Raw genomic sequence first — 221,490 nt, 5'->3', positions numbered from 1 at the left:
TTCAGATTAGCAGCTTTTACAGCAGAGCTGGGATGCTCCCACTGACAGTGGCTGCCATTTGGGATCAGTTTTGCTCCAGCAATATTTCAAGTTTGTCAAAGCCCCTTTGAAGGCCTGGGCAGGTGAAAGGAGCATGGGGAGCTGTAATAAGTGTAAGCCTTAAAAAGTTTCCTGAAATGACCAATTAATTCCCCAGGACATGACAGGAATCATTCAGGGATCTTTCCTGAACAAACATAGCTCTCTTTTGAGAAGGAAAAGTACTTTCAAAACCATGTTCAGAGCAGCACAATGTGGTTCCCAGCCTCTGTCCCAGCCTCCTCCTCCACCACCCAAGGACAGTGACATTCCCTGACAGGTCCCTGTGCCACTTGCTCCCCATACCTTGCTGTGTCCTGCCTGGAATTATTAAGATGTATGGCACAAAGCCAAAAAAATGGAGAACCTGAGCCTGCAGACTGCCTGGCATGAGGTAAATATGTGCTGGATGTGGCCAGGACCTGCAGCAGGAGATGCTGCTCTGTGCTATCCTGTGGGGTGTAGGGTGTGTGTGGGGCTGCATCCCCTTGGCACCACCCTCATCAGGTCTGGCGAGGGCTGGAGGTTGCCCAGACCTTCCCTGCATGTAGAAAAGATGGGAGAACTCCATTGGTGTGGCCCCCCAGCACATCTGCAAGGTGCAGCCAGGGATGGGTCCAGGCACACAGGGGGCCCTGGTGGCAGTGCCACTGCTCCTCTCAGGAGCTGGGCTGCAGGCACTGCTGGGTGTGTCCACAGCCCACTGAGACACCCCACAAGTCTGACTCACATCTGTGAGTGCTCCTCAGATCTCCGGGGAGCGGACAGGGAATGAGCTGTCACTTGCACTCTCTCTCCAGGTGCAAGCAGCCAAGGAGGCTGGGGATGTGGGTGGGCAGAGCTGGAGGGGGGACCAGACCTGCCTCCTTTTTGGGGGGCTGGGAGGGGGTGAGGGGTGTGCAGGCAGCTGGGAGGCAGGGGGAGGTGTGGGGACAGTGGGGAGAGTGCCTGCCTGCACAGTCTGGGCGCCCCATTGTGTTGTGGGGTGTTTATCCCCACTGTGCTCCCCGTCAGGGGCTGGTCCTCCTTTCCCCCAGCAGGTGCTCCCACCTCAGTGGCAGCTGCGGTCGTGTCCTTGTCCCCAAGGGCACAGCCATGGGTGTGCTCAGCGGCTGTGGACGCACAGAACTCCTGGAGGGACTGCCCCCCCCACAGCTCCCTTCTCCCGCTCCTGTCCAAAAACCAATCCCTTCTTCCCGTGAGCGTCCCAGGGACGCCGGCCAGCCCCGTCACTGGCCACCCCAATGGCAGTGTTGGTGTCCCTGCCCCACAGCGTGTTCCCAGGGTGACGCTGTCCCGCCCGTCCCCTCTGCCGCGCGGCTCCCCGCCGTTCACACGCTGCAGCAGATGGTGGAGGTGACATTTGTCTCCGAGTGACGCATCTGACGGTGGCCGTGTCCCCCCTCCTCCCTTCGCCCCGATGGGGGAACCTTGAGCCCACCTGGCAGAGGCAAGAGGGGCAGGCACGGGCTGAGGGCTCCCCAGCCCCCCTGTCCTGCACACCCCCGACATCTGCACTCCTTGTCCATCTGCATCCCCATCACAGCCCTGTCCCAAGGCTCTGGGCCACCAGGGCAGCTGGGGGACACCGTGCCTGAGAGTGAGTGCCCGTCCCCGTGGGGCGTTGGAGGGGGGCACTAGGTGGGAGCCGGGCACCAGGGACTCCTGTTCATTCTCCGTTTTCTGCCTTAATTAGAACCCGGAGAGACCAGGCGAAATCGCATTAGCGCGGGGCCCCGGTGCGCTGAGCCATCCATCTTTTTTTATTACAGCGTAATGGGGCTGCTCGCGAGGCGCCGTGCGATTTGTCACAGGCCTCGTTCCCTGATAACGGGCATTTGTCATCACTTTCTTCCCGTGTTAATGTCATCATCGCCGAGCTGACAGGCAGACCCGTTGAGGGAGCGCTGGCGACAGACCACATCCGTCAACCTAATATTTCCATGGCTGTGGGGATCAGCCGGGCTGCGAGCACACATTAAAGCGCTTATGAGGGGAGGGGGAAAAAAAAGGGGGTTTTCATTAATTAAAATGTTAGTGTGAGAGTGTGAGAGTGTGAGTGTGTGTGTGGGTGGCACTGCGTGGGGACAGGGGGCTGTGGCACAGGAGGGCGCGGCGTGGGGCGGGTGCGGCGCGGTGGCCTTTTAACGGAGCTCACATCAGCTCCTGAAACCCATTTAAAAGATATTTGGGACTGGGGAATCAGCGGTGAGCACGGTGGAAAGGTCATTGTTAATAAGGGACAGCACATGGGAGCACGTGGGGAGGGCGCAGGCATGGCCAGCGGAGGATGGAGGAGATTGTCATCCCCCTGGAGCAGGGGCGTGCGTGTCCCACCGGGAATAGTGGAGCCACTTCTGTCGTGGAGTGAGTGGCCTCAAATCCACCTGGCAGAAGGATGAGGCAGGGGAAGGAAACCCTGCAGTGGGGTTGCTCCATAGCTGGCCAAGGGCAGGAGTGGGGTGTGGGTGCCAAACAGGGTTTGGGACAGGGCTCTGCAGCTGCAAGGTGGGCTTGTGGCAGAAGTCTAGAGGGTCAAACTTGGGGATATGCCCCCTAAGCTACCAGTGAGGAGACCTGCCCTGGTCCTGAGGCCATTGAATGACAAGGGGGCCCATGTCCCCGCACCAGAATGTGTGGCTGTTGCCATGGAAATGGGTGGTGGTGACTGGGAGGAGCGGGTGTATGGTATCTTGGGTTTTCCTGGCAGTGGGAGTTTGTTTTCTGGACTTTTCTGGGGTTCCTGTGTCATACAGAACAGGAAGGCTTGGTGCGCCACTGTTTATTTTTCAATTTTTTTTTATTATCTTTTTTGGGTTTTTTGAAGATTTAGGGATGGGCATCTCAGTTAGATCTACCCAGCTCCCATGATATACTGGTGCAACCCCGATTTGCACTGAAAAATATGACTCCAGGAGCTCTTACACAAATGAGACCAAAGATGCTGCTTCCTCTGCTCACATCCCATCCTCAGGTTCCCTGGGAAAATCCCCTGATGTTCCCGACCTGTGGCTGGACACAGTGCTGGAAGAACAGGCCATGGCAGGGCTCGGGCAGGCGTGGGCAGCGCTGAAACCCTGCTGAGTGCAGGCAGGGGGCTCAGGGTGTGGAAATGTGGCTGCACAGAGCCTTCACCCCCACGTCCCCCATCCCAGGGATGGTCAAGGGCAGCTTGGGAAGAGAAACATGTCCCATGGCCCAGGAAAGCTCACCACTCTTTCTTTCATTGTTTTTCTTCTTTTTCTTCTCTTCTGTCCTTCCTCGTTCCAGTCACAGGCTCTGTGCATGGGAAAGTCAGGTTAGGGATGAGGTATGGGGTGTTTTCAGAGACCTGGGTCCTTTATGTGTGTGCCCATGAACACACACTGCTGCACACACATCCCCATAAGTCGTTTCTGTGAGTGCACCCCAGCCTCTGGCTCACTGTGAGCCCTGAGGATGGGTAGAGCTGGGACGGGGTGGTTTTCTCCAGATGCTGGTGGGGAAACTGAGGCATGGAGCAAGGATTTGCAGTGCTCATCCACGCCGTGGGCCATCCACATCAAACAGGTCATCCCACCACCAGCAACATCCAACAAGTCTGCAGACACCAGGGAAAAGGAAAGTCTGCAGGAAATTTTCTTAGGACTGCCCAGCAGCGCTCAGGCTCCCAACCCTGTGACATCCGCAACACCCCCGGCAGCAAACCCTGCCACCAAACCTCCCTCCACTCCACTCCCCGCCATAAATCACTGCCCTGCATTGGCCGAGGACCTTTTAAAAAGGATTTATTAGGGGGGATTGAAGCACAGGCAGCGATGCGGTTTCATAAATCGAAAGGCAACAGCGCTGATCGCCACCGGGCGCCGGGCGGGGCAGCCCCGTTCGCGTCCCCGTCCGGGAGCGGCTCCTCCCGAATCCTCCCGGCCCCTCCCGGCCCCTCCCGGCCCCTCCCGGCCCCTCCCGGCCCCGCTCCATCCTCCCCGCTTCTTCTCCCGTCTGTAGAGACCGCGAGTGTGGAAAATCCCCAGACAGGGAGTGTAAATGCTTGTTCTTTGTAAATGAAGAACATAATTAACATTAAATTAAGGTAATACAAATGAAGACAACACAGAGCCTGACAGGATGAGTGTTTGGGGAGGCAGTAGAGAGAAGTGATTCATATTTTTAATTTACTGTACAAATAGACTAGCAGGGCTGGGGGGAAAAGGGCCATCCAAGTGGAGTGGGGATTTTTTTTTTCCCACTGTTGTTTTGCTGTGCTTTAAGCACACAATGACTATTAAAGTCAACTGCCCATATAATAGGACATCTCCTACATGACTGCTCTCCGAGAGGCAGCTTGCTGTAGCAATAAATTCTGGGAGTGCCATCTGCTGGTGCACCCTCCGCCGGGCACCCTCGCTCCGGCCACCCGGCCCGGGCCGTCCTGGCACCGCACAATTGCTGCAGAGACTGCAGGGCACCAGCCACGGGCCTCAGGCATCCATAGGGAATTGTTATATTTCTCACAGGGCAAGAAACACTTTCCCGCACCCAACTGTAAATATTTTCCATTATATATTTTTTTCTGAAGTTGAGTGGGTATTGTTGGTGCCAGGGAAATATTTTAGGCTTTTAAAAGATCTGAATCATTGTTCTCCATCCCTCTGAAGTGCTGGGTTTCAGCTGAGTGCCTGCTATCCAGAACACAGAAAAAATCCCACCCATTTTAGATTTTTACCTGCAGAAAGACTCGATCAGAGTCCATGAGAACTGCAGGCTGGGCCTGGCTCTGCTCTTTAAGGAGATGAGAGCTGTGGTCTCAGCCTGGGGAGGTCCTGCTGGGGGATGACTTCCAGTCACGAGGGAGCCAAATTTATCATAGCACAAAAGTGTCCACGGGGCTGTGACACCTGCAATGGACACACCTGCACTGCCTCTGTGTCCTCATTCCACTCCCTGGGAAACTCCTGACACCACCAGGTAAAGGAGAAAGGCTCCAAGAGGAACCATTCCTTAATGAAATCACCCTTCCCAGGCAGAATCACCCTTCCCTGGGGTGGTGCTGAAATATTCCTCTGCTATGTCAAAACAGGAGAGGAATTTTCACCATTTAGGAGGAGGTGTCCTAATTTTGAATGTGCAATCTTTTCCCTCTAGATGACTTGTATTCTGGCAGATATTACTGTGAGCAGTGCCCATGGTCCGGGGCAGCCACTTGGCCAACTTGCCCTTGAGCACTTCCAGGGATGGGGCATCCACAGCTTCTCTGGGCAACCCGTGCCAGTGCCTCACCAGTCTCACAGTCAAGAATTTCTCCCTAATATCTGATCTAAACCTGCTTTTTGTCAGTTTAAACAATTCTCCCTTGTCCTATCACTGCATGCCCTTATACCAAGTCCCTTCCCAATTTCTTGCAGCCCCTTTGCAGCCTCTTGCAGTGAAACCTCCCCAGAGCCTTCTCTTCTCCATACTAAACAACCTCAGCCATCTCAGCCTGTCTTCACAGGAGAGGTGCTCCAGTACTCTGAGCACCTTCACGGCCTGTTCTGGACTTGTTCCAGCAGGCCCATGTCCTTCCTGTGCTGAGGACCCCAGAGGTGGACACAGCATTCCAGCTGGGAATCACTGCAGTGTACTGGAGGGATAGAACCCCTTGCCCTGTTGGTCAGACCTCCTGTGATGCAGCCCAGGCCATGCTTGGCTTCCTGGGCTGCAGGCATGGATTGCAGGGTCAGGTCAAGCCTCTCATCCACCTTCAGGTCCCTGAATTAGTCCCTGAACCCCTCAAACACATCCAGGGCCCAGGCTGCAAACACAGGGTCTATTTCCAAACCCAGCTGACCCCAGGCAATGCTCCCTGTGTCCAGCACCCTTCTCCTGTGGCTGCTAAGCTGGGAGCATGGACAGCCTTAGTGAGACCAGAGGCAGGGACAAATCCTGCACCAAACTCTGTGGGGCTGCCCCAGCACTGCCTTTTCCACACGGAATATGAGAGGACGTGGAGCACACAGGAACCCATCTCAGTCAAAACTGGTCCCTCCGCAGTCAGGTGAGGTTTGTGGGGAGTGAAGGCATCCCTGTGGTGGTGACAGGGACAGATTGCTGTTAGAACACCTGGTGAAACCAGTGAGAGAAGGCTTGGTGGATCCCCTTGATCCATCCTACTGGAGCTCATCTCTGCTGGAGCCATGGGGAATGAGGGCACTGGCAGGGTGTGAGTGCTCTTGTCTGACCATGCTCTGTGGCCACTTATGGCCTCACCAATCCCCAGATATTGCACAGGGACACCAGGGTGTCTCCAGCAAGCCTTAATCAGCTTTCCAGTTGAGATGTGACCCAGAACCTTGAGCCAGGTGAGCTCAAGGCTAGAGAGGTTCATGGAGGATTTGCAGATATCCAGTGATGGGCCATGACTATTTCCTTGAGGACCACATTCAAAGCATCTGAAGAGTTCAAACCAGGGTCTTCTCTCCCATTCCACATTGTCCAGGGCTGAGCCCCAGCCCTCCATGTGAATACCTCAGCCTTGAACCCACCCAGCCTTTAGCACTGGCCACACCAGGAGAAGGCACTTGTGCATTTGGAGAGAGCCATCTTCATCTTTGCTTCTGGAAACCTTAAGATCAGCAGCATTTCCAGCTGCCCAAGTAATTTCTCAGACTCTTCTTTGCACCTTCTCCAGTTTTTCAAGGTCTACTTGGACACTACTAGGGAATACATCCTTATCTTCACCAGACAGAACCAGTGCTTTTGGAGACCTCAGTCCAGGGAGCTGGATTTCAACATAGGGAAGCAGCTTTGGACAAGCAAAAGCAGCTCTGAGCCCACCCAGCCATATCCTTGCTGAGAAGCCTGCAGTGGAGCAGCTGGGAATGCCTCCCTGGCAAGACAAGCAGAGACGAAGCCCAAATCCCTCTTTTGCAAGAGTAAAAGGTCAGTGGCATGAGGCAGTTTGAACTACAATCTCCCAAAAAATCTTGCCCCAAATAGCCCCAGAAAAAACTGATGGTTGCCAGTGTTCCATGAGCATGGGGGTTCCTCACCCCCAGGCCCTGATGGAAAAGAGGATGGACATGTCCTTTGACATGGTGCCCTCAAACAAGTCCCCAGGAACAAATGCATCCAAAAGATACCATAGAATTCTTCCAGTGACCCCCAGTCCTTGGAAAGAGGGCACTTCTGGCTCTGGTGGCATCCAAAACCCTGACAGAAATGGGTCCTGACCCCACATTTCCCAGGTCTGCCCCATCTCCCTGGTCACTTAGAGCAGTCCTTGGCCATAACGCAACATTCCCACTCCTTGGCTATGCCAGATCCTCAGGAATGGGGGGCTGGTCCCAGGGGGGCCATTGCCCTCACATGGAGGGCAGGGGGCATCCTCCAAGCTGCCCCACATGCTGGGTGGGAGAGATAGATAAATACCAGAATAAATAAATACAAGTGGCAAAGAGGCCTGAAATGATGCTGTCGTTTGCTGGGAATGAGAGACACAAGTGTAATTTAGGTTTTGATATTATCAAAGTCTCGCTGCTCTAAAACAGCAGGGCACTCAGTGCCTCATTAATAAAGGATAAACTTGGAGTCTATTTACAATGCACTTTTTGGGGTTATTTACACTCCATTATACATATGTAATGCTGCACATATTTACCGCTCTGTTCTGCTGCCGGCGCGGGGGAGGCGAGCGGGGAGCGCCGGGGCTGCAGAGCCTGACCCTGCTCTCACTGCTGGCCTGTGCACAGCCCAGCGTGCTCCAGAGCCCGATGGGATGGAAGGGATGGGAGCAGGCTCTGGGGCCCCTATATGGCCCTGTCCCCACGGGCCCAGCACCCACACACACCCAGCAGTGCCCTGAGCCTTTGCCAAGGGGTGCAGGAAGGGTGGGCTCCTCACTAAGTGACCACAAACACCAAACACCAAGCTGTGGACCCGTCACAGAGAGGGAAACTGGGAAAAAAAAAGGGCAAAATTATTTGCAACAAGATGATGTTTGTGCTGGCATGAGAGTGTTTTGGTCACACAACCCCCTTTCCCCTCACTTGGGCTTACCTTGCACCAGAACAAAATGTTGTAGTTTTCCTGTAAATGACAGCTCCTGGCAGGTCTGGGAACCCCATGGTTTACCATGGTATTTGTGGGAGCTGCTGTGGTGGGTCCTGGGACACAGGACAGCCTCTCCCTCCAAACACAGCCCCAGGATTCAGGGCAGAGACATGGGAGAGGTTGTGCTTAGAGGGCACCTTGGGGTCACGATCCCTTTAGAGTGTGCAGAGTTCCCATGGGAGCACTCTGTGGGGCCAGCACACGACGCCGGGCACCAAGGGCTCCCAGCAGCCTCTGGAGGGGCACAGTGACTGGACAGTCACCCCCAGCTCAGAGCTGCTCCATGTCCCTTCTGCAACAGCCTCCAGCTTTGCATGACCGACTTGAGGTGAGATGCAAGAGCCTGGGAACAATCCTGACCACCCTTCCTAGAAAATGTGGGGTGACTTTGACCCTTCCAGCCAGTCACAGGGGGGAGGAGGCTAAGCCTGTCTTCCCATTCTGCTCTTCCCTGATGCCAGAGAAGCACCTGCCCATTCCAGCACCTTCCTGCTTGCTGCCATTCCAGGCTAAATTTGCCAAACAATGCCTCTGGTGGCAATGCTCTTTATTAAACAGCTCATGCCAGGAGCCCTTGCCAAGGGCCCACACCCAGGAGCAAAGAGAACCCCCTGGTTCAGGAGGTCCCCTTGTCTCTCTGGGTGCATCTCTTCCAGCATGGGATCATGCCCAGCAGTCAGTGCAGCCTTGGTGCATCAATGGGGCTCATCCTGGGCCCAGACTGTGCCACGGAGAGGTGTCCTGGGAGACCCAGAGATGACCAGGTTGTAACAAATTGGCCCCCACAACCTTCCCCAGCCCCGAGCCTCCTCCCCATCCCCATCCCCATCCCCATCCCCATCCCCATCCCCATCCCCATCCCCATCCCCATCCCCATCCCCCCAGCCCACTGAGGTCAGGGCAGGCTGGAGCCTGAGCCCTCCAGGGAGCTGCTCTCCAAGGTCCCGTAGCCATCGAGCTTCATCATGCCGATGAGCTGGGCTGGCACGGACAGCACGGAGCGGTGCGTGGCGAAGATGTGGCTGATCTCCATGAAGGTCTTGTTCTTGGTCTCAGGGATGACAAGATAGACGTACAGGGCCACCAGCAGGCAGACACCACAGAAAACCAGGTAGCAAAAGGCACCGGCTGACATCTGGGGACAAGAGCAGGATGAGGCAGAGACACTGCCAGGCACTCCCAAACTGGGCACGGCACGAGGCAGAGCCCCCTCCCATCCCCCTGCCCTGGGCTGGCTCTGACCAGCACTGAGCTGAGCCAAGAGCACAGGCATCCCTGCCTTGGCCCATCCTGGGAGAGCAGCAGGGCTGTGTCTGTTCCCTCCATCCCCCAGGGCCCCTCTGGACCAGCACCTGCAGGAAGGGGAAGATGAAGCCGATGGTGAAGTTGCAGAGCCAGTTGAGAGAGCCCCCCACAATGTAGGCAGCGGGGCGGTGGGACTGCGTGAAGAGCTCAGCTGTCATCAGGAAGGGGACACCAGCTGCAGAGGGAGGGGACACATCAAGGGATGGAGGACAGGGTGACTCAGGTACCCCTGGGGTCACCAGGTTCTGCCCACTTCAGTCCTGTGGCCAAGGGGCTGGAGCCCAGCAAGGCTCATGGTTCAAACTGGTGGTGCTGGGAGAGCTGGAGGAGACAGGAGCAGTGTCCTACCCTTGGTGTCCCTTGGGATATGTCTAGTGGGGGGTGATGTGATGTCCCCTGACATACCACACTGGCACATTGCTGGGTGCTCAGGCCAGTTCCCCAGGTTGCATGACTGGAAAGTTTCAGACTGAGTCAAAATAAAGGTGGAACATTTCATGTGGATCCTCATTTTCCAAAAATGTTTCTAAATGCTGATATATTAAATCTCATGGAGATGACAGGCATAGAGAAACATCTTCCTGGCACCCTCCAATAATGCCCTTTCCAGACTCCCTTGATCAAAACAGTTTAGAAAACTTCCTTATATCAATCAGCTTCTGTTGCTACTGTGGCTGATTCAAAGAGGAAAGAAGCAACCACTTTTCTGAGCATCACAATCTCCTGCAGGACACAGAAATGCCATTTTCCAACATGCTTTTCCCATGCAGAGTGAAAGAACCCACAATATATGGAAGTGGTTTTCCAAGCCAACTTGTAAGGTCTGAAAACTGGACACAGGGTGTGGCTATTTCTTCTAGAAGGACTTAGCCTCTCCAGCCAAGTGTCACTGAGCCAGAAGTCCTGGGTCCCAGGACTGTCCCTGTGTTGGGGGGCAGGATCCAAGGTCCAGAGTACCTTCCAAGACCACAGGAATCTGGCAGGGGATTGTATCTGATATGGTGACATGCCTGGGGTCCCAGGTGCCTCAAACAGGGGTGGCTGGACCTCTTTATAAAATGCAGGGAAAAAATGAACCAAAAACCAAGTGTAAGAAGTGAGGGAGGAGTGGGGCCCCTGACGGACTCTTACTCACAGCTCGCCTAGAACAGAGATATATATATTTTTTTTTTGTTTTAAAACTCCTATTCATCATTGTTTGTGAACAATGAGCCATTAAAATCCTAATTAAAGATGTAATTACAGTGAATAAAGTCTGGGCTGAGGATGAATTATAGATCTGTTAAGAGCTCTGCTAATACATCAACTGGGTAAACCAGTCCAGGTTTCACTCCTGCTGCTGGAGCCTGCACCCCATTAGGGGCAGGACGATTCTCACCAGCTGCACTGTGATAGGAGCTGGGACACCTCCCCAGAGGTCTGGGGAAGGCTGCCAGGGCTTCACTCTGTTCCTCCTGGAGCGTGGCCCAGCAGGAGGGGTAGAGTGTGCCCTGGGCATGTGTGGGGCTGGAGGGGTTTGTGGTGGGCTTTCACTTGGAGGGACAGCATCATAAACCAGGGCTGGACCACGGGGATGGGGCCAAGGCTCAGCTCCTGTCACCTGCCTGCAAACCCTGCTGCTCTCCTGGAGCCCTCACTCCCACCCCAGTGCTCCCCATTCCCGCAGCCCCAGACCCACCTGGTCCCATGCAGAAGCCAGCGATGATGCCGACCACGCAGGCCACGCTGACGTAGCGCATCCAGGGCAGGGCAGCCTGCGAGGGGACACCGGGCTGGGGACACTGCTGGGGCTGGCCCTGAGCCAGCACCCCTGGGACACGGCTTCAGGCCTGCCCTCGGCCTGGTGGTGGCTCTTGGGGACAGCAGCCACACAGGACACATTGGTGAGAGGCAGACAAGCAACGGGTGGTTTGGGGTCAGGCTGGTGAGGGTCAGCCTCAGCCAAGCTCAGCAGCTTGTGATGGTGCAGAATGCCCAGAGCCACGGGAGCATCCTCTGGAAGCAGACAGCAGGAGAAGGACCCTGTACCTGCCCTGGCATTTCACATCTGCCTCCCTGGGAACATTTCTGAAAAAAAGCTACCAGAAGCAGCAGGATTTTTCTCCTAGGGATTTGCAGTTTCTTTTTTTGTTGCTGTTCTTGGTGCTAAATTTACCTTCTCTTTAGCTTTGAAGGGAAAGCATGACTTGGAAGAGCCAGCTCACCTCTCATTTCCACACACGCTCCTTCCCCCAGGACTCTAGCCATCCCTCCCCAGATACTGCCCAGTGGGGGCAGTGGCCAGGCCTACCTGCAGCAGCAGGGAGATGGTGATGCCAGCTGAGCAGACACCCATGGCACAGAAGCCGGTGATGATGAGGGGCCGCCGTCCCACCCTCTCGATGGTGAAGCACTGCCAGGAGAGAGCAGAGACTGACAGGGTGCTGGGCAGCTCCAGGGTGGGTGGGACCAGCCCTGAACCCCAGATCCAGTTGCAGGCGGGAGGATGCTCCAGGTGGTATCTGGGGATTGGGGGCAACCCCAGCTCGGAGTTCCAGGGTTGGGGCTGGGGCATGGAAAGTGCCAGGGGTGAGCATGCATGGGGCAGGAGACGGGTCCCACAGAGCAGGGGCTAGGGTGCAGGGCTGGGGCGATCCACAAGCCACATTGGCATCAGTGGCAGGAGAGGAGCTGGGAATGGGGTGTTTGTGGGGCAGTGGGCACAGCAGGGTGTGGGCAGGCAGCACAGCGGCAGTGGGAGCAGGCAGGGTATTGACAGCAGAACAAATGCCTGTAATTTTATAACCAATCTCAGCATGTCCATCAGGGGCCATTTGTGGGGCTGCTCCCAAGCAATCTGGCTCTATGCTAGGTGACTTCTAGGGGGCTGGGACACCCCCACAGAAAGAGGAGGGGAGTAGGGGGTACCCTTCAGAGAGGCAGCAGACCCCACTCTGCTCTGGATTAGGCTGTGGGAGAGGGGAGCAGCCCCCCACTCATTCCCTCCTTTCTGGGAGCAGCCACCCCCATCCATCTCTGTAATTGTCAGGGAGTGGATTTAGTGCCGGGTGGCTTGGGCTGGCCCTGGGTGACACTTGCAGATGGGACAAGGGCCATAAATCTGCCTGGCCCAGTGCTAACTCTCTGGCTAAATGAGGGCTGGCTGGGCTGGGGGGGCTGCTAGCCTGGGGCCAGGCCAGTGCTTGGCTGGGGGCGGGGGGAAAGGGAGACATGTGACTCTGCTAACAGAGGGACAATGAAAGCGAGAGCCAGAACAAACTTCTAGTCCCCTCCATCATTTCCAACCTTTTCTTTGTCTGCCATCTCTACCCAACCTCCCTGCTACCCTAAAATTATCTCACCACTCCTAGATGTGACTCCTAGATGGAGCCTGTCTCATCCCATCTCCCATTTCCATGCCAAATCCTTTGCCCCCCAGAAAAGGGGCTGTGCTGTGGCACAGATGATATTTGGGGGTCCACTCTGTCCCCTCGTTTGGTGGTGCTGGGAGCTGCCAAGAGGGCTCTGGCACAGAGGGGCTGTGTCCATCTGTCTGTCCCTCACTCACCCCGATCAGCCCGGCGACGACCTCGATGGCGCCGGTGCCCATGGTGGTGTAGGGGATTTGGGACACGGGAATCCCGGCGTTCTCGAAGATGGCGTTGGTGTAAAACCAGATCTGCCAGGAGGGGACACAGCATGAACAGGGGGATGGAGCCACTCAAGGAAATGCCCAAAGCCCTGCCAGGCGTGAGCTCAGAGCCTGCACAGCCGTGCCGGGCCAGGAGTGCGTGGGGCTTACAGCATCGATGCCCGAGAGCTGCATGCCGGCGTTGAGCACCGCCACCGAGAGCGTCTGCCAGCGCAGCGAGCGCTCCCGCAGCAGCTGCCACACCGACGCCATTTCCACGCAGGACAGCGACCGCTGCTCCTCCTGCATCTCCTCGATCACGTCCTGGACCTCAGGGCTCCCCAGGAACCGCTGCAGGGCTGTGGGCAGAGCGGGCCATGGACACGTGTCCCCAGCACAGGGCACATGCTCACAGGTATGGCACCAGGTAAGGGCTTGGCTCTACCCTGGCCCAACCTCCCCAGCAGCCTCCCTGCGGGGATCAGCGTCCATAGGAAATGGGGAAATCCTCACACCACAGTGCTGGGCACCATGGAAATGCTGTGGCACAACCAGGTGTGACAGAAGGGCTGAACCATCAGGATTGTGTTGGGCTGTCAGGTATGGGCATGCAAGAATGTCATAAGGAAGCACCTTGGTCTTGGAGGACCTTTGTGAAGCACCATGCACCTTTCAGAGCCAGTCTGCCCATGGATATCCCCTCACCTTTGGTGGCCCCACAGATGTCGTTTCTCTCTATCAGCAGGTACCGAGGGCTCTCAGGGAAGCAGTGCAGCAGCAGGAGCTGGAGGGAGGCAGGAACAACCACCACTGACAGGAAAAGGGGCCAGAACCTGTCCTGGGAGGAGTTGAAATGGGATGTGTCATGGAGAGAGCAGAGCAGTGTCCAGCACGTGTGGGCTGGGGTACTGTGCTCACCTTGCCCAGCAGTTCTGGCAGGCCCAGGACCTGGGCAGAGAAAACCCCCAGGCAGATGAAGATGCTGGGCATGAGACCCAGGAATCCCCGCAGGTTCTTGGGAGCGATTTCTCCCAGGTAGAGGGGGACCACACTGAGACAGATACCTGGGGGGCACAGGAGGGACTGGGATGGCAGAGGCAGAAGGGAGAAGCCAGACCCTAGGCCCATCTCCTCCCATGTCCAGCATCATCCACAGTGGGGACCCCGTGGCATTGGAGGTGGCCCTGGCTGTACCAGAGAACCCCTCCATAGAGCCTGTGGGGATACAAAGCCCTCTTCATCCCCCTAGGAATGGCTGTAGGGGACTGAGCCATGAGGAAGGGGCTGTGCCCAGCCCAGGGAGCACCCACCTGAGTGGATGCCCGTGATGGAGCGGCCGATGATCACCATCTCAGGGGATCCCAGCTCCCGGCTGAAGCCCATGAAGCCGCCGGCCAGGAGGACGAGGAGAGCGCTGCGGCTCAGAGCCCCATTCCTGGCAGGCACAAGCAGCAGCAGGGAGCTCCTCCAGTCCCACCCCACCTCTGGAGCACCCTGGCCCTGGTGGGACGCCCTTACCTGCCGTAGCGCTCCACCAGCAGCCCCACGAGCAGTGAGCCCCCCAGGCCGCCCAGGGCGAAGATGGAGACAGTGAGGGCGTAGAGCAGGGTCAGGGGGGCAGGGCCCAGCCCGTGCCCGTAGCGCTGGGACCACGTGGCGTTGTAGAAAGCCTTTATGTGCTGCAGGGCAGAGACACACACGGGCACCAGCTGTGCTGGCAGAAAGGGGAAGGCAAGGGAAGAGAGGACCTACAGGGACAATATCGTGGGTTTAACAGCATTAAAGGAGATGCAGGGCAGAACGTGTTTGGGGATGACTGGGATGTGCGTCTGGTTGCTCAGCAAGTCTCAGCACCTGAGAGGCCTAAGGATGGCTTAGAGATACCAAAGAGAGCACTCAAGCTGGAGCAGGGAGGTTGAGGCCAGCTTTCCAGGCCCTGCTTTCCCCAGGGGGACAAGTTTGGAGTACATGAACGTGGATGCTGATATTCTTCCCCTGCCATTCCTCTCTGGGTGACTGCTCAAGGAAAGTGCCAGTGTTTTGATGTGGGGCTGCTGGACAGCTGTCCCTCCGCCCTCCAAGGGAGGGATGCAGGGCTGTTTTCCCTGCTCCCAGAGAGGCTGCCCATCCCTTACCTCTGCCGGGGAGTTCACCACAGCAAGGTTGTAGCCATAGAGCATGGAGGAGCCAAAGGATACCAGAAGGGTGACAGACAGCAGGGGGAAGGTGAGATGCTGGGAAAGAGGAGGAAGTATCAGCACAGTGCTGGCCAGCAGAGCCAGGAGTCAAGGTGTCATGGACTGCCCCTTTTCCAGCAGGGATGACCCTGGCCCAGAGCAAAGACCCCAGTGCAATGGAATCCTGTGTTGAGCACTGCTTCATGCCAGAGCCCAGCACCCAGCCCAGCTGATCCAGCTTCCTCGTGGCTGGTCTTGTGGCTGTGGTGTGAGGTTTTTTACCGCGGTGGTGACCCAGCCTGGGTAACCTGGGCACCCCTGCCCAGCTGGGATGGGTGAAAGGAGGGACACCCTTTTTCACCCTCAGGGCGCTGCCCTGAGTGGCCCAACACCGCTGAAATGTTCCCCAAAACACCACCCGGACCCACGTCCTGAACCCTCACCCCCTCCAGCACCTTTGCCTGCCGCTCCTGCTGGGCTCCTCACTGCGGGGAGCCGGGGGCTGTGGGGAACAGCCCCATTGCAGCTGTGACCCAGCCCAGGCCGGGACCGGGGTGCTCAGAGCATTCAGAGCAGCCCCAGCTGCAGGGACAGCCCGGGGTGCTGCAGCGAATGTCCGGAGCGATGGATGTCCCCGCAGGGTGCGGACATGGGACGAGCCTGTGTCCCCAGGAGCAGCCCCGCTCCCACAGCCCGAGCTTCCCGCACGGTAGCCGGGTTCGTAGCACCCAGCAGCTCCCGGCTCACGCACAGCAAATCCCCCCTAATCCCATCAGGAATCCCAAGCCGGGAGAAAAGGGAGGGGGATGTCAGGCCGAGGGGTGTCAGGCCCGGGGCTAGCGGGGCATAGGGGCTCCGTGGGGCAGACGGAAGCAGGGACGGGCAGCCCTCCCGGCCCGCAGGGAGCTCACCCCGGTGATGTCCCCGCCGGGCCGCGGGGTCCCTTTCCCGAGCGGCGGCGAGAAGCTGCGGGCGGAGCGCGGGGAGGGACGAGGAGGAGAGGGGGAGGAAGGCAGCCCCGGTGCGGCGGCCCGGCCGGTCTCTCCCATTTTTAGATGGAAGAAGGAGGAGGTGAGGGAAGGGAAGCAGGGCAGGGCAGCCCGGGAGCCCCCGGGGCTCATTGGAGGCGCCTGAGCGGCCGGAGGAGGAGTCCGGGAGCCTCTCCCCTCGCCGGGGGCAGCGGCAGCGCCTCCGGACTGCTCAGCCCGCGCAGGGGTCACGGCCCAGCCCGGGGCAGCGGAACCACTGAGGTGATGCTCTGGCACTTCTGAGAGCTCTGGCATGTCCCCGCTAAACGGGAGAGACCCGGGAACCGTAAATGGGGCAGCAGCACTGCCCCATCCCCGAGGCTGGCGGCGCGGGGGCGGCCCCACATCACCCGACACCCCCATCACCCCCGGCCCCTCTCCCAGCGGGGCAGACGTGCCCCATCCCCCGCGCTCGGGAAGCGGCTGCAGCCCCCGGCCATGGCTGGAGGCAGCTGCTTCCCCGGGCACGGAGGGACACAGCCCCCAGCCCCAGAGAGGAGAGAACGGCTCATGGCAGCTCAGAGGAATCCAATTTTGCTGCGGCCAGGAGCTGCCTCCCCTGCTGCTAATGAAGTGCCTTTAATTAGCAGCCTAATAGCAAGCTCTTAATTTGCCGAACAGCCAGTTGAAAGGATGGGGACCCCACTAAGCCACGGCTGGCGACAGCTCCAAGGGCTTAAAAGGGACAGGTCCCGACAGGCTGGCCCCACTCAGGGCGGTCCTGTGGGGCCAGGAGAGCAGAGCAGAGCTGGGAGAGCCCCACGGGCACCCCCAGGCCTGCAGTGCCAGCCCCAGCTGGGCTGTCGGAGAGTCCAGGCACCACATTCTGCCATGGAGGATGTTCCAGCTCTGGTCTCTCCCTGCCCATGAGCCTCCAGCTCTTCTGAAAGCATCGGGCGTCTCCCCCAGCCACCAGCCTTTGCCAGCTGCCAGTGTTCAGTTTTCCCAGGGCTGGCCCCTGCTCAGGAGTTCCTGTGTCTTGCCCAGACTCAGCTTTTTCACATCTGGATCAGGGCACCACCCTTACCTTTGTGCAGGTGTTGCTGGGTGGCTGCAAGAGACCTTGGTGACAGGGCCACAGTGGGGGAGACCTGCAGGAGTCTCAGTCCTTCTGGGGATGGTCCTGGTTCATTCCCAGAGCAGCAGGATGAAGATCCATTTTATTGGACCTAACCATGGTGAGATGACTCAGCAAGAGAACATGCAGCCTGTGGGTCCCAGCCATGCCCAAAGCACCTGCAGTGCTGCAGGGCAGCCCTAAACATGCCCAGGACTCACCCCAAATAAAGCAGCAAACCTGGGACCGGATGATGAGCCAGGCCATGCTGTGTCCTGCAGCCTGCTCCAACTCTGGTCATTCAGGCACATGCCTCACCTCTGGGAGCAGCATGTGGAGGGTTAAATGTGTCCAGTGGTCTCTGGAAAGAGGAAGCAGCAGCAGCCACCTCTCCTCCTCCCTGGTACTCTCCCAAAAAGTACCTACCAAAAAACCTTCCTGAACTTCCCAGCTCCTCTGCACTGAAGCCCATACCTGTCCCCAAGGCCCCTGCTCATCCGTGCAGCCACAGCCCCTCCTCCTGCCACACAGCCTGATGCTGGGCACCAAGCAGGGACATCTTCAGGGCAGCTCCAAGGCAGGGGATGGCTGCTGCCTTGATTTAGGGAGTAAATATGGGTTATGGTCACTGGTTCCCAGCAGTGGCTGTGATGCTGGGAGCAAAGGCTTAGCAGCACATGTAGAAGTGCAAGAAGGGGGAGGAGGAGAGCCTAGAGTGCCAATTAAGGCTCACCAGAGGGCTGGGTTAATTGGAGACACTCCTGTGACCTGACCTGGTGATAGTGGCACATGATAGACAAGGGCTGGTGAGAAACAGCCACTGCTCTGAGCTGCAAGGGAGCTTGTCTCACATTTTACAGGCATTCCTCCCCTGCCTCCATGCAAGGTGTCCCTGGCTAAAATATTCCCTGTAGCTGGGAAAGTGGCTGTGAGCCCATAAACCACCCTGATCCCCACCCATCATCACTCCCAGAGCTCCTGTCCCAGCACTCCATGTCATGGGATGCTCACACAGCTCCTTCCTCAAGGCATCTGACAGTGCCTGAGGCACACAAAGAAACCCGTGAGAACTGGCAGAGGCAGAGCAGCAGGTGTAGCTGGTCCCAGCACACATCCTGCAGAGTAATGGCATTTGCTGAGGCCAGGAGGATGGAGAAGCAGTTGGGACACCTGAGGGCTTCCCTGAGCTGACAGCTCCCACAGGGAGGTCTGTCCCCTTTTTCAAGATGAGATAGAAATCCCTTGGAAAGGATGTGGTGCCAGTGCTGGTTCTTGGGGTTTGCCCAGCACCATCTAGTCCAAACTAGATAAATTCCACAAGGAAGCAATAAGCAGCTCATGCAAAGGCAAAAAGATGCATTGCTTGGCAGGCACTGAGCCCTTTCCCTGTGCTGGAGGAGAGGGAGCTGGGCAGCACGGGCTGGGCAGGCAGAGCTGCTCACAGACATTGGTGCCACTCTGAAGGTCAGAGCAGTTGGCCAGGGCTGCCCTTTGGGAGGTGACACTGCAGAAACAGAGATGGTCTGGCACCTCCCCACCTTCCTGCCCCTTGGAGGAGAAGCCTTCCTTGATCCACCTTGGTAAATGCCAGCAGGGTGCTTGGGGCATGGCACAGGGAGTTTGGATACATCAGCTGTGTGATGTTAACCAGGGGCTTGAGTTTCTTCAAACCACAGTGGTCTCCACTGTGGAGGTCAGTGCTGTCCCCAGTGAAAGCCCTGCTCAGCCCCTGTCTCTGCCTGCACTGGAGAGCCCATCTGACTGTTCTCCATCTGCAGGCAGGCTATTTACCTGGACAGGTGAGACCTTTCCAGCCCAGGTGTCCCTGGTCATATTCCTTATCCTCTTCAGTGGTGAGGCTGATCAGCCTCACAGCTCAGCAACCTCTCTGTGGGTTTAGAGATTTCTAGCAGCTCCTACAGCCAGGTGCACGTCAGCAAATAATTTTGGAGAGAAAGCTCAGGATGGGAAGGTAACATGGAAGTGAAACAAAGAGTATCTCTCTTGGGGATATAATGAATATGGTCTGAGCTCTTGTAGGGTAAAGCAAAGTGGCTGGTGCTCACAGATATGCACTGCTGGACATGGATCACCTGGCAAAGGGGTCAGGTTGAGATCTCTAATGGCTGCAGCCCACTGCAAGGGAGAGTGCGTGCAGCAGCTTAGTTTTCCTTTTTAAAAAATTATTCTTATTCCACCTTATTATTCCCCCCTTATTCCCATCTTATGATTCAAAACATTGAATCATTTCTACATCCAGGGCACTGACGTGTGCCATAGCACAGGAAGCTGTGCCACATGCTGCCGTGGAACAAAAGGGGCCAGGACACTGCTGGAGCCAGGAACAGCCCTTACTCCCACGACAGACAGACAGCTCACCCACAGAAATATATGGCAGCATTACAGCGTGTCTGTCCGCTTTTGTTTCCTTGGCCACACTGCCTCCTCTCCTGAGAGCTCATCATCCTCTTCAAACCACCAATTGCTAAACTCATCCTAAACAGTTATTGTAAGAATTACATTCTTTCTATCCTAGCTAATCTAAGCTGGCCAATTCCCCCTTTCCAAAAAGTACCTTACTATACTCTTGAAAGCATGTATATAAGACAACAACAAAAAACCAGCAAACAAGAGAAGATTTCATTTTAAAGCTGTAGGTTGATCAAACGCTGTTAATTTGAAGCTATGGCAAACATTACTTTCCTTCTTCATTTGAAGTGGAAATAAGGCACACATTTTTAAACAGAAAGGGTAATTAACCACTGAATCTATTTAAGATAAGCTGTTCATTGTTTTCCAGTGGAAATTTACAATTGAGATTGCTTTTCTTTCTCAAAGACTCTCTTTAGTACTTGAGTTTTTGGATTCCAGTCCAGATTTCCTGGGAGAAGTTTTCCAGCTCATGCCCTGCAGGACAGCACTGTCCTAGTCCTAGAAATCTGGAATAAAGACCCTGATTCTCATCTTTAAACATCAAGGAGAAGAGGGGGAAGGACTATCGAAGGAACATTTAGAGATAACACACACAAAGAGAACCTGTTTCTCATGGGAGCAGGCAGCATGTGTGTAGTTTGGGTACACACAGACAACTGGGACTGTGGGTATGGAGGTCTCATTTGTGTGTGCTGGCACTCACGGGTTGTTGAAATCAAGCTGCATTCTGTGTAACAGACCAATCCAAAACAATGGATGTAGCCTGTCACTGCAGCTCCCTTTCCAAATCTATTATTGGATGGGAAGAAATAGCAGAGAGGAAAGAGAAAAGGTTAAAGAGGTGCAAATATATATATATATTACATATTATATATAAGTATGTATATAAAATATTTATTATAAATGTGTGCACACCCACACATACATATTAACACCAAAGCCTTGCCAAATAAAGCACGGGGCTGCTGGGAACCCTGTCACAAAGAAAGATGGAGATTGGAAGTGACAAGAATCCCGCTCCCAGCACTTGAGAAAAGCAGGAGCCTTCCCAATCTCCAGTCCCCTGCTGGCTGCCAAGAATGGAGCCAGCAGGGAGAGAGATGTTGGGAGTGCAGGGGTTTGTTTGTTTTCTGACCACCCCTGGAGTCAGGATCTTAAAACTGCGGTGGCCTTTGTTTTAAAAGGGGCTGTTAAGTCAAATGGGAAGATCCAAGGCTGCTATCCAAGGAGCACTTTTAAGAGGAAGGTATTCTGAGGGCGAGGGTGCCTGCCTTCTGATCTGAGCGAGCGGTGAGCGTGGAAGCATCCCCAGCCATGGAGCTGTGTGGTGGTGCTGTGATATGTCAATTACTCACTCATTATTGAACAGCAGGATTCTGATTAGCTTATAAAACAAATTTGTGTTTCTCCTACCAGGATCTTGCAACAATACGCAGAAAAACACAAAATCTTTGCAGGCTTTCCCCCACACTTTTTTAATGGGCAGGATGGCTCCAACTCTTCTCTGTCAGTGACATCCACTCTCTGGCTCACAGGGCAGACTCATCTGCCCCAGCCAGAGGCCATTAACTATGAATGGAGAGAGTGTTAATTAAAAAGGTATGCTGTAGTTTTAGGAATAAGTGGGGTTTTTTTCTGACTGCCAGGGCAGTCTTTCATGCTGCATTTGTCAATGAGCAGCAGCTCTGAAGTGGGACTGGCTACTGCAGACTCTGTGTCCAGTGAAGCTGCATCCATCTCAGGCTTGGGGCAAAGCTGTCCACCTTCCATCCCCAGCACTGCCAGGTGTTCACACTGCAGATGTTGTGAACAGTACATGTGTAGCAGAAGTGTGACCCACACACATGGGTTTGAGGAAGATACAGGATTGGTATTTTCACAGCATCTTTCCCCCCAAAAGGAAAACAGGAGAGATTCACAGCTTAATCTTTGTATTTAAGTTATTTTCTGAACAGTTAAAAAAAAGAAAACAAAACAAACCACACTGTTACCATGATCCTAGCTCAAGTGAACATTAGTACATTAACTACACATCACCGTAACATAATCACAAAATTCAAAGCACTCATTACTTAAGAATCCAGATAACAAATATAGCAGAGTAACAAACAGAAAACTCTGGAGAAACCATGTTCTTTCTCACCTCTCCCACTTTCACAGCTCCCCCCGCCTGAGCAGGCTGGAGTGATGCAGCACAGGCTGGCCTGGCAGGCATGCAGCTCTCCAAAATGCAGTGATGGAAAATGATGGGAAGAAACAGGACAATACACTTTGCTGAGGTCCACACTATTGTTCTGCCATGCTAAAACTGGGGCTAGGCTAAGTCCTGCAGTGCCTGCATGATAAAGACACAGTAGCCAAAGCAAAGTTTTACACTCAAAAGCAGCTCCAGATTTTCACACTGAATTGCCCAAAAAATTTCATAGGCAGCTCCTTGTAAAAGCCACTGCCAACAGCCCACTGACCTGCCTCCTGTACATGGAGTTCTGCTCAGAGGTAAACCAGTGCTCCAGTGCCAGGAGGTTAAAACACTTTGCCTGTGAAGGCAAAAACCTGTTCATTGTGCAGGAACGAGCACAGCTGCTCTGTAATGAAGACTTGTATTTCACGCTGATTTTCTGGCCACAGCTGCACTTGGCTCCTGCTTGAGCAGAAATCAAGGTATCTCTCAGGGCTCTTAAAAAAGGGGACTTATTTAGGAGCTGTCTATAGTATCCAAAGGGCTTGCTGCACATCCATGTACATCAGAATCTCTGATTTTAAGAGTATTACCTTAACATCCCCAAGGATCAACCAGTGTTGCCAACTCCCATGGGTTATCTGCTGGACAAGATACTTGGAGGCCCAGCAATCTCTGGGAACAAGCACAAACACATGGGAAGAGTTTTCTGACCAGTCAAAGGATGATCTATTCTGGCAGTGTGCCAAGGCTCCCCCATGGGATTTGCTTTGGGAATTTTGCCCAGCAGTTTGGCTACACCTCATCTTTAAAAAAAATGGGGCAAGGGGGGAATGGAGGGGAAGCCAAATGCTCAGTCTCAGCAGGCAGCCATTCCTCTCAACCCATTACTGGGATTTTGGAGAAGGAACACTCCCAAGGGACCTGCTGCTCCCATCTCTGAGTGGGGCAGAAAGACTGTAACCCCCTCTTGCCAATCAACCCAGTTTCCAGCAGGATAGACAAATTTCATATGGAGACCTCCTTTGAGGACAGCTGGGTCACTTGCTGTTTCCCCCCTCCTTCTGGGAAGTTGCTGCTTATCATTTTGGAGGGAACAGTAGGGCAAAGCTCAGCATGTCAAATGCATCATGCATGCCACTTTGAGACCCTGGCAAAGCTCATTCTTCTCTTGGCAATCATAGTTCAGACCATCCCTTTCTCCTTGTGTCTCCACTGCATCCTAAAAGGGGCATCAGCTGGCAAGTTCAACAGTTGGAGACCTTACTTCATCACCTCCTGATGACTTCTGATCATGGAAAACCTCCATTTTTCACAGCCAACTACACAAACTAAAAGATCTATTTTCAGCACCATCCCCACTTCTGTAGAGATCCATTTCCATCCCCACATATGCCAGGTTTTCGACTACTTGGGTCATCTCCTCCTTTTCTTCCCACAGTTAAGAGCAAGCCTGCAGTAGGAAGGCTGGGCATTCCTTCTTGTTCCCTTCTCTAGCAAAGGAGAGCTGCTAGTATTTGTGATTTATTAAATGCAAATATTGCCCTTTCCCAATGAATTAAGGAATAATAAGCCACAAAAGGCAGATATAAAATCATGTTAAAGAAAGCTAACAAAGTTAGGCAAGAGCCCAATCTAGAGAGGTGCTTCCCAATGGAGGTGGGATGCCAAAAAATTCAGAACCAAGCCTGGAGCTCTGCTCAGACTGAGGAAGGGACATGTGGAAGGGGTAGATACACATACCTGGGAGTGGAGAAATATGCATGATACTCTCCAGCTTTTTCAGTGTTCAAAAAAAAAAAGAAAAAGAAAAAAGGATCCTTTGGAGCAGGAGGTGGGTAGGTAGAGCATGGTGGTCCAAGTCAGCTTCCAGTTTAGGAACAAGCGTCAAGCATTTCAATGTTTCTGATGATCACAGACTTCTCAACTTGTCACCTGAATCCTTCCATTCCAACAGTGGATGTGTCTGTCCTTGAATGTTAACAGGGAGCAGAGGGAGCTGCTCCAGAGGAGACATCTGTAGAAGTTATCTCACTGCAATCTCCTTCACACCATTTTCTATTTGCATATTTGAAAGCAAGCTGTGTTCCTCTGAGGATGAGAAACATTTGCAGCAAAACTGTGCCCTATTGCAAAGGAGTCACACGCAGGAGATGGTGTGGCCACAACAGATTGTCCCACATCTCCAGCACTTTCCATGCCAAAATCCAAGGTGGAAGGCTAGCATGAGCTTCCTACTTGTGGGAGAAGTGACGATCTCTAAGCAGCAGAGGTATTTCATTTCAAAGCAATGTGCAACACTTAAAGCCCACAGATACTTTCAGCCCTTTTTATCTCCTTTCAGCAGGCATGTTCTAGTTCTTTTCATTATAAACTCTGCAATTACTCCAATCTGGTTGAGGAATTATCCATCCTGTTCATGCTGAAACCTCTCTCTCACATGCACTCTTGAACACTCACACACACATGCACACATATCCTAAGGGAAGGGAAGGGAGTTTGAAAAAGCCACTTTCTTCTGACATTGGGAGATCTACTTACCAGATTGCTCCTCCCTGGGTGCACAACAAACACCACCAAATGTCAGGCTGTGGCAGTTTCAAGTTCAAGTTAGATCAGTTAACTTCAGTTTCCTTCTTAGCCATCAGAAAATTTGTACAACTCGGGGAGTGGGGTAGGAATCCTCACCCTTCTGCAGTCCTGTCTGAAGTACCTACGCACAGTCCCTTGGTGAGGGTGACACACCTTTCTTACCATGTGCCAAAAATGGATTCCAGCAGTTGCTTGCTAAATGTACCTTAAAGAGCTCTATACAGCACAGTACCAAGTATGGTACCACTTGAAGACCCAACAGAATAGCAGCATAGAGCAGCAGGGCTATGACAACCAAGGACAATTTGCACTGGTGGTATCTCTTGTGTTTGGCCAGCCAGTCTGCCAGTTCTCTCAACCAGCAAAAATACAACACATCCTTGAAGGTATTGGCCACAAAGAAGTAATTAAAATATTAGGAAGTTCTGCAGCCTTCAGCAGCTGGAGTAACAGATCATTGTTTTCTACAGTAACAGAAATGGAAAAGACAGAGGATGACCAAACTGAGGAAAATAATTATTAAATCTTCACCCAAGGTTGTTTAAACCCCTGCTGATATGCAGCCATGCTGCAGACCTTGTAATACATGAACTTAGAGAGACTCTTAAAATAGTATTAAGACTCAGAAATTGAATTTAACGAAGTTTGGGATGTGAACTTTGATTCTCTCTGCTCCCTTACCACTTTGGCTTTGGGACTGCAGTATTCATGATATGTAGAGCTGCCTGAAAGCCAAAACAGCCTTCTTGGACTTAAAATTAGTTGTGGATAAACATTGTGACTCAGAACTTATTTATGACTCTGCAGAGGTAAGTCACTCTGTCACTGTCACCTGAGCAGAGCTGTTAAGCTGTTTGACTCTTTTACAGGAATAGTTCAAACAGAAAAGAGGAGTGTGTCATCACATGCTCTGAGATGCTTGACACTGCTGCCCATGTGCTTCAGGAAATGCACTAGGTACTACCCAAAAACCAGCTTTGCCCTCCTCCCTAACTCCACTGCTTTCTTGTCTGTCCTAGCTATCACCTAAATTACTCAAGCCTCTGGACTGCTCTCTGGGGACTCTTGGACCAGCTCCTTCCTAGATTTCATTGGTGGAAATAGCACATCCCAAGCAATTAGAAAAAATGTAACAGCTTCCCCAGCAAAGTGAAGTTGATGAGAAATACTTATAAAAAAAAATCCCATCTGCCAAGTTCAGAGGGTGTTAACAAAGCCAGTTAGCAGGCAGCCCTCCAGCCCATAGACAAAGGACCTTGATTTCCTGCTGTGGGAAAAGAGCAACTCCTCACTGAAGCAGTGGAGATTTTTCCATACCTACAGCAGAAGATCTGTGCCTAAACCTGGAATGGCCAGGGACTGATTTACAGAGTCATTTCTAATCTAAATGCAGGCCAGCTGCAATTTGTTCCAGCTCTGTGAAGAGAGCTGTTTACCCCCAGACCTCTGTCTAGTTCAGACATGCAGAATTGTTTTTCATGTACCTACTCTTCAGGGCTATTTTTGTCTTCTAAACAATGACAATTAGCAGAAGTCTCAGCCAGAAAGCAAAGACCCATCTCAGCTATCAGCAAAAGGACTAATCAGCCTGTGTCCCTAAACTGCAAGGCAGTACATAGGTTGCAGAAGCAGACCAAAAACTCCTCAACCCCTTCTAGCAAAGCCAGTCCCAAAAATGCTGCAGAACTGGCCTGGAGTCATTGCTAAATGCAATGATTGTCCTCATGGCAAACCCATTTTACTCAACCACCATCTCCAGGGTGTGCATTTGCTCATTCAAGTGAGGCAAAGTCTTATAGTCATGGCCAGAATGTTTGTGTAGGGTGGCACTTGAGAGCTCCATGAAATTTTTAACAGCTCCCTCTTCCAGTACCCATCTACTGCCTCTCTGAGGGAGAAGGAATGGAAGGATAGGAGCAATGTCCAGCTTTCCTTCTCAGCCCAGCCTCAAACTTTCTCCAATTTACAGAATGATTCATAAGCCATCAGCAACATACTGTCTTCAGGGAGAACAGCAGTAGGAAGATGGTACAGACAATCCCTTTGCTAGTGAAATACTGTCCTGGGCCAACAGTTCACCTGGGGTGGGGGTGGACAGGATCTCAGCCCCAGTCCATCATGCTTGGGACTTTGGCAGGAGAGAGTTTAACTTTTCATTGACTAGCATTCCCCAGCAAAGCTGATGTTAAGGGGAGACTACAATACACATCCAGCTTCCAAAGGGTTAGCATAGCAGGCAGGAGAGGAAAGAGATGGATTTGGCTCATAATAGTCAAATTTCAAGGGTCCTCTCTCCACAAAAAATAAGTCTGCAGTTAGAACAGCCAAAAGCCGCAGGGAAGCTGGGGTTGGGGGGATGATGGTCTGGCTGTTATAAGTGTTTCTGCTGCTCTTCAGAGCTGAATGCTTTTTCAAAGGCCTAGCAATAGATATTGATTTCAGCCTGAGAGTAGCAGCATCCCCACCCACCCACCCTCCCACCCACCCTGAAGTGACTCTCAGCAGGATGCACTGTGGCTGTAAGTCTTCTGCTTAACAGCAAAGCAACACGTTCTGGCAACATCTTAAATATATTCATAGGACATTGGTGACTGGGCTTGGAGGGGAATCAAATAGGGTAAAGGGAAGAGTGACCATGAAGAGGGGAATGAGGAAAGAAAGGGATGGGAAGGTTTAAAAATGCTAACTGTTCATGAAAGATAAAAGTCATCTTCTGATATAGCAGCACTTCAGCAGTCAGCCGCGCTGAGTAGACCCTGTCTGAGATCAACCGCATGCCAACTTTGTTCCAGAAACAAGTCTGAGAGCCTCTCTCTTCAGCAAGTATTGGTTACGTGGATAGTTCTTTTGTCCTGGCATTTAAATACTGCAGCTTAAATGAGTCCTGGGAACAAAAAACAGAACAAACCAAACCCCATTCATATTAAGCCTTTTAATGATTTAAAATAGCATCTGATTGACCGGAGCGTTTGAGAAAATCAAGATCTGACAGGTCCAGAGCATCACTGTACAGTTACCAAACAGAACACAGGATGTGCCCCATGACAGAGCACTTTCATGGGAAAATGTCACTGTGGACACCCTTGCAGAAGCCTGTCAGCTCTTCTGCCATTCTTCTCTCTTATGTTTACTGCTATTAACAGTAATTGTGCATGTACCCACCCACACAGGCAATCATGTTATGCCACTTCACTCATATGCATCAAATTCACTCTACAGCTGACCCAAACATATGAAACATTTTGTACTCCCCACACTGTGCTGGCCAAGACAAAAGGTGATGAGCAAACCAAGCAGGCTCTGATATAAATAATTTAACATCCATGGCATGAGAGAGAGAACAAGGGATAGGCCCTATCCGTAAATTATTTTGCACATTGATGCATCTCGATTTAATTTGCCTGGGCTTGTGCTTGTGCCTCAGCGTCTCCTCCCCTAGCCAAACTCTAATCTTGAATCAGCTTGCTGCAGAGTGAGGAGAATGGTCATCACTTCAGAGGGAGGTTCTTGGCAAAACACTCCTGCCTGGTGACAACTGCTCAGGGTCAGGCCATCTGCATCCTCTTGTTAGGCAGCAGCTGCTCTACTCGCTCTGCAGAAACCCTTCTTCCTTCTGGACAGCAGTATAACTGATTTAATTATTGATGATGATGGACAGAGGAGGAGGAGTTCTTCAGGGGGAGTTATAGGCACCACATGTCACAAATCCTAAAATAAAGTCCCTTTTCTAAGGTACCAGAACAATTCCTGTCCTTTTACAGGACGCTGTAATTACTATGTAACCAAGATGACAAACACTGCTAAACCCAGCCAGTTATTCAAACAGCAGGCTCACACTACATCCAGTGCCACCTTTGAGCCTCACCTTATTTTTAAGGGTTTGTTTGGTTTTTTTCGTTTACCTGTGCGAGTGTGAGGTACAGTGTAGTGTTATTTATCTGGAGATGTAGGTGTATGTTCTGGACGGGGAACGAGTGGATTCTGCCTGGGCAGCTGGGTCATTCAGAAAATCCCAGATGAGGATGGTGTCATCATGTGAGCTGCTGACGATCTGGAACTCATCAAACTGAAGTCGAAAGACTCTTCCAGAATGCTCCTGAAATGCCAGTGGGAGACAGAGCATGTCACTTTGCAAACTAGTTGGCACCCAGGATGGGGTAGGGAAGATGAAGTTGGGCTTGATTTTAGTGTCATATTAATTTGTCAGTAAACCCCAGAGGAAACACTGTGCATCACCATCCCAGAGCATAAATTAAACCCTCTCTCAAGGAAAAGTTTGAGTACAAGGAAAATATCTGAGTACTTGACTTGCAGGCAGTTTACATTACAGTTGTCCCACTGCTCCTTAAATCCCAGTATTAGACACATCGTGCAGAACAAACCTAACTCCCACCCCACATAATTCCATCTGGTGAGGCTGACATGTGCACTGTCTTCCTTATTCCATGGCAAAACTCCTTCCTGAAATTACAGCATTCCCAGGTACAGTAGGTTACAGGGTAAGACATGAGAACTTTGCATTCAAGACTTGGCATCATTGCCATTGCTGAAGAGGGAACAGCTTAACACTGGAGGACACTAAGGAGCCTGTTGTAAAGTCCAGTGACACGGCAGTAATTCCTCCTAAGCAGTTCTAAAAATATGATCTAGAAAGGGCATTCTTTATAGGCAGTTTGCATTCTGCTCCGAGGCTGAGTGGAAATGGCATGACAATTTGGCAAGAGTTCAGACCATAATTAACAGGAGGCAATGGCAAGATCCTGGATTTCACAGAGCGAATCCACTCTGCTTTCACTTGTGTGTTGCCTATTTTCTCTTGGTGCTCGTGACACTCTGAGAGCAGTGGCTTCCTCCTTGGTCACCAGGGAACAGAAACTGTGCAGTGACAGTAAGCCCTGTCTCTTCCATGAACACACATTTCTCTTTAGTGCCCACACATTTTAAGGGGATTATGAAGGTCAGGAAAAAAACATGTCTTAAAGTACTTTACTACTGAATCTACAGGTTTCTCAAACATTTAGACAAAAGAGATTTGCTAGTTACTAAAGGGGAAATCTTTGTCTTATAGCACAAGACTACAAAAATACAGCTCAGTTTACAAAGAACAGATGCTTTAAAGTGAATTTCTGAATCTTTAAATCAAAATTATCTAAGAATAAATGCAAATGTAAGCCAGATTCTAAGATAAATATTTTAGAATTTCTAATCAATGGAACCTTTTTGATCTTCGAACTTGAGTTTGTTTTATAAACACCTTATGAGTTTCTGTCTTCCCACTTAAGGGAAGTGTTTTTCCAGGTTTTGTGTTATAGCAGTAAAGAAGTTCTTCCAAAAAGTATCATTACACCAGTCAGATCCACTGATGGATTATTCACTGAGATGATGGCGGTGGGGGGAGAGAGAGAGAAAGAGAAAGAGGTACTTTCAAAAGTCCTTTTCAAAACTCTCTTTTTGATCCTAGTCACTGTGGTCTAAGTAAGGCTGCCCTACCTGGACTGTTTATGTCATAAGGAAAGCTGAACCATGAGCTTATTCTGTTCATAGAAAGCTCCTGTCAAATTCATGTCGCACTGTTCCAGCTAACGGAAGACAAAACTGGAAGGGACCTGGCATGCAGCAAACATTTGTTATCTGTGCACTTTCCTCCTACTGTTTGAAAATTGAACACAAGCAGCAGGAGACTCATGATGTTCATTGTGCAGCCAGGTTTAATTTTGGAGGACGAGGGAAGAGGAAAAAAAATACCAAAGCATGGGTAAGCAGGTATAAGGACACCCTGTTGTCATAAAAGTGCTAAAAGCACTGCAACAGTTTCCTCTGCTCCCCACCCTGCTTTTGGCCCCCTCCATTGCTATCAAACAGGGATTTATGAGTATCCATGTGTTGAGATTCCTACAGTGTTTCCATCCCACAGCTTCTGATTTATAATATAATTAGCTGGGGCACTTTGGCTGTCCACTGCTGGAAAATGCAGAGGAAATCACACCAGTTAAATTAAGTCTACAGGTTACTAGGCACACATTTGTCTCAGGCTGGAGCAGAAACACTACTAATACCAAGTCTTAAGTCTTAGACTCTCAGGATATGAGTTCATGGGCACAGAGTTGTTCCATAGCTTGGAACTGGGTGACCAATGACAAAGGGCTTTTCTGGATTCCAGCCATGAAACTATTTGCAGTTCTATTTGGCTAACAAGAAGGTTTTTCAACATAGCACCTGTGGGCATCCAAAGCTCTCATGGACTCTGATCCTGTAGCTGATGGTCCAAATACATGATTGGAAAAGGGTAGCATGACTTAATGATCGTACTGCCCATCAGCTGAGTCCCAGTAACCTCAGAGCCTGCACCAAAAGTGACATAGAGTACTTCAGTGAAATCTACAACAGGAGCAATTCAGGTGGTTGATGGGTGTGCAGAAGGTCAGCCAGCACAGCTCAGCTGGTGAGAAGTAACCACACTTTTAGAGAATCAGATAGCTTTGGTATGACCCTGTTTTAAAGCACAGACTACAGTGATGAGCCACAGCAGGAAAAGTTCTAACATATACCTATTGAAACACTGCCCAAACACTTTCAACCTAAGAAATAAAAACATACAGTACTTATTTTCCAATATGATTTTGGTACTGGTTGAAATTTTGCTTTACCCCCAGCAACAGTGCTGGTTTTTTTGTGTGGAATGTGGTGGAGGAACACTTATAGAACCACCCCAAGGCCTTGGCTGTCCTGGCATTTTTCTCACAACTTTCCCACATTATTCTAAGACCAAGCAGAGCCATTTTTAAACATGACTGTGAATGTTGTTAACACTCACATAATGACATTTTAACCACATCATCATTGACCTGCACTAGAAACTAGTGGACAGCATGAAAAGAGTAGTTGCTGTTTGGGCATAAGGCAATTTCACTGTCTGTTTCTGTCCTGCTTTTTCTTTAAGCACCCAAAAGGCAGTTAAAAGCAATCCCAAGTGTGTTTGTTCCTCAAATTGGGAATGTACTGTTTTAAAGAAATTTCATGCCAGCAATTCATAGAACTTACTGCTACATCATCAGGTACACACAGATTAATGTAAACCCACTAGCATATGGATTCCAAGGATGACTTAAAAAATGGATTCAGTTATTAACTTCAAATCACAGAATAAAACTGTTGAGAAGTCCAGAGTGGAATGAAAAGGTCAGAGATTCTAACTTTTAATGCTTGCAATTAACAGCTTGCAAAATTAGAAGAAGTTGGACACCCAAAAAAGCCAGACCCCTAGAAATTATTTCAAGATCCTGCAGGCTGGGGCTAAACTGACTTGAGTTTTCACAGCTCAAGATAGCTCTGAACAAGCACACTTTCCTCAACACCTCTGTCTAAAGCTCTTACCACAAGGGTTCGCAAGCAGAGGGTCCCTGCTGGAGCACGGGGATCCAAAGCAGCCACAAGATCCCATACTTTAATTTTCCTAGTGGTGAAAAATAGACAAACACCATGGCTCTGTTAAAGAGAAAAGAGCAAGTCCTCACAGAAAAAAAAATAACTGTTAGTACAACTTAGCTAATACACCAGTTTAAGGAAAATTACAGCAATCCTTCTGCTCTTGAGACCTGCTTCTTGCATTCCCCCTTTGTAAAGCTTATAGAACTTAATGGGAGGTAAAAATATGCTGTCAATAAAGTAAAGCACATAAAAAGCAGGTGGTAATAACTAACAGAAACACATGGGAGTGCAGACAACTTGTCTGTAATGGCAAATGGTCCTGCAGACAACCACAGATGGGAAAGATTGTTCTTAGAAGTGGTTGAACTGGAAGGAGTTTCAGGTTGAGTCACTCAGATGTTCTTACCAAGCACAAGAACTGGACCATACACATCAAATCACATGGACTTGTTTTAAAAGAAGAATGAAAGCTATGCTCTATAGCATGGTTCTCACTTACTGGCCATGAAAAGGTCCTCTTAGTATGACAGATAGAGAGTCTGATATTTATATAGAAGATGTACAAAGTGGGGTGGGAAACACTGAGACAGACAGGAAGATGCAAAGCATTGACTGCACGGATATCCTCACCCATCATATGCCCCACTGACTATCCTCTTGTTATCAAAGCGTATGCATCTCACCAACTCTTCGTGGCCTTCCAGTACTCGTAAACATGCCCCACACTCTATATCCCACAGCCTGCAAGAGAGTACAAAGAAGCATTAAGAATTTTTTAATACCTTAGCATTGCAGTGAAACATTTGGTCTTTGCCTGTAGTTAATGGAAACTTGGAAATAAAGATTATGATGGAACAACAAAGAAGAAACAAAGCACACTCATCAGTCCTTTCCCCACAGTTAAAGAGATACATGGTTTTGCACATGACCCTAGGATGTTACAGTAACACACAGGAGATGAGTCACAAACCAGTTGTGTCTAGTATCTACAGCTCCAGTAATACAGGATATCTCCCAGTTATCTACACAGTGAGCCTCACTTTATTTTACTGAGGTTCATAGTTTGTAAAAGTGCTGTGCCTTGTTTTTAAGATATTAAGAGAAGGAGACTTACTAATCCTCTTGGCAGCTTGTTTCAATTGATATGATCACCTTCATGGGGCATGTGCCCCTTTCTGTTCCCCTACATGCCCATTTCTGATTTGGAGACTTCCATCAGACAAATTAGGTTATCAATACAGTAGTGAGAGGTACAGGAATTAACAAGACCTTTTCCTTTGTCATTCCTCCTCCTGAAGGTATGTTTAATCTGTAATCCAGGCACTTTATGCATAAGCTAAAATGGATGCTCTGTGTTTATTATTTTAAATGCTTTTTTTTTCTTACTCTCAAATAACTCCTGTGGCTCTATGTGAACTGTTTCTAATAATACAGTATTTTTAAAAAGTTCTGGCACCCAAATCAATATACAGTAAGAGGCCCAACAACACATTATTCTCTCAACTGTAACTATCCCAGAGTTTTAGCTTTTGTGATGGATTTTCAGCATGGAGAATAAATTAAAAGACATAGTTTTTACACTTGCACACTACCTTGAAAACTAGTTAAAGGCTTCAAACAGTTATGAAGTAAGTCTATTTGTTTTCCTTTGCTTTGTATTTCTTTTGCCAGCTCTTTGACTCCCAATTACCATGGATATAAAAAGATTATTTGCCTACAAGAACTGAAATTCTTTGACATGTATAGTCTAGAGGTGATCAATCTCTGGCTGAGACATGGTCTGCTCATACAGCAATCCTGTAACAGCAATATCTGCTCTGACTCCCTGACACACAGCAGAAAGAAGGCAGTCACAAATGTTCTCAAATGCTCATTCAGTAAGTGCTCTGACTGGCATGACCTTCACTGCAGTGAGAAATATGGGGGTTTGTGGAATTTCTTTGGGTGACACATCTTGAAGCAGTACAGCTGCTGAGAGGTCAGGTCACTTTTGCTTGAGAGACAAAGAAAGAGATAAACCATCCCCCATGTATTTTATTCCTGAGGTTCCCCAGGGAATAATCCAGATCTGGTTGATGTGTGCCCAAGGCTGGTGGATAATGGCTGCAGCTGTCTTGCCACAACAAGCTGCTCTCATTTTGGACAACAGAGGAATGAACAGAACACTTCTGTCACTGTGGAACTGAGAAAGGATAGCTCTATGCACGTGTCTGAAGCCAACAAGGAGCTCAAAGTGATTCTCCAATCTCTGAAGTTGATCTTTCAGGAATCTGTGAAGGGCCCAACAGTTTTCACTTGAATACAGCACACCAGTCAAGGTCAGAGCAAGCAACTCTATGACAAAGGTCAGCCAAAGGCACTCTGGCTGCTAGAGAGCATTACCTCTCTCAAGGACTGTAAACGGGATGGACAATGCCAGACATTAACTGGTGCAGAAAGGTTGGAAGAGCAATCTTGTGCCAGGAACTTTTGTGCCATGTGTTTCCATTCCTTGCCATTGATCATGAAATTGCCAGCAGCTCTGGGAGGCTGCATCACACTAACTCAGGCCTGTATTTTCAGGTCCCAGTCTGAGGTTTTACCTGGATGGGATTACAAGAGGTGATCATGTCCCTTGTCACACGGCAAATGGGTTCTCATGTACAAGGGGTTGACTGCTATTAAGAGTAGGGTCTCTTAGCAGAGTTGGTGCCAAGGGTCTTTCTCAGATTTGATAATTTTCTCTAACTTCTACTTTTTTAAATATTCAAAGGAACAAAGAGTAAAAGAACTAAACTTAAGGCTATAGAACTAACTAAAAGAGAACATCACTTAAATTGTGTATGGAGCCAAAACACTACCACTGCTCTTTCCTATAACTTTGGGAGAACTTCTGGAAATAGAGGGAGGTCTGCAATTATCTCAGCCTTTAATTCACTTGAAAGCAGAGCAGGGAGATGTACAGAAGGCAGATGAGTCTGAATCCCCACCTCTTAAAAAGAATGCTGTTGTCTAAACAGATTGGTATCAGATCCTTATGTGTGCACACCCTAGAAATAGACACACGAAGACCAACCACTCATTAAAAACTCAACCCAAGATGATATTGTCTAATTTTTTTTTCTTGCCCTAAATTCTCTGGTTCCTTTTTTTCTACACTTTTTGTTTGTTTGTTTGTTTTTTGGTTGGTTTTTTTTTTTTTTGTCTGTAGCAATTAGGAACTTTGGACCTAGAAGCTAGAATACTGAAGTGATTGGATTAAACTTGATGGACGAGTTTCTGCTAGACGGAAATTAGCACAATGATAGTAATGTCTATTGTAGCAAGTGAAATTTCTGGCCTAAGTCAAAACTTAAATATTTTTTCTATGTCTCAGCTACTTCACATGTCCTCAACGTTTGCAGTTGCAAAACTAGAAATCACAGATTCATCTTCTGGAAAAAACTTTCCCTGCAACTGAGGAATAATGGGCTTTTAAGTTCTGTATCAGCCTGTACTGAAGTCCAGCACATAACATCTGATAGTGGATTAAAATCAAATCTAGAAAGCACCAAGCCATCCACAAAGATGACTTAGAAACCTTTTTTTTAATCATCCTTCTACTGACTTGTGCCCTCTGCTAATGACTGGGAGAAAACTACCTTTTAGCATTGGGTAAGTCTTTTGCCTTGCTCACACTGCTGCTAAACTTGACTTCCATTAAGATTCACTGTTGACATTCCTGAAATTCTAGCACAATTTATCTATTAAGTAGGGATTTTGTCCAATGCAAGCATAAAAGTAACTGTATTCCTGTTTAGCATTATCACTATCTTGACATTTATTTTTATTAGCACTGCATATTTTAGATCCTTCCCTAGCTGCTGTAGTATTTAACTATTTCTTGCTCTACTTCTGTGGCCAAGTTTCATGGTACAACTGCAGAGTGTTATTATTGCAGTTCTCAGCAGTGGTGCTGCTCTAACACAATGCCTGTAATACCTTTTCCCTTGAATGAGAGATGGAAGTTTTAGCTTTCCTGGTCATGCTCTGAGACAGCCTTGTACTAAAATTTGGAACAGTGACCTGGTGATGTCAACCAAAGGACCACTGTTTTTCTACAGAATGCAGAGCAGGGAGAGGCAGCATATGGCAAACCAAGTCCACAGGCAAACAATAGCACAGGTCATTCTCACAGAGGAAAAATTATTACTGACATGTGAAGTGAAGAGTTCCTACTTACACTGTCCAGCTTTCAGGTTTCACCAAAAGGCAGACAATTACTTAAAAAATGACAAAGGGAAAGAGAGGTTGCTCCCATTTCCATGACAGAGCCATTTTTTTATGTCATGTAACTAATCTTCAAGCTTGTTCCATACATCCTGAAATTAGTGGGACATTCCTCTGCCAGCAGCTGCAGGATGTAGGGAGAAATTCTGGTTTGTGATATCAGAAAGAGTTAAATCTCAGACTGCAACCAGGGCAGCTGGAGAAGTGCAAAAGGCAGCAAACTGAACTTCATGCTCTAAACCAGCTGTTCCAAAGTTAACCAGGCGCCAAGTACCACAAGAAGAGTTTGGCAAGAGCCCAGGAGGATTTCTGCAGAGGATTAAATGCCTCTTACTGCAAATCTGACCCCTTTAACTAGACACATAGTCCAATTAAAATATCACAAGAGGACATGGTAGAAAGTGGTACTTGCCAGCTCCTTCATACACCAGAACTGTCAGAGCAAATGCAACTTGTTGATTAGTATGGGACTCTTGAGATGTAGAGGATGAAAGACAACACAGTAAAACAGGCTTCTAATATCTCTTTCCAGTAGTTCCCAATGTTCTATACTAAAGAAAGCATATTTCAAAGTTGACAAGGGTACAGAGCACTTCAGCTGCCTAACCTCAGCACATCCCAGGGCACCAGAGACAGTGTGCTTGCACAGAACCCTGTGATGGGGAGTGTGTCTCTCACCTGATGGTATTATCTGAAGAGCCGCTCACTACTAGCCTGTCTCTGTACTGCAGACATGCAATGCCTCGTTTGTGGCCATTTAAGGTGCGCACAAATTCGCAGGTACTAGTGTTCCATACCTGTGACAGGAAGGGGGGAGGGAACCACACAGAGACAAAATTATTACGAAGAGACTAACAAAAGATGGTGTCTGTATGATAAATAGATGCATCCAGAATGTTCTTAATGAAGATACTACCATTAAGACTGGGAAAATCACCCCTTTGATGACCTGTGATTATAGTCTGCAACTGATAGCAGGTTGGGTCACTGTACACAGAAGATTTTTGCCACACAGTATAAAATTAACTTCCAGGTTTAGCATTCTTCGGCTATGATTTTGTTTACACACGATATAGATTCTCCTGAGGTTTAATGCTGCAGACTGGAATCATAGCAGTAACACTTAAGTTAAGTGCCTCCTTAAGTATCTCCTATCAACTCACCTTCACTTTTGTCCCCATGCTGCCCTCTAACAACTGTTTAAATGACTGAACAGGTTATGGAAGTGGTCAAGTTGAAAAAGAACACAGAAAAAAATGTTCTTTTTTAACTGCATCTGTACCTGGAACTGATTTTCCATAAGTTCTGTATATGAGCTGTGCCAGGTCAGCTGAGGAGGGACAAGTGCAAATGAGCAGGAGGAAGAACACTGCTTCTAAAGGAAGATCCTGCCAGGGGCCATCTTCCCCGTCTGATCACTGTTCTTTGCTACTAAATACCCCAGAGCAGCAAACAAAAAGCCTCTGAAACACCTCACCTTTATAGTTCTGTCACCTGATGCTGACACAATGTACTTGTCATCAAAGTCCACCACGTTGACGGCGGCTCGGTGCCCCACGAGCACCCTCCTGAGGGTGATGTCCGTCGGGGAGGCCATGTCCCACACGGCAATGGAGCGGTCCTTGGAGCACGTCACCATCATGCCGTTGTTGAAGCGCAGGTGCAGCACGGCCTCGCAGTGGTGGATCAGCGTGTTCAGCATCTCGCCCGCGTTCACATCCCACACTCTGCAGGTTCACATTTCAAACCAGACAGAAGAGAGTTAACAACCTGCACTGCGAATTTTCTGCAGAGCCAGAGAGGGACAGGGACTGGTAATTGACTCTCTAGTGATATTAGAGAAGCAAACACCACAAGTTATATCTACATCTATTAAACAGTTCATTAAAAAATGTATTAGATACACCTGTTGATTATGCGTACATTGAGACAGTCCAGCAGCCAAAAACCCTGCAATGCAGTTAACACCATAAAAATATTGCACCCAGCAAAAATGCATTCTTTAATTAAGGGAATTTAATGCTGAGGAAAGGTAGAAGACTGATGGCCTTTAAGACTGGTGTTTCCTGGTTGTGCCAGCCTGTTATACACTTCATTTCCAGCCAATGTGGAGAAGTAAGTTCCCTGACAGGCTTCATTTTTGACCTCTCTCACAGGACTATCAGCTCAAGTGGTAATTTATACAGAAGCAGAAGACAAGACAATTCTTTTCAAACAAATACAAGTAATTGCCACAAGTTGCACCATGATTTGCATTTGCCCTGCGGTGCATCTGGTACACAGCTACATTCCAGGAATGCACTGAATACGCAAATTAAGACATAGCATTTATGTCAATTTAATGTAATTGGAACCAACTGTTCCAACTGAAAGATAATTTAAGATGCAAGTTAGTAAAAAGCTTCATACAGAACTTTTAGTACTTGAAATGAAAATTTTAAGCCTTAAAAATATTTATTTTGGGCTATTCTGTTGCAAACTTCTTTTGCCCTGCATAAAGAGATTTCTTTTGGCACTATCACACCTGTATCCCAGATACACTATATGAAAGCAGAAAATGGCTGCATCACCAGGCACATCAGATCTCACAGAAGTTAAAACTTCCTGCTGCCAATAAGGCAAGCAATAAGAAAAGGCAAGATGTGAGAAAGACTTCTAATGTCTTATTTTCTAACTTATGGAAACTAAAGTGCATCAACTTATAAACTCTAAATGAGAAGGAAAACCACATTCCAATTAGAAAATGCAAAGAAGAAAAAACTAAAGACCTGAGCCATTAACATACAAACAGTTTGCAGACAGGGTTGCCAAACTGAACAGGAGCTGGAGACCCACTGACTTCTTTGGACAAGTGCATCCCTGAGATCTCAGAAGCATTAAGAGCCCATCTGTACTGTCTACTGGATGAAGCCTCTCTTCCTGAGGAGACCCAAGGATAAAAGTGATACATCCTATGTGCCTCTGGGGTCTGCACAAACATTTATAGGTACAGTGGGAGACAAAGTATTCCTGGGCAAGTAGCCAGTCTGCAATTTGGCCTGCCTGGCCTGATATGGAAAATGACAGTGCTTGTTACAGAAATCAGCCTCTCCTTTTGCTGTTTAGCCCAGTGCAGTTTCCACATCACCTCCAGGCAGTCAGTGTTGCTGAAATTCTGGATTCCTATGAATGACAGGACCCCAAAACCTAGCAGAACTGCAAGACTGCATGCATCACATGTTACAAATTCAATTTAATTAGCTTAACAATACTACTATTAGCTTAACAATAGTAGTTTACACAAGCAGAGGAGCTTGCAGCCATCTGAATGCATGCTAATAGCTCCAGAAAAGGTCACCAATGCAGCTTTTTGGTCTAACTTCACTACATGAGCAGTGCTTGTACTCTGACAAGGAGGGGATATATAAAAACATGGAGAAGTCAGACCTTCCCCTTCACATCCAAGTTTATATTGCAATTCATTAACTCATTTGTGCCTCTATTTACACTACAGGCCTTACACTCTTTGGTATCCTCCAATATGACTAGTGAACTTCACAAATGCACAACATGCACCACAAGTGCTACCTTGAGGTGTCCATCCTTTTTCTGGAGACTTGAAGAAAAGCAAGATTAGAAAGATTTAATGAAAAGAAATATCATGCTAAAATTTAATTTAAAGTCATAGGATATCTAGTCATACATATTTTGTTAAAATTAAACGACAACAGACAACTAAACGTTCAAACTTGCTTTGAAAACCTCAACTCTTAAAAAGTTATTCTCAAAGAGAATTTATAATATTCTCAGGGAGTGTCAAAACATGCAAAACCTTGGTGAAATGCCAGATGGCCTTCTTAAGTCATCTTGACCTTGACTGGCCTTGGCTTAGATTCTCATTTCTGCCTGACAGCGATTTGCATGGACATCTGATAAGGACAGCACAATGCTGAACAACTTCATGGAACTGCTTGAACAGCACACATTTAAGAAGAGATCATTTCAGCAGCTTGCAAAGCTGAAATCTTAAGAGGCAAACAGAAAGGTGCAAATCACGGGCACACACCTGACTGTTGAGTCTGAAGATCCAGTAATGATCACCCGTTCATCATACTGGAGGCACAGGACAGAACCCGTGTGGCCGGTGAGAATTCGCTTGCATTCCAATGTATTCTTATCCCAGATCTAAGACAGCAAACATTCAAAACTGGACAGTTCAGTAAGGTTTTCATCTTTCAGCACTTACTGGTTTGACTAGACTGCTTTTTACTACAGCACATCTTCCATAGTGCACTTAGAAGACCTTTAGTGGCATCTGCAGAGTCTTCTAAGGCTCTTTGGTGCAATACATTGACATCTTTGATATTACTGGCTTTACTACGAATATTGGTTTTACCCTTCTCACTAGGATACAGGGCCCAGTAATTACATAGCCCAGTAATTACTGCTGGACAGAAACTCTGCTGGCGAAGCCTGTCTGTCTGAAAACAGGGTCTCTCTAGCCAGATAAAAGAGTAGCTGCTGTGCAGGTGGGAGATGGGGGAAGGGGAAGGAGAAGGCTGGGTTAATAACAAGAGACTGGGTAGGTGTCACTGAAATTAGGACACTATTATTTATGGCATAGGCACTCCAAGCCATTAGTATGCCATGATGGAGCATTCTCACCTTAATAGTATTGTCTCGTAGGCCGCTTACGATCTTCTGATCATCATACTGTAAACAATAAACCCCTTTGCTTGTCTCACTTCGGCAGTGGATCCTCTGTAAACTGTGCCTTCCACACCGCCAGTTCGACTCTATCGTCTTGAGGAGAGACAGGAGACAAATGAGATGTAGGAGAAAAAAACCCACAGAACTATCTCCCCTTTTTTTCTCTTGGTTGAGAAGGCAGCAGACACTTTTCTTTACACTTTACACCTGCAATCAGGCCCATACAATGACATAACTGCTTTCTAGAATACATGTAATAAAACCAATTAAACAGACAAATGCTTGGAAAACATATCATGGCTAAACTGGTCTGTGCAGTTGGGAATGGTGAGGAAGAAGTAATGTAAAAGCCTTTTTCTATCTCCAACCTTTAGCCCCTTGTGACTCAACAGCTAAATAACTGAAGAGAAAGTCTCAGTTGAGCTCTAAACGCATTTACAAACTTGTCACAACAGTGCCTGAGCACTGCTTCTGCCATTAGGAAACAAGCAGAACATGCCATTTTGCTCACACTGAATGCAAGGCAAACATGCTCAGCTGCTTTCTGTTTCCCTGAGTCTTAGGACTGCAGACTTCAGAAATGCACTTTCTCACTGCCTCAGTTCTTGATATGCTCCTGTAACAGCCTATTAGGTCTCATTGCACCAGGAGGAGCAAAGTACCATGGAACAGAGAAAACCAAGATGTTACAGTGCTGCTGTGATATCTGATCTGCAAATGGTGGAGACTCCACCTGCAAACAGCTCACTGCACAATCCAACTCATCCTCTGTCTAAAGGAGCAGCAGGATCTTTTATAAGTATCCCAGATCTACAAACTCCAGACAAACACAGACATGTCAGATTTAATGAAATATTACACTGCAATGGAATTTCCCCAGAATTTCAGCAACATGAATAAATCAGGAACATTTGAAAAAAATAAAACTAAAAAAACAATAGTGAAACACTACCATATCTGGCAACTGTTTCTTACCTCTATGTCCTGTATAATTTTGGGGTAAAGTGCTCTGTAGAAGGAGTTGGGTGGCGCAGTTCCATCAGGAGGTTTATTTTTAAATAGATATTGCCCCCTGGAAGACAAAGAACATTTCCATTGAACACAAATAATCTTTCAGCATTTTGGAGAAAGGTCCTCCTGGCATTTTACAAATGGATAACCACTGCTGACAGATTCATGGTCAAACTTAATTTACTAAGATGGGATGGTTCCTTGTTTGTTTGCCCTGCAACGTGTCAGTGTTGCATTTTAACACTGAAATACCCAAGAAAAATCTGTGTCTAGTAACTTGGGGAAGGGAAATAAATTCTCTATTCTGGACATGGGCCCATTCAGCTCAGTAAGGGTTGACAGTAGTTCATGCTTGCAATACTCACACACACTGTCAGAGATCACCTTTAAAATAAAGCATGCAAAGCAAATTAAAGGAGCCAAGGAACCCTCAAACCCCCTACACATTCAAGGCTAGCTTTTATCTGCATTAGTAGGAACAGCATCAGTGTGGGTACACGGACATTTTACTGCTACTACTCTGTGCTGGTAAGCAACACCTCATCTGTGGTGCCTCCCTCATCTCAACACTGATTTGGAATACTCATATCCCAAGCTAGAGTTTTGTTACCAAAAAAATCTGTAAACGGCAATCACTGCCTGCTGTGTAAAAAACTTTAATTCCTCATCCTGAAGTTAAGAAGCCACCAAACACGGTGTGGAAGCTAGTAAACCCCACCATGGGCGTACTAACTGCTGCTCTGCCTGGCAACATGCCTCACAAAATGGAGAGAGGCACAAATGCCTCCGAGTGTAATCCTGGCATCAGAGGCACAGAGTTTACACTGGGCCAGCTCTCCACTTCTCCCTCCCTTGTTCCATTACAGCATAATTAATTGTTCAATACTTCCTTGTGCATTGCCTTCCTGTCCTTTCCATACAGTACACCTCAAAACTAATTTCAGAGACTGCAGCTGCTCTGATACACTTGAACTAGAGAGATCACAACAATGAACCAAAATCTTTGGGTTGTAAGGCAATACCAAACTACAGGACTGGACAAGCAAAATGACAAATGCTCAGGAAAAGAACTTTTGATACTTCTTTAAATCAAGAATTTTAAGTACAACTCGAGAGAATGTTGCTTTCATGTTTGGACAGAGGAATTACCTCTTTCTTCAAATATAATGACCAGCAGACATGCATATGGGAATAAACACATGAAGATGGCACACATGGATGCAGACAAGCCACTAACTAGACAGATGCCTATTTACTGTGATCCAGCCTGGAAGTGCATTCATGAAAATTAGTATTACTGGCCAAGGAAGATGAGAACCTCTTTCGAGATGCACAGAATACCTTGGAGATATCCTGGAAGACTTGGGGCAGGTCTAGAAAAACCTGTGTACAAGCCTGTGTGCCTAAAAACCTTTTAATTCTTTCTTACTTTACTAGCTAATGTAACACAAAGTCTGGTTGCTACCTAATTTGTGCTGTGCTGCATGCATAGTCAGTTGTTTACTGTTCAGCTGAAGGATTGCTTGGAATTTCCATGGCATCCCAGTAGCTGTTGTGCTGTGGCTCTGGGATAAAAGGAACTATTGTTTGCAGGTTTTGATGACCAGCCAATTCAATCAGATGGACACAAGCATGCCCAGATTTTGGGCTTCTGTTTTATATTTCTCTAAATCTGTGTAACCCTCACTGCTCCCTGACAATCTGCCAGTGAAGGCTGCCATGCTGCAAAACTGGGGGGGGGGGGGGGGGGAGTTCTGCTGTAAATCATGAGCTGCAAATGCTGAAATCAGGCAGCTCATGTGCAAATTGAGGAGCTGTAACCAAGTAACACCAGTTGTCCATCATTCTAAACTGTCCAGTAAGTAATCTCCTTTTGCCATACATAGAGCTAGCACTGATTACAAGCTATGAAGTTCTATATGGCACAGATGCAATTGCACTGGGTATTTTCTGTCTGCATCTCCTAACCACACAGCTCTATCTGTTCATCACAGAGATAACCAGTGGGCAATATGAAAGACTTGGGCACAACTTGCTCTTGAGTCAAAGTAACCTCCAGCACATAGCACAAATCCGAAGAAGAGGTGCAGTAACAAGGTGACTGTCCTTTAGATGAGAAACAAAATTTTGCACCTGTTTTTTGGAAATGTAATTTGTCTGTAAGACCAGTATTTGATGCTAATGTTATTTCTAAAGTGTGGAGGGAGCAAACCCCAGTGATGCCTCAGCAGAAGACACTCAGCTGATTACACCATACTCCAAGAATGGAGTATGGGAATTGGGAAGGGTCTAAACAGAGAAAACTGAAAATAGTAAGAGGACAAGACAACACATCATTATGGTTGGCTAGTGCAGGCAAAACATAGGAAACATGCTCATCTTCCAACATGGGAAAGATAACTTTCCCATGAAAGGAGAGAATGAGAAACTGTCCTGTTTATCTGTGCAGAATAAATGTTACAAGTCAAACTGTAGCTAGGAAGACAGCCTAGATAGCAGGAAAACATCTCAAACACTGAAGTCAGAAAGAGTAAGAAAGTGAAACCATCAAATTCCTTTCCCAGGCATTGCCTGGGGAATCTCCATCAGTAGAAGATTTTAAGAACAAGTTACGACAAAGATTTGGGATGACTTAGGAAAAATCTGTCTCTTCCTATGGGAGACAAAAAGGACTAAATGACCTCTCAAGCTCCTCTTAGGACCTACTGTGACTTCAACAGTAGGGAGAAAAAAATTGAAGTCCTGGAGAGAATAAGTCACTAAAAGAAATGCAAAAGTTACCACTGTCATGCTTGTGTTTATTTTATACTCTTTAAAACACTGCACTATCGGAAGCAGATCAAAGTAGTATTTATTTGTAAAGAATGTCTCATAATCCTGATTTACTTGCCTTTACTTCCTGAGACAAACAGTATAACAAAATTAACCACAAACCAGGAGTCTTTGTTTGCAACTCTGTATCTTTTTCTTTTTAATAGCAACCAAAATGCCTGAGCTGTCACTTTTATCTTGTTTATGAAATATTCATACCCAGTTTCCCTTCTGCCAACATCCTAGGGACACCCTTGGAAAAGAAAATTATGTATTAAAGGGTGTACCCCTGAGAGAGAAAGTTCTAATGAAATGTTAGCAGAGCAGCTTCAAACTTGAGTGAGACCTACACTGTAGTAAGGCTATTCCAGATGATTATTAACTAATCTATCTGCATTTCTAAAGTCCCCTATTCTCCATGGTACCTACCCTCAGCTTCCAGTTTGAAAATTAAACAGATATCTAATAGTGAAAATCTGCTGAGGAAAACAAACAGGCCTATCAGGAAAGAACTAATTCATAGCACATGCTCCCCCACTGCCACTCCTGAAAAAGCTTTTCTGCTCTGAACTGCTGACCGGTTTAGGGTTCCCCTGAGGCACACACAGCTTCTTAATTTGAACTGAAAGACAGCTGGGTGTAAAAATCTCAGTCTGTATATCTCACTTGTCACAGTGGGCTAAGAGCATGATCAGAAGAGGAAGTTGAGGAAAAAAAATCCCCCACATAGGCAAATGTGGCACCTAACTCCCCAATGGCTGATTTTTGGTGTAAGCAACTGTCAGGTTTGGAACTAACATGATGTTTCAGTGCTGAATAACCCTCTTCAAATATGGTTTGAAACACACAATCCCTGCTGTTCTGAATGGGGGCAAAAGAGGTGAAGAATCAGTTTCCTTACCATCCTCTCCTCTCTGACAAACCCCTCCAAAGGGAGTCTGTCCTGACCATTCTCTCAATGAGCTTCTTCCACAGCATCCCATCCGACGTCACCCGGTACCACTCCTTGCACACCAGCTCAGCAGCACACAAAGATTTGGCATCCAGGTATGACAGAATGTTCTCAGCAATGTGATCCAATCCCCGAGCTGGGGGAGAACAACAACACAACAGAAAAACATTATTTGCTGGACAGACAACTCCCCCTGCTAGTACAAAGATACACTCACTCTCCCTCCATGTCCTCTTCTGCATGCAGAGCTGGACAAAATGCACAGAAGAGCATTTGAGGCTAAGATCAGGAGTGAGCAGTGTTATCCAACTTCCTTTGGATATAGCACAACAAGTCATTAAAAATAATAAAGAATCCAAGAAGTCATTCCAATCTACTTCGATGGGTTTTAGCACTAGGGGGATATTCTATGGATGGCATTTCCAACTCAGCAACGCAGCCCCCAAAATCTCTCTATATTAGGACCATTTCTCATCTCACTGCTACAGCTGTTCTCATGTTGCAACGGCTCAAAAGCTGTTTTTGCTAAAGCAGTAGCTTTTAAATGTAATGAAGAAAAAAATATATATTCCCAATGTGTGCCCTGAAGGGTAGTGGTACCTTTAGACAGAGGGGAGGGAAGGATATGCAGATGCTCAGGGACGTCAAGAGGGAAGGAGAGGCTGTGAAAGGAGAAAGTGAAGCAGGTTGCTAGCTTCATTTATTTTAGTGGGTGAAGGAAAAATACACACCAAAATAATATCATTTGCAAATATTTTCCAGTGTGAATACCAGGACTGGCTTTACTTCAACATGACCGGAATGAAATGTAAAGCAATTGCCTGGTTAGCACCAAGCAGCTCAATGAAATGTCTACATAGCGAAGGTTATGCTGTATTTCTTAACTGGATGGATGTAGTCAGTCAAAATGTGCCCTTACCAACTCAAATTTAATCACAATCAAGACTTCAGGAAAACAAGATGCCTTTTAAAGTTGTGTAAATACAGCTTCTATTGAAGGCTGTTTAGTTCACAAGTGAGACACACCACCAAGAGATTATCTCACTTCACAGGTTGAATTTCATACACTTTGTGAAGGTTTAGACCACATCATCCCTCAGGCATAATGTTCCATCCAAGCAAAAATGAAGCATTGCAGATTGGTATTACATGCATCTTCCCTCTGGTTCACATTTGGGACAAAGTTAAATACATGCTTTCTTGCTTTTAAAACAACAGCCTAAAAGATCAGGCCCTGCATGTGAGAGGGTAAGAAAAAGCAGTAAGTATATTTTTGCAGTCACATGTCTGGACTTTTGCAAACCCAAACTGGGTACAACCAGCTGACTTTGATTAGAGTTCATGACACAAAAATGGCCCAACCTTTTTTTCCTTAACGAAAAGATCTCAAAAGTATCTCCCACTGCATGAAAATGAGACAATTCAGCATGCTCCTCCTGCTGCTTTCAAATATACTAAACTTAGAATACACTTTGGGTCAGATATTCTGCTCAGCATTTTATGCTTCAATCTTTATGTAGAAAAAGCATGTGAATGATACCAGGCACAACCAGAGAGTGGAGAAAAAGGTCTGACATTTCTTATTTTTAGAGATGCAAAATTAGATGCCAACCTGCAAAATAAAAGCATCATCAGCCTTTATTATGTATTTAATCTGAAGAGACATGTACAACCACTATTAAAAAACAGAAGTGTTTGTAAATTTAGGTTGACTTCACAGCAAATTGTGGAAAGAGGAAGATAATGGTTTAGTGAATATGAACAGGAATTTGCAGGAATTCCACAACTGGCAGGGTAGACATGGACATCCTGTTGCCCAGTTCCTGAAGCTTTGTGTGGAAATGGCAGATTTCCCAGTCTGTGCTGCTTCCAGCAGGCTCACAGACATTTACAGACCCACCAGGACACTTACAAATGCCTGCCTCCATAGAATCTTTATAGGTGGCTTTAAGTCAGCAGCATCACCAGATGAATTAATTTTATATATGGGGAGCAACTGGTGGTTTTAGGAAGCAGGGCTACACTGCAACACTTGGGCACAGTAATCTCCACCCATGTGCCCTTTCAGGAGTTGCACTTTAGATCTTGGCTGCAATAAGGTGCTGTAACTACTGCCATGTCCTTAAGTCATCCTTTGCCATTGATACTAGACCCTTTGCAGCTAAAGAATACTAATGGTTTGGCCTCACCTCCTCACATTTATGACAAGTGGATGGGCAGAGCTATTCTGGCCTGGTTGCAAACTCAATTTTATTATTTTGTTTCTTAGGAACAGCACAACTCACTGAGGCATGTATCTAACAAAGCATTGCTTCCTTAAAAAGGGAAAACTCTGCTCACAGAAGATTTTGTTAAATGGATGTGAAACACGATTAGCCCTTCAACCCTCTGAACCAACAAGAATGTTTCAGCTATTTCACACATGAAATCCTTATCAAAATTACTTTCCTCATAAAAAATGTTAAATAGCTTGAAAATGCTAAGCAGAAGCCTTATTTTCTCAGAAACTGAACTAACTTTGTTAAGTACACAGTTAAGCTGTATTTTTCAAACAATCTTAATTCTGTTCAAAGCACTGGGAAAATAATCTGACCCAACTTTACTCTATATTAGTAACACATACCCATGATCTGAAATTACCTTTAATTCTGGTCATTCCTTGGGACTGTGCTAGGAGGACAGAGATAAGATGCCTCATGATTTTGAAGTAGCTTTATTGTTTTATTCACTCAAGGGGGAGAGCAGGAGACAGAATGGAGTAGTAAAAATGAAACCAGAATACTGAACACTTGAGAATTTCAGAAAGCTAAAAAATACTTTCAGAGTTTAGGGTTTTTTTTTCATTATATGACTTAATTTAGAATTTTGTGTTCATCATCTTTTCCCAGGCAGTTTCTTACCTTCTTCCCGCCCATTCCCTTCACTAGAACCTGCTTATACTCAGGACATCCTGCACAGACTGCAGAGTCTGCACCAGTGCAATTCCTTGCCTTTAATTTTCTCCCTCGGAGTGATATTCACTAGGACACTTGCACTTTGTAAATATGCAAATTGATGCACATACATTATTTACATACACATTTCCCCCAACTATTAAAATACTCACATATTAACTGCTTGATTCCTCTTTATTCTGCATTCTGATAGACTAAAATCAGCTGCTTCCTGGGCAACTGGGAATAGACCAGTAACAAATATGGTATGGCTAGGAAATTTGGAATGTCTCTACAAGTATTTATAGCACCTGCCCAAAATTCTCAGAAAAAGTCCTGTAGGAAGAAATTAACCAAGAGCAGTGAGATGTGTTGATTTCATGGGGTGCTTTCATGGGGTTCCCTGGAGAAAGACCTGGAAAAATTGTGTAAGCACCTACATGTATACTTCCACTTTAATAGTGGGGAAATCAATGCAGTTTCCAAACACTTCCTGTTTTTCTGAAACAGAGCAGCTCCACAAGTTATAATGCTGCTCTAAGTACAAGAAGATTATTGCCACTGGACTACTAAAAACTAAAATAAAGCAGGTACTTAGCATAACTAAGATTTTTTTTTAATGCTACAACAGCCATTTGATTACTGGGCACAATGAGCTTAAAATCCAATGAGTCTACCTATTTAACTTCCTAGCAAAACTCCTACAGTGCCTTTATGCTTTATACAATTCACAGTTAAACATGCTTTTTTCCCATCTTTTAAGGCTAGAATTTATATTTCATGTTGAGAACTCCCTTCTGAAGAATGATCAAGTGACTAGATAGATCAAATTGCCAAAAGTTCAGCACTTCTATAAAGGTATCCACAGAATAGGCTTTTGGCAAGAAACAGCTCTCTTCAACTGGCTGTTTAGAGACAACACCTGTACCACTTCTTGCTCAGGTCCCTCTCAAACTAAGGACATATGGCATGGGAATGCTAATCTATTAAGTATCTAACTATTTATCTATCTACAGAGGTATGACCTAATGGTCTGAAAAAATATGACCTAAAGAGCCAAGAATTTGTTTGGTTCTGAAATTCTATTGCTGTATATATCTGATCTTTTACCACCTTAGTTTTCCAATCTATAAGACAAGGGGGATATAAAACTGCATGTACACTACTTTATGTGTGCATTCTGTGAGATCTACCCAATGCCACATCTGAGAATAGCTGGGATAATATTTTCAATGGAAAGCACTACAAAGGTGTAAAAAGGAGAACACTTCTATCTCTTGCTCTTATGCCCTCCATTTTCTATTAGCAATAAACACAATCAAAGCAATGGCTTCAGGAAGTTATTTCAGTAGGAAAGAGAGACAAATATCTAAATAAGAAAAGGGAAAACCTCAGCTGAGCAACCAGAAAGAGTAGTAGTTTTAATTTAAAAAATTTCGTTATTCATGCATCGTTGTGGGCATTAAGAGCACAACTACCTGCCCTGTGGCTTGGGATAACTACCCATGCAATACAGAGATTAGCTATCAGTTACTCCTAGACAAACCATGATGGTGTTAGATCATGCCTTGACATACAGTAGGAACACAAATTAAAATATTATGATATTTCATACTGGTATAGGGCTTTTTATTCAAAAGCTATTATCTGCTTTGCAAACTGACCCTACAAGAGACCTCTCCAGCAGGGTAGGGTGGAACAGAACAGTTTTTAAAAGACAAGGAGCAAGCTCCCTCTGGCTGCAGAAGTACCTGGCAGTGCAGTGATGAAGTCCCGCTGTAACATGGGTTTGAGGTATGAGTTTATGTGTCCGTGCTGGTAGTGACACATCTGGGAGATGAGGTGCTCCACAAACTCCACCTGGTCAGACTCGGACCATTGTTCAAAGTACTTGACGCAGAGCTCCTTCTCCTTCTCATAGCTTGCAGACAGTTTTCTTTGCTTGGGCACAATCATACTGGAAGTGCCATTGGCAAGTTTTGTCTGTAAACAGGAAGGAGAGGAACAACCCAAATAACACATATGAGAAGAAACACAAGCAGTTGTACAATTTCTTTTAGGGGACAGACAACAGAAGGCAAAAAGCACTCTGACACACGAAAGCTGTCAGACCACAGATCCCGACTGCTGCCATCAGCCTGAGTGCAGCCTGCAGGACAATGCCCTGCCTCGTGCCAGAGCTGCACACAAAGGACTCTGGTCACATGGGAAACCTTCAGCAACACTTTAACATAAACACAACTTTATTTAACACATAGACAGTAAAATGCATTTGGATTTCTAATGTACATATACCAGTTACTTCAATGCACCTACAGCAAATTGCATTTGTACTCCGTTTTTTTTTTTCTTCTGAAGAATGGATTGCTGCTAAAATTCATAGGGAATGCATGAAAGGGATGAAAAAAATTGAATTACACCTCGAGAGCAAAGCCAGCTAAAATACACCCTGACATTTGGTAAATACTTCTTTCACAGAATAAAATATTTTCAACTTTCTGAGCACTGTTAATATCTTGTCAGAAGGAGTCAGCTCAAAGAAGAGTTTCAGGGACAAAGCAAAACATTGACATTTCAATTTACTACTTGATAGTAAGATATAAATTCTGGTTTCTAAATTATTTAACTGAAAGAAAAGTCTGCATTTTGCATTGCAAGGTTATCCTTTGTCAAAGTAAGATTAACCATTTGCTGGGAAATTATTTTTCTTATGCTGGTCAAATAGTTTCTATTTTCTGCTGAAAACATGTAATTTTCTCTTTTTCATTGCAACAGTTTAACACCAGACAGCATTATAATAACAGTCAATATCATTACATCATTTTTATTGTCAAAATACACACAGAGCTTCTTCATTAATTATCAAATAATTAAAAATAACTTACAGATCTAAGAACACTTAAAATACTGAGGTAGGGATGCCTTATTTTTTTTCTATGATAATTCCAAGCATTGACCTTGCCAGAGGCCCTTATTAAATTTAAGGGAAAAAAAATGAATCCTTAAATCTCTCTGCAAAGATATCTAATGAACTAAAAGAAATGCAACGATTAATTGATTTTACAGGAAAAGGAAAAACAACAAAAAAGCCTCTTTTCAGCAAGTGCCAAAACAGCAGGCTATTTAGACACCACAAAATTTAGTCACTAGCAGTAGATTTGGAATGCAGAAGTTTCTCATTTCTCGGGAATAAATAACTCCTGAACTTCAATACCTCCCAATCCCAACAGGAATCCTGACTTTAGAACACCAAAATTTGAAAATCTGACAATCTACTTAACTGATCACCATATAAATTTCATTTTCTTAGAGATAATGCACCTAAATACTCTTTTCAATATTTCTAGAGAGCTGGATCTTTCTTTGGTTGAAAAAGACAGTAAAGAGTTGTGATTTTTAACAAACAGCTCTTTTCTATTTCTGGATTGCAGTTTGACTTAAGCTTCTTTCAGAACACAGAGCATGGTGATCATATCATGAGTGCTCCATTCTGCAGCTCAATGTTTTCAGGTTTATCCCCACTCCTCCCTGCAAATGTGTGGCTGTGTGTGGCTGTGACCAGCAAGATCATGCAAGACAAGGACAGCGAGTTATGATTTCATTCAATCCTCACGTGGACAGCACGACTGCAAACAAGTCATAGAGCCAGTACTGGGCAGCAGGAAAGAAAAACTCTCTCTTGGGCCAAGAGAAATCACTAAAGGGACTGTGGGCATCAAGTCCGGTGTGTGAAAGACTGGAGTTTTTCTAGCAAAGTCCACAGTAGTTAAGGACCTGGCAAAAGATGATTACCTGTGGAGTGGACTGAACACCTGTGTTAAGGGATTCTGGTAATTTTTGCTGCAGTTAAACTGCCTGCAATACAGGCATCCTAGTAAAAATACTGAGTTAAGACAGTGGGGAGATATTGTAACCCACAAGTTTGATCTCATTTAATTTTTCATTTTGTTTGCTGTGCATCTTACAAAAACAGGTTGTCTCTACAAAGCATTTATTAAAAATCTATGCAAGTGTCTTTTAATTTGAGGGACTCTGAAGTCTGCCTAACATGCTGAGCCTGAGTGGAGCATACAGCTCATGTGCAAAGCCAATGAAGGGGCAGCTCCTTTCACAGGGTGGCACCACATTCTGGCCTTTCCTTGCCTTCTGAACACCCTTCTCCCAGCAGCTTTCAACTCCCAATTACACCTAAAACATTGGTTTGTGGTATCAAACAGAAGCTGCAACATCTGCGAATACAAGTCATGGCTTATGTGTGTGCAAATAGATGGCTTAGATGGGACAAAACAATTCATTCTGCCTGAACACAGGCTTCTTGGATAGGAATAATGAGTAAATTAAAGAATCCATTGACCAGCACTTTAAACAGCTGTGGAAGTGAAACTCCAGATTTACAAAGTAGTTCTGCTAAGAAAAGCACATTACAGTGTTTATGTCCAAATTAGTGGACCTGAGAACACCATATTTTTGAGGTTCACACTTCAGCTGTATTCTTATAATGTCACTTGAGACCTGGTCTGCACCCTTGCCTGCTCTGGTTTCACACCAAAAGGAGTGAGCATAAGCCCAGAGTGTGCCCAGCATGGCCTATGGTTTGTGCCAGCAGGGGACCAAGAGGACAGGACATGCCATGAACACACCAGCTCTGCAGAGTAGAGACAGATAAACTGATAGGGCTCTCAAATCACTCAAACTACAGTTTAGAACAAAAGTTCCAGAATTTTAATTTAAAGATTCCTGAAAATCCACTGGTAGTTCAGTGAAAAAGGCCTATTACAAAATAAAGCATCAACAAAACAACATCATCAAGCATCTGTATTATTGAATCATCTACAGCCTCCTCCCTCTCTTGATACAATAATCAGGCCTCACCTGATAAAGAAAAACCTGTTCCACTTGCCATCCACACTGCTAGGGTAAATATCCATCCAAATGCACTGTTCACTATCACATTTTCTATAAACTTGCCTTCCAAAAATGGCAAAGAAGAATAAGCACTGGTAGCTCATCATCTGGGAGGAAATTTGGGTATAACAGAGCAAACTACTAAGTTGGAACAGATGAAGCTTTCCCAACTCCCTTTCCACAAAGGCCTGTGTGTGAGGGCTGAGAGGTGCCCCAGCTGGCTCTGGGCACGACGACTCATCTGCAGGAATGGCAGAGATGTCCTCTGACAATGCTGAGCTGAGCTCATAAGCCAGGAAACCCAGGGGACTGAGTGCCTCAGGTTGGTACTAGCTCAGGGATCCACGTACCATGCTCCAGTGCAGCCCGTAATTACAAGACCATTTCTCCAAATGGCTACATTTAACACAAAGCACATTTGTATGCCCAGTGAAGTAGAAGAGGACTAATATATGAAAGGACTTTAATCTAAATAATGGCTTGCAACTGTAGGAAGGTGCAATATTTCAACACAGATAAATAAAGACTGGATAAATCTCCTGCTTTGCATATAAAACAAACCAGCTATGGTAAATCACAGCTGTAACCCATATATGATAACCAAGGCTACTTTTGGTTTTGTTCAGTACAGGGGACCAAGGAGCTTCCTAAACCACAGAAAAAACCAAAACCAAGCAACTTCCCTGACTGTAGTACAGCAATAGTGTTTACCCACCAATGTGAGTGGTCACAACTTTATACATTTTTAAAAAAAATTATATCCTCTAGTCACTGCAGAGGACTTTGTTCAGGCACCTTTCACTGGATAGATGAATTCAGGTTTTGTGTTACTCAGTGCAAGACGACATCTCTTCAAGGCAAGGAGAAACTGCCTCCTAGAATATTAAGAATGGCTTAAATGATCCCAGCAAGGTTTGGCATCTTCTGAACCTTCAAGACATCTTTATGCTGAAACTCTGGAAATACTGAGAGAGCTTAGATGACCACTGCAAATTTCAGTTTCTCTGTAGATAAAAGGAAAGGTCTTCTCTTCCACAGTCCTGTACCAACAGGTCATACTGGGTTTCCTCCCTCCTTCCTGGACTCACTGGGACTACAGGCTCTGACACAGACAAACGTCCTTTACTGCTTTTCTGCAACTGCAGCATTTCACCTCCAACTGCTTGCAACGCCCGTTGTGGTTAAGTCACTGATCTAGACAGAGCCACCTTAACAGGAATTTTGGATGGGTCTTAGTGAAGGGGTGGAAAAAAGAGGACATAATGTTTAATTATAAGAAATGATTGAAATAGGCACAGACATACCCCGGGTGCCTCTGCACTGCAGCAAGCTCTAAACTTGTTATCGTTAATGGTTTAAATTTCACTGTGCTAATCATTTCAGGACACAAGCCTTTCTTGATAATCTAATGAATTATTCCAACATCCTTCAGCAAAAAAAATCCTCCATGACAGCACTAATTACAAGACGTTTTCCCAGTGCTTATGTAAAATATGACAGAGCAGCAGCTTAGGGAATTGCAGAAAACTGCTTCTAATTTCCACTGAGAAACTGACAAACACCTCTCTTTCATCTCTCCCAGCTCTCAAGTAAGATTTAACTTTCTCATTTAGTTAATTACCGAGTGAGGATCATCATTTTCCCGGATCGGAGCGGCACAGAGCCTTTATCGTGTTAACTTGTGAACTTGATCGATGGCTGCTGCTAAAACTTAATAACTTCACCCCCTGGCAAATTGTAAGATAAATATAATAGGAGAAACTCTGACAGTAAAAACCTGCCAGAAATGAGCGCTGTGTTTATGTTTCTTTGCAGGCAGCAAAAAAACAACCGACAGCTTATTACTGGGTGCGTGTTACTTATATTTAAAAGACTCCAGGCAGTTAACTTTCTGCGTACTGTTCAAACTTTACTCACAAGATAAAAGACACTGGGGGAAAAAAACCAAGCAAAGGAATGACAAAGAAAGGAACCACAGAGGTGTATGTCCAGGGGCCAAGGAAGGTGGGGAGAGACAGGAGCTTCACAGTGGAAGCAAAGCCATGCTTGCCTCTATATCCTGAATATTCCTCAAGATTGACCACATTAAAAATGTGCATAACTGTGAATCCAAACTTTGCACCAGAAGCAAAAGCTCAGGAATTCTGGATCAAGTTAGAAGCATGTGGGAAAAGCAGAGGGATTAAAAAGTACCAGCATGGCCATAGGATGATTTGGTTTGATGCCTGAAAAGGTGCTCTTAGCCAGAGAACCTCAGTCCAGCTGAATTTCCCAAAGTTACTTGGGTGGCCATGGAACTGTTTGCTACTGCCCTTGATGAAGTAGCACTCGATGCCACAACAATGCAACCACAGCAATGTAACAAAAATGGTGAAACGGAGCTGAGGTATGTTAGCCCTCCATGCTAAAGGAAGAGACAGTTATTTGAGAATGCAGCTCAAAGGGTGTTTTTTGCACGTCCTAAAGGCAGTAACACCATAATTAAGAGGATATAGGTTCAGTTTCTATGGCTGGCTTCTTCTTTTTTAGGCTTGCAATGACCAAATGCTGCAAAACTGATTGGCAGATTGCCAAGGCGAAGCAGAGAGGAAAGAAGTTCCCTTGCAGCTCCTCACCGGCAGCTCTCTGTAAAAGAACTCCTTGGCTTTGAGAATTGGGGGGTGGTGAGGGGGTTGTCTCACCATAAAAAACACGATCTCATGAGCCATAGCACCTGAGAGACATGAGTAGGGCAGCCAGCTCCTCATTTTTCTCCTTTGCAGGATGAACCTGCTTTTCCAGTGTTTGAGTTGACAGCAAGGCTACAATGCTAGGTCATTAAACAACTCACTCCATTTACTTTTATTTTAAAAGCTCAGTTTAGAATCTACCCATTTCTGCCTGCCTCCATCTCACATAACAGCCTCTGTGAGGTTAACCATGGGTTTAGCTCATATATGGACTTACTCGCTCAGTAGTGAATTACTTTCCACGCTGCAAAGCTCACTGAAACATTCTGAAAAACGAACATAACCCAGAAGTAGATGATCATCAATCACATCTGAGAGTCAAAAAGAAAGCACCATGAAAGAAACCACAGCATCTCTACTCTTTATTTTCAAGAGAAAATTCAAAACACACATACTGAAATTAACAGCACCCTAGGAACTAGCAATTTTGCTTCTCTGGAGCTTTAGGCTGCTTGTCCACATCTGGTTTCTAATCACACTGCAGAAAAGCTTTGTAAGAAAGGATACATCTAGATGAAAGATCACTGGAATTACGCTGGACACAGCAGCCCAACCTGCTGCACTTTCTGAAATCCTGGGAGGGCAATAGTTTTCAGAGGTACCATCTAAGTACCTATGATATGGTGTCAGCCTGGAGGGCACCTGGCTAAGGATATTACCTCAGATACGGAAGAGGGGGAAAAGGCTGATTTTGTTCAAGGCTAGGAAAAGCTGCAGGCACCAAAGGAGGAATGTGGGGAGTCTCTCTTGGGACTGGGAAGATAGGACTGAGCCATGGGCACTTGCACACAGGCTATACAAAGAGCAGCAATAATACCTTGCTGGACAAGATGCTCCCCTCCCACACTGCTACACAGTAAACAGCAACAGGGAGGAGATTAAAAAACTATTCTTTTAAGCTAATACTTAATGTTTCAGACAGGCTAATAAAGTTTAATTGTCTGGAATCTCATAGCTCTTACTGTAAACTTTCCTTCGATATAGGTCTCCCACCTAGATTTTAAGTGTGGACAAAAACCTCCAAAATAAAATTTCTCTGATGCCAGCAATGGATGTGAATTGGGAGTCCCTCTCCTCCTCCTCATCTCCAAGTTGTCTTTGCAAATAACAAGCACTGATGAGAAATCTGCTTGCATCAGCACAGCACTGGCATATGTTACTTTCCCAAACTATGATCCCTGACCAAATGCCTATCTAGACATATGGGGGGAGGGCAGGCACCATCACTCTTAAAGGGACAGATTTCAGAGCACACCTTTTACTAGCTGTAAAGTGATCATACACTAATTTCAAAGCAGACACTCCAGTAACAACAAATCTCTTCCAGGGGAAACCACCAAAGGAAATGCTTTCTTCCTTGGCATGGCTACCAGAACCACAGTTGAATTGCTGGGACCATTACATGTTATTACTGTTAATGGAGGGAAGGAATATTCACATTATGACTTGGAGAACCGGTCTACTGAAGTCATCAGGTAATGGCCAGTAGCAGCAAAGGGCTCATTTATGTCAGGGAGAGGCATAAGTAAACAATGCTCTAAGCAGCAGTTACAGTTTTCTGGAACAGTTGCTTCTGGTTTTAAAACACTCCAGCATGATCTACTGCCTGAGTGAAGTCACTCTTAGTGGGTGTCACTGTTGATTTCCTTCTTACTTCATGTGCTCCCCTAACAGAGAGAAAGGCAGTCAGGAACAGGTAGATGGACTCAAGTGATTCAAAACATGGCTGAAGTAACAGAGAAGACTGACACTACTGTGAACAACACAAAGGGAGAGAGAATGATTATAAAAACCTGTTATCTGCTCTCAATAACACTACTGAGATTTTCCAACCATGTGTTCTGCCTATGTAAAGGTTTTAGCACCAAGAAACACAAGCCCTCCAAGATGGCTTACTCAGTAGTATTTTCCATGAGTTTTTTCTTTGAGATGCATTTTGCTACCAACAACAAAGAGGGCATAAGCACACCAAACTACTTGGCCAAGGCAATGTGAGAGATTCAGAACTGGAAGTCAGGAATATACATGCTGGGTATCATATAATATTTCCCAGCTACAGGAGTATACATATTTCCAGGCATACTGGAGAGATGTAAAAAACAAAAACCCAGCAGCATTCTGAAGATGCACAAGATTCATGTATGTGCTCTGCTCCCATTGCAAATGTACTCCTTGGATCTGCTGGAGGAGTTGGCTACATGAGCACTCCCTAACCTATTTCAGTCAAAATAAGCTTGTTAGCAGAGACCTGCTATTTAAACTGTCTACACTAAAACACCTCATCTTAACTGAGAGCAGGTTTGCAGTTTTGCTGACAGATCCTGGAGGGCAGCAACTTGCAGCAGCCAGGAGAAGGCTGCATGGTATTCTTTTCCACCAATACAGCCAGATCTAGAAGAGGACATCTCAGCAACTCACACTGGCTGATACCAATACTACTGCTGTTAGCAGCTACCACAGAGGCAGCTGCAAGAGGACCAATCCATTAAATATTCTTGTACAGTGCTAAGTTAAAGTTGGTCAGTGGTCTGCAGCCAAAATCTTGAGATTTTGCCTTGTAGCCTCCTATAACCTCTACAAGGTCATGCAATAACCTTCTCTCACTAACGAGCATTGTCTTCTCCAGATGAGCTGTCCTGCTAAACTTTCAGTCAAACGTTACCTTCCTGGCAAACTGGGGTGATTGCCATGAAGGACCTTTCCAGAAGTGTGTTATGACAGGAAGATGGGCAACAGCAACAGGTAAGCAAAGCTCTGGACATTAAAAGGAAGACTTTCAAAATATGAGTGGACAAAGTTCCAAGCAAAATGGATTGGTAGTGAAGTAATCATCTTCTGAACTGCAGACCTCCAGAGGTCCATCCTATCTTGAGGTTTTCTTTGACTTTATATCTTAAGATTGTGTTGGTCCATTCTCTCATTGGTTCCTGGCAAAATATTCATGACCTGAGGAACCGACTCCAAAAATCCATGCTGGACAATGAATTCTGTATCTTCAGAAATTGCATTAAGTTGGGTTAGGCCAATTGCTGCTGATATGGGAAAGCACATGACAGAAGAAAGGCAGAAACCAGTACCCTCTGCTACAGCAAGTGACCAGGTCTAACCATAACAGCACTTCAGAAAGGCATATGCAGCTCCACAGCTGAGCAGACTTTATCCCTATCAGCTGACACTCAAATTGCATAACTCAGAAGCCCAAGACACAGACTGTTCCACTAGGGATCCCTCCTTGGCTCAGTGTTTAGCTGCCAATAATCTTTCAAAAAAATACCTCAAACTAAAGGAGGGAGGAAGCTTTCCATTACTCTTCTCCCTACAGTAGACTCAATCAAAGTCTACTGTAGGTTTGAATGTAGCATATAAACAATATAAATCCCCCATAAATTGTGGCAAAACAGATCTGCTAGCTTCACTTTGTCCTTCAACTTACTGTTTTTTCCACATAATGTTCCTCCACTCAAAGCCATGGTTCTGCTATTCCTTTTAGTGAGTTTGTTAATAAACAATGAAAATAGCATCAATTCCCCTATATTTTCCTTTCCACAAATAAAACCCAAGTTTTCTCTTTTTTTCATCCCATTCTGAGAGTTACTTTTGTGTCATATCACGAATGTTACCAGCGTGGAGTATATGATGTGAGAAATCTCTCCCATCCTCATGCACAGATGCATCCCATTTCTAAATTTATCTAACAACCACCATTTCCTATGACTTCCACTATAATAATTGGCTAAACATCTAAGAACCTATTACATGCTGAGCAAAGTAGCTTCTACTTCCAACAGTTTGAAATGTATTCTCTTTTAAATACCATTAGGTCTTCTATGGTGAGAATTTTTTCTCCTTTGTGAAAGGAAAAGATCATTAGACTTTAGCACTCTCTATTTGCTAAACATCTCGTTGATATCTCTCACTTGTTTTCTGTATTTTCAGGTAGCTCACAATAGCTGTACTAAATCTAACAATAGTACACTCACAAACATACTATTTGCATCTTCTCATCTAGGAAGAGCAATCTGGGCTCATGACTGGAAAAACCATATGCAACTTCCTGCTACAAAATAAAATTAAAATGTCAAAAAAGTCAACGTTTCCTGCCACAGCCCAAACCCTGAGATGCACCATTGACAGCCTGTTCCTCGATCGAGGGGTTAGAGCTCCCTCTAGCACTCTCCACACAGAAGAGCCATAGATGCTAAGCTGTAACTATCTGATCTCACTCAAAGCAGTCTTGGGTAGTGTTGTTTGTAGTTTTTACTTGATTTACTTTTTTGTCACATGCATAATTAAGAACACATCCACTAGTTTATCTGAAATTCAAGAGAAACAAGTGTCATTAGAAATTCCCTCTACAACTGATTAAAAATATTCAGTTTGCTGCAATGAACTGATCTCTATTTTAAAATGTAATTTAGGACAAGCTGAAGGATTATCATGTCAGCTGTGTGTATAATGTGAGATGCAGCAAGAAACTAAATGAAAAAGTTGTTGAAAATTTTCAATTTTCATGGCATCAAAAAGTCCTACTACCTCACCTCCTTTTGGCTGACGAACATCCCAATGCAGCTGACTGCAGTTGTGAATAACGCGTTTCTATTCCACATTAAATATTGAATAATGCCGCTTAAGTAAAGCTAAAAAGGTGCAACAATTCTGAGCTCTGCACAATGCTGAAAACAGAGAAACATCTCACGACAGAAAGAGTGTCAGCCTTTTCAATCATAGGTTATTACTTATTAATTCTTGATAAACTGAAAGCTGGCAGAGCAAATGTAAAAATGAGAAAGGGAAATGGGAGCCAAGTCTTCTGAGTTTTATTCCTAACTCTCTCACTCCCTTCCTGTGCTGCCATAGGCAAGCCATTCCATTTCACAAGTCTATCAGTTAAATAGATGTGTCCCAACACACTTCACACAAAGACAAAGCACTGCTTAATGCTGGGAATGAAGCCCCAGCACCAAAGGTGCTGGTTGAGGGCAATGTCACAAAGTGACACCACACCATACAAGTGTAAACTTTCTCTCAAGTGTCAGCAAACAAATCTGTCATGTGAAAGCTAAAGAAAACAGACTCGTTAGTAAAGGCATGGTCTCACTTCACCAGTTAGAGAAAATGCAGCAGTACTAATTGTTTCCACAGCCTTCCAAAGCAGAACCAAAAGACGACTGTTATGAAAAAATTCACGTTGAGTTTTCTCAAACTGAAACACCCAGCTACCACTCCAAAATCAATACAGACACGGCAACAACTCACATCCCGAAGGTTAGTGCCCTAGGGAGGATATGCTTTAGGTGAGTTTCTTTAGTCATCACAGCAATTCTGACGTGTAACCACTGGGGAACTTCAGAACATCGCCTGGGTTTAGAAGTTTGTGATTTTAATATTTGTATGTGACAGAGATGAGGAAATACAGTAGGATGTGCTAGGCTATCCACAGCTACGTTTTTATGTCTCTGACAAGTCCAATAAGAAAGACTAGAAGTAACTAGACCCGAGTAGATGACAGAAGCACCTGACCAAAACTTCCCAACATCGCCTGCCGATGTCCCTCAGCCCCATCTGTCAGCTGTCCTTGCCATTTTGGGCCCGAACTCTGTACACAGTCCTGCTGCTGCACCCAAATCCTGACACACAGACCTTCCTTCTGCAGTACAGATGGCATCCAAGCCCATTCCTTTTATCCCCTTAAGAGGACTTGGAGAAAAGCACTGGCAACAACTTCTCTCTCCCCACACCTCCTGCATGTGGCAGGAAAGGATTATAGTGTGACATCTGACCTGTCCAGCAGCAGTGAAAGGATGTCTCAAGTGAAAGCAAGATCTCTGTAGTTGCAGATATGTTGGTTGGGCTGCTGACCTTCAGCTGGATGTCTCTTGGGCTGACACCACAACCCATCTGTTCTCCCCCCACCTCCACAGAGCTGTGGCTTAGGTCTGAATGAGACAGGTAAAAGGTGGTGCTGAGCACGCAGCAGGAAGGCAGCAGCAGCAGTTCCCCCACAGCAACCAAGTACTGAAACTTTTCAGATCTGTGATCACTTCCGTATATTAGCAGCAATATTTCCCCCTTCCTTTTAGGAAAACAGCTTGCAGCTGGCTTTGTGTATTTGTTACTTCAAGGCTACATAACTCGATGTGGGTCCTTGGTGCTATCTTAGGAGATATAGGCAGGCAATAGCTAGGGCAAAATGTAGCCCTTCTTATGCAAAGCAGGTGCTGGCTTCATTTCTTGGTGCAGTTTGAGACCTCAGATTGTAGGCAGATGTTCTGAAGATGCAAAACCCAGGAGAAGCAGGTTCCTGGCAGTGGAGCTTACTTGGGAGTTAGAAATTCAATATTGACTATTCTGCTGTGAGCAGAAGACTGGACCTCCTGAGGTCTTTTTCAACCTAAGTGACTCTGTATTTCTAACCTCTCTATCAGAGTTCCTATACACTTAACAGGCTTTTGGATAGTTACAATTGTCAGATGTTGATGTATTCAATTTATCATAAGCAAAATCTGGACATCTTTTAAAAAGATGCTGTATAGACAATTATTTTTTAATAACTTTCCAACTGTAGGATTCACAAGCCTTTCCTGTTCATTTTTTGCAGCCACTAAAGACCAGGTTCTTCAAGAGTACTGCAGATATACCTGCCCTCTGGCTTCACAATCTGAGAGCAAGCAGAATTCATCTGTTCAAACATCCAATACTGGCTTTCAGTTACATCCGTCCAGCTATTAAAAAAATTTCAAAAACTATCGATTTTTTTATGATGCTTGTGTTCTCTAGGAACTTCAGCCAATACTCTCCACAAATTGTTAAATTCCAAACAGATCTTCACTTACAACCTGAACCGGTTTCAAAACTCAGGTTTTACAATTAATTAACTGCCTGTGAAGTCTAATCATCTGCAGTCTTCTAAATTGAACCTTGAAATACTCCCATTACAACCCACCTCAGAACTATTTGGGATTACAAATTATGATCCAGAATATGCCTGACAGATCTAAATCAACATGGCAGGGAACAACCTGATTCAGCTCTGTAGTTCACACAATTTTCTAGAATACAGTGACTTGAAAGAAAACAACAAATGTACATAATTGGCATTAATTACGAACATTTTTATTACCTACAATCAAAGACCTATAAGGAAGGTTTACTTGTCAGAGAGGGAGCTTTCTTTGCTGAGAAATTACAAGTCTTAGTTAATTAACCATCTAATTTTTTGTAGTATAGTTGTTAAGTGGTTTTCACTTTTATTTTCTTCTAAATGAACATTAGTCTAAACAAAAGCAGTTGTTTTAAGTGAGAGAAGTGAGATTAGAAAAAAACAATGCTGAAATATTTTAGTCTTGTTTTAACTGAATTCTCAGTTTGTTGTCACTGCTACAAAGGTTTCATCATGTGTTGAGCAGCAACAGGAGTTTTTAAGACTTTAATATTATGAGAAGACAGTTGAATCTGAACCTGTGCACACACATTTAGTATAGACCAATTGTATTTCACAAATTCAGGGCATCATGAAGGCAACTTTGCCTGCTGGGCACAGGCAAACAGCCTAATTATTAGTCGAGCAGGTAAGGACTACTTGCCTGACAAGATTCATTATTATGGTAAAATTAAAAAAAATGCAGCCACTTAGAATACTATTTTCAGGACTGTGAACACAACTACTTTGCTGCTCAGTTTTGTTTTCCTCAACAGTAAGGCTCAGCAATGCATACAGTGACTACTGCTGTCTCCCTCCAAGCTGCAGCCTCAACGAAGCCATCGGTTACAAGCAACAAGGGACTGCCTGCCTTGCTGAAGTTATCTTAGGTATGAGCTTCGACAGGCAGACTAATTCAAATCTATTTTTGTAAATTACAGATTGTGTTAAATATACATGAAGGAAAATATGGAACAGTTGCTTTTACTGCACAACATGAGTTATTTCCCATTACAAGTTCCCTCCGAGAAAACGATAAATTTTAAAATCTGCCAATTAGTGGCAGTGACTACTGATGATTCTGTATTCCAGTCAAGCAGTAGTATTTGCTGAGTACTGCACAAGGCAGAACAGTATTCCAGGAAAATCAAGGGACCATGATACCTGACAATAACAAGTTGAAGGATGCAGTGATTAGTCCAAGCTCACTCTTCCTTTTAGAAGGATGCAGGCTGTGTCACTGCATCAGCCAGAAGGATTAAATCTTTACATGTATGTAAGACTGTCAATACCTGAAGTACAGTTCAGGGCAATAATTTGACAACTTTTGTCTAAGAGAGAGTGATCAGAAAAGTAAACATAAATAAATTCTTCCTAGAAACCAAAGTCCTCAACCCCACAAATGCTCAAACATCTTTTCTCTTCCATTTCTTAAATCATACAACTCCCTAAGGACCATTCAATTTGTCCTAATAAGGAGTGTATGACAGCTCTCTAAAACTATATGTGGATAAACATCAAAAATGGAACAAGAACTATTAAAACAAAAGGAAGAAACAAAGAACCAGTGGTACAATCTCTCCATGAATGAACTAGCTTGGAAACTCTAGCTGGGGATTTCCAGTTATTAGAACAACTGGGTTCTGGAAAAATCTTCTGATGGAAACGGTGGAAAAAGACTGCAGACGAGACCTTAACTGACTGTAGTAATTAAGTAAGTTCACTAAAGGGACAAAGTAGTATCTACAAGACAAGAGCCTGGAACCAGTGACCTGCAAGGTCCCAGAAGGTGGAATCATAGAGTCATGGAGGTTGGAAAATACCTCCAAGATCATCAAGTCTATCTGTTAATATTGCCAAGTCCACCACTAAACTAAATGCCACATATACAAGCCTTTTGAATACCTCCAGGTCTGTGACTCAGCTTCCCTGGGCAGCTTCAAGTGCTCCATAAAACTTTCTGTGAAAAATGTTTTTATAATAGCCAATCTAAACCTTCCCTGCACAACTCGAGGTCATTTCCTATTGTCCTGTTGCTTGTTACTTGGGAGGAGAGGGTGACTCTCACTTTTTTACACCCTCCTCTCAGGCAGTTGTAGAGAACAATAAGGTGCCTCTGAGATTCCTTTTGTCCAGGCTAAACATCCCCAGCTCCCTCAGCCACTCCTCACAGCACTTGTGCTGCAGACCCTTCATTAGCTCTGTTGCCCTTCTCTGGATTCACTCCAGCACCTCAATATTTTTCTTGCAGTAAGGGGTCCAAAACTTGGAATTTGAGGTGCAGTCTCACCAGATCTGAGTACAGGGGGATGATCAGTGCCCTGATCCTGCCAGCCACACTACTTCTGATACAAGCCAGGATACTATTGGCCTTCTTGGCCACCTGGGCAACTGCTGGCTCATGATCAGCTGCTGTTGACCAGTACTCACAGGTCCTTTTCTGCAGGGCAGTTTTCAGCCACGCTGCCCCAGCCTGCAGCTCTGTGTGGGGTTGTTGTGATCCAACTGCAGGACCTGGCACTTCAACTTCCTGATTCTCATAGTTGGCCTTGGTACATTGACCCAGCCAGTCAGAGCTCCAGAGATCCCTCTGCAGAGCCTTCCTACCTTCAAGCAGACCAACACTCCATCCATGTAAGTGTCACCTGTAAATTTACTGAGGGTAACTTGATCCCCTTGCCCATATTGTTTATAGAGATACCAAACAGAACTGGCCCCAATACTGAGCCCTGGGGAGCACTACTGGTAACTGGTGACCAGCTGCATCTGACTCCATTCACCACCACTCTTTGGGCTTGGCCAGCTTCTCCATGAAAATGTTGCAGGACATGACATCAAAGGCTTTACTGAAGTCTAGGTAGATACATTCACAGCCCTTCCCTTACCACAGATCAGGCTGGACAAGCAGGACTTGCCCCTTACAGCCCACACTGACTGGACCTGATCACCTGTTTGTCCCATATGTGCCCCGTGATGGCACTGAAGATGATCTGTCCCATGACCTTCCCCAGCACCAAGGTCAGACTGATGTGCCTGTAGTTCCCTGGATCCTCATTCCAGCCCTTCTGGTGTAAGAAGGTTGGTAATGTCTTGTTCTGCAAGAGACATTCATCATTCACAGCTCAGAGCAAACCTGAAAAGGCACAGATGCAAACTTGCTGATTGTCAGCTGAGCAAACTGACTTTGAATGAGTAGAGAACATTGATGTGACTGTGCACTCCACTTTGTTAATACACAAAGATGGGGCTTCATTCCTCTCCCATGAATGACTGGAAGAGCTGTCAATTTTCAGTCTGGCAAGTGCCCAGTGAGCCTGAGCCTATCTGAGATTTATGGAATGTACAACCTACACCTTTCCACCACGCGCTGAACTGCTGAGTTGCACATGACACACAGGAATAGTACCAATTCTGGTGGGGTTTTATCCATCAATCTTGCCTCTAGGAAACTCCCAGGTAACTTCAGATTGCCCTGAGGCCATATTCACTGTGTTTGTTACTGGTTTACACAGGATATCCCTCATGGTGTCTGATACATTTATAATAAATGTATTACATGGGAACAGAGAATATCTCTTTTCCTACCTTCACTGCCCCCAGGTAAACTCTCACAGGATCTGGGACAAACCTTTAAGTTCTTCATTCATGTGATGTCTAGATGTCAAATGAAGATCCAGATGTGAGTAATGCAAGTGACCATAGAGATCCTGATATGGAGGCACTTCTACTGGAGGCGTTGCCTTCAAGTCACTTACTGGGAAGATCAGGCCACGATCTGCTGGGCAGCAAGATGCCGCAACTATGAACTTCATTTTCTCCAGGGCCAACTGTCTATTGTTTTCACAATTAGAAGAAAAATTACATGGTTTATTTCAATATTGTTACTGTCTCGTGCCTTTAACTGATCAGTTATGCGGGTAAAGACTGCAGTGGCTATCTGAAAACTCCTGAGATTGCAAAGAGCAAAAACTCAGGTGCCAGCTGGATCCCAGTATGACTCCAAATAAACTCTTACAACCATCAAAACCTCTCCTGAGAGCTGATAGTGATTTACTTTGAGAGAATGGAGAGAATGGCAAGTGCCTGATCTCCACACAAACTATTTATGTTGAGTCACTTGAGGTCCCACATAAGATGAAAGTTCTTTAGTGCAGTATCAGGAAACTCTGAAAGAAAATGTGTCTCCACCTGAGGACAGGATTTGAAGTGTGTTGATCTGATTTTTCATATTTGAAGGGGTTCCACCTGTCAGTACTTGATCCAAAGAAGCTACTATGGTAACAAGTGCCCAGAAATAAAGGTAATCACGTATTTGGAAGTAAATATCAGGTTGTCCTACGAGAACTGCTGTCCTACAAGAACACTGTCCTACGAGAATTACATATTTGGGAGTAAACATCAGGTTGTCCTGTGAGAACTGCTTTACTGAGCATTACTGTAGGATACGAGACTGCAGAATCAACAGTGATGCCCCCATTTTCCAACTCATAACTTATCTACGTAATGCATAAATTCACATTTCTCTGACACATCTTCATGGGAACTACAAGACTATTTCAGGAATTAGCACTTTAAAATATGCATTAATTTCATTAGTACAGCTAAGGTTTTATAATAGCTTTAAAGACAAATTACATTCTGGAACAGTTTATAAGTAACTGTTTAGCTAACAAAAAAACCCTTAATAAGTAAACTTACAAAGTTATTTCTCTTAAAAGAAATGTTATCCTTGTGTTTTAAAGTTATTAATAAAATGAGTTTAATATACTTACTCTTTATAGAACAGATACTATGTTTGACTACTCAAGAAAAAAAATTACTATTATCACACATTGACTCATACTGCTCATATGAGAAGGAACAGTTAAAATCAAATGAAAATTTTGAATCTCAAATTTTAAAGTGTTTCACCTATAATAAATAATACTGCATTCAGAAAAGAAGGATTTCTGTGGAAGAGTATTACTATATGTAAAAGAGTATAAAGAAGGGTTTACTAATATAGCTACAAAAAACATACAAAACCTTTTGATATATGAAATTTGCTGTTACTTTTCAACATGCAAAAATCAGGCTAAATTGAGTCTGAAAATTGTAACTCTGTTTAACACAGTTTTTATAGAAAATTTTTAAAAGAGAGGAATTTTAAAAAATGTTGCTGATATTCTGTCAACAGCTAGTAGACAGTTTGCTAGCCCTCAGAGAGCAAAGAATGAAATTATAATTGGATTAAGTAAAAGACAGACCCAACCAAGAAATTAAACACTGATAAAAACATACATTTGCAAAACCCAACCAAGAGCTAGAATGAATTATTTTACTAGGTTAAAAAAGAATTAATATTGGCTCTACATTCATTTCAACATATATGCAAACATTAACAATCCCAAGGCTGCCTATTAGTTCACAAATGGCATATTTACAGTATTTATGATATTATACCCCATGTTGGGACATCCCATTACAGAGTCACGGTGGTAAGCTCCATACTTAAGGTGGATTCTCCAACACATTGCATCTTTCCAGTTATTCTGCAGTATGATTACTTTGGGGCAAGAATTTACCACTTGGTTTCCGCCCACAGGGGAATCTCTTTGGAGGCTGACAAACTGATTTAAGCAGCTGTGGAATAATTTACTGGGTCTTGAGTTTTATTAAAGGAGAACAGAAGGCGTTGAGAGCTTTTGGTGTTTTATGCCACAAGAAGAAGAATGTTTGGCTTAGTAACTGTCCACTTTCTCTTTGACTTTCCCCTTGCCTCCCACAAGGATCATATTTGACTGCCATTAGAATGCAACCATTGGTAAGTGCATCTTTCCCATGATGTATGCCTAACACAGCCCTTAAAAATGTATATGGTCCTGGGGAGAGAGAAGATGCCAAAACAACAGAGCCCAAATCAACATGAGGTGCATATAAACAAAAATAGTGTTTAAATACAAAAAATGCTTCAACTGATACCACATTTCTAGATTCCCAAAAATCTAGTGAGGAAATGTTAAGCAGCATTATCCTTCTACAGATGAAAGAACTGAGACAGAAAAGCAGAATATGGCAAAGACAAAAGATATCTCAAAATCTGATGTTATAATTCCTAATCAAATATTCCTCCTGTGAGACCTCATTGCTTACTACAAATAAACTATTTCCTTCCTAAATTTCAGTTGTTAAAATAACTTTTGAACTTCTCTGCAAAAAAGGGATGCTGTGAGCCCAACACTCACTCCACAAAACACTGGAAGGATTAATTAAGGTTTGTGAAGCACTGAAAGTGTAGGGGAAACCCCCAGGAGGCAGTCCCTATTTCCATATTCTGACCAGGACTTGAAAGGCATGCAATAAATACAGCCTGGGGCACAGAACAAGCAATACGAATAAAATAAAATATTGAACAGCTGTTTGTTAAGTGAATACAGTTCATCCCACACGCCAAATTTTTTTTCTGCCTTAGGCTGCAGGGAGTGGGAGGCTGAAATAAAATGTTACTTTGAAGGGTTAAATAGTGAAAAAGTTATAGAAAATTGGAACTGTTTCTTACAAATGAAAAGATTAAGACAACCTTTACAAGCAGAACTGCAAGCCCCACTCATTATTATATTTGAAATACAACTGGTTAGATAGCACAAAAAGTCTGTTTTACCAGGTTAACTTCTGTGTGGAGATGCAGTGTCTTTTGGCTTATAAAAACTATGTGGATACCACCAAAGTCATACAAAGCTCTGATTTTATAAAGAGGGCTGAGGAGAAAAGATTACATAGCTCTTACAAAACTTGGAATATCCCAAATACTACAGTAAGCAAAGATGGCGAGATCTCCTGGAAGTGAACCCCAAAGGAGCCCAGCTCACCCAGAGCAGCTTTCCTCCCCAGCTCAGTGCTGCCCACCCAAAGCAGGCAGCACGGAGCTGCCGGTGGGAGCGAGCTCAGAACTCACCCACCCAGCCCGTACGGCTCACTGCGTGCAGGGCGCTGGCTTCTGCCTCCTCCTGCAAACTGACAGGAGTTCATCTGCTGTTCAGCATCACAAAGTGGAATACCTCAAAGTAAAGAGAGCCTGTGTTCTGACTGGAAAAATGAAAGGAAAGCAGCACAGTCGCTGTGCACGGTGTGATGGAGCCTCACTCTTCTACCACAACTTCTTCGGGTATTACGGGGAAGGAGGAAAGAATTGTCTGAAAACAACGATACAGAGAGCAAGGAAGGAAAAACAGCAACTGTGGTAATCAGAAGGAGCTGCTTTCCCACTGTAAACATAAATATTATTTTCTAACATTTCTTATTTTCCTTTCCAGAAATTGCTCTGTAATATCACTTTTCCCCCTCCACATTATTTTTCTCCCTTTACAAAAATAAAGATTTTCCTAAGACTGGTATTCAGGACTGACAGCCATTAACTCCAGTATCTGTTTTTAGAATGCCCTTGAGAAAACTGTGATTTTCTCAAACCACCAGGAAAAGAAAATCAAGTCAATTTTAGCAATTACAGCAGTCAAATATTTTTAATTATAATTTCTTGTTGTTAAGTGAACAAACAAAAAATACTGGGGCAAAAAAACACATTAGAAGAAAAAACAACAAAAAGGAGCATTAGGAAATCAACCCAGTATTTGATGTCTCCTCTTTTTTTGCTACTGAAAGCCACATGGCACACAGTATTTTTAACTGAGGAGTCTTGTTTCAAATATATGCTGAGGAATCTTATTTCAAACATATACTAAATAAGGAGAGGAGTATTAAAACAGGCAGTCCCTTACTCTAATTTTATCCATCTCCCTCCTCTTCTTTCCTTCATGCAGTGAAACTTTAACACCAGACCCTGTCTCTCTCATCTCTCTCTCTCTTTTTTGTAAACAGTGATCAACATTTTCCTAAATGACCCCTGAAACGACCTACTTCGAAACTACTCATTAGTAACAGCCACGTTTGCAATATTAACCTGGATGTGGCTGTTTATTAAGATCTTTTAAGGGGGTTAGAATGAAGACACACTGCTGGTGTACAGGGAGCACAGAAGGGGTAATTTAAAACCCATGTTTTTCCTCCCCCTCGCCGAAAACATGCCCAACATTGTGCAGCTGTGCTGCCAGCTTCATCACTCCCTCCATCTCCACTCCTGCTAATTAAAAGGTTGATCACAGAACAATGCTCTTCTCATTAATTTCAGCTTTCTGATTGGGCAGGATTCCCACTCGCTCCGCCTGATCTTTTCCACACTGCTGAAGTTAATGTGACAGGAGCCCGAAGATGGATTACCCGCTGCCATATTGCCCATCACCTCCAATCAGCAGCTATCGGGGTAAACTGATTGTTCTAATTTGCTCTCATTATTTTTACAATATCAGGAGAAAATAACGCACACAGCTCACTGTCAAAGCCGTGAAAATCAGCCATTAGTTAAACCCAGACACTGAGTGGCTTTATTAGAAGCACTGCAGTTTATTGATTCAGCTTCGGTAAACTAAGATAATACCTGTCCCCTTTAAACACACTTTTTAAGGTGCACTTATGTAGCAAGAAAATATTTATTAGGATACTTTTGGAAATGCTTGCTGTCTCAGCCTGTTATCTTGATACGCTGCAGACAACAAAGATTAAGAACAATGGAAGCTTGACTTCCACATAAAGAAGGGCAAAATATGCAGCATTATCTGCACGGCAGCCTGCGTGCACGTCTCAGCTACTCTTCTACAGTTTAAATAAAAATCATCTCAGGACTAGTATGGCAGGTGAATATGTAAATACACCCCATAATCACACAAAATACAGTACTACCATAAAGGCAGACACAGTATAGGCATGATTGTATGAGCTGTATGTACAAGGTCAGTGATTTAGTATTGGGTTTGGTTTTCTGTTGGATTTCTTTTGGCTAAGCAAAAGAACCTGCATAGCCCAGCATCAAAACACATGGTCTGAGAGAAGAAGGTCCAAATAAGAGAAACTCTTTTGTATGGCTGGGAGCTACTTTTTACCCTATGCAAAGGCATTATACTGCCACAATTTGGGAACGCATTCAGAAATGTCACTCCACACTAAAGCCTCACAGGATCCCAGAGCTAAGAAATGAATAAAGTATTGTTAGCAGTATGAAGTCAGGAATTTTTACACCACAGCACTGTTTAAAAAACACTGAAAATTCTGGACCTCTGACTGTCTCTATGTTGTATATAAAGGGTCCTACATTATTTTGCTTGCTGCCTATCTGCATCTTAGCAAAGGGAAATGCTAAATAATGGGATTAACAGAAATATGATACCTTAAATCTAGCTAAACATAAACCCTTAACTGGTGTCTACGATGCTCTAACTGGCAATGTACTCCAAGAGTGACAGGCAGAGCACAGCAGACTGATTTTACTTTTAAATAATATCTAAATTAGATTAGTTCTTTGTGTAGATCTGCATGAACCGGAGGGGACATTCATCATTGTGCCAAAAAAGTTAAATTCACTGGGGTACGCTCAAAGTGAATGGTTCTAGACCTACGTTTTATCTCTCAGACGCATCATCAAGATGCTGTGCCAATATGCATGAAGCCAGCTAGGAGCTGCAAGAAAGACAACGGGAGAGTAACTGGATAGTAGAAAAGGTTTAATTTTTTCCTTTGTCGATTATGAATTGCTTGGGACAGGATCTGTGCATCCTTTTCAAGATTTGAGCTCCTTTTTTAATATTTAAATGGCTTAAATATGAAGAAGGGTATTCTCCTCCCCCCGCCTCCAAACCAGATGTAATTCTAGTTCCCCCTCCTCCCTCTGATGTAATTTAAAATGCTACAATTTTCATTACTGCTTTTTAATATTTTTAAATCCTCATCAGCTATGGCCATGCGTTTGGAGTTTGATTTTTCCTCCCTCTTAGAAAAGCCACCTCCTAGCTTTGTTTGGCATCTCTTTTGACCCTTGCTAATGGTGTTCTCTTGGAGGGGCGTGCCACGCTTTTCCTCTTAAAATTCCTGCACTGAAAGACTGCACCACACCACACTCCACAAAACGTGCTGATGGCACAAATTACAAGCCCCCAGCCGAACACTCCAGCCCCCACCATTCGGGCAGATTTATGTGGGCTCTTGCCGACGTTATTACAAGTCAGAGTTTATTGGGAAATTGTTACATTATGCGGAGTGTCTAACAAATTGCTTATGCTGCTATAATTGGATTACAACAGCCGCTTGCTCCCACCGGTAAGATTAGGCAAGTAGGACTCCTGCCGATCTCTGAGCGTTAGCAGTAATTTTATTTGCCTTGCCTCTCTCTTTCCTAACAACATGCCTCTTTCCCTGCCAGCTGTCTGCTGAAAAGGCACAGGCTTGTTCCTTGGCCCTAACAATGCAATTACAGCCCTGCAGATCGCACTGTTTGTGCATTAAGTACAGAGCCAAAACGAGGCGAATTGATCGTTTGACTTTTGGAGGAGCCATGTGATCTCTGCGTGCGGGTGATCCGGCATGCACCACTGGGCAGTGCTGCAGTGCGCGCCTCGCCTTGAACCCGCTCCTCGCTGCCCCCCTCCCCTGCCCGCTCCCAACAGCCAAGATGTTGGAGCCCACCCCACCTTAATCCCCGTCGCGCTACAAAAACAGCCTCATGTTTGGGTGCTCTCTTGCTAGGCTCAACTCAGAACTCACTCTGCCTTCTGAAATGTGATACTTGGCCACATCAGTGGCTTCCCTGCAGTGGGCTACACTAGGAAACTGCTATTACAGCATTTCATACCACAAGCTTTAGCAGAAGAATTGGACATATTTTCAAACAACTTTTTTAATTCTTGTATTTGAAAAATACTAAAAATACATCTAATGTCATGTATTCTGTACCATCTGAGGGTGCTGTCACTGCAGCACTCTTAAAAAGCAATGCTTCCCATGTCTGCCACCATTTATCACCAAAGCCACCCATGACTTGGATCCCAAACTGTCTCATATTTCCAGCATGAAGGATCCTAAAGTACTTTGTAAATGCAAGTCCAGTTTGGTTGTAACACTTATCCTGGCAAACACTTCTTAGAAGCTTGATATGATGGATCTGGAATGAAGACCTCAAGGCTGTAATTCTTTATGCAGAGTACCCATCACCAAAACAGCAAACACACAGCAAGGAACAACAGCATGCGTTCCTACACATAATACAGTCGCAGAGGAATTTTGACTAAGGATGCCAGGTCAAGTTCTATATTTTACAAGACTTCTATTACAGCTTCACTTCTGTGCACTGAGAGGATTCCAAGATGGTTTCATTTAGAAGAGACCCCTGCAGTTGTCCAGCTCAGCCTCCTGCTCAAAGCAGGGTGCTGTATGAGGTCATTTAGCCTGGTCTTGTAAACCTCCAAGGATGGAGGCTGCAGACCTTCCGCAAGTAACCCGCTCCAGCTTGACTGCCATCACCACAAGAAAACTCTTCCTTGACACCCCTCAAACATGAGATGGAGTTTCTAACATCTGTGGGGGGACCTTCCAGTATTTACTGAACTCAATCCGAAATGTAATGCAATTTGCTTTATCAAGATTGCACTACCAAACCATGGAGTCCAAAATGTAGAAACATCTCCATTGAGTTGACCAAACTTTGAAAATGATTCTTCATATCAAGATTTTGCCTCTCCCCTGCCTGACCATCCTCACCGCAGAGCTTGGAGAACTGATCTCCATAATAAGCTTAAGAGACCCTCAGCTACAAAGCAATGTATGAGTTAGCTTTTATATTGCTATTTCTTCAAAGTCTCTGTTGCATTAAAAAAACCCCAAGTGTAATTCTTTTTTAATTTGTGGTTTCATTGACATGCAAAGTCATTTTGGGTGGTAAGAGAAGCAGAAATGACAACCACTCCACAATGTTTGCGTAACTGAAGACTAAAGAAGCCTGTTTACACATAGTTTAACACTCAAAAGAAACTCTGAACAGCTGAAATGCCTTATAAATAGCTCAGACCCAGAGGAAGTGCAAACGTCTGCATTGTGAATTGTAGATCTTAATTACAGACAATGGCTGGTACAGCAAGAAGCACAGAAAAAAAAAGTGAAACAGTTGCACTGTTCATGGTTGGCAATAATTCTTCAGGAAAATATTTACTATCAATCAGTTATGAGAAAAGGGACTCTGCGCTCATAAAACAGCACGTTGCTTCTCATACCAGGACCATTTTGCTTCAGCATAATCTGAATTTAAACAGCTTGTTTCCTGCGGATATAATTTTGGAAATAAATAAAACAAGTCTATCAAAATCTGGAGAATGTGTATGGTGGGGTGGAGTGGGGGGAGCAGGAATATCACATTTCTTTCTCCATCATTTGCAAAGAGGTTATTAGACCAAGATGAAGCTAAAGCATAAAGATTGTCTTGACCTAAAAAAAGAGAGAGATGAACTAGCAAGGAAGATAAAAGTAGTCATTTTTGTGACAGGAAAATCAGCATTAGGGCAAAGCTTTTAGATAAAACTCCAATGCCATTTTCTACTTCTGCTGTCTGAGAATTCCCTTTCAAAGCACCTTTTGCATGTTAAGTACTCCCAGCAATATCCCTACAATGCCTGCCATTCACACAATTCTCATTACAGAGAGAATACCTCCAACAGAAGGGTAAAATGACATGCTTACATCTCTATCAGCCAGTGGCTCAGGTGGTGTTTATCCAGTTTGCAACAACCTCAGACATTGCTGTCCCTCCCAGAGAAAGGTATATCCAAGACACAGTAGAGGACACTTTACTGAGGGATTTGGGGCTGGAAGTCTCCACTGACAGTCCCTCTGCATCATTATAGAGAAACTTTCATACTTTCTTCTTAAAACAGCAGAACAAATATCTCAAAACTGAAAGTTGCTAGTCAAATAATATTTGTTCATGATTAAATTGCTCTAATTTCAATCTCAGGGACTGGAAAGGCATCAAAAGCACTAGAAAACTATGCATTATCTGAAGATGCACTGACTCAGTGGTATATCACAGCAGAACTCTGAGCTGGTAGTGCTATTCATGCAAAGTAAATGCAGACACACACTCTGGAAAAAAAGAGCCATCAATCTGTGACATAAAGGGACTTGAGAGTACAAGAGGGACATCTTCAGATCAATTTGTCCTACTGCCAACTGGAACATCCAGCCTGGAACCCTAAACGCTTCTTTATTAAAGAGTGCTTGTGGCTGCTCCTTTAAATTCATATAAAAATTCCAGACTTAATGTTGTTATTGTGCAGACAATGTTTGTTCTAAAAATTCAAAAGTAGTGATGCAGAAAGAACTGACAAAGGATAGAAGATTTCAATTACCAGCTACTTCCACCACTCCTTGCTTTAGCTGAATCACCCTTGAGTGTAAATGTGTAGCTATAGCTAAATAATAAGATGCATCTTTGAAAGGAAATTTCACATAGCATGCTGCAAGTGCCAAGGCCTGTTCTGTGTTACCAAAATTAAGCACATTAGAGCTCTGTCCCACTTTTAGAAGTATGATGAACTGCAAAGGTTCCCTGAGAGACAGAAAATGCTTAAAAGACCCTGAGAAGTCCCTTAGTTTGCCAGAACCTTAAAAAACAAGACCAGTTATCACTGGTAGGACCAGTTATGTGAGTAGCAAGCAGTGCTTAGTCTGAAACAGAAGTCTGATTTTTCAAGGGTGGTATGCATGGCTATATTTTTCTTCTTCCAATTTTACTTAGATCATGGCAGAGGCAGAGAACCTCTCCCAGCTGCTGCTGCTGAGTCCAGAACTAAGAAGAAACCTGGGGGTGCTGCATGCCATTTTGAAGGTGTCTCATGAGTGCTCTCTTGCAGGGATGCCATAGGGTGCCTGTCTCTGGCACAAGTAGGAAAGAATTCAAAGTGCAAAGTGAAACTGAGAAAGCTCCTTTGTACAGGAGATACAGATGAACTGGAACCAACTGCAGGAGTTAACAAACAGTAAGACCTATCTAATGAATGGAGGAAATGGGTATTGACTGAAGAACTCTGAGATCCGCTATACATCAATCCCATCATCTGGGAAAGGAAAAAGCAGTTGGAATCAAAAGGGTATTTCTAGGATCCAGGGTAATGCAAAATCTCACAAACTTGAAGCAAACAGCAAAACTCAGACCTAACACACCACATAAAGGTGTGCAAAGGCAAGACCTCTGTTGAAAACAGGATTGTATACAATCCATCCAAGCAAATACTCAGCCAAGGAGACTGGAGTCACACCAGAGCATCCCCCACCACACATCAAACAGAAAGTGTGAAGGTCACCACAGAAAGGTTTCCCGGGTACAGAACAGAAGAGAAACTTGTTTGCACACCCAGGAGCATCAAAAGAATCCTAGTGACACACCAGATGCCAGGGGACTTTTAACTATGTCCCTCTCTAATTGAGGATGAAGCACACACCAACACCATTATCTGCCTGAAGATACTGGCTTACAAAATATGGAACAAACAATAGGAACAGATGCTCATTTGGCCAGATTTCAATAAGCCTCATTAAAATCAAACACCCTGTCCTTGGAGCCCAGGTTCATGCTACATTTCTACCTTATTTAAACACCTAGCACCAATTCCTGAGGAAGTTGTCCACTTGTGGTTGCACACCAGTAGGATCATTAAAAGAAGCCCTCTTGCAGAGATTTTTTGATATCTAAAGAAACAAAAAGGAGTTTTTATATATATGCCTGTGTGTGTACACACACATGAAAAAACACAATTAGAGACTGCATTTCCTTTTAAAAGACATTAGCTTGAATATACATCAGATTTGTTGACCACTAAAAGGCAATGGGCAGAAAGATGCCAAAAATAACAGAAAAACTCTGGCACATGCAAGAGAAATGATGTCACAGATCACACATATGAAATCTATGCATCACAATGTATAATTTTTAATTTAAGATCCCAGCTATTCAGTCAAACATGCACATACTTGAAACAATTTCTAATGCTCCTTGTTTGTTTTTACCCAAACAGGTCCAAGTCCTATCAATGGAGTTTCAGAGGAAAAATACCAGAAAAGAAGGGCTAAGAATAAGACAAAGATTCATAAGAATATTATATTCTAGCTTTATTTTAAAATGTGTGACTATAGCCAGTTAATTCATAGGTTTGCAAAAGGCACTGAGCACCTGGCTGCAGAGTCAGCATGACACTGTACACCAAACCAGACAGACAAGGTCTCCTAACAAACACAAACTTCCTTGACTGATCAAAATACTGTGGCCCTATGCTGCTTCCCACACCTGAATATGCGTATCTGGTTTTTCTCTCTTTTATTTTAGGAAAATGCCAGTTGTTAGGGTGGTAGTTTACCCTGGATGTCCTGCACAGAAGCACTTGTTCACATGAGAGTTTAACAAACGGGCAGTGCTCCAGTCTGAGAGAAGATACCTCAATATTGATACGTGCGGCCTCAAGGAAACTGCATTTCATTCTTTGAACAAACTTTTAGAAATGTCAAGCACACAATCAGCAAATGCCATTAATACAGTCTTAACAGAACACAATTATCTTTTCTGCAAATAGGTGCAGAATCAGAAATTTAGTTTCAGAAAAACCATTGCATCTTGCAGACTGACTGACACATCTGACAAGCAGCTGATAATGCAGACAGTGGATTCCAGTCAGGGCTGATACTGCACTGCAGAATCAGAAAAAATAAATAATGATTTCCAAAGTAACCCTTCCTGTGTTTCAATGCAAGTTCAAAAAAAAAAAAAATGGAACCCCCTAGATTTGGAAAAGTGCTGCAGAAACTGCAGCACCTTCCAGTATTCACCTCCCTGACAAAACACTCCTAAGTCCAAGACTAGAAAATACATCAATCATGGAGGGTAAAACTTGCTGTGTGCATGTGGTGGGAGAAGGTCTCTGGACCCCCTAAATCCCATTTAAGCCCTTCACCTAGGGAACATTTAAGAGTTGTGCCATTTGCCTATGCCATCACTGAACCATCTGCATTTAGATAGTTGGATTTAGAAATGCTTTGAAACTTCTGGAATTTGAAAGACAAGCTTTCTTAAAACCAACTTCATTTGGTTTGTAGATAGGAAGGCAAAAGGAAGGAGTACAAGAGCCAGGCAAGCAAGTACTAGAGGAATTATATCCCCAGAAAAGTCCTTATGTTTTTTTTTTAGAGACAGATAGATAGACAGACAGACAGATAGATATATGCACATGTATGTGCATGTATGTATGCATATATATATGTTTATATATGGTTTTCCATACCTATATGATGGCAGACTGTCCAAGAGTATATATACACATATATTGCCCTACAGCATATAGAGACATGATACTTCAAAAACATACACTTTTTTATTTCCAGGATGAAGTCTCAAATTCATCCTCAACAGCATGAAACAAAGTTTTGCTGTTCCTGCCTTGAGCCCCACCCACACCTCTCACCACAAACCTGCTGAAAACATAACTTTTGGAGAGCTTATCAGTTAGGACATGAAGCGGTTAAAAGTATGTGATTTTATTTAAAAGAGGCACCACCTAAATTAGCAGTTCTTCTTGCACACCCTTGCTCCTTAGTGAGGCAATCAGGTCAAACAGGACACTGTAGAGCAGATGGGGTTGAATGGGTTTACTCCCTGAGCTTGCTGTGAGCTGCTTTATGGCATTGGAACAATGCTCTGTGATGAGACAACTCAGCCAGAGTTGCTCTGCTTGAAGAGTTTCACCTAGTCTGTATCATAAAGCACCTTAGGAAGTGTGCAAGTGTGCAGGACCTGTCATGTTAAGAAGGGAAGTGCTGGTATCAAACTCTGTACCAGGACTGGTAGCTTCTCTCAGAAGTGCTTCTCCAGTGGAAGGTAACTGGCATGTCGAGCACAGTTTATGAGAGCTAAGCCACCTGCAAGCACCATTACAAACTTCTATGGTAGCCAATTCCCTGACAAGAGTCAAAAGTAATGGGACATCCAAATTTCACCAGCAAAACCCCAGCAAAGATTTAGCTGGGAAATTATCTTAAAGGTCAGTACAAAAGTGGCCCCTGAAGGGACAAGGCACCTTTAACAACCAATCAAAGTATGAAAGAAATGGACTTCAAGAAGATCAAGGAATGATAACTGAAAGAGAAAACAGGCTTTTGAGTGGTCAGGTTTGTGGTGACAGAGGAGCAACAAAATGCCAGCTGGTTTCAGTAACAGATGGCTGCATGCACTGATCTGTCCTGCATGCCCATTCTAAACTTCCTTTCAGTGGAAATACAAAGCTTACACAAGACTAAATGCATCTTTCATGCAGCCTTTGCACACATCATCATGGTTCAAATGTCCTCCGTTCACAAACAGATCAAGCTGTACATTGTTTTACTGTAGTTATGCTGAATTCTAAGAAAAGAGGGTGGCTAATGGCACCTCATCTTTTCCAATCACATCTACCTTAATTGTCAAGAAATTACTTTTCTGTGACAGGCTAAAAATTCATTTTCTTACCATTCTGACTGCAATATCTCTCTTGTCCCTTTCATTTAAGTACAGTGTTCACTGTATTTTAATTGAAAAGTCTTTTTGCACCTCCCTTCTGGTAGCTAAGAAAGGGAATCATGATACACAGAGCTCTCATGCAGTATTTCTAATATATATCTGGACATTTGTCATCTGAAGTTGCCACAGCTAATTACATGGCTGGCATAGGTCATCCTACTGGAAAAGCCTATTACTTGTATGGCAGAATGAACCCTTCAATCCCACATAGCTCAGGACTCAAGTAATCATTTCCAGCAGAGAAAAACAGCAAAAGAGAATCCTACACTGAAGGACAGAAAAGTCTACCCAAAATACTTACTCTTTCTATAAATACTTTTTCCTAAGTGTAATATTTAACAAGAACTTTTTGTTGACTAACAATGAACAATTTGCTAAAAATCCCTCAAAACCAAAGCCATTCTCTTACTTACTTTGGCCACACAATTTTCAGTCTTCATAGCAGTGCTTCCTAGACATACTGTTTCCTGGTTTAAGCACAGTCTGGCACAGCTGTTGTAGGTCTGCAGAAAGATTAAAATGGTTATGAATAGAAGAACACAATTTTCTTTCAGGCACCACATTTTTGGCACAGGAACCTACACTAACTCTACGACTCTACAACATTTCCTTTTTCTAAGATGTAAATGTTTCAAACCAAAATAAACTGGTTTATAGCAAAAGTCTATGTTCAGGGCATGCATGTTCTCTGAGAAGCCATGTACAATTTTACAGTATGGAAATATAAAGATTTTTCTTCACTGTTCCTTTGAAAATGGGAAAAAAATCTCATCTCAGTTTTCATTCTTTCACAAAATGCTGCATAATGGAATAATTAAAGCAAGGTGATTTCTACACACTGGTTATCAGAGAGTACATCAAATGTGAATAAATATCTGACTTTATCAGAATATAAAATGTAAAATACACAGGACACAAGGAAGGTTATAATCAGAAGGGAGCAAATGCAGACCACATTTCATTGTTGTATTTAATCTTCTCAGTTATGTAAAGCTTTCTAATTTTTTTTAAAGTAGAATGTCTTTTTTCTTTAATGCTGTCCTGCCCAAGTGACCCCCAGCTGGGGCTGCAGACTTCAGAGTCTTTGCAGAGCACATCACTCGTAGTTTCTCACCCGTTTGAGAGAAGTGTACGAAAAGTACTTACAAAGTGGGCTTAAAATAATTTGGTTGGCTTGGCTGTTTAAACTAGTATGCCTGAAGAACTCAGGAGCTTCTAACTGAGGCTCTTCTCCTCACCCCCAGCACCTTTGCATCTAAGAGCTTCAGTATGGGCTTAATACACCAGCCACCATTTACAGAAAAATGCTCCCATGCAAAAGTGGCCGCTCAAAAGCAAGCACCAACTTGATTTGTTTCAAGAGTAGAAAGTGGACCACAGAGAAGATGCTGCCACCTCAAAAAGTTGTGTGGGGAAACCTCAAGAAAGATGCTGAAAAATAATGAAATTAAACTTGTTACAAAGACATTTTCAAGAGCACTAAGTAAAGCATACTAACGTTCATTATATTTTAAGATTGCCTTAATGGGAGGATGCACAAAGACTTGTAGTGAGCTGCCTGTCAGTTATCTCCCTGTAATACTCACTGGCAATCTCTGGAGATGGCTTTTTTAGGGCTTGCTATGATTTCCATTTGCTTGATTTGTAATTACTTCAACCCCAAACCTGCAATAGGTTACAAAACCTGTGGACAACACTGGCATATAAGGGCTCCTAAACTTCTCCCTCTGCCCCAAAGCTCCATCACCAGAGCCAGATTCCCTCAGCGCCAAGAACCAAAAAACAATCTCCCTCTCTTGCCCCTCTGCCAGAGGCCTGACTCTGTGCAAAATGTTGTCAGCAGCAACACAAAAACTGAGAGAGGGGCACATGGCAAAGGATGTCAGAGGCAAGGATGCAAAGAGATTAAAAGGAGTTTACGTTGAACAGTAGGAGATGTGTCCACAAGCCAGTGCTCCCAACAGCCCCCAGCTCAGGTAAGCACCAACTGACGGGCACTGAGTTATAACATTCACCTAAGTTCTTATGATCCTCAGGAAACATTCCTTACTGCACACCACGGGAAATCAGTATAGTGGCTTGGGTGGATCTGTACTGGACCAGCACAGTACAAACATTCTTGGAGAAATTAGGAAATCACAGTCCTTTCCACCTTATCTATTTACAGAGCCCCTTTAAAGTTCACCACGAAACAGAAACAAAAGAGAGCACAGAAGCCCTATCTCCTCCATTGCTTTAGCATTCATGTTTAATTTCTCAGCCAGCTCTCTAACCAGAAAACAACCAGTGACAGACAGGAATGCAGAATATTCTGGCTCCAGCAGCTCTCCTCACATGTCACAACATTGATATCTGCTTTGACTAGCAGCCAGCAAGCAATTTCTGTCTCTAGACCCAGAAGGAGAAACTGAAAAATTCAAACACACGAATTCTTTCAAGGTGCTGCGCAGACTGAACAAAGTGCATCTTTCAGCAGGAGAGGCTCAGATTCAAACTGGATTAGGCCACAAGCAAACAGAAGTCTGATTGCCTCTTGCAAATATTTGCCAACATCATAAAACCATCATCCTGGTATGCATAAAACTTTCTCCTCAGAAGAAAGATCAGAATGGTATAGACTGCTATAAACTGGGGCTTGATATAGCACCCCAACTGATAGACAAAAGTCGATACCATCTGCTTTGCACTGACATTCAGACAATACCATGCAAACTTCATTTTACAGGCAAGGTATTAGTTAAATTCAACCAGATTGTGAAGGCGAAAAACCATGAAGAGTTGGTAAGATTCTTTGTTCAGTTTTCACATTTGTGTAATTTAAACCATTTATTGTAAATCTGATTTTTTTTCACTTGCAATTTAACTCCTAGAATTCCATAAGCAGTATTTCCGCACAACTTGTCTGCTACATACTTTAAATTTCATGAGGAGCCCTAATTGAGGAAAGTTACTACTAACTCCACTTTGCAGATCAAAAGCTCAGCCACACAAACATTTACTGAAAGCAACAAGGAAGTCTGTGGCTCTGTGAACTGAACCATGAACTCAAATCTTGTCAGTCTTTTTCCTCCCAAGACAGGTATGCACAAACCTTGGTTGCATGCCAGCTTTTTAAAAGCTGGGCTTGAAACAGGCTTTCTCCACATTTACAAATGGGAAAGAGCAGAGAATCCAAACACAAAATGTGAAATACTAAATGCTAAACCTAGAGACATTAACATTTTCTGAGAATGAAAGAAGTTCACTATGCACTATTCAAAAGTTACATACATTTCAGAATGCAAATACAAATAATTATTCTAGTGAATTGCTTAATTTTGATTACTTTCACCCACACATTACATCTCCAGCAAGAGTACCAACTGAACAGTACAACTGAACTTCCAGCATAAGTTGTTTGTCAAATCCCACAAAACCAGGACTACTGACATTTGACAGAACTAGTATAGCATAAATTCAAAGAAGATAAAATGAAACACTTCTTCACACAGTCGGCAGTGAACTTCTGGTGTTTCCTGCCCCAGGACATTGTGCAGAGAAACATCATCAGAAGTGGAAAAAGGGACTAAACAAACTCATGGACAGCAGCTCCACAGATACTCGGCACAGATATCTTCTGGACATCCCTAGTGCAACAGCAGTAGATGGTGCAGAGACAGGAGGGCAATGGAGCCCCAAAAGAGGCCAGACTTCCTTGCTTCCATTCAACAGCAATTTCCACTGACAGTGCTGGAGTTGGCTATGGGTGAGGTGACTCTGGGTCTGACTGACCTGGGCATTCTCATGCTATCAATACACCACTCTGCCCTTTGAAAACATGCCAAGGAACTCCTCCTTCCCAACCTTTTCAACTACAGAAGGAGAGAAGAACATGCTTTTACAGTAAGAGCCAACTTTTACACAGTAATTTTATTACATAAGGATTTATGTATGTGCCAAATTACCAGATGACCATTTAGTCCTTCAGCAGCTCTCTGTTCCTCAGTAGAAGTAAAAGGGAAAAAGGGAAAATTAAGAAGAGCATATTTTGTGGATTCAACACATCAGGATGCATATTTGAGAATAAAAAATAAAGTACTCTTCAGTTTGACATACATTACTATCTTTTCAAAGTTACAAAGTTCTTGGTATTTTCAAATTCTCACAGAAGAATGCCTTATTAGCCTTGTGGAATGTATAAAGAGGGCAAAGAAGATTCACACGCATGTTCTACAGTATGTTTTAAAGGGTTGAAAGCAAAACACAGAAAACCTAGTTCTCCCTTAAAGTCCAGAGGAAAAAGAAGTAATGTCACTCTACTTGATAGGTCTCAACAGAAATGTACTGCCAGTGTTACAAAGAAGCTGCATCAGGCTCATGAGGCCGGGTTGTAAGAAGCTTGGAGAATATATTGTCAAGGCAGTGCTACATGGTAGTCTCCAAATGCTTTTTGGTAGTCTCCAAATGGTTTTTGCAGGCAGCAGTTACTGGCTACTGAGAGACACAAAATGGCTGCTGGACACGGAGATTTGGCTCCATCTGATTTGCTCATATGCCAATCGTTATTGTGAACAGGTCCGGTGAATAGACTAGTGAATTGTGAAAGCAGAATTAATGTCATATCATCAAGTAATAATGCAGAGCCCTTCATGTTAGGTGAAACATTTGATGGTGTCTGATGCTACACAGCAACGTAAGAGTACCTCCTTCCATTTGTTCCAACGCCTATGGGAACACTGACTCACCTGGAAGAAAAGCAGGAAAATCAAAGCCAAAACTAAGCCTTAGAGAAAGATATTTCTCAAGTCCGCCTTCAAAGCTTGACCCTTTTACATATGTCATCTACTCTGTTCCAAAACTGTTCAAGTTTCTCCTCACCTTTCATCAAAATAAGAGGTTTCTTCATCAAGGAAAAGTATTCTGAAATGCTAGCCTGGTTCAATGCTAAAGGCAGATAGCTTTGCGTTGGAGTGCTTTAATATGTTTTTATATTGCATATAAAGCATGCAAACATAAACCAGTTTGTTGAAAACTACCCTCTTTGTGGAAGCTGGCTATAATTCTGAACAAGTTTTCAATTTTCACACTGCTGCTAGGGTAAAACATTTTAAAGAGTTTAATTTTTACAGTGGCTTCAATGACACAAGATTATCTAACAAAGTAATGGTTAATCAATAGAGGGTTTAGTTGTCAGGTGAAACATATAACACACTAAAAGGGATTGATTGCAAGACTCCTCCTTATTTACTAGAAGGTATATATTTAAAATGACACAAACTTGTTACCAAGCTGCATTCCTTTAACCTTGCAAAAGCCTTTTGAGAAGAGTGTTAAGCAGCCCTATAGCCAAACAAGCTCTAATGAAAGAAAAAAAAGAAACCTACAAATATATGGGAGCACCAAATCATGTCAGAAGCAGGGGAATCACAAAGCTGCATTCACTCTCAGCCAAAGGCTTAAAATGCCACAGAGGCACTAGACTATGGTTCACTAAAGATAGAGCTGTATCTGATCTCATTCCGTAAGTGTCTTTGGTTACATTTTTCTTTTTAAAGAAAGTATGATCCTGCTCTTTGACACAAACACATAAACATTACTACTCTTATCTGTGCAGCTCTGGATGAACACTGAGCATCAGCCTGAAGCCCCGAACCCCAGGCAGAATTCCATGTATGTGCAGCTTTTCTACCAACTGAAATCCATTTCTTTGGCCATTCATTCCAAGAATCCCCAGTCCCTGAACAAAGCTCTGCTTTTTAATAGAAGCTGCAACCCAGGAGTTCAATAAGATTTCCCCCCCAATAGTTAGTAATTACATGATTTATCAGAGAAAGATAACACTAATAAAAACACAGCAAAAAGACAAAACCCATACCCTCCCTTCAAGTCATTTTCAGGGAAAAGATTATTAAACTGTTCTTTTTGAACAAGGGCTTTTGTAGCTAAGCACAAATTGCCAAACGGTTAGAAAAAAAAGTTATTAGACTCTGAAGAATTCAGCAGAAGTGGGAAGTTATATAAACAAATCACTCCAGCAGATTTGGAAAGATCGCTTTCATCTTATTTAGAGTCTTAGGAGACTTGTATTAATTACCCTTTAAAGGTCTTTCACATGGACTATTTAAAATAAATGCAATTTATTTATTTATTTCAAATGAGGTGCTTCTTCTGAAAGAATTAAGTAATCTTAACAAATTTAAAAACGTTTTTATAAAGAGGTAATTAAAAAGAAGACTAGAATTAAGTCAAGCTGTAAGACATTACCCAGGATCCACCTCGACTATTTTCTTAAAATGAAATTTTTGCCTTCCCTAGCCCAGCCTTGGGAAGGATAGTCTCCACAGCAAGTCATAAGACAAAATAAAGACTAGCCAAACAAAAAACTAGATCATTTACAGGATTTTCCCTAAAGCACAGTTTGTCATATTGCAATTACACCTTGCTGACTGTGAAAGCCAGAGTCCTTAATATTGCCACTAGAGGGAAGACGTGTCTTAACACACAGCAATGGCAGTTGGGGAGTGGGTTTTCTTGAGCAATTACCATAACAAAGCTCCCTTGGCTGTGTGTACCTTCTAATTACCCAGTACAATTAAAATGACTTACCTAAAACAAACATGGAAGAAAAAGGCCCTTAAAACAAAAAACCTCAAGACAACGCAAACAAAAAGCTTTAGTCCAATATGCTTGTTACCTGAAATTACATTAAAGCTGAAGATTTTTTTAAACCCATCCATCAATGCACAAGGGGGAGAAACACAAAAAGGAGTATGCCACAATGCCCAACACCACAGGGCTGTTCAGCTATGTAAAAGCATTAAAACAAACAAAAACAAAGAGCAAGGCAAACTAGATCTCTTGTTAAAGAAAAGAAGGGGGGGGGGGGAAAGAAAAAGGAAATGTGGTATTTAGCCATCTGGTAGCTGCTTGAAAACAAATTGTCCTCAGAAGAGCAGAAATACAGTATGTCTTCTTGCAGTTCACTGGCTTATGAATCAGACTACTTTTCCTACTTTTTTTTTAATACAGGCATGGTAATGTTAGACTTCTGTGCTGCTCCTTTCACTTCCCTCTTGTCCCACTGTGCAGACATAACCATGGCCATCCCAATCAGACCCGGCTGTTCTAACTTGGATGCATTATTCGCAGTCTTTCAAGATACATCTTGTTGGGCCCATTGTTCAAAACCTCCCAGGATTTTTTTTCCCCTAACAGCTACTTGCTGATTTTTAAACTCTTAAATCTTTCATTTTATAAGGCGTATCATTAAGGGAAGATGGCAGCCGAGTGATTTTTCTTTCCATTGACAATTTGTGACATTTTTCCAGCAGCGTGCAAGGTGTTGAAAACCTGGCAGCTGTTACCTCCTGGGATGAAGATCCTTTTTTATCCTCCCTTGACAGTTTAACTCAATGGGTCAGCACCTTTAAAGACTGCAAAGTACCACTGAAGTGGATGGAGGCTTGAATTACTGCTCCCTCCCTAATCAATGTAAACCCTCACTGCAGGTGAAACTCTTAATCTATAGAGGTGCATGGGGGAGGAAAATGTAATGCTCTGAGCCAGATGGTTTTCATCTTGTTTTTTAAAGAAGAAAGGAACAAGCTAACAAGGGGACAGCTACTTTTGTTAGCTTCTTGGCCTCTCTCATGGCTTCCGATCCCCAGGGTTCCAGCCACACAAGAGAAAGAATACAGAAAAACATAAACACTTAAAGAAATATAACTAGAGGGCTGGCAACATGCTGCTTTCAAAGAGCTGGGAGCCCTGTTCAGCACTTTATTTATCACTGCCCACGTTCTTCGGATGGTAAGTGGACATGGACACAAAGGGCAGGGGGGAGCAGACAACACTTGCAATTTACTCAATTACAGAGGAATGCAGCAATGCGGCGGGGTGACAGATTCCTATTAGCACTAATGTTCAAAGAGCCCAGTGGCCTTTCCGCCACGAGGCAGCATTCCCATTGTAACTTAGACTCCAGCACATCCCGCTTTGGCCAGCTTTGTAACACGCACTAGGTGTCACAAAGGAATGGAAATTTTTTTTTTTGTTGTTGTTTGAGAATAATGAGAAAAAAAACCTTAAAAATAAAGAATAATCTGGCAAGTAAGGCTAAGGGTGTACCTCTAGCAATTTCAGGGGGCTTTTCAATCTGCAACTTCAGTAATAACCAAGTGTTGTGTAAAAGATGAGGTAACCAGGCTAACTTTATAGACTAGGACTGCCCTGCCACAGACAGCTCTCCAACACAAGGCAAATCTGAAGTGCAGCATCTTCCCCAAAGAGACTCAGGGAGATGAAGGACCCTCTCTTCCTCCGCACCATGCAAACTTCCTCATCATTCGAGAAGAGGGCTTCAATCTTGCATGGCAGAAACACTTTTGCAATGGAGAAATACACATGGAGAGGAGCCCTAAGCAGGGAGATGAGGCTGCCAATTGAAAGTAAACCACTAACAATTGCTACTTCTTGTTTTCCCTTGCTCTACCTTCTTCAGCCACTTTCTGCTTCTCACGGTTTTCTTGAGTACTGGCTTTAAACTCTTAAGATCAGACTGTGCCTATTTTAATTTTGAAATAGTGCCCAGAGCACGTTTTAGGTGCTACATGCAATTTTAGAAAATTATCTCAAGTCCATAAGAGTGAATTGAGGTAATATTCTGTGCCAAAACCGTAAGAGGGAGAATTCTTGAAAATGCTAAGGGGCTTGTCTGAATGGGGTAACAGACAGGGATTTTTTTTCCCCCGGACTTCCATCTGGAAGCTTGCAGAAAGACAGCAGAGTCCAATGTGAGGTTTGCAGGAGGTACACTGTGGCAGCCTTGCTGCTGCCAGCTTTTCCCCACAAGGCACCTTTGCCCACAGATGAACCACAGCAGCAAAAGGCACTTCATTATTGCTGCAGTGAAGAGAAGGGAGGGAGGGTTTTAAACAACCAGCATTGTGCCCGTCTTCTTTAAAAACCAGTAGGGTAATCAAGTTCAGGGCAGCCCTGGACAGCTGCCCTGTGACCTATTCATGTTGACCCCCACTATTCATCACTTTCCTTAGGACTATGAGGGCAAGCTCCCGGGGAGTGACCACCACAATAGACAGATACGAGCCAACAATAATACGGTTCCTGCAAAAAAAACAGATGGCACTGCAATAAATTTACAAATCTGCATTCATGGCTCTGTTAAAAACACCCAGAAGCTAAAAGGCTGGAGGGGCCCCCAGAGAGTTCCCCCTTCCCAGTTTCTAAAGGCCGGCTCTCTCCCCAAGACTATTGAGCTCATGTTCTTCATAAATGAAGGATGGAGACATAGCCCTTAAAATAACAAATGGCTGACCTAATCAATCTAGTGTTTGGGTCTAACACTAAATGATAGGCACTGAAAACTAATTATGTTTTTTGGCAAGGAAGTTGAATTAAAATGGAAACACACAGGTTAAAAATGCACTGAAGCATTTGCGAGTCCCTTTGAAAGGGCAGCACACACACACGCTCACATGCAGGGCTTGAAACAGGAACCTGATTCAATAACTCATGCATTTATTTTTAAAATGAATCAGATTAGTCCCATGTGTGACCTGCCGGTCCATCTGTATGAGCTGGACTTAATGGGCACTCTTCTCACGCTTACTTCAGTTTGAAGTATGAGAGAGATAAATTTAGTTTAATTTTCAACAGATCAAGCTATCCATTTTCCAAATGGACCATCTGGATCAGCCTATTAAAATTAATTTATAACTTTGCAGTGTGAAAATTCGTTTGTTAGCTTAAATAAAGTTGCCAAAAACTTTTGCCACTTGTCATTGTTTTTTTCTGGTCTGTTTTCATACTATGATTTTCAGTTTATCCCTTCAAAATTTAATTTTGTCAGATCAAGCACTCAACAAAAACTGAACGTCTGCATCCATATTCCAAAGTCTGTCATAGCTTAGATCTTTTCACTGTTCCAGCAAATAGTGTCAAGTTCATTGCCTTCTTCAGTTTCCCAGTGCTAATCTCCATGTCTTTTCTCCCTTGCTGCCCTCACATGCACCCAACAGTGGCCATGCCTTCCACTTCCAGCAATTCAAGGACACTGCCCCACTTGTTGAGACTTCTGAAGACACCCATCTCCATACACCATTTTAATCAACAGCAAAATGATATTTCTCTTAGTAAGAGTTCCACAGCACTGAGCAATGGGTGTCTTCAGCTCCTGCACACAACTTCAGATGTGTAAGTAAGCATTACACCTCCTCAGCACCTCCACCTTCTGGTATGTCTGATCCACAAACCCACCTGAGAAAGTGTTATGGCTAAGGCTGCATAACAGCACTGCAAACAAGGCAAGAAAAGGAAACGCACCTTTACTTAAACTTGTTAGCAGCTGAACATGTCAAGACATAGTACTTACCCTGAAGTGGTCTGATGCATCTCATTAATTTTCTAAGACTAATCAAAAAGTACTAAATATGAGGATACATCCACTGGAAAGACCATTTAAATAAACAGACTCCTCTTCCACCCCCATACACTCCATTTCTCTGTGCATGCAGGTCCATGTTCCCCAATAATGAAATATTAAGGGAGTCTCACGGGAGGAACAAAAAATACGAAACTGTTCGCATAATATTTACCAAGTTAGCATCTTTTCAGTAAAATGGAAGGCATTTTTTGTGTATTATTGCTTTGACAGCATTTGCAGGTCACATTTTGTTGGTTCTACAAAGCATGGATAGATGTAAGACATAGCAGTCACTCTGCATACCTTTCTGTAGGAGACCTAGATCTTTCCAGTAAGCATTACTCATTGATTGTGAGTATTTAGGCACGTGGCTAAATGTGTCTGAATTCTGGAATGAGAGTCCCAGAAAACTCCCACTGCTCCTGTCCATTGCTAATGGAGAGGAGGAACAATCTGAGCTTTCAAAATGCTCAGACAGCTTTATTTCTGTCTATGTAAAGAACCAGAATTCCCTCCATAACAGGCAAAAAATCATGGACAACCACCTCCTATGATCTAGACAAGAGGCACTTGTTTTAAGACTTTTTAAGACTAAGACTACATCTTGAATTTATTTACAAAGACTGTTATCAACAGAAAGGCCCCAGATAGCAATAGAAGACCCAAGGATTTTGTCTTGCATCTGTCACTGTAAGGACTGGACACAAAGATGGAGACTGACACAATGTCTAAACAATATTGTGCAACACAGCTAACCATCTTCAGTGTAAACAATGCCCATTGAATTCTTTCCAATATGAAATCTTGGGACACTACAAGTGGTTTTTCAGTTGTATTCCTGGTATCTACTTGATTATGATGAATTGTGGGCCTGAGGGAAAAGACAGCTTTCCTGTGACACTAAGAATACTTCTGCAGATTGAGATATAACAAAATGGAAACCCAGTTCAAGAAACTCTACCTTCCTCATCTGTATAATACAGTTTGCAAATATCTGTTTCCTCAATCAATAATTACAAGGAAGGACTCAGTGTGATGAGAAGACACAAAAAATAAGTAACTAATCATCCTTTTTAATTAACATCTCTTACTATGAATCTTCTTTTGAAGAAGAGTCATATACCTCTTCTCGCTGAACCTGATGGCTTGCCATGGATAATATTACTCTAAGATAAACCTCTCCTGATTTTCTGGCATGCCGGGGAGCTTGTTTCCTCTCCTGGGGATACACAGTAGGGACTGAGCAGGTTTGCCCTCTTCCTCCAGCTCTTATTTGCTGTTGAATGCCAGAAACAGTTTAAGTTTCATCTAACATATTTAATCAATTCTGCAAGGTAATCCTTCTCAGCTATAAACGGGACCTTAGCCATTATGCCAGCATATTGCCTCATGTCTAAAAGACTTATATGGACTACATTTGTTAGATGGATCTGTCTTAGTCACATGTATGCAGTCCTTCACATGACACCTCCTCCCACAAAATCAAACACTCCTATTAAAACACAAAAAACCCTTCAAACCAACCACACAAACCAAACAGCTCTAAGCACAAGTGCACTGTATCAAAAAGATACGTCTTCCTTTACTATGACCCACTTCTGGAATAGCTGATGTGGGGCAGGATTGTGCCATCTTATTCCTCTGCCTGAGGCTGCTGCTCCTATGGCTGAGATGCAGAAGGAAATGCAACAACTCCTCAGCTGTTGCAATGTATGGCCTGGGGTATTCACTTAAGTCACATTCACCAATGGTTTCACTCTGATACACCAGGCAGCAACCTCAGGCAGCTAAGGCATGGACACAATTTTGCTTCTGCTGCCTGAAGGTTGCAGTGGGGAGAAAGACTAAAGTGAAAATGGATCAGAAATCACTAACCTCAACTTAAACTCTCCAGAAAGCACATGTCAGCCTCCCTTTGTTGGCCACGGGGATTAAAAAAAGGAATTATTTTGAATTGGTAAGGAATTTGCTTTACTATATATAAAGGACAAAGAAATACTGTTTTAGTAAACCATCCTTTCTCCTTTTTATCCATTAGTAATTTATATGAACGTAAAAGAAATTAGACCAGGTCACTTTTCAGGTTATTAAATTGGATATCATCTCCAAGAAAATTTACCTTCAAGGGCAATAAAAAGTTTAATTGTTGTACAACATTTTGAGAGTCTTGATCTGAGGCAAGGCAAAATACACTACAAACAAGACAGGAACAATTACAGAAGAAAAGGCTGAAGAGGTCTTGATGAACACCAACTGAAGAAAGGTAAAAATAAAGTCACAGTTGACTGAACTATACTGAAGCATACGTTTCTTCAGAGTCATCAAACTCCCCTGAAAGCTAAATCTCTATGTCTGATTTTCCTGGGTACAATGTGACTTGCTCAGACTTCAAAGAAGAAAATAAAAGATTTCCATGAGCACAAGCCAGACTTCAGCTTCCAGAAGCATTTAAGGATTCAAATAGCTAGAAAGTTTTATCGCATTTTTAAAGAGACTGATCACATACCTGTCTAAGTGAATTCTTCTCAGGAATGATCTTCCTAGGGGGCTCATCATTATTACAGTCTTCTCTCTCAGAGGAATTCTGTGAAAGAAAGTAAGCTTTAATTCAGTTCTTATCCCTAATATTACCCTGCGAGGAGAAAGAAACAGAATATTTTTCCTGCACAGGCTGTAGCATTTTACATATACACATACTGGAGGCTAACTTGTACTTTTATGCCAAACAGCTTGTTATGGCAGAGAAAGAATTTCTCCTCCTCAACACAACAATGCAACACTGCGCAGGTATCTATTGAAGAAGCCCGTGCTTTGGGGATTTTTTCTGAAACTACCAATAACCACTTCCAAAAGCTGCAATGGTGGTTGAATCAGGATGGCAACACTGGTGCTCCTGAACACCCAGAAAAACCATTTAAGAGTGGAACCTGTTGAAAACAAGAGGTTGTTAATGGGTGCAACTGTTGTTCTCTGTGCCACTATGTTTTTAATCTGCCTAACAATTACTAATTGCACTGAGTCTGCCTGGCTGCCTAAAATAATAGAGAAATTATGGTGGAGCTAAATTCTTGCAGAAGAGGTTGTCAGGGAATCCTTCCAAAAACACCCCCAAATCGTGTGTAGGTTGTGTATGATAATACAGCTGTGTTTTTCTCTCCTGCTGCCTGACTCCACATATATGTACAATTTCTAGAAAGACTGATTCTCCAAAATGTAAGTTGCCACCTTCAAAAAAAAGATCAGTCAGACAAGAGGAAGTAGACAAGAAATGCAAGGGCTTTTCCAGCATGAATTAAAAATACAACCAGGAAACTTGTCATGCTACTGTCACGATTAAAACCAAATATTGCTTGGTTTAAAGACAAACTATAGTTGTATCAGGACATGAATAGTCTCTTGTAAATGTTTGGTTAAAAACTGCTGGAAACAGTGGGGAGAATCCTGACCTCACTGCCAAAGTCAGCTACTCTGGAAGATGGCATTCCTTCACATAGGTTTAGCTACTGCACTCGGAGAGAAATGACAGCCAGCTTTGGGGGAATCCCACACACACATCTAAAATAAGTTTGATCACCACAGTGTTCATAGCCCTAGGCCACATTCCCACACATTCAGAAGTGAGCAACTAAACAGGTTTTAAAGAGATGCAGAAAAACTGCCTAGGGAGAGCTCTGCCAGGAAAAGGGTGGCTTTCCAGTTACTTGCAGACAAGCTCAGGACTGTGTCTATTACAGCAGAAGTTGTATTCTGCATCTGTCTTCCAAATAACCTGTCCTTTGCTGAAGCACGGCTTTGCCTGGCTTCTCACAGAGACAGCTTCCAGCCCAGCACCTCAGGAGACACAAGGGGCATGTGCTGGCAGAGGAGGAGCAGGCTGGGAGGGCAGTGGCAGCGCAGGGCCAGCAGCAGCACAGCGGAGCCTGTGCCCACTGCAGCGCTGCCTGAGCAACGGGACCAAAGGGACAGCCAGGACACAAGGCAGGGACAGAAGCTGCTGAGAAATGACAGACAACGGGTAGAGGGAGAGGAACACAACAGTAAAACCACACTTGGGATGTCATAAACTGGTCAGGAGTAAATCAAGGCTTGCAGACCAAGTAGTGATTTTGAATTCTTTTTTTTTTTAACAAGATATAGAACCTATAAGGCACCATGACATTTGGAATGCTGTAACCAGGGTTTTATAATGGAAATCAATCCTAAACAGGCCTGATAAATCACTGTAAGAGGGCAGCTTTTAAAAGTTTTTGTATGAGGTCACAGTCAGGACCAAGTTATTACATTAAATCCTGCTTTGAAAGAACTGTGATCATAAAAAGCTAGAATCACATATATGCAAAAAGGAAGGTCAGACATTAAAGCTGCTCTTTTCTGCTCACAAAATTTAGTTTAGTAAGTGGTTCATTCAAGTTAGGATTTTAATTTTTGTGCTTTGGGGGAAAAAAAAAAGATGAAGAGTGAAACCTATAAGAACCTGAGGTGAGTTACTAAAGGAAATGCATTTTGTTGTGGCTGTAGGGTAAAGGGGTTGTTTAGTACTTCTGGATTCATTTTCAACATCCACCCCCTTCCCTACAGTAAGTGTCAGAATGATTCCCCTTTCCAACTAATCTCTCTTTGACAGTGAAATCTTACATTCTTCTCGCCTTTCAAAGCCACTAAAGATCCTCCCTCACAGAAACACAGGAACTGCTGGTGAACTGTTAGCCCTTATTTTGAAATTTCTAGTTACTACAAAGCATCAAGTTATCTACTTTTTCTTTAAGCTGAGCATCTAATTTTAAGAGCAAGCAGAGGACCATTTTGCATTCATTATCTTTATAGGTGGCAAGGCTAAGAGGTTGGCTGAACAAAGACCAGACAAAGACTGCCAAGTGCATATGGTGGTTCACAGCTTGGCGTCTCACCATTCTACAGCACCAACACAGCAGCTCCGATAGCAGACTATTAAAGAGGAGCGCTGCTCATGCACTTTTGTCGGCAAGTAAGTTACGCTTGGTGAAGACAGAATGACTGGAAAGCATTACACTTAAGAAAAAGCACAGATGTTTATAACTCCCGCTCATTTCTCAGGAAAAGGGAACCTATCAATCCAGGTGCAGCTACAGGACCCTGCATATTTCAGGACTAACTGTAGCTGCATGGAAGTGAATTTCACTTGACAGGGCAACACTTAGCCATGGCCAAGGGAAGAGCATAACGTAATCGACTGAGACGGTACATCTATATTTTTCTCCTTGCTGAACAAGGTGGGAGGAGGGATAAACATGTGCGAGGTCAGAATAAGGTTTGTCTCAGCAGGACTCCAGCGATGCTCTCGGCCACAGGAGAGGCAGACAAAGGGAGGAACCGCTCTGAGCACCCTCTCGTGGTTACTGAAATGCACGTCCCGGGCACAGACCTGGAAAGAAGCATTTGGTATCCAGACGGTAAGCTGGGTGTACTCACTGGGAATATTAAAGATCTGCAGCAACTATACTTCATACACAGTAGGGGAAGAATGGAATTTGCTAGGAAGAAAGAAGCAAAGAAAACTAGTGCACATGGAAAGCTGAAAAGCCATACAAACTCCCTTCCACCAGGGAAAATTTTTACTTCCCACAGGCAAGCATTCTTGACTAACACTGAACTAGCTAAAAGCATTTGTGCTTGCATGCAAGGGTCTCTTCTTTTGAACAAATATAGGCAAGATTAGATCCTGAAGTCTCCAAAGCACCCCCCTCTTTCCACAGACAGGTAAAATAATTTATTCATTTTTTCCCCCAAGGTCACACAATGACAGGGGAAGTACTGAGAAGATAAGTCAGGAAACCCAAGCTCATAGTTCTTGTAACCTTGAAAATTTGTCTCTAACAGAAGATTCCTGCAAAGGGGCTCTGCCTTCCATAGCTCATTTTTCCTAAAATGGCTACTGCCTGTAATGAGATCCTTTTAAATCTGATTTGCATTTAAAACTTCAGCCTGTAATTAACAGAATATAACTCCATGGCAGGTTGTCTTAAAGACCACTACAAAATTATTACTATTTAACTCTCCCCATGAAGCCTCCTCCACCGCTAAACACAACATGCTACAATGCATACAAAATCCCCAGACTGAAGCATTTGACAGGAGATGACATGCAGTATTTTGTGTACACAGCCCAGCAAAACACTGCTGGGAATGAGATATAATGCATGGAGAAATGCACTCCCAGGGACTACCAATTGGGCAGAGCTACCTTTAGTACCGCCTCACTCGTGGTGGAAATCAAACCCCTGCCAAATGGGGGAGGCTTTCTTTGATGCTGTTTTGCCCTGCACTAATTATAAAAGAGTACAGACACAGCCTTTTTTCCAAGTGTATGGAGGTGGGGGTGGGGGAGAAGCGTGTGTCTATGTGAATAGCACAACTATTTTTTATGCTTTCAAATTCTTAATCCTGTTTGGAGCTGTCAGTGGGGGTTAATGGAAGCCTTGGATAGGAGAATTCCAATCTGGTTGGCAGATGGATAGGTTGGTTATAGCTGCATAACTATGTCTTGCCTGCAGGCACAATTCAGAACACTGTTAAAGCAATATAAAGTCTCTGTCAAGCTGAACCATTTGGATCAGTAGCAAGGAGAAATAATAATAAAAAAGGAGTTCATTTCTGGGCCTTGCGTGTTTATGCTAGTATGCAGAAACTGATTAATTGTCATCGTGTGCTGGTCTGCTATACCTCGGATTTCTACTTCTGGAGTAGATTTTGCATGCTAATATAATCATTCTCCCTCTTGAGACATTAGCAAATAATCAAATGAAAAACAGGATCATAATTTACTGAGATTCGGGCAATTCTCTATGCAAATTTGACTTGTTATTGCTGCTGCCTCGTTAATCTGAATGCCTTTGACAAACTCCTTTGATTTATGAACTCATGACAACTCCAATGTGTATATATTTTGCTAGATTGACATTATCATTAAGAGTGGGTGGACTGAGCTCACATGAATGGCTGATTTTATTCGCTGGTGTCTGCTGCTCAACAGCTGAGCATCTCCTTCTCACAAAGCCCCTGAGCGCCAGGCTCTTCCCATCTACCCATCCATTCATCATCTCGATGTTAATTGGCCCAGGCTTTAAGCAAATTTTCAACACGATTTAAAGGCACGATGACACTGATTACTGACCCTCTGCCATACGGTGCCTATTGATTAACCTGACAGAGATGATGAGCTGGAGGGAAACTAGGTGTGTGTGGACCTCGGGGAGGGGAAAAAAAATAATATATTGTTTATGCAGGCAAAACACTTGTCTTTATCCCAAAGGCCAGAATTTGTGCTGCACTGGCCCTTAAAACACACTATTGCTTTAAACACCTGCATCCAATACAGAAAATGCTTGCTTGCTTGCTGTGGAAAAATGATTACAAATTTGATGTCATGTGCAGTCTGTATTTTAATCGAGTTCCCTGATAAATAGACCCCCTCAAGCCAATCAAGTCTCGCTCCAGCCATTGCGTGCGTACACATCAGCTCGAACAGAAGCCTGGGTGTGCAGAGTGTGCTTTTAGTGGTATCAGCAGATCCAACTGCATGAAGGAAATCTACTTGGGTATTTTAGGTCTCTAAGCAAATAATACAGTGGGAATACAGTGTGCAAACAGTTAGAGTAGAGTAAATGTTCCAAGGGCAAACTGGATGCCAGACATAGCTGTCTCAGTATTTCTGCTGCCACATTAAAATAGATGCTTTAGCACACACCAGTGAAATAGTGCATTTTTCCTTTTCCAGTGCAAACTGTTGATATGACCTGACCCTCAAGCTTCTAAGTGCATTGAATGAACACAGCATTTTATCAGAAATTGAAAATAACTGACATCCTTCTTCATGTTCCTGGAAGTGTCCCTGCGCTGCACTTGGTCTTCCTCACCAAGGACAGAAGGGTACTCTCTCAGTCAAGAGGGAGCCACTGAATAAAGAGGTACATCAGCATTCTGTCTGCAGACTGGTGCTGTATGAAAGTAAAAGGAGGCAGAAGGCCTGTTTAACCCCTGCCCAGCCCTGGGTTAAGTCTGTCAATCAGGGCACACTGTTCTTCTCTCCCAATTCAAGCCAGCAGCCTGCCAGAAGTCAGGATGTTCCTCTTGTTTAGGAGGAGGGAATTCAGGAAAATGAGGGTGTTGCTCCAAGATGCCGCAAAGTTAGTTGTCTTGCAGAAAACAGGACAAAGCATCATCAGGTAAAGGTATGGAGAAATTAGCTGTAATTGCCTAATGCCAATGTCAGCCAGAGAGGACTGAAAAGGGAGAGCTATGTGTGGAAATAAGTGCCAGTCTAAGACCAGAGGCACACAGAAGCCTTATGTTCCCTTTCCAATAACCTCCGTAAGTGATAGATGAGTCCAAGTCCATTGTTATCGTTAAGGGACTGTCAGCATCCTCATTTTATAAATGCTGTCTGTCAGTTTATAAATATCTCAGCCATTTCAAACAGTGCTAGGATGAATCCTGGCATAGCCAGTGTCAGCCTGAAGCAGTATTACGTTAAAAAAAAAACAAAGTGTCTAAGACATACTAAAAACATGTAAGGATAGCTTCTCCTTTTTCTCCTATCATGAGGTCCAAAACATCCCAATTCACACTTATTTGGCCAGTCACTACAATATATAAAACCAGTCCTTAGGATTGGTAGTGCTCTTTGAGAAAAACAAGCATGAAAGCTGCAAGTTTGAAGGCAATTCTCTGCTGTTCAGTAGATAAAACAAAAATGACAGCTATAACACACAGGGAGATCCACAGCAATGAAAATGCAGAGATAAGTATCAGACCCCATTCCTCCTCGGCATTTGCTGCTCTGAACATTCACTGAGATTAGATCCTTTTAGAGAACACCATAAATTGCAACGTGTAGGCACAAGGGGGTGACTTCAGCCTGGAATGAAGGCACAGACAAGTTTCCCAGCTCTTACAAGTTTAAAGTTAAATGGTACTTTTGCAAGGGGTTTTGGCTGAGCATTAGAATGACGGGAGGGCAGAGAATCTGCAGCTTGCCTTGCACTGACTGATAACAGAAAAAGAAAAGGAATAAACTAAAAGGCCTTCCAGTTCAGTGTCTGCTTTACAGACTGGCATGCACATGTCTCTTCTGTTTATTATATCTATTATCTTGTTAGCCATAAAAGCAAGGCGCTTTTTTATCCTCCAATACATTTATAAATGCCCTGTGACGGGGGTGAAGACTTCGCCCCCCACCTGGAACATGGACAAGTTGAAATTCATGCCCAAGCAGCTCAGGTACCTACTAAAACTTAAATTCTTAAAATGGAATCTCTGACAGCAGTGAAAATTGGAAGTACAACACTACACCTCTGACCAGACACAAACATTCATGTTCACACAAGTCCCAATTTGGTCTGCCTCCATGTTAACACTGATGATGATGATGATAAAAGTTTCAACAACCAGGGCAAGATTCTGATTTTCACATCTGTAGAATGGATCCTTCATGGTTTTCTTAATTTTTCATTCAAATTAATAATTGGAAAAGTATAAATTTTCAAAGTAACAAGACTTGATAACAGAATTTCATAACATACAGAAAAGCCTCTTATGACATTCTTTAACTCAGTAATTACTTGTTGGCTATAAAGGGTAATTTAATGGCGTGGGAAGTCCGCATTACTAGAACAGTAAATTCAGTTTAACATTAAAACACCAGAACCCAGCACAAATATCAAAGATCTGATGAACAGATGCATTTCGAACAGCAAAAATCTAGTTGTAGCTAACAAAAAAATCACCACCACCACCACTCCCCTCCAAAATACAGATGCTAGGAACAAGTCATTTAAGGGAATTTTAAAAAGCTGGTTTCATTTCATCCGTATTTTTCAACACAGAGAGAGAGAGACAGAGAGTGAGAGAATGAGAATAGCTAATGAGAACAGGCTTTCCATGTTTCCCAGGAAGCAGCCCTGCTTAACAGTTCTGTTCTGTGAATTTAAGAGAGTCAGCAGTGGCAAATTTGTTTTTAATATTCAATCTTTCAAGCTTTGCAAGCTAGTTGGCCAATGGCTCTTTCTATTCCAATGTTTGTTGGTCCCTTATTTACACACACATTACATCCGGAGAGCCTTTGAATATAATTTCACGTGGATTAAGGGAAGAACATTTGCTTCTGCTAATCAGGACATCTGGTTATTTTTGTAACTCACAGACATCTGCATTAGGCAGTTTGACTTCCCCATTCCTCATAACAAGGTTAGAGCTTAAGAAGCCTCAAGGACCTCTAGTTGAATTTTATGATTTGCATTTCTTCACAGCCAGGTCTGTTTTGGAATTTTCTTTCCTAAATAGCACAAATTGATCAGCACCTTCACAGGTATACATATGCTTTTATAGCTAGCACTTTCTATGCATTATTATATGCTCCAAAATTCAAAGCCATCTATATCTTTTTAAGGAACAGAAAGCACACATTCCCAAAAAAGCATGGCAGAAAACATCCAGTTAACCTTACAACACACATAATATGGATATACTTTCAAATATTCAACCAGAACACTTATGTAAGACTGGTGTCAGGACTTGTTCTGAATATCATTATCTCTATGCTTTAGTTTGTTTCTTCCTACTGATTTACCCTTGCACATCTGCTCCTCACATTGAACAAAACAATATTCTTCCCTTTCTATTCTTCAGGGCAACATTAGTAATTTCTCCCATCTTTTAAATTCATGTTAAAATTCCTTTATAACAGTTTCAGCTGGGGTTAAATTTTTCTGCCAGACTGCTGAATTGTGCCACACATACTTCAGGAAGAAGGATTTTGCATGCAACAGAAGCCTTTCAGAAAATAACTGAATCAATCCAGGCTTGGCTCCCTCTTCTTTGTTGCTTTCATTTTGCTACATTCTTTCCACAAAAATTCATTTTCAACACTCATCCCAGAGTGTAAAAGTACTAAAGTTTGAAATTATACACTCTTATTCACAGTTCACAGCATTCTTCCCTCCCATGCTCATGAATTGTAGGCTTTTATCAGTGATTTTGTAGCTGGAATAAGATGTTTTCTTAATTTCTTTCCCCTACATGTAGGATGAGGGGGACAGCACAAAGTCAGCTTTCACAGGCTTAGAATATAAGCCAAAATTCAAAATACATGCCAAAAACATATTTCTTGTACTAACCGCAGTTAGCAAGAGCTACTGGATCCAGGGAGAGTTTTAAAAAACTTTTTTATTTATTAAAATCCTCTAGACACAGCTTAACTTTCTTTGTACAATATTTATTACAGCTTCATCTGCATGGGAGCTGCAAGTGCTCTCAGAAATCAGTTGTAAAAGTGTCTAGTTTTGCTGCAGATTTCATGTCCGTGATGCCCAAAAGATAGGCTGGAAATAAACCCCCACAGACTGATGTCTGCAGAGCAGGAATTTGTTTATTGCAGTGCCGATGGTGAGGGGATATCTCCCTAATTCACCCACCTCCGCCCAGTGCTGTGCTACACTTACACAATGAGTATTGCTTCGTGTCACTGTGTCACTCCAACATCATCACACAGGTGCCAGAACTGATTTACATCGTATGACCTCATGCTTATCAGACAGTTCTGCTGCACTGCGCTTGCGCCACCCAGCTCGGGGAGTTTGGGGGCTTTTGATGAAGGCTTCCATGGTCTTCTTCACATCTGAACTTTTCAACTTTGTCTTTGGAACAAGCGCAGTTACAGCCTTCCTTGGTCTGTCTGGTCTTAGCCAGCCTAAATTCTTTGTTTTGTGGCTAACTGGCTTTGCACTTGCAAATTTTTCATTCGTACTACACTTATCTGTCTCTATCCACCTGGCAAGGTTTTTTCTTCTTTTTTGTCTATTCAGCATTAAGCAACTAGTTAACCATATACTAGCCATTACATTTTATCAAAAGTTATTTATATCAGGTTATATAGGTATAAAAGTTATAATTCAGGTTATATGGGTATAAAAAGCTATGATTCAGATTATATAGGTATCAGGTTATATAGATATACAAAAAGTCATTATTTAGGTCATATTGATATCAGGTTATATAGATATATCAGGTTATATTGATATCTTGCAACTCAAGCTACATAAGCACCTTGTAACTTTGATCTAAGTTATATAGGAATCATCCTTCTTCAAGCACTGTTTTCTAACTTTTAAAGCTATTTCTCTAGAAGAACCAATGCCATCTCACTGGCCTGACCATAAAACCCCCTCCCCTCTCATTCCTGGTCATCACCTACACTTATTATTATAATTTTCCCTTTCCAAAACCTCTCATTCTGAGCTTTCCTGTCAAACGGACAAAATACCTGCACTTGTCATCACATCCCTTCCTCAGAGCCTGTGGCATTCTCACTCCCAAACACCTAAATCAACCACACAATCCTCATCTCACAGTACTGTTTTATGCTTTACTTGTTTTTTCCTTCCTTATTTTTATTGCAGGAAAGGGAAAAATGAGATCCAAAACAAAAATGAGATGCACAAGTTATCCAAAGTAAAAATGACAGCATAGGCAAACAAAACTTGTTAACTTTTTAGGCACAATTTCTCCCCTAAAGCAGCTCACTCATTAAGAAATGGGGATTCAGTGATGTCACTGCAGGGTCAGACTGATGGGAATTCACAGCACACTGTCCACACCACCGAATGTGGAGGCACCCAGATCTTTGTCTTTGACACTGTGAGCCAGGTGACCCTGCTGCCAAAGGTACTTGGTTCTCAATCTGGAACAGGTTCAAAGTACCTATGGAGTCAACATGAGCAGTGTGGATAACACAGCTCCACCTCCCCAATGTGCCTCACAGTAGTAATTAGTCCATACAGTCAGGCTTCGGTGCTTTTTCAAGCTTCCAGAGCTACATTTATCCCAAGAAGCATCAATCACACCACTGGGCTATGAGGCAAATTTAGTTAGCTTCCAATACAGGGTGTGTTTACCTCCATACAGTGCTGTTGAAAAACCTCACTGCAGATATGAAAAATAGGTGTGATTGCTCAATCAATTAAGCAAAAAAAAATTATAATCTTCTAATAAAAGAATTGAAAGTTACAGATTAGGCACTGCACATTATAATGTTTGGCCAGCAAGCACTGCAGCCTTTGAACAGCTGCCACCCAAGAAACAAACCCTTGGGTTCTCCTGACTTGGCCAGAGCAAATTTGGCAACACAACAGCCCCTCCTGCAATATTTAAATTCAACAATTCACTACTAGGTTCTACCACTGTAAAATAATTCCAACTCTACAACACCATTTTCTTTAACTAGGAGTTATAAAGTATTATTTTAAATTTAATTGCACTGGGTAAGAAAAAAGAGTTGGACATGATTTGGAGACCATCAAATAGGGTGAGTAGCCAAGCAGCCAAAGAAAGAAAGATAAAGATGCACATAGATTCTCACCTTCAGATACCTTGGGGCTGGCAAACATTTTGTTCCTATAGGAAACGATACAGATCTAGACCACCGCCTATTTGAGATCCAGTAGTTGCAGCTTTTTTGCTACAACATGAATGGCTTATTAAACCTACAGCATATCTGTTTTATTTAACTTCTTGGTGGAAAGGGGCCAGGAAAACAAAATGTACTTAAATGCTGAATTTTTTTTCCAGGCTGAATGCCTTTCATCCAGTAAGACATTCAAAGCAGTGACCCAGCAAATGGATTGAAAAAGCAATCTTCCGTCTCAGTGCCACATTATCATTCCTATTCAGTATTCTCGGTGAGATATCTCAATCAGCTGGATGTGTGTGTAAGTGACAGCGCAGCCCATTGCTGGGTTAATTAAACATTTGACTTTAACACCCTCCCCATCATTAAGCAAATAAAAACAGATAATTCAAACTGCACTTCATCCACGGGGTACACAACATACATGTCAAAATTAAGAGAGTCCAAGGCCCTCGGGGAGTTCTACTCGGGGAGGTAATCAGTTTAAATCTTATCTGGTTTATCAATTATTCTATTGATTAAAGCAGGGTGATTATACAAAACTCCCTCTTGCCACATGGGATACATGTAAGCAGAGCAGGACAACATACACAGGCTCAAAAACGATTTAAAGAAAATACAGACAGATGAATAACAGTCTATTAGTACAAGCCAGCAATCCATAGCTGGAAAACCTGATACTTCTTCAAAGCTAGTGAATTAAGTCCTTCCAAATTAGAGTACCAATGCTTTTAGCTCATCTGCTCTAAAATCAGATCTGTATGTTGAAAGGACAACATTTCTTCATTTTAAAAAGGTAGCTTTTTTGCCTGAAATATGTTTTATTGATACAGTCCCAGAACATAACAAAGATAGCAAACACCAGTAATTCCAGACTTGTAAAAGGCATCATTCTTATCTATCAGATACTCTGAAAAAGTGGATGAAAAGGGCATTCTCTGTATTTTCACTCTCCCACATACATACACGGTATAGGCAAAAGTAGAATGTTATATTTGAATGATTTAAGTGTGACAGATCAACTCAGACAAAAAAAGAATGTGCTGTGGATTTGTGGAGGTTTTTTGCTTTTGCATCCTGCCAAAGTGAGGTATTAGCAGTTGTGGGAGCTGCCACTGCCATGTACTTCTCATTTTCAAAAAGCCCTCACAGAAAATCCCACCACACTGGTCCCTATCACAACTCTCTTGCATACAGCCACACTACACAAAGCAATTCCAGTTACTTCTCATTCCTCGTTTCCAGTTGAAGACTTTTTTCTCTTCATGTGTCTGTGTCCTGAGTTTACAATCACAGTCCCACCTCCATTATCTTCCAGTAATACTGTGTTTCAAGTTTCATCTTACCCTAAACTGGACTGTACAAGATCTTGCCCCACACATACAAAACAGGAACCTTTTAAAAACAAAACACCGCAGGCTACTGCAAACAACAACTGGAATTTATTTCCAGAAGTTCCCTCAAAGCAATAATTAGCAAAAAAAGCTCAGCTTTAAACCTGGGTCTTTTTTTTACCCCTATACTATCTCCCACGATCTGTTTCATAATGGTCATACTGGTAGCACAAATTAGTCATCTAATCACATCTCAGCTCTTAACCAGGACACCGGGTATGAACACAGCAGCCAAAACACCAACAAGCCAGAGAGCCCCAACACCTCACCAGCCAGGGCTGCTGGAGTTGCAGTCACAGGAATTTTAAGCAACAAGGACAGCTAAAAAGCAGGCCTGAGGTGTGTTCTTGCCCTTCACCTTCAGGAGGGGATTATGTGCTGCTCCACATTGGCATTGTGTGTGCATCCAACCATACTTCAGCCTCCTCTTTGTAGATCTCTTTTCTTCTTTGGAAGCAAACTAGAAGCCTGCATTAGCATGCTGTATTTTGCTCTCACCACTAGAAATACTGAGGGTGCTATTTGTAATTGTATTCTTTTAAGAGGTTTGTTCTCTGCAGCTGTTTTCTGCTTGCAGTGTATTTTGTGTAATCAGCACATCATCATAAATACATTGGCTGTTCCCCCGAGGGAAGCTGTCACTGTTTAATTTACAGAACAACCTGGCCAATGTGAATTCTAACACTACAGCACTATGGCAAGAAGTTACCACACTCGGAAAAACAGGTTTCTATGAATTTTTATATCAAGAGCTGGTCCCAGGACAATTTAGTTTCTAGAAATAGATTGATTTTAAAAGCACTCTATACACTGGATGGAATAGATTCTTTCCCATTTACAGCCTCTTAAGGCAGCACCAAATTCACTCTCATATTATTTTAAAGGTGACAATCTCACCACGACCATCTTCACTTCTGACTTTTACCAAAAGAAGGCACTGGATATAAGTGTGTAATCCTACACAGTAATTTTGTGTGTGTGTGTGTTTGGGTTTTTTTTAATGAACAACCACCACAACATCAACGTGTTAAGTTTGTCTTCATTTGCACAAGGGAATGTACTGTGTTGCAAGGTCAAATGTTATTACCTACATCAAAGGGTTGCTGCACAGTTTATTACTCTAAAGATGTGATAGAAGAGCAAGGTATATTCCTGAAAGAGTAGAAGTGTATGCAGCTTTACTGGCTGAATGAAGAGTTGCTTCCTTTGTTCGCTGGATATATGGTTGTATTTTGAGGGAATAAATCACAGGGATTTTTTCTAGAAGGTAGGCAAAAAGCGATGGTTGATCTTGCTATATACAGACACAATTTGGAAAATTCCACAATGGTACCAAATTATATTGGTAGCCATTTAAGAACTAGACATGAGCCCTAAATAAGTATTTGGGTATGATCAATGAGCTACTTGGCTATTTCATTCACAATGGCTACTAGAAGCAGTCTACCTGATTGCGTAGAAAAGGAGCCAAGAAGACTGACATCCTGAATTTTTTTGTACTTATACACACACATACACATATATTTAAATAAGGAAATATATTAAAAATGATAGAGAGAAACAACTATAAACATAAATAAAATCCAAAAACCAGAATTTGCAAAGCATAAACTTCTTTGGGAATTCTCCTCAAAAAGCAACAAAAACCTGTTTCATCTATTTAGCAAAAAAATCTGCATTTTATGTCGAGGGGCAGCTGGTTGTTAAATAACTTTAGTAGCAATTTTGCCAATTCTTAGTGGTAATTAGAAGCTCTGTTTAACATCACCAGACACAGGGCAAGTATACAAACATCATAAAAAAGAATCATTCATATCACAGAGTATTGTGTATTTTCACAAGGAGAGATTAATTTTACTTAGTTTGCAGAGTATTCTAGTAAATTATTTTTATTTCAAATCTAACAAATATAAAAAACCATTAAAGCAAAACAAATACTATCTTGTCTCTGATATGGTTTATGTTTATGAGAATGACCAACCAAACACAGATAAAACTGAGTGAAAATAGCTGAGATTTTATGGAAAAGTGAGTCAGCTGGTTATCTGTAAAAGAAAAAATACAGGAAAGAGAATAGCTGAGTATTTTTACACACTATGTAAGTAATAGCCAACAGAACACAGAGGAAATAAGTTGAAATCTATCCGACGCAGTGTAGCAAAGTACTTCTTCAAGCTATGAATTTTAAAATTTAGCAAGTGCATTTCCACTGAGAGTGTTACGGGTGATTCCCTGAAATTTTGTATGTGTTCACTTTATTTCAGAGAAGAAATATTTCATTTTCTTCTCCTTATACAGAATTATTCAGAACTATCTCTGCATATTTCCTAAGAGCAACTGAATTCTAACATTGCTTAAATTTAGATGCAGGTAAGAAAGTATTTCATGACTTCTCCAAATTTATCGTAAAATTCCGTATTTGCATTTTTAAATTAAAATCATTGGTGTCATCTTTTTGCCACTTGTGCACAAATAGGTACAACTCGATCTTGTGCCACCGGCTCCCTCCAAAGTCCTCCCAGCCACCAAATCCAAAGTGATAACGGGGCGATTTACAGGGACTAGGCTGGTTCTAAACGCACTGGACCATCTATGAGTGGCGCGAGGGGCTTGGAGCGGGGTACCCTCAGAGCCTCCTTTCTGCACAGAAAGGGACAAAGATGCAGGCTTTGGGGCAGCACGGAAGAGTCGCTGCAATGCGATTGAAGCGGCAAAGGCCGGCGAGCCCCGGGGCTGCAGTTCCGGGCGCGGCCGGGGGAGCGCAGCACAGTCCGCGCCATGGCCCGGCCCCCGCCCCGCGCCGCGCCCGCGCCGAGCGCGCACACGCACAGCCGCCTTCTAATTCAATTAGCGCAGCCTGCAACTCCAGAAAAGAGTAATTCAATTAGTGCATTGTGGAGCTCCACAATACCTCCAAGCAGATGTTCGCAATCCTGAGGAACCGGAGCTAGCTTTAAAGATACCTGTATGCCTCCAACGCGGGGCTGCATATGCCGTTTGTCACTACGGCTTTACACACCTTCCTGACTCCTAACGAGGGAGGAAGGAAAACTCGGATGAGTTTTGTTTCATTTTTTAAACGCAACAGTCAAACTGGTGCTGGTGTGCTAGAAACCTTGCCCTCACCTTAGCGAGAAAAGCACATTAATAGTAACCGGACCATCACTACCGAGGCTGATGGAGGGGGAGGCCTTGTAGCTACGATGCAGTTTAAAATAATCATTGTCCTGGAAACACTGAGGTGGTATTTCTCAGTGAGAGATACTGTCACACTTCTTGATACTCAGATTAAAGAGCTAATAAAAGCACATGGAACTTCTGAGGATCAATATGGGTGCAGAACAAATGCCAATTTCTGTTACTAAATGTAATTACTCAATGTAATTAGAAATTAGTGATGTGCTACAAAAAACAACCAAACCCATCCCACTGATCCACAAAGAAAGATTTCTTTCTAGTCCCCTTCATTTCTTTGCCACCTGAAAGGAGGAAAATATCTGTTACTGTTGCTACTACCCATGAGCTAAGATCTTGCAGCACACCCTGGGCAACTCCCTGAGTTTGGTGGGCTCCCCAGCATCACCCAGCCAGACAACATCACCATATTTAAAGGGGGATAAATCCTAGAAATGTTCAAGAAAGCTCTTCTGTAGTCACTGGGCACTTTATTTAATCTCCAGCTAGGCTAACCATTGTGGTCTTCCTACAATGAAGCTCCCAAAAGCCTGAGCTACAAATGGGGCTGGAGGCAATCACAAAAATGCGACTTGCCTTCATTTCTGCTCCTTTTTTATCGTCTCTCATGCCCTTATAATTGCTCCTGCCAGGTGGTAAAATGAGGAAAACCAGAAAAGACTGCTGCTGAACACCTCCAACAAGAAACTTTGCTGAAAAAACCAGGTGTCACATTGTGGCAGTTCAATATTTCATAGCCAATACAAGGAATGTGCAACAGCACTGCAACTTTAAATCTTTGCCTCCTGTGTCAGTCTATCTCCTCTCATTGTAATGCCAAAGGGAACAGCAATCAGAGTGGAGATGTTCAACGTGATAGAGGTCAGGACACCAGTGGATCAACGTACCAGAAACACGACCTTGTTTATTTTTTTCCCCAGTATTATTGTTTACAGGGTGCTTTGCTCATGTACCTTGTGGTTCTTAGCTAAAAGATGAAATTACAGCCCAGGATGAAGCGCTCAGGCACACATCCAATTTGTGTTTCCATCTCAGAAAACAAAAAGCTTCTGAGGCCCTCGGGCTGCCATTCAAACTTGGAGAGGCTGACATTTTTAACAGCATGAACCAGAGACTGGCAGAGGAATGATCTAATGCATTTCTGACTTGTCAATCAAAGATCTCACCTCTGCTGTCTTGTAAACAGTTGGGGGCCACCTAACTACATTCACAACCAGGGCAGAGCCTGCTGCCAGCCAGGGGGGTGCTGGAGCCACATGCTCTGGCTATTAGTCACCAAAATTAGGATTCTGCTTCAGAGGTGCACTGTAAACAGCCCCCGGGCAGAGCGAGAGGGTGAATACAAAGCAGGCTTAGTGTCTCCGTGCTGATGGAGTCTGTGACTGGACACCCCATATCTTTCCCAATTAGAGACAGAACTATGCACACCAGCAAACACTGACTCCAACGCCAAACAATTTCCTTCAAATGTATTTCTCACAAACACATTTCTGAGCATGCAGTTTGCCCACCCCAAGACTCCAGCTCTAACCTCCTGTATAACCAGAAATGATGTACTACTGCTCACATTTAACACCGTATTTCCAGCAATAAAATGTCAGCTTCTAACACAGAAGTGCATGAACAGGCCAAAGGAAATTTAGAGACACAACTGTTTCTACCAATACACTGATAATGCTTCTTTGACAAATATTCTGCTTTGTAACATAAAAATATAAACATTAGGGGAAAAAAAGTAAAGGTAATTTGAAGAATAAGTTCATGCCTGTCTCACAGGGACAACAGACTTCCATCACTGCATACCTTTAACATCTTTTGCACGTTCACCTTTCTGCAAAAGTAATCTCAGCCCATAGAGGTCACATCCATACTGCACAGCCTCAAGTGTACTCCCTTTTGCTGCAATTTGCCTAGCACAGTACACCCATGCTGTCCTCCCCAGGACAGGGCTTTTAGCCCAGACCGAGGAAGTCTCACATGCATGCTCACTTCTGCTAAACCAAGCTCCCCCTTTGATTACCAGAGCCTGTCACAGAAATAAAAGTTTCAGATTTGGCAAAATAAAGCTGACAAGACAACTCTCTTCTTTTCCACTTGTGTCTAGGCTCCAGACAAAGGTAGTAAAAGCATGACTCTTGTCCCAAGAAGTCTACAATCTAAACAGGAGCTGGTATTTGTGTTGGCTGTGAATTAGGTAAAAAGGAAGAGGCAGACTGCTCTCTGCTATTATGGTGTTTCAGTTGCTTTGAAGATTAACAGTACTGTAAGATCTGGCATCCAAGACACTGAAAATAGAATAGCTGGCCTTTTTCTTGTTAAAATACCCTCTTTGACTTGACCACTTCCCACAGTGCCTTATAGGAGTTCATGTTCCAATCTGCTGCCATCTTCCGCCATGATTGCTATGAAATTCAGCTACACAGTAGGCTATCAGCTGCAAAGTCCTTTGAGATAAAAGATGTAAAAAAGAACTGTTTCTAGCTCCTTATTCCCCTATTCATGGGTTTAGCCTTAAAGCCTTTCCCACTGCAGGATGATTGCCTAAAAACAGGGCTGAGGAACCAGAAGATCCTGTTTTCACCTGTCTCCAATAATAAAAACACAAAGAAGAAAAATGAAGTTACTTGACATATTAACAGAATTATCTCTAAATCAACTACCTGCCAATGCTCCCCATGAGGAGTCAGCAAGACTTTAACTGAGCTATTCAAAAAGAGCATCTTTCCACATTTCTGTCTGAGCATCTGAAGGCAGGCATGTAAATAACTAGACAAATTCAGCAGTGACTAAGTAGCCTTCCAGATGGCATCTTCTCTTTTGCCACAAGCAAAGAACATTGATATGCTTCTCCAGTTACTTCAAGCTTGCTACGGAATAAAGAAAGTAACTTAATATGAGAAAATTCACTGGGCTACAAGAAAGTCTTTAATGCTTTCCTGAAGATTTGATACCAAAAAAAAAAGCATTAAAGAATGATGAAATACTGCAACATCACTGCTTCAAGCAGGCTCCAAACCACTCCATTCTGCACTGGAAAATGCAGAAGCCATGCCTCAGAGGGGAGTTTTCTTCAAACCATGCAAGCTAATGAGGATCAATCAGAGCCCATTGAAAAAAATGGACTGAAATGTGGATGACTCAGAGCTGCAGAAGCCGTTGCTGGCAATGTGGTTTCTCTCTCAACTGGCTGTAAATGTGCTCCTCAACACAACAGTCAGAGTTCAGTGAAGAGTACCAGTTTACCATTTCAGATGGCAAGTAGGACATACTTTCCTATAGTCACTAAATACACATGGAAATGTCTCTCAAAATCTGCAGAAATGCAAATGTCAGTCCTACCAGTATCCCAGCACAATGAATCAGTGTGCAGCTGACTCATTTGACCCCAAATATCAATGCACTGTGTTAGCAGAACAGTTATTGTTCATATCTACCATTAGTAAGGACATCTTAAGCTTAAATAAATTAATCTTTCCCTTAGTAATATATGCCTATTTTAAGTAATCAAAAATAATTCAAGTAGAAAGGAAGAAGTCTCAATTTGAATTTATAAATTACTTTCCATATACTGCTAAGCTTAAAGAGATTTGAGATTCCTTCAATAGCCAAAAGCTCAAAAATTAGGCCCATATGATTCAGTCAAATTATGCAAATCAGGATTAGGAGTCTAAACTCTGTCTGTTGTCTCTAGAGTCCTCTTAGACTAATAAAAAGTCGTGTTTCCCCCTCCCCCAGAGAAAGCCCCACTAAAAGCTTGGATCAGCAAAGGAGGCCTGGCAGGACACCTTCCAGAGTCCATCAGTGCTACTGCTGTGTCAGCAAATAGAGTTGCACCAAAAAGCTGCAAGACACTTAAACCTCCTCTGGGACTAAGGGGATTATTTCCACAGCACTATCCTAACTCTGGGAGCAAGAAGTAAAACTTAAAATAATCTTTGCATGCTTTCCTTTAAAGTGCATAAGGAACTTACCCCAAAACAAGTGAAAATTTCAGTAAGATTCTGGCCTTTTCTTTTTCTCTGGTTTTGAAAGATGCTGGTAAATAAAACTCTCTGTCACAGGTTAGGCCAGCAGTAACATAATCTAGCAGCACAAACCTCAAAGTAAATGTTCATGCTACAATAAGCTCAAAAAAACATGCTCTCTGCAGAGATACTCATAAAGTCCTCAGCCACTGCAGTTTATAAAATACCTCAGTTTCCAATGTGAATATAATATCTCTGGAGCCCAGACTCTGCTGTTATGTCCACATGCCATCAAAAATGCCTGCAATGATCATGAGAGCCTAGTCTAGATTTCTTGATGCTCACGCAGCACCTTACTCTCTACCCATGGGAGAATGTCTGCATTTTTTTAAGATTCACTGGTCACCCAAAGGGTCTGAACAAACTGGTTTGGCAGAAAACCGACTCATGACAGAGAAAAGCCTGAATCTAACAAACTCAGAGATCAAAGGGATAAAAAGGTTTCCTTTATTTGCCTTTTGACTGACAGCTTACTTGGATAATAATTTTCTGTAGTCAAAATGTCCAGACTTCTGCTAACAAAGCTGAAGTAAAGAATTTCTGGCATCAATTATCATCATGGCAATGAACTCACCCTCTCAGTCCTTCAAGTGGCACACAGAAAATTTAGATAGGAGGGGAATCACAAGTAGCCAGAACAGCCAGATTGGAGACGGTGTGATGGATGCTGTTTGCCAGATATAATTAAGTGGTATCTTTTTGACACAATTTAAAACCAATGAAAAAGATGATGGTATCAAGCCAACTTAGATAAAATAATTATATCAAGGTAAATGGAAATGCCCCAGCTGCCCTGAATCTACACAAGATGGGTTAAAATACCAGAGATCAGAATGACAGAGGAGAGGCATAGAGTATGAACCAGAATAAACAGAGGTCAAGCAGGCAAGTAAAGGAGATGCACACGCACACAGATGGAGAGAAAAGGAGTGGGGAGAGACAGAAAGTACCTGGAAAGCTGGGAGTGCGCCAGTCCCTGGGTTATACAGGCATCGCAGCGAGGGCATGCTGTCCGCCAGGCTGGAGCAGCCCAGCCACAGAGATCTGGGCATAGAGCACTGCAGAGAAAGGACAACTATGAGATGGGGCTGTATGAGACAGGATGGCACAGATTACAGGAACTTTTAAGGCTCAGCCAAATGGCATCAACACAACTGCCCTTTAGGACAGCACTAACTGCTGAAACATCTTTTTCCTTGAGAGAAGCTTTACAGATGGCATAGTAGCAAAAAAAAAAAGGCACTATGGATCAAGAAAGTAAATTTTGATTAATATTCCACAACAATGCGTTGAGTTTTCCCAGTAATAGAAAGTTTCTTTCCAATTAATCAGACCTATTCTCTATCCACAGCAATGCTCCAGGCAGAACATAAGGCAAGCAATTGGGCAAGGAAAGCAGAAAAGTAAACGACAACTTTAAGTCTAATATTGCAGGGGAAAAAAAGGTTTGTGTTTTGTCTGTAAATGGACAAAAAAAAAAGGTTTGTGTTTTGTTTATAAATGGATTTTCCTAAATAATAGGAAAAACCTATGATCCAAAGTGAATAGGAAGTTTGTGACACTTTTTAAGAGTTTCATGTTTCTGCTTGCCTTGTTGTTTGTTAAGTAAAATACAATTTTTATAATAAATTGATTCAGTTCCTACAAAGAGAAATACAAAAAAGGAGCCAAAGCAGCCAATCAAGGAAAATACCAGTCATTTTGATAGTTAAAGCCATTACCCCTTGAAATAGAGAGCTGCTTATTCATTTTACACCACTACTATTAAATTTAGGGATGCATTATGATAGCAATTGCTTTTACCAGACACAGAGTTTTTGATGCCATAAGCAGTACTGCATTTGTCTAATTACTGGCAAGGCAGGAAAAAACAAGTGTATTTTAAATTGGCAGATAGCCATGAAAACTGAAGGATGTGATAGATTAGCTGCTGGAGATTTTAAACCCTCATACTCTTCTTTTTTTGCAATCCTGCCCCCACTTTTTTTCTTTTTTTTTAATAGAGGGGGAGGGGATGGGAGGAAATTTGAGTGGAAAGGGCAGCTGGAATGGGTATGAAATGACAGCTGCCTTCTGAGCCTCCATTTCTTCCTGCTCTTGAGAGGGCTAGAAAACCTTGCGCAATCTTGCACTAAATGAGTATGGTAAGAGCAACATAACCCATCTCTGAATGAGCAGAAAGGTGATCACCAACATCCATAATCTGGTCCTGTGCCGACAGACACAGAGATTAACCTTGTCTGTCACCACATTCTTTGCTGTACTTTGTTGCAATTTACACTGCTGTTCCAGAAATAGTATTTAAAGACTGCTGGGGAATATAACCTATAGAAACATTCTCAACTGAAGTTTATGATACCTTAAAATACATTCCTCACTGCATTTTCATTTGAAAAAAAAAAAAAAATCAACCAAACAACTCTTTTCCCTTTACAAAGATACTGAAACTCAAGAATTTGAGTACATCATAGTACTACATATCACATGAACTTGCTACTTGTATGTAATGCCCCTCCTAAAGCCAAGAAAATTACAGCCACAGTATTGTAACAAGCTACAAAAGTGAGTCATACTTCCTTGTCCACAACTCTAACCTCTTAAACACTCCCACATACAAAATACCTTCCAAATGCCAGCATTTTTTTTCTTTGCAATGTAATATGTATCACTACAGCTACTGAAAGCTGTTGTAACAAAAACCTTTTTTTTAAAAAAATGAATACATGAAATGGACATCCATGGTTAAGCATTTCACCAATTTTATTTATATAAATAAAAGTTGCTTATTAGTCTCCAAGAACATCACAGTAACAGGAGATTCACTCCATGGTTCCTCTGATGATGCAGAGCAAATTCACTAGGTGAGGATCAGCTGCTTACCATTATCCATCCCAGGATTCATAACATAATACAAAATAAATATGGGATGATTTTTTTTTCATACAGAGTTATCCAGGACTTGCAACTATAATTTATTCCATATTCTCAAGCTTTCCCATCCCTGGGGCTGCCTCAAGTTTTTTGTACTGTGATAATGAACTCAAAGAACTGATTGCCATTAAAACTGACTGATAATATAAAAAAAGAGGTTACTTTAAATATTTGTACTGACTCAAGCATGGAAAGGTACAGAGGCAGGAAAAATGAGGAGCACTCTGTCAGTGGAAAGGCAAGCTTAAGTTGACTCAAGGTTTACGTGAGATTACAGCTCAAGTCAGAGTCATTACAATCTGCAGGTAGGGCACTCTATTGTGCCAGGGAACTTACAAGGCAATGAAATGTCTTCCTCTAAAATTGCCACAATAACAAAGGAAAACATTGAAGGGCTATTCTGCAGAGCTCTCTGTCCAACAGAGGATATCATTCCTCACCCATGCACTCCTGCCACTTAGTATTGTTCCAGAGTTAGGAAGTACAAAGTAAAAAACTACCAATACCTTAGATGATTTCTGAATCTGTCCCAGTATATAACAAAATCTACATTAGTGGCACAGTTCTGTTACCTATCTCAAAAACATAAGAGTGAAGTTGCACAGCGTGGAAGGAAATGTCATTCCTGTACTTGCCTTTTACCTATTGAATGAAGCAGAGACACTAAATTACTGTTGGTGACTGAAAGAGGCTTACTCACAAGCCTGAACAAAAGGCCCCAGGTGCTTCAATAGAAACAGCTTGTGTGTAAATCAGATGAGTGACCCACCAGAACAACTTCATTTAGAGCCTGATCTCTGAAAAATCTCAACAGCCTCTATCCCCATGCACTGAGCAAGCCACATGTCAAACGCTCACTTTTGTACTGTCAGCTCCACAAACAAGGGACTGGCCTCAATGTTCATGACTTGAAAGCTGACTGAAAAAATCCTCTCCTGAACTCAAGTCAATCTACATCGATTCATCAAAACAAAGATACAGAAGCACAGTGCTTGGACCAGAGCCAAATGGGAATGCTGGTATTGCTTGCTAAGTACTGGACCAGGATGCAGCAATCCCTTTACTTTCCTAACTCCCAACTGCATAAATACTTCGATGTCTGCACAACTTTCAGACCCAGAGACGCAAAGCTTTTTATTTAGAAAAGCAAAGCATCTTTAATACACATTGAGTGGCATAAAACAGGGAATTATTTGATGAAAAACCCAATTTCTTTTTCCAATTGATTTTAAAATCCCACTCCCTGAACTCTGAAATGTATTTTCCCACTAAACAAACACAGGGAGTACAGTTTCAAACAAGACCAGCCTCCTCCTTCTGACAGAGGTTGGTTCCAGCTGCTCCACTGGTGATTAAAATGGGTTTGCCTTACTTTGAATTAAAATAGGCTAGAAGCATTGACAGCCTCTGCCTGAGCTGAGTGGACAGTAACCATTAGCTGAAGGGAAGATGTATTTTAACCTATTCAATTATTCTTGTAATTATATTGCAAGAACATTTTTTGACAACATCAGATGTTCTGCCTCTAATAGTCTACCCTCTCTTCCAATTATCTGATGTCCTAAAGACAAATTTCAATACACACTCAATGGCTAAATTTTTGCCAGTGCTAAAAATTGGTTATTTACTTTATTTGCTACTGCATTACAAGATTATACATTACCATTTCAGACTGCGTTTTTCTTATCAAATTTGTTCTCTTCTAGTCCTTCAGCAAATACAATATACTAGGGGTAACTAACACAGTTTTAGTAAATTGTGTTACAGGTCAGAAATATATCACCTTGTCCTGTAAAACTAAGTGGCTCTACACAGGGAAAAATAAAGTTCTTGAACTACTACAGTTCACAACTACAGTGCACAGGTATGAAAGCATAAACTGACTATACTGAGTTCACTGTAAAACAAGAATGACCAAAAGAAAATCAAACAGTAGTTGAAGGATATTTTTTTCGTAGTCACATAGTCACAAAGAAATTAATTAGACAGTAATACAGAATTACTGTGTCTAATTGTGGCACATTTTAAAATAGTGAGGTATTACCTACTACCCCTGTAAGAACCCTGTACTGAACTTTATGATAACCTGTGCACTTAAAACACCTTTGATTTACAGGCAGCCTAACAACTTTTTGTACATCTTCACAAATTAGTGACAAAGCCAAAGAGGAAACCAAATTTTCTCCCCAAGGGCTGGTGTTTGGTGTACCGTACATAAAATTAATTTCAGATGCTAACCACATCTATCGCAGTCCTTCCCTAGTTCAGAATCGTTTCCCTTCTAGTACAGAATTCAGCACCTTAAGCAGGTGAACTCTAAAGATAAACCAATCACAATTTCTAACTCCTACAAAATCCAAGACATGAGGGGAAAAGAGGCACTAGAAATTCTACCAGCCAAACTGGAGCAGATAAAACATACGGGATGCTCTGAAGGGTATTAGAAATATATAAACAGATGTGAGCTTGATATGAGGGGACAGATCACCACTTCAGAAAGCAAATATGGGATGGCTGGCAAAACCAATTCTCCCTGAAAGTCTCTTTCACACTACTGTTTTCTGCATGCTCTATAAAACCTAATTCTCAGGAAATGTGCCTAAGGAATTTTAATCCTTTATCAAACACACGCTCAGATCTTACTAGGATTCCTAATATTCAGAATTATTTTTATCATACACCACAAAAAATGGGAGAACAAACTTTAAGACCTTTCCATCTCACTCAGTTCCTCTTACACTTTTTTGGCCACATACTTAACTAAGCCAATGCCAAAAATATAACATACATCACTTTCACATTGTGTTCAGTCTGCACTATTCCTGTCACCACAGAATGCAACACATTGCATGAAACATATCAGATAAGGCAGCTGCTATTTACATTACAAATGCTGGTCTCATGAAACTTAATAACAAGTCCAGAAATTTACTTCTGGATAAAAAATTATTTTGGATCCTTTCCCTGGTCCACTTTTCATTCTTTTAACCTCTCACATACACATAAAAATGAAAAGGTATCTCTTATTTTTCCCTCTACTGTTCTGAGAGGTGTTTTCTGATTCAATATATATAAGTATTAAAAAAAATACTCCCAGTGCATCTTGTATACTTTTGCAATTAAAAAATCTGTCATACATATTTCACTTTTTAGCTTTGGTAGCTCTTCTTATCTGAAAAAAAAAAGTATATAATACAACTTCTAAAAAAGCTGTCAAAACAGAATGAGAATTTTTTTTATTATTTATTTTAGGAGATTTTGTGGGGCTTAGTTATTTTTTTCTTTTCCTCTATCCCAACAATGGATGCAAGGCATACTAAATACATAATTACATGAGAGAGCCACACAGCTTTCAGAGGAGCTATTCAAGTGAATTGTGTAAATAATATGCCTTTAAAAACCCTAACATATGAATACAGATTTACCAGCTATGAAGTAGTTCTATACCTGAGAGACAAGAATATGCATTTTAAAAAAAATTCTGCCCAATTATGAACTTACCAAAGAGACTAGCATGTCTCAGAGCAAATTAATGCTTTCATAACTTTTGGAGAAAGTTTTTTGCCTGTTTTCACTTGAAAATAAGAAAAACATTAAAAGCTGTAAGTCTTAATTAAGACAAAAAACAACAGTCAAAAGCCATGCAGTTAAAATGTGCACCTCCTTGCATCCCAGACCAGTTTGCCATACTTATAACTAGGTAATTCTGACTTTATCACTGGCAGTTTTTCTTGAAAGTCTTTCCACAGTAAGAAAATTAATTTATAAAAATAAAGAGACGACTGTAGTAATCCTTGGAGTGCGACCATGAGATGGATCTCACAGGATCTCTCACCAACAGCTCTAACTGCACATATTGCACCCAAATGGTGAAGGGCCAGATGTGGCTGCTGTAACAACCAGTGCTTTGCACAATTCCTCATCTTCTACTGTGTTCAGACACCTTGGTCACATATCCACAAGCATGTATGGGTATGATTCAAAGTGTTTGTGCTCCTGCTTTGCTATAACAAAAGCTGAGCTATCTCATTAAAGACCCTAGGACCATTTTTCATGAATCAAGCAAACCAACATTTCACTTTGGGAAAGCTGAGCGTATTTTTCTGGCACAACCAGGGTCTGACTTCCAAACAATTAGGTCTCACAAATCAGAGGCTGAAATATGCTACCAGATTCAATTATAACACTCTTCCTGGACTCCAAACTTAGGTAATACTGGACTTCTTACCCTGGTACAGATCACTGACTTCAATGCAGCAGTTTTCCCCTTCACCCTCAGGGTGTTACCACATTCTGCCAGCTTTGCTGTGCATACAGAACTCCAACTGCTGTAAAGGGTTCTCTTTCCTTCAGCCACCCACTTTGCGTGTAATTGCTCAGTAAATTTTCCTTAACGTACGCATTATGCAAACTCTTCTCTAACCTTCTGGTAACTCCCTAGCTAACAGTAACTTCTTACAAGATATTCCAGTTCACTAACTACTCCTAAATATCAAAGATAAAACACATGGAAAAGGATTTACGTATTCAGATTATCCAGATAATTACTTACCTGAGTGGGATCTGGGAGGATCGAATCACAGCTTTTAGGTAAATGTTTGTGATAAATGTTTTCCCCAAGAGTGGTTACTGGAGTTCAACCTCTGTGATTTCAAGTCAAGAGAAATAACATGCCCCAGCTTCCATCTATAAGGTGTACAAGATCCTCATTTGCCAAGTGTTTGAGGAAACTTATACGGATCACATCTGAACTCGACAATACTAATGTTTTCATAATTACAGCTCTTCAATGCATGACCTAAAGCAGTGCAGCTGCAGAGCTTTAAGATTTAGGTGCCATACCCTGCTTTAAGGAGTAAAACTTGCAGAGACTTGTGTATGCTTCTTTAAAAAACAACAAACTTAGTAAGAGCAATCTCACCAAGGTCTAAAGATGAAACTATGTGAAGGCTTAAACAGAGATTTTACAAGACCAAGTGGACTTGGCTCTTTGGTAAGCAAGAAAGCACAATTGCTACTAAGCTCCATTATGTCTGATCTTAGAAATATCTTCCAAACTTAATGATTCTATAATTCTGTGTCTAAAGCCTGATCAATAACAAACAATTCCTCATGAGTTTGGGCAGAGTAACATAGCATACTAAGGAATGTGTTGAAACACCTTCATCTTGGAACATTTCTAGAACTTCTCTCTATTTTCATGACACAAACTGCAGAGAAAAAAACGTACATTGGTGGAGATATGAAACGGAAGTTTCATTAGATTTTTCCCTCATCTCTAGCTTTATTTAATTCCATAAAATCTCTGAGTTATTGTTATGCACCTACCACACAAAAGTGTTTCAAGGATAAGTGATATGCCTGCATAGCGCTTTGAGGACATAATGTACTATATGAGTGCCAAGTATTAATAAATGAACTGCAGAAAGAAATCTTATTTCAACTTTCCACCCAAGGAGTTAGTATCTGAATTTTAAAAAGCATATGGATCCACTGAAAATAGATGTTTTAGAAGTTAGGAAAGGATGCTAAGTGACAAAATTACAAAACCAAAATATATCCAGAATAATTTCATTTTTCTCTCAGCAAAGTGCAATTTTAGCAGAAGAATCTTGGTTTCACCACAGTCCTGGTTTTTACACTCTCTTTTCCAGCTGACTTGACTGAAGTGCAGACCATTAATATCTGAAGTGCCTTGTTTTGATTATACTGGCCTTTGCTGGTACCAATCTAGTTAAGGTATCACCAAGAATTTCCAGCATAAAACACATTTACAGGTTTATAACTTGGCTTTAAAAATTCTACTACAAAAAGACAGTGGGAGGCAGAAAGGCTCAGATGAGTGCATTACATTACATATCCTACGTGATGCATACTTGCTCACAATGCTATGAAAAAGGGAGGCATTAGCTTTAACTCTGAATTACCATGTTTCAGAAGCCACCTAAAAATGATACTTTTACTTCCCTGTTTATGTAATCAAAATAAGCTTTTGTAAGTGTTTTACCTAATTAGCTTAACTTGCCCAGTTTCATGGTTTGGCTTAAATTATAGAAAGTGCCCATATAATATAGGAATTAAAATGTCATGTCTATTGACTGTATTTATACACAAACATTCCCTCCCTGTCTCCCTTTGGAAGTCAATTGTGGCTTGTCTCCAAAGGGGCAGCATCCAGGTGATGGGATGTTACAGACTGCTAGCAAGTCAAAAGCTTAAACAAAGATCAAGGCTGAATAAAACAACTGCATTTTCTACAAAAAGACAAACACCTAAACAGGAAAGAGCTAGAGTAAAGAGAACAATGCAGGTTACTTAAAATGCCAGTCCAAAAGCAACACGTATTTCTGGCCATTGGTATTGTATTTCCTCTAGCCCACATAAAAACACAGCACAACTCTCCATTATAGCACAGCAACATTAAATATAAAACCTGCCATTAAAGGGCAGAGGGTAATGACATCAGTGTGGGCAACCCATGCTCAGGTAGTGTTCAACTATTATCTCCAGTTTAAGAAGGCTGAAAATATGCAAATGCAGCCAGCACTGGTTTTAGATAAAATTGTCAGTTTTATGGATATTTATAGTATGTGTCCAGTCTTGCAGAACTCCATCTTCCTCCACCTCATCTGTAATCTAAACTGCTTCTCGTCCACATTAATACAATATGTTACTGGGATACTTCTCACATCCTGTGTAAGTCAGGCACCAGATCAATACTCAGCCACGCTGAGGAAAAAAAAATCATTAAGTTAGGATCTGGTTAAAAATACAGACAGCAGGAGAATAAACCTGATGCACAGCCCCCATTCCATCTGGATGCAAATGTAGATTATGCTTTTACATACATCAAGAGTGGCTTTTTTTAAAATACATGGTTTTAAGGAATTCTACAGGTAGTACTTTTGATAGATATCCTACACCAAACCAAACTCACCTCAAAAAAATTTTACCTCTCTGCTTCTCATGAAAGCTCTTCCCAGCCTTTGTATCAACTGCCTTACCCTTATACTTCCTGTGGTGAAATCAGAGCACGAAATTGGAATAGCAAAGCTATTTCCATGACAGTATCTGCTGATGACAAGCACAGGTTTATAACTTTTCCTTGGATCAAGGAGTAAGAAGATTGAGATAGACTTTAGAACGAATATCAATAAATTAAAAATCAAAGGGAAAGCATGCTTACAAAAAATATCTTTTTCAAAAAGTGCAAATTCTTTTATTGTTTGAGGTTGCCTAGTGTAAAGCCTCCTTGGAAATTTTACTGTGCATTTTAGGTTTTTTACCCCCTTGGTATTTTCAGAGTCCAAAAAGCATATATCCCACCTGCATCACAGCACTGGTAATATAAGGCTGCTCTGTTGGCCTCAGAAGTAAAAGGAAAACAGAACAGCCACACAATCCTCTTCCTATTGTTCTCCCAATCCACATAAGAAACAGAAACTGATGCCATGCCCCATAGGTCAACAAACTTGAGCTCTGTGAGACAATAACTGCAGAGTTGAGATTCCTCTGAGACACCTTGCCTCCGGCTCAGCAAAGTTTAAATCAAGAAAACAGAAGCTTCAGTGTCCCAACTGACCTTCACTGCAGTGGACTTGAGGAGAGAGAGAGAAATGGTCTCTTGGAAAGAAGCTCCAAAGCACAGTTCACCCTTGCAGCACATCACTCATTCAAAGAAATGGCTTGCAAATATAAGATTTGGTGTCCATCTTCTAATTGGTGTTGAAGCTCTGGCAGCAAGCTGACAGCACTAAGCAGCTTGCACAAGCACATTACTACCTACTGCTTCTAAGATACTGACACAAGACTGGAGACTATCAAAACCATCCTGTTAGCACCTTCAATGAAACTCTCATATTTTAAGGGGATTTGCTGGTGCAGCTTTTCATTCTCACACTCTGCTCAAGTGACTTGGCTCTTTGTTTATGTTGGGCTCACAGTACCACCTTGAAGATCCCTTCACCACCACGTTTTGTCATTTCACAACTGCAGTTGCCATGACAACAGGATGCAGCTTATCTGTGCTGTTTTCATATTTCAGTTTTTGTTGCCATAACAACACATTCTGGCTTTCTACAGAAACAGCAACTTTAAGTCATGTATTCTCAAGGACACAGGATTCATCATATATGTTCATCAGAGAACAGATCTGTACAGGCCATTTGTAAATTAAGCTATTTTTTCTGAAGGGGGATTTTTCACTCACAAAAGTGAAAAGCTGACAGCAATTGCTAGAGGCAGACTGCTGAGACATCTAAAGCCTGGCCTTTAATAATAGCCAGAGTAATATAGCACTTGGCCACTTCCGAGTGGGGACTCCCTACAGTGTCAGACTGTGTCAAACTGCACAATTGTTATGTGATGTGAGTAAGTGTCCATACTTGATTCACCCAGGCAGATCTGAATTAGATGCTAGATGCAATTCTCTTGAGTTTTAACCCAGTGGCCTCCCCATTATTACCAGCACCACCACCATGCAGCTTTGTGTTTGAAGGCCCATTTTAATTCTGTAATTCAAGCTGTTGTTATAGATCTGTTTTCAGACTCTGACCCTCTTCGCTTCCAGGTGACTGCATTTTGAACTTTTATTTACAGGAAGTGCACATTCATCAGACTGGTGAGAAAATGTTATACAAACACAGCATGCATAAACACAAAACAGTGATGGCTATGAGGGGTATCAGCTAACATGGCACTGTAACTTCATTACACCCTCATTTATGTACTTCACTAATGAGACAAGCACAGGTGTCTAACACGGTCCCTCACATGAGATGAATAACAATAATACAGTCCAACCTGCTTTAGCCATGCTTGGTATCCAGAAGATATAAGCTGAAATCCATCTTTTGGCATGTGTATTCGGGGCTAGGAGAGAATAGACATAAAGAGAGACCTCCTTTTACACTGGGACCTAGCTAACCTAAGTCTAAATTCTGGAGCACTTTAAACAATGCAGATTTTTTAAAGCACCATATGAAGGTTTAGTCCCCAGATTAGTTCTTGTTTACTGCTCTGATATCAGCTGCTTCAAAAACACTTTTTTAATAAAGCCACCATTTTTATGTTTTACACCATTTTACATTTCAGTCCAGTATATATATAGGTATTTTTTTTTAATTTCCACAAAAATGCACTTGGAGAAGCACAGCCTTTGTGATGGGTGCAACAGCAAAGACTAATGGTCGCTAATGCTTTTGACACTACATAAAAAGTAAATGGTGTCAAAACAGCAGTAGTCAAGCTATGAATGTTTTCACAATTACCATCCTCAACATGATCAGACCAGACACTGGACAACATGAAGAGATGACAGAAAATTCCTGAAGAGGTGTAGCCTTAATACCAGGGTAACAGGTTATTATACTTACACACAGCCATAAATTTTGCCTCAAATTGACAGACAAATATAATCTCACCCCCATTTACTGTTTTCATGCTTTATTGGATTGAAGAAAAGGCAAGACACCAAATTGCTCTAGAAACACAAAATATCTATAACATAACTTACAGCTAGGAAGAAGTATGCAACAAACCCCAAAACACTGTCTGATATGACATTTACTTGTAGTTCAAAGATACTCCCTCATTCAAGTGGATTCAAGTGCTCCCCCTCCCCTCCCTCCAAAACAGGAGATGCTTAGAAATTAAAATCATGTCTAAGCAACAGGACCAGATAGAACATCCACAAACATCAAGTCCAGAGATTTTTCTTACTTTTTGAAACAACTTCACAATCCCTTTCTTAACTCAGAGTACTTCCCCTCCAAATCAGATGTGTGCCCCTACCACTCACTCCTCCTGGAAGGCTGGAAAAAGCTTACTCATTTTCAGAATAGCTCTACTGAAGATAAGCTTACTCTCACTTGTTCTTGAGTCAACACAGTATTTAGTTTGTACAAACTGCACCCACTTTGGTACTCGTAATACCAAAAAATACAATTTGTTGGAGAGAAAAAATGTGTCATGGCTGAATGACAAACCTTCACACCTATGGTGGGCAGCCTTGGAATTTGAAAATAAAATAAGAACTAGAATGGACTAAAATCTTGCCTCTAAAGAGAAGTACACACTCAGGATTTTGCAGTATACTTTAAGTACTTGTTATTTTTGCTTCTCTCCTGTTTGAATTTAAATCCTCCTAAATCTTTCAAAGTAGTAGTAAGATTATGCCCTGGCGTCCTAGCCAATGATCTCAGTTGAACATGAATTTTAATAACCACCATTGTGCTGATAAATTAAAGTCAAGTATGTCTGGTTACTGCATTCACCTGCTGCGTTTGCACTTGCAGTGCTTAACACATTAACAAACTCTGTTCTAGGAGACATCTCCACAGCTAGAAGCATCATCCTCCAAGACCTAAGCCTCCTTCAGCACTAACTTCATGGGTGGTTAGTCTCTCTATGACTGTAAAATGGGGACAACACTCATTTAACCCATCTCACAGGTTTGCTGAGAGGAGCTCTTGACATTTCTATGTGCTTTGGAAATGGAAGAAACTATACCAAGTGCTGCATATCTAGCAAGAACACTACAGAAATACATATTTTACTTCTGGCTCAAGTGCTTCAGTTTCTTTTTTTCAAAGTAGCACAGCCCAATATGTATCTATCCAGGAAAAAAAATGAAAGTCCTCATAAGCAGAAATAACAATAATTTGAAATCAGTGTCACAAGTAGAGAGACCTGAATACCAGTCTCAGATGTGCCCAAGTTCACACAACAAATTGTTGTGATGCTGGAATCAAACTGCATTCACAATAAATTGTGAAAAATTACTTCATTTGTTTGTGGTTCTGTCACCTAAACCACAAATTAAAAGATAACAGTCAAGCTCTTCAGACCAGCAGGCTGCTTAACATTTGGTAGCCCATCAGGCCAGAGCAGTCTGAATAATTGATTTAAAGACACTGACTTGAACCATTTAATTTGAAGACCCTGGTTCTGCAAATATGTAAGTGTATTAACAGATCTGTTGCCAGCAACAGGATTACTCTTCAATAGAAGTGTTTCCAGTAGTAAAGATAACAATGCATTTCTATTTAGACAACTCTTACCAACACAATTTTTGTGACTCAAAAGTTGCTTGAGTATTGTAATAAAAGCAATCAGGAGACTTTTGGTAGAATAGCAGCTACTGTAAACTCAATTTATTTTTCAATGCTGACAAATGAAACATAAAAATAGGAGAAACTAAGACCCACCACTCATCCTTAATACTGTATTTGTCAGAGGTATGTCTCCTCTCCATTTGATAAACCTGCTTTCATTTAAGAAGAAATGAGAGACTACACAGAAGAGAAGCAAATTTCACCAGTATTTACAAGGTATGTGTGCCATTACCCACATACTGCTGCTTATGCCATTTAAGTGGGATATCTGCACAAGTGAGCCTCCATTTACATCAAAATAGGCACAACAGAAAATTTTAATTAAAATTTCTCAGATTGATGACTGGTTGTAAAAGTTTAGCCAATCTCCTGAATTCTGAATTTCTCTGGTTTTCCAAGGCACACTTGTAAATGACCCCTAGGAATGCATTCTTCAGCAGAGAGAGGCAATTAAAGTGATACATCTGGTTAAAATATTCTGAATTGCAGTATCCCAATGACAGCAGACAGGACTGTAAGAGGACTGTCAAATTAAAAAAACAAAACAAAATTGCCCCTCTTTCCCCCAGCCTTAAAAATATGTGGGATCCAGAACACGGACTTGTTTGGAAGCTGTATTAATTTATAAATCAACACTAAAATCTTCCATGATTATGATCTATTCAAAGCAATTCCACCAGCAATACAATTAATTGCCCAGCAAGACCTACTCATCTTTGTATTTCCATGAGCACACATCGTTTATGCTCATGGTTCAATACCATTCATAAGCACAGTATTTTCTCTTAGCATCTGCTCCAGCATTTTCCTTGACTAGAAGTCAGGCTGCTAGGGGAATTTTTCTCTCTTTTTCAATAGCATCAACAGTGATTGCTTTCCTCAAAAAGTAACTCTGAAAGCACTCTAACTGCTAATTTATATCATGCTATTTTGTGAATATTTCACATTTTTATTTAGGTGAGTGGCTAATTTGTAATATAACCTAGTCTACTTCCTTTTCCAAGACATGAATGTTTATTATTGAGGCCTTGCTTTAAAAATGAGTCTTCCATTATCCCACATGGCTTATTCCACAAACATCAGCACCTCACTCACAGTTCTGAAATGCAATTTTATTGTGTATGAAATCTTAACTCTCTCTCTAGTCTTTCTGGTGTCCACAGAACTTGTTTTCTATACGTTAGCCATGTATTAAAATTGTATATATATTGCTTCTGTCTATAAACTGGGGAGCCAAAATAGCTTACTTTGCTCATCTCTTTGTCTGCAACCCCTGACTATTTTTCATTTAGTAATCTACTCTTCCATTTTTAATTCATTTGATTTCTGCAGTCCCTAGCAAGGCCCAGAACAAGAGAAGGATTCTTGAGAACAAGTCAGTAATTTAAAATTCAGTGGTACCCTCTCCACTCTCTACCAAGGCTGATTTTCAGAGGACATTTAATTACAGGCCTGAGTTCCTATTTTCTAAGCCTAAACACAACCCCTGAAGGCTTACAAGATTTGAGTCACAGCTGGAGCTGTGGTTACTATACAGTTTAAATATCAGCCTCTTTACTGTGCAATTTGTTTCGAAAATCAAATCAGATGCTGTGTCATAAACAAGTGCTAATTAAGTACTGAGCGGAAATTGGGCTTTTTTGTGCAAGAAGGGTTCTTAAATATCTGCATCTTCACTTCCATAAGAAAGGATAAATATGTCAAGAATGATAATTATAAAAGGAAACCTACTATGGTACTTCCAAGGCAGTACTGCTGCTTCTCCATTTCATCCGCTTCCATGTAAGAAGAAATAAGGGAGGGGGGAAATTGAGACCTATATGAAATATATATGTACTAAGGATCTTATTAATCTGATCATATCACCCATAATGCTTGCTGTTCCCTCAGAGAAGACATTCACTCTGGGTTTCCATCACATAGAATTTAAACAAGCAAACTAAACCCATCTCTTTCCATCACTGCAAAGCAATAATGAAGCTACTTATATTACCATTTCTTATAAGTCATGATCTACACACAGTATTTATTTGACAACAGCACTGAATTCATTAGATATAACACCTTGTTTGATAAATATCAAGTGAGGAACAGGAATAATGCATTTTAATACTCTGAAGGTTGCCTCTGAGTAACAATATTGAGGACTCCATTAACTAACAGGCTGTCGGCTACAAAAGCAGAATTAGATCTGTCAGTCACTGACATGGAAGGGCATGGCCAGTTGCACTGAAGATTGTCCAGTTGAGATGACTTCCACAGCAAAGGAAAGTATCCCCTGTGGCCTGGAACTTGTAATGAGCTTGCATCCATTACAGCAATAAACTGAATTCCTATTACACAAGATACAACTTCATGGCCCAAACAGATCCCTGACTCTACTGCCCAAAGCAATACTCAAAATAAAGCAGAGGTAGATCTGTGGACTCCAATTCAACAAAACCAAACACACAATTTCAAAATCTTTCATTATTATTAGGAGAAAAACCCATGAGCTATCTGATCCTAAAAGCTTAAGTTGCCAATATTTAAGTGTGTCCTTTGTGAGATTTTGTAGAAAGAAGGAACAAACACTGAGTCAGCTGACTGTCAGGTCTCACAGTTTGATACAAGCTCCTTCAGAAGGACACAGCACTCTCAAACAGTAGGTTCTGACTGCCTGTGAACTTAATGAGCTCACTGCACGTGGTGAACATGGCTACTCCAGCTCTTTAATGAACCTGCCTGAGCTCCTCGACTGAGATCTGCTCAAAACCAACTCCCACTGGAGAGGGTCTATTTATACAACTTGACAGATAAATAGATGCAAGGGTTTTTTACATCCTTCAAGAGCAGCAGCAACCAGGTAAACTACTTCTGTAACATGAAACACCTGGATACCTTCTTTAGGGCTCACAAGAATACTAAGTTAAGGTACTGAAAACCAAATGGAGACCATGACAGCACTCCATTAATCTCTGAACAAAATAACAGCAAGATCCACAAACATGCTTACTCTAGCAGTGTGGAGATTCTCTTTGTGCCCATGCTTGATTTCACAACCATTTGACACTTTAAGTATGAAATTTAAGTGCTATACCTAGCCTTGTTCAAGACTGCAAGATCTGTGGTGAAGACCATTTCTCATGCTACTTCCTGACTTTGTGCCAGGTGAGTATCCAACAGGAACAGTGACATTCACAGTGCAAGCTTTTATGTAAAAAACAGCAGCTGGAAGCTAGTCCAGAGATCAATAAAATGAAGCTGCTCCTTAGAAAAGTCAGAGACCTCACCTGGATTCTAATTTTTCACTAAAATTCAGCGCATCAAGAATAGAAAGTCCTGTACTTAAAAAAAAAAAATACAGCCAAGGCAAAACCAAATTGAGTTTGGACAATGACAATCTCCCATAATCAGCCTAAGAACCTACAGTATTAACTTTCACCTTCCCAATCTCCTGCTGAATTTTAGGTAACAGCCAAGAAAGCATGCAGGAGAGATGGGTTACAGGTCTGTACCAACCATCCTGGGAGGAAATCTGTGGTTCACACATTAAGCAGACGAATTTGTAAAAGGAATAGCATTTTTTTCTAAAGAGAACAAGACACTTTGGAGAGCATACTTCAGCACTCCACCACATTTTCTGCTTAGCTACTGTGCTCTTGTCTTCTGAGCAGGCTCCAGCAGTAGCCAAACATTTTCCTGTGCAATAAAGTAACCAAAACATTTCCTCTTTGCAGGAATGGCCATTCTGTCCAAATACATCTCCCCTACAAAGCACTCTGCTACAAATACAATGCAGGGCCTTTTTACCCATCAGAAGTAACTTGGAATCTGTAACTAATTGACTCAAAAATGTACCAAAATATATTAAATTCTTCTCCTTATGTAAATACCCTGTGCCAAGTTCAGCTCCATGACAGTTCTCAATTCCTGGCATAGGATGCAAATGTTCCTTGGCTTGGCTTAACTGGAGCAAACTCCTCCTTCAACCAAGAAACACCAAAGCATCACCTGCTGTCTTGGAGGACAGCAATGCCAGAATGAACCAGGGGCAACAACCAGCTGAAGACACCTAATGGGCAGCCCCTGGTAGCAAACTCACACAGAACCATCTGTAATTCTAACCAGAGTGAACCTAAAATGTTGCAGAAATGGCTGGCCAAAAAAGAAAACAAACATAGCCAAAACACAAACAGTATGTCTCCCAAGAAAGGACATCCACTGAGACTGAGTACTGCTAACCATTGCCAAAATGAAACAGTCACCATGGGAGGCTAAGTAAATCTACTCCCAGTTTAGAACAAATGAGAATTAGTGCTAGACTAACCCAATCTTCTTCTTTAAGAAGATCACTGAAGTCCAGACAAATTAGAAGTAGTTAAGCATTTGATAGATGACATGTAGGAAGTTACTAGTTAAAATTAAGAGGATTAGGATTAATACAGGAGTTATAAAGAGGCTAAGAAACTAAAAATTGTAGAGTATCAGAAGCAATTTTGAAAAAGGAACCATTAAATTGTAGAGAGAATGACCCTTGTTGAAATCTATTATTATTTTTGAAATAATGTTAAATATTCACAGTAATGGCTAAAATACTCAAGAATTACCAATGTGCTAATGAAATTAAAGAGACATCATAAATATACAGGACAAAGCATCCTGAAGATTCGGTAACAAAACTGACACATGATACATATAAATAAAAAAGTTACATTATTTTCATTATAAATCAGGAACTCGGTAACTGAGAAGAGGGAAAGAGGCCCTGGGATATGTTACTCATTAGATAATGATGGTTCACCCATAAGATGTGGCCACAGAAATAAATGGCAACTACTATTACAGGATAGTGTATCAAGTAAAAACTTCCCAGAAGAGAGGAATTAGGATCACTGCTTTAGCACAAGGAATCCATAAAATATTTCCTGGAATGTTCTGCATAGCTCTGATCATTTGTGTTTCAGGGACACTAATCAAATTTTGCAGCTGTTTAAAAAGGTCTGCTGAGATGATCAAAAGCTCCAGGAAACATTTTACAACAGAAGGAAAAATAAATTAAAGAATAGTGGTTTAGCCTGACCAGATCCAGCTCAGAGCAGAATATGATTGCCCTCCACAAGAATCTGCAGATGAACACAGGGGAACAAGGAGAGCTGGTTAAGCTCAAGGACACTGGCCTATGAACTAATGAGAATGAATTAGCCATGAATGGAGTTAAGCAGGAAAATAAGAGCTAGGATTCTGACTTTCAAAGTAGTCAAATCTGGAACAGCTCTGCAATGGCATAACAAAGAGAATTCCAGTTAGCAACTGCTTTCAGTAGTTTGTGAAAGCTTTAGAGAGGACTTTGGTTGCCAAGATCAGACTTGAACCCAGGCTCCACAAGACCTACTGCAGTCCAACACTGACACGTGTCTTCTCACTGATGGGCCCTTTATCATCCCCACTTCAATTCTTATGTTAAGGTCAGGACATTACAGGAATATTTTCCTGTCAGTAAAAACCTTGCAGGGTATTTATGCTTGCTTATAACAACAGCTGTAACAAAGTAATAGAGCAATACAGTTCACTGGAGTCATCATAGTCAAGAGAAGGAAAAATAAAAAAGTTACAACAAAAATAGGGAACCAGATTTTTCTCCTTTTGAATATATCAGCAACAGAAAACACCTTCTGTCACATTTGAAGAAGCTGTTAACATTATTTGGATTTCTTTCTGTTGAGATGCCTCTAAGACTCATCTTCTAAAACAAGATCAATCCATCATTTCTTGAGACTACATCTCCTTCTCATTGTTCTAATTTGCAGGAGATGAATGATAGCTGGCTGCATTTCTCAATCACACTGGCAGTTTTGGCAAAGAGGAATTAAGGGCATTGAGCAGTCCCAGTGAACAACCCCTCTGGAGAATCGCCAACATCTTCCTAATAGACAGGATTCAAGGCCAACTATCCATAAACTAAAAGCAACTCCCACATAAACACTGCTCCATTCTGCATTGCTCTCACAATAAATTACAGATGATGTGTGTAGAGAGGGAGACTGACTACATTGTATGACAGACTTTCATGATGGACCATTTTTCTCAGAAACAATTAGAGAGTGTTCTGGTTCCTGTATGGGCAAGCATGGAAACATTCAGACCTTTTTCTAGTCAGCAGACAGTCCAGTCCTGATTAGTATCCAAGCAAAGACTGCCATCACCTTTCTCTACAGTGTTTCATCCATCCCACTATATTTGGGAAAAATTCTTACAATTCTGTAAGAATAACTATGTCCTAAGATGGAAATATCATGAGCGAGTATTCCTACAAATGGAAAAATCCCATCCAGGGCACAAAGCCAGCTGACAAAATTCACAGCAGAGCTCTGCATTGGCTGGTGTTACCCAAATTCCCTCTCTACCATCTTCTTCAGGTGCTTCTGAAGAAGATAAGTCCATCTAGACTACTGTTAAAAGAACACACTTAATATTGCTCTGCTAACACAAAACAGTACTTAAGAACTTCATTCCTTTGTAGAATGCCCCTGCAGCCTTTCCCTTCTCACCATGGGAAGAAGCAAATTAAACCAGCATTACGCCTTTTTGCTGCTTCTAGTCCAAACTGGTTACTCCAATGGATTCTGCCAAGAGGCTGCATGTCTCCTGCCCACAGACTGGAAACACTTCTGTCCTTCCCTCCAGAAGACTAGAAAGGTCCCCTGCTGAGCTTTCCCATTCTTCCTCATTCTCTCCTTTCCGCTGCTCTCATCAAAATGACTGCACAAGACCCTGTTTTAGCAGTGGGGGAAGGAAAATTAAATCAGATCTTTCTCAATTTTTAGTACAAAGGAAGACCAGAAGTAGCTAGAGAGAACAAAATTATGATCAATGATTTGTTTCCAAGCAAAATCATTGTGGAAAAGTGAAATAATTTAAAACTATAAGTCATCGTGTCTGCTTCTGAACCCTTCTGCCACCCCAGCTAACAAATCTGGCTGTGCATGCACAGCAGCAAATAAACTGAGCACCCATTGCTTAATGGGACCACGGAACTTGCACATCGAAGAGAAAAAAATGAATTTTAATGCAGTTTTTAGAAATACTTGTCATTGTTTCTGCATTGCCATTTAGTGAATGGGACCGATTTCTCTCTCAGTAGGGGATGATATTTTAATGATGTAACAATGTACTTCCCAGAAGAAAGACAAGCCTCATGAGGCAGATTAAAACTAAGAATATTCAGATCCCATTAAAATCAGACAGTTTCAAGCCATTTTTAAAATTAATTTTGTTTAATGATAAAATGGGTTATCTTAACAGGTGGCTAGCCAATTGTAAAATTAACCAAAACATGGTCAGAAGCACAAGGGTAGCTATTAGAAGAACTGGTTTCTTTGTATTCTGCCTCCTATTACCAGTGTACCATATCACCCTACACAAATTCCTCCAGCCCATGACCCCTGGCAAATTTCTGAGCTTCAGCTTTCTCTTTCTGCAAGCAGGGATAGCATCTGTCCAACACCAGAGCTCCCCAGCACCTCAGAAAAACTGTCATTAGAAAGCTCTGTTGTTTAATAAGCAGGAAATGTTTAATGCAACTCCCAGGATGTTTATTTTCAACCATTTCTGTGGTATCAAGAAGTTTTTCACAGCACTAATCAGTACCCTGTCAGGGAAACAGCTTCATGTTTGATTGCTTATTAATTGTATTTTGAGCACTAACTCTTTAGCTGCAGCCACTGGACGCTGCTATGCTACAAATAATTTCCAGCTTCCACAGCTGAAGACACAGTGGATTCAGCCCTTCTGTGCAAAATCACTTAAGATGTATAAAGAATAAATCTTGTTGAGCATTCCTGAATTGTAAGGAAGAAATGAGGAAGACTGAAGAAAACACTCAGTACTGGAAATACCAGTTAAGCTTGCTACTAAGGACAGTTAAATATTACACAAATGCATGGAGTTGAAGATGATGCAATACAAGCAGACAAGGAAGTGAGAAATTAGCCTATTCCATTTGCATTGATGAATTTAGCAGGAAAATTTTTATACAAAAAATCAAGTTGTTCAGCTTGCTGGTTTTGCTGGTCTTAAATGTGACCCTAAATACTGTTGCAGTAATCACTGAGAAAATGAATATGACAAGAATACATGACAACCCATACAGATGAAAAAAAGTTAGTATTATGTGAAGGGATCCCACTTAGTGAGAATTCTTATTTCCAGATATAAATTACCCTTCTTGTAACAGAAAATAAGTATCTTTCATTAACATGTTTTATAATGCAAACAAACTATCAAAACAGTAAAATTCATAGAAAACAAAACAATGGATGAACACATTCACTTGACAAACATATCCGCTCAACATTTGTATGTCAGGAAATACTTTCTGATCCCCACTTCAAATGCTTTTAGAGTGTGAAGAAAGAGACCAGACCGGGAAGTTTCCTAGACCATTGAACTTTTTGTCTCAAGTCATTATTTCTGCTACCTCAGAAGCCACTAGCACTGAAAATAAAGAAGAAAACAACATAACTTTATATTTCATCTCATTTATGGCCCAGACATCAGAGTTTGGAGTATTTCCATGGCCAGCCAAAGATGACCATTTGATTTTTTAATTAATTAGGCACCTCTTAAAGAGGTGATCTCTGAACACTGTACATTCCTACCTTATCTCCAGACATGACACACAACTATAGAATAATTTTTTTTTTCCCTCTAAAATCCTCATCACCTTTTTGTATATCACAAACCATTTTAGGACACTGAGAATGTTGAGGCCACTGCACATCTTGTATCTTCCAAAGACTACTTAGGAAGTCCTTTGCCTAACCAAACTTCGTGGTTAGAACGAAGTCTGCTTTATCTCACTAATGAGAATGATAATTTAGTACCAAATACTCAAGAGGAATTATAGCTCTGCTGACTGGCAAATAATTTGCTAAGGCAGATTAGTTTAGCTGCATAAAATAAATATCCACCTGCACATACTAGCACTAATCAGGGCGTGAAATTAAACTTTTTATTCAGTGGGAAATAACTGCTGCAAGGCGGCGATTTAGGCTGAGAAGCAAATATTAAGGTCAGTCTATTCTCTCTGATGTTTATAGTACATATTACAGTGAGGAGAGCATGGTGCAACAAATTTGGCTTTTTAAGTCTATGAAACTAAATACTTCAGTGATGCGATAGCAAATTTGCCATTTGCTTTTCTAATTGCATACATTTAATGGAGCAAAGTGGCTGAAATGAAACATTACCAGAAAAGTGAGGGTGAAGTTACTGAAGTACCAAAGGCCTGCACCAAGTGCAGAAAAATCCACAGCAAGAAGTTTGGGGTAGAAGAAAATTAACCAATGTTTTCCATACAATATACTAGTGCCAACAAACATCCAAAAAACCAGGATGCTATTTCAGTACCATTGGGAAAACTGGTAAGTGCATGTGTAATATTCAAGCAGGATTTGCAACCCCACATTTAAGAGGCAATGCTCTGCTACCCCAGCTTACAAAATTATTCTCACTGCTTTCATGACTTCCTTGCTTCGGATCCCCAGGGTTCTCTGCCACAATGTCCCTGACACAAATACGTTACTGGGAAGACTGCTAAGTTCTCAAAAGATTTTTTTTTAAAAATAGCTAAGAAATAACAGGTCTTAAAAATTCTGGTCCTATTGACACCATGAATGACTTGGGTTCAGTTCAAGCAGAGCCTCTTTTAAAGTATAAGCCTTTGTTCATCTGTTCCATGTATACACATGCGCACAGCAGGAAAAAAATTTCCAACTTCACTACCTTTCAGCCTTCCATTACACTGACTATTCCTTGCTATATTACCTGCCAGTTATGTGGGAGCTCCTACAAACATGCAAATAGAAAAATTAATGAACTTCAGAGTTTTCCCTCATTAAAAAATAAAATAACTCACAACCAAAAAAAAAAAAAAAAGACAATCACCAAAAAAACTCCCCCTAAGAAAAAGACCACAACCAAAAAACAACCCACAGAATCTTAAAACACAACCAGAAGGCTCTGGTTCTCCTGTGAAACTGGAAAGCCCATCAGCAACTCCTAGAATCTGACCATCCAAAACCAAAAGGAAAATGGTATTTTGGGGGTGAAACAGAAAAAAAACCACAAAGAACACTCAGGCTGACTTCTTCCTATTCATGAGCCAGGAAATTAGGTAAATTATTGCAAATTAATTAATTCATAAAGCCTGAGAAAGTGAAAGTCTGTTAAGTATCAAGCTTTTGCCTCTCAAATGGTCCTACATGGGACCCCAAACTGGTCAGGTACTGTTCCAAGCACTGCCAATTAAACACAACTGAAGTTGTCACTAGTCCATTCAAGAAAACAGATGTCGCTTCATAGAGCTTTGATATTTTTCTTAAATACCTTTCAAAATGAGGAACAAAAAATATGAACTCTTATAAAAAGGGCTTTATTGTATTTTTATAGCATATTACATACCTTGTAACAATCATTCTGTTAAGTGTGAATGTCAGTTTTATTTTCTGTCCCTTTTTTCTTGGCTATTTACAAGCTTTGTAAGAATCGTTCCTTAATTAAGTCTAAACATAGTTTTATATAAATGGATTCCTGGAATTAAAAACGTTCAGACTTAAGAAATGATTGTTACAGAGACTGTAACAGGCCGTAAAAAAGAATGCCACTTTAAACAAAGATTTCTCATTTTAATTAAAAAGATAATCATCAGAACATTCGTATACTTAACAGAACCATTTGAAGCTACTTTGAAAAAATATCTACTATTCTATGCAGGCTTATGTAGTTTACTTTATATGACATTTAATCAAAGTCTCAGTTGAGCCTATCACACTCATACTTTCAGTACTGTATCTACTGTTTCAAACACGTATTCAAACTTGAAAGTTACATATAGAGCACCTCGATTTCTTGTTCTTTTGTAAATGACTGACTGTGGGAATCCCATATTCCTGAATGTATAAAAGCAGGGCTGTCTATGGCAGGGGGTTTTGGGTGGGACTTTTGTGTGAATTTTTTTAGGTTAATGGGCACATTCCCCTCTCTCTTCAGCTTGTGCATCAGTTTCTTACAGACTGTACTTTATAAAGAGTGTACTTTCATCAGCAGGACTGTACAAAAAATAAAAGAGGCTGAAGTGAACTAAGATGGGTTCATTCTGGTAAAATCCTTGCTGCAGCTGCAGAACATTGGACTATTCAATTTTAAAGATCATCTTTAAACCTATGAACCATCTTTCATTCAAAAAAACCCCAAAACTAAAAACACCAACAAAACTTTTGAAAGATGATGTGCAGAACACATGATACAAGACTGTCATTCACCAGCAAAAACAGTCTTCCCTTGTGAGCAGTTGCTTGGTATTGTGTGGTGTTAATACACAGCAATTTAATATCTGGAATAAATTAGGTCTTATTAAGACATAGAGATAAACCGAGTAAGCAAATGAAATTAAATAAATTACTTAAACCTCAAAATATTAGATTATACATATTGTACCTGAGAACAGATAATCAGGAAACTGTAGCAGATATCAGTTAAATGCAATACTGCATTTAATACTGCTTCAGTGGCAAGCAATCCAGCCAACAGCAGCCAGTGAGAAGGCAGCTGCCTTCTACTCCATCTAAAAGTTGCACAGACATGAGCAGACAGAAAAACAACAGAGTACTGTTTGTCTTTCAAAACACCAAATATAGATGCTTTAAAGAAAAATAATTTCATTCATTCTATTAGCACTGGATGAAGCTTTCCCATGAACTTTTTCTGTTAGAGTTGGACATTAAAAAAAAAATCAAATCACCAGGTCCATCTTGCCTGGTACATTGTGATTCGAAAGGGCTGCCCAAAGTCAATGTCAGAAATTAAGTCCTGTCATTTTTAAGTGGAAAAAACATATTATTTTCTAGAGAAGCATAAACAAACTACCACCTAGAGGGCTGCTTTTCAATATGAAATGAAACCTACCCCAAATACATACCAAAATCAAAACTCTCTCCTGCCTTTGATAATAGGCCTCATACCTCTAAAATGTATTTGAATATTTACCTACAATGCTCCTTGGGAAGCTCTCAGGAAAATCAATAATTAATAGCAAAGCCCACCTCTAGCCAAACTCTGAGCCACCTAATAAGAAGATGCAAATGAAGCAGACCACACACTCTGATGGACAAGGTAATCCACTGTGAATGATTCAGCATTAGCTGATCTGCTACCTCTGTGTGGTAACTGCACCAGTGCCACGACTGCAGTGCCCGAGCGCTGCAGGCCCAGAAAAGACATTTCCAGGGAGGGCCAAGATGATACTTGTAACTGATTCCCCATGTATCCTGATGTATCTATCTGTGCCACCTGCCAGGAACACCAGCAGACCCCCCAGGCCTGACAAACACTTCACCTCATCAGCAGGATTAAGGAAGAGCCACGTTCTGGACTGATGCACACTAAAGCAAAGCCTGGGATGTGCTTAACAAAACCTCTGCTCCCTCTCCTCTCAACCTGCAAGCAACAAACCCTAAAAAGCTCAGAGTGGACAGAGGGAAGTCACATCTTTCACAGCAGGTTTTACAAGCATTTTGCATACAAGAGGCACTTTACTAAAACATGAAAGAAGGTGGGTTAGCTTTTAGCTCTCAGTGCAGTCTGGTCTTGATAATTCTTCCCTTTATCTGGTGCACATCCCAGAAGAGCAGCTTCCTCTCATGGGCATGCCTCTCCCCAGTGTCAGGGAGCTCTATTGCTGGAGTCCATCAGTATCTATTGTTGTCCATCTATACCATCTATTGCTGGAGTCCATCATCATCCTGCCAGCTGCAGGATGGGCAGGGATTCCCTCAGCTTCCAGGCCCAATCCTACAGACAATCACAAACCACCTGGACTAACCCCTTGAATGAGAAACTTAGCACAGGGGGTGAAAAAACTAATGTATGAGAAGTCAGCATAGCGTATTCACAATGCTGCCTGGCAGCAGACAAGAATGTTTCAGCAGAAACTTTTCGGGATGTGAAACTCACTATCTAGAGGCAGGTTGTAATTACCAAGCTTGGCCAAACACAAGTGCAGCAGGATCTGGGACACTCCTTTGGCCAATCCCACACCAAAGATGGCCATTCATTATTACTAATTGCTATCTTGCTGATTTAGGTGTCCATACATTTTTCCACTTCACCTAGCTGAGACTATCAATCAGGCAAACTTGGAGACTGCTAGCAAACAGACCAAAAAGTCCCAAGAGAGGAACAAGTTCTTCCAGATTAAAAACCAAAAGCCAAACAAGTGTATCGAAGCTTAATTAGAAATTAAAATTTGCAGCTAATGTTTCCTCAATTTCATTTTGGGCATATGTTCTGAAGATTTAATAGCATTCCTTCTTCCTGATGAGCTCAAGTTTAATTCTGTGCCACTAGAAGCAATAACCCAAAACAAACTTTTAGCAAGTGTTGCCAGTCATTAAAATTATATCCTTAGGGAAAGAACAGTTTGGGGCACCTGAAATTTACATTCAATTTAGCTGGCAACACGTTGTTTTCATTTCTAAATTTCACATTTTTGGTCAAAATGCTTAGAAATATCAACAATGAAGAAAAAATAGAATGAAGTTACAGTTTAAGTGCACAATGCCTCAAATCTATGGAGATTAGCCATATTTGAAGAGCATCTTGGATGCATGTGCTGTTTTCCATACCAAAGGCCAACTCAAAACCTAAACAATGTACGTGCTCCCCGCAGTCCCTATCAGTGGTATGCTGCTGCAGCATCAAGTGAAACACCCAAGTGCCAGTATTTAGAGATCTTGCAGTAGAATGAGAGGAAAAACAAAATTACAGAGGGATGGTGAGCAGCACAGCAGGATAGTCTAAGGTGCACAATTAAGAAAAAATGCAAGAATTACATGCGCAAAACCTGCCGGGGCCCGTGGGCCCCTCTGCCAGGTCCTGCCTCACTCCAGTTTAACTTCTCCCGCTCCCAGGTGGCACCTGCAGCCGCCTCCCCCTCCTCCCAAAGCTCCCCGTGCCTGGATCTGGGGACCCTGCTCACTGCCCGCCCCGCAGGCAGGACGCCCCCTCCCCGGGCCCCGCTCACCGCCTTCCCCCGCCCGCCAGCCCAGCGCCCTCGGCTCGGCCCGGCCCGGCCCGGCCCGGCCCGGCCCAGCCTCGAGGCCCGGCTCCCCTTCCCCACTGCCCCCGCTCCATCTCGCCCCCCCGCAGCCCTCCATAGACAGAGGTGCCCACCCTCCCGTGCCGCCTTGGCCAACCCCGCGGCCCTCACCATGAACTTGAGCGCCTTTTCCTGCAGGACGGCCTCGGCCGGGTCCATCGTCCTGCGGGGCCGGGCCGGGGCCGCCCCCCCGCTCAGTGAAGGCCGCAGCCAGCGCAGACGGGAACCTGCGCTGCCCCGCGCCCCCCCACCTCGCCCCGCTGCCCGCGCGGCGCATGCGCCGCTCCGCAGGCCCACGGGAAATGGAGTCCCCGGCCACGTTCCTGGCAAAGGTCCGACCTGCCGGATAAAACTACAAATCCCGGCAGAGTCCAGACCTGGGGGCACGCTGGGAGCCGGCTGGCGCATGCGTTAAGTGCAGTGCAGGGGCCGACGGGGGTTGTAGTAACGCGTCAGGGCGCGAGGTGCGAGCCGGGGTGGGATGGACGCGGCCGCTCGGGGCGGGAGAAGGAGGGCGGTGAGGAGGCGCGTCCTGCAGGTGCCGTGTGGGCAGTTCCAGCTCCAGACCCTCCCGGGGTGGAAGGTACGGCTGGCTCCTGAGTCACGGCCCCGCGCTCTCCAATGCCCCCAGGAGGGCTCGGCTGCTGCCGCGCTTTGCTCCGGCTGCGCTCCGTGTTGGAGTGCATTGCTGCTGGGAAACCTAAACTGAGCCCCTGCTCTGGGGGCCAGACATGTCTGGGGAAAAATTACCGGACCGACGGTCCGCAGGGGATGCGAAACACTGCAATTTGCATCAGTGGAATGGATCGAGTAGGCTGACATCATTCCTTAGAGATGTTTGTTTGAGGCCGTTCTGTACATAAAAAGCCTCCCGTGCTTTGGTGCCCTTTTTCTAATAATGTTTCTAGATCAATTTTCCCTGAAAATTGGACCGAGTTTTCTTTGCTGTACTCAGCAACAAAGAGAAAAAAGAATTGATCAGCATTCTTTGACTAGCAGCTGCATATAGACAGAAGAATGTTTACCATATCTCCTCTGTTTCTCTGTTGCACACCCTGCAAGACCAGCTCATGTGGCAGCCATTGTTTCTAATCCTCTTCTCTATTAAATTTGTCTCATTTCTCTCCAGTTTTTCTACATTTTTCACAGTGCCCAAAAACTGAAGCTGCCTTATATGGAGCAGCAGAGAGGAATTGCTTCCTGTAGTTTTAATACCAACTATAAGACCATGATAAGTTTTTACTTCTCTATAGCAAACACAACACTGATTTCTAGCCAGTTTGTCACCTAGTAAAACACTCGGGTTCTTTTCCTTGCTGCATTTATATATTTGGCCCTGCATTTTAAGTGAGATACTCTGAATTTCTTCCTATTTAAATGCAAACAAGCCAGCAAACATCAGCACTTGCTTGCCCATATGCAGCTCAAACCCATTGTTTTCATTCCCTTGTTTGACACAGGAACGAAAATGAAGCTTCAGGCAGGTACAAAACCTGTATCTCCTGAGTCACAGTGCCTTCCCTCATTTTCTCTAAACACTCCATCACCTCCAGATTTTCGGGCAGAATGATTAGAGAGAAAGCAGAGGATGCAGAGAATGTGCCCATTACTGGATTCCTCCCAGGGCCATGTGACTGGTGGTGCCTCATGGTCCAGTGCCAGGCATGGCTGCTGCAGCCAGTGACCCAGCAGAGGTGACAGGAATGTCAGGGAGTGTCAGCCTTTGCAGGGTGTGATGCTGGCATCATCTACATTTCCAGAGCAGTGGGCTAAGAGAAGGACAAAGAGAGAACCTGGTGTTCTCCCTCTGCAATCCCAGGGCATAAAAGTCTCCCAAACAGAGCTTCCATGTCACCAGGAGCAGAGGCTGCCATTCTTGGACCGACCCAGCCATGCTCCTGGCCCTCATGCTTTAAGCCCAGACTCTTAGCAGTGAAATGCCTGAAATGGCTCTAGTGGGGCTGGGCACTTTCCAGACTGCTGACAGCACTGAAAACACTCGCCATGATTATATAAATAACAGTAATTATAATGAGGGAATCCTGTAATTACAAAGGGAGGGCTCCTGTAACAGCACTGAAGGCAAGCAGGGGCTGCTGGTGCTTGAGGCAGGGCTCTCCCATGTCTCCTTCCTCCAGGCATCCTGCAGCTGGCTTGGGTTGGAAATGGATCCTCTTGGTAGCAGCGTGGCGGGCTCAGGGCTTTGATTGCGTGGTTTATTTGTCAATAATATCTGATGCCGGCCTAATTGTTGGAAAATTGGAAAGTGTAATGCTTCAGCATTAGACACCAGTGTCCCAAAGCCCCCCAGGCTGATTGATCTGTCTGGACTGTAACTTACAGGGGATTAATGTCCCTGAACTCTCTGGAGCCAAAACTAATGAGTGTTTAGGTGCTGGACTTAAACTTGGTTGTAAAAGGTCATGGCTTGGTTATTCTGCCACACTGCCATCAGGACCCCACAATGCAGAACCACTGCAGAGGGACAGGGTAGGAGCCTCCACCACAGCACAGAGTGACTGAGGAAGGACTCAGAGAAACAGCATTTGGCCCAGCAGCACTGAGCATGGAGTTACACCTTGTGGGAACCTCACCTGGATCTCTGCATCTGCAGCCTGACCTTGTGGCTCCTTCCCACTGTGGGATGCTCCCTGCAGCTGAATGGCCAGCTCTGCACCCACCAGCTTGCTGAGTCCTCTGTGACCAGAGGAGAGAATGGTCAGCACACCAAGCTGTGATACCATCAAGGTGTCACATCACACAGCAGACAAAGAGACCAACTGGAGAGGTCTGTGGTGCATAAGGCAGGGAGAAGGCACACTTGAGCACATTTACAAACAAACAAACAAACAAACAAACAAACAATTATTTTGTTTGAATTGCAGGACCTGGACATGTAGTCAGTGCTGTCTCTGGCACAGTAGAGCCGCCCTGACCAGCTCCTCTTTACTTTTCCTTGAAACAGCAACCATACTCCCCCTCCCTGCCCTCCACCCCCTCGCTGCAGAGCACTGAAACGAGCCCATATAGTGCTCAGGGGCCTCACCATCCTTCCAGATGAAGGATGCTACCTAACAGTAAAGATATTGCTGTGATTATTTTTGCACTAGCATATTGCTCTGTGCATTCCGGACTCTGCGGACCACATCCACGCCTGGTGTAACGCCATGTTAATTTGCTGTGGCAGTCATTAATTGGGTAAGGAACAGCTGGTGCTTTGCTTCAAGTGAAGCTGATTGGGTCAGTAAGTAAGTGGTTAAGAGATCTACAGCAGGTACAGCCTTACCTTTCTCTGCACTCCAGAGGGGTTTCCATTCTTGTCCCAGTGACCCGTGGTGGAAGCAGCAAGATTTGGCCATGAAACATTAGGGAACTTTAATCAGTGCAGTTCCTTTGGGCATTATTGCCTGAATTTTTAAATTTTGAATAATAAAGGAAGATTTTAAATTAAATTTGTGGAGTCGCCATCTGTGTGGGCTTGGCCTTGTTTTCCTCTACTTTGGCAGTGCTTTGGCTTCATTCTTTCCAAGTTGGAGCAAAAAGGAAGGGAAGCGAAAAGAAGGGAGTTCACTGGTGGAAGAATCTTTTGTTGCTCCCTTTGTCCTGCAAGAACTTGGCAGCAGCAGTGGCAGCAGCTGCTGCTGGGGCTGTGTTTCACAGTGCTGAACACACAGTAGCATAGGAGCTTGTGAGAAGGTGTCAGGGACCCCTGCAACCACAAACATCCCAGTGGTACAGCTCAGCCTCTCCAGCCTAGCTCATCCCTGACGGGGGCATGTCTCACCCAGGGCTCTGGCATCTCAGCTAAAGGCATTTGGTGTGCAGTGGCCTGGGGAAACTGAGGGCAGAATGGCTCCCTGTAGCCTGTGGGCAAAGGGTCTTTTAGGACAAAGGGACACTCGGTGATGCAGGAGCAAAGGGAGGGAGTCCAGACCACACAGTATGAATTATGCTCACTGAACAGGACAGTACTCATTACCTGGTACAAGAAGACATGCAAGGCTGCACGTATGGAGGGGATGACCAGAGAGAAAGGCTTGTCTGCAGAGAAACCACAGCAGTGTAGGCTGTAGATTAACATTTACAGGTTGAGCTGATTATATCCCTTGTGCTGCTGAAAAGGGGAGCTGCATCCTATCTCCTGTCTCTGACAGCCATGAGTTTCTTCTCACCTTCTGCTGGCTCCAAAACCTGTTTGCTAGCGCAGTGAGCTGGTTTCTGGTTTAGTTGTCTATAGTGCTAGGAAAATTATACTCAGGAAATATTAACTAAACACTTTGCTGGCAAGTCAAACTGGCTTTTTTTTTGTGACCACCCAAATGGCAAAGCTACTGTAAGGGCAAGTGGACCAGGGCAGAGAAGGATGGGACTGGTCCCTCTCAGTCATTGGGAGCTGCTAATTCAGCAAATAGAAGGTGGAAAACCTCTTGTCTTCCCACTTGTCAGGATGTCCGGACCCTCCTGGGGATTGAGAGCCCTCCCTGCGCTAATATCATCATCCCTTGCTCTGGATGGCCAAGGCAGAGAGTCTTGGACAGGACAGATCCTGAATTTGGAATCCTTACAGGGATCCTGTGCAGATTAAACCTGAGCTCACTTCCCAGTTTCCCATCCTACCTTGGTGGCTGCCTGGTGCTGCTCCCCCACCAGATTCACTTGGCCACTGGGAAGCAGAAGATGCTGAAGTCCTGGTCCCAGTCCTCTCCGTAGACTCTGTAGGTGCTTTGTTTAAAATATGAATGAAAATAATTCAGGGTGACAGCATTCTTGCACAGGTACTATACCAACTGTTCAGCAGTGTTCCCAGTCTCCATGGTCTTGCCAGAGGCCACGGTGAGGAGCACCAGGCTGAGGCACATACAGAAACATGCACCCCAAATCCCAGCCAGCCCAGTGCCCCAGCACAGATCTGGAAGTGCCTCTTTACCCTTAAAGCTGCTCCTTCACTCTCTGAGGCCTTGCTACCTCCCCTGGCATGTGTCCTTTGGTGTTTGCAGCACCTTCCATCAGCCTGTCCTTGACACAGCAGCAATGACAAATTCATCAGTCCTTCGGCAAACACGAGTCCAGAGGAGCATTGCTGGGGGCTCAGTGCTGCTGCCTGAAGGGTGGCAAAGGGAAAAGAAAGATTTCTTCTTACAAGGACAAAAAACAAACCCAAACCGCCAAACCTGACCCGACAGAACAAAAACAGCCCCAACAAGTACCTTGTAGTCAGAACAGCCTTTTAAAGCCTCATGAATATTTAGTTTGTCCTCATGTAAAATATATGACTTTGTGTAAGGATCAGGCAAAGGAGGTGCATGATTTTTTTCTGATTTATGGGCCCAGCAACGGATTATTCATAGCAGAGCAGCTGTGTGGAAAGATTCATCCACTGCAAAATGTGATTGTACATCAGGCAGTGTGAGGGAACAGAGCTATGACTAATGGCTACTTTACATATAAATGAGAAGGTTTTCGCTAGGAACTGTAAAAAAATACAATCGTTCAGCTGACGGGCCTGGCCTCTTTATCGAAAGTGCTGCACAGGGGCCAAGGAAACAAGGAACTAGCCTGGCTGAAGGCACTGCCTTCTCTCACATCCTTCAACATGCAATAAATGAGGCAACAGCAGTCAAGACTTCCAAGGGCCAAATTTGTTGCTGGCATCAATCTGCAATGGAGGAAGGCAGAAGTTTCTCTTCTACCTTGAATGCCCCTGAAGTCCCTCCTGGCCATGCTGGGATGGACCCTGCTTTGACCATCATGCTCAAAAGCAGAGGGGCAGCATGAGCCAGGGTGCTTGGCACAAGCCCCAGGACAAACCCTTTGCTTCCCCTCCCCACTGTGATCACAGCACCCCCTCGCTCGCTCCTCTAGCCGAGACGGGTTGTCTAGACGCTGCAGTTGTGGACAGATGTTGGGGCTGTAATTTATAACAATGGCCTCCAGAAGGCAATTCCAATTTGTTTCGCTAAAGCTTTAAGTTACAGGCCGCAAGATCTCCTGTAAATACTTTTGACTTGCAGAGTAAGTACATAAGAGAGTTTTCCTGGCAAAAGCCCACTTGCTGCAGTGGCTGTGCCTTTCTCCATGTCACAGAGCCACATTACAATGCAGAGATCCAAAAGCAATTGCCCTCTGCCATGGACCAAAAAAGTCCAGGAGTGGCCTGGGTTCCAGGAGCTGACAGACATGCAGTTCTTAGAGGTTGCTGCTACAGCATCATTCACTGCTCAGAAGAGGAGTTTGGAATCCTCCATGCAGAGTTAACCCACTCATTCATGTGCGCTCCATTCCTCATGGGGCATTTTCCTTTGTCATTTGGTATCTGAGGGAGAACTCAGAAAAGATGATTTACCCAGCCCTTGAAAATACTCCCAAGAAGGGCACCTCTCTTGAAAGCAAAAGGCCCTCACAGGAAAGATTTCCCTCTAGGAAATGACTCACACAGCCTTGTCTCTGCCCCGGTTCCTACCAATCCTCTTCAGAGCAGAGCAGGCATCACAAGGCCTTCACCCTCCATCACCCAATATCTCAGACACTCCTTTTGCTGCTCTGACCTTCCTGTGAAAGACAACCATGGTACCAGTTTTGCAAACCTGCAGCAGATACCATGACAATGAAGAACCCAGAGCTATGAGCCTGTAGCCATGGGCAAAGAGGGCACCAAAGAGTCACAAGCAACTACTTTGAACACTTCTGTCATTTGAAGCCTTCCAACCAGGGGTTAGATAAGCAAGGGAGGATACCTCCAACACTGATTCACAGCACCTACAGTCCATCTGCTTGCAGAGTCTGGGAAAAAAAATAGAAGCCCTTTAGCAATTGTTTGCTTCTGCAATTGTGTTTGTGCAGGTTGTTCCTAAATTGAGCAGCACAGACTGTCACAGAGCACTGAGATGCTCTGCAGTGGCTGTATTGGTGCAGACGTGCATGAGTTCCTATGGAGGCATGTGCTGAACTGGTTGGAAGTCCCTCCAGTCCCTCCCTCCCCCTAATAAGTTACAAAAGCTGGTATGAACATCCAGCAGCCAGGCAGGCCCCGGAGATCCCACTCTGTAGCAGATTCAATCATGCTAGGTGTACTACCAGAGGATCACTGCCCAGGAAACTAACAAACTCCTTCATTTCAGTCTGTGTAGATTTCCACATTTGTTAGTCTGCCTGTCCCCTTCATCTCTATGGCTAGGCCATCATACTGGTGAAAATCTGCAGAAGAGCTCTGCATGAATAAAACCACTAGAAAACAGAGACATGAGGTTTTATCTCATGTTCATTAGAGGTGAACATATTTGGAGACTGGGAAATAGCATATGGCTGAAATCCCACCTTTAAGTGTCCCAGTACAGGACATCAACCAAAAGAAAATAAAAATATATATGTATATAGTAATAATATTGAATTTATTCTAATATATTGAATTTATTAAAATATATATTGAATAATATTGAATTTATTAAAATATATATGTAACTTATATATATTTGAAACAAAGAGCATAGAGTGTGGCTGGAACACAGCCAGCCACTATGGCAATTTCACCCAAAAAACAAGATTATGGAGAAACAAGACCCTGCAAAGCCTAGAAGACACAAAGTGCTTTAATTAGAGGACATTTGTGTGAGGTTTGGTTGGGATTAGAGACATGATCCATTTGGATTTGCAGCTGAAAGTCTGCAGCCATGTGAGAGAGCCAGAAAGAGAAACCCACTGATCTCCCAGAGGAGTGAGAGCAGAGACCAAACCAGCACAACCCTGCTTTGTAAAATGTGTGTTACTTTGGTTCTAGAGTTTGCAATTAAAGCAATGGGAAACAGCAGTTTTCATGTTTCCAGCCAAATTAAAAAGTCTTACTTTCCCCAGCCCCCAAAAGTTTAATCTCAGATTTAATGAAACATTTAATTTGAAGCAATATATCTTAATTTGTGGGGAAGCAATTTATTGAATTAAAGTAAATAAAGTAATAAATTATTTATTGTTCTTTAATTTTGAATTTTTCAGCAGAGCGATCAGCTGAATTCAAGGCAAAGCAAATATCTGAGCCCCCATTTGCCTTCATCTGCAAGGAGAATACTTGATGCCTCTTTCAAGTCAGCATGGTGTGGGAGAAGGTCTTGAAGGAGAGGCTTTTCTAGGAGGGAATCAGACTTCTGGCACTTGGCTCCTTTTCCTGCCACAAAGGCACATTTCTGTACTGCTTTGCATACCTGTGATTATGGGTGCAGGGGAGGCACAGTGGTGCTGCAGCTCATTCTGCAGGCAGCATCCAGACCAGCCCAAGGAAGGCAGATGGTTTCATCCGTGGGAATCGGACTTGGAGACTTTTCTGTGCCCTGAAGGATGGTGTGGGGATTAGGATCCAAAAATGGATTTTCTCCATTTCGGCTTTAAAATGGGAAAGCAGAGCAGGCACCTTAAGTTTAGGTTACTCTTCCAAAACATATCACAGTTGCAAATTGCATACCCAATACCTGCAGCCCAGCAAGCTGCTGCTGAGCCCTAGCCTGGAGCAGTACTGTCCCTATCAAGGGAGAAAAGCCAGATTTCCATGGGAGAGGACTGGGAGAGGACAGTAAGGACAGGACCCTGCCTCACTTGCACACTTTATGTCCTGAACCAGCTTCCAAAGTAAAATACAGATCCAGATACTGCATCTTATGCATTTCCAGATCCTTTGTAGGAGCCCAGCAACTGATGGGATAGAAAGCCAAGGCTGAGGTGCACAGATGACCCCAAGGAAGTAAGCAAGCCAGACCCTGCAGCTTCCCCAACAGTCAAGAGGCGAAGGTGGCCCTGGGACTAGTCAGCTCCATGGGCATGAAGCCTGGGGCTAGTACTGCTGTTTCCAGAGAGCTGGACTGGACAATTCCCTCCGCTGTTTGCTCAAGCACTTCCAATTAAACCCAGTGGAATTCAATCTCTTACTCTTAATAAACTTCCCTGTTTCCTTGCCAACTCCCCTCTGGACACCAAGACACTATTACTCCAAACACAACAGGAAAGGGCTATTTTTTCTGCAAACTTTCTGACTGAAGAGGCAAGCACAATCCCCCCTAGCAGGATCTGAGCCATTAGAATCCATGAAAATTAACTGCAAATAAACATTGGGCAGGGGAGGGGGAACGGGGCTGCCAAGCCACAGCAAAAAGGTTGTGCACATGCTTCCCCAGACATGTGAACACCTGCAGTTGCTAAATAGTGTATACCTGCACATGGGACTCAACATGGAATTTGGGAACTTGTGTTCTGCTGTGAGCACATGTATCTCCAAGGATGCTGCCCCTTATTTCCATGTCACCACAGGTCCATTTTCATGCATCCCAGGCATGCAGTTGTCCTGGTGGGGAAGCTCTAAAAGCCCCTTTCTTGTTGCTAACACCACTCTACAGCATGCACATGTAAGGAAGCTCTACAGCCCCCCTCCTCCAGCCTGGAGTCCTCATCCCCACATGCTACATCTCCATTGCACAGACCCAGAAGATTAATGCAGCCATCTCCCCTTTCCCAAAGCCCTGGTCGCAGCTTTGCAAGGCAGGAGCCTCCTTCTCCTCTCTCCTCTCCCTGACAGATGCCTCAGAGCCCGGGGCCGCAGTTAAGGTGACAAGATTCAGCAATTCTTTATGAACATTTCATTCCCGCTCGCTACACGACGTAAATTAGATGGTGTGTTACATTCGGGCAAGAAGCACGATATGTCACTGTGGCGCCGGCCCATTGGATGGAGAGGCTAATCCTGCCGTGAATTTCATTACTGCTTTTATGCCATCGGAATTAGCTCGGTGACAGCGAGCCTGATTGTCTTTCACTAGGGGTTTGCTGGGGCACAGGAAGGCTCCCTCCCTGATGGGAGCACTGCCGAGTGACCCCGCGCTGTGGCCGCTCATTGTGCCTTCCCTGGGGCAGGGAGGAAGCGGTGTCCAGCTCGTGGGGAGCTCTGATATTCCTCCTCCCCGGTGCTCACATAAAGAGATTGAAGGATCCCCTTGCATGGGGAGGCCAGAGTGATGACAACCCCTTTCCCTGTGCCAGGAGAGTGTTTTATGCCACCCCCTCATCTTCATGTTCACATAGACAGCTGTCCTGAGAACACTCTTCTTGCTATGATGGATTCCTCATTCTCCCAGCACACACCGTGTCAGGTAGCAGTGCTTGAAAGCCCGGAGCCTGAGAGCCAGGGACACAAACTGCAATCCGTGCTGCAGCTGGGCCAAACTCAGTTCCCATATCAGTGTCTGCACTTGTGAGTTTTATGCTCTTGCCCAGTGTAAGAAGAGATGAATGAGATGCACAGAGCCATTTCCCATCACTCAGGCTCAGTTTGGCAGAGTTTTCTCCTGAAGAATCCTGATGAAGAATATCATAAGTCTGGGTGACTCAGCAGGCGCTGACTATAGGGAGTGAAGCTGGACGAGTTGAACCCGTCCTGTGTTCATCACTCCATCTTGTTTATCACTCCATCTCTCCTGTTATAGTGCTACTGCTAATCAGGGTGCAAAGCCAGGAACACAAAATAGCTTTCCAAAGGGCCAGCACTTACCTAGGTGAGATTGCTGAGAGGTCAGACAGCCTAAGGGTGGCTCCCAGTAGGAAGTGGCAGAAACAAATCTGAGACACCTGGAGAGCCCAAGTGAAACAAAGGCAGGGCTGGCCACATGCACATCCAGTACCCACTTAGCAAGTTGCAGGTTCCCTGGTGAAACAAGGGGTCTCAGAAACGCTGTAAGCTGTCCCCAGACCCAGCCATCAGGAGTCGGCTGAACCTGAGTACCCACATTTCACAGACATCATGGCTTTAGTTCTCCAAACCTAGCCTCTGGGAATACTTTCACCCTCCCTGAAGGCCCACGGCAGGCCCACACCTGCCCACCTCTTACTGAAGCACTTGACCTTTCTCCTGGTGCTTTTGGGCTCTGCTGCCATTTACAATGTATAAATGTCAGTGTGATGCCCTCTAGGGGTCCAGAGGATTGAGCTACACAACACTTGAAGGTTGCAGATGACGTTGGTGATGGTCATGAGGCTGATCTAATTGGTACTGCACCCTAGCATAGGTTCAGAAACCAAATTGCAGGAGCAAGGATAGGGGCACATACTGATCATCGCAGCCTATCATCCCAGTGCATCTCCAAAGTTCAGGTTTTGTGGTTGTGCATAGTTACAACTTCCAACCCTCCTCCAGTGCTGGATATGGCCCCTGGAAAATGCATAGGGGGCTTCAAAGCCAAATGACTGTTAGGAAAAAAACTCTTTTGACATTCATGGCTGGAAGGTCTAGGTACACAGCAGCTCCTGAAATGCTCTGTGCCTCCAGACAGACCCATCCCGCTCTCCTTCTGGCTGTCTCAGTGTCTTGTCCCAGGGCAGCTTTGGGTGATCCAATACTCAAAGTACTGGTGCAGGCACTCCAAAACATCCCCGGGAGACTGAAGGAGCCCTCCTGTGCTGGGTGTTGTACAAACACAGCACGGGGGAAAAGTCGTCTTTTGTCCGAGCAGGAAAGCTGAAATCCATGACTGGCAAAGGGCTGTGTTGCACCTTCTGGGAGTCAAACCCACCTGGCTGGGGGTTGCCAAAGGGCAAGTTAGATGTGAAACCCATCCCTAAGGGTGAATCTGAGAGCAGACATGGTCTAACTGTGCAGTCTAGATATCTGGAGAGAGCCAGTAATGCCGATGTCTGGAGCTCTGCTCTGTACTCCTGGACCCCTCCTCCCACTCTCAGGACAAGAGGATGCACAGCCTTAATTCTCATCTATTAGTCAAAGTGCTCTCCTCTTAGGTAAGCACTTTGGGAAGCTTGCCTAGTCCCTCACAGTAATACTCCATTAGTCCTTCACTCCAATTAGTGGGAGGAGGAGTGGGAGGGGATGGGAAGAGCAGGAGGAAGTTAACAACCCATTTGGGTTGATAAACTACATAAGAGGTTTGTCAAAGACAGGAAAAGGAATAAAAGCAGCCAAACCTCAAATGTTTGCAAGACAAATGCTTGAAGGTACTTAAGGAGCAAGGTGTAGTAGGCAAGGGCTCCTGAGCGCCTCCCAAAGGAGGGGGCAGGATGCAGCCTTTCCTCTGTCCTTTGGGATGGAGGGGCAGGTAACACCTGGAGCTTGATGGGGATGGCAGCTCCTTGCCAGCAGTTTGGTGGATCTGTCGTTTAGTTCAACCAGGATGAAAAAAAAAGAAGTAAAAAATTAAAATGAGGATATAATCTGCTATTGTGTCCACAGCCTTCTTGATAGAGATTTCCTCTTCTCCACCATGAAACATGCCCCCAGAGAGCAGGGCCAGGGTAGAGGACCTCAGTGCTCAGAAGAAATCAGATTGGCTTTGTGACGTGTCATGAGAGGTGACAGTTGAACCCCAGAGGACAGAGAGTGTCCTTTTTATGGGATCACTAGTGTCCAGGTACCACCACTGCTCTCCACAGCTCGAGAAGCCTCCCTGACCCTGGAGGTATCCAAACCTGGAAGGGACTCAGCTGTGATAGAGGACAAATTCTAGGCAGATCCAGCAGGAAAAAATCACTGGAAAAAGCAACTGTTTGGGCACCACAGCAAATGGCTGTCCCTCAGCCCAGCTCTGTCACCCTGTCACAAAGTGCCCCAGTGACAGAAGCAAGGGCAGGAGAGGCTGGTCCCTCCCAGCCCCCAGCCCAAAACCTGGGCCAGCCTACCAGCACTTGGAGCATCACTTCGCTCCCCTCCAAGCCTCTCCTCTTACCGTGCCAATGGTCTGGGCTTCAGGCAGAGCTGATTCACAGAGAGAGCTCTCCCGGCAGCTGGGAGCAGTCTCAGCTGGATTTGCCCCCAGACTCGAGAAGCCTTGGACAGATAATTCATCGAGCAGCCTGACGCAGCCGAGACAAGGCCAGGAGCTGTACAGAGCAAAAATAAAAAAGTCACCGGGACTCCCCATATCATATATATATCAGCCAGCAACAGCTCCATCGGGAGCAAAGGTATTCAAGCATTGGAAAGAGAGTGCTTAGCAGTAAAATAGGTCCTGGAAGCCCTCGGGCACTATTTACTGGGGAATGAATCTACCTTGGTGACTGATTGCAGCCTTTTAACCTGGATAAATCAGATGACAGATAAGAGCGTCTCCCAGGTAGCCCTGCCGGCAGGTACCTCCATTACAGCCCCATCCATTTCAGCCAGCTCTGTCACCCACCAGGGGACTCGTAGCCTGCTGTGGGGTGAGCCCTGTGCTGGGATCCGTCGGCACAGGCGCCTTCTCATTTTTGGAGCACCTCTGCTCTTCTCTTTAGGTCAGGGAAGGCAAGGAAGTCTTTTCCAGCTAGAGAAGAAGCAAAAGCAGCTGCAAAGCTGAGGGCTCATCCCTCTCTGTCTCTGTAACTCCAAAGCAACCCATACCCCAGACTGCTGCTGGGGGTGGGGAAAGGACATGCAATAGATGCCAGCATAGGTTTTTGTGCTGCACCACTCCAGCGTACTTTTCTCAGCCACAGAGGGCACCTTCCAGGCTGCTTGCAGCAAGACCCATTACAGTTTCTGAATCAGCCTATATCACATCTGAGAGATGGCAGAGACAGAGCCATCCCCAAAGCCACTTATACTGCAAGGACAGCCATCAGCTGGGAAAGAAGCTTGATTTATATAAGGACACTTACAAGTCATGAGTGCTCGCAGGCAGGAGTGAACAGGTAGCCTGTCTCAGTCTTTCATTTTGAGAGATGCCCTGCCTGCTACCCCATGGCACATATTAACTAGGATTCAAGTGTCTGTAATATGCACCTTCCCTGCTTATCCTGTCTCAGAGATAAGCTGCAGGGACTGAGTTTTCCATCTCCCTGTATGGCTCTCCAGCAAAGCAGTCAGGAGCAGTGACAGTGCTGCACAGCAGTGCCATGAACATGGCAGCCCCTGGCCATGTGCTTTCAGGCTCAGGGCATGCAGGGCTGGTTTTGCATGCACTGTCCTGCCAGGTCAGCCACAGCCCGCTGAGGAATTGGCAGGTTAACAGCATCAGAGTCTGCCCCATGCAGTCTGTTGCTGCTCCTTTGTGTTTTCCTGCCTGTTTTTCCCCTTTGAGCACTCAAAACTTGCAAGCACACACTTAACATCCACAATTTCAGCCACCGCAAAGTCTAGGCTCCATCCTATCCTATTTCTGCTCTGAATGCCTTTTATTGCTGCTTCAGCCTTTGGAGGGCCCCAGTAACTCAACACTCACCCTGCAACTCTCCTGACACTGCAAGGAGTGCTCGTGAGGAACACTGACATTTCAACAGCCACTTGAGCAATTAGTACTGAATACATCCCTTTGTCTTGCAAAAAGGAGAACTAGTCCTTTCCACAATGCAGCTTACCCACAGGCACCTTTCTGGGGCAGAGTAGGGACCCTATCTCCCTCCCTCTCCTGCTTTATAGATTTGAGAAAGATCACAAAAGGCACAAACAGGTGTTCTAGCACCTTATAACCCAATCCTGTGCTCTGCTGCTCTCTCCAGCATAGCTCCCACCCAGGGCCAGATGCTGATGTTCTAGGGAATTAATTATCCACATGAGATAATAATCCTAAACAAAGCACTGGGTGGAGAGGAGTTAAAGGAACAGTGCTTTTGTCTCTGAGACAGATTCTGGGGTTAGAAAACCTCACAGTGCTCCCAAACAAGAGACTTCTGAAAACTTTGAAAGCAGACAAGTGTGGGAATGATGCAAGGGAATTAAACTTTGGCTTTGCATGTTGGATCAGTATGGTCTGGAAAGTTCCTGGGTTTCTGTGCCTTGGCATGATAGTTTCCGGAGTGAGAATAGGAAACAAAATCAAACTGACATATCTTGAGTGTCTCCATATGGGAGTGCTCCCCACCATGCCATTCCTGTGACAGCTGGGTGCCAGTTTCAGCTAGAGGCATGCAGAGCAGGCCTGGGATGTTTGCTGGGGCTGAATGCAGAGCAGGGCAAGTAATACAGGGACAGTGATGCCCCCTTGCACCAGAAGATGCACAGTCATGCTCAGTCTGCCAGAAACCACTAAAATCAGTCATGAACCCTTTCTGACTGGTTTAAACTCATCAGGCTGCAGTTTTTAGAGTTGCTGAAATGAGCAGGAACTCCTTGTCAGGGTTATTCCTGAGAAGCCTGCAAAAGGGGTTTCTCCTCTGCAGCAGCTGTTAATCATGTTGGGAGCCAGAAGAGGGTGGGTCTGATCCAGCAAGCTGCCTCTCTGTGGGAAAATCCAGTCAATGCCCAAGTGCCCTGCAACTGCTCTGCTCTGTGTGGTGGGTTGGATCAGGTACCTGATCCTTATGAGATTTTTTTAAATTTTTTGTTGTTGTTGTTGTTGTTGTTGTTGTTGTTTTTGGTGGTAGGGTTGTTTTCAGTGGGATTGCTTCCCTGATCTAGCCCCCATACATCCTCAGGGACAGCAGACCTGAACGGGGTTAGACAAACAGCTTGGCTGAGCAGCAGGGGTGACGGTGCCCTGGGGCAGGATGAATCCCGGCTTGACACGTTTCCCACACAGCAGAGCATTCGAGCTGAGATGGAGATGCTCCAGGGAGCCGGGCAGGGGCTGGTGGGCTCCGGGGACCAGGACCTTCCCTCTACTCAGCCCCACAAACTGCAGCATGTCCCTGCCCCATGATGCAGATGGGACAAGAAGGCAGTGACTGCCTGTCTGTCCAGCCAGGTCTGTCAGTCCAGTCCGGTTCCACATACCCAGGAGGTCAAAGAGAGATGAAGCCGTATGTGTGAGGGCTGGAGAGCACCGAGGATCCACACAGAGCCTGACCTCCCTATCCATCAGAGATCGCACCCTGGAAGCCTTATTCAGCCGTCATTAGTATGCAAAGACTGTGATCCGAGAGAGGGGGAGAGAGAAAGGGAGAGGGAGGGTGGGGGGAGAGAGGGAAGGGAGAGAGAAAGAGAGAAAAAGCCAGTTGTTTTATTCATGGCTGGTGATATTATAGACTGAGTGAAAATCACATTATCGTAATGGGAAAGTTAGAGTTGCCGTGATGATGCCCTGAAGCTTGTGTGCTGATTGGGGTGTGATTGCTATCTGTATTTATATGTAGAAAGCAAAGTTCACTGCCAGTTCAAGATGGTGGAGCCTGCTTCTTCATGCTACATAATTCTTCAGTAGGGAGAAACTAAGAGCAGCCGGGATGCTGAGCAGGCGTGGGCGCTCCCGCCGTGCGGGGCCGCGGGCAGGGCTGGCTGGGGCTGCCGAGCCGGGGCGGGCTGTGGACAGTGCCCGGGAGCGATGGGGGCAGTGCCCGGGAGCGATGGAGGCAGGAGCTGTGAGCACCCGGGTGCGTTTGCCTGTAATTCTCACAGCCCTGGTTGGTACGTGATACCAGGGAAACTGAGCCGCGGTTTCAGTTTTGAGGATTCAGGGTGATGGAGGGTGCAGAGCAGAGAGAGGAGGGGATCAATGTAAATGTCATAGTGCTTTTTGCAGGCTGCAGAGGATTGCAAGGGCTTTGGGGATGTGAATTATTGATGCCTCTGGTATCTCTGTGAGATGGAGAGACAGCATAACATCCTGTGGACTCTGCATGTCCCATCCATTAGCCAACTTCCCCCCTCACCCCACAAAGACTTCTTGGGTGAAGGAACCTGGGACTTTGCTCCTTCAAACTCCAGCTTCAGCTCTACAGCTGGGATGGTGCTGGGTGTGTCCGTACAGCAGCAGGTAGTGGGATGGAGGTGAGTCCTTTTGGAAAAAATTCGTGCAAAGAAAAGGATAACACTCAAAACCCTCCAACCTCACTTCTGTTCTGACAATCCTGTCACTCATGTCTGACTGCTATAGATCCTGGTCCCATCCTGCCCCTGGCATCCTGGAGAGCCTGTAGGTCCAAGAACATGTTCCAGACCAGGAGCTGCTGTCCGTCATACAGCAGCACTTGGGAAACCTCCTGTGGGATGAGGACAAGTCATGACCACCAGCTTTCCCCAGGCAGTCACAGAGAGGAGATCCAGGGGTGGAATTTGAGTTACTGCTGGAGTTACTGCTCTGCCTGGAACTCAAGCAAGTGCCCTGATACTGCAGCACAAGGCAACTTTCACTCACCAGTTTTTTAGACCCCAAAGGGACACACATTAAAAAGACAGACTACGAACTGTACAGCTGTCAGCAGTAACACTGAGGTTGTACTGGCACCTGGTGTCCCTGAGTTCTCCTCCCAAGGACACACTTTCCAGCAGGCTCCTGCATCTGCAGAGATGTGTTGGCATCCAAGGGGTGCATTTACCTTGTGTTTCTGGGCACAGTTTGAGAGAATAACAAAAATCAAAGTTTGAGGGTAACAGAGGGTAAGTTATTAAAAAAAAAAAAGAGGAAAATAATGTAACTACTCTTGCAGAGGTAAAGTGAGGCAGATATTGGAGAAGTGGGAAGAGCAGAGAAATATGCTAACTCCTTTCTTTCAGTGGGATTTATAGCAAGCCTAAATGTGCTCTACTCCCACTGGAGGACCTTCTTAGTCAGCTCATCTGTGTGCCTCCCATCTTGCTGTTGCTTTTCCCTTTCAACCCCCCATGAGGACCTGCAGCACTGTGGTGCAGGTGCCATTCCAGACTCCTCACCCTTTGGTTTGCTATGCAGTCATTTGCAAACACACCTTGTGTATGAAATGCTCTTCCACCCACATTTTGCACTGATGCAAATCGCACAAGGTGCAACTCCCAGAGCATTTCCCCCAGATTTTCCCTCACAGTTCAGGGCATGACACAGCCTGGGAGGAGACAGGAAAAGTCTGGATTATGCCTGGCCTGTGTGGAGAGCTGCTGCAGACCAGAGGGACTGAGGGATGCCCTTGCTCCACAGGGACTGCTCAGCACCAAGGTCAGAGGGAAGGACAAGTTTTCCATTGCAGGCAGAGCTCAGACCTGGCCCTTCCATGACACATGGTGGCAGAGCCAGCTCCTGGGTGCCAAACCCCCTGTGGCCTGAGCACACCAGATGGATGCTCCTGTTCCCAAAGAGCAGCCATTACCTCGTCCGCCTCCCTCCCACTGAGGGAGTCAAATGCAGCTCCAGAATGTGCCATGCTGCAGAGCAGAGACTGCCTGTGACCCCACCTGTCCCCTCCAGCAGCCGTCACAGCGTGGCTGCCAGCCAGGACACCCCGTGCCTCAGACACGGGCTAGGCTGGGACTGAAGCACAGCGAGCTGGGATGGCAGCAAGGAGCTGGCTGGAGAAACAGGAGAGCATGAAGGCTGCCAGCTGGGCTGGAAAGCAGGAGGGAAGGAGGCTGCAGGACACTACGGAACCGGGGACAGGGACAGCAGAGACAGAGTGAAGGTCAGGCCATGCATACAGGCAGTTGGGGAATATCCCTGGGCTAAAATACAGCCTGGGGTACCTCATGGCTGCCTGTGCTGATGGCCAGTGGGAACTGCCTAAATAGCTGCTCATGAGCAGCAGATCAGGTCCCCATGCCCAGCTCCTCATCCCTGGGCATGTCAGTACCAGCTGTGCCTGGCTCTGGCACCCGGCTGACATCTCCCCCTCAGCTGCAGGAGAGGCTGTGCCAGGGACACAAGGAGAGAGGGGCTGCCCTGGGCTGCCTTTGTGCCGTGCAGGCTGTACCGTGGCCAACAGCTGGAGACCACAGCCTACTTAACTCCTTCCTCAAGAGCCTGCATGGAGGCATTTGGTTAAACGTGTGTGGGACACAGACACAGTCCCTGCACACACACGTGTGCCATTAGGGAGAACAAGCACATACTCATGCAGGCAAGAAGCAGGAGCCCAAGCTCCAAAAACTTCATTTCATCATTTCCCACTGCTTGAGGCATGGCACCCCTGCTCTTTTTTTTTTTTTGCTGGTACATGCAAACAAATAAAGAAAATGACATCTCGCAGACACAGACCTCAGCAAACACCTACACAAAGCTGAAGGTCTCCTCCTGCCAAACGCCCACACAGAACTCTGTCACACACAGCAATACACTGTTGTCCCAACACACCCACATGAGATCACTGCAGCCAGCACTGACTGCTTCACAAACTACTCAGCCCAAACCTAGATGAGGTTCGTTCTGTGTATGGAGACATCACCCATGTGCTCAGGCACTGCCAACCCACGTGTGAGCCAGGGAGTGGGAACATGGCAGACCTAGGCTGCACAGCCTGCAGTAACCAAAGTGGTTCAAGCATTTGGCTATTCCCATAGGAACATGGGTACACACACACACACAGAAATGTTTTTGACCCCAGCTGCCCAGTCCAGAATGCCCCTAGCTCCCTGCTTCCCATGGCACTGCCTCTTTCCCGTCCCTAGCTGATCAGTTTTTCACAGTTTAACCAGAATCAGCAACTTCTGTCACCTGCTGCTACCTGGTGCATCCCTTCCCATGCTGGCTAAGTCTGTTTGAGCCCACAGATGTGTGATTAAACACGGCGAGCGTTAGTGGCGAAGCACCGCTGCGCGCTCCCCGTCTGGCTGATGAGCGTGCAGCTGGAGCAGAGCTCCCTGGGGTACCCTGCTGCTCGCTCAACATGCACCAGGTCGGGGGGAGGAAGGTATCGACATGGCAGGGAGGGTATTTAAGCATTAAGCCATTTCTTTTCCCTACAAGGATTCTGAAAACTGCAGCTTTTCCTGCCTAGGTATGTGTGGCTGAGCCTCTGACAGGGAGACTGGAAAGACTTTCCTTTGTAGAAAAGCTGGAGAGAACAAGAAAGTAGTGAATGTGAAGAAGAATGTAAGGGTGTGGAGAAAACTGTGCAGAATAGCAAAAGCAGCTGCTGTGTCTTCTCCCAGTCTTGCCGCACAAAATTCAAGGGGCTTCCAGGGGAACCAAGCAGCAGAGAACATGGTGGTGACACAAGGAGTTTGTACCTCACTGTCATGTGATGATGCTGAGACCACAGAAGAATATACCACCACATATGTTTCCAAAGGGGAAAATTTGCTTCACAGGCTCCAGCACGTAGGCCACCTTCCAGCTTCTCTCAGTATGTGTTCCCTAGATCCTGGGGGATTTAGTTTCCAGGGGACTCCCCTGGTTTATGTAGCCTATCAACTAGAAGCAGTGAGACTGACCCCAATGTGATCTATGCTGCAAGGGAGAGGAGAGAAGAAAACGCTGCCTTGATCCAACACACTAGAAAAACCTTTGTTGGTGACTTGCCCAAACAGAGCATATCATGAGCTCAGAGCACCTGGTCTCTTTTCCAAGCTCATCAGTGGGAAGCATTTTGGGTCAGATTTAAGATGCATCAAGAGCCATCTGAGGATAGATCCCAGAGAAAAGGGACAGAGATGTTTCACATTTGCCTTAAATAAATAACAACTCAGCTTTCTTGCAAGTCTAGTTCAACCTGTAGAAACACAGAGAAACACTTGAATAATGCAGTAAAAAACCTCTCACAGCACAGGACTGACCCACTGTGTTCTCACTGCTCCCTGCCATGGTCCTGGCCAACAGACCTTACTCAGCTCCTCTACTTCCCTCCCTAACTGGACACAGCATCAGGGCAGCCTCCCAGTGCCACAGGAATGGGATAACCACCTGGGACAGGATGCTGTCTGCCTCATTCCTGATGGGAGTGACATGTGGCTCACATTCAGCATGCCAGCCACTGTTGCCCACAGCAGTTCCAGGGGTGTAAAGGGTGAATTACTTTGAACATCCCATTTTGGAGTGTGCTCTCTTGCCATTTTCCTGCTGCAATAAGATATTTCCTTAGAGAGGGGGCAGAGCTGGAAAAATGCTAGTGGGGCTGAGGAGCAGCATGGGACAGAGCAGCCTGCCAGGCTGGGGAGCTAGCTACCCCCATGCCAAGGGACATGGGCACCAGGTCTTGCTGCCTCTCTTATTACCTCTCTCAGCTCTATCTTTCTCTGGAAGACCCCTTCAAGACACCCGTGCACAGCACAACTCCATCTGCTCCCAGCACTGCAGCTGCTGACTCTTTGCTCCCCTGTCTCTTGCTTATTTTCCTGCACACAGCCCTTATTTTTCCTGTCCTCACTTCTCCTCACTGGGTACCTCCTAACCTGTATCCAGACCCTGCCTCTCTGCTTCCATCTCTTCTCTGCTTGCTCCAGGTCCTGCTGGCCTCACCACCAGCCTCCTTGCATCCCTCTGTCCTGATACAATGGAGAGCAGATTGGGTGCAATGCTCTTCTCAGAGCAGGCCCTGCACCATGGAAATGCTGAGGTGGCTGTTCTGCTGCACACAAAGGGTTAATGTGTAGACAGCAGCTCAGAAGTCTGTAGGACCATGGAGCATCATTCCTGGGGAATTAGTACCACGCAAATTGACATTGTGCTCTGCAGCTGGTTTCCTCTGTGCACTGCCTTGTGCCAACAATTTCTGCAAGCAGGAAGAGGAAGATAAACGGATGAATGGGGGCTCATGGAAGATCCCTGGATGGATGGATGGATGAAGGACAGCCCAGATGGGTGCTGAGTCCAGTCAAGGTTCCGGTCTAAATTCCTAAATTCCTTATATTAATTTACTTTCCCCATCTGCTGCAGTGAAACCAAACACCCCCAACTTTTCCTTATTCCCACTTTTGACGTCAATTTGATGCCATTCTGTTGGTGCTTTGCTTGCCAGTCCCTTTCTGCACAGCATGAAGCACTGCAGTGAAGTAACCAGGATTAACATCCTTCCCACAAGAGCATTGTTCCCTCAGGGCCAGATACTGGATACCCCTGAGTCTTTTCCCCTATCCTACCTGTGACATTGTGTAGTCTGATCAGCCACCAAGACCTCTGCACTGACCTTCTGCACCCTAGAAGTGTTCAAGGACAGATTGGATGAGGCTTTGAGCAACCTGGTCCAGTTGATGGCATCCCTGCCCTTGGCACAGGGGTTGGGACTTGGTGAAGTTTAAGGTTCCTTCGAACCCAAACAGTTCCATGGCTCTATGAAACAGGTATGAACATTCCAGGACTTTGGGAGACAGAGAAGGTTGCTCGTCCCTGTCTTCCCTAAACACCGTGTGATTTGCACAGCATCGGAAAAGTCTACAGACCTCTGCGTTGTGGAGGAAATTTTCCTTCTCTGGTCAGCAGTGTAGCTGGAGTTACCCAGGGACACAGTTCATGGGCACGAGACAGCAGCAGTCTCCCTCTTTACTAGATTTCCACCCCTTGGCTCGCCCCACCTCACATCTGCTGCCTGCTGCAGGAGCCAGCTGGTCAGAGGGCACGCAGAGGTCCTGGGAGGGTGGTGCTTTGCATTCTACAAGCAGTTTTGGGAAAAGCAACAAGGTGTTACTTGGATGGAGTCAGTGGAGTCACAGCCTTATTTTCCCTGTGAGATGAGAGACAAAAGAACTGGTAATGCTGATATCTTAGCAGGGAAGGGCAAAGGATAACCCTGCTCATCTGCAGCAAATGCTGGTGGAGCTGGGTGAAAAAATATTTTTGGATGAAATGTTTTTTAAAGCACACCAAACCCTTCGCAGAAACTTTTCACTTCAGTAGAACTCCACTAGTTATTCTTTTGTTTATAATTCTGCAATTCTTTGAGTCCATTTGGGGTCTTAGCAAAGCAAAATAAAAAAATGACAACCAGGGATTTCTTCTAATTTTTGGAAAGCCAAGCACATTTTACAAAATCTGGCTTTGAAAGCTGATTTTGGAAGAGAGGGAGGACAGGTTGCTTCCAGCCAATACTCCTCTGGAGTATTTATTCATCAATAGGAGAAAAAAAAAGAGAAAAAGTGAAGTCATTGGCACTTGCACACAAACTTGGAAAGGCAGAAGGAAAATGTCAATGCTATGTCACAACTCTAGCTGGTACAAGACAGCTCTTAAACAGAGATGTGAAAGGGCTGTTTGGGATCATGTACTCTCCATTCCATAAATTACAGCTGAGTTGACAGGGGTAGAGCAATGCTGGACTGGTCAGAGGTTTTGGGAAGAGGTCCCAGATGGTTCCTATTTCATCCAAAGTGGGTCACCTGCCCCTCCTCCTGTTCCCTCTCTATTTCAGACCTGGCATCATCTAGCAAAATCTTTGTGTGGTCGTGGGCACCTTGCTGTGGCCCTTCGTTCTCACCCCCTTGCCTTTCTAAGCCCTTCATTCTGAGGAGACATTTGTGGGGTGGGTAGAGCTGGGGGGATGGAGTCAGCCACCCCCCTTGTCCCACATCATTGAGGATCCCATGGCACTGAGTCCCTGTGGGCCAAAAAGGCACTGGCACGATGTGCCGTGGGCTGTAAATCATGCCTGCACATTCCTTCAGTGACATTTTGCTCGGGACACGTTCCCCCCCTCAAAAAGTATAGCAAGCTTGCACCCCCCCACCTCCCCTCTCCTGCCCAACCAAGCTGCAGCAGTCCTCATCCCAGGGAACAACTCAGCCCCTTCTTGTAATTTTTGAGCATGAAGAAGTATTAAATTGTAATCTACCTTCTTGGCACTCTTTCTCCTTCCTTCCTTGTTCTTCTCCATCCCCAGTCTCCTCATCCTTCTGGGTCCATAAATCTTAATTGTGTCTGTGACTTGGGTTTTCGTTTCCCCCTCTCTTGCTCTCTTTCAGTCTTGATCTTTCTTTTTTTTTTACGATGTTAATTAATCATATTTAGGCCTGGTCCCAGCTGTTACCATAAGGAGAGTCCCTTGCCAGCCCCCTCTCCCCACCCCCAGCCCAGATGCATGTCACTTTTGGATAAATCCAACCAGTTGGAGGAATTCTTTGATTGTCCAACAGCGGAGGCACTGGGTGATCTGTCACGGTCTGTGCCACCTCTGTGACACGCTGTTTGCAGTGCTGCTCCCCTGGGCATGGCCCACTCTATCAACATCTCTAAGAGGTTCCTGCTCCACAGGAAGAGTCTCTCTGTTCATGCTGAGGGGTTTTTGCAAGAAGTAGAACCTGTCAGCCCAGCCTTATGGGGATGTGATTGAGGGGCTCCTGTCTCCGAGGCCCCATCCTGCCTGGAAGGGATGCAGAGGGGAGAGACAGGGCTCATTGGGAAAGCAAATGGGGGCAACCTTGGCAGTGTTTCTGGGAGGTCCAAATGTAAGGTCAGGCCCTACAATCAGTCTTCCCCTGTTCTTCCATCCCCTCCCTTCTCTGTGGCTGGCACTGCTCCCTTGGAGCTGGAGCAGTGTTTGCATCAGCTGACAGGGCTGGCACATCTCTGTGCCACATGGTACCCCATCTCCAGAGGTGACCTTGTATCTGACACTGCTGGGACACATGGGGACATGCAGGGAGGTGGCTCAGTGTGCTCATGCTCTCCAGAGCCTGCTGCCAGTGGATATTCAGTATAAAAAAAAAAAATAAATTGAAAGATCCCTCCATGTGCTACTTAGGATGGTTGGGAATCCTTGCCTTGGAAAGACAGAAGGCTGAAATCACAGGTGGGAAGGGTAAGGCATGCCATAACATGGAGGATGGGGCAAGGAGGAAAGGAGGGATGCAGGCCTAGCCCAAGGCTGCAGGGAGAGCCCAAGGATACAGCAAGAGAAAAGGGTGCCTGAGCAGCAGTGGCAGAGCTGGCACTGAGGAACTTTAGGAGAGATGCAGAAGGCATCAAGGGCACCAGCAAAGACAACAGAGTTGGACATCAAAAGCCTGGACTATGTACCCCAGCTGATGTGTGAGTGTGACTAAGGCATGGATTCAGCTGGCTTCCAGCCATGGCCAGCTGGCACTGGCTCCAAGAACCTCCATCAATGCTTGCCTCTAGTGCCCAGTGCTTTGTTACTCCCCAGCAATGCACCAACCTGTCACACCAACAATCACATGGGCCAGCAACGTGAAAAGCCCATGAGCTTACCCCTCTTGCCCCTCATGCCAAGTGTGCTCCCCAGCACGCATTTCAACTCCTTGTTTAGGCTGTTCATAGGTCCTAGATTGCTTCCAAACATTGCCTGAAAGGCATATCCCATTTCTTAATGCTCCTGGTTCTCTGGAAGCTGTCTTGAAGCTCCTTCTTTGCCTCCTTTCCCCAACTCCTGTCCCTCTAAATGACACCCTTGCTGTCCCCTGTGACTGGCTCCTAGTGCTAATACCCCTCAAATATTTGCAAGCTATCATCGTGTCCTCCCTGTGTCATCATTAGGTTAAGCTCTTGCAGTTAGCTCCTTCAAAAGTTCCTTGTAAATCTTTGCCTTTACACCTCTGCTTGTTTTCATAGCTTTTTCTGAATGTCTTCCAATCATGCTAATGGCTTTCTGGTCATAGGCCTGGCAATGACCCCTGGAACTCTACTTGGGCCAAAGGCAAAGATGCCAAGGGGTTTTCTAGGCTGATTCTTCCCTCTGTGCCTGTGTGCTCAACCTCCAGTCATATCAGCACCTTTCTTATGGCAATCTCATCTTTACTGGCTACTCATGGCCGTGCCTGTGTTCCAATACCAGCTCAACCAATGTAGACCGGAAAAAAAAGATAGTGATATTCCATTCTGCTTATTCCATTTGGAAGAAAGCCAAACCGATTTCTTTCAGTCTCATAAAGGAGGAGGTGGCAACTCACATGAAAAGTGGAGCAGGTGAAAATGGATCAGGATTCTTTCCCCCAGTAAGAAACCAAGCCACCAATGGGTATTTGAGGTTTGGGGCTGGAATGAACCTGATGGGGCCCATCTGTTACTTTTCCCTTTGCAGATCAGCTGTGTTTTCCCAAGCTGACCTTCATCTGCTATTTCAAACTCCAGGTCACAGTTCCCATGGGCTTCATCCAGCTCCCACTGGGAATGAAACCGGGTGCTAAATATTTTGGTGTCATTTCACTGTCTGTTTCTGTCTTTACTACCACCTACAGGCTTCAGGAATGAAGCAGCCTCTTCCCAGATCATTAACAGGGAGCTTAATTAAAAGCTGTCATAACACCAGGCATCATTGCTGGAAAAGGGTAGTCCACTTTGCAGATGGGTGACAGGGTCACACTGTTCTCATTTTTCCCATCAAGAACATGCTTTTTTTATCACTGACTCCAGGACTCATTGTGGTTCCAACTCATTTTAACAACTTGTACCGCCTGTAACCTTTTCTGCCCTTGTTAAAATTTTGACCAGTTTTTAAAATTGAAAATGCCTCTTTGAAATGAAGAATGCAGGACTGATGAAACAAAATATTGCAGGTTGTTTCTGTCCCATCACTATCTCCTCTGGAGTATTTACCGTGGTGAGGTATTTGGGGGTTTTAAAGCAATATTCTCATTAGCAGGTTGGGGGAGGGATGAAGTGATTTCCTAATATCCACAAAAAAACTTCCTTGGATTTAGATGTCATGCAGACAGAAATGTCAGGCACAGCCAGGCCAGAAAGTCCCATATGTTTCATAAAAAAAGGGCTCAAAGCAGGCTTTGTTCTTGTCTGGGTTCCAAAAGCACTTTCTCACAGTAACCCTACATCCAGAAAATTCCTTCTACAAAAGGGAGGTGAGAATAATCAGTGAGTATTCTCGGTTTTGCTTCACTTTCATTCACTAGGAACAAAAACTGTTGACAGGGACCTGTGCAAGATATTTTGGGTTTTACCTGACTGCTTCACCTTCCCTGCTCCATGCTAGGCCCCCTTTGTGGATTTTCATACCCCATTTTCCTGGGAGTTTGCAGTCTGTGAGAGCAGCCATGTCCCTGTCCCCACTGACACTGAGAGATGAGCCTCTGTTCACGTGTACCCTAATCCTATCCAACCCTGTGTAAGTGGGTAGAAGTCTTCACAGAGATTGGTTTATGTCCCACCCCTTGCTGTTTTCAAAGCTAAGCCCCACTGGGATCCCAACTCATGAAGATATTGAAGCACACACTCAAACCATGACCACATGAGCTCTGCCACTGCTCCCAGAGGACTTCAAAGGGCTGGGCCCATGTGCTTAAAACTGAACAGGTGTTAAATAAGCTGCTAGATCAGGGCATCAGTCATCAGCAAGGCAGGGGGCACTGGATATATCTTGTGATAATAGACCACTTTGCTACATTTACACAGGCCTTTGCAACAGCCAATAAATCAGGCAAAACAGCTGCTACTAAACTATGCGGAGACTTTGCCCTTCGACGCAAATTCTCTGAAAAGATCAGCCGTGATCTGGGCAGGGGAATTTGAAGCTGGGCTCCTGCACACCCTGTAGCCAGACCCTGCAGCCTCACAGACTAAAGAGCAGCTGGAGAACAGGACCTGTGGACCCATGCACCCAGCCAGCTGGATTAAACACTGCACCACTCTGTTAAACCAGGCAGCATCATCAGAATTGGCACTAAAACATTTTGGGATCTGCCGAGCACGAGGACTGCAGGAATTTGGGGCATGGGTCCTCAGTCTGACTCCACTGGCTGCTCCTCAGATCCTGTGATTTCAGCCGTTCACTCAATTCCCTGCTTTGTTAAATGATCCTCTCCAATTCAACCAGCAATTTACTGGGCACATTTCCCCAGGGTGTGTTCTCTTTGGGCTTTATCACCTGCGGCTATGAAGCAAAAGTGGAAGAAACCCCCAGCAGTCAGTGAGACCCCAGGGACACACTGTTGTAGAGACAGCAAGAAACAGCTTCTGAAGCAAGTAGCAAAAGATGAAAAATGCAGAATGAGAAAAGCCTGAACAGAAAGAAAGAAAAGAAGATAAATAGTTTGAGGGGAAACCCCAAATGTGACAAGTCTGCAAGCTCCTCAGAGCCCCATTGGACATGAGGGCTACTGCTGCTCTCCCTCCTGATCCCAAATTAGCTCCTTCCTGCTAATGGAAAACAGTTTGGGTTGGCCAGGATTATCAAGGCAATGCCAGGTCCCATCTTGTTTCTACCCAGAACAGATATTTCAGGGCATTGCAAGCCTGGAATTCATACATTGTGCTTCGACTATCACCAGGGCACTAGGGGAGTTGACAGAGCAGAGCTGCTGGACCAAGCACAGTGGTTGGTGCTAGCACACCATGTTCCACAGAAAATCTCTGCTCTGTTTTCCAGTGCCTGGCAAACACTTCAGAACTGCCAAAATACTTGTTTGCAATAAAATGGGGAAGGGATTTTCTTTGCATTGTATCAATCTATCAGCAACAAGTTTATACTGTACTGGACCCACTGCTTTCAATCTGGGCAGATATGTCCAAGCAGGAGAGGGCAGCTGAGAGAAGGTTATTTGTGCCTTTTGCAACCTCAACCCAGGGATGCAGAACGCCTCCCAGAAAGCTCCTTCTGGCCTTTGTCTTTTTCCCAGCTGCTTTTCTGCCTCTGTCTTCATCCCCCCCCAAAAAAACCCCAACAATCCCTGACTTATTCCTGCTCCTCCCACAAATAGTGTACAGAGGGGGATTTTGCTCCACTGCTCATTCTTTCACAACCATGGGTTAGAACAAAGTTTTGCTCACAGAGATGAGTCTTGATGCTGTGGCAGGGTCTGGTTGGGAATTGAGTGCTGTAGGCTTAGTGCTGTTTGTTAAAAGGCATAGCTGGGCAACTACACATTGTTATCAGCTCACTGGGCAGACTCCGCACGATATAAACACTGGGGCTTGTTGCTAGTCCAAGCAAAGTGGCAGGAGCATCACTACACCTGAAGCCATTGTTTTCCAATTGTCTGCACTGAGCTCAAAGTTTCTGCAGCACAAAGCCAAACCTGGAGGTGCAACTGGCCGAGAAGACCAGGTAGTGGGCTGCCAAGAGAGGGGAAGGTGTCTGACTGGCCACACTGAATATTAAAGGGCTTGTTTGTCTAACATTTACAGCTGATCATGTCCAATATATTCATTTTAGTGTGAGACCCTAGAAAACAATTTGGGAATTTGGCATCTACCATCTACTTACCATTTACCTGAGTAGTCTCTGAGCCTTATTTTTCCATGTTTTATGTAGCCTGATATACCTGTCCTCCATTTTTAAATGGGATCTGGTCAAAACACCAAGTCACATTTTTCTCTTTCCAGTAATCCCTTCATGAGCAGCCAGCTGTCATCCCTTTTCCTATCCATTCCCACACAGTATCTCCTTCTCCAAAGTCACAGGTCCATCCTTGTCTACCTGTCTGTCTGACAAGGGAACAAAGGACAGTGAGTTTGGTTAGGGTGGAATCAGATGGCAAAACCCAATGGCTCCTTGTCCAGTTTCCTGTTCTTACAGAATGGAAAGATTGGAATGGGGCAGGAAGCCCCATGAGACAATTTGGAAAGAAAAGCAAACAAGACCAAAATTTGGGGAAAGTAAAAGGTGATAAATGTCCATCCCTTCACCAAACTTTTCTTCTTAGCCTCTTGCTGAACCCAATTACACTAACTAAAATGAATGTTCTGTCATATGACAGACTTTTCTCTTTGATTAAGGACTTCCAGGCTCCTTGCAGGTGATGCACTCTATAACTCATTGTAAAGATGGCTGCATTTTATAACCACTGAGTTGCGTAGAGTTAAGGGCTTTTTTTGCCTGTCTCCCTCCTCTTCCCTGTTTCCTTGCTCTCCAGTACAAACCGAACTGGGTTTAACTAGGCCTGAATAATTTAATAGAGTCATTATGCTCCTGTGTTTTTCCCTTACTGTCAACTGTAAAATCCATACAGTAGCTTCGGGAAATGGGGCTAATTTGAATTGATAATAGGAGACTCTGGAAAAAGTCATCTATTGCCGTGCAATGGTGGAGCAGATGCATGCTAAATCTTGTATAATGAAAGAATATGCTGGTGTCAATTATGTAAGAAAACGACTTTACAGTGGTTTGAGGCAATGGGTTAGCATTCTGCTTGATATTATCACATAAAGAAACACCCATCAAAACTTCTCATAAATATGGAACGGCAAGTAAGATTACATTATAAATTTGAATGTTATGAATGTGTATGAGAGAGACAGATCGAAGCAGGATACCCACCTCTCATAACTGGGAGTACAAAAGAGCCATATTTCAACATTTACACAACACTGTCGTCAGGAGAGCAGACCAGGAGAGGGACTGGGACTGTGTGCCTCCCCTACCTGCCTCAGAGCCACTCTCACAACACTTGCTGGGGAAAAGACAACTACTGGCCATCTTCTCTTAGTCATGTGCCTGCATGAAACAGCTATTTGTCATCAGGCAGGGTGCCTGGGAAGGTGATGCTGCTGCTGCAGGTGTAGGAGTGGCTTTCACTTCAAGAGATGTTTGCACGAGGAGCTAAACTTCATGGCAGTCATTGAGCTCAGGGGAAGCACTGCTCTCAGCTTCTGAGGTTTGCTGCTGCCAGGGAACTCGTTGTTCGGAAACGAGTGCTGTGGATGCCAATTACAGTTCCAGTTGCCATTAGCCAAAATCAGTGTCACTGCCCAGATAAGAGACGACAGCAAATGGCTGAGCATGTATTTGACTGCAAAAGGCTGCAGCAGTTTCTGTTAAGCAGGTCACTGGGGAAGGGTCTGCTCCCCTGAGGAGAGAGCAGTATCAGCTCAGGTCATGGTGGTGTGGAGTGAGACAAAAAGGATTAGCCAGTATCAGAGGGGATTTGCTTCAGAGCAGATTCCCAGCACATGCTGGAGGGAGGAGGTACTTGGGGTGAGGGAATTCCAGGGCACAGAATCAATGAACCACATAACTAAATTCAATTTGTCATAAAACATGAGCTGCACTGGGCGTAGAGGAGAAAAGGGAAGTCCGGCCCAAGCGGATAGAGGGAACTGGAGGAGCTCCATGGCCAGTCACACCGTTCACATCTAGCCTGGGGCAAAGTAGGTCACCCAGTGCAAACCTGCTGAGCTTGCACTGCCCACTACAAATCCCCTTGAGACCCAACCACCGCCTGAGCCACTGACGTCACAGGGCCTCCAGCAGAGCTGTCGGTTGTCCCTGCCCTGGGACTGGACAGAAACTGGACCAAATCCAGGTTTCGTGTGCCCAGCTGATGGCTGAAACCTGTCAGTTTGCTGTCCCTGGGCTCCAGCTGGCTGGCTGCAGTCCGAACACATCAGGCTCTGTCAGGATGGTGCATTCAAGCTCCCAACACGAATGGGAGGCATGTGTGATACATCAATCCCTCATGCTCTCACAGATGTTGCTGCCCTCCAAAACCCGAGACAGCTGAACACATCATGCATCCAGCCCTGAGCCATCCCGAGCCACCAAAAGCATTTAGACACCGCTGCCTCAGCACAGAGGGACATCTGCAGACAGGGTTTAGGGAATGGCACTTTGGAAGCAAATATACAGCCCTCAGCTGCTGTGCTGCAAAGGGCAGCTTTAGTCTAGGGCCAGTCGGGGAGTGAGGGCTATGACATCTGACCTTGGCCTACAGCACTTGGGTTATCCCTTGCTCTCCCTTGCTGGCTGCCCTGCCCTTCTGCTAGATGCTGCTATTCTTAGAGCAGAAAGGGCAGAAGAGAACATGGCCCTCACTGCTACCACTTCAATCATGAATCTACAAATTCATCTTCAGCAGTGGGTTATGTTGACCACCCCATGGCTGGCCTCTCCAGCAGAGGCAGGGAGGGAGGCAGGGATAATGTTTCTGTGGCTCACTCAACCCAAGTTTAACTGTGCTAAATGACCTCAGTATGGTCATGCTAGCACAGAGAGTGGGCACAGTTAAGTTATGTCTTATGTTATGTTATGGATGGGTTGGTCCCCGTGTAGAAAACCAAACCTTCATTTGCCCTTCCAGGCTTGGAGATGAAGTGCATCCCAGTAGAGAAGCTGGTCCATCTGGTTAAGAAAGGGGGACTCAAGTGCCATTATCTCCACTGAGAGAGACAGACAAGCCAAAGAAAGGTGCCTCTCATCAGCAATACCTGACTTGCATATAAAACATTGCTGGAGCTGGGGAATAATGCTTTGAGAACATCCAGTACTGCAGCTCCTTCATGGACTGAGCAGGCTGTGTCTTACACAAACATTGACTTTGGCCCACTCTGGCCCTGTGGGATGCCTATTCCAGCCTCTCTTTGCTGGCTACAAATCTGCTGCTAATTTCCAGCCTACATTTTCTTTCCTTGTGCTTTAGCCCTGTTTGCTCCAGTGCCAGTGTCCTCTTTTAGCTTCAGTGGCTCTTCCCTGCTGTTAGGCCTGTTGACGTATTTATGGACAGCAATCAGATCCCCTCTCAGCGGGTGTCATGCTGGGCTAAACAAGCCGAGCTCTCTCAGCCTCCCCTTTCCAGAAGTGATAAGGACATCCTGCACTGAAGCAACGCAGCTGCTTTGCTTCTGCAGCCAGGTGGGAGCACATCTGGGTTGGATTCTCACCCCCCCAGCCCCTGTGCCTGGCTTGCTGCCATCGCCTTGCCAGAAGTGGGGATAGATGCTGTGCCTCACCTGTCCCCTCCAGAAGAGAGGTGGATGTCCAGCAGTCACCCTAAACAAGACAGACTCTTCCAAGGTCTTCTGTAGGGACAGTCTGAAACCTTGTTTACTCCAGTAGGAAAATAGCTAAAAACTAGGTAAGCTAGAGCCTTTCCACCCAACAGGTGTGAGGAGGATCCCTTCTCTAGCTTTGTGGAGAGGCTTCCTGCTATGCTTGACTTTCATATCTTCCCTGTTTCTCCCCTTGGATTTTTTTTAAAAACCCAGGCAGCACTCTGATTGAGGTCAATCAATGTGTTTCATCTCAAATGTTAAGTTTTTTGGTGTTTTCCATTACTGAAAGACTTCTTGGTAAATTATTTGGGACAACTATCTGTCTGTTATGGTTTATTTCTCCTTAGAAAAGAGATTGTTTTCCACCTTCATAAGATCATTTTTTAGACTTGTCAGTAAAGCTTTACAATAGTAATAAAATGTTTTAAAACACATGATTTCTATGCCTGTTGAAAGAAGGTTTCTTCCTGCTGACACTTTTGTCCCCTGAACTTTAGGGAAAAAGACAGAGTGGTGCCTAATTTTACCAGGATATTCATTTGAAAGAAAATACAAAGGAAACATTTGATCAATGTTTAAAGACCACACTTCATATTTTCAAAAACTACTATGTTTAGACACAGATTTTTTGTTTTAACATTTTAGCAGTATGATGCTTTTAAACCTTGACATTAAAATGAAATTAATTAATCTGATCTGAAAGGAGTGCTCCTTGAGGACCTTCCTTTGCAGATAATTTTGAGATCAGTGAAAGGAGAGAGGGAACAAGATGGACATTTCTAATTAAGTGTTGAACATCTGGAACTCTCAGCATTCTTTCTTCCCTCTGGATTTTGCAAACTTCTGCACTTTGCAGAGCTCCGTCCAGCTCTTTATTGTGCTCGATGCTATGGAAGCATTTAAAAATGGTAGCCTCAATGTCAGTTCAAATCCCAGAGCTTCATTTCTTATGTAGCCAAATGCTTTTCTTGTACAAGCATGGATTTTCTCCTCCAAAGCTATTTCTTGCCATATCTTTGTGCAGCATCCATTGCACTTTAGTCTAACACCCCTAGTTTCCTCCAAACATGTCCTTGATCTGTCCTAGACCTCTTGTATAATCCATCAGTTCCTTGGACATAAAACATAAACATCTTGCCTAAGTAGAACAGGGGTTTATAAATTTTTCTTTTAATTTGCTGAAGCTAAACTGTTCAATGGACTGCTTTAGATATGTTTCCTATTTTATAAAAGAAAAAAAAAAAAGAAGAAACATTTTTTTAAACAGTTTGCAGTCTCTAAAATGAAAAAGTAGATGTTTGCTGCCTAAAAGGAACTTTTACATTTACACCGTAAAATAGCGTGATGAAATGCTGGAAACTGAAAGCACTGGTTCAAAGTGGCACATACAAAAACATTCATCCAGGTTTCTGACCACACAGTTCAGGGGATGGGAAAGGGGCTACTGTGGCTGTCAGTGGGTGTTGTTCTGACTTGGGGATGGAATATTTCTGCAATTCTCAGGAAAAAAAAAAAAAAGGCAAGACTCTCTAATCTTAATTCCAGCCACATTTCAAGGCCTCAGACTGTAAAACTCATAAAGATCTAGAACTTTATCCTAAGTTTGTCCCAGCTGGACAGGCCTAGCCTAAAACCCCAGAGTGAGAATTCCCAGCCAGCTGGTTTCCTTGCAGTCTTTTGCCTCCTTTGCCTTGGCTTTTAAGCTAAGAATGGGGGAACAACCTCCCCAGCCGGCTGGAGAGCTCTCCTGGGGTTTGATGGCAGGGCCCAGTGTGTGTGCAGGAGGATCCTGTGCTGCTGCAGTCCCTGGGAGCCTTGCCCACATGCTGTTCTCATCTACAGGGGGTTATTTATAGCCGCTGATGCCAGGAATTCGGCAGGGACGCTGCCGGGGAGGATAACAAGTTTCTCTTTAGGAGGAATGTTCCACCCCGACCGGAGGAGCAAAGAACAATAAAAGATGATTGATTTCCTCGCAGCCGCCTCGGAGCACGGTGCTATACCCACACCAAGCATCCCAATGTGCAGGGCTCCCTTTCCCTAGCTGATGTGCTCTGTGTCCAGCTGCAGGGTAACACCCGTGGGCAGGCAGAGACCAGAGTGTGATATCCATGTTGGCTCACCAAACTTGACATCTCCCATCGTCTTCACCTGAGATGAGAATAAAGAGGAGGGAGGGGAGGGAGGGCTTGTAAGACTGTGTCTCTGGGCCTTCAGGCTCTTTCTATTTACATTCTTTGGAGTAAATTACTGAGGCTTAGAAATTTACAGGGAAATCATTTTGATTCTTAAACTATATGAATGAAGATGCAGATGGAGAGAGTAATGGCTTAAATTTATTAGTGTGCATAAAATTGTTGATGCTAATTTTCAGCTGTACACTAAACAAACACTCGATGGGATTAAACTGGATCCCTTATTTAAACGAACTCACAAAATGTAATTTACATCTAGTTATTGTTTTCTAGTCCTCCCAGACCCCTTCCCAAAGCTCCCTCTAATGTTGCCTGGTCTGTATTGCACCCTCTGCCTCCGGCTCTTCCATCACCTCAGGACAGCGTTGAGACTGCTGTGGGACCTTCACGGAGAGAGATTTATATTTAGACAGAGCCGTACTCTCTGAGATTTGTTCTCCAGAGGAACTGGCTTGGATTTTTTCCACTGTAGAGATGCAATATTTTCCACTAGAGATGCCACTTAAGGATGGGGTTTTTTCCACTACCAATGCCAGTTATGAGCCTTTTCACCTCTCTTGGATTGAGCCATCACCAGTGGGCTCTCACAACGAAGGGGAATCCCTGTTACAGGGCAGTGCCACGCTGCCATGCCTCGAGGATTAAGTGTACAGCCTTGTCTCCTGCCCTGCAGCCAGTCTGGATATCACTTGGGCACAGCACCGAGGATCTCCCCTGCTTTTTGACCCCTACTACTGACATAGCCATGCCTGACATACAGCCTCCTGGACCAGGAAGGAGACTGGAGGGATACAGCAGGGAAACCAAGCTCATTAGGACCGTGAGAAATAGTCTTCATGCCAGCAGTATCCTTGTGCCTTGCTCTGTGCTCCTACACCTGATCTGACATCACCTGCCATAGGAAAGGAAAGCTGAGCAACTGCACCTGAGACAGCAGAGAAGACTGGACAATCAAAAGTGTTTCTTCTTCCTGTAAAACCCAGCAGGTCTGCCGAAGATTCACTGATTAAGTGCAGCATGCCTGACCTCGGTGGGGCCAAGAGGTGCTGCAGGGATGTGAACTAATCAGATGGAAAAAATCTGTTCAGCTTCAGCCCTGACCACATGAACTAATCTTATAAATTTATTCCCTGCTCTCTGGTGCCTCCCTATGAGAGGAATCTGTGTTACAGAAAGTCTGGGTGTCACTGGAGGGTGGGAAGGCTGCAGAGGAATAACAAAGCTGACAGCACGTGTGGTAATACAGGAATACCACAGGAGCTGCTAATGCTGCTCCCTACGGCTGCTAGGACCCTGCCAGCAGGACCCGTGTGCTGGCATCCTATTGTCTGGCAGTGGCAGTGGGGGTTACAAGAGTTGGTCCAGTGTGGAGCCAGAAACGCCTGCCCAGGGGGCTGGCTGAGGGCAGGAAGAAGGAGAGGGCAGGGCAAGGGGATTACAGGGAGATGCTGGAGGCACCTCTGCTTGGAGAAAGAACTCTTCCATGCAGCACAGCTCTTTCTTTGGTGTCTGATGATGGTGGTAGGGTTCCACAATGTTTCTGTGTACCTTGTGGGGGAAAAATCACCATGGTAGAACTGACTAATGGTGAGTAAGAGGTGATCAAAATAAAAGAAGCTCACACTTTCAGCACAGGGCTGCATTCAGAGATTTCCCTCCCTAATGGCCAGGCAATATCTGTCCTCAAACCCCAAGGAAGCTCCCTGTGCTGGGGTGTGCGATGGTTTATCTGCTTGTGGGAGCTGGGCTTGTTGGATATGTCTGGCTCCTGGGTCCCTGTGGTGGAGCAGACACAGGGATGAATGCAGGAGCAGTTTTGTGCTGCAAATCATCCTTTTCTCCTGAGCACTGCTGAAGCCTTGCCACAGGTCTGCAAGGACAAGAAGGAGGGAGAGATTTGCAGAGTCCATCCCATCTAGTTGTCACATCTGTGCTTGAACAGCATCTGCTTGCCCTCTTTCATCCTCTGCCCCTCCAGCTCCTGGAGACACTCCCCTAGGAATGTCATTGCTTAGGACATGAAGAAATGGGAGGGACAAATCCTTTGCCCCTAGAGAAAAAAGGGCAGCGAGGTAAGGTCTGAAAGTGGGTGACAGGTACAGGAGCTGCTGTTCCTCCAGCAGGACAACAGACTTCTGGGCTCAGACAGAGACTGGAGAGGAGACAGGGAGCAGAGATGGAAAGCCACTTCAGCATCTTCCCTCCCACCAGGCCACTGAGAGCTGATCAACCCCGTGTCACCTTACAAGCCACTTAATCCCTTCCGTCACGCTTCTCAAGGAAGGGGGAGTGCGGGCCAAGCTTGAGCTGCCACCAGCTGCCCCTCAGTCATATGCTGAGCGTCTGCAGGAGCATGTGCAGGGGGACATGACTGACACCTTGCCAGTCTCCTGCACCTGGGAATTGCCCAGCCCTGCAACCTCAGACCCAGCTGGCTCTTTGATCTCTGTGGGGGCTGAAAAAAGTTCCCGTCCACTCCAGCTTTGGAGAGGATCATTCTGATTTTGTCTGGACTTCTCATATCCTGGCAGGTGTCAGTCTTGACTTCCAAGACACCATGGAGGGGGAGGTGGGAAACAGGAGGATTATGAAAATAAATAAAGTGTTGAAAACCCACGAATGTGCCCACCCTTCCTCTCAGTCCATGTGTTGGGCCTTGTTAATCTAAGTAATTGCACTCTCCTTCCTACTTATACCATCAGCCTCTGTAAGAGCAGCTACACAATATCTCCCACAGGAAATACCATCCTCAATGTTTTTGAGCACCCTGGAGGTGGAAATGTGTGTAGATGGAGGACCAGGAGACAGTCTGTGCCATGTCTCAGCACTGGACAAAGTCATGCATGATCTTTATTACGGAAGGAAATAGAGACACCATCAGTCACATGCTGGATGTGAGGACAGAGCAAGAACTCGTGCTCTCCTCAGCTGCCCTTCTCTGGGTCTCACCAGCTGCTGCTCACACCATCTGAGCTGTGTGATAGATTAGTCTGCATTGTTCCCTGGAAGGAGGTGCTGTAGAAGTAAACCATTTACAAACCAGGGGCTTCTAAAGCCATGAGTGTCCTTTACCTGCAAGAGGCATCTTTCAACCCATGCCAGAAGGACTTTAATATCAAGAGCGATCTCCTGCTCTTGAGTACTCCAGTCCCAAACTTGGCAGAAGTGAAATAAGATGAGAGTTCCCCACAAAGTTTGGTCTTTCTGTCTGTTAAGGCTTAAATTACGGACACAAAAGCCATGGCTGCCTACAGCTTCAGCCTAGATGGGCCAATATGCTGCTTGGTATTGGCCCTCACCCTTCAGGATGCTTAACCTTTGCTCCAGACAGTAAATTGATCTCACACCTGATTGGGATGGGATGTGTGAGATCTTAAACTGCCTGAAGTCCAGGGGCAGAGACTTAAAGGAAGCTGTGGCTACACAAGGCTGCAAGGCAGGTCAGCATCCCCCCAGCTCAGTGTCCCACATGAGCCCAGCAGGCACTTTCAGCTGGGCAATGTTCTCAGGATCACAGTGTATTATGCTACAGGACAAACTCCTAAATAGGACCTGTAAGTTTGGTCCGTTCTTGTGTGGGTTTCTGCAAGACCCGCTGATGCCTTTTTTTCCTCTCTTTCTTAATGTTCCTCAGGTCTCCTCTCTTTAGCTATTGAGAGACTCTAGATGACTGAGACAGCCAAAGTGTCCTTCTGACAGCTGATGCTGAACTCATTTTTTAGCCAGGCCTGTTGTTCACTAAAGTAACCAGAGATCTGGGACACTCAACAAAGGCATGGAGTGAACCAGAACATGAAAAGACTGATCAGGTCAAATCTAAGGTCCATGCAATCCTGCACCATGTCTGAGAGGAGACCTAATGTGGAAGAAGGGGGTTGATGTGCTATGAGGTTTCTTCAGAACAGTTTCCCAGTCTTCAGTGGGGAACTTCCTGAAGAAGTTCCCAAACTTTGTGGCTTTGTGTTTAATAGCAGCTGTTGTGGATTTTTCCCAATCATTTTTTTTAGTTCCTTTTTTAATTTCTTCAAACAGGTAACCTCCATGTATCCCAAGGCAAGGAATCTCTCAGGTTAGCTGTACACAGCACAGTTTATCTTTCTGTTTGTTCTCCTGCTGCTTTCACTTGACATCCTTGGTTCTTACATAGAAGGAAACAGTGGACAGTCATTCCTTATTTACCTGTTCAATAGCATTCACCTCTGTCACCTATCCTTCCTCTAGTCTTTCACCAGCTGAAGGGTCTCAGCTCACACTTGGCAGTATCAATCCTCGGACCATCCTTGTAGCTATTCTCCATTTCCATGAGGTCCCCTGCTCCTGCCCTGTGAGGGGGAAGACCAGGAGTCCACCCTAGAGCCCATTATTCCTCTTTGCTCACAGCAGGTGGGACATCCAGACAGCTTCGTGCCACTCCTTGGCACCAGTAACAAAGATAAATGCTGAAAATCTGACCTTGGAAGGAAAATTGAAGGAATTGGGCTTGCTTTGTCTGGAAAAGGAAAGGAGTAGAAGGCAGCAAGTAAAATGTGTTTCTGTATATAAGGTTTTTATGCAAGGACAAGGATGAATTGCTCTCCATATTCAGCATGGGGACAAGATAAGGAGAGCAAGGCTCCATTTTCAGCAGGCATGATTTAGGTCTGATGTTAGGAAACTCCTCCAGCTCTGAGCACACACAAACCCTGGAACAAGCTATCAGGAAGGGATGGAGCCTCTTTCACTGGCAGTATTTAGCAGCAGGTTGGACACCCATCTGTTGGGAGGGTTTGGGGAGAGCTGTCTTGCAAGGCTGTCTCTCAGGGTCCCTTCAGCCTCAGATTTCTCCCTCCGTGTTCGCTCTGTCAAACATTGGGCAGGACAGACCGTGCCAGCCGGGCGCTGGAGACCTCTGCCAAAGACCCTCAGGGGAGGAGCAGCACTAAGAGGAAATCTGTGCAAATCTATTATCTCGACTCTCCGCCCAAGGCAGGGAGCGTCTCAGTATCAGGCACATCCCCACTGGGAGCTGCCTTCTCACCTCCCTCTGCTACCCCAAAATGTCACTGCTCTCATTACAGAAGACATCACAAACAAAAACTTGCCAGGGGCAGTGTGGATTTTGGTCATCCGCATCCCCACTGGCTTTTCTTTCTCATTTTTCAGGGACATCTTGGGAACCCATGGACCACAGATTGGAAGATGTTTGTGACAATTACATGTCGTGGGTTCATGTCCCTTCCAGGGTGACAGAGTCTGGAGCCAAGATGAGAGACCCCATCCTTCTCATCTGCCTCAAGGCAGAGGTGCCTGCTCACAGCTCCGAATCAGGCCATGTAAAAATGCCTCCAGTTTTGTCACATCACAGAGCTGGGCTGCTGTTAAGGCACCCATTCTTCAGCTGCCCATGGAAGGTGGGTTGGACAAGCAATGAACCTCCAGTTGCCCAATGGATCTCAAAGAGGATATTTTCAGAAATCTGAGGCATGAAGTTTTTAGAGTTTACATCAAAGGATGTTGTTGATGATCACTTGTTTCTCTGTGAGAGCAGGGTGAGCTGCCTACCAATGCGTGCTGTGATACAGGTGTGATGAAGAGGGGGATTAGCTAGGCCAGATGTGCACAGGCCACCCAAGGGCATGGTGTCCAGGCAGTCACTTCCACAGTGTATACCTGAGGACAGTCACATTCTGGCTGAGGATACCACTGGACCGCTCTGTTAACACTGCATTCATTATGCAAAACTTCTTAAGTGACTGAGCTTAATTAATGTGTCCTCCACGGGCAGTCAGGACATGTGTTAATGGTGGAGAATCACTCAGGTAGCAGTAATGATCCAGAGACAATGCTCAGCTCCCTCTCCGGATTTGTTTGTGTGGCCAATGCTGCACAGTCACTGTTGGGTGCTCTCCCTTCCTCTCTCCTAGCTCATATAAGGCATGGCCACAAAGCAACCCATCTTTTTGTACTTGTAAACGCATTTTACAGAGTTGTAAATGCTCTTATTGATTCCTCAGCCTTATTATCCTTGCTGCTCAGCCAAGAATCAACTTCCATTTGAGGATAAATTATTAATCAGGCTTCTCCAGGTCTATTTCATAATCATTTCCACCATTCTGGCTGTCACATAAGAAGGATTTGCATATTTATTCTGCCACTTTTCCCCAGAACAATACGTGGCAGCCCATGTTTACCTTCAGACTCTTAAATCACTTCCCGTACCTTATAAAAGCTTTGTTTTTAGACATAGCAGGCCCTGCACAGTTCAGTCCGCATCCTTCTGACTCATTTGCTTAGTAGTGTATTTTTGCAGGCAAATTCTTTAGCTTCTCACTTCTCTGCTTTTTCATTGCTTATTTATGATACCCTGTGGGGTAAAACTGTGTGGTTTGTTCAACAACCCATAACAAAAATACAGAAGCTTCCAGCCTGGTACTGACTGTCTTCAGTCCCAAGCCCAGCTTGCACAGGAGAGTGTGTTGAGCAGATATTCTGGCTTTCAGCACTTTTTTTTTTCCCCAGATGGTCACAGATGAGCAGCCCTCATGCCTCATTCAAGGCGTGGCTGTGTTTCTGGGACAGGGGAGCACTGCTCAATGGGAATTGTTTTGGGAATGGGGGGGAGGAGCAGGGATGGGAACATGGTGAAGGTGATGGCACCTATCTAGGAAGGGACAATGTTTACACTCACAGTAAGTCAAACGGTGGGGACGGAGCCACACCACAGGTTAGTATTTTAAGTAGCAGCAGGGAAACTGAGGTTCAGACCAAACCAATGCCCTGTGCCAGGCTCTGGAGCAGGATGGTGTCAGTCAAGGAAGCCTACAAAATTCCAGTCTTTAAACAGTTCTAAGAGAGATACTTGGGTGTCCTGGTCCCTCTGAACACAGGGTGGGAAGGCAGAGAGCAGGCAGATTCACCCCAGTGCTGCTCTCGTCCTTGTGCCCTCCCATTATGGCTCCCAAGAGTTTCCACAGGGCAGGCAAGTGCACAGGCTGATTCCTTCCAGCAGATGGTAGCAGGAGTAAGCAAGGGGATGGGCATCCACTCTGGGATCCCCAGCCGGACACCGCAGTGTTGCTCCTCATCTCCTGAGAGAATGGCTGCCAAGAAAGCAGCACCCAAAGCCAAGGCACCAAGGGGTGCTACGGCCCTTCCTTATTGACAAGGCCATGGGCACCGTGAGTTTAATGAAGGACTCACTGTTCCTAGAGTGAATTCAGACACGGAATGGCAGGGAAGTGTGCTTGTAGACTGAGTGGCCAGTTGGGGTGGGTTAGCCAAGGTGACAGCCACGGCACAGGCCAGAATGGTTGCCATGGCTTTGGGCAAGATGTCAGCCATGGCTCAGGCCAAAAGAGCTGTCGCAGCACTGGGCAGGAACTGATTTACCCCATTTTGCCCCATTTTCCCCAGCTTGCTTTTGGACTGTGGTTCTTCCGCTCGAGACCTTGCAACCCTGTTCTCTCAGGGGTGACAAGATAGCAGACCTTGACCTTGCCCACAGCTCCTCAGGTTTACTCCAGTGGTACTCCCAGTTTCCTTCCTTTGTTCTTTGTCCTTCCCCCACATACATCCCTGATTTTATCCCTCCTCTCCTGTTTTATCACCAGTAGTGATGACTTTCCGCAGGCCTTCAAGATCCAAATTTTTAACACCAGGACACTGCAGGGAAATTCCCGTTCATTTTTTTGGTAGAGGAAGTTTCCAAATGTGACGTTAGTGTAACAAGAAGAGAGGAGGCCTGTGAATAAGAAATTGAAAGGAGCTGTAAAGCACTCGGTTTTACAGAAGGACTTGGATGGTTGAGGTGTGCATGGTCCAATGAAGACATGGCTGTGGCATGTCTAGAAGTGAAGCCAAGAGATGGTTTCTCCATCAGCTCAGGCTGTGCCCTGGCTCCTGTATAGCTTGCAGGCTGATTTGCAAAGCTGTGTGGCTATATCCTATCTTGCCAGCTTCCCACCTCCAAGTGGTCCAGTTCCCATTAGTTGGCTCACTTTTCCAAGACCCCAGCATGGGACTGGATGATTGGGGTGCCCCTCCATGAAGGTGTGGAGTTTACAGATGTTGAGATCTGAAGTTTGAGGAGGTGATGGCACAGTGCCTGGAAGGGGAGAGCCTGCTCTTCTGTGGGGGGACCCATGGGGTGGTGTTCTGTGTGACATTTGGCAGGTCTGCAACATATGCTGCATCCCACTGCAAGCTAAGGCTGTCCTCCAAATCAGCTTCCAGCCTGTCTCAATGTGAGGTTAAATCCTTGCTCAGGATAAAGAAAGTAGAGAAGCAGCAAATGGAACCAATCAATTTGCTATCCGAAAACCGATCAATTTGTGGGGACCCCTTTCCATCCAAAGACAGGGTGAGAACAGGGTCCAGCCACTCTGTGCATGCAGGAAAGATCAGTGGGCAGCCCATAATAAACCCTAAATGTATTTCCAGCCATAAAATGCTTGACATGCCTTCAGAGAGGCTGTTGAAATCCCTGATTTGCAGCTGGCACTCATTTTCCATTGCAGGTAATAAAAAGACTGAGCCAGAGTGCTCAGATATTTCATCGTTGGGGTCCATTGCCACCCCCAGCCTAATGGCCAGATCAGCAGGACTCACACACCTCCTCCTCTTCCTCCTCAGGGCTCTCCTGTCCCTTCAAACAGTATCCGGACCCTGCAGGTGATGGGAGGGTGAGATAACAAGCGGGAGTGGAGATTTCAGGAAGTGGTTGGGACTTGTAAATCCTCACAGGGGCTTCCTCTGTCAGAGAAGCTATCCGGGCAGCGGGGCATGTGCTGGCTGAAGTCATGCCTGTTAGGGAGGTATTTGTTCTTCTGGCCCCCACGGCCCAGGCCGGTTGCCGTAACATCCCTCGAGCCGGGATCTGGTTGCAGCAATAAAGTTGAGCGGGTTGGGTTCCTGGCTGGACAGGAAAGAGTTATTGATCAATGCCATGGATCCTTCCCACCTTCCTCCTGCCCACGGGTGCATACCAAGAGAAGTGAGGAGAGCAAAGCTCAAAAGATGCTCTGTTTAGGAGTAAAGGCTGGCATGGCCAGGGCAAGGACATAGGAAAAGGTTAAACACCAGCTGAGCAAAGCACAGGACCTTTTAAACATCTCTAAATCAGGGCTGGGAGCAATTTGAAGACAGTTCTTTTTGTTCTGGGGCTGGAAAGACAGGCAGGACCACGATTCAAGGTGCATATGTCACCACAGTGGGGTAGTACCAAGGAAAATTGACTAAAGTAACAACATGCTCGTGTCTTGCATTTTACAAGATCTCCAGGGCTTACATCCTCTCCTATGGTGGGGCCAGGATCATTGGTAGACATTCACTATGTGCCCACCAGGGAAACATGGCTTGAGACCCAGCATTTCCCTCAGCTCGTCAAGCTTCATTATTTCTCATCCTGAGCAGATATTATGTCTATAATAAGACTGATACTAGTAATACCACTAACAATTGTGGTAATGCTAATAAAATAATGTTGGGCTCCTCCACCCAAGAAGCTTCAAGCTTTTAAAGGAAGTTAAGTCTCATGGCATCTATCCCACTTCAAGAAAGCTTATTTAGCAGCAAAGCCTTCTCACCACTTCTGTGGCATGCAGTCTCCTCCAAGGTGGAACACAGCAGCTATTTCTAGGTAGGTAATAACAGTCCACAGCAATCTAGGCAAAGTAATGAAAGCAAATGCCATATTCAGGACAATTACAGGGGTTATAGAGGAAACAGTGTACCAGGACATCCAGCTCAGCCACTAGGCTTTTGGATATATTAGGGGATTTTTTGTGGTGTTCAGAACCTACAGTGGTCAGTCACTAAGACCTTCAGCAGTAGTGTGGTCCCTCATTCTGCCTTGGGTACCATATGCTCCTGATTTTGAAAGCAGGGAAAGCAGGAGCCTTGCTGTCTCCTCTGTGTGACTCAGCACAGCCTCACTCTGGCACTCTGCATTTCTTTATGTGCTAACTTGAGATTGTCCACTGGGACCAACACCTTGGAGATGGAAAGCTCACTGTCTTCTGCATCCATGCTCCCTTCCAGAGCTGTATCAGCACAAGCCTGTCAGGAACCAGCAACCCCCAGGAGTAAATCACATCCACAAGAGAAGGTTCTTGATGACCACAGACACCAATAGCTCAGCCTGAACATCTCCAGTGAAAACTGCTCTGGGACTTAGACCTGGGGAGTGCTGGTGGAAAAAAATCTGAGGCTTGTGCTGAAAATCCAAGGGGCTTGTGCTCATCAGCACACGCTGCTCTGCCCCCTGCTCCTGCAGGCTTTGATGAATGCAGAACTAGTTAGCAGCACTGGTGTGAGTGGGTCCAAGAGGTCATGCTGGAAAATGGCACTTTGTCAAAAATGTCATTTCAGCAGCGTTTCATTGCCTTTTTCTTTAAATGAAAAAATTCAGAGGGAAATGAAGCCGATGTGTTATTTCACTGTGATTTGAAATATTTTGCTGCTGATTTTTAAAATTTCTTCTTCTTCTCACCCTCTTTTGGTCTATCATTTGCAGCTCAAAAAGCAGATTTTCGTCATTCTTCAAAAGATGCAAGTTAGGGTCACATCACTCAATATTTCCTTTACTCAAAAAAGATGCGCAAAAATCAAGATGAAAATTTGAACTCCACATGCTTGACCCTGTGCATCTTTTTTTTTTTTTAATGAGCCAGTTTCAGAGAGCTTGGCCACCTCTTTCTACAGAACCTAGATGACTGCTTTGGAGTCCTGTTTCAGGAAGCCAGACCTTTTCTCATGGCCACCACTGGAAGCCCAGGACTGATGCAGGACGAGTGCAAACACAAAACCTTACTTGTCCTGGACCTCCTCTCCCCATCCCAGCCTGCCAGTCAATGCTGGGAGATTTTGGGTTAGGATCAGCCACATTACTTCTGCTCAGCTTCCCAAAAAACATCCCTCCCAGACCCAGGGATCTTGAGGAACATAACAGCCATCACTGCCTTAGGCTTGAGCTCCAGCAGCTCATCTCTTCTTTCATTTGAAAATGGGTATTTTGTTGCTCATTCAAAGTCATTTGGCTCCATCTCCAGCTTTGCATTCACTGCCAGAATAGGCAATAGGCTGTGGGGGCCCTCTAGCTTCCAGCATCATGGAGAGAAGAGGTGTGAGGGCTGGGAGAGCACATCCTACCCCCTCCTCACCGCCCTCCCCCACCTCTGCCTTCTCGCTGTCTGGGGAAGAGAGAGCAGGACCTCACCTAGGACCCTGGAGACAGACTTACAGCCAGGAAGAGTCTGCCACTGTGCATGTCAGGAATGATTTGATCAGCCAGAGAGATGAGCACCTCTAGCACTGACATCAGGGGACAGACAGAGGAGAGTGCGAAAAAGCTGGTGATGGACAGCAGGACTGCAGCACGTGGCAGTGTGCAGAGAGCCAGGGCTGCAGAGCAGCACCCATGGGTGGTGAGAATCTCTGCTGGGGACAGCAAGGGGCTGATGACACTGTCTAATGCTGTGCTGAATTTCTTCTCCTGCAAAACCATCCCTGCTGCTTCCATCTGGGATGTTTAAGAGCTGTTGGTGCAAAGCTGTGCTCCCACACATCCTACACTGGCTGGGAGTAAAAGCATTTGAAAGGTGCAAGGACCTTTGCTGTTGCCCACATGCATGAGTATTTACCCACATGTGAAAACACCCCACATGAAAAAGTGATACCTATGAAAGGGTAACATAAAACGTGAAAAGATGGGTGAATTTCCCTAAATGGGGAATGAGCTTCTTCCAAGAACTCCCTGGCAGACCCTGCTTTAGCCTGCTGTTCTTGGAAAAGTGGTCCCTGATCAGACACATCTGCCAAGCCTTTCTCAGGGTCACCCCACAGCCTTCCTGTGTGCTCAATGAAACTGTCAAGGTCACCAATACCCTCAGCGCCCTTCTCTGGCCTCCCTGGCTCAGCATTTTCTGAGGGCAAGGGTACCAGCTGCAAATTGCTTTGAAGGGCTGGATTACCACCAAGCTCAGCCCAAAGCCTGGCATTGCAGTGTGTACAAAAGGACCATGGGTATATTTTTGCCTCTCCTATGACTACACACCTCAAGGTGTAATGATCTTCAAGGATACTGATGGAAAATAGGCCTATGGGCAATATTCCCTGCCTGAGAAAATTTCCTCTCTTTTCAGAGCCAGACAGTTTCCAGAGCTCTTTTAATACATCTTGCTCTCCTCTGCCCTCTCATCTTCAGAGCATTTTGATCTCTCTTTGCCTTTCTTTCCTTTGGGAACAACCCCCTTTAATTTTAAAATTCCAGAGGCAAAATGTAGCCAAATTGTTGCGGGTGGACATAGCCTCTCTCTGCCTCCACTTTAAAAAAACCCTGCGAAACATGAAAAGAAAAACCAATAGCAACCTCAAAAAAATTGAAATCAGAAATTCTGCAGAGGACCGCTAAATGGTATTACCACCGCATCTACAGCCAAGCCCCCCTGTCAAAACCTCACCCTACCCCTCTGCATGTGATCCTCACCCATACAGTCTGCTGGTGTCTCCTTGCCTCTGTTTATACTAAAGCCCTTGTAGAATAAAACATCCATGTAAAATCCAATTTCCTCTGAATCTCTCTCTGAGAAGAGGCCTCGAGATTGAGTAGATAACCTCTGCAGTAATTGCCTGAACCACTCCTGTTTGCTGGAAAGGTGAGATCCATTTTTCAATTATCTATCTGCAGTGACAGCAGCGAGCAACGGAGCTAAGAGGAAGGAGAGAGAGAGAAAGAGAGAGAGGAAATCCAGCCAACAAGAGCCGTCTGTGTCAATCCTGGCAAACGGGAGGTACGATAGATGTGGTCACAGTTCCTGCCATCAATATCCTCTAATATAAATGTCAGCGATGCCATTTTACCCACAGTCATTTCCCACAATGCTGATTACATTATCGTATAATAGAGGGGCGCCAGCCGCACCGCTTTCTCTCCTAACCCTCCTTGCGGTAATGTGTCAATAGCCTGCCTCCATGAAACAAGTCAATTTTCTGCAGGCTTGGCAGCGGAATAAATCTGCCGACTATCTAGAGAGCTGCAGATATTTATACACACCGTGTCCTCTCTCTCTCTCTCTCTCTCTCTCTTTCTCTCTCTCTCTTTCTCTCCCTCCCCCTCCCACCTTCCCTCCCTGTGTGTGCAAGCGTAGATGTGTGTCCTCAGCAGAATTGAGTGATTTTCAGCCCAGACTCAATAAGAAGAGAATTTAGGGCAGTCCTACAGCTTGGCTTCCAGTAACAGCCCTACACGTTTATTTTCTTTAGCTTAACAGGAAAGAGAGAATTATGTTTAGATTTATATGACAAGGGCAGTTCTACCAAAACGCTTGTGATAAGCACTGTGGAAGGGGGAGGAAGGTGTGTGCATGTGTGACAAAAACCAGGCAGGCCGGTGGCAGAGAGGGATTGCAACACCTTGCAGGTCACACCAGGGGGATCCTCTGGGAGCTGAAAAAGCAGCTCTTACTTTAACCGACAGCTCCTTTTTTAGTGTATGTCTGAATCAAATGCCAGTGGAAGAAGGAGGAGGGAGGCCATGGGCTCCTCCATCCCTGCTGATGGATGACAGCGAAGGCATTTGGCTCCAGTCTCTTGACTCTTGCAGGTAAAGAGGCTTCCAAGGACAAGATGCTGTGGCCACTGCAGCATTCATTGGTTGTTATCTTGGGGACGTGCCCAGGACACCCTGTGGTCATCCCAGGACACTCTGTGGTTCACTGCCCCATGCACCCTCACTATGATGTCTCCCTTTCTCCAGCACAGAGGGTCCTCCCTGAAAACTCCAGTGGCTCCCTCTGCCAGCCAGCAAAAGCTGTTCATTCTGGACTCCCAGGCCCTGGTGAAAATGGCAGATGCTCCTCATGCTCACAAAGGAGAACTCTGCCACCTTAGCGAGGCACAGGAACAACTCAGAGTGCTCTGGAGAGTCTCTACTCCCTCTGGATGCTGGACAGACAGACAGACTCTCAGCAGATCTCCAGTCCCTCTTGGACTAAGCCAAGAGAATGTGAACCATTTCTCCTTCCTCTAATCTTTGCTTAACACAGAAGACTTTATGCTTAATTCTCAGTAGGGGAATTTTTTGGTGATGGAAAATGTTGTCAATTATTTTTTTGCCAAGAGGGAAAAACAAAGCCTGAGAAGAAAAATAGCAAATACAAGATTGCTTTCAAATTTTTGGGCTTTGATTTTTTTTAATAAAAACCTTCAAATGTTCCATCTGTTTTCATCAAATTTTGTACAAGAGGAAAATAATGCTTGGATCATTGCTTTTGGCTTGGTTTCTCCAACCTCCTGCTCCAGAACATGGCATTTTCTGGGCAAGGAGATTGCGTGTCCTCCGCTAGCCCTGGGAGGAATCCCAGGAGTCTACCACCTCCCAGTGATGGGGAAGGCTCCACCAAAGACACAGTTTGCAGTGAAATGTTGTCCTGCTGGCTCCCTAGAGTCACTCCTGTCACCTTTCAGAAAGTAGGTTTGGTAGAAGACGGTGACCTTCTACCATCTTAAGGAGACCTCAGCAACCTCATTTAATCCCTGGGCCAGTACAGAGCTCTGCCCATGTACCCCCAGCCTCGGTGAACATCACACTCTTCCTTGCCCACCTCCACTGTGCCTTTGTAAAGTGTCATTTGTAGCCCACACAGTCACCAGAAAGTTAATTGCAAACACAAATCCCCTCTGGGCAAGAGCAGGCCCAGAGTAAGCAGAGCATACTCAGCATGGTGGGGTGACTTGGCCCTGAGGGAAAGCCAGGGAGTGGTTACGTTGCTGGGCACTGGGCTTGGGCTCTGATTCCTCTCCACAAGAGAAGACATTCGACTCCCCACCCATTCTTCTCTTGTGTACACATCTGCACAATGATGCCAGCAGCTTTAGTTTTTTGCCCTGGCAGCTGTATCAGAGATTGACAAGAGCTTTATAAAACTGGGAGGGAAGTGGGTTTCTGTGTCTTGATGAAAGTTTTCTTTAGAAATCAATGAAACCCACAGCTCCATCACACAAACCAGTCCTTCTACCCTTCTCAGTCCTGTCTGCCTGGGCTGCAAGTCATCAGCACCTGTCAGAAAGAGAAGCCTGTGGTGAAGGTACATAAGAATAAACAGGCACCATCCTCCCACAGGAACCTAAAATTCCTTTCATGCTATCTAGAAAAGACCCTTTGTCTGGTAAAGGCTTGTATTGGGTCTTTGCTGGGAAAGGCTCTCCCCGCATCTGGAAGGGATAAATCTGTCCCCAGTGGAAAAGAGACAAAGTTGGATATAGTTGGGACTGCCCAGTCCAAGAGCCATCAGAGCCAGCAGGAGCCTTCCTGTTGACACAATCAGCCTTCAAATGAGTCTAAAATCTGGACACATGCCCTGGACCACAGCCTTCAGAGGTAGGTATTGGGGCTGCTTCACTGCCAAGCCCCAAGACAAACTGCAAAGGAAGGCTACTGTGTAAAGATACATTTCTCCAAAGTGAGGAAGTGGGAACTGACTCCAGAGCTCTGATTCAGATTCTTGTCTGCATATGTGGAATATCATTAAGGGAGAAAAGCTGGCAGCAAGCTTCAGCTGCTTACTACTACACTGGCAGGAAAGACAAATGCAGAGCGTAAGATAAATGAGGCACTTCCAAGTGCGAGAAAGTCAATACTATAGAGACCTTCAAACTGGAGTCTGGGGAGCAGCTTACAATTCAGCTTGCTGGTACAGACAGGAAGACATCCCTGTGAGCTGAGAGCTTAGCAGCAGTTCGGACTGGTACATGCCAGTGGGGTGACAATACAGGTGGCCACATGGGACTGGACTGCACAAGTCCTTGCAAAAGCCCACAGGGAGGGACTGCTCATGCACCATCTGTGTTAGGGAAGCTCTTGAAGGAAATCGCAGCCTTGCTGTGCAACATGATGTTCCAGTAAAAGAAGACTGAATCCTGGTTCAAGACAATCTCTAGTGTGGCCTGGCAAAAAGCAAGGTGGAACAGAAAACAGGCTTGCCCCAACATTTTATTAAAAAGCCATGCTGATCTTCCTGTGTCTACTCTTCAGGATGCCCAGAGTCACTCTGAAACACCAGGCACCCAAAACACTGCCACATCAGACCAATGCCAAGTTGTTCCCCCTTCCCTGCTGTGGTTCCCTGAGGGGCCAGACCTCCATGGCGCAGCAATTGCAGGCCATGCTGGGTACCAGGTCCTCTGCTGTGCAGCATGGCAGCACAGCTGTGTGTGGGGCTGCATTAAATATGGCTCTGGGTGCATATGCACGTGCTCAGTCCCACAGCCGAAGGAAATGCAAACTGATCCACCAAGCAGAGAAAGGAAGATGCTGCCTTCCTTTTTTCAATTATATCCAGGTCCAAGGTCAGCAACCTCTTCCCTTCTGCTCTGCAGTATCTTGTCACACAAAACCCAGAGAGAAAGGGAATGTGATAAAGATGAAAGTGCTGTGGCAGGCTCGTATGTGAAAACAATCACCCTTCAATTAAGTGTGATTGATTTCCCAAATCAGAGATGCATTCAGCTTCCAACAGATAGATATGGGCGAAGGCCAGCTGCTGGGGAATTCAGCACACGTGCGTGGTCTAGGACATCACAAGGAAACAAAATGGAGATGCTGTAAAGTACCAGGTGCTTTGAGATGAGTCTGAGATGGGCATAAAGCTGATCCAGGAAAATTTTTCCCCTCAAAGAAAAGCTCAGTGCTGAGAAACAAAATGCAAAGAAAGGTGGTGTTTTCCAAGCTTTGAAGAAGATTATTTTTTGTATCAGACCAACAACCAAGGACAGCCCAGAAGAGGTTTTGCAGGGATTTTGCAGATACGTAGAAGAATCTTGCTGACATAAAGCTGTTTATGTACAGGACAGACAAGGGACCTAGTCTGTCTCATGGGGGAGGTGGGGCAAGACACTTCAGTGACATCTCACAGTGTTGCTCTAAAGCCTTTGACAAACAACTGAGAGGTTCAGAAACTCCATTTGGTTCCTCTAATGTCAGCTGTGTCCCTTTTCTCATTCAGATTCACAGAGTGCCCTTCCAGCTGTTTTACAGACCCCTGATGCTTTGTGAACCAAACTTGCCCACCCACGTCCACACTGCCACTGTCAGAGCAAAGAACTTGGGGTGCTTCACAGCAGGCAAGCAGTGGTATAGAGGATATCAGAGAAGCCACTTTGCCCAAAGAGAAGAGAAGTCTGCTGCAAATGTCTGCAGCAAGCAGACTGAAGCACTGCAATGAGGCACAGGAGCAGCATCCAGATAACCAACCTCTGCTGATATGGCCATGCACACCAGGGCTGGCCAAAATATATGCTGTGCTTTAGGGGAAGACTGGGTACTCCAGAGCTGGTTGCCACAACTACTCTAGCAAGCCCTCCTCATCAGCATTTTTTTAAAATGCTGGGCGGCAATGCAAGGGGGGCTTGCCACCACCTCAGAAATTTACCCCCTCAGTTCCTATATAAGCACCCATCATTGCAGCATCTGGTCACACCATTCTACAGAGCCCCCTCCTGCATTTATCAGAAATAGGCAAGGGCAAAACTGGCAGCCCCAGTGAGGCATTTGACTAGAGAGAAAGGAAGGCAGCACTGCAGATTTAGTACAGCTCATGGCAGGAGAGCAGCTTCTGTATGTTAGTCTGGGCTGTTGTCCCGTTTTCCCTATCACAATCAGCCCCATCCATCTCCCCCTCTCTCCCCCTTGTCCCTTTCAGGGATTTCACATAAAAGGTCTGCACTTGACCCCCCTCCTCCCTGCAGGGAGAGGGGAAGGCCGTGAATAGAGGGACCCTCATGTTTGCAGGAGTGATTTTCACATTAATGGCAGCATATGTTTGCATCGATTCCAAGCTGCGGGGCTGAGCGCGTGTGTGTGCCTGCGCTCGCTGCGGCCGCCGGCTCCGCGCGTGGGGCACCAGGTGCTCGCTGTCAGGCTGAACAAAAAGAAGTGTCAGCACTGTGTGCCGGGAGGCTGTGCCGGCAGCTCCCCCCTGCCTGCAGCCCCAGCTCCCCCCTGCCTGCAGCCCTGCACTCAGAGCATCCTGCCTCTGACTCACAGCAGCATCCTCTCAAGTCAGCTCCGGAGCTGCCCTCCCAGCACGGCACAGCCCTCCCTCGCTGGGGCTCTCTGCTTCACCCATCCCTGCTGCCCAAACACTCGGATGGTGATTTTGGGTGCATGGTGGTCGTGCAGAGGGTGCTGAAACGTACTCTGGAGGCTTCTCTGACCCTCTGCCCGACTGGTACATCTCAGAGTCCATGTAAATTCCTGCTGTACCCAAAAACAGATCAGCGAGGTCACTTGATGGATTCACACGTCCAGCTCATGGCTGATGCAGCCTGCTGCCTCCTTTCACCCTATTTCTGATGCACCATGGGGCTGATGGATCATCAAGCTCTTCAGGCTATCCTGGCTGGTATTGCCAAGTTTCTCTGAGTGAGGAGAACTTCTTTGTCCCCAGCACCCCATCTTCAGTGTGAGTGGCATCCACACTCCCTCCAACCAGCACCAGCAAACCCTCAGCTCTGCCCTCCCAGAGCAACGAGGAAGCTGGAGTTGCAGCTTCAGAGCTGTGGGGATGAAAAGCAGTTTGCACATCCCAGTGCCCATCGAGGATGTACTAAACCCAGGTGTTTTCCAATGACAGTAGAGCCAGGGATTGCAAAGGGGGAGGCCTGACCCTGCTACTGGTTCACTCATATCTGGGGAATTTGCCAGTTCATGGATACACTCAAACCTTCATCAGCAAAACTTTCTGGGGGAGTCCAGGACTTAATCTTTTTTTTCTGCTCCATTTCTCCTGCCTCTGAAACAGGACTCACTGCGTTTCTTTTCGTTGCACTGTGCATCCATCTTCTCTTCTTAGATCCTGACCTGTCTGGTGCCCTGGAGATACGCAATAGCTCCAGCAGTTGGACCAGCATCTCCCTGGGGTTGTCCAGGCACTGCTGCAATCACAGTAAATTAATGAAGAATAAGAATTTAATGTGATTCTATGTGGATTATGAGGACCCTCAGAGGCATGGCTGGAATGAATGGACAGAGCAAGCATGTCAGCAGTGCTGCTGCTCAGCACCTGATGACAAGAAGTCTCTTCTGTTTCCAGGTAAGCTCAGGCCTATGCCCTGTGGGAGAATTGCTTCAGGCCCCCAGGTGAGCTCAGCGGCTGAAGAATCTCACTCTGAAAACAGTAGAAATTACTCATCTTGCTGGGCAAGCCCACCTGACCTCAAGTGTGGATGTTGCAGACTTTACAGCCTGTGCCACCTATTTGACACATGATGAAAATTGCATTTCTACCAACTGTGGTTTAATCTCTCCTTTGCAGGTGGCAAATGATCAGTGACACTTGTGGGGTTTGCAATCTGGAAATTGTTCATCTTCTGCAGAATAGCCCTGTGCCTTTGCAACAAGACATTCTGCAGGCAGAGCACCCAGGGAGAGCTGTTGTGGTACTTCCACACACTCACAGTGCTCACCTGGGACAGAGTCAGGGCCTTTGAGGCAGCCAGCACCAAGAATCAATGTTCATACACAGAACCAAGACATTCTGCCTGGAACTTGGCATAACTTCTCTTTACCCTCTGTCTTGTCAGCCTGGCAATGCAGGAAAATAAACAGAAACTTTCACTTGCTGGAAATCTTGGTGTTTCCAAATCATACTCAGCGGGGAATCAGAGGGAAATGTTGAAACTCCAGAAGGCAAAAGAAAAAATCTCCAAACTGCAGATTGCAGCTAAATCATGAATCTAGAAAGTGAAAACACCAGCAAGAAAAATCTCTTTTACCATTGGACATGCAACTTGGGAAGAGGAAATTTCTTGTCATATTTTAAAATGAAGCTTGCTGCTCAGCCTGGGAATTTGAAGCTGGAATGATTTGTATTGTTGCTTTGATTCTCCTGATCAGAAAATAAAAATCTTGTATCAAAATATTTTCCTCAGAAGGATCTTTATGCTGGAATAACGACATTTTTCTCCATAAGAAGTTTTTAAGCAAAACAGATCAGCTCTGTCTATTTAGATGCATTTGGACTCTAATCTTAATTTTTCATTTCCGGCATCTACTTTGTTTTTTTCCAAAAAAACCCAGAGGTGGCCATGTAATCCCAGAATCCTGGAGCCAGGGCTTTAGAGAAAACACCTGGTAGCACAAAGGGGCTGATGCTATACATAGCCCAGACACTACACTGCCGTAGACCGGAAGACAGGGAAGAATTTGGTGGGTGCAATAGCTCGATGCCTTATTTATAGTGTGAAGCTGTGAAGCAGTGGTGGGCTGAGCTCCGGTTGCCATTTCCTTTGCTGTGCTTGCACCCAGCAAAACAAACACATGTGAGACAGGCTAAGCTGGTGTCATCCACTCTCAGAAGGATATCTCCAAGGCAGGCTATTTTAATCTGCCTGGGTATACTTTATCCCCTGCTGTAACCACTATCCTTTTTTTGCTTGTGCTTTACATAAAAATACCTTCTTCAGATTCATGATCAACTTTTGTGTGTACAAACCCATTTGGGTTTCTTTATTTTCCCACACTCTGAGGGGAGGGGTTGCAAAGCTCTTCTTGATGTACAAGGGATCTGCTAGCCCAGCTTTGTAAAAGTGCAAGAGAAGTGCCCAGGCCAGGTCTTGTTAATGAACCAAAGTCATTTGCACCCTTCCAAACACTAAGCCCACTGACTGTGAGAAGAGCATGGGTTGTATCAGCTTAAGTGTTAGAAGTACTGAGTACAGCAGTATTTCAACTCTTGAAGGCTGTACCAGGGAGCAGATGGTCCTCCAGATCCACCAACAGAATGTTTGGTGAATAGATATCTACCAAGTCAGGACATGGGAAGCAGACAGGTGGCCTCATGGCATGGACAGGTTTCCTTTGGTTGTTTTGTGGGTCAGGAGGGAAGGGAGGACAAGCTAAAAGCATCAGGCCTTTTTTTTTTCCCCAGGCAATAAGATTTGCCAGTCATGAAATGAAGGGTCCCACCCAATTTTGAGCATTAAATACTCAGATGGGGCTAGAGACCCGTGCAAAAAGCCCCAGAGCTACTGTCCTCTGAGACCACACTGCAACGCCCACTGCTCCCTTTCTCCAGGATAAGCAGGCACTGGGAATCACGGACTGCTGAGCAGAGCAGGGCTGCTGTCAGGTTCACAGCAGGGCACAGTGAAGGGAAGCCCCATGCCCTCAGGGGAGAGAAATCCCTTTGGCTTTTGAGAACTATGTTTTTCTTTTAAGATCTCAAAGCAACCAGCAGCCCTGATGTGCAGCCACCCCAATCAGGGCAGAGGTGTGAAGGTGTCTCACACGAGGTCTGCAGAGCATAGCCGACTTTAACCCCACAATCACAAATGTGTCTGTAAAATTCCCTTGCTGAGCACCTTTCCCCCAGCCTTCCTGCATCTTGCTGACAGGATCACATATTCCCAGTACATCCCTCATGCAATAGCAGGGCTGCAGGAATGAAGGCTGATGTGAGGACTTAATTAATCAGTTAATTAATCCCAAACATTTTAACCCTCCAAATCCCTGCTGCACTCTAGTTTGGCAATTTGTTCATTAGTGGAAGTTTTGTGGTTTTTTTGATCCTGGATCATTTGATATCTTCCCCAAGACAGAAGCAAGATATAATCTTGTCATTAGGAGAGTGAATGTGGTTTTGAATATGTCTGTGTATGTCTCCTGTGTTAGAAGCAAGCTCTGCTTGGGACATTTCTGTCCTGCCTCTATCTTCTCTTTGGGTTTTACTCTGCACTGGACATTGAAAGGCTCAGGTCAGGCTGTGCAGGGGTAGGAATGTGCCTTTGCCCTCTCTGCACTGTTTAAGCCACACCAACTACTCAGGCTGTGCTGATGTGAGCACCTTTGGGGCTTTCTTGGGAGATAGGCTTGGTGGATCTCATGCCCACATTCAGCAGGAGCACAGCACTGACCTCCCTCCCTGTCAGTGTCAGGGCCACTCTACACAACAGAGGTGTGAAACACAAATCCCAGCTTCCTGGAGAAGCAACAATTAAATATGTGGTCTCTGACTGCCACATGCAATGGAAACCCACCCTGCTGTAGTGCTGCTCTGCTTGTTTTGTGGTAATGCTGTTTCTAAAGCATCAAGACACCCTGTCCCATCCCCTGGCAGGTTAGGACACCTGAATGTATCTTACAGACTTCCAAACCCTTCTTCCACCCTGTGTCCTGCTTCCATCCCTGTCTCTGGCTGAGCTGGAGAACTGCTGTCTTACCCAGGCTGTCACTCCCACCTCTTCACTGACACTGTTTTCAGATCTTTGTTTGTCTGCTCTCCTCTGCTCCCCGAGTACACACACTCACTACCCTTCACTGTGCTAGCAGTGTCCCATCTTGAGACAAGCCCAGCAGCTCAGTTCATGTGCCAAGCTCCAGCCAGCACCACCCAAGTGAAGGAACTCTGGGCAAGTGAGAAGATTTACTGCTCCAGGTCCTAAATTCGCCATCAGTGTTGTCACTGTGCCGGTGCACATTCCTCTTCCCTTGGTTTTTACAGCACATCTTTGTGCCACTTGGCTACAGTAATGAGACCCCAACCTAATTGCTATTCAATAAACTCCAGTTAAATTAACAGCTCCATCCAATGATCACCAACATCTGCTGTTCATCAGGCGGCCTTCCCTCCCCTCGTGCTCCCTGCGTCTCCTTAAATCCCAGTGCCCCAAAATACAGTGTGTCTGTGCTGGGCATGAGTTGGGTGTAACAGAAACACACTGTCTCTGCTCTCAGCTGTGCTGGGCTTGTGCAGGAACCCACTCACTTGTGTGGGAGCACACACTTAGCTGCAATAATGGGACTAGGTGAGCCAGAGCAAGATGTAACCACACAAATGCACAAGCATCTCTGTGCCTTTGTCTCACAAGCACCCAATATCCCAATCTCCGGATCCTTTGTTGCACTGGTGATTCATTTCCCCCGAATTGCATGTGGAAGAACTGGTGAGGAAAGGAGGTGACTTGTGCTGCTGACACTGGCAGGGACACCAACTACACAGGAGCTTCACACTCCTTTGACTCATCATTTCTGTTTGAGGATTTAGTCCAATACCAGCACAGCTCTGGCTGAAAATCAGGTCCTGACTCTGACTTCTGTAGGTAGGTTCAGTCTGTTTGTGCACACATTTGTGAAGCCCATGTGTACCTCACAATCTCCAGGAGCTCCACAGTGCTTGGGGAGAGGGAAGGTCACCTCTCTGATTCAGAGGTTAACAGGGTCACGCTTCACTTGTGGAAAAACCTCCTGCCTAAAATTAAGCCTCAGCCTTGCAGAAAGCCAGGCCAGGCAAGCCATTAAAAAAAGGTCAAAGATATTATCAGCTCCTAATCCAATTAGGTACAGATTATCTGTGAATTCAGCACAGCCTCACTGTTAGAGCTGTGCTTAGGAAAATGAGCATCTCCAAAAAACCAGCTGGAGATCAAGGGGGCTCTGAGAGCTGAGGCAGCCTTGTGAGAGATTATGCCTCTGCCTGGGGAGCACCGAGTGTAGCAAGAGCGACGCTGGGTTTTCATTGCTATCTTTCTTCGTATGTGTCACTTGGTGGGTGACATTACATTGCTGGTGAAGGAGGCAGACAGATCTGTAACCATCTCTGCTCCTAAATATAAGTTTAAGAACAAAGGGAAACAAGAAATTCTAAATTCGATTAAAATCAGTGATGCAGCAGCCTGACTTGTTGGGAATTCTCCAGCAAAACATTTTTAATGGAAAATATCATTCTGGCTAACCCAACAGTTTCCATGGGGAAATAACAGTTTTACCGTTTACTTGTTGGGAGGAATGTTATTTTTTATTTTTGGTCAGTCCAGCAAAACCAACACATTTTTAAGGAGGTTTCCTCCTAGTGATGTTCTGGAAAAAAACCTTTCAGTGGGGTAGAAATCTAACTGTTTTTAATCTGGGACTTGATTGCTTTATTAAGGGGATTATGGGATACAGTCCTGAGACACCAGGGCAATGGATTTGCTCCCCTGGCAGGCGGTCTGACTTTGAGAAAAGAGAGTTTGTGTGCTGAGTGGTGGCTGAAAGAGTTATGGAAATTACCCCCTGTGGTTCCATCCCCCTTGTCTCTGGACAAGAGAGGCTTTGAGGTTTGTTTGGTTTTTCTTGCTGATAATAGGACTGGACCATGGCAGGTTTCTCTCCCTAAATGAAGCACCTTGCACATCTTACTGTGGCAAACTTCCTTGTAAATGTGTGAGTGGCTTGGGGATGTTTCTTCTGTAAAAACAGGGAGAGGTGCTCTGGACAGGGCAAGTCCTGCTGCACCAAGTCCTGGATTTGTTTTTAAGTGTGATTCACAGAATGGATTTGGGGAATTACTCCTTCTGCCTTTTGTGGACCTCCTTCCTTGAAGGCAACATCAGTTCGGTTCCTTATTTGTAAAAGGCAGCAATTCTAATATCTTCCCATGTGTTTTACAGTCTCCCATGCCCGGCTGGGCAGAGCCAGACAGGTTTGCAGTACCTAGCTGAGCAGCTCTATGGATTTCCACTGTTGCTGTTTGGCTGCAATGAGATTTTATTTGTAGCTTCTGCCTTAAGAAAGAGATACTCCTTCACAAAGAAATCTGCCTGTCAGCATAGCCACCCCTGGGCAGGGGCTTGCACATGCTGACAAGTGGGGATCAGACTGGAAGGGCAGCACTCCTGATGGGGCTGGGACTCTGGTACCACTTCTTAACCTCCAGGAAAAAGCAAGTTCTGATCACAGGCTGGATCTGCCAAGAGTGTTGGGCTCTGCAGGAGTTGAACCAGTCTGGATCTGAGTGCCAACACTGGTTCTTGCTTCTGACACAGATTTGCTGCTCAGCCTTGGGAAGATGGAGTTTCCCTTCCATATTTTAGCTGTGAGAGCAGCTTTTTGGCCAAAGAGTAGCAGTCAGAGTCTATGCTTTGGGTTTACATCTACTGAACATCTGGGCTTGAGAGTTTAGCCATGCAGCAATGGTCACCAGCATGCACTTGTAAAGGGCATCTATTACACTGCATTAACCCCACGTGGACACATGCAGGCAGGATTAAGAGGCCATAATCACATTCAGCTTGGTGGGCTTTTGAAAGAGAAATCAAATGAAGGCTGTGAACAAGGACATCCCTGCGGGAGCTTAACACAATTTGGCTAATCCACTTGGCGTGTAAATGGTTTGTTCAACTTCATCTTTCCTGCCAGCATGTATAGACAAGGTGGGAGTGAGAACATGTGGGCTTAGACACTCAGGTAAGGTGAGTCAGGTCTTCTGTGGGGGTCTGGTTCTGGAGTTCCTGTTAGAGAGGGGCCCTTCCTTGTGAGTCTGAAACAAACTGGGGGGAAAGTGCAATGGGCATAGCTGAGGGCAGGGCAGCTTCTCAGGCTGAGTGAAAGACAGAGGAGGACATGTTGGTAAATAGTCCATTAACATCCAGTGTCACTCCATTAATTTCCCTGAATAAATTTGTCCTCTTTTCTTCCTCCCATCTCCTGTGGCCCAGTCTGGAGGCTGTTTGCTGGACTGGAAGCAGCACCCAACAAAACCAGTGTTATTCTTGGTCAGACCCTTACTAAAAGCCTGGGGCCAGCACTGTCTCTGATTTGACAAAGGTGGACAACAATGGCAAGTGTTGCTCCCATGAACAAAGCTGGAATTGAGTGGTAGTTTTTCTCTTTTCTCTCCCCTGGAAAGGCAAGTAGATGCCTTCCAGACAGCATCTGTACAGCTATGCCCATCCTGCCAACAGGGCACCTTTCCCTCCACATCTGCATCCCCCCAGTGAGGACAAAGCCCAGAGAAGATGGGAAGAACAGCTCACCCTGTCTCTGAGACAAGATGTCTACTGAGAGAGCTAAGGCTTGAGCCAGGCAGGTGCTACAGCTCCCCAGGCTGAGCTGGAATGTCATGGCCAGGGAAAGAGTTGTAGCCAGTCCCCAGCTGGAGCAGCTTGCCTTATACCCATGGCCTGCAGCACTGAAGCCCAAGGTGCTGCCACTTGGTTAAAGAAGCAACTCTGCTAGAACATCAAATAAATTAGGGGATTTTGTTCTGCATCACTCTTGGAGCCACAACACACGTTAACTGCAAGACTGTTGTCCGTGTGGGAGACACTGGTGAGGCCCCCACAGCCCATGGCACCCCCATTCCCTCCTGCCACTGCAATGGCTCATGCTATCAGTAGCTTCAAAGACCATCAGAGTCTGGGTTTTTTGTGATGGGTGCTTCTCTGGCAATCAGTACAATCAACGAGAGTGAGCACGAGGTGGAGGAGGGAGGAGAGGTAAGAGGTGAAGCTGGTGCAGGGACTACAGCTGCCCTGAAGGAAAGTTCAGGTGCAAGGACATTGAGCATCTCTCCTCTGCAAAAGTGGCAGTGGATATGTCCCTTTCTCTGCCTTACTCACCTGTCTGGGATGTGGCTGTAATGAATTCATACCTATAAAACACTACTTAAAATTCCTCACAAGCTAGCATCACAGACAGGGAACAGAGTGTGACTGACCTATATCCCTTCACAGCAATTCCAGACCCTGTCTCAGGCCTTCCCAGACCACGTACAATCACATCCAGCCCTTATCTCCATGGGTCAGTGGAGATTTTGGTTGCCAGGTAGAGATCTCATTGATTGTTTTTTTAATTGATGTTGCTATGGCAGGAAAGAGTTTTGCCCTCTTGGAGACTGCATGGCTGCAGGTAAAGACTGCCACAGTTTGTGTACAGTTTAATTACAGAAGATTACTTGAGTGACCTATCTCTAAAAAAGGCACTAAAAAAGCCCTGTTAGGACCAGGCAAGATGGGCCAGTTTGGCAAGCAGTGGCAGGAGGGAGCTCCCCATCTCTAACCAGCCTTGCTAACCAGAGTCCCCAGCAACTTATCCTCCAGTACAAGGCAGCTCATGACTTGCTTCCTAAACAGTTGGCGAGATAAATACCTTTGCTTATCCCTTTGCTAACGCAGACAGCACACTCCTGCATGACTGGGGCACTGCTGCCTTTGCATGCCACAAACTACCCCACAGGTACTACTGAGGGAGAAATAGGTTGTGTGGAGTGACTGAGTTGGAGGGCAAAGACAACAAGAGATGCTTTTGGTTTCAGTTATGCCTTGTCCCGTGGGAAGGCAGGGAAAAGGTGAGAAGGGACCCTTGCTCTGGCATGCATCCTTCACATCCCCCTTCCCACTGACTCTTGGGCAGCTGCAAAATTCACCACTTTCCCAGCACTCACCCAGGAGGGAATAACGATAATAAAAACGAAATCAGAATGATTCCCTTCCCCAGACTGGGGGGGACGGGAAGGGAACAAGCTCTTGGGAACGTCTTGGATTTCACAGCCTCCCCTGGCAAACGTGACTTTTCAGAGAGAAAGTCGCCGCCACTGGCTTGTCCTTTGTGTCTGCAGAAAGGGGGTCCTCTCTCAGCTTTTCCCTTGTTATTGGATCTGGTCGGAGGGGCTGCGGTCCTGCCACTTCCCCCATGCAAAAGAAACAGATTTGTCATCCCTGATGGGCTCTGCTTTCCCAGCCTCTCTTGCCTCATTTAAAGAAAACCCCCAATCCCTCAACAATGTAGAGCTTGAAATCTTTTCTTCCTACTTGATACTTCGTTACTGTGATTGCTTTTTATTGATTGACAGAGCTGCCTTTGCAAACACCCGGGACCCTCAGAGAATTGCAAGCAGCCGATGTAGTCCTGCTCTGAAACACGTGTGCGCAACTTCTCCCACTGAGCATGACGGAGCTGCACCTTCCCCTACTCCTGAAACAGGAGGAAAAACTGGGAAATGGTTTCTCTGCCAGGCTAGGAAACACAGAGCTGGTTCATCAAGGAAGGAACAGCTGGGCAAGAGGCTGCCACCAAGATCTTTATTAATAATAGCCAAAATTATCTTTTTCTGATCTCCAAGGACAGGCTGTGGCTCTGTGGGAAATCGCTGCAAAGAGATTTGCCACTGCATCAGTGACACACAGGTCATGGCAGGAACTTTGGTTTATTTCTCATGAAAATCTCCCTGCTTCCTCCAAACCCATGCTGTGTCTCACTACTGGCTTCATGTAAACAGTGACTCTGTTTTTCTATCAATGTTCCACCTATGAGGGGTGTTGCTCAGTCACCTCAGATATAAGAGACAAAACTCATTATATACAATGCACTAGTCAGGGCTTGCTAACGTTGGGTCTTGTCTGGTTTCATTCCTGGCTGCCAGCAGGCAGGAACACAAATGGAGGAACAGGTGAAACTGTGAGACCACACAGAAAAGCAAGCACTGGCAGCTTTGTTGCTCTCCCTTGATAGAACTTAGGAAGACAGCAACTCCCAGCAACCAGACCTCCCGAGGTGGTCTGGAGGATGTGTCTGCCTGCCCTGGGTCTTCAATCAAACCTGAGGATACTTTTGTTTCCTGACTTTCTGAGGAAACATTGCTCAGAAAGTAGGAGACAAAATGCAACTGTCAGAATACAGATCTTGGCCATGATGTATGGGGCAGTGAGATGGGCTGCCGCTCGTTATCCCCTGCCCTGTTGCAGCAACAGACAAGGGGATGATGCAAAAAGTCATTGCCAGCCAGCAGGCAGATCACAGGGAGCCCAGCCATAAGAAAAAGATGACCTGAAAGGATCACTTGTAAAGGTGAGGAGAGCAGTAGCTATTAACCTGCTGCAGACACTGATTAAAGACACACTATCCTATAGCTTACATTCAAGGTTTTCTAGCCACACTAGGAATAGCAATAATTCTTAAGCAAGAAGTGCTTCCAGTGCTGTTTCCAAGTGTTTTAAATTTTAAAGCAGGTCTTTTCTGTCCTTCCTGCAGGCAGGAAGCTATTGGGCTGGCCCAGCAGTGCTAACCCAGCCCTCACTTCCATTAGACCAGCTCTTCAGCACCACTCGCTGAGATGGCTTCACACAAGCACAGGCTGGGGTTGTCTTGCTCTGCCTGAGCAAAGCACTTAACCAAACCAGCAGGGTAAGAGCTGGGGATGTGAGCTCAGCCAGCTCAGCCTGCCCTCACCTGCCCCAGTGTGTCAGGGATGCTTTTCCCTCCTGCCTGCTCTGTGGCAGTGGGTGGGATCCCTTCCCAATGGCAGATACCACAAGCTGTCTGTGTTGGGAGCAGCATTTACTAGTGTACACACTGGCACTGTTCTGGCCACCAGCTGCCTCTATTCCCACTCCATCCTCTCTGCAACAGTTTCTACCCTGCAGCAGGTTATCTTTTTCCTGGCATAAATTTTGGACACAACCAAGAAGTCTTTCCGCAGCTGCAGTGCAGGCTGTTTGGTACTAGCATACAGCCCCCTATCCCCAAATTTGCTTTGACATGAGACCTTTCCGAGCCTCCCTGGTATCTCCTAGCAAAGGGAAACACTGGCACAAGGACATGACCAGCTTACAGCAGTAGTTTGTGTAACGCTACTGATGGACATTAGCACCCTACTTCCCTTCTGGGAACCAGGGCACTCTGGCCACATCTGGGAGCATGGAGGAGCCACAGGGCAAGCGGGCATCTATCAGCTGCCAGGCTTCTGTGTTGGGGATGCCTGGCAGCTTTGCCTCCAGGAAAATCTTCCCTGTGGTGAGGGCAGCTTTAAGCAGTGCCCCAAAGCCCTGACATCTTGGAAAGGCTTTTCCCTTTGTCTCGTTTTCCTTTTTTCCAGATCTGACTTAAAACAGAGATCAGGATGACTCTCACCAAGCAAAGATCCCACGACTGTTTCCCCAAGAGCCAGGATATTAGTCCTTGTATGCTGGCCATATTCCAGCTCGGGAAATTACCTTCTGCCTCCCTAAATCCCCCCTGCGGTTTCAATTGGATACGGGCTTCTTCGCTCTCTTGGCGAAACTGCTGTGCCGGGTTGCTGTGCGCGGTTAAGCAGCTGCTGTCGGAGGTGGGTGACAGGATTGATCCGGGGTGCTGGCTCAGCGCTGCGCGGGGGCGGGAGCGCCGCCTGCCGAAACACCGCCGCTCCTGGGGATCACGCTTACCCCTGCGGGCCCTCCTCCCGGGCTTACCCCCTCTTCCACCCCCTTGGCCTTGCAGAGCCACGACTTGCCCACACTGAGATGGATTTTGCTTCATTTTCTAGCACGTCAGCTGCCTGGCCGAGCACCAGCTGCTGGAGCATCGATGTGCTCACGCACCTGGAGAACACGTGCTCTTCTCACAGGCGTGTTGAGGCACAGGATCCCTCTCCCCCTGGCTAGTCCTCATGTCTTTGCAGAATAGCTATGGACTTTTGGCCATTCCAGGACTTGTGCCTCCCAGAACAGCTCTGGGGCTGCATGTGGGGTGGTATGCCTGCAGTGTGAGGTTCTGAGCAGAAAATCATCATGGGCTCTGCCCAGAGTAAAGGTCCTGTTCTGTCCTCACCCCAGGGCACAGCCAACAGTAGGACTCCTTTCACCAGCCCTTGTGCTGGGGAAGGCACCAGCATGGTCCCATCTACCCAGCGCTGGAGCAAATCCCAGGAGTCAGCAACCCTGGAAGAGGAATCCCAGAGGTCTTCAGACTGAAGTTGCTCAACCTCGAGTTAAAAATGCAACACTGTCAAGCAGCCAGGCTTTGCGTTGTTCTTGTTGCCAGAATCTATATAAGCAAATTACTTTGCTGTCAGGAATACAACAGGAGACAGAGAGAGAAATCCCCTGCTCAGGCACTCTGGAGACAGGACTGCAATATTCTGAGTAATGCAGCCATATCACTGACATCCCCTGACATCTGGGGAATACAAAAAAAAAAACAAAAACAAACTAGCAGAAAACCTTTAGTCATTTAATAGATGTGATTTGTGGATGAACTGTAATATACAGTGAAAGGTGGGGACAACGATGGCCTTTAATGAAGTGTCTTGGAGGAAATCTCACACGTTTGTCTATGCATGTCAAGGGAAGATGTTTATCTAAATATACGCACATTTGCACACACATCTGTTAAACAGTCTTCCTATATGTCCTATGTGTGCACATGGAAATGTATGCATCTGTGCATGTGCCTGTGCTGTGGGCAAGAGAGCTGCCAGCAGCAGTAAAATTTCAATCCAGCGTGCAGACAGCGGTGGGGCCCGCGGACAGGAGCTCAGCCCTCTCCTCTCCCCATGAATCACAGCCCACGGATGAGGATCAGTGTGGACGTCAACTCTGGTGCCAGCTCTTCTTCCCTGGCTCCTCCGGGCTGGATTCCCTCCCCTCCTTGCCCCCCCAGCCCCCCTATTCCCTACCCCCCTTTCCCTTCCCAGCAGGATGACATTCATCCATCATCCAGCATTTTAAGTGCTGGCATGTCATTGAGGCTGTCAGCCGCTCTCTTTGCTCAGTGCAAGGAGCTCCGCTTGGCGGCTTGGTGCAACCGTTTCCATTTGGAGCCTGTAATCCTCCTATTCGGCTTAGTTCCACTCGGTTTCCCAGAGTGCAGAGTGAGGGAAACCCGGTGGGATAGCAGTAGATTATATCAAATAATAAAGAGGAGGCTTGCTCTAATAACTCCAACCACAGGATACTCAGGCACTGCCAGGGGTCATGCACTGCAACCTGCCAGGGCAAATCCTCTATAGGCTTTACCCCTTTTGCTCCCAAAGCCAGAGACACTCTGGGTCCCACCTCAGTGCCACCGGGTGTAAATCTGGAATTAACTCCCCTGACTTCAGTGGAACTACTCCAGATTTATGGCTGAAATTGAGCTTGGGATCTGGCCCCAGATCAAATCCTGTGGGTGTAAACTGAGCTGTAGCAACTTGGCCCCACAGCTGAAAAATGGATTGACATAAGGAGAAGAAGGATGGAGACAGGGTTACTTAGGAAAGTCAGCACAAGGTGCCAGGGAAAAGTCATTTCACTATCCCTTGCCCAGAGGGCTGGCATTCCTCAGAGGTCTGCCTGTATTTCATCTCAACAAATGAACACGTCCTGATGTCAAATGTGCTCTTCAGAGAAGATGGACTGTTCAGCAGCAGCTACTACTGTGGGGACACTCTCTCTCTTACCCCATAATCCCCCTACACTCCCAGCAGATCCCCTTTGAAGCCCACATTGCCCTAACCCACACATGTGCTTGCCCCAGCTGTTCCAGGTGCCATTGCACAAAAAGGTAGCCTGAGAGACGGCACAGCTGCCAGCCCAACCCCGCTATGTCATGCTCAGCTACTCAGGTTTAAACTGGGAGTTAGAGGAGATGCTTATTTTAGAAGCAAGTTGTTTTTGCAGCATGCTTAGTCAAAGCAGAAGCAGGAGGGGAGGCAGGGGGATTATTTAAAGGGAAAACCCCTGAGCATGGACCCAGGCACTGGGCTAATTTTAGAAGTCAGACTATCCTGGAGTCATGACAAGGGTCTAAGTGGGACTTTGAGAAGTGGGCAGCACACTAGAAGAAAGTGGAGTCCAGGACTGATAATGTATGGACTGGTGCTGAGAGTCTGTGTGGATACACCAAATCAGCTACTTTGGCTGCAGCAAGCAGCTTATGATTGGTGCCTCAGTTTCCCCATCCCTGTGAGAGGATACAGCTTTCATGTGAGGTCACTAAAAGAAAGAGTCAAGACTCTGGGTGTGCAGACGGTAACTAGAAAAAAGCAACTTTTTCAATCTCTGAGAAAACATAAAAGGAAATCTCTGAGGACTGGTTTGTCTTTGTGGTATTTTTATGCAGTACCAGCAAAAATGCTGGGATAAAGGCCCCCAGCAGAATCCTGCCAGAGGTGTAGGCATTTGCAGGAAGGATGCAAGCCAAGGGGCCAGGACTGGATGGAGCCAGCTGATGAGTTCTCATTCCACATCTGCAGATTCAAGACTGAGTTATAACATCACCTCAGCTGCTTCTGAAGCCCTGTCCCATTGTTCAAACAACTGCAAAACCCAGGAGCAAGCATTCACCTGCTTACAATGCCAGAGTATGGCAGCACTTTGTAGGGCAGCAGTCCCAGGCCTGCAGAGCCCTGACTCACCCTCCTCTCCTGGCTGGGCACTAGTGGAGCACGCTGGGGGATGTGCGTGTGTGCATGTCTGCCTGCGCTCCTTCCCTGCACCTGCCAGCCTGCTGATCTATAAGCTAATCCTACCCCAAGCTGATCTATAACTAATTCACTTACAACACAATTGCAATATCGATTCCCAAACTCCTTTGCAGACAGTGCTAAAATGTGTGTGTGTGTGCAGCAGGGACAAGGGAGCTGGCTGACAAAAAGCCAGTGCATGGGGAGGGCTCCACTCTTCACGGGGGAGATCACAACATGCTGCAGAGGCAGCTCCATGTGTGCCTTTCAAGTCCTTCCCTTTGTCTCCACTGCCACCAAGGGCTATGATGGCTGTGGAGAGGTCTGAATGTACCTTTCTGCCCAGACATCCTATGGATCCTATGCATCCACCATCCTTGTGCCTGTGTGTCACCAAAGATGCAGTGCTTTTTTCCTTTCCCCACCATTTCAGCAGAGCAGTCCTAGTCTCGCTCCCACTATGGGAGCGAGAGCTGCACAAGCAGGCATGGGTGCTGAACATCCATGTCTGGAGGAGAAGCACATGAGCCAAGTCCAGCTTCTCTGGGGTCACATCTAATGCAGAAGGTGAGAAAGGAGCTGTTTCTAGCCTGATGCAGACCTCTCTGGAGGTGGGTTGAAGGAGCAATTGTGCTTATCTGGGGAGGTAATGGCTCCCAGAGTTCCTGGTCCACCCCCAGATGACAGGGAAACTCACTCCAGCAGAGACAACTACCTGCCCTCCGGTGTATGGATCAACAGCATCTGAGAGCAAGCTTGAGCTCAGTGCCTGTGCACCTGACCTTGCACACACCAAACTGGTTTGGGCTCTGCCTAAGTGGTGAAAAACCCAGCACAACCTGAGACCAAATGGTCTTGTTATCTTCCCAATCCCTGGGGCAAGCAGATGCAGTGTGTTCTTCCTGCACTGAGCAACTGGCACAGCATGCAGGGGCAGCATGATGCTTAAAACTCCACCAATTCCTGTAAGGGACACCTGATTTCTGTGGGTCTTCACAAAGTTTGTGCCATTTACACCAGCAGCACATGATAACTCTGAAGCCACCTAGAAAAGCTCCTGTTTTGGTCAGTGGTCTCTGAGATCAACTCTTTACTCCAGGAGCCATGTTTGAAAGGTTGATTTATGCAGCACAAAGTAAAGAAGACATATTTAATGATGAATGGAAATGTCATATTGATCCTATGGGCAGGCTGTGAAATATGGTTGTACACGGGCTGTCGCCAAATCCACTGAGCAAGCGGAGGCATTTGACAGCAGGGCAGTCAATATGGGGATCAAGCCGCCCCCGTGCATCTGCCTGCCCGATAAGCAACACTAAACTGGGATGGAAATCAGGAAAAAGCTCCTAGGCTTGAGTGGAGAGAAGATATTGAAGGATTCTCCCATCCATCCAACCAATACTAATACTATCAGTACTTCGGGGATGTTTGCAGACATGCAGGGTGACAGGGCTGCCGTCACATTGCCCGCAGCATGGTGGGGCACTGACTGAGGCCACAGCAGCTCCAACATTAAATAATACTGACAAGAGGCAAGACTGTGTGTGGTGGAAGGACAAAGACATGTCTCTCACCAAATACAGGTCAGTGATGGATGTCCCACGCAGTCTGTGGCAGCAGCAGCACTACCCAATGCCTGTGATTTTCCCCACAAGGGAATGGCGACATCCCCAGGGTTGCCAGAACTAAGGTTGGAATATTGACAGTGCTACTGTTCATTCTAAGGAGCATCTTTGCTCCCCTTTGGAAAAGGGACCCCACAACCACATTGCCATGTGGGCTGGCCCCAAAGGGACTTTGGTGGCCACCTTCATTGCCCTGCCCTGCTTGCATTGCAGCCATGAGGATCTTTGAGTTGCTGTAAGAGGAAAGTTCCACTTGGACAGAGCACAGCAGAGGGGTAAAGTGATCTTAAACTGGCAAAAAAAGAGCATCAGCCTCATATAATTTCTCTGAAAACAAGATTTATTGAAGTTCTGTCTGTGGAAATCACTGTAGTGTGGAACACTCACCATATAGATTCGATCACTGACTCGTACCCTACTACATTTTTCATTAGGAAAAATATTGGCTGGGAAAGTTTGACCCCATAATCTCTGCATTTTAAACAATAACCAAGGAAAATAAAAGTGACGGGCTAAGGAAATCTCTTCCACTTCAGCACTCCCCTAGGTAGGAGCTAGGAGCTGTAAATCACTCCTCTGGACCAGAGCTACTTGCTATGACCCTTTGTGTCCAGACCCCTCCAGACCTGATGCTCTTTGGCCACATCTACCCAAGGGGTCTCTGGTGTGGGCACAATGTACATCAGTACCTGCTGGAGGACTGAGCCACACCACTGTGTGCTCAGAGGGCAACATTTCAGAGAACAGGACTCTACTCTCACCATGATTTGGGATCCTGATATGCCCAAGGAGGGATAGTCTCCACTGTAGGGCAAATCAAAGATAACACTCATCTGAGACTCAGCTTCTCATCTTTCTGTAATAAGATCTCCTTGGTCTGCACAAGGCTAACATAAAGGACAGGCAGAGCTCTACAGAGTCAGTAGAACTGTGATCTACACCTTCAGTTTGGCCAACATGTCCCTGTCACCCCATCAGCATCACACAAGGGATGGCTGGAGTCTCAGCTGCTGCTCCACCACAGCCCCTTTCAAATTAATTCCTGGTTTATGGTCTAAATAAATTAACCTTCATCGATTAGAGGTTCACAGTGCTTTTAATGTCAGTGTCATAATCAGATATCATAATGGATTTGCCTTTCTAAATCATAGCTCCAAAAGGCCTTCAATCTGAAACTCTTTTTTATGCATGGCCCAATTAGAGACCACAAGGCTTCGGGGCCCAGTCACTTCTGATAACCTGATTTACACATACTGCTTGTTGGTGGCCTTCAAGACTGGAAGGAGACCTTACCCTGGATCCCTTTCTGCTTCTCGGCACCTGCACTCCTTGATGCTCACCTTCTGACAGCCAAAAAGGCACCTCACTTTGCAGCAAAAACCAAACTCAAGAAAGCCAGGAGCAGGCAGTGCTGCTCTGTCTTTAATTCATGCACTGGGTCTACATAGGAAGAGGTCTCCAAATCATTTAAGAAAATGGACTCACCTTGGTGAGACAGTGACAGCACATTCTTGTTGGGAATCTGTGCTAACTGAAAGCCAAAACTCATAGGATAGGGTTATTCATGGGTATCAGTCTATTCTCCCACTTAGCAAAGGACAAGACAAGAGGAAAGAGACTCAGGCTGTGTGAGGGAAGGTTTAGATTGGGAAAAATTTCTTCACAGAAAAGGTTGTCAAGCATTGGAACAGGCTGCCCAGGGCAGTGGTTGAATCATCATCACCAGAGGTATGTAAAAGATGTCGGTGTGACACTTAAGGACATGGTTCAGTGGTGGACTTGGCAGTGCTGGGTTAGTGGTTGGGCTCAATGATCTCAAGGGTCTTTTCCAATCTATATAATTCTATAATTCCATGATCTTAAATAATGCATCAGACAGAGCTGAAGTGAAGATTTTGGAGGAATTTGTCTCCAAGTGCAACTGAAAAAAAACCTTTTGCCCATGTGGAGAGGAAAGGGTGCATCACAGGCAGCCTGATCTACTTGGATCTGTGAGAAAAGCCACGAGCTTTCTAGGGAGGGTTCCTGTCTTTCCCTTTATCACTGTTATCTCAGGGCCCTTTCTAAGCATCCATCTGATACCGGAGAGGGACTTTTCTCCTGTGCTCAGCATCTCCCTTGCAACTTCTCCAAGACTCTTTGGTTTGATTTCCAAGTTCTGACATAGCCATTAGTTCCAAAGAGCGATTAGTTTGGTTGTTGTTGTTAAGTCATTTTTTAAATGGCTCCAGGCAGCATCAGAGAACAAAGAAACAAAATACCCATGAAAAGAGTTAATCACAAATTACTAATTATTTCCCCCCTCCCTCTGCAATCTTTCCTCCCCAAATCATGAAATATTATCCCCATGAAGAAAGGAAAAGGTCTGTCCGTTTGTGAGCCCTTCACGGATTTTATACACCTAATTCATCAAATGAGAAACACTTCCTGATCATCCAGGATTATTTTGAGAGGTGAGCTCGTGACCCCCGACCTCACTGCCCAGAGCCACGGCGAAGGGCAAAGGCTCTGATTTACGTGTCCCGAGCTGCAGCCCCAGGCTGCGAGGTGGGGAACGGTGGAGCCTCACTGGCTCAAGGAACAAACCCTGATACCCCGGTGAGGGGCAGCCGCTGAGCCGGGCCCTTCATGTGCAGAGATCCTGTGACTGCAAGTGTTTCTGAACCCATTTGGATTTTATGGGGCTGCTGATTTCAAACAGGCCGAGCTCTTTGAACAAGGCACCATGCATGCCATTTGGAGGTTTGTATTTATTTACGGTGAGGTCTTTTATTCCTCTTTCCAGACAAAATGTATGTGCCAGAAAACAGGTCTTTATCTCAAAGAGTGCGACCAGAGGCACACTCTGGAAGCAGTGGGAGTCTGGGCTCCTACAAATTTTATTTGAAAGGAAAACTTGTAGGGTGATAAAAGCTGATGAGTCCAAGACATGGGAGACATGCACTGCTTCCAGGTCTAAATCCACTGGGATATGCTTGTTAAAGGTCCCCAGTTTGTAGAGTCAAGGTGGCAAATCTGTAGAAAGTATTGTTGAAAATAATGACACTTTCAAGCACCAAATTCGCTGCTTTCTCCATTCTTCCTCTCCCACAGTACCAAGTATCTACGATTCCACTGGAGATAGGCCTTTGAGTGGTCTAGGGCAAAAAAATACTGTTGAGGAATCTAATGCATAAAATCTCTGTTTCAGATGCCCATGTTCCTCTGCCACACTTTGTCTTTGACCACCAGCAAAACAAGTGTGTTCATATCCCCAGATCCACACCAGATCTTCTCTCTGGGCCTTGAAGATGTTCAGCATTCAGCTACAGATATATCTAAATACCAAAGGTGTGCTTACAAACAGACAACAGTAAAACAGAGCATCTCCAAGAAATGTGATTTCCAAATCTGTATCAGCAGCCAACACAAAGCAGAAGACAGCAGTAACACCGGGACCTCTCTGCAGTGGAAGGCTTGAATATATCTGCTGGCAGGCAGGTGTGTAAATCTCCACTTCCCAATATATTCATTTGCAGCCTCTAGGGCTGGCTCCATTCACAGAGACATTCTGGACTGCACCAACATCACTTCAACAGGCTCAGAGTTTGCCCTTTGCATGGTTAAAGCCCTTTGACCTTTCCTGCATGCATTCAGAAATGCATCCTATTTTGCGTGAAAATGAAGCTATTTGTCTAACTGAGATAAATAAATAAACTCCAGTCTCCCAGAACTAGGAGGGGAGTTTAGAGAAGTGTGCTCCCAAAGAAACATTTTTTTTCCAAGACAGAAAAAGCCCATCCTGGTTGCCTAAAAGCTGAAAGTGATGCAAAAGGGGACCATAAGGGAGTATGAAAACGCATTTGAATCAATAGGATAAAGTTAACAGGATCAGGAATAAATAGAATGAAGGAAATAGGATAAAAATGCCAGAGGAGATAAAAATGCCAGACTCCACATCGCCTCAGAAATCACTGCTGAAGGAGCAGCAGGGCCAAGTTCATCCTGGGTATAATTCACTTGGTTGTTTCCTCCTGCCATTTTAAGGCTTGGTGGATTTAGGAGCTTTGGGTTGTTGGGGTTTTTTTGCTCCCTGTCAATGATGTCTCAATTCAAATAATGTGTGACATTCTTGGGTTTGCTCCACGCCTGCCTGGCACAGCTTAGGGTCTGGCTTCTATAAATGGCAGCTTCCCATGACCCAGCAGCTCTGCTCTGGCTACCAGAGCATACAGAAAGGTGCCTCCATATGAATTTGGGTGATGAATTCATAGCAGCCACATTTGCAAAACAGTTTTTATGCTTATATAACAGATACCATTCTGATTCAACAAGCATGCTGGCAGCCAGGCTTCTCTCCAAATGTGTTTTAATCTCTCTGGCTTTCAAGGAATTTATGCTTGTGCTTTAAGTAAAGCAGGTGTTTTGAGGATTGAGTCCTGAATCCTTTTCACAGAAGCACCATCTTCCCATGGTCCCTTGAAGACAGCAGTGAGAGGCTTTAGGAGAGATACTTGGGTATTTGCTGGTTGTTTTTCCCAGCAGCTCACTGCCATGCCACAGAATAGGGCATTCCAGCAGCTTCCCCCAGTGTGCCTCACTCTCACACAACCCTTGCTGCACCACCAAAAATATCAAAAGAAAGGAAATTTAAATATAATGAAATGCATTTTTCCTCATTCTTGTTCCCAAGGCACCTTGTAAGCAGGCGTAAGTTTTGCATCTCAGTAAAACTATGGACCGGACTAATTTTTTGTTTTATAGAAAGAGAGCAGTGCCCCTTCAGAAAGCAGCAGTCCCACATAAGTCTCATTCATAGATGAGTGAGCTGAGGGACTCCAGCTCATGCAGCAACCCCTGCAGGTGCCTGCTGGGTTCCCCTCACTGGGACACAACACTGAAGCTCACATTCCCATTATTGCAAAGAACGACAGAGAAGTCCCCAGCAACAAAGTTGCATCAAACACCGTGTTGGAAATGTGACGCCTTAGAGGTGGCAGTGCCCTATAGCTCTGTGTCTCATAGCACCTCATGATGCTGGTCTGGTACCAGTCCTTCATCCCACCACCTTGCCTTTCTGACCCAACTCCCAATCCCAGGCTGAATTTTGCTTAGTTTAGGTGACTTGAGCGCACCACCCCAGGCAGGATGGCTTCAGGCCATCAGCTAAAATAGCTGCTTGTCATCATCTCCTTTGTCTGGCCTTGGACTGACAGGACCTGTCTCTGCTCCCTTTGAGATCTTTACACCCAGCCTCTGAAGGTCTGACTGACTCCCTTTCCTTTGCTATCTGGGTTGGTTATTTTCAGCCTGTGCCTTTTCTGGGTCTTTTACTCTGTTCCTGGTTGTCCCCTTTCTCCCTCCATGTATACTCTTCCTATCATCCTGGATGGAGCGGACTCCAGAACAGCCGTGCTGTGATTTAGGGTGTTATCCAATCCACTGCTGTGTTTACCTGCTCTGGCATGGTGGGATGTGCTGGTGACCATGGGTCTCAGTCCGTGGGACCAAACTGGGACCATGTCACACCATAGCAGGAGACAGCTCAGGGCATGCTCTACTTCAGCATCCTCCCCCTGTTCACATTAGTGCTCACATCCTCACACTGTGGGGCAGGTGAATCATATCAACCTCACCAGTGTCATGTGGCTGCACCAGAGAGAGATGATCAGAGGGATGATCAAAGGAGACATGGCTGTGCCATGGATTCCCTTCACAACAGGCTGCGCCCAGAGTCGGGTGGCCAGTGCAGCCCAGAGCACTCTGACAGCACAAACAATTCCTCCCGGGTCAAGGACCTGGCACAGTGCAGGGTATCACTTAACTCCCAGACGTGCATGGCACAAGCTGGTGGGGGTTTTACTCATGTCAGTGGGCTGGACCCCTTCCCAGGGAGCACAGAGCTCCTGAGCTTAGCTACTGATGAGAACAGCATAGGGAAGCACAGCAAGGCAATGACTGACCCTGGCACTCACTGTGCCTTGGTTGTCATATGCCCCAGACTGTGGTACAGACAAAGTCAAGGTGCCAGGGTTGTCCTCCACCATAGCCCTTGGGGGATGATCTTCCCACCAGGAAGGTTGTTAAGCTTGCAGGAGGGAGATGCTTTTCCTGAAAGTTACTTTGATGCTGTTTGCATCTGTAAAATCAAGATTCTATCACTCCAGGGGTTAAATTCAACAGCGCTGGCATGAAAGGGCAACTCATGCTGTAGCATCCTACACAGCAGTTGCCTTCTGCAGATGGGTGACTCATGCTGCACAGCAAGGACAGCACCCCAACCTTGCCTTGCATCCTCTAAGCAGGGCTGAAGCACACCCTGCTGCCTTGCTGGGCTGCACTTTGCAGTGGGAAAGCCCTGTAGTCTTAAGGAGTTCTTCCACAGGAAGCAGGATCCAGGTGTGCATACACTCACAGGTGAGAGACTGGGGCTGGAGGCCAGGCTGGCATCCAGCCCCCCATGCAGGGTCCTGCCCCAGCCCTCTCCAACTGAAGTAGCTCTGACCTGGATCAGTACCGAGGATCCAAGCCCAACCAATATGGATGGGTTGAAAGACATGACATTTCCCAGAGCTCTTAAAAGGGGTGAATGTCAAATGCAGGCTCATCACCCACACCCCGCTGCTGCCCCCTCAAAACTCGGTGTGCAGGAGCACTTCCTTTGTCTGGGAGTGCCAAATTCAGCCCACCACAAGGTCTGGAAGGGAATCAGGCACAGTGGTCTGTGATCACACATCAAGCAAAGCTCAAGTCTTGTGCTGCTGTCTTCTCCCACAGCAGGGAGATGGACGTCAGCAGGCTCTATCAGTGTCATCAGGTCACTCTCTTTTCGGTTAGAAATCAGTTGCTACACTGAAAATAATTGACCCTTAATGCCAGCTGCAGGGACCAGAGCATGCATTGCCACGAGGTTATGCTCCTTCCAATCCATCTGCTGTCCCTGTGTTGAGCTCAGATGTCTCTTCTTCTCCCCCAGCCCCCAGCTCTCCTCTCAGCTTTCAGAGCCACTCTGGCTTGTGGGATGTGCATTTAGCTTTTTTCTTCTCCTACCACCCTCACTGCCCCACAAAGATGAACAAGGTCGGGGATGGCTGATACATCACCACCAGTCCCTCTGGTATAATCCAGGAGGGACCTGTAATGCCTGTAATTCCTCAGAGACCTGGAAGAAGACTTGGCTACCCAATATCCATTGGCTCCTTGGGACATCAGCCGTGTGAAGGTTGTAAAGGTGACATTCTTCTCACTTCATCTGAACTATGGCTCTGGTGAAAGCATCAAGAGACCAGCATTTCCAGAGACAGTTACTGACCCTGATGGGGGATGCTGCTGCATTTTGAGGATTCTTGTCACTGACTACTCCCCACTTGTGAACGTCAGCAGGCTGGGAGATTTTCTTTCTCTGTGTCCTGAGTCTTTCCAAAAGGAGTTGCCCCATCACAGCAATTCAGCCTTTTTTTGGGGTGAAAATAAAGGATCAAGCAAATGGTGCAGCGATACAGTGTTATAAATGGGCTGGAGCAAACTAATTCCTTTCCTTGACTCTGATGTGCTCTCTGGTCTTGGCAGGACCATTTCCCACCCCAGTGCCTCTATTTGTCATCTGCTTCTTTGCCTTATTAATGAAGCCACAGCTTCCTAGGAGAGAAGCAGGAACAGGGGATGATTTGGGCGGGGATATCTGGGACTTCAGCAATGGCAGCAGCTGTGGCTGTTGCTACACACATTTAGGCTTTCCTCCACCCTACAAGTGCTAAAGCTCTCCCTGCCCACCCACATCCAACATAGGCTGGGTACTGAGCCCAGGCCTCAGCAGGAGTCTGTTAGACACTTTTGTGGATCTCTGAGCATGGACTTGCTGGTGGGAATGGAAAGCCACAGCAAGGACTTGGAGACTGGGTGAGCAGATGTAAAGTGGCTGCTGCTGGAGCGCAGTATGGCAAGCAACTTTATGCCCCAGCAGTATTTCTCTGTAGCTTTCAGGGAAGGGAGGCCTCAAAGATGTGGAAGGGCAGGAACTGGCAAGCAACATTGAGAAGCCAGAATTCTTCTGTCCATGAAAATCTCCTTATAGCCATAGCAGTGTCTTACTGTGCCCAGCATTTTCAGGGAGGAAGCAGTGACTCAGCAGTGTTCCCAGCCCGCTCTCTGCCTTCCCCTTCTGGCAAAGCTGCACAGGCCCATGTAGACAGGGAACGGGCAGCACGAGGCCAGGCTGGCAGCATGGGGCAGCGAGCAGGCAGGTGGGCTGTCCAGGCCTTTGCAGGTGCAGGGTTATACAGACATTGCATCTGCCATGCTCCCCTCCCACTCTCTATCTCATAGGCTATCTCGTATGCCGGTCCCATCTTCCCACGTGTCTGCTGCCTATTCATCCTCAGTGCCTTTCCTTGATGGGAACACTCAACTGAGGCTCAGCAATGCACTGCCCTTTCCACCTGCATTGGTGGTGCAGCAGGCACAAGGCAGCCTGGCTCCCAGCCTGGGCGGCCCTTCCCAGTGCAGAGCAGGTAACAGGACCAGCCACAGCCAGGGGTAAACCTGGGGCACAACCCACTGCAAAATTGACAGTGGCCTGCTACAGCAGAAGAAGAAAAGGCTGATTTATGCCCCCACCATCTCCATGCTGCTTGGCTCCAGCAGAGCTAAAGTGCTGGTTTTGCCTGTACTGGGCCCATTGCGGTGCAAGATCCTGCCAAAGTGTGAGAGGGATGTGTGGTGGAAAGCGTATCAGGGGTGGAATTGTCTACACGCAAATGCTCAACTTTATGTACTTTTAACTAGAGGTGTAACAGATGGTTGCATTTCGGTCCAAGCAGCAGAGAGCCATGCCCATTCCGGCTGGAGCCAATCAATCCCACCACTCTGGGGAAAACGGCAAGCTGGGTTTGGAAGCACGGCTGCCAGCAATCCAGAGGAAGGCTTTGCACAAGCAAACATGGGCCGCTGCCATGCGAAACCAGGGAAACAGGATTAAAGAGACATCGAGACAGACAGCAGAGCACGGTGCCGGTGCCGTGGGCTGTTCCCAGAGCAAATGGCAGCAGAGACAGCAAGCAGCCAGGGCTCAGCAAATGCACATCGGCCCAACCCTCCAACAGGGAGGGAAAAGGAAAGACCCTTCCTGGGGAGGGGACAGAAGTTTTATGGGATGGGAGGAATCCGCTCCCATGCAGCGATGCCATGAGTAAGGGGATGCCTGCAATGCTCTGCCTGCCCCTGACACTCTGCCCAATACCCTCATCTATCTCCACACCCTAGAGTTGTTTCTGCATGGGATAGGGAGTGTCCCCCACTGCCACAACTCCTGCTCTTCATGGCCCCCCAGCCATGGCAACACCCCTCCTCTGAACTCAGCCACTAGTAAGGATTGGACAGGTAAGTCTGCAAATCCCACCTGGCACTGCTCCCAGGGCAACACAACTTGGGATCCAGGTGAAGGATGAGCTCTGCAGTGGGAAGGTGGCCAACCCACACCAGGAGACCAGCATGGATTGGACTGAGACAGCTCCTACCTCAGGCCCCACAAGGGATATTTGTCACTCATTTCTGGGCAGGTTTTGAACTAATGGAAAGGAGTACAGTAGTGTAGAGCTGTTTCAGCTGGACTATTTCAGCAGCACAGTTTCAGGTCTGGGGTATAAGCAGTTAGGTGGTGGAGAAAGACTATGCAGGGCTGGTTTATGGGAAACTGAACTGGGAGATTACAGTGAGGTGAAGTTTTTGGCATAACAGCCTCCAAGAGCTGAGAAGGAGCACTAAAGAAAAACCAGTATCATCATCTCTCTGTGTCTCAGGGTCCTCACCTAAAGCAATGGAGATCACTTGTTGGGAAAAGTGCTGTATTTTGCACAAATCTCAATACGACTAATTACCATTATAGGATGAAGGGCTGGATAAGCACATTGGTTCTTCTAGGTCTTCCAGACCTACATTGTGGGGTAAAATATCTGCACCACATTTTTGCCTCTGGAGCATGCAGATTTGGTCCCTTCATACTTCACTCTTCATCAACAAGGAGCACATCAAGTACAGCTGAACCCGCAGCTCATTTACAAGGTGCTCAGCAGACAGATGGAGTTTGGAAGGTGCCCCTTGGGATGCAGCCTTGGGAGCTGTGTGTTACAACACTGCGGTTCAGGAATTGTAATGGGAGGTCGCAGGAAATAAAGTTATTTTGTTTAATGGCTTCTGGAGACTGAGGGATTTGGGAAAATCACTAGAACTCTTTATCCTGGCAGGAAACCCATGCTCTGTTTCTGTGCTGTCAACAACAAGCAGCCAAAAAAACTGGGAAGAAGGTTCAAAATCATGAGAGAATGCTTAAACCAATGAAATAAAGGGTGGCTTATCCATGTCCCTTGCCCTGACTGGTTTGTTCTTAACATTCACTCACCTTCACGGGTATTTCTGTCACCACAAATCTTAGATGAGGAAACCCACGTGTGCAAGTTGAACTGTCCCCAAGTGACATTTTGAGTGAAATGTTAAAAACCGGCAAAAATCCAGTGAAGCAGTGAGACTGGGTGACCCAATAGTCTGCCCAGCAGAGCATTGGTCAGGGTTTAAGTCCTAGAGGTCTGTCTAAACAGGGGAAGATACCTACAGCAAGGACATTTTGGTCCTTGCCCATCGGTGGCACCATTCACCAGTCCAAAAGTCCAAAAGTTGCATGAGTATGATGGAGACAGAAACACATCCCAGCAAGGCAGCAGGGAGACGGCAGGCAGCCTTCTGCAATTAAAATGAAGTATTTCAAGCAAATCTGGCTCTTTCCTTACTCCTACCACATTGCAAAAGCCTCAGAAATTCTCCCCAAGGGCTTCCTCCTCAGCCTGGCAGGGTTTGTGTCCCCCACAGTGCCATTGAGACTTTCACATCACCCCCACAGGGCTGGTGACTTTCACCTGTTTTAAAGAGCTGTTTTCCTTCCCCACTTCATCTCCTCATTCTGTCTCACAGTCACGTTCCCAGGTACCTCTCAGCAGATGTTTATGGTGCTTTTGCAAAACACTTCCACTTTCTCAAGCTTACCAAACTCTTTCTGTCTCACAGGTGCTCTTGTCTGGAGAGTGCAATGTCATGAAATTACTGCTCTGACAGCAGGTATGTCCTCCCCCAGCTCCTCTCCCTCCCCAACAGCACCAAGTCTAGAGAAAAACCTTGTGAAGGCTGAGCACACTTGTCCTTATGTTTCTGCTGTAACGTCCCAAAGCATGACAATTTCATAGCAGGGCCAAAAAGTCCCTTGGGTTTAATTTCACAGCTGCAAAGCCCTCCCAGCCCTAAGAATGTGGGGTACACAAAGGCACCAAAACCTG

General features: G+C 45.0%; 2 protein-coding genes across 5 annotated transcripts; both read right to left on the bottom strand.

Moving 5' to 3' along the window:
- Positions 1–9,040: 9,040 nt before the first annotated feature.
- LOC128937431 (solute carrier family 2, facilitated glucose transporter member 5-like) lies at positions 9,041–16,358 on the bottom strand. The gene is made up of 12 exons (XM_054277139.1): positions 16,149–16,358; positions 15,196–15,294; positions 14,579–14,739; positions 14,371–14,495; positions 13,979–14,124; positions 13,766–13,898; positions 13,232–13,419; positions 12,998–13,108; positions 11,741–11,842; positions 11,129–11,204; positions 9,498–9,625; positions 9,041–9,280 (listed from the first exon to the last, which is right to left on the bottom strand). The coding sequence occupies exons 1-12, from the start codon at positions 16,356–16,358 to the stop codon at positions 9,041–9,043; spliced, it is 1,719 nt and encodes a 572-aa protein (XP_054133114.1).
- Positions 16,359–27,013: 10,655 nt separating this feature from the next.
- On the bottom strand, positions 27,014–141,494 carry BTRC (beta-transducin repeat containing E3 ubiquitin protein ligase). 4 transcript variants are annotated; one of them, XM_054277191.1, is made up of 16 exons: positions 141,369–141,494; positions 124,809–124,877; positions 114,026–114,133; positions 93,530–93,607; positions 81,017–81,106; positions 50,350–50,581; positions 45,615–45,801; positions 41,867–41,963; positions 40,847–40,984; positions 40,248–40,366; positions 37,680–37,929; positions 36,881–36,999; positions 32,585–32,695; positions 31,901–31,979; positions 28,429–28,622; positions 27,014–27,410 (listed from the first exon to the last, which is right to left on the bottom strand). In XM_054277191.1, exons 1-15 carry the CDS (start codon positions 141,414–141,416, stop codon positions 28,461–28,463), a joined length of 1,887 nt encoding a protein of 628 aa, XP_054133166.1. In that variant the 5' UTR covers positions 141,417–141,494; the 3' UTR covers positions 27,014–27,410; positions 28,429–28,460. The 4 variants fall into 4 exon arrangements, with proteins under 4 accessions (XP_054133166.1, XP_054133168.1, XP_054133167.1 ...); XM_054277193.1 differs by lacking the exon at positions 114,026–114,133; XM_054277192.1 differs by lacking the exon at positions 124,809–124,877.
- Positions 141,495–221,490: the final 79,996 nt, after the last annotated feature.

This window comes from Melozone crissalis, unplaced genomic scaffold (genome assembly GCF_028551555.1).
Source record: "Melozone crissalis strain CALT ecotype California unplaced genomic scaffold, PUWL_Pcris_2 ptg000019l_1, whole genome shotgun sequence".
NCBI classification, from domain to species: Eukaryota; Metazoa; Chordata; class Aves; order Passeriformes; family Passerellidae; genus Melozone; species Melozone crissalis.
This window is presented reverse-complemented; position numbering and strand designations above follow the sequence as displayed.

Bases quoted from the DNA above. Each gene is read 5' to 3' on its own strand.
- LOC128937431 (XM_054277139.1), bottom strand. From the start codon at position 16,358: ATGAGCCCCGGGGGCTCCCGGGCTGCCCTGCCCTGCTTCCCTTCCCTC. The intron at 14,496-14,578 runs GTAAGGGCGTCC...TGTGCCTGCCAG, and splicing joins CTGGTGGAGCGCTACGGCAG to GAATGGGGCTCTGAGCCGCA. The intron at 11,843-12,997 runs GTGAGTGAGGGA...CTCTCCTGGCAG, and splicing joins TCGTCGCCGGGCTGATCGGG to TGCTTCACCATCGAGAGGGT.
- BTRC (XM_054277191.1), bottom strand. From the start codon at position 141,416: ATGGACCCGGCCGAGGCCGTCCTGCAGGAAAAGGCGCTCAAGTTCATG. The intron at 37,000-37,679 runs GTGAGGTGTTTC...TTCCTGTCACAG, and splicing joins CAGGTGACAGAACTATAAAG to GTATGGAACACTAGTACCTG. The intron at 31,980-32,584 runs GTGAGGATATCC...TTTCACCACTAG, and splicing joins GTCAGTGGGGCATATGATGG to GAAAATTAAAGTATGGGATC.